At 43.4% G+C, this 266,032-nt stretch overlaps 1 protein-coding gene and 2 pseudogenes across 1 annotated transcript; 2 read left to right on the top strand and 1 right to left on the bottom strand.

The window, feature by feature from the left end:
* The first annotated feature begins 30,554 nt into the window (after positions 1-30,554).
* Positions 30,555-30,672, top strand: LOC126238617 (5S ribosomal RNA; annotated as a pseudogene).
* Positions 30,673-39,664: 8,992 nt separating this feature from the next.
* LOC126237316 (protein spaetzle 3) lies at positions 39,665-246,982 on the bottom strand. The gene is made up of 5 exons (XM_049947281.1): positions 246,916-246,982; positions 89,831-89,955; positions 56,250-56,603; positions 48,812-48,937; positions 39,665-41,580 (listed from the first exon to the last, which is right to left on the bottom strand). Exons 1-5 carry the CDS (start codon positions 246,943-246,945, stop codon positions 41,409-41,411), a joined length of 807 nt encoding a protein of 268 aa, XP_049803238.1. The 5' UTR covers positions 246,946-246,982; the 3' UTR covers positions 39,665-41,408.
* Positions 206,708-206,825, top strand: LOC126238117 (5S ribosomal RNA; annotated as a pseudogene).
* Positions 246,983-266,032: the final 19,050 nt, after the last annotated feature.

The following is a 266,032-nucleotide window of genomic DNA, read 5'->3' as shown; positions in this document are numbered from 1 at the left end:
GAAGGTAGGCACATATTAGAAGCTTTGGGTGCTCCGTGTGTTCAGACACACTTGTTCTCTGCCCAGCATTAAAGTCTGATGTTAGTTCCACCACAGTTCTCTGCCTGTCTTGCTTTACCAGTCTGCCCAGCCTATGATGTCTGGCACTTGTAACAAGGGGTGACTACCCTACCCCACAACGTCTGGATGCAGTTTCGCCTTGGATTCGCCTCGTGTTGAAGACACTCACCACAGCACTCCTTGAACAGCTGACAAATCATGCAGTTTCTGAAATGCTCATGCCGAGCCTCCAGGCCATCACAATCTGCCCTCGGCCAAACTTAGATAGACTGCACGCCTCCCCATCCTACGTATGGCCAACACACTTACTTATACCATGTGCACACTGTGTGTGTCTCACTAGCAGTCATTATTTACCAGGTGATGCCTCTGAGGGCTGGACTGGTTTATATCGATAACAGGTGGGTGGTCATAATGTTCTGCCAAATCAGTGTGTGATACCCTGAAGGTAAAACTGAATGTCAAGTTTTTGTCTCAAAGATTATTTTTTGTTCCTGTAAATATAACTATTCCTGTATTTAATTCTGTAACCAAACATTATACCATTTTACTGAAGCAGATTGTACCAATAAGAATACAAGAAGAATATTATTAAAGACAAGACTAGTTTTAAATTTCTGAAGTCACAATAAATTTTCATTTCTCACTATATTGTAAAATACTCAGTGTAATAAATACAAAAATATGTTACAATTATTCTGAAATCCAAATACCTTTTGTTATTCCACTACCTCATGAATATCCAAAACTTGCAGCCAGGAAAGTCGAGAGGTTGCCTAGCACAATCTGCTACCGAAGCTGGAAGACAGTGAGCTGTCATGATGGTAGCTTCCATTCTGACACAGGAGCGAGCTCAGTTACCACACACTGGGCCCTGCCACCTATTACCAGAGCTGGAACGTTGTAGATGCAGTGTGCTGTGGGAACAGACCCACCACTGTGCTGATGTGGATTACTTCAAGCTGGGTCTGTCACTACGTCACTTCCACGTTCTATGTGAGCAAAAGTGACGTCCTGTCATAACAAAGCTGGCTTGAGCAATCACAAATACTGAATGCACCCCGAAGCAGCATCTGCCACTGACGGCACCCTACACCAAGAAGTGCTCCGTGGCAGCCAACAAGCCAAAGTGAATCATCTCATTTCAGCTCGATTATAGGCATTGCCCGTGTTAGCCACAGCTCTATGGTTTGTGTCTAGTGCTGATGCTTCCAGGAGTTCCATTGACGCCTCCCAGCTGGGGCCCTATTGCAGGCTGACGTCAGCCAACTTTGGGCCCCTTGCAGGGTTCCTTGGCTCACAGTCTCCACCACGTCCACTGCAAATTGTTGGTTGGTGCTGCACTTGCGCCTAGTGGCATGACAAGGTTATTCTGAAGTTTTCTGCCTCTCTGTGTTTGTTACTAGCAGGTCTAAACAGCTCTGCACCACCAAGGCACTGACTTCACTTCTTCCCTGGTTGCCTGCCCAGCCTGTTGACTTCATGTGGTGGCCATCTCGTGTTGCTGCATGCTGAGCCAAGAAAGCACCGCCACTTTTGTGGGTGTGCTTCATTCAAGCAACCCTTGATTGTAAGTCAAGCTCATTTGAAAGTGAAGTTTGTAAAGACTAATGAGGGCATAAACGTGGCTGAATTTCAATGAAGCACGGGGAAAAATTATGGTGGTATGCGTCCTGATAGATGTACATGGTGTGATTTCTAGAGAGTAATCCCCAGTGATATTCTTCACATGCAGAAAATGTGGGCAACTGGCCAGGCAGTGCAAGAGTGGGCACAGGTAGGGATTATTCGGAAAAATTAAATTGTGTAACAGCAGAGTGAGAACTGAGTGTTCTTGCGTTGACCCCATTGTGTTTTTCTTATTGTTTTTCTTTGTGTGTTAGACAAATGGCTTACAATGACTGAGTGAAAAAACACAGATGGTTACCACTCAGGAAGCGGTTCGGTCAGATAGCTTAGCTCAGAGACTCATCTAGTGTAGCTGCTTCTGTCCTATATTCAACCACTGGTAGCCATGATGCTCCTTTTTTCGACAAGGCAGGAGAAGATTTATTAGCGTTTGTAGATAACTTTTTAAAGACTGCAAAGCTGGATTGCTGACAGACGAACAATTGTTGCAAATGATCAAATTATATCTGGCAGAGGAGGTGAAAACTTACGTAATGTACCAAGAGAATCTAATGCATGTATAGTCATTTGATGAAGTGAAGAGAGGTCTAGTACACTGGTGTAGATACTATTGGGGGAAGTTTAATATTACAGAGGCAGAGCGAATCTGTCAAGAGTTTCATCTATAGGGTTTGGAAACTTGATGTTAATTCCTGTGAGTTAAAAGACAATGACAATACGAAGCAGAGCGAAGGGTGTTAGACGCATTTTGATGGGGATTGCTACTCGACGTGTCACACAAGATAAGCGCGAGATTTCCACGAGATTTAGCTGGAACCATTTGTGTAGCAACAACTTGGAAAAGACAGATACAGTGACTCAAGTTCATAAAAGGAGAAATGTCCTTTCTATTGATGGTAATCGTTACCGTTGTGGTCGCTCAGGCCATATATGGAGAGACTCTCACTAACCAGAATGTAACAGACGTGGAAAAATCCTACAATGAGAATGAGAGTGTATCCAACGTAAGGTGCATAATGGGAAGGTTAGAAAGTGAATAATCAGCTGTTAAATGACAATGGAAGTTTCAGGTCCGCCAGGCGGCACTTCAATAAATTTTAATGCTGCAGAAACGTTTGCAGATGTAGAATGTTGCGTGATTGGCGTGGTGGATGGTCGGGAACATAAGTTTTTGCTGGACACAGCTGCGCACATCTCTTCAGTAAGTTTGGACTCATGCAGAAGAGGTGGTAAACCCTCCAAGGTATAGGTAATTTGCAGTTGGGCATAATGATGTATATTCATAAGGTATGGTGATATTAATTTTCCAGCTAAGAGTGAAGCTATCCCAGGAAAATATGGAAGTTTTGCGGTCCATAGCTGATGGGTTCAGCACAGTCCTAGGGCTAGATTCTCTGAATAAGCATCACACTAAAATTGACTTTGGATGACATATAGTAGAACTCAGTGGAACGTTGTTCAATCTGGGGAAAACTGTTGTCAGTGACTTACTGCTGCAAGGCTCATCTCTCATAAAAGCTGAATCAGTTAAACTGCATGCTATATAACTAAGGATCAATTTACATGACAAAATACTGCAAGGTACTGCGAAACTACTGTGGGTGAGTGTGGGCACAGACCTATCTGTAAATGTATCATGTGTGGCTGGGTCTTTAGGAGAAAACAACTACCTAGATAAAGCTTGGAATTTTGTGTGGAGGAGTACTGTCCTACACATCAGAGGCTGTTACTCAGGTAGCTGAGTGTGCGTAGTATGCACACAAGGTTTTTTTTTTTTTTAGATTAAGTGACAAGTGACTCTCCATCCACTGCAGATAACAACAGCTATTGGAAACCCAGAAGTATTGGTGTAAGATCGAAAGAAATGCCTCCAACAGGGGAGGATATTAAAATCCTAATGGTACACTGCTGAAGCGTTTCCAACATAGTGCCAGAATTTGAAGTGCCCATGAAAAGCAGTGAAGCTGTCATAACACTAGGTACAGAAAACTGTTGAAACCTGAAATTGATAGCAGTGAGTTTATTGGGGAAAATTTAAGTGTACATCGAAAGGATAGGCAAATGGGAAATGGAGGGGTGTATTTGTCACAATAGAAAAGAAATTCAAATCCATTGAGGAAGAAATTGAAGCTATATGTGAGATTGTTTGGGCAAGACTCAGTATCAGGGGTGGGCACAAAATGATTATTGGATCACCCAACAGACTCATCTCCTAACGTAATCAGAAAATTTAAGAGAAACTCTCAGTTTACTTGTATGTAAGTTACCCAATCATACTGTAATCATCGCCAGAGACTTTAATCATACAATAATTAATTGGGAAATTACAGAATTGTTAGTGGTGGGCGTGATAAGACATCCTGTGAAAATATATTGGATCAAATGGCAACAAACAGACCTGACCTCTTTGATGAGGTCTACATCGAATCTGGTATTAGTGACCATGATGTGGTTGTGGAAACAATGATTACCAAAGTACAAATGACAATAAACCAAGCAGAAAGATATATATATGTTCAATAAACTAGGTAAAAAGTCAGTGGTGTTGTATGTCAATGAAGAACTTGAAACTTTCATCACAGGGCAGGAGCATGTAGAGGAACTTGGCTCAAGCTTAAAAGAATAGTTGACCACGCACTGTTCAGATATGTATCCAGTAGAACGGTTCATAATGGGAGGGAACCTTCATGGCACACAGTCACTGTACGGAAACGTCAAAAGAAACCAAGATTACTGCACAACACGTGTAAAACAAAGCAGAGGGCAATAGATAGAGAGATGCTGAATGAAACGCATTTTGCTGTCAAGACAGAAATGCATGATGGCTTCAATGGTGCCATAACAGACTGCTGTCAAGTAATGTTTCACAGAACCCAAATAAATTCTGGCAATATGTAAAGTCTGCTCGTGGCACCAAAGTTAGTGTCCAATCCCTAGAGAATAAGACAGGAACTGAAATTGAGGGTAGCAAAGCAAAAGGTGAAATGCATTAATTCCATATTCAAATGTTCCTTTACAAAGGAAAACCCTGGAAAATTACCCCATTTAATCCTAAAACCACTGAAAAGACGAATGAAATAAGTACAGGTATTAGTATGAGTAGTGTTGAGAAACAGCTGAATTCATTGAAACTGAAAAAAGCTCCTGGCCTTGATGGAATCCCTATCAGATTCTATATTTAATTTGTGGCTGAGTTATCCCTTCCTCTAACTATAATCTATTGTAGATCCCTCGAACAAAAAACTCTGTCCAGTTCTTGGAAAAGGCACAGGTCGCACCCATATACAAGAAGGGAAGTCATGCAAAAAAACTACCATCCAGTGTCCTTTACATGGATTCGTTGCAGAACCTTAGACTATATTCTGAGCTCAGACACAATGAGGTATCTTAAACATAATGACCACCTTAGTGCCAATCACCATGGATTTTGTAAACATCGATAATGTGAAAGCTGATTCGCACCTTTTTCACATAACATACTGAAAACTTTGGATCAAAGCAATCAGGTAGATGCTCTATTTCTTCATTTCCGAAAAGCATTTGAGTCTGTACCACATCTAATCTTACTGCCAAAAGTACAAGCGTATGGGGTATCAAGCGAAATCTGTGACTGGTTTGAGGACTTTTTGTTAGGGCAGATGCAGCATCTTATTTTGCATGGAGAGTCATTGTCTGATGTAGAAGTAACTTCAGGTGTGCCCCAGGGAAGTGTGTTGGGATCCTTGCTGTTCATGTTGTATATTAATGACCTTGCCGACAATATAAATAGTAAAATCAGGCTTTTTGCAAATGATGCAGTTATCTATAATGATGTACAATCTGAAAGAAACTGCATAAATATCAAGTCAGATCTTGATAAGATTTCAAAATGGTGCAGAGATTGGCAACTTGCTTTAAATGTTCTGAAATGTAAAACTGTGCACTTCACAAAACGAAATAACGTAGTATCTTATAATTGTAATATCGAGGAGTCGGTGTTGGAATCAGCCAGCTCATACAATTACTTGGGTGTAACATTTTATAGGGACATGAAATGGAATGATCACATAGGTCCAGTTGTAGTTAAAGCAGGTGGCAGACTTCGGTTTATTGGTAGGATACTGGGGAAGTGCAAGCAATCTACAAAGAAGATTGTTTACAGATCACTCATGTGACCAGTTCTAAAATATTGCTCATGTGTGTGGGACTCATACCAGATAGGCCTATCAGGGGATATTGAACAGAAACACAGAAGGGCAGCATGAATGGTCACAGGTTTGTTTAATCCATGGGAGAGGGTCACAGAGATACTGAAGGAACTGAAATGGAAGACTGTTGAAGACAGACGTATCCTATACTGGGAAAGCCTATTAACAAAGTTTCAAGAACAGGCTTTGAATGATTACTTTAGGAATGTACTACAAGCCCATGCATATTGCTTACATAGGAGCCATGAAGACAAGATTCTAATAATAACTGCATGCACAAAGCCATTCAGACAATTATTCTTCCCAAGCTCCATACATGAATAGAACAGGAAGAAACCCTAATAACTGGTAGGATGGGACACACCCTCTGCCATGCACCTCACGATGGTTTGCAGAATACAGATGTAGATGTAGATCCAGATATGTGGAATAGGCCGTGAGCAGGTGGTGCCCATCTGTATTAATAATTTTGGGACCAAAGGCATAGATTTGACATAAAAAAATTGTTGGTCGCTAATTTACATTTTATAGGTAAAGATGATATAGGCTATACAAATTTAAACCCCAGCCATAAGTAAACCACCAGTGAAACTGCATTATGCAGGAAGGCGAAGCATTTAAAAGAAACAGAAAGAGTAGTGATGGAGGAATTACTGTTAAAATTTAAGATCCATTTAATCTTCAACGGTTGTTATCAGGTACCGCAATGACACAACACAGAATCTCAACTGTGAATTAACCACCTGTGTACCATTAGCCAGATCAGGTGCCCAGTCACCTACAGCAAGTGAAGGAGGAATTCATTAATGAACAATTGCGCGATAGTACTGTTGAGGAGATTACCAGACTATTTTGTGCACCTGAAGTGATAGTAACGAAAAAAAGCTGAGACGGAAGGAAGATATATCGACTCTGCTGTAACTACAGTTACCTCAACAGCTACATGACGCATGTCCCATATCGAATATAATGTAAACTCTGGACAACTCGGGCCACTAAAGGTATTTTTCCATATAGATATACAGAGTGGCGATCATCAACTGTAAGTAGTACAGGGGAACTGACCAAAAACTCCATTTATTGTTACTTTGAGTCACTACCAGTGTTGGTGTATGTCGTTTCATATGAAAAATACACCAGTAACATTTTAGCGTTTGTTCAAAGGAGTTTTGAGGTGTTTGAATCCGAAACAGTGTATGCTTTATGTGTGCATTATTCTTGTGTTTGTGAAACATATGAAAGAACATGTACTATTGTTGATGGAGCTTTTTTAGAGATTAAGTGCAGCACACCTAACTCTTAGCATAGAGAAGTGTTATTTTGCACTACAAGAAGTAAATTGATTGAGGCATATAATTAACCAAGATGGAGTATAAACAGATCTAAGATTGGTTAACACTGCACAGAGTTTTCCATCGCCTCAGACATACAAGTAATTACAATCGTTTTTGGGGTAAGCAAATTGTAGGAAATTTTCCCAGGATGTGTGCATGTAGCGTGAGTTCCAAGAACATATTAAAGAAAGGTATAAATTTATATTGGGCATCAGAGTGCGAAAGAGCATTTGAAAAATTAAAGGAGTTGCTGATAAACGGTTCAGTATTGGCATTTCTGGATTATGAAAAAGAGTTTGTGTTACCATGTGAAACTACTAGTAATCATTTGTGTAGAGCTGTGTTTTCAGTCATGAAGTAGAGAGTAAAGAACATCTGGTCACTTAAGCACCAAGACAATTAAAGAAAGTAGAGAGAGAGACATGGTAAAAATTGCTGTTTTGAAGAGCATGCCGCAGCGTGTAGTGTGAAGCAGTCGCCCTCCGTTTCTGGCGGTGGCGTCGCTGTGTCAATCGCAGCTTTGGTGTCTCACTCTGGTTGGAAAGGGGAAAGGTTGCCTGTTCACGTGCGTTTAAGGGGTGCTATGAGCTCGCCAGTTGGTCAGTCTGAGTCAGTCTGAGGCAGTCTGAGTCTGTCTCTCGCCCGCATTTGTGAGGCAGTTAGTGTCTGTCTGTCGTCCGGAGTGCTAGTATGTCTTTCGTTCAGATCAACCTTTAAAACCAGCAAAATGAGAGTCTTTCCACTCCGCCAGTAAGAGAACTCAGCGAGTGCTCGCCCGTTCGGTGCTTAGTTCCTGCATCTGAGTCTGCGCGTTAGGCCGCCAGCCTGCTCGAGTTGCTCAGGCAATGGGCATTGGCGGTTGGATCGATCGGTTGGTCGGTCGCACTCTGAGACACAAGATGACTTGTCCGCCTTGAGCGTCGGCGCGTCTGAGGTCACCACGTGAGTACAGTGGGCCGCACCATATAGCGAGGGGTAGTGGCTTCGCGGTCGACACGAGAGCACCGGGAGTCAACCCACGACGTCAATCTTGCCTGTGCGAGCTACAACGCCATGGTGTAACTGGTTCTCTGAGCACTTCTGGACCCCTTCAGTTACCATCTTGTGGAGCTTGGCCTGGTATTTTCCTGGTGCAGGGATGTCGTTTTGCCAGTGGGTATGTTTCCTCTGCATGGTTGGGTCCGAGCCAGTGTTTCCGCCGTCGTGTGTCTGGAAGTGAGTGGGAGACGCATCAGCAGTGCAGTCACGACGGAGCAGCAGTCACAGATGGAGCACCAGGCTGTCGGTCGGTTGGTGCAGACCAGGAAAGATGGGAGATTGGCGCGCCTTCCTGCATCCGTTGAAGCAGCTGGCAGCGGACGGTTCAGGAGAGCGATTTGGGGGTGCTGCGCAAGATCTTCTCAAGAAATCGCAGTTTATTAGAAGGTAAGTGATTGGTGATTTACTCTTGTTAAAGTTTACTTGTTTTCTTGGTCAGTCTCTCGTCCCCAGCTTGCTTGTCTGTCTCTCGTTCGCATTTGTTAGGCAGTTAGTGTCTGTCTGTCGTTCGGAGCAGACTCTGTCATGTTGGTCGGATTTGGTGTGTTAACAAATTTATTGCTTGGAGTGTAACGGCCTAATTCCTGAAACATGTTTTGATCTTGCCTATCATCATGAGAGGCGCTATCTGTGTACTGTAGAGCACTTTAACTTGTTTGGCCAAGTTTCTATAATTTTATATACGATTGCATTTCATGGGCTTTTATTTAAATGGTCATTTTAGCATATAAAGTTGCCACCCTTCCACCGCAAGGCTTTTCTTAGAAGTTAAAATTAAGTTCCACCTTCGGTGGCAAGGTTAATTTTTTAAATTTAGTGTTTTGGACCATTTCCATCCCTCCTACGAGGTGCATAGTTTGTATGCTTGTGTGAATTGTTAAAACTTTTAAAGTAATCTGGTGTGTTGCAGATTTGCACCAGTGTAGTCTTTCAGAGGTTGTTGTGAGTGGTCGTAACTACGGCCGTGTCAAAAGGGAGCAGCGAGGTTCCCAGCCCAAAAGCTCATACAGTCAAAAATTTGTTTCGTCCTGCCTCTGAATAAATTGTAACTTGATATTTAGAGGGTGCTTTCTGCTTATAATTTTAAATCTCTTTCTTAAAAAAAAGGCTTTTAGGAATAAAATCCCCATTTGTTAAAAGCAATTTGATTTTGATTTCATCAGTTACTCCCTGGCAACTACTTCCACACTCACATAGTGTGATTAAATGTGTTAATGTTCTTGATGAATCGCTAGTAAATAAAATAAATTTTTAAGAATATTCTTCGAAATTAAATCCATAGTTCAGAGAGGAACTATTCTATCACAGAAAAGGAGAAGCTAATGCTCCTATATGGCATGACATATAGGTCATTTCACACTGGCCATTATGGCACTGTCACATCTTGACACCATCACATCAAGGTGTACGCAGACTGTCCATCAAGTCGTTGTACATCAAGTCAGTTCAAGTTACGTGATCTCTGATCGCATTGCTGTCCTCAACTATATATTTCGCGGGAAGTGCGATCTTTGCAAGATGATTTTCAACTGGTTTACACGTGAAGTGCACATATTACTCACACAAACTAAGTTAACATCTGGCGTGGTAGCCACTGGGAGCAGGTATATATGGGAAATGCATTTACGATCGCTTCCATCAGTCACTGCACCAAGAGTCAACTTAGTTTACGCGATTAGTACGCAATACCGTAGCTTATATGTGCGAATGCTGAAGTGCACATTTGTACGAAAATGATATTTATTAGAATCAAATGGTTTGCAGCTTACAAATATATCCTGTATATTAGAGAAGGAAGATATAAGTGCAAAATAACACAAAAAAGAGTGTGGATCTGATGAATAACAAATCTGCAACTTATACAGGGCTATTACAAATGATTGAAGCGATTTCATAAATTCACTGTAGCTCCATTCATTGACATATGGTCACGACACACTACAGATACGTAGAAAAACTCATAAAGTTTTGTTCGGCTGAAGCCGCGCTTCAGGTTTCTGCCGCCAGAGCGCTCGAGAGCGCAGTGAGACAAAATGGCGACAGGAGCCGAGAAAGTGTATGTCGTGCTTGAAATGCACTCACATCAGTCAGTCATAACAGTGCAACGACACTTCAGGACGAAGTTCAACAAAGATCCACCAACTGCTAACTCCATTCGGCGATGGTATGCGCAGTTTAAAGCTTCTGGATGCCTCTGTAAGGGGAAATCAACGGGTCGGCCTGCAGTGAGCGAAGAAACGGTTGAACGCGTGCGGGCAAGTTTCACGCGTAGCCCGCGGAAGTCGACGAATAAAGCAAGCAGGGAGCTAAACGTACCACAGCCGACGGTTTGGAAAATCTTACGGAAAAGACTAAAGCAGAAGCCTTACCGTTTACAATTGCTACAAGCCCTGACACCTGATGACAAAGTCAAACGCTTTGAATTTTGGGCGCGGTTGCAACAGCTCATGGAAGAGGATGCGTTCAGTGTGAAACTTGTTTTCAGTGATGAAGCAACAGTTTTTCTTAATGGTGAAGTGAATAGACACAATGTGCGAATCTGGGCGGTAGAGAATCCTCACGCATTCGTGCAGCAAATTCGCAATTCACCAAAAGTTAACGTGTTTTGTGCAATCTTATGGTTTAAAGTTTACGGCCCCTTTTTCTTCTGCAAAAAAAAAACGTTACAGGACACGTGTATCTGGACATGCTGGAAAATTGGCTCATGCCACAACTGGAGACCGACAGCGCCGACTTCATCTTTCAACAGGATGGTGCTCCTCCGCACTTCCATCATGATGCTCGGCATTTCTTAAACAGGAGATTGGAAAACCGAAGGATCGGTCGTGGTGGAGATCATGATCAGCAATTCATGTCATGGCCTCCACGCTCTCCCTACCTAACCCCATGCAATTTCTTTCTGTGGGGTTATGTGAAAGATTCAGTGTTTAAACCTCCTCTACCAAGAAACGTGCCAGAACTGCGAGCTCGCATCAACGATGCTTTTGAACTCATTGATGGGGACATGCTGCGCCGAGTGTGGGAGGAACTTGATTATCGGCTTGATGTCTGCCGAATCACTAAAGGGGCATATATCGAACATATGTGAATGCCTAAAAAAACTTTTTGAGTTTTTGTATGTGTGTGCAAAGCATTGTGAAAATATCTCAAATAATAAAGTTATTGTAGAGCTGTGAAATCGCTTCAATCATTTGTAATAATCCTGTACTTTAGAAAACTGATGTGGCAGCTTGTTTCATTTTTTACATCAAATTATAGCCAGAATTACTAAAAGGAACACAGTGTTATAGCTGGCATCACATCCTGCAAAAACTTGGTTTGTTTAAAGTTAAGTTTAGTTGCTAGGCCAGTGAAAATTTTTGTACAGTGGTCTGATCTACCTCAATATCATTCTCTTCGAGATTTATAAGTTTTCTTGACATCTTGTATTTGACTTTTAATAGTTAAAGTGCCTTATTTGTGCTGGGGATAGCTAATGAATCCACATAGATATTTACCATGGATGCTTGCAAAACTGTTCACACACAGTTCACAAAGCTACTTAACAATAAATAAGCCTGCCACAAACACATATTTAAAGAAAAAACTTGGAGTGTCTGAAGGTTTCAGTCCATGCCTGACAAAATTAAAATAAATTCATGTACTAATCAGTCTGATTCTGCCCACAGTCCTTTTTTCACTTCATATTGCAACCACATTCTAATTCATTTCATTGTAAAATATTAAATGCACTACTGGTTTGTATAAAAATTCGCTTTATAAAGAGGGCAAGTGGTTTAATACGTTCATGTTGCACAATTCAGACTACTACCCCACTACTTCAATTAATCTTTCATCATTTATTATAAATTTTAATAAAAGAAGCAATGAAACAAAATGATTTATAACAAATAGTGAACAACAAATAACTAATATCAATCACGAAAACTATGACTAAACGAAATACGAAGATCATGTGATCAACAATAAATTGATTATGACAACCATCAAAACTTTCTTTCCAAGAAACCTTGATGGAGCAGTGACGTGATGGAAAGGGAGGGCTAATGTGGATGCCACCATTTGAAATGCATTGCAGAATATTTTGATGGGATGCTATGTGACATGACATGACAGCCACTGTAAAGTGGCCTTTCTGCCGCTATTTGTAGGGTAAAATGTTTAAACTGGTGACATATCATACAGCATTGAACTGGTTATTGAGCTTAAAGTATCTGTCTAGTAGACTTGCATGCAGGGTGTTGAAATCTGAAACGTACCAGTATAAGATTGTTAGGATAAAATAGTCCCCCATTCGAATCTCCGGGCGGGGACTACTTAAGAGGACGTCGTTATCAGGAGAAAGAAAACTGACATTCTACGGATCGGAGTGTGGAATGTCAGATCCCTTAATTGGGCAGGTAGGTTAGAAAATTTAAAAAGGGAAATTGATAGGTTAAAGTTAGATATAGTAGGAATTAGTGAAGTTCGGTGGCAGGAGGAACAAGACTTTTGGTCAGGTGATTACAGGGTTATAAATACAAAATCAAATAGGGGTAATGCAGGAGTAGGTTTAATAATGAATAAAAAAATAGGAGTGCGGGTTAGCTACTACAAACAGCATAGTGAACGCATTATTGTGGCCAAGATAGACACAAAGCCCATGCCTACTACAGTAGTACAAGTTTATATGCCAACTAGCTCTACAGAAGATGAAGAAAATGATGAAATGTATGACGAGATAAAAGAAATTATTCAGGTAGTGAAGGGAGACGAAAATTTAATAGTCATGGGTGACTGGAATTCGTCAGTAGGAAAAGGGAGAGAAGGAAACATAGTAGGTGAATATGGATTGGGGGGAAGAAATGAAAGAGGAAGCTGCCTTGTAGAATTTTGCACAGAGCATAACTTAATCATAGCTAACACTTGGTTCAAGAATCATAAAAGAAGGTTGTATACCTGGAAGAATCCTGGAGATACTAAAACGTATCAGATAGATTATATAATGGTAAGACAGAGATTTAGGAACCAGGTTTTAAATTGTAAGACATTTCCAGGGGCAGATGTGGATTCTGACCACAATCTATTGGTTATGAACTGCAGATTGAAACTGAAGAAACTGCAAAAAGGTGGGAATTGAAGGACATGGGACCTGGATAAACTGAAAGAACCAGAGGTTGTACAGAGTTTCAGGGAGAGCATAAGGGAACAATTGACAGGAATGGGGGAAAGAAATACAGTAGAAGAAGAATGGGTAGCTCTGAGGGATGAAGTAGTGAAGGCAGCAGAGGATAAAGTAGGTAAAAAGACGAGGGCTAATAGAAATCCTTGGGTAACAGAAGAAATATTGAATTTAATTGATGAAAGGAGAAAATATAAAAATGCAGTAAATGAAGCAGGCAAAAGGGAATACAGACGTCTCAAAAATGAGATCGACAGAAAGTGCAAAATGGCTAAGCAGGGATGGCTAGAGGACAAATGTAAGAATGTAGAGGCTTGTCTCACTAGGGGTAAGATAGATACTGCCTACAGGAAAATTAAAGAGACCTTTGGAGAGAAGAGAACCACTTGTATGAATATCAAGAGCTCAGATGGCAACCCAGTTCTAAGCAAAGAAGGGAAGGCAGAAAGGTGGAAGGAGTATATAGAGGGTTATACAAGGGCGATGTACTTGGGGACAGTATTATGGAAATGGAAGAGGATGTAGATGAAGATGAAATGGGAGATAAGATACTGCGTGAAGAGTTTGACAGAGCACTGAAAGACCTGTGTCGAAACAAGGCCCCGGGAGTAGACAACATTCCATTAGAACTACTGATGGCCTTGGGAGAGCCAGTCGTGACAAAACTCTACCATCTGGAGAGCAAGATGTATGAGACAGGCGAAATACCCTCAGACTTCAAGAAGAATATAATAATTCCAATACCAAAGAAAGCAGGTGTTGACAGATGTGAAAATTACCGAACTATCAGTTTAATACACTCCTGGAAATGGAAAAAAGAACACATTGACACCGGTGTGTCAGACCCACCATACTTGCTCCGGACACTGCGAGAGGGCTGTACAAGCAATGATCAAACGCATGGCACAGCGGACACACCAGGAACCGCGGTGTTGGCCGTCGAATGGCGCTAGCTGCGCAGCATTTGTGCACCGCCGCCGTCAGTGTCAGCCAGTTTGCCGTGGCATACGGAGCTCCATCGCAGTCTTTAACACTGGTAGCATGCCGCGACAGCGTGGACGTGACCCGTATGTGCAGTTGACGGACTTTGAGCGAGGGCGTATAGTGGGCATGCGGGAGGCCGGGTGGACGTACCGCCGAATTGCTCAACACGTGGGGCGTGAGGTCTCCACAGTACATCGATGTTGTCGCCAGTGGTCGGCGGAAGGTGCACGTGCCCGTCGACCTGGGACCGGACCGCAGCGACGCACGGATGCACGCCAAGACCGTAGGATCCTACGCAGTGCCGTAGGGGACCGCACCGCCACTTCCCAGCAAATTAGGGACACTGTTGCTCCTGGGGTATCGGCGAGGACCATTCGCAACCGTCTCCATGAAGCTGGGCTACGGTCCCGCACACCGTTAGGCCGTCTTCCGCTCACGCCCCAACATCGTGCAGCCCACCTCCAGTGGTGTCGCGACAGGCGTGAATGGAGGGACGAATGGAGACGTGTCGTCTTCAGCGATGAGAGTCGCTTCTGCCTTGGTGCCACTGATGGTCGTATGCGTGTTTGGCGCCGTGCAGGTGAGCGCCACAATCAGGCCTGCATACGACCGAGGCACACAGGGCCAACACCCGGCATCATGGTGTGGGGAGCGATCTTCTACACTGGCCGTACACCACTGGTGATCGTCGAGGGGACACTGAATAGTGCACGGTACATCCAAACCATCATCGAACCCATCGTTCTACCATTCCTAGACCGGCAAGGGAACTTGCTGTTCCAACAGGACAATGCACGTCCGCATGTATCCTGTGCCACCCAACGTGCTCTAGAAGGTGTAAGTCAACTACCCTGGCCAGCAAGATCTCTGGATCTGTCCCCCATTGAGCATGTTTGGGACTGGATGAAGCATCGTCTCACGCGGTCTGCACGTCCAGCACGAACGCTGGTCCAACTGAGGCGCCAGGTGGAAATGGCATGGCAGGCCGTTCCACAGGACTACATCCAGCATCTCTACGATCGTCTCCATGGGAGAATAGCAGCCTGCATTGCTGCGAAAGGTGGATATACACTGTACTAGTGCCGACATTGTGCATGCTCTGTTGCCTGTGTCTATGTGCCTGTGGTTCTGTCAGTGTGATCATGTGATGTATCTGACCCCAGGAATGTGTCAATAAAGTTTCCCCTTCCTGGGACAATGAATTCACGGTGTTCTTATTTCAATTTCCAGGAGTGTAAGTCACAGCTGCAAAATACTAACGCGAATTCTTTACAGACGAATGGAAAAACTGGTAGAAGCGGACCTCGGGGAAGATCAGTTTGGATTCCGTAGAAATGTTGGAACACGTGAGGCAATACTAACCTTACGACTTATCTTAGAAGAAATGTTAAGAAAAGGCAAACCTACGTTTCTAGCATTTGTAGACTTAGAGAAAGCTTTTGACAACGTTAAATGGAATACTCTCTTTCAAATTCTGAAGGTGGCAGGGGTAAAATACAGGGAGCGAAAGGCTATTTACAATTTGTACAGAAACCAGATGGCAGTTATAAGAGTCGAGGGGCATGAAAGGGAAGCAGTGGTTGGGAAAGGAGTGAGACAGGGTTGTAGCCTCTCCCCGATGTTATTCAATCTGTATATTGAGCAAGCAGTAAAGGAAACAAAAGAAAAATTCGGAGTAGGTATTAAAATTCATGGAGAAGAAGAAAAAACTTTGAGGTTCGCCGATGACATTGTAATTCTGTCAGAGACAGCAAAGGACTTGGAAGAGCAGTTGAACGGAATGGACAGTGTCTTGAAAGGAGGATATAAGACGAACATCAACAAAAGCAAAACGAGGATAATGGAATGTAGTCAAATTAAATCGGGTGATGCTGAGGGGATTAGATTAGGAAATGAGACACTTAAAGTAGTAAAGGAGTTTTGCTATTTAGGGAGTAAAATAACTGATGATGGTCGAAGTAGAGAGGATATAAAATGTAGACTGGCAATGGCAAGGAAATCGTTTCTGAAGAAGAGAAATTTGTTAACATCGAGTATGGATTTAAGTGTCAGGAAGTCGTTTCTGAAAGTATTTGTATGGAGTGTAGCCATGTATGGAAGTGAAACATGGACGATAACCAGTTTGGACAAGAAGAGAATAGAATCTTTCGAAATGTGGTGCTACAGAAGAATGCTGAAGATAAGGTGGGTACATCACGTAACTAATGAGGAGGTATTGAATAGGATTGGGGAGAAGAGAAGTTTGTGGCACAACTTGACTAGAAGAAGGGATCGGTTGGTAGGACATGTTTTGAGGCATCAAGGGATCACAAATTTATCATTGGAGGGCAGCGTGGAGGGTAAAAATCGTGGAGGGAGACCAAGAGATCAATACACTAAGCAGATTCAGAAGGATGTAGGTTGCAGTAAGTACTGGGAGATGAAGAAGCTTGCACAGGATAGAGTAGCATGGAGAGCTGCATCAAACCAGTCTCAGGACTGAAGACCACAACAACAACAACAACAGGATAAGTATGACATAATGTGGAGATCTCAGATGTCAGGCTGCCACATTTACAAACTTACATGAAATTTGTAAAATGCTTATTTCATTTATCTCGTCGTTTTAAAATTCAACTTATTACACTGCCTCATATTTAGTTACTAATTTCATTTCAATTTTATCGAATGTAAGAACATCTCCACTCTGGTTCGACTGATACTAATCGATACGTAAACATAAACTATAAGCAATTCTCATTTTGTAATTTTAGAATACTTTCCACGAGACATGAAACTAGCTTCTCGTTTGTATTTATGTAAAGATCTTATGTACATAATCCAACAAATAACTTTTATGATATAAGTGATTTTGTAAAACTCATCATTTGTGAACTTATTTTGTAAATTAAGTATGGAAAAACTAAGAGTCAAGCTAAATTATTGCTGCAGCTTGTTAGAAACTAATTGATGCTTGATATTCTGATATCAGTTTCTGAATACCAACATGATTTTCATCGAAATCCTCCAGTTTTCTGTCTGTAACAATGGATGACGTCACCTATAATTATTGGAACAATATACAAGCAGTGGCGAATTAACCATGAGAGAGTCGGTTTTGTAACAGTTTTGTGTGTCAAATTTGTGCTACTCAAAGCAATAAATATTTAATTGTAAAAGTGAAACTTCGTATCATCCTGATTACTAGACATATTTATTGGCAAAGCAAATCATTAGCTACCCTGTGAAGAACTCAGGAAGTTGCTACAATTTCAGTGGAGCAGACACCATTCCTTTTACAGCCACTGCAGTGTCAAAATTCATCGAAAACGAAGATGAGTATTTTCAACTTTATTTATTTTCGAGTTCCATCGAACCTTGATGCGAGTGTATTGCTAGAATGTGGAATGTGTCAGAGTAATACAGTAAATGATCATGAGGCTTACAATGTTAACAGATACATGGGGTTCAAGTTTTCAGATATCAACACAGGTTATAGTGCAGAGTCTATCAAAAAGAATCATCCGATTTGCCACACCTATATTTCTGAAACTAATACACATATAAAATGACTTTTGTTTTTTGATGATGGGGAAACTTAAAAAGTTTTTTCATACCTTTCATAAGTATATGCCAATTTGATATTCAAATTGTTCCCACAGTGCAGCGAGCATGTCTTGTGTTACAGCTTCCACAGCTGCTGTTATGCGATATCTTCGTTCATTCATTGTTGCTGGTAACGGAGGCACATAAACAGCGTCTTTTTTATAAAGCCCCACAAGAAATAATCACATACAACCAGGTCCAGTGGCCCTGGCTGAATCATTTGGTCCAGTGCGAACACTCCATGGTTCAGTAATTCTTTGATTTAAAAATTGCCACCCTTGGAGATGCTGGTGTGGTGGTGCCCAATTCTGTTGGTAAATGAAGTCAATCGAATCAGTCTCCAACTGTGGGAAAGTAAAGTTCTCAAGCTTATCGAGATATGCGCAAAGAAAAATGGAGGATATACCTTTTCCCGTGAAACTGCAAAAAACTCATTAAATTTTGGAGAGTCCCTCTCATGTTGTTCAGTTTCGCGTGGTTTCTCCGTACCCCATATTGTCACCTCATGATGGTGCACCTTTCCGTTTAAATGGAAGGTTGCCTAGTCACTAAATACTAAGTGTGGAAGAAAACTGTCATCCTCCATCTTACCAAGAACGAAATTATACAATTACACATGTCGTTGTTTGCCATCTTCATGTAGAGCTTGCAGTAGCTGAATTTTATATGGTTTCATGTGTAAACGTCTACGCAACACACGCCAGACGGACATCGGGGGCATGTTGAGCTGTCGAGCTGCACGGTGAACGGATTTCTGGGGACTCCTTGTGAAATGAAATAAAATGAAATGAGTGTGCGGCATCATTGGCCAGGAGGCCCCTTTCGGGGAAGTTCGGCCGCCAAGTGCAAGTCTTATTTCATTCGACCCCAAATTGGACGACTTGCACCCCGGTGATGGTGATGAAAGGATGAAGAGAACAGCACAACACCCAGTCCCTGAGCGGAGAAAATCTCCAACCCAGCCGGGAATCGAACCCGGGCCTGCTTGCATGGGAGGCGAGCATGTTACCATGCAGCTAAGCAGGCAGACAACTCCTTGAGAAACTATGGCGGATGTGTCTGACATCTGTGTCAGACACTTAGCGATTTGTCTTTACACGCACAATCTGTTTCTCAGAACTGTGCATGCCATAGTCTTATGCTCTGTGCTGTAGGAGGATCCACACCATACCGAGTACGAAAGTCATGCTGAACAGTTATAGCTGACTCGCACTGTGCAAAACGTAGAACAGAAAACGCTTTCTGTTGTCTTGACACCAGTTTTACTAGAACTGATGTGGGCATACACTGCTGCTACCTCGTGGGAACCATGCAAAACTCGATAGTTTGCTCTTTCCAATGTACATTGTTCACACACATACCTCAAATACCATAATAGTGTAGTTACTTTTTTTTTTAATCGGATGATTCTTTTTGATACACCCTGTGTTATACAGACACTATGCCATGGCAGTTTTAGGTGAGGAGTATTTTGAATAATGGTTGCGTAAGATACCGGTAGAAGTCGAGTCTGAAGTACCACAGCCAACCGTAGCATACTGTTACACTAAAGCCACTGCCAAATGTTTTGTGCACTCCAGTTCGGTTTGTCTTCTGGATTGCTTGTTTTTGTTATTTTGAAATGAGTAAGAGACCAATCCTGGTGCATAAAGTGATTTGAATGTGAGTGTCACCACAATGGAAGGAATCAGTGATCCCTATGACCATTATGTCAGTGCTGCTTTCGTGAATGCACAGGACGCAATGTAGGATTGCAGCTCTGCGAGAGGGAGGCAGGGTTTATTCCCCCACACTGATACTCTCCCCTTGGGGCAGCCTAAGTTATCGTTTGTTTATAGTCGTGGCGACTGCCACAATATACTGTCTGCATAGTAGTAATAACGATTACACAAACAAATTATAAGGCTTACATTCTAATTCATGGTCAATGGAAATGTGCGATTCCACCTGTCTGCTTTGACTCTTGGTGTAAACGTGTTCTGGTATGTGACGTCATTACGGCATTTTACTTGCTTGACAAATCTTTATGTATACTATCTGTCCAAATCCTGACCTTTCTGACTAACATCTTAGATCCCAATCTACTTATCTCTTTAAAAGAGTTGATAGCACCACAGAACTGCCATATTAGCATGGAGCAATTGCTTCAGTATATGCAACAATATCAGAGTTATTACCAACACAAATTCAACGTGATTGGCATCTCAGCTTTGAGTATCACATTGATTTTGGATCTTGTTTGTGGACTCTATGGCTATGTTAACACCCCCTCCCCCTACCTCCATCCTCCTGAACTCCTTGTACACCATATACTGACAGAACTGGTCACCCTCAGAAAATACGCTGTCATTAAATACTTTGTCATCAGACATTGTAAACTGGAATGGGTTAGCATAAGGGCAGTTGGAATGAGAAGTGTAAAAATTTAAAATGTAATGCTAAGTAATACCAGTCTGCAATCACATGGGCTTTCCAAATCAATATCCAAAATTGCAGATAGGCAAGCTGAAAAGCTGCCTAATATGTTCCACTTTAGAAACTAGAAGGTGCTTGGCTGTCATGATGGAAGCCTCTGTTCTAGAATGAGAATGAGCTCTGTTACCACACACAGACGCAGCAACAGGGAAGTAACCGCTATTGCGACATTTACGAGTTCCTAACCAGGAGTGAATTTTATTATATCACCTGTGTGCTTTAATTGATTAGAGTCTTGAGTTTCTGCATGTAAATTTAATATATAATAGCCACAGTTCTCGCGTTTTCGTTTGCGTTGGAAAGTTAACCATTTTTGTGACATATTACAAGTTCCTAGTCAGGGGCGAATTATTTAGTTTCACCTGAGTGCTTCAGTAGTTAGGTTTTTGAATATCTGCGTATTATTAGACACAGTTCCTGCGTTTTCGTCAGGGTCTACAGTAGAGTTGCACAGTATGTGCCGATAGTCCATTTATCTGCAATCTTTAGTTTTCCACGGCCGTTAGTATGGACAGGAACTGCGATTGTTGTGTGTGGATGTGAGCCGAGTTAGTGACACTTCGCTCTCAGCTTCAGGCTGCAGTGGATGGGCACCACTGTTGTGGACCGGCCATGGGGATCCAACGGACATCCAGCACGTCCGAGTCCTCCGATCGGTCCTCACCGACGGCCAACCCAGTTACTGCTCACACTGAGGTTGACCCCTCACTTGTGGTCGAGTGGGAGGCCGCACTTAAGGCCTCCCCAGTTTGTCTGACAAACAGGTTTCAGGTGCTATCTGTGGCTGTCACTGTCGCTGATCCAGATGCTGTCGCCTGTCCTGTTTCAGAGGAAACCACTCAGCTTGCAAGATATGGGCAATTACAGAGGGTGAGATTATTGGTAGTTTGGACCTTCAACGTTAGGCGCGTTATGGGGCCCCTTAGGGACTTGCCTGACAAGAAGGGAAAGAAAGCCAATGTGCACTCCATGTGCATACCAGGTGGAGTCATTCCAGATGTGGAAAGGGTCCTCCCGGATGCCATGAAGAGCACAGGGTGCAGTCAACTGCAGGTGATTGCTCACGTCGGTATCAATGTTGTGTGTCACTTTGGATCGGAAGAGTTTCTCTCTGGTTTCGAGCGGCTACCAGAAGTGGTAAAGGCTGATAGTCTTGCTTGCAAGATGAAAGCAGATATGACCATTTGCAGCATAGTCGACAGGACCGATTGCGGACCTCTGGTACAGAGGCTGAATCAGAGGCTTAGGCGGTTCTGCGAGCATGTAGGCTGCAGATTCCTCGACTTGCGCCAAAGGGTGGTTGGGCTTGAGTTCCACTGAATAGGTCAGGTGTCCACTATACGTAGGAGATGGCTACATGGGTAGCAGGGTCTGTATGGACTGGGCAGTTTTTTTAGGTTAGAAGGTCTCTGGAAAACACAAGAAGGGCTTCAGTCACAAAGGGTGCAGGCCAAACACAGGAAGAACGTATATACAATGACCATTGGGTAACAGTTGTCAGTTGTTATAGCTGTGTTGGGAAAGTACCAGATCTCCAAGTGCTAACAGAAAGCACTGATGCTCAAATCGTTATAGGCACTAAAAGCTGGCTAAAGCTATATATAAGCTCAGCTGTAAACACAGTTGGTGGTGCGGTGTTTGTTGCTATTAGAAGTAGTTTAACTTGCCGGGAAATTGACGTAGATACTTCCTGTGGGTTAGTATGGGCAGAGGTCATTGTTGGCAACCAGAATAAAATAATAATAGGATCCTTTTACTGACCTCCCAATTCAGATGATACTGTTGCTGAAAGGTTCAAAGAAAACTTGAGTTAGATTTCAAACATGTACCCAACTCATACGTTAATAGTTGGTGGTGACTTTTATTTACCCTCGATATGTTGACGAAAATACATATTTAATTCTGGAGGTATGCATAAAATATCATCCGAAATTGTGCTAAACGCATTCTCTGAAAATTATTTCGAACAGTTAGTTCATGAGTCCACGTGAATAGTAAACGGTTGTGGAAACACACTTGACCTCTTAGCAACAAATAATCCTGAGTTAATAATGAGCATCAAAACCGATACAGGGATTAGTGAACACAGGGTTGTCGTAGCGAGATTGAATATTGTAATCCCCAAATCCTCCGACAATAAGCGAAAAATACACCTATTCAAAAAAGCAGATAAAAATTCACTTGACACCTTTCCGAGAGACAATCTCCACTCATTACAAATTAATAATATAAGTGTAGACCAGATGTGGCTTAAATTCAAAGAAATAGTATCGGCAGCAATTGAGAGATTTATACCAAATAAATTAACAAACGACGGAGCTGATTCTCCTTAGTACACAGAACGGGTTAGAACACTGTTGCAGAAACAACGAAAATGCCAAATTTAAACAGATGGAAAATACCAAAGATTGGCGGTATTTTACAGAAGCTCGAAATTTAGCGCGGATTTCAATGCGACATGTTTACAATAGTTTCCACAACGAAACTTTGTCTCGAAACCTGGCAGAAACTCCAAAGAGATTCTGGTCGTATGTGAAGTATGTTAGCGGCAAGAAAAACATCAATGCTTTCTCTGCGCAATAGCAATGGAGATACTATCGAAAACAGTGCTGCCAAACCAAAGTTACTAAACACAGCCTTCCGAAATGCCTTCACAAAAGAAGACGAAGTAAATATTTCAGAATTCGAATCGAGAACAGCTGCCAACATGAGTAATGTAGAAGTAAATATCCTCAGAGTAGTGAAGCAACTTAAATCACTTAATAAAAGCAAGTCTTCTGGTCCAGACTGTATACCAATTAGGTTCCTTTCTGAGTATACTAATGCATTAGCTCCATACTTAACAATCATATACAACTGTTCGCTCGACAAAAGATCCGTACCCAAAGACTGGAAAGCTGCACAGGTCGCACCAATATTCAAGAAAGGTAGTAGGAGTAATCCACTAAATTACAGGCCCATATCGTTAATGTTCATATGCAGCAGGATTTTGGAACATATATTATGTTCAAACATTATGAATTACCTCGAAGAAAACTGTCTGTTGACACACAGTCAACATGAGTTTAGAAAACACCGTTCCTGTGAAACACAACCAGCTCTTTTTCACATGAAATGTTGAGTTCCATTGACAAGATATTTCCGATCGATTCCGTATTTATGGATTTGCGGAAGATTTTTGACACTGTACCACACAAGTGACTTGTAGTGAAATTGCGTGCTTATGGAATATCGTCTCAGTTAAGTGACTGGATTTGTGATTTTCTGTCAGAGAGGTCACAGTTCGTAGTAATTGACAGAAAGTCATCGAGTAAAACAGAAGTGATTTCTGGCGTTCCCCAAGGTAGTGTTATAGGCCCTTTGCCGTTCCTTATCTATATAAACGATTTGGGAGACAATCTGAGTAGCCATCTTAGGTTGTTTGTAGATGACACTGTCGGTTATCGACTAATAAAGTCATTAGAAGATAAAAAAATAATTGCAAAACATTTTAGAAAAGATGTCTGAATGGTGCGAATATTGGTGGTTGACCCTAAATAACGAAAAGTGTGAGGTCATCCACATGAGTGCTGAAAGGAATTCGTTAAACTTGTTACACGATAAATCAGTCTAATATAAAAGCCGTAAATTCAACTAAATACCTAGGAATTACAGGCACGAACAACTTAAATTGGAAGGAATACGTAGAAAATGTTGTGGGGAAGACTAACCAAAGACTGAGTTTTATTGGCAGGACACTTAGAAAATGTAACAGATCTAGTAAGGAGACTGCCCACACTACGCTTGTCCGCCGTCTTTTAGAATACTGCTGCGCGGTTGGGATCCTTACCAGATAGGACTGACTGAGTACATCGAAAATGTACAAAGAAGGTCAGCACGTTTTGCATTATCGCGAAATATGGGAGAGAGTGTCACAGAAATGATACAGTATTTGGGCTGGACATCATTAAAACAAAGATGTTTTTCGTTGTGACGGAATCTTCTCACTAAATTCCAATCACCAACTTTCTCCTCCGAATGCGAAAATATTTTGTTGACACTGACCTACATAGGGAGAAACGATCACCACGATGAAATAAGGGAAATCAGAGCTCGCGTGGAAAGATATAGATGTTCGTTCTTTCCGCATGCTATACGAGATTGGAATAATAGAGAATTGTGAAGGTGGTTCGATGACCCTCTGCCAGGCACTTAAATGTGATTTGCAGAGTATCCATGTAGATGTAGATATAGACATAGCTCAACTGCCCCACTGCCAGAGCTGGAGCACTTTTGATGAAGCATGCTACGAGGACCAGGCTGGTGTACTGGTGATTTGGTTTACACAGTGCCAGGGCTGGCACTATGCTGCTTCCAAGGTCTGCATTACCAAAAATGATGTGCTGTCATAACAGAGCTGGATCGAGGTGTCATGAATACCACCTGCCCAGCCATGCAGTATCCGTTGCTGACTGCAGCCTACACTGAGAAGTACTCCATGTCAATTGTTAACCTAAATTGGATCACCTTGTCTCAACTAGATTTTAAACACTGCCTCCACTAATGATGGGCCTGTTGATCATATCTAGTGCTGATGCTGCTGGGAGCTGAGCTTGCGCCTCCTAGTTAGGTGCGTATTGCTGAATGACATCAGCTGACTCTGAGGCACCTTCTGGAATCCTCCATTTTAATTCTGCACTCGGGTGCCTCCTGAACTTGGTCCAATGTGAGCTGCTGGCTACTAACTGCATTTGAGCCTAACAACATGACAAGTCCACTCCAGAGTTTGCTGCCGCTACATACTTGGCATTGGCAGGTCTGACACAGTTCTGCGCTGCTGAGGCACTGACTTCACTTCTTCAATGGCTGCCTGCCTGGCCTGGAATCTTCATGCCAGAAGCTGTCTTGTGCTGCTGCATGCTGAGACAAGCAAGCAAGAGACACCAGGGACAATGTGTGCCATTGGGGTGCTCTCTACTATGGATTTATGAATTCTGCTGAATAAATAATGATTTATTTTCACTGCCTTTGTGATTCTATGATGGCTGAGGAATTCATTATTCATACCTGCTGCCCTGTCTACCATCCTGCAGCATCTCTGTGATCCGTTGCCAGATCACTAATGCCCTGACCTTTCTAACCCTGTGGTACTTTAAAATATTAACATTTATGCAGTAAAATGTATGTCTAAAACGTCACCAAGTTTGTACTGAAAGTTGTAATAGTTTTTGAGTATGTTATGCTAATGTAAATGATACTGTGTTACTTTATACTGTTCAGTACTTAAAGGGAATTGCAGAAGGCTAAAATAAGATTTGTATTACAAAATTTTAAGAACATTTTACCACTTTACAAAGTTGACCATGACAAAAACTATTCATGCACACAAACAAATAACACAAGAGCTGTGCTGTGACAAAAAAATGAAAGCAGAATGAAAACAGATCTATCTAGCTGTAAGGTTAGGTTGCAGCAGGTACAGGCAGATGTGGAAGGAAACCAGCAAACTCTTGAAATAACACCATGCAATTGACCACCTTTGAGAAATACAGTACCTGGCAGTTACGAACCATGGCTACCACCCTCATGACACACATCCAAGAGTCAGCAGACACAGTAAAACTTGACTCATGGGTTCTCAAGGACCACTTGGAAACTGTCAACACATCTCAAGGCTTTTTTTCACTCCTGCCGAAAGTATCAATGTCACCTGCATTGAAGTCGTAGAAACGCAAGAAGCACTCCTCCATGTGATCTGTGGTGATCTGACCCTGATACATTTGCTGCTGGGACAGTTTCTAGAAGGGCTACACAGAATCTGAGCTGTTTTAGCCATCCCATTACAACTATTAATAGCAGTAGAGGGGGAAGCTTTACCACTCTACTACTGTATGGCCAACATAATCAGTTCATAAGCAGGAATGAGGTTGAGAGTAAGATATCACTGACCTGTATAGATGGAAGATTTGAGTGTTTCTCTATCCGTTCCTGTCCAATAGCTTGGGAAATCTTCCAGAAATTTGTGCACCTACAAGTATTTGAAATACTACTGGTATCAACCAATAGAAAGTACCATGTTCTGTTCACCACCATAGACCTGTTACGTCGCAGAAGCAGCAAAATCACAGTTTGCCCCACAAAGGGAATACACACTGCACCTGAGTCAAGCAAATCATGCTGTTTCACTCCACAAAGCCTGTAACTAACTGCCCCAGAGGGAGGTCTTTAGAACTGAAACCAAATTTTTCTAGAAGATAAGGTCACACTGACTGTACTAAATACTAAAACCAATAGTAATTGCCATCTGCTGTGATCAAGGGCATTTTGGCAGCACCCAGTCCATAGAGCTACAAGGTCAGGGATTGCTAATCAATATACATTAAAAAGGAAGAAATTTCTCCAGCTGTATTTAAGGTGTTCATTTTATTTTGGCAAGAAGTTTCAACATTGTAACAGTGTTATCTTCAGGCCCATACACTTGTTGACGTCAACTGCATGCGGCTGATACTAGAAGTCAGTGGTGAGATATGGACGTGTTCCATGTGGAAGGTGGTTAGTAACTACACCTTCCACATGGAGCTCGTCCATATCTCACCACTGACTTCTAGTATCAGTCATATGCAGTTGAGGTCAACAAGTGTATGGGCCTGAAGGTAACACCGTTACAATGTTGAAACTAGTTGCCAAAATAAAATGAACACCTTAAATACAGCTGGAGGAATTTCTTCATTTTTAATATAAATTTATACCAGCTGATGCCCCACTGTCCTCCATTTCAACTATGTATGTACGAAGATGCTAATGAATAGTACACAATGCAACATTGCACATCGTACTTTGCAGTTACCTGCCATCATTGTTTTCTTGGGGGTTGACATTCAGGGTCATCACCACGCAGCCATCTTTCTATTGAAAAAAAAAGTGCACTATTCCAAAAAGAAAATATCTTTAATTTTCCAATGATTGTTTACAATGCTCATTGTACACTTTAGGTCCATTGAGTTGTTTTATGTCTGGAAACTTGTAATGACAACTGCAGGTGACCTAACAAGTGATAAAAATTAAAGTTTTCTTCAGAAGGATAGCCACAAAGAGAAGGTTACTCTAGATAATGACAATGCTTACTTACCAGTTTGAAAGGAATCATTTTTACTGAACTTTTGCACTCTTGACCAAATGGTTAAATCACTTCAAAAACATTGTTGAGTATGTGACAGTAGCGAAAAATATGAGGGTTACCCATGGCCAGAATGTTGTACAGTGACACTGACTTACTGCCTTCTGTGTGCGAAGTTCCTCATACATGCTACAAATGCAATCTTTGGAGAGCTGCAGGTACAAAATTATTCCATATAGTGACTTACTGATGTCGTCATGTCACTAGCATGGATCCTTACTACATTATTAACCAAGAAACTGATTTGTGGATTTTTGTAACTTACATGGTTTCCCATGTAAATGTCTCATTTGCTTATCTAATAGAAATATGTGGCATAGAAAATCAAATATCATAGAAAATATCAAAAGGAACTTTGTGTCACTTACAGCATACTTTATTTTGGGCAACAGACTATGATGCAGTTATCAAGTTGTTCTCAGAAAAGTTGGGTGGTACTCTGCTATAGGATATTTTTACTGGGACTGGAAGAACTGAATGGGTGTGTAATTAGAGATTTTCCTGTATGTTATCATTTTTATTGCAGTTATTCTCCCAGAGCTAAATCTCATTTGTGTGAGAGTTTTTGTAGTCCACTTAATCTCTAATGTTTTTGATTTTGCTGGGATGTCAAACTCTAATTTACCTTCTGTTTTATTATTACTCCAGAGAACTTTCATTTTATTGTATAACAATTTCATTTTCTTGTGCTTTTGATCACAGAGTGGAAAAATTTAAATTACTATTGATTACACTGATAGTTATGGAAAGTTAGGCCTTGAAGCACCAGTCTAATATTTATCAAACTTTCTAGTGATGTTAATCAAATAATGAGTATTAATTGATTAAACTTTCATTCCATTCATCATCATCAGTATGAGGAGTGACTGCCACAAGGATGAATACACTCTCGTATTTGTCGTCACTTGGAAGCAAATAGCTTCCTAATGTCATCATGAGGAATTTCTTGCTTGGCCTTAAACACCTGCTGTGTTAGTTCGTGAATACTGCTAGTTGAAGGCTGGTTTGAAATTGCATGTTTTCCCATCACATCCCATATAAGCTCTGTGGGTGACAAATCATTGGACTGGGCATGTCAGTTAAGGATCCATATACTGCCCAAGGCATTTGTGGTGTGAAATGCATAGAGGTATCTCACATTATCCTTCTGGAATATGCCATTTAGTAACCTGATCTTGAAAGGTATCACATATGGGTTTATCATTCTTGTCACATACAGGCAAGCATGTAGCCTCTCTTTAACAACTACCAACCCAGACAATTATTGTATCTTAACAGCTCCCAACATCGTCATGCTGCCTCTCACAAAGTCTCTATGTCTTAGACAATGCTTGGGAACTTGATATCTTGTCCCAACTTCCAGTATTATGTTCATGACAGTTCATGGTGATGCTCTACCTGGATTTCTGTCGCCATTTTTTACAGTCACTTGAACAATCTTATGATCTCATAGTGTCATCCTCTTGAAGAGATCTGTGCCTACTCTTCTTGCCATGAATCCATTTTATAGCCACCCATTCCACACTCAGTGCACTACAACAATCTTTTTGTGTGATCTATTGGTATGATGTTCCCAAGTCCATCATTGTAATGATTTTACCATTCTCAAAGACAAAAAAATGGCAATAGGGTGCATATGCACATCCTCTGAGCACACTGTGATGTGACTGCCACTTTAAAATTTTCATGGAAGGCAAATGTTCTGTGTTTGAGTCCCAGTCTCTCTCACAGTTTTAATTTGCCAGAGTTTTAAATACTGACTCCAGTACAGTAGCATCTGTAAAGGTGTTTATAGTGTAACATTTTCCAGTTTTGTCAGTGTATGTAGTTTCAATCGTTGATTACCTCTGAATTATGCTCTAAGAAAAAAATTAAGAAAATGATGACACACCACAAAGGAATTGTCTGAATGTGATGTAAACTGGTAGATGTGATGTGCACAAACTCACAGGCAAATGACTGCAATTTTAGAAAAATTTGATGATTCATTCAAGAGAAAGAGCTTAGAAAATTCAACAAGTCATTGTCATGTTGGTCCACCTCAGGTCCTTATGCATGCAGTTATTCAGCTGCATATTGATTGAAAGAATAATTGGATGTCCTCCTGAGGGATACCGTACCAAATTTTGTCCAGTTGGTGTGTTACATCATAAACTCCTGAGATGATTGGAACACTCTGGCCATAATACTCCAAACATTCTCAATTGGGGAGAGATTTGGGCAAAATTTCTGGCCAAGATAGTGTTTGGTAACCAAGAAGACAAGCAGTAGAAACTCTTACTGTGTGAGGGCAGGCATTATCTTGCTGAAATGTAAGTCCAGGATGGCTTGTCATGAAGGGCAAAAACTGACAGAATATTGTTGACTTACTGCTGTGCTGTAAGGATGCCGCAGATGTCGACCAAAGGTGTTCTGCTATGGAAAGAAATGGCACCCCAGACCATCACTCTGGGTTATCAGGCCATATGGTGGGTGATAGTCCCACCACTATCTGGGGCATCTCCAGGCATGTCCTAAGCCTGAAGTAGAATTGTCTTCAAAGACGAGTCCCGCATCAAACTGGGCCCTGATGACTAGCAAAGACATATCTGGAGGTGCGCCTGACATCTCCAGGCCACTGACTTGATTGTTGCCTACCATATGGCCTGACAGTGAGGAGATGCCATTTCATTTCATAGAAGGACCTCTTTGATTGTCATCCATGACACCCATACAGCACAGCAGTACATTGACGACATTCTACACTCCGTTGTGTTGCCCTTCATGGCAAGCCATCCTGGGCTTATGTTACAGCAAGACAATGCTTGCTTGCACATAGTGAGAGTTTCTATTGCATGTCTTCATGTGTAAAGTTGACATAAGATATTTTAATCCCAGACATTAGTCATCTTTGGGCTTTTTCTGTTCAGTCTGACCTTCATTTCCCATAGGGAAAAACTAACTTGGCCAACAGCCTTGCCGCAGTGGTAACACTGGTTCCCGTCAGATCACCGAAGTGAAGCACTGTCGGGCAGGGCTAGCACTTGGATGGGTGACCATCCGGTCTGCCGAGTACTGTTGGCAAGCAGAATGCACTCAGCCCTTGTGAGGCAAGCTGAGGAGCTACTTGATTGAGAAGTAGCAGCTCTGGTCTCAGAAACTGACATACGGCCAGGAGAGTGGTGTGCTGACTACATGCCCCTCCATATCTGCATCCAGCGATGCCTATGACATGGCGGCCGGACAGTACCGTTGGGCCTTCATTACCTGTTTGGTAGGAGTTTAGTTTAGTTTTTAAAAACTGATTTGTAGTGTTGTAGGAATATATTTAAGAAGGAGTTAAAATTCTCTCAATGTTTCTCGTGTTATAAACTTCCTTTTCAATAAGCAAATTCCAGTGTTACATTGTTGATTTTCTTTATTTAAACTTAAGAATTGTTGCCTGAATATGTTTCTTATATTTCATTTTATCTGTTTCTATTCGTGTTACAATTTCATGTATTGACTCGTTCCATGACCATGGAGACTTCTCCTTAATTTGGTCCCATGGAACAATAAATAAATTAAAAAAAAGGAGTATTAATGTGACCCTTAATTGGATATTTCTTGAATGTGTATTTTCCAACTTTCTTTTTATCGACACACTAGCTGGCTACCCAATATTGCCTGTTTACTTATTTATCACCATCATATGTTATATATACCAAGTTTATTTGTAATTGTTCTGCACATATCAGAATGATGGTTCACATGTCTTTCCTTCCTATCATCACCAGAAGCCCTAGGGGTTAAATGTTATCAGGACTGTTACCATTAGGCCTAGTGACCCCAAAAACGTGGATTCGATGCTAAAATCATTTGTTTTCATTTTTCTCACACCCCTTCTTAAGGGTGTTAGGGACATCTAACCCAGACAATTCTTTTCTGAGATAATAAGTTATTTTCGTACCAAAACTCACTGAAACTTCTTCAGCCATGACATACTTATACTGACATGTCACTCCTTTCCTTCCCTTACTTTCACCCCATCTCTAGGACAGTTAGGGGTTTCCTAGTCCCACAGTATTTTTTTCCAGGTATTAAGACATATGTGTACCAAGTATAGTTGAAACTGCTTCAGACTTTATTGAGCTTTCCTGAACATACACATAAAAATTTATCCATTTTTATGTACAAAGTATTTAAATAAAATGTCTCATTTTATCACACAAAATAGTAAGAGAAAAAACTTCTATAGTCATGTTCTGAAGTAAATAATTATTGACATATGGGTCACTTTTTTGTGTTGAGAACAGTCAAAATTTGGTGGTTTGGGAAGTTGTCCTGTTTGATATTCACTGCTAATTTCTTGTTGGTTGCCTTTGTCTCTGTGCTTAGTCCTCTGATTGTGGTGCTGTCATCAGACATAGCATTTTCGATAGTCTCCTGCATCATCCGTTCCATGTGTATCTTTTGTGGTTGTGTTGGCATCAGAACAAAATAAGTGATTCAGTGGAGTGTGAAAAATGTGAACAATGAAATGGAGACCTATTATTCCAAGTGGGAAATGGCAGACTTGGCATTCTGCTATGGTGTAGCCAACAGCTTTAATACACAGGTGGTGTTATCATCTGAAAAATGTTCAGCTGGTTGGTCCAGCAACTTGCAGACATAGAATCATGTGCAACATGGAAAAAGGATTGCAGCAGAAATTACATGCCAGATTTGGAAGTGCATATGTTGTGATGAGTAGAAGATAATCCTGCAACAAGTGTAAGAACATGTGGAAGTTTCTGAAGGCATAAACCACATCTTTCTTTATGTAAGTTTCCATGAGCTGTACTGCTTGTAATGTGGAATACTGAGTAGCATTGTTGGCTGGTGTTCTGTGGTTAATCAGTTCAAGTCCAATCACTGCCAAATATTTTTTATTTAGTATTTATCAATTCAAGAAGGTTCATGTAATTTCTTATGTTTTTAAAGTTTGCATGTTTGGAATATTCAATTTTTATATAAATAGCGGCACTCATTGTCCAGAAGGCAGTTCTCTTCTGTGTGTACATTGGTGTCCGTAGTAAACATGTTTTCAGTCTAAGTGTTGTACTTACCCGACAGCCCTGCTTTTTGATTTGGACTTGTTCGGTGGAGATGCTGGCTACTTCAAAACATTTACGTAACTGTGACTCCAATTAGATAGTATAAAAAGGAATGGAAATATAAGCAGCACATCATTCCTCAGGTCTCTGTCATCAGAAGAGCAATGAATTCGAAAACAGCAGAGCAGCAAGTCAATTGCACATCAGGCATCTGTCATTGTTTTTCAGAGATGCTGGTCAGGACCTGATGAAATGGCTGAAAGGATTTGGCTGAGTCGACAAATACTAAAGGTAGAATGACAGGATGTGTTTGACAAGGGTGCACTTGTACTTGGATGGAACAGCTGAACACTGATTTGAGAATGTCTAGAAATGATCTACATTACTAAATGGCTGTCATGGTTCATGGTTCACAGTTCCAGTTGCAAGTTGCCCGTCTAATGGCTTCCAGTGTCAAAAAATTGATTTAAAACATTTTGTATAATTATTTATTGAATTCAAAAATTTGAAATGCTGTCATAATCTCATTAAGACAAATAATCTTATGTTAAAGCTTTAACACAGTAAGAAAAGTATTACAGTTAGAAACTGTATATACGTCTTGAGGCAGTGTAACTCACTGCATAACTAATTATCATGAGCATCCACAACTCATCCATAAAAGTTTGTGCATAGGAACCGGTGAGCCAGTCCAGGATGGGCAGCTCAGTGTCATTGATGACGAATCGTCCACTGGTGCACTGCACTGAAGGGGTTACATTCAGTGATTATGTGACAATTTGGCATGGATGTGAGGATCCTTCAACTCTACCCCACAGAAAACCACTAAAAAGATATAAATCTATGATGCTGTAATGGGCTCCAATGAGAACTCGTGAAACAGTGGACCACTGTTTCTCCAGCAGAGGGAGCAGTGCCATGAGATGTGCTGCATGCAGTGTGGAGTAGTGATAAGCATCACTGTTAAGTGTGCTGTGGTTCACCAGTTCAAATCTGATCACCATCAAACATTTGTTACTTATCATTCACCATTTCTCAAAATTTCTTTCTGTTATTGCTTTTGTTGTGATCTTTAGTCTGAAGACTGCAGCTCTCCACACTATTCTTTCCTGTGCAAGCCTCTTCATTTCCTTCTAACTGCTACCACCTACATCCTATCGAACATGCTTACTGTAATTATCTCTTAGTCTCCCCATCACACTTCCCTCCAATACTAAACTGGTGATTCTATGATGTCTTAGAATGTGTCCTATCAACCGGTCCCTTCTTTTATTCAAGTTATACCACAAATTTCTTTCCTCTCCAATTCTATTCACTACCTCCTCACTAGTTACATGATCTATCCATCCAGTCTTAAGCATCCTTCTGCAACACCACATTTCAAAAGCTCTTCTTGTCTTAAGTGTTTAATGTCTGTGTTTCACTTCCAAATAAGGCTACACACCAGACAAATGCCTTCAGAAAAGACTTCCCAATGCTTAAATTTATATTTGGTGTTAACAGATTTCTCTTCCTGAGAATCGCTTTTACTACCATTGCCAATCTACGTTTCATATGGTATCCTCTCTACTTTGACCATCATATTTTACACCTTAAATAACCAAACTCATCAACTACTTTTGATGTCTCTTTTCCTAATTAATTCCCTTAGCATCTCCTGATTTAATTCAAATACATTTCATTACCCTTATTTTGCATTTGTTAATTTTTGTCTTATATCCTCCTTTCAAAACACTGTTCATTCTGTTCAGCTGTTCTCCCATGTCCTTTGCTGTCTCTGATGGAATTAAAATCTTATCAGCAAACCTGACAGTTTTTATTTTTTCTCCATGAACTTTCATTCATTCTCCAAATTTTTTTCTCCCTGTACGGGTTGAATAATGTTGGGGATAGGCTACAACCCTAACTTGCTCCTTTCTCAATCACTGCTTCCCTCTCATGCCTCTTGATTCTCATAACTACCATCTAGTTTCTGTACAAGTTATATATAAACTTTCAATCTTTGTCTTTTACTCCTGTTGCCTTCATAACTTTGAGAGAATATTCCAGTCAACATTGGCAAAAGCTTCCTCCAAATTTAAAAAGCTGTAAATGTAGGTTTGCCTTTCCTTAATCTGTCTTGTAAGGTAAGTTGTAAGGTCAGTATTGCCTCGTGTATTCCTATGTTTCTTCAGAAGCAAAACTGACCTTCTCCAAGGTCAGATTCTACTGATTTTGCCATTCTTCTGTATATAATTTGTGTCAGTATTTTGAACCCATGACTTATTAAATTGATATTTCGTTAATATTCACACCTGCCACTCCTGCTTTCTTCGGAATTGAAACTATTGCATTCCTCTTGAAGTCTGCCGGTACTTCACCTGGATCATATCTCTTGCATACCAAATGGAAGAGTTTTGTTATGGATGGCTCTCCCAAGGACATTGGTAGTTCAGATGGAATGTTGTCTACTCCAAGGGTCTTGTTTCCACTTATGTCTTTCGCTGCTCTGGCAAATTCTTCTCACAGTATCATACCGCATTTGTCATCTTGATCTACATTCTTTTCTTTTCTATAATATTTCCTTCAACTTCATTGCAGTTGTAAAGGCCCTTCATATAGTCCTTTCAGCTTTCCCTTCTTTGCTTGTACTGGTTTTCCATCTGAGCTTTTGATATTCATACTGCTGCTTCTCTTGTCTCTCTAATTTTTCTGTAGGCAGATTCTATCTTTCCCTAGTTATACATGCAACTATAACCCGCTTGTCCTCTTGTCACTCTTGCTTGTCCAGTTTGCACTTCCTGACAATCTCTCTCTCTCTCTCTTTTTTTCCCCCCGCTTCATTTGCTGCAATTTATATTTTCTACTTTCATTAATTAAATTCAGTATCTCATGTGACATCTAGTGATATCTAAGGATTTCTACTAGGTCTTTGTTTTTAACTATTTGATCCTCTGCTGCCTTCACTTTTTCACCTCTCGAAGCTACCCATTTGTTGTCTACTGTACTCCTTTCCCCTGTTTCAGGCAATCATTGCCTATTGCTTCATCTGAAACTCTCAACAATCTCTGGATTTCTCAACTTACCCACTTCTTTTCAATTTCTTCAGTTTAAGCTACAGTTTATAACCAACAAATTGTTACCAGAGTCCACATCTGCACCTGGAATTGTCTTACTCTTTAAAATCTGTTTCTGAAATCTCTGCCTTAGCATTATATAATTGATCTGAAACTTTCTGCCATCTCTAGGTCTCTTCCACATATACAAACTTCTTTCACAATTCTTAAACCAAGTGCTAGTTATGATAAAATTATAGCCTGTGAAAAATTCTGCCAGCTAGCTTCCTCTTTGATTCCTTTCCTACAGTCCATATTCGCCTACTATTTTTCCTTTCTTCCTTTTCCTGCTATCGAATTTCAGTCCCACATCACAATTAAATTTTCCTCTCTCTTAACTATCTGAATAATTTCTTTTACCTCATCATACATTTGTTTCAATCTCTTCATCTGCGGAACTAGTTGTCATATGAACATGTATTGCTGTGGTGGGTACTAGGTTCATGTCTATTCTGGCTAAAACAATGCATTGACTGTGCTGTAGCTCACACACATCCCAATTTTCTTATTTGTTGTTAGACCTACTCTGGCATTAGCTCTATTTGACTCTGTATTTATATCACTGTACTCATTTGACCAAAAGCTCTGTTCCTTCTGCCACTGAACTTCACTGATTGCCACTATATCTAACTTAAACCTATCCATTTCCTTTTAAAATTTTCTAACATCCCTACATAATTAAGGGATCTAACATTTGATTATCTGATCTACAAAAGGACCAATGACCTCAGCAGTTTGGTCCCTTAAGAATTCACTCACATTTGAACATTTTCCGATCTGCAGAATGCCTATTTTGTTTTTCATGATAACAACATTAAGGGGCCAGGGGACTATTTTCCCTCAGTTAATCAAACAATAGATTTGCATGCACTGGGGAAAGATAATGGCTGTTTGCAGTACAAGCACAACAAGGCCATGTTGGTCGATGTTACAAAGCCAGATTAGTCAATCATCCAGGCTATTACCCAAGTAGCTACTGAAATGACAGCTGGCCCCCATTGGGAGCTACACATTTGTCTAGCCGCTCAACAAATATCCTGCAATGTTAGCATATTCTGGAATATTTGATGCTTGTATAAACAGCAGCATTCAATGTCATTGCAGCAGTTCTGTTCTGTCTGTATGTTGATGCATAATAAACACGCTTTTGGAGCTAAGTGTTGTACTTCATTGATGAATCTGTTTTCAGATTTGAACTTGACTGTGACTACAATGTGAAAATATCATTTACATTGTGTGCAAACTCTGAGGCCACAACACTGCTATACCAGATTACAGCTCTTCCAATGGATACTAAAACATAATGCTGAAGACTTGTAATTAACAATATGTCTTTTATTTATGGATGGAGTGGTATTCACACAGAGTGGAATAATAATAAGTATATATGGGCTATGAAAATTCTCATGGATAAGAGTATGTGGGCGTATGCAAATTCTTAAGCAATCATGGAAGCAAGACATTAGGTTTGTTTTAGTAACAATGTGTAGGCAGAAATGGTGGGAGACAGACTCGAAGGGCCATACATTTAGCCATACATGGAAGCAGCACCATTTTCTCTATGACAAATTACCTATGATATTGGAGAACATTGCCCTTATGTAAAGGCAACATATATAATTCATGATGCATGGTGAGATATGACCTCATTTTATGTACTTCGAACGACAGTGGCTAATACAAATGTTTAAGGAGCAATGGATTATTAAAGGAGGTCTAACAGCATGGTTTCCTTGTTCATCTGGCCTTAAACCCTTAAGATCACTGGTTATGAAAACACTCAAAAGAATTGGTGTATTTCACATCCATCAACAATGGTACACATTACAGGTGTTTGTGCCCTGTACATGTGACCAAATCCGATGTCAGCCAGATGTGTTCACCTGAAATTATGATTCTTTGATAAGAGAGCTGCTGGTTGTGTAAGAATGATTGGTAAACAAATTGAGCATATTTTGTAGTGTGTATCATTAGCACAAAAAATAACTGAACTTTTATCCATGTCCAGAGATGCATTTTCTGAGATAGAAGACAGACAGACAGCCTTTATGTAATCACTTATGAAATTACATTCTTCACTTTTTAAATCGTTCTTCTGCTTCCTTCCTCTTCTAGTGTAGGGCTCAGAGAAGGCTGCACAATATCTACCATTGCTTTGTAAGGATAATTTATTGTACATGAATTTTGGATTAAGGCTATACAATTAAGTGAGGAGCAAAGGCGCTGATGAAAACACATTGCATAGTGTGTTATAACTGAGAAGCTATTATGTGGCTGTGTGTGTATGTGGAAGATAGGCATCTAAACAGGTAACATTATTAATTATTCATACCCTCAAAGTCATGATGAGAGAGCCATTTTAGCACTCTTCAGTGAGACTAGGAATTGCTATGTCTGCGCAACTTTAAAAATATTTAAGGAATTCATTTCAGTGATATCTCTTTAAATAGTTATTACAGCAACCAAGTCTTTTAATTAATTATTATTATTTGCAATCAACACAGCTTAACTTGTGTTAATAACTAAATTATTGCATTATTATCATTGAATTACCAACTGCAACTTATGTTCTGACATTATCACTATCTCAGTGAGTACATATTTCCTGTCTTATGCCAATACATTTTTCTTAATTTTTGACTAGTACCCTTTTCTTTAAAATATGGGCCACTTTTTTTAACATCCTATGTGGACAAGTTGCCAATGGCCTTGCCGCAGTGGTAAGACTGGTTCCCCTCAGATCAACGAAGTTAAGCGCTGTCGGGTTAGCCCAACCCTTAGATGGGTGACCATCTGGTCTGCTGAGTGTTGTTGGCAAGCGGGGTGCACTCAGCCCTTGTGTGGTAAACTGAGGAGCTACTTTATTGAGAAGTAGCAGCTCTGTTCTTGTAAACTAACATACGGCTGGGAGAGCGGTGTGCTGACGATATGCCACTCCATATCTGCATCCAGTGATGCCTGTGGGCTGATGACACAGCGGCCATTCGGTACTGTTGGGCCTTCATGGCCTGTTCAGGCGGAGTTAAATTTATGTAGACAAGTTGGTGAATTTGCTTAATAAAAATATTTCCATGAGAATTCCACATTTTCCATGTTGAAATACAAAATTTCCCTGAACCAATTGCAATGGCAACTTTACTAGTTTTCACGGGCCCAAATGAAACTTTTTTAGTTGTCATGTTACTTATCATTGATTATTCTCAGTTCAGTTAGGATTTAGTTTTATCAACATCCTGCAAGTTAGAAGTTGTTGCCACCCCTGGAAATTCCTTTATTATTATCATCGTCCATAACCGTGCCGTGTCATGGCGCAATAACCGCTAGTGTCTGAAAAATGCATGTAGGAAAACACTTTGAACTGTTGTCACTGGAATGTAATGTCAATGGAATTTCATAGCAATGACACATGTTTCATACTGAACACTTCTCACACTATGGTCATTGCTGACTTGAAGCATAACATGGCAAGAAAGTTGGCAAAGTACTTCTTTGCACTGACATTAGTAAAACAGAGCTGGGCATGCACATCCAATGACAATCTTCAAAACATGCACATTGAGAGGTGGATTTGTTTTTATATCTTTTATAAAATTAACAACTAAACTTTGCTTTTGTGCAAATGATGAACACGCAGCTATGTGATAAATTCTTACGGACACATTACACTCTGTCGCATTCACAATCATGTAATGGGAAATGTAACTGGAACCAGAGAACTCAAGAACAACAATGAAGATTCTTGAGGAATTTACTGTGTATGATATGGTAAAGATTTCAGCAGAAAAAGTAAAGAAGTTTAGCTAAAAGAAAACACATATTTCAACAAAAAATGTAGGTAAAAGAGGATAATTGTTATTAAATAAGACTGGCAATCATGAATGGATTTTCGTGAGTTTTATTTCAATATAAATTCTAATATAAAATTGTTTTAAGATTCAATGATATGCCAAAGTAAATAAAGTTTAATTTAAAACAATGCATGATATTAAACTAACATAGGACTGTGAACATTTACATTCAATTTATGTTTGTTTTTGGTTGGAATTATAAAAATAAACAAGCAAATAAAATGGTATTCTACAATGTACAACATTAATATTGGTTACTAAAATATTTCTTTGTTATGTTACAGAGATCTAACTCCATATAATCACTGACACACTGGAAAACTTTGGCTCACATTCTGTCGAACTTTTAGGCATAGGAAAATTTTCTTACAAAGAGCTCTCATGTTTGGAAGGCTTACAACATAATGGTATCCATGAAAAGCTAATTTTAAGCAAATTCTCCTAAAGCTAGACACATAACACATGCCACACAATGAAACAATCAAAGTTTTAACAATATTTAACAAACTAAAATAACTTAAGTACAGTATATGGCTAAATGACACATCTTCAGACTAAAATATCTTAAGTAAGGCTATGCTACGGGTGGGATAATGTAAAACATCTGCATATGTTTGACGTTGCAGCTGCACACTGGTAAAAACCGTGTAATTAAATTTCTGTTCCTATTACAAAAGATAACTGGTGAAAACAAGAGATGTCAGTTCTTAAAATTGCTAAATGTGTCAGATCTTGTATGACAGTATGTTTAAGTATCTCACAGAGAAAGTTTCATTGTTACTGCAGCGGCAAGGAAGATGGCATTTTGATGATAGTGGGATATGCAATTAGTACAGTGATCATAGTAGTAAGGATGAGTCCCACTTCAAGATAATATATTTTACTAGTAAATCGCCTGGTAACTTTTCTGGTACTGAGGTACAGCGTCTGAGGCATAAAGTGGTAGCTACAAATGTTACCAATTCTGTGCTTTTTCAAACTATCTGCACTTCTTCAGAGTACGTTGCTAAAAAATTATTAAGCCATACACAGTATATCATCCAAATAACAGAAACTTACTTTAGGCAGAATATATATTCAATTCTTGGAATATGTTGATTCATGATTTGATTACAGACACAAAATTTTGTGTTCAGCAGAATATTATGATGTAGTTGAAAGACTCTTCACATTGTTATATGATATATCAGTTATCCAATGATTGATATGTTTAAATATTCATCTACAATTACTGGAGCATTTACTTAAGGGAAAATAAGACTCCATAGTAATGGTCACAGTTGCTCTGCATATTAATATAATTCCTGCAGAGACATGTGAAGATGATGTAGTAACTCTGAGAAACAAATATGACCAAATGTGGATAGATAACTTTTAATGCCTCCTTCACAGAAAGAAGTCTCGAAATGGCATTCACAATTCCCTGCCTTACGTGTAAACAATAGTGATTGTCATCAGCAGAAGGATGTTGTGGCACTTACCTCTGCAGTATCTGCCATCTAACACTTGTTAACATAATTTACATTTACACTTACAGGCAGTTCTTAAAGTCACCATTCAGGTATAATTCTTGACTAAGTTTGGCACAGACTTTCAGGACGGACATACACACAAACACACATGCACACATACAGGCATAGACACAAAGATGGTCAAAAAATTGTTGCTAGCACTGCATTACAATGTATGTTCCTTGCAACAGTTATCCAAGCTCCAAGATTTAGAGATCTGCATGCAAGATCATTGTATTCAGTTTCTTCTTGCAATGTGGTAAAGAACATATTTGCAGCAGCCTCGTAGTATCACTTTTTATCAAACAGGGGATTGCAGCGACAAACACAGCAGGAAGGGAAGAGAAACCAATCCATAAATATTCCTTTGCAGTCATTATCTGGATCATATGCAAGTAACCTGTGCCATTTATACTTCTGTTCACATCCACAGTCTCCAGAGCACCTCTTTGTCTGTGTTTTCCTGGTAAAATAAAAAAAAAAGACAATAAATTAGTTTTCTGAGTAAAAGAACACAGTAGCACATAAAATACTAATCTTACTCTTAATAATCAAAAAGTTATCCATATGCAAAATGGCTCTGGACTAAATAATAAAACATACAGAAAAGATTTAAATGTTTGTTTATTAGTATTCCTATGAACATGCTTTTATTTTTATTACATGTTAGATTTATCTTGAAACTGATTCATACAAGTTGATTTTATTTATTTATGTTAGACACAGTAAAAGAGAAAATACATTTCTTTTTACAACAATGTTCAGAACTGAATACTTTGATTTACCGATCTTTAAATTAATGACTGCTTTGTCTAGCTGGTTTCTTTGTGTGTTTTGTTGATCCTTTTGCTGGCACTTATAATATTTCTCCACTGGTGGGTGGTACAGTTTTTAAGAAAGACAAAAGGACATATACGGAGAAGCAACAGGACCAAAATCATCATCCAGTGACACTGATAAATGTTTTAAAGTGCTTTCTCTGTTACATCATATGAATGTTTGTTTGTTCTTGTCAACAAGGGTGTGGCTGGTTTTCTTCCCATCTTTGTGTAATTGAACTAGTGCTCCATATGCAGTAATACTAATGACATTTTGAACTCAAATATTAATTTTTTAAATTATTTCTAATAATAATTTATTTGATACTGAATAATTATGACCATCACGCCGCTACTACTACTACTACTACTACTACTACCACTACTACTACTACTACTACTACTACTACTACCACTACTGCTAATTACTATTATTATTATTATTACTAAACAATGGAAAATCCAAGATGGAATGTAACAATATTATGAAAAGGAAGTTGCTATTCACAATGTAGCGGAGATGCTGAGTCACAGATATGCATGACAAAAGGACTCTCACAATTAAAGCTTTCGTCAACAATATACGATACACACACACACACACACACACACACACACACACACACACACACACACACACACACACACACACACACACAAATGCAACTCACATACACGACTGCAGTCTCAGGCAACTGAAACCACACTGCGAGCAGCAGCGCCAGTGCATGATGGGAGTGGTGACTGGGTGGGGGTAAGGTGGAGGCTGGGGTGGGGAGAGGGAGGGAGAGTTGTGGGGTGGTGGACAGTGAAGTGCTGCAGGTTAGATGGCGGGCGGGGGGGGGGGGAAGTATAAAAAGACTGGGTGTGATGGAGGGTTATTATTATTGCTATCATTATTACATCCATGATTATATATACAGCTATAGTCTGCAAACCTCTGTGAAATGCATAGCAGAATTTACTTCCCATTGTATCACATCTTAGGATTTCTTTCCATTCTATTCACATGTGGAGCATAGGAAGAGTGACTACTTATACTGAATTGAATTGAATTTTATTTAATCCTGTAGGTTTACAAGGTCTACAGCAAGTGTATGTGCAATAAAGAACAGATCAGGAACATTCCTTGGTGTGTGTTGTAAATAGTCTAATCTTTCATTTTTCATCCCTACAGGAATGATATACTGTGCGTTGTAGTAAATACCTAGATTCCTCACTACATACAATGTCTTGAAACTTTGTGAACGTGCACTTTCACAGGATAGTTGGTGTTCAAGTACCTTCCAGTTCAGGTTCTGTGATGATGCCCCATGGATCAAACAAACTTGTGGCCATTTTTGCTACCCTTACTTGTGTATGTTTAATACCCCGTGTTAATCCTTTTTGGTATGGGTCCCACACAGTTGAACAGTATTCTAGGATGGATAGCATGAGGTTTTAAATTAAGTCTGCTAACATCACAGATTGAATATAGGTTTTTGCACATACAGGATGTCCCAGCTATCTTGTCCACCCAAAATATCTCCGGAACAATAACAGCTATTGGAAAACGACTTTCACCGGTATGAATGTAGGGCTGAGGCCCATGAATGTACATATTTGTAAACATTCTAAAACGAAAGCATATGTGTTTTTTAACACAAACTTACGTTTTTTTAAATGGACCTCCTATATTTTTTCTTCAGCAATCCATAGCAGGACAAAGCACGTACACAATGGCATTGATTGGATCGCAATATTCCCATTACATCCCAAGATATTGAGACGCGAAGTTGATGCTTGAAACACCCGACATGTGCTGCTAGCGCACGCCCTGAGGCTCAGGCGTGAACCCCACACTGCCCATAATCGCGATGCGATTGACATGTGTAATCACACCTCCATATTTATCAAGAGGTCCGAAACAACGGTAAAACTTTTAGTCCACTTGCTCGTTTCACTAAAACCATCAACATGAATTTTACTATTACGAGTGAATGATTAACTGTCACTTGCGCTAGATCTACAGTAAAGTAAAGTTTTAACGTTGAACAGCATTACCTCTTTAGTAACGGATTAATGATAAGCGAAGTTAACTTTGTGACTAACATTTGTACACAGATATGTTACAGAACCGCATCACCCCTAGCCTATGGGATAAATACCTGCTGGAATGTACGACGTTAATGCAAGATGGCAGCAGACCGTATTATTCGTTTCGGACCTCTTGATAACTATGGAAGTGTGATTACGCATGTCAATCACATGGCGATTACGGGCAGCATGGGGTTCACGCGTGAGCCTCAGGACATGCGCTAGCAGCGCATGTCGGGTGTTTCAAGCATCAACTTCGCGTCTTAATATCTCGGGATGTAATGGGAATATTGCGATCCAATCAACGGCATTGTGTATGTGCTTTGTCATGCTATGGATTGCTGAAGAAAAAATATAGTAGGTCCAATTAGAAAAACATAAGTTTGTGTTAAAAAAACACATATGCTTTCGTTTTAGAATGTTTCCAAATATGTACATTCACGGGCCCCAGCCCTACATTGATACCGGTGAAAGTCGTTTTCCAATAGCTGTTATTGTTCCAGAGATATTTTGGGTGGACAAGATAGCTGGGACACCCTGTATATTAACTCTCATTTGCAGTGGGAATGGTGACAATAATCAAAACATTCTGCACTCTGGGTTTGAACTCATCCACAGTTTAAATTTTCAATAAAAATTATCAGCAGTAGCAATCCAAGATTCCTGGTGTAAGCAGTCATCCTGATTTTGTCAACAGCGTTTTCAAAGAAGGTGGGGAAGGAGACAGAGTTTCAGGATAACCTCTTGGCCTTGGGGTGACAAATTGACCCTAAAAAGTGAAAGAATCACCAGTAACCAGTAGCAACAGGATGCAGAAGACAATGGAATCATTGCATTAAACACATACGGGTATTCACAGGGCATGTGGCCTGTAATTGAAAGTCTCATGATGATTTCTTCATTGGCAAAAGATTTCTGATTAATCCCACACTCAGATCTCAGGGAGATAACCTTTAGAAAAAGATTGGACACCAGTTTTAGGAAGGCACACTGTGAGTTGGAGAAGGGGAAGTCTGGATGGGATAGGGAAGCTAGAAAATCTAAAAAGGAAAATAGATATAATGGGGGATCAGTGAAGTGAAATGGAAAGAAGATGAGGATTTATGATGAGCAAAATTAGGGTAACATCAACAGCAGCAGAAATTAGTATAATTGGAGTAGGATTCTTTTTGAATACAGAAACAGAGCAGAGAGTTGCTGGGAACAGTACAGTGATAGGGTTGTTCTTATCAGAACTCACAGCAAACCAATGCCAACAACAATAGTTCATGTATATGTGTCAACATCACACATATAAAATGAAGAGGCACAGAAAGTATATGAGGATACTCAATGGGCAATTCAGCACGTAAAAGGAGACAAAAATCTAATAATTACGGGGTATCAGAATGCATTGTTAGGAGAAAGAATAGAAGAAAGAGTTATGGGAGAATATAGTCTTGGCAGTAGGAATGAGAGAGGAGAAAGACTAACTGACTTCTACAATAAATTTCAGCTAATAATAGTGGTTACACTCTTCAAAAATCACATGAGGAGGAGATATACTTGGAAAATGCTTGGAGATATGGAAAGATTCCAACTGGATTACATCAGAGTCAGCCAGAGGTTCCAAAATCAGGAATTGGGTTGTAAGGCAAATCCAGGAACAGATATAGGCTTGGATCACAAGTTAGTAATGATGAAGAGTAGGCTGAAGTTTAAGAGACTCATCTGGAAGCATCACTGTGCAAAGAAGTAAGATGCTTAAATACAGAGGCTTGATGAGATGTCTTTGAATTTCTCTGAGGTTGTAGACACTGTGATAATGAATACCATGTTAGCAGTTCGGGTAAAAAGGAATGGACAGCTCTGGAAAGGCCAATCACAGAAGTCGGACGACAAACGTAGGTACTAGGAAGGTAACTGTGAAGGAGCCTTGGGTAACAGAAAAAAATACTTCAGTTGATTGGTGAAAGAAGGAAGTTCAAAAATATTCATCCATGAAAATTAGAAACTACTGAGATATGTCATTTACAAATAAAAAAAAGAGAAAGTGTAGAAAAGTCAAGATGACGTGGTTGAAGCAGAAAAATGTGAAGAAATCAGAAGACAAATGGTTATTGGAAGGACTGATTCAGCATTAGTAGGCAAATAAACTAGACTCAGAATGTTGCTAACCTTCAGACAAACCCTTCCAATGTAGCCTTGCTGGTGTATGCATGTGTGTTTTATAACTCTGAAGAAGGATTCATCTGAATGCTAACAATACTCTCTGTTCTCTATCAATTGCCTGGCACTCAACCAGTTGGTGAGTTGTTACCTTCACTCCTTCCATTATCTTCCCTCTACTTTATTTTATTAAAACGTTCAGAGCAGCAAACTATAAAGAATATGTTGATTGAAAGGCTTGGTCTTTCTGAAATGTGATTAATGTTTCAGCTTTTTCATGTGTAAAATATTGACTCTATAATACTCATTATATATGTAGTACACTATGTGGTGATGTGGCTTTTTTCAGAAGCAGTAACCAATTTCAAGAATAAGTGAAGAACTATTTGTAACATTAACATATCAAACTTGCTAAAAGCACTGATGAACTGAAATAAAATGTGAACTATGTAAAGTAACAGAATGGGCTGGTACATAACAAAGGATGCCATACAGACCAGTACCAACCCATACTAATTCCCGATGTATACACAACCTTACATAATTTAATGAGCACACATTGTAACTGTATTAGTTCAAATTAATGAAATAGAGCTACCTGGATCTATATAATAATCAACTATAGTAAAATCATGATGGAATGGAAAATATATGTAACAAGTGTAAGCAAATGTTAAAACTTGTATTTACAAAATTTGTGCACAGAGATCTGATTGTGATTGTGATTCTGGTATATGTAAAGACCCAGAATTTATGTTAGTATCAAAACCAAATCAGTATTCAAAAAGTGAAAAACATTTTAAAATCTAATGTTATTGTGTAAAGGTATTTCATGTATTCTGACAATGACAGCTGTATGACTTTGGCATGTTAATTATTCTGAAAACATTGTAACAAACTGAAAATTCAAATTATGTAACTTGTTTTGCAAAACCATTCAACTTTTAATTGTAAACTTGAAAATTACTGTTTTAAACAATAAATGTATATTTCAATAAAGTTATCTAAGGACCAATGGTAGCAGCCCTGCCATGGCTAGTATCGTCTCAGATTCTGTAGAGCCAATGTTATGTCATATTTGTAGTGTGAATAAACAAGTAATTATTCACATTTTAGCTTTTGTCACCTCATTTAGTAGAGTTAATCAACTGAGATAAGTCAATGTAAGCGTAGGCTTCCGCGGCCGTTGTCTTCTTCAATAAAATTCTTCGGGGTATCAGACCGCATCGTCATAATTTAAAATGCGCCAACGTTTCGGCCAGCGTTGCAGCTAGCCTTCATCAGGGCCTTACGTAAGGCCCTGATGAAGGCTAGCTACAACGCTGGCCGAAACGTTGGCGCATTTTAAATTATGACGATGCGGTCTGATACCCTGAAGAATTTTATTGATGAGATAAGTCAATCCAGGCATTAGGGAGAGGATAAGACTTTCTTACAGGTGGAGATATTTGCATCTCAATTTTAGAACTTCTAGAAACTCATGTTAAGTAATTATTCTTGATAGCCACAAAAGGTAGATACTTGTTAGTCATATCATTACTTTGGAACACTATTTCTTTCCATGAGTCAGGGAAAGTCTTTCTGAAAAAATTAAAGAGAAAATTTTGTCATGGAGCAGTTCAATCTTGGATGACTGTAGGGGAAACAGGAACGTTATTTAAAATGATGTTATAAGAAACCCATCAAGACACTTTGTGACCATACAAGATGGATGTGAATGTATTTGCCAAATACTGAAAAAAGGCAGAAAATAAGTCAAATTATTAATAACAACATTAGGAAAAAACAATAAAAAATTAACCTTTCTACTTGCTTTGATCATATTGTCAACACAACTTTCACTTTCTGTAGTATCTGTTTCAAATATTACAGAAAGCTAACTTGCAAAATGATGATGAAAACAATGCTGACGATATGTTCAAAGATTTTGAGTTTTCAAAATTATTTCTTCTTCTGAAGTTTAAAATTGAGAGTACACATGAAAAGGAACAGAGCTGCGAAAAGTACAGCAGAAAAGAATATGTCACTCATAGTTTAGCATCAAGAGAGATATGCAACAAGCAAGTAAGGGAATAAAAATTATGGGCTGCAATGTGAGATATTATCATCTACTGTTGTTCATTATTTTACTTCATTCCCATGTGGTGCTGCATACATTTCTTACATTCAGTTTTGAGTGACCTATTCCCTTTTGCTATACCATTAGCTCTATACTTATGTACATTCATCTGCATGAAAATATAACAATATATCACAATAAACAGAAGTTTTTCCTGACATTTTGATATTTCTTATTTGTTTCAGTTGCACTTTTTCTTTTAGTTTCATATTCCTATGAATATTATTAGAGTTCATCAGCCACACAGCTAGACATTCTGCACGCAGTTCACATATCTGTATGAAAATCCTATCTGACAAAAATTTTAGTATACTTATGACAAAACCCTCAGAAAATATCCACAACATCATTTGAAAGTTGTTGGCTGGGTTTACTTCCATGCTCCATGACTACCTGATGGCAGAATCAACAACAACAAATACTTTTATGTAGCAAATGATGTAATGGATGCTAAATACGGAAATACATTACAAGACACTTGATTGTCATGGGCATCAATAAGTAAGGAAAAAAACCTTTCATCGAATACTCACGAGCATACTTCCTGATGAATGGCCTGTTCAAAATGTTGTGTGTTGACTATGGCTCTAACTTTGCCAGCGCTGTTTGATGCCCAGTACGGTGTGACGATTTCAACCTTAGACTCACAAGCATCAACCCTAGAACAGAGTTCAACAACTTTAAAAAATAATAACATCTTCTTTCAGGAAATAACATTATAATGGATTAATGCAGGCATTAATTGGTAAATAATTTACTGAACTCTATACAAATATTATAATTAATGTAGGTAGATGATAAAAGTGTAATACAATATTTTGTGAAACAGTTAGCAAGTAAGACTAATTGAGATAGCCATTATGTGATGCAAAATGTTTAGTGTGACTGTTTCTTCAGTAGCAGCCCTATGCCACAAAGTAGATAAGGATGGTAGACACTGTGTGACTAAATGTCACCAAATACATCGCAGAAAATGCCCTGCATGATATTAGGTAATGAATGCCAGGGTATGTAATTGAAGTTGCAGTTCAGCAGCAGCATATGTATGTTTACTGGCTGAAAAAGTGACTACAGTGTATAAAGTGAGTTTCTATGATGTTTGAATGCAGGAGACCATGAGTTCGGTCATTCTGTCAGAGAGATTTCGCAGGAGCTACACAAGTGAAGATGAATGATTAGTTAAGTCATTGTGAGGTGGAAATGTCAGGGAAAAAGAAAACCCAGTCATTGGTGTGGTACACCTAGTCTAGTATCCACCTGGAGATCAAAGATTTTATAGTTAGTTTCATGTTTCATGGAACATTTTGCACGATAAATTGTAATGATGTGGAACAAGTCATTTTACATTCACATCACAAACTAAATTTTTTAAAATTATTTTTGTTTATTTTTAAAAATTTTCTGAAACATACAGCTGTGATTTACATGGGATCTTTGGTTTAGTGCGTGGTAGTTAGCATCAATCGTTTCTTTATTCCTTTTTAAACTACCTGGTGACTTTGAGCTCTGAATTACCAAAACACTGCCATTGTTGAGAATTCCCTAAATGTATTTAGTAGACCGTCAAGGAATGTCAAGGTAAATTTGGCCAAGTACTGAATCTTAAGGGACACAATAACTGGTGTTACCCAGTCTGTTCTTTCAAGAGTATTTTTTCCATTGGTTTTCTGACTGATTTTTTGCAGCTGCAATGATTTCCTCTCTTCTGTCCACCCTTCCACCTCAAAGTAGAGAGTGTATGCATATCGTTATGCAAATATGTATGGATGTATTGGCCAGTACAAAGTGTATTTAAACAGGTGAAATGCATGACATATAATTACTGTGGACGATGATTTATGCAGCTTGGAAGCTGTCTGAGGGCTAATAAATGAACACATAAAAGTCTGGTCAGTGAATATGGAAAGAACAAGATATTTTGTTAGGCAGCAAATTTGATTTTAAAACTTTGCACAGAATACTTTTAATGGCATTTTCAATGGAATATGACTGTTAACGGGTGGCCATCATCTTAATGGTAGATGCTGGAATAAAATGAGTCCTGTGCATTTTAATTTGAAGGATTTGGCAGTTGTCTAAATTAAAATTGGGTTGAGTTACATTCTTGTAGACTCTGTTGATATTTAAGGTTCTTTATTCCCAGATTAGCTGACAAATCTGGCATTTCCTGGGTACTGATTTTGCCAATTTTCTATCAGAAATAAATGCAAAAAAAAAAAAAAAATGAATTGCGTTTTTAGCATAGTATCAAAAAATTTATTACGATATATTGCCAAAAACACTTTTGAAATTATGAAACAGTTTCTGCATGCTGGATGCAGATACTTCATGTGTCTACAACATGATTTTGTAAATTTCTTGATGGCAATGGCTTTTCATAGGTCTGTAGATGGCTATTGTTTTCGCCTACATCAGTTTGTGCTTTCCAATTGAAACATAACAAAAACGCTGGCAAGAGTCAGGGATTTCCTTAAGTTGACTTCATGCACGATGTGGCATTTTTTCCCTGCGTCTCGGTGTTTATGATGTCATATCTCTTGAACTGTGTGTTGCACAATGACATATTTGTATAGCTACATTCAGTGGCATATGTGGCTACTGTATTCAAAACATGTTATCAATAGGATTAGTAAGAAAGAAGTAATAAATTTCAACATCATTGATTACACGGCAGTTTTTCACGTATTCATACTTATGATGTCATATCTCCTGAACTGTGATTAGTAAGTGGTTCATATCTGCAGCTCCCCATTTCAGAAGCTTTCATTCTCTTCATATCTGAATTGCTTATCATCCACATTTCAATTCTGTAGAAGGCTACACTCCAGACAGATGCCTTCAGAAAAAGTCTTCCTGCATCTAAACAAATTTCTCTTCAGAATGCTTTTTTCTTGCCATTACCATTCTGCATTTTATATCCTCTTTACTTTGGCCATCATAAGTTATTTTACTGCCCAAATGACAAAACTCATCTACAACTTTTGTAGTCCTGTCTTCCTCAGTTGCGTGTAAAATTACGGTTTATTGATAATTTTTACTTATGGACCGTTCAGTACATAGTGCTGTGGAATGTCGAAAACACCGCAAATTGAACAACACCAAAAATGCAACAGGAGCGTAATATGTAAGAAATTGTCCACGCAACCTGCCACTGATGATGCCTTGCAGAAAATAAAGGCGAAACGCGTATGGTACTAAAATTGTGTTTTATTCAGTTGTTGTCAGACGGTCCATAAGTAAAAATTATCAATATACCGTAATAAAACTCATCTACTTCTCTTTGTGCCTCATTACTAGATTAGTTCCCAAATTATCACCTGATTTAACTGAACTGCATTCCATTGTTTTGCCTTTGTTGATGTTCATCTTACATCCTCCTTTCAAGACAATGTCCTTTCCATTCAACTGGTCTTCTAAGTCCTTTGCTATCCCTGACAGAATTACAATGTCATCAGCAAACGTCAAAGTTTTTATTTTTTCACTCTGAACTTTAATTCCATCTCCACATTTTCCATTACTGCTTGCTCAGTGTACAGACTGAATAACACCAGGGTAGTCTACAACCCTGTCTCACTCACTTTTCAGCCACTTCTCTCCTTCCACGTCCATCAAATCTTATAACTGCAGTATAGTTTCTGTACAAACTGTAAATAACCTTTCACTCCCTGGATTTTACCCCTGCTACTTTCAGAGTGTATTCCAGTCAACATTGTCGAATGCTCTCTGCAAGTAAACAAATGCTATAAACATAGTTTTGCCTCTCCTTGGTCTGTCTTCTAGGATAGGTTGCAGTGTCAGCATTGCCTCGCATGTTCTCACATTTCTCCAAAATCCAAACTGACCTTCTCTGAGGCTGGCTTCTACCAGCCTTTACATTCTTCTGTAAATAATGGGTGTCAGTATTTTGCAACCATGACTTATTAAATTCACACACAGAATGTGGTGGTGCATTGGTTAGTGCAGTGGAATTGTATTTGGGAGGATGATAGTTCAAACACATGTCTAAAAATCCAAATTTAGATTTTCCATTATTTCCCTAAATTACTCCAGGCAGGTACCAGCATGGTTCCTTTCAAAGGGCATTGTCTATTTCCTCCCCATTCTCACCACAATTTGAACTACTGCTCTGTCTGTAATGACTTCATTGTTGATGGGACGCTAAACCAATCTTCCTTCCTTCCTTCCATATTCCCACCTGTCAGCACCTGTTTCCTTTGGAACTGGAATTATTACTTTCTCTCTGAAGTCTGTAGGTATTTCCCCAGTCTCATATATCTTGCACACCAGATGGAATAGCTTTGCTATGGCTGGCTCTTCCAAGGATATCAACAGTTCTGAGGGAATGTTGTCAGCTCCAAGAGCCTGGTTTCAGTTTAGTTAGGTCTTTTAGTGCTCTGTCAAATTCTTCTCACAGTATCACATATCCCATCGCCTCTTCATTTACTTTCTATAATATTGCCTTGAAGTCCATTTCCCTTGTATAGAAACTCTGTATATTCATACCATCTTTCAGATTTCCCTTCTTTGTTTAGTACGCATTTTCTGTCTGCACTCCTGATATTCATACACATGGCTCTCGTTTCTCCAAACGGCTCTTTAATTTTTCTGTAGGTGGTATCTATTTTTCCTCTACTTATAACTGTTTCTTTAGACTTACATTTGTCCTCTAGTAATTCTCGCTCACCCAGTTTGCACTTCCTGTCAATCTGATTTTATAGATTTCTGTATTTCCTTTCACTTACTTCATTTGCTGCATTTTTATATTTTCTCCTTTTCCCAAATAAATTCAGTATCTCCTGTGATATCCAATAATTTCTACTATGTCTCGTCGGTTTATGTAATTGATGCTCTGCTGCCTTTACTATTTCATTTCTCAAAGCTACCCATTCATCTTATATTGCACTCATTTCCCCTGTTTCCGTCACTCATTGCTTCATGCTCCCTCTGAATCTTTCGTCAATCTCTGGTTCTTTCAACCAATCCAGGTACCATCCCTTAATTTCATACCTTTTTGCAATTTCTTATTGTTAATGTGCATTTCATAACCTATTAATTGTGGTCAGAGACCACATGTGCCCCTGGAAATGTCTTACACTTCAAAATCTGTTTTCGAAATTATATAATCAATCTGAAAACTTCCTGTGTCCAGATTTCTTTCACTTATACAACCTTCTTTCGTGATTAATTTATGCTCCATGCAAAATTCTATCAGACAGCTGCCTCTTTCATTCCATTCCCCCAGCATACCTTCTACAATGTTTCCTCCTCTTCTTTTCCCTACTATCGAATTCCAGTCCCTCATCATAATTACGTTTTCCTCCCCCTTCACTATCTGAATAATTTCTTCTGTCTTGTAATCCATTCTTTCAGTTTCTTGGTCAACCACGGAATAGTTGGTACTACTGTGGCTGGTTCAAAATGGTTCAAATGGCTCTAAGCACTATGGAACATAGCATTTGAGGTCATCAGGCCCCCAGATTGAGAACTACTTAAACCTAACTAAACTAAGGACATCACACTCATCCATGCCCGAGGCAGGACTCGAACCTGCAATGGTAGCAGCAGCATGGTTCTGGACTGAAGCCCCTAGAACCGCTTGGCCACAGCGGCCGGCACTGTGGCCGGTGTTGGCTTTGTGACTGTCTTGGCTACGATATAAAGTGTTCACTATACTGCTCATAGCAACTTACCTGCATTTCTGTTTTCTTAAACATATAGACATTTATTTGCCAGCGAAAATATATTCTTACATACACATCAAACGTTAGTTATAATGCAATACATGAAGTTTGTTTACCTAATTCATTATTATTTTATTTCTGGGTATCAAATAACGTCAATGAAACTACATATTTCTCCTTCAATAGAGATGACGTTTTCACTGTCAAAGAAAGGTTATTCAATGAAAACTGCTTCACCAATTTGTGTTCTTATATATTCTCAGTGTGGGCTTTTTCTTTGTCCAGCTGTTATAAAAACTAAAGCACTTATCGCTTTCAAATGTCTCACTCACCTTGTGGAACAACATTAAATAGGAAAAACATCCAAGTCGTCATGAAACATTTGCAATATAAGTTAGCAAAGACTCAGTAACAAGAGGTAAAAGCACAAAATGCAGTACTATAACATGAGTGACGCCTGTGAAAATTAACTTCAGATTTAGCAGACCTCAACACCTCTTTAACCAACATCAAAAATTTCTTCCTGAGATACCCTGATCTGTTGCCCCATTGCGTTCTGTTGATGGTTCATGTGAATTTGCCGTCTGAAAAACATTGTGAAATGTTTTACAGTGGATTAAAAACAGTCCAGACCGCAATAAAATATTTATTTACAACGGTTAACAGTATCGGTCAGAATGTGACCATCTGAAGACCATTTGCACCGTGATGGTAGACGGTGGTGGGTTAGTTGAGATTCCTGGAGGCATAACACCTGCTCCGTTCACCACTACCGCCTACCATCATGATATAAATGATTTGGATGTGGTCTCATTCTCACCGAAACCAGTAACCATTGTAACTAAACATTTTATTGCGGTCAAGACTATTTTTAATCCAGTGTAAAGTATTTTGAGCCAGATCGCTGTTTCTCCACGAGAAATATTCTCAAAAATTATTGTGAAATGTTTTGACGTGACGTGACGTACTATCCCATCCTGTCAAGTGTGAATCGACCTTCAATGTCTGCTCGCATTTACTGTGCTATCATGGTCCTAAAATATCGACTTCTAGTACTATTGATTAATGAGAACGATACACTGCCAGAACTATCGACTTTCAAAACCACTGAGAATAAAGCCGGTTTCACACAGGCAACAAAAGTATCGCCACTGCTAATGGCGAACTGCAGTCGAATTGTAGTTGCATGTGTGAACTCCTAGCTTTCGGTGGCGCCCTTTTAAGAAGCGCAACTTTTGTCACGCCACAAGAAGTTGAACTTGGTTCTACTTTGTTGCGCCATTTTGCCTTCTCCACAATCGAATAACGTCATTCGATTGCTACCTCGCGGCTGGATTCAAACCTTTCTGGTGCGTATTCGTTCGTAGATAGTGCTTTTGTTTGTGCGTTTGCTATTAATATGTCGAAAAAGTGATCAACAGCGACAATTATGAGACTTTTGGGGGTGTATCAAGAACGAGAATGCCTTTGGAACCACAAAAGCGAATCATACAAAGACAGAAATTTGAGAGATGCTGCATTAATTGAAATAGTAAACAGTATGCGTGAATATGTACCTGGAATTGATGTAGCTACAACAAAATTAAAAATTCGAAGTATTCGAAATGCTTACATGAACGAACATAAAAAAGTACTGAAATCACTTAAAGAGTGGTGCGTCTACAGACGGTATTTATAAACCCAGCCTTGCTTGGTTTGAAGCTGCAGACCGGTTCTTAAAACATGTAGTCGAGACAAGAGAGACGAGAAACACTTTGGTAAGTAATATTTTACATTTATTATGTTTCCAAAACATCTTATTTAGTAATATGTACGCCGTTTAATCAGCTGAGACAGGTGACGCCATTTTGCAAACTGCGCAATTACGAAGGATTTGTGGCGTCCTGTGTGAACGGCAGCTCACAGCGCCACTCCAGAATGACTTGACTTGTGGCGATACTTTGGTTGCGTGTGTGAACCCGGCTTAACAAACCCCCGTAAATATGGCATAAATGTTATACTTTGCAACTGATTTTGTTGCGGTGTCGCTTTCTTTTCCCTCTACATAACGTAAAACTAAGTAAAACGGCTATTGTTATCTGCTATCACAGAAGTTGAGTCACGGTAAGAGGACGGTCACCTATGCGCAAGCGCGTCACGAGTAGCTAAGATCTTGCGGCGAACATCAGCCGTGTCACTGTTAGCGTGGTGAGGGGGCCAGTCTTGGTAGTTGCGGCTATAGCGGCGGCTGGAGCAGACATGCAATAAACTGCTGGCGCCACTTATCCTCGCGAGCTTATAGCGAGAGTACCTGCCGGTCTCGGACTGGTTGTTGTTGCCGCGGAAGGACTGCCTGGACTGGCGCAGCTTGGCGAAGTAGGACTCGGAACCCGAGTTCTCAGGGGCGGTGGGGTCTGGTCCGGGGGCGGCGTGCAGGTCCGGTACACCGGGGGGCGTGTGCCTGGGCTGGCCGCTCTGCGTGCCGCCCCCCGCCGCCCCCGCCCCTGCACCCGCCTCACGCTTCACGCTGCGCCGCCCCTTCCGCCCTGGTTGTTGTTGCTGCTGCTGTTCGTATGGCGGGCCATATTCCGTAGTCATCTGGAACTCGCCGTACATCCGCCGCATCAGCGCCTTGTTGTCGTCGATGAACTTCTCGATGCGATCTCTGCAAGTAAGGGAGAGCCCACAGTGAGTTACTGGACACACCCACATCGACACACCCACATATATATATATATAAGCCATTGAAACAGAGCGGATTCCAGTGTTTTAAAAAGATTCCTCCGATTTCACAAGAATCTCTAAACCAATGAAGGGGCAAATTTTAATTTATGCACAGGACTACACTGTTTTCATTTTCAGAAGAACCACCCTATTTTACGAGGATATATATTTTACATGCTTGCTTATACAGCCTTAGGATATTTTCATGAGCATGTTTTCATCTAATTTTCACAAATTTTAATGTGCCCACCGCCGGGCGGACGGCAAATCTCCAGGCGATATTCTGACTCGTCCCATACTTCCGAGAGCACGTTAAGAGCTCATGCATTTATTGTTGTTATGTGGCGTCGAATTTCGCCAAAACAGTTGGAAGAGGAGGCATACAGACGGAGTCACTCACAAACACCAACAACAAAAAAGAAAAATCACATATCGAGATATCAGGCGGCCGTGGTGGCCAATGGTACAGTGCGAGATCCGTACGACAGTTAAAGCGCCCGTGCACGATCAAACAATTTGTCAAACTTTTTTTTTAACTATATATGACGGTAGTATCTGTTCCCGAAAGAACAGTTACCGTCAATGACCATGCAGCTTTGCTAGAAATCAAATGATAATTAAATGGACACCCTAGCTGCAAGCAGGCGTTGATACACTCCATTGGGGACATGTTGAAAATGTGTGCCCCGACCGGGACTCGAACCCGGGATCTCCTGCTTACATGGCAGACGCTCTATACATCTGAGCCACCGCGGGCACAGAGGATAGTGCGTCTGCAGGGACTTATCCCTTGCACGCTCCCCATGAGATCCACATTCCCAACATGTCCACAACACTACATTCGTAGTGCGCCTAATAGATGTTTGCCCATCATACTCATTACTCGTGGCAGATTAATCTACCAAGTCCCGTACGAGTTCGGGCATAGCGTGTGCGTTCGCACAAGAAGGTCAAAGGCCGGAAATATTTTTTTTAAACTATATATGACGGTAGTATCTGTTCCCGAAAGAACAGTTACCGTCAATGACCATGCAGCTTTGCTAGAAATCAAATGATAATTAAATGGACACCCTAGCTGCAAGCAGGCGTTGATACACTTCATTGGGGACATGTTGAAAATGTGTGCCCCGACCAGGACTCGAACCCGGGATCTCCTGCTTACATGGCAGACGCTCTATCCATCTGAGCCATCGTGGGCAGAGAGGGTAGTGCGTCTGCAGGGACTTATCCCTTGCACGCTCCCCGTGAGATCCACATTCCGTTTGCCCATCATACTCATTACTCGTGGCAGATTAATCTACCAAGTTCCGTACGAGTTCGGGCATAGCGTGTGCGTTCGCACAAGAAGGTCAAAGGCCGGAAACCTATATTTTTTTAACTATATATAGTTAAAAAAAATATAGGTTTCCGGCCTTTGACCTTCTTATGCGAACGCACACGCTATGCCCGAACTCGTACGGGACTTGGTAGATTAATCTGCCACGAGTAATGAGAATGATGGGCAAACATCTATTAGGCGCACTACGAATGTAGTGTTGTGGACATGTTGGGAATGTGGATCTCACGGGGAGCGTGCAAGGGATAAGTCCCTGCAGACGCACTATCCTCTGTGCCCGCGGTGGCTCAGATGGATAGAGCGTCTGCCATGTAAGCAGGAGATCCCGGGTTCGAGTCCTGGTCGGGGCACACATTTTCAACATGTCCCCAATGAAGTGTATCAACGCCTGCTTGCAGCTAGGGTGTCCATTTAATTATCATTTAGTCAAACTTTACTAGTTTTTCAGATTTTTCGGCAGTGTGCTGCTCTGACGCGTTCGTCAAACATAGATCCTGCCTGGTGTGTCCGAGACAAATTTTTATTAACGGCAGATTTGACTAGGTGGTGGACGTTGTTTGTGTTGATGTAACGCTTGGCATGTTTAGAGGAAAAGGATTTTGTTAAAATTTATCTCTCTGTAACTTGCGTTTCCACAACTACGTAAACTACGATCAAGGATAAAAAAGTGGACTGGCGGCTACGGAGTGGTAGAGGTGTGGTGTCTTGCCCAACCATATATTGCGCAAGAAGACTTCAAGAAGAACTGCAGTATTCTACGCACAATATACAAGTGGGAGTGCAACAGAGAAAAAAAGCTCTCCGTTTCTTCCACGGACGGACGATGTATAAGCGTACATTTTCGTATACGGGTTTCTTCTTTTTCAGTGTGATTGCTAATTTTAAAAGTTGGAATGTCCGCCGAAGAAAGTTGATGTAATCATAAGGTTCTGAGTGTAATCTTTCATTTCGCAGGTTTGCACGGGTATATTTGCCTCTCGATTTCAACTAATCCGCGTCTTGTTTTCTTATTTTTTCTTATACATAGTGCTAAAGTCAGTGCAAGAAATAGTTTTTCTACACTGGTAGCCATTCCAACTAGTGTCAAATTGCGACAAAAAAAAAATGTTCTAACGTGTGTGAAATTTTATGTGACTTAACTGCTAAGGTCATCAGTCCCTAAGCTTACACACTACTTAACCTAAATTATCCTAAGGACAAACACACACACCCATGCCCGAGGGAGGACCCGAACCTCCGCCGGGATCAGCCGCACAGTACATGACTGCAGCGCCTGAGGCCGCTCGGCTAGTCCCGCGCGGCAACTGCGACACAATGACAGTTGCTTCAAAAGTGAGGTTAAATTTAGCAGTCTCAGTTGGTACGCCTGCGTCCTTGTTTGACAAAATTGTGGATAGACATCGTCATATCTGGCAAAGTTTGATTGTTACCAGGGGCCTTTACAGTCTGTCCATGGCCGAGACAGTTTTGGTAGACGTTCATACATGATGATGTCACTGCGGCGATGCTTTGGTTGAGAAATGAAATCTTCAACACGTTCTCGCGATTGTGGAAAAAGCTAGGTCTTCAGCATATTCGGGTATGTGATTCCTGCAATCTTTTCCTCAATAAAGAACGGGCCACAAATCTTTTCTCGGAAAAAAATGGTTCAAATGGCTCTGAGCACTATGGGACTTAACATCTCTGGTCATCAGTCCCCTAGAACTTAGAACTACTTAAACCTAACTAACCTAAGGGCATCACACACATCCATGCCCGAGGCAGGATTCGAACCTGCGACCGTAGCAGTCGCGCGGTTCTCGGAAAACCCCGGAAGAAAAACGACCCACCACTAATTCGAATCGGACGGAAATTGGTAGATGTGACGCACGTGTACAGACAAACAGATGATTATAATTTTTTTTAAAAAAATTGATGATTTATTCAAGAGAAAGAGCATCAGAAATTGAGCGAGTCAGTACAGGTTGGTCCACCTCTGGCCCTTATTCAAGTAGGTATTCGACTTGGCATCTGAGTGACAGAGTTGCTGGATGTCGTCTCTAGGGAGATTGTGGCACATTCTGTCAAATTGGTGGGTTAAATCATCAAAATTTTTGCAAACCGTTGTCGCCAGTTTTGTAATCTCTCGTCGCCAATTTGCACAGGCCTCGTCGCTGCTGGTAGGGAGGCCGAGTTGCTGCAGTTGTTACGGTAGGCCGAGTCTGTGAGTTCGTGGCCGGCCGAAGTGGCCGTGCGGTTAAAGGCGCTGCAGTCTGGAACCGCAAGACCGCTACGGTCGCAGGTTCGAATCCTGCCTCGGGCATGGATGTTTGTGATGTCCTTAGGTTAGTTAGGTTTAACTAGTTCTAAGTTCTAGGGGACTAATAACCTCAGCAGTTGAGTCCCATAGTGCTCAGAGCCATTTTTGTGAGTTCGTGAAACGCCTTCTGGTGCAGTACACTGCCAAGACAATTTTTCCCTGCCACTATTACAAAGCTATGTCCCGAGGTCAGGTAACAGGATAGGAGAACGAAGGTTCTACAACAATCCAACAAATTAGTAACGAAGTCACACAAATGAGTTAAAAAAGTTTACTTACCTTTGTGACTAGTTGAATAAGGAAGTCTGCAACATTGCTTGTAATATACCACAAAAACGGTTCAAATGGCTCTGAGCACTACGGGACTGAACATCTGAGGCCATCAGTCCCATAGACTTAGAACTACTTAAACTTAACTAACCTAAGGACATCACACACATCCATGCCCGAGGCAGGATTCGAACCTGCGACCGTAGCAGCAGCGGATTTCCGGACTGAAGGGCCTAGAACCGCTCGGCCACAGCGGCCGGTATACCACAAAAAAATGCCCTCAATGGCTAAGTGCAAATAATCGTAGGTAAACTTCACGGCACATAGCAAGTGTAATTAAAACTGTTTGTTCAATTCTAAGAGCCCTGGTCAATGATCTATAACCAAGTGGGCGAGAGCTGCTCTTCTACCTCCCGACTAGGCTTCTGTCCGTTGTCTCCGGTCATTGGCGGATTGTACTCGGCCGGCAATTGACCGAGGCGAAGTCGATATCTTCATCCTCAGCGCCGCCCGTGGCGCTGGTGGAACTCGCGCAAGTGGCAAGTCCATGGCACTGGCATCAGCTCGCATCTTTGTGCCTGTGGTGCTTTTGCCCTGCCAGTGTCTTGTTCGGACGACACAGAAAAGATCCCGAGGTGGTTGGAGGGCCCTGCCCATAATGTTCCAAACGTTCTCAGTTGGGGAGAGATGCGGCAAGCACTAGAAACTCTCGTCGTGTGCGGGCTGGCATTATCTTGCTGAAATATAAGCCCAGGGTGGCTTGCCACAAAAGCCAACAAAACAGGCTGTGAAATACTGTTCACATATCGCTGTGCTGTAAGGGTACAGCGGATGACAACTAAAGGGATCTCCCATGAAATGAAATGGCACCGGCGACCATCACTCCTGGCTGTCGGGCTATATGGTAGGCGATAGTCAGGTTGGTACCTCACCACTGTCCGGGGCGTCTCCAAACACGTAATCGCTGGTAATCGGGGCTCAGTTCGAAGCGGGACTCACCACTGAAGACAATTCTGCTTCATTCAATGAGATGCCAGGACGAATGTGCCCGGCACCACTGCAGATGGGCTTATTGGTGTACGGAGGTAGTCGACACATGGGACGGCGTGAGCTCAGCCTCCTTTCTGTGGCCCACCTACTAATAATTATTGTGGTCACCAGTTGCTCGTCGGATCGATGATAATAATGAATCCAAGATTCTGAGTGCCTCTCTGACTATTGCTCGATCCTCAAGTTCTGTCGTCTCTCTAGGTCGACTGCTTCGTTCTTGAAGCTGTATTCAGTCAAGATTCACCCATTCCTGCCAGCAGCGTCGAATAACGGCACCATTCCCATTCAGATGACGAGCGATTTGCCGGTAACTCCAACCGGCTTCTTTGAGCCCAGCTACACGTCTCAGATGCTGAGATCTGCGTATGTTGTTCACGTGCATGGCATAGTTACTGTCCAACTGAGTGCACGGAATGAAATTTGCAACGAATGCATGGCATGGTACCGACATGTTCCCTGTTTACTTTCTTTGCCTTCTGCGCGGTAAAATTACGCTGCAGCGTTACATATTCATCCAACAGCTTCCAAAGTTTACAATTTATATTTTCCGTCAGTACCTGTATGTATAATTTACGTAACTCCTTAGTGGTGCGTCTTTTTTGTGGCAGAGTGTACATGGCGATTTGGTGGGTCTCTCTTATCTTCGACCATGGTACGTGGCCTCTGTGTGCCCCATATTATTAAGTTGAGGTGCTTCGCGCTTTTCCATTTAAATAAAACGCAGCCTCATCACTGAACGTGACAGGAAGTGCTATCTTCCATCGTCACGTCCAGAATGAAACCACCGAATTCTACACGTTGTTGTTCCTCATCACCAAAAATGGTTCAAATGGCTCTGAGCACTATGGGACTTAACATCTGAGGTCATCAGTCCCCTAGAACTCAGAACTACTTTAACCCAACTAACCTAAGGACATCACACACATCCCTGCCCGAGGCAGGATTCGAACCTGCGATCGTAGCGGTCACGCGGTTCCAGACTGAAGCGCCTAGAACCGCTCGGTCACAACGGCCGGCTTCCTCATCACTATCAAACCCTTATTGCAACTGAATAATGAACGGCTTGAAACCCAAACGTCGTCGCGAAACAAGCCAAACACACAAATGAGGAATGGCTCAATTCCGGCTGGTACGACGAGTAGATTTCCATGGACTATGTGCAAAACTCTGTTGAAAGTGCTCTAAGTCTCGGAAGACCCCCGCCCCCGGGGTGACCTGTGAATATCCCCATATTGCTGGTTCCATCGGTAAACGCTTTGAGCTGTAGGAGGTGCAATGCTGTACTTCTCAACAAAAATCACTCCACACGGTTGTAACTGAACTGCAACTGTTCAAACGGAGAACGCAAAACACCGTGCTGTATTATCGCTCAAAATGGCTGTGAGCACTATGGGACTTAACATCTGAGGTCATCAGTCCCTAGAACTTAGAACTACTTAAACCTAACAAACCTAAGGACATCACACACATCCATGCCCGAGGCAGGATTCGAACCTGCGACCGTAGCGGTCGCATGGTTCCAGACTGAGGCGCCTAGAACCGCTCGGCCACACCGGCCGGCTGTATAATCTGGACGCTACGTACATAGGGGAGCGAGCGAGATTACGATTTTTGCCAAGGTAAACGTATAGTTTTGATGTCTATGTTAAACTTTACTCCGAGATTTTGCCTTCATTCACGCAGAAGACTGAATTTTATGGAATCGGGATAACTTTTTGAAACACTTAGCTCATTTAGAATTTTCTGTGATAAGTTTAAGTCGTGTATTTTCCAGTAATGGTAATTTTGCGGGTTATTCGTTGCCGTTTTTGGCAAATAAGTGGAGGGAAGAGTAATCTACGAGGGCATGCAGTAAACAATGCAACACTTTTTTTTTCTCGACCAGTTTTGGTTAACTGAATTAATTTGTTATGGGACATTGTGGAAAATTCCCATTTCAGCCCCTACAGTTTAATCCAAGTTCCGGTATGTGGCGTCGCTAGGCGTAACCTTCAAAATGGCGTTTGTAACATAGGTGCGTCCAAAGCAGAGAGCTGCCATTGAGTTTCTTTTCGCGGAAAAAAGCAGTGCAGATATTCATAGGCGCTTGCAGTATGGAGACCTGGCAGTGAACAGAAGCACGGTGAGTCGTTGAGCGTGGCACCTGTCATCAATAAAAACCCATCTAGTATGTGAATCTGGGATTTTCTGAGACAGGCAGGGTGATACAGGGCTACTGACTTGTCGGTGGAAATTAGTAAGTTAACGGAAGCAGTAAAGTAATACATCAAACCAAAGAAAGGCGAAAGTTTCTAGAATGAAATTTTCACTCAACAGCGGAGTGTGCGCTGATATGAAACTTCCTGGCAGATTAAACCTGTGTGCCGGACCTAGACTCGAACTCGGGACTTTTGTCTTTCGCGGGCAAGTGCTCTATCGACTGAGCTACCCAAGCAGGACTCACGCCCTGTCCTCACAGCTTTAATTCCGCCAGTAGCACTGGTAGAGCACTTGCCCGCGAAAGGCAAAGGTTCCGAGTTCGAGTCTCGGTCCGGTACACAGTTTTAATCTACCAGTAAGTTTCAAAGGCGAAAGTATTTATGAGTGGCAGAACTGAGAGGAACACGTTGACATCGAAACTGCGGGACCATGCAATATAAGAAGCGGAGGAATTCTGCTACATACGAAGCAAAATAACTCGTGATGGATGAAACAAGAAGAATTTAAGAAAACTATCAAGGGCAAAGAGAGTTTCCTTGCGAAAAGAAGTCTACTACTATCGAATATGGGCCTTAATTTGAGAAAGAAAATTGTGGGAATGTACGACTGTAGCATAGCGTTGTGCGAAACTAAAATTGTAAATTGTGAGAAAACAATGGTGTTACAGAAGACTGATAAGACAAGAAATGGTAGAATTGGTGAGGAAAGGTGTATGTGAAAAACACTAACTACAAGAAGGGAATGGATGATAGGAAACGACGAAATAACTACTATGGTACTAGAAAGGGTATGGGCACTCCGAGGGTTCCGTAGGAAGTTAATTTTTTACATACATAGATAGATAGTTCATCGATCCCAGGGATAGAGAATCTCCATGATTTTTGCCTGTTATCGATATCGATACTGGCAGGATATTGGTCCTTGGAATTCTAAGTCTGCCGAGAATGTTTTAATTTTGAGTTTAAATTTTCGTGTAATTTCGCATTAGCTATGGTAATTTTTCATTTATTTTTGGAGTTATATTAACAAGCTACATTAACTGCAGATGCATTGACTTTGTCTGCTCTCGTCCCTGTTGTGATTACTTGTAAGATTCGACGGTAGTCTCCAGAGAAGAAAGTAGCAAAGCCGGCCATAGGACTATTGTTGTTACGCAAATGTCGAATTTCTCTTTGGAAAGCTTCAGTGGGTATTTTATGGGATACCGCGACATGATCCCAAACAATGGAAGCGTAATCCTGTACCAGTTACCAGTATTAGTTTGCTTTGAAACATTCATTACAGATGCAGTATGTTTCTTAGGCAGATACTGTCAGCGCAGCAGCTGGCCGGCCTTACGCCTATCGCTGTTAGACAGCAAATGCATTGTTTCCACAGTGGTAGAGGACTTAACTTCATCGTAACTCAGTTGATCAGCACGAAATATTTGGAAATCATACACACAAACATTCATCATGAATTACTCTAACTATTACTGAAATCCATGTCAAAATCCCTACCTGTTTTATGTACATAGACTGAAGTGGCAAGTGAAAATTTGTACCAGTGTGGGAATCGAACCTGGCTCTCCTGCTTAGTAGGCAGTTGCGTTAGACACTAACCATCTTGGCACTGCAGTTCACACAACTGCACGGATTACCCTGGCACGCCTCTCTTCTCGAGCCAAATAAAATAGACTGGGGCGGCAGTGAGAATTTGGTTCAATGATTCAAATGGCTCTAAGCACTATGTTACTTAACATCTGAGGTCATCAGTCCCCTAGACTTAGAACTACTGAAACCTAACTAACCTAAGGACGTCACACACATCCATGCCCGAGCAGGATTCGAACCTGCGACCGTAGCAGCAGCGCGGTTCCGGACTGAAACGCCTAGAACCGCTCGGCCAAAGCAGCCGGCTGAGAATTTGGACCGAGGAGGGAGGCGTCCTTGTGTAATCCATGCAGTTGTCTGAAATGCTGTGCCAAGGTGGCTTTGTGGCTAACGCACCTGCCTAGTAAGCAGGAGAGTCGGGTTCGATTTCCGGCCTTGGTACAAATTTTCACTCGCCGTTTCAGTCTATATACATAAAAAAATCATATGTATATAAGACCAGTAAAGTCTCTGAAGTTGTGTCATTTCAAAATCCGTACCGTAGTTCCTGAGATTTTTTGACAGATTACCAATGCAATCTAAATTTTTAATAAATTTTTTATAAATACCAGATGAGTCACTAACTCTTGCCGCCAAGAATAACTCCGAAAGTATGACAGGAGCTGAAAAGTTTCTGGGACAAATGTTGCATGGGACAACGGGGGACATAATATGATAGTGATTTTTTGTTGCTAGGTGGGGTCGCATCAGAGACATGAAGGTCAACTTTGTTTTTTTAAATGGGATGCTGTAGTTTGGTATTTATTTTTTGATAGCGGCTATCGAGACGAGTCCAATGATGTGTAGCAGTAAGGTCTTTGAACGTCAACGAAGGTCAAAAAGGTGGGATAAACGTCCATTTACAGAAGGTGTTCGAAGTGATGATCATTGGTATCAATGGAGTGCCGCAATCTTCTTATCGTGGATTGAATGGTATTCATTATCACTTCGGCACTTATCGAAGCACATGCTCTGACGACTCTCTCTCGCATATCTTCAAGTGCAGTTGGAACGTCTTTAGAAACTGCGCCTTTTACGAATCCCCACAAGAAAAAATCCAGAGGAGTCAAGTCTGGCGAACGAGCCGGCCACGACACATCTTCTCCGCGTCCAATCCAACGATTTGGGAATTGTCTCTGCAATTCATTTCTAGCCATCAGCGGAAATTGTGCCGGACACCCATCGTGTTGATACCACATTCTGTCCCTTGTGCCTAAAGGTATTTCTTCCAGTAAGAGACCTAATGTTTCTTGCGGGAATGTGGTATACTTCCTACCATTAAGATTTCCTTCTATGAAATAGGGGCCTATAATTCTGTCCTCCAGAATCCCACACCACACATTTACCGACCACGGTTTTTGGTGTGCAACTTGCCGCAGCCAACATGGATTTTCAGTTGCCCAATAATGCGTGTTATGTAAATTAACATTTCCATGGTTCGTGAATGTAGCCTCGTCAATAAATAAAATCAAATTAATATATGTGTCATCCCTCTGAATCTGAAGTTGAGCCCATCGACAGAATTCAGTGCGACGCATTCAATCCGTACCAGTTAATCTTGGTGGAGACTGATATGGTAAGAATGATATTTATGGCGATGCAGAACACGAATAACACTACTCTAGCTCATGCCAGATTCCCTTGCGATTCGATGCGAACTAACACCAGAATCTCGAACCACAGTGGCAAGAGTACCAATTTTCGTTTCCTCGTTAGTAACTTTCCTTTGCCGGATATGTTTCCGTTGCGTTAAAGATCCAGTTGTTCTCAGTTTATCATACATATATTTAAATGTACGACGTGTAGACTGAATACGTTGAGGATATCGTTCGGCGTGTGAGTCTCTAGCTCTCACTGAATTTCGTTGGCATTCTCAGTAAATGAGAAGCATATCGACCTGTTCTTCGAAGAAATACATCATTCACATTCGCTTGATTCGACGATACTAGTCTTACCGTTTCTATTGGTGTTGTATTGCGAAACCGTCGAATGGTGTTTACATGTCAATGGCACGTTAGATGGATACGTCGTATTCGGCGAATATTTACTATTCTCACGATATACGAGAGAGAATTTCCAGGGCATGTGCTTCGATAAGTGCTGATGTGATAAGGAATACCACTCAGTCGATGATAAGATTGCAGCACTGCACTGATACCAGTGGTCATCACTTCGAACACCTTCTATGAATGGACGTTCATGCCACCGGTTTGACCTTCGTTGAATTTCAAAGACCTTACTGTTACACATCGCTGGATTCGTCTCGATAGCCGCTATCAGAAAATAAGTACCAGACTACAGCATCCCATTAAAAAAAAAACAAAGTTGACCTTCATATCTCTGCCGCGACCCCACCTAGTATCAAAAAACCAACGTCATATCATGGCCGCCGTTGTCACATGCAATATTTGTCCCACAAACTTTTCAGCTACTACCATACTTTCGGAGTTATTCTAGCGTGCAATAGTTAGTGACTCACCCTGTATAGGTTTTGAGGAGTGAATTTGCGAATGTCAAAAGACTGCCGTATCCTTTGATTTAGGAGCTTAAATTTTTTACCGCAAAGGGACCGTAGACCTTAGATGTGACATAAATTTCAACTTTATATCCCTACCCATTCATGAGAAAAAAGGGTCTTTAAAGTCGGATGGACAGACAGACGGACAACAAAGTGATTCTATAAGGAGTCCGTTTTTATCGATTGAGGTGCGGGAACCCCAAAAACTGTAGGGCAACACAGATAGTTGAGTATATCCAACAAATAACTGAATGTGGTGGATGCGAGTGTTACTTTGAGGTGAAGGGGTTGGCGCAGGAGACAAAATCGTGGCGAGCTGGAGCAAACCAGTCACGAGACAGATGACCCAAAAGAAAAAAATTATCAGACTTGAGAGTGGAAGAGTTCGAATCCTGAGTTGCACCTGGAATGTCACGATATCGGATGCTCGTGTTTTAACGGTCGGAATGCATATCGCTCACGGAGCGCTACCTGCAGTGAGAAATGGCTGCCAGAGAAGAAGGCTTACTATAAATTTCCAACCTTAACCTCTGGCTCGAAAGAACCGAATTAACACCTCCTAGTGCCCAAGCCAGAGGGGGAAGGGAAGAAGCTTTCTGTGCCGGAAAAGTTATGAGGACTGGGGCTTCACTACGTTAACGTCATAATTGCGGTGTCGTCATCCGGCATTTACTGTGAGAACAGAGTTCCCCATCTAACATGCAGGAGATTGTATATATTTGCCCGTGCGTCACGCTGTGGTAGCCCGGAAGCTGAGAGTCCAAATGTAAAGCAGTACGCTGCTACGAACAAGGTGTGCCCCTTATGAATACCCAAGCATGCATCTGGACGTCAATACTGCGATATTCACACATTACAGGCTCATAAGTTATGCCTGCGTAACTGTCACCTCGAAAGAAAGCAGTCTGCCGCCGTGAAACGATGAATGACTTGGCAGATGGATTTGATGTGGAAGTTTGTATTTCCGCTGATCAGGAAGATTTACCCCTCAAAAATCACCTCGTCGACATTTTAGAAATACGCCTGCCATGCTGTGGTTTCTTCATTCGAGAAAACAAGAAGAAGTCACTAGTGCCCAGTCAGGAGTATAGGGAGGGGCGGAGGGGGTTGAAGCAAAATTTGATATCCAAAGCCGGCCGAAGTGGCCGTGCGGTTCTAGGCGCTACAGTCTGGAGCCGAGCGACCGCTATGGTCGCAGGTTCGAATCCCGCCTCGGGCATGGATGTTTGTGATGTCCTTAGGTTAGTTAGGTTTAATTAGTTCTAAGTTCTAGGGGACTGATGACCTCAGAAGTTAAGTCGCATAGTGCTCAGAGCCATTTGAACCATTTGATATTCAAAACAAGCAGCACGTGTGACTCTGTCCTTTGTAGAGTGACATGGGGCAGGTTAGTTAGGTTTAATTAGTTCTAAGTTCTAGGGGACTGATGACCTCAGAAGTTAAGTCGCATAGTGCTCAGAGCCATTTGAACCATTTGATATTCAAAACAAGCAGCACGTGTGACTCTGTCCTTTGTAGAGTGACATGGGGCATTGTCGTGGACCGAAGACAGTACCCTGGACAGAGTGTGATATCGTTTGACACGTCCGTGGCGGCGTTGCGCAGAACTGTAGTGAATGCTGGAGCCAACGTGACGTCATTAACCCATTTTACACCTCACATGAACTTCTGTTTTAAGGTTCCGTACCTCAATTGATAGAAACGGAAACGTTATAGTATTGCTATGTTGTCTGCCTGTTTATTTGTCCGACTGTTAAGAACCCTTTTTCTCGTGAACGGGTAGATGTGTCAAGTTGAAATTTATGTCGCATACTGATATATACGGTCCCTTGACGGTTACAAAAGAAAAATCTCATTTGGTCCTTTGGTGGTGTAAAACATTTAAGCTTCTAAGTCAATACGATCAAAATATACGGCCATTTATGTCATACTTTGATTCTAGCAAACTCACTCATCAACACCTTTGGGGCACTTGCTGTTGACCTCAAATCTTGAAATTTGGATAGGAGCAAGGTTTTACAGTAAAGGTAAAGCAAAAAAGTCCAAAAATTCTTAATTTGTAATAATATCAGACGAAAAAAATCTTTGTCTTCTTTTATCAGTCTGTTTGTCTGTCCGTCTGTTAAGAATCCTTTTTCGCAGGAATGGGTAGGCGTATCAAGTTGAAATTTATGTCAGATACTAAGGTCTACGGTCACTTGGCGGCGTAAGACATTGAAGCTTTTAAGTCAATGTAAACAAAAGATACCGCCATTTACGTCATATACTTTGATACTCGCAAATTTACGCATCAAAACCGATAGGGTACTTCCAGTTGACTTAGACTCATGAAATTTGGTAAAAAGCAAGGTTTCACAGTAAAAGAAAAAAATCCGAAAATTATTAAATTGTAATACAAATATTTTTTTGCAATTCAAAATTATAATAGAAAAATATTATTGCACAAAATGTAAGTTGTAGTCATGTTCTAGTAAGGAAATAAAAAAATATTTTAATACATCTTCTCTCTCTACACATGTAAAATGAAGTCACCTGTTCGATTCTTTTTATATGTGTGAGCTAGTCTGAGGAACTACTATAGAGACTTCGATAGAGTTTTGGAATTCCAAGGACCGATATATTGTCACTATCGATACCGATAACAGGAAAAAATTGTCGAGATTCTCGATTCCCTCGATGGATGAATTATCAATATACGTAATTAAGTTTGTATGGAATCCTCAGGTCGGGAGCTCTACTCGCACTTGGCCAATTTTTCGCATGTGTGGACACCTTGCTGTCTGAAGCGTCGCAGAGCCCAGAGTCGTGTTAATTTTTTTCTATAGGACTAATAGTTTCCACGTAGCGAGCGAGAGAATATGAAAATCTCGCGCGTAGTTTTTGAAGGCCAGATATAACATGCAGGTTGCATAAAACGAAGTCGTTAGGGGCGGTGGATTTGTGTGTGTGTGTGTGAGTGGGGGGAGGCAGCGTTCATGGGCTACGTACTCTCTTCCGTTCCCTCTGCTGTGAACACTTGTTCCTTTATACAAGCGAATGGTAGTGAACACTGTCAAATGGTCTACGAATGCTCGTTCGCTTGTGTTCGCCTTTCGTGTAAACCAGACTTAACAAGGGTCTAAGTTACCCACACACCTACCTGCTTTAGTAGGATGAGTTCACACCGACATTCTTGCGCGCGCATATGCATTTCTAGTTCCGTTAGGAGCGTATGTGGGTGTGTCAGAGAGAGAGAGAGAGAGAGAGAGAGAGAGAGAGAGAGAGAGGTGTGGGAGACCCTACTGACGGCAATACCAGACAACGATTAGCAGAAGAAATGAAGTGATGCTAAGAGTTTCATTTCGCTTTGACATGGAGAACAGTGGAGACAGAACAAACCATTGCGTCACCTCGGTCTTTATAAATACGACGAAACAGCCGAGGACGGATTCCGTGCCTTGGGTACTGTATAGCAATATGTGGTTCAGTCTTAGAGGCAGTTTTGAGCCTCTGCAGATGCTGTAGGTATGGAGTGCAGCCCTGGTGGCTGGTCCCCAAGCTATGCAATGCCATATATTGTATGCTGCAGATTGCTAGCTTGTAGCGAGAAACTAGATCACATATTAGATTACGATTACACTTTTATCCCTCTCCATGGATCAATTTTAATGAAACGATGTGCTGTGCAACTGTCTAAAAGCATGAATTTGGTATATAATTTTCAAGTCAATGTCCATTATAGTTTTGGAGGTATAGAATACCGCTTAATCCTTTCACCTCCAATTTTTTTTTGTTTAAAGGAAATTAATACATGGTTATTTTAATTCATGTTGTAATCAGAACTAACGATATGAAAAAAAATATTTCCTGCCGTTTCTTTATCCAATGTAGGGAGCGCTTCTGGCGTTTCAGAAGAAGACTGTGCACACTCTACATTAATGCACAAAAACAGACACACATCAGTGAATAGGGTTGGTTGATTTGAGGGGGGGGGGGGGGGGGGGACCAAACAGCGCGGTCATCGGTCCCATCGCATTAGGGAAGGATGTGGAAGGAAGTCGGCCGTGCCCTTTCAAAGAAACCATCCAGGAATTTGCCTGAAGCGATTTAGAGAAATCAGGGAAAACCTAAATCAGGCTTTCCGGACGCGGGTTTGAACCATTGTCCTCCAGAATGCGAGTCTAGTGTGCTAACCATTGCGCAACCTCGCTCGGTCAATGAAGAGAGTATCTCTCTAAACTTTGAACTCACACTGCAGATCCTCAAAATGTGAAACGGAAAAGATTAGCGCGTACATGGATTAACACGTGCATGCCAGTCCTTGATACGCATGGTCCAGGTAGGCACTTTGCAAATCTGGTTATTGGACTGCCTATATACAGTCGCTAACTAACTCGATGCGACACTAAGGAGCGGCGGGTTAACAATGAAACTTGAAGACAGCACAATGTACAGGTGCAATCTGTAGTTATAAGGATTCTGCAAACCATTAACACGCTTCCATTTACCAGTGGGACATTCATACATAGCAATGACACGTAGCAAACTCTCATTGGTTCTTTGTGATAACCTATTGTGGACACACTCAGGGATTCAGATAAGAGAATACGGCTAGAAACGCATCTTGAGCATAAAAGCAGATTCTAGTCAAGCCTGCAGGCTATGCTGTTATGTTCGACCACGAACGGCACGTGGACAGTGTCCTCAATATGTTTCAAATGTTAGTCGTGGTGAGACCAGTGTTCTGTCTACTTGTTAGTCACATTATGTCGCAGCTGAGTGAATTCGAACGTGGGCACATTGATGGTGCTCATATGGTGCGTGCTTCCGTAACCAAAGTAGCCGAAGTCATTGATGTTTCGAGAAGCACCGTATCGAAGATTTATACCACATACGGGGAAAGCGGAAAAACATCATCCGCTAAGTCATAACGCTGAGGAAACTGCGTGTTGAGTGATCATTACAAACGGTTACTGAAAAGGATTGTGACGAAAACTACATTACTGGACATTAAAATTGCTACACCATGAAGATGACGTGCTACAGACGCGAAATTTAACCGACAGGAAGAAGATGCTGTGATACGCAAATGATTAGCTTTTCAGAGCATTCACACAAGGTTGGCGCCGGTGGTGACACCTAAATCGTACTGACATGAGGAAAGTTTCCAACCGATTTCTCATACACAAACAGCAGTTGACCGGCGTTGCCTGGTATAACGTTGTTGTGATGCCTCGTGTAAAGAGGAGAAATGTGTAGCATCACGTTTCCGACTTTGATAAAGGTCGGATTGTAGCCTATCGCGATTGCAATTTATCGTATCGCGACATTGCTGCTCGCGTTGGTCGAGATCCAATGACTGTTAGCAGTCGAGATAACAGGCATCTTATCCGCATGGCTGTAACGGATCGTGCAGCCACGTCTCGATCCCTGAGTCAACAGATGGGGACGTTTGCAAGACAACAACCATCTGTACGAACAGTTCGACGACCTCTGCAGCAGCACCGACTATCAGCTCGGAGACCATGGCTGCGGTTACCCTTGACGCTGCATCACAGACAGGAGGGCCTGCGATGGTGTACTCAACGACGAACCTGGGTGCACGAATGGCAAAATCTCATTTTTTCGGATGAATCCCGGTTCTCTTTACAGCATCATGATGGTCGCATCCGTGTTTGGCGACATCGCGGTGAACGCACATTGGAAGCGTGTATTCGTCATCGCCATACTGGCGTATCACCCGGCGTGATGGTATGGGGTGCCATTGGTTACACGTCTCGGTCACCTCTTATTCGCACTGACGGCACTTTGAACAGTGGACGTTACATTTCAGATGTGTTACGACTCGTGGCTCTACCCTTTATTCGATCCCTGCGAAACCCTAGATATCAGCAGGATAATGCACGACCGCATGTTGCAGTTCCTGTAGGGGCCTTTCTGGATACAGAAAATGTTCGACTGCTACCCTGGCCAGCTCATTCTCCAGATCTCTCACCAATTGAAAACGTCTGGTCAATGGTGGCCGAGTAACTGGCTCGTCACAATACGCCAGTCACTACTCTTGATGAACTGTGGTATCGTGTTGAGGCTGCATGGGCCGCTGTACCTGTACACGCCATCCGAGCTCTGTCTGACTCAATGCCCAGGCGTATCAAGGCCGTTATTACGGCCAGAGGTGGTTGTTCTGAGTACTGATTTCTCAGGATCTATGCACCCAAATTGCGTGAAAATGTAATCACGTGTCAGTTGTAGTATAATATATTTGTCCAATGAATACCCGTTTATCATCTGCATTTGTTCTTGGTGTAGCAGTTTTAATGGCCAGTAGTGTAATAGGACGACAGCTGCCAAAGTCCCTGCAAAACTGAATGTCGTACTCTCGAACCCTGTCAGCACCAAAACGACACGAAGGGAGCTCCATAAGCATGGAAGTGGTGGGCGTGCTGGAATTCCAAAACCATTCATCAGTGATGTAAATGCCCGTAATCGGAAAATGTGGCGCCTAAGCCACAAATCTGGACTATGGAGCAATGGAACAAAGTCATTTGGTTTGATGAATCATTTTTCACGCTGTTTTCAACTCCTGCTCGAGTTTACGTCCCAAGAGTGAAACATCGTGGCGGTTCGATGATGATTTGGCCAGCCATATCGTGGTATGCCATGGGCCTCATGGTTATTCAGCAAGATCGCATTACTGCCAAGTATTATGTCACTATTTTGGTTGATCAGGTCCTTGCCATGGTACAATGTTTGTTCCCCAGTGGTGACGCTGTGTTCCAAGACGACAGGGCCCTGTTCACACAGTTCGCATCGTCCAGGACTGGTTTTCTGAGCACGAGGATGAACTACTGCATGTCGCATGCCAACCGCAGTCATAAGACCTCAATTTATTGTGGTCTACTTTGGAGAGAAGGACGCGTGATCTCTATCGACCTCCATCATCGTGACCACTATTTTGCTGGAGGAATGGTAGACGATTCCGTTGAAAAACATACAAGACCTTTATTTACCCGTTCTGGGACGAGTGGAATCTGTTTTCAATACCAACGGGCTATCTGCACCTTTTTAGGGAGGGTAATGTGTTGTGTTTCCGGTGTTTCCTTATTTTTTGTCCACCCTTTGTATGTCCCACTGCTAGTAAAAGGGTTAAAACACAAAATTTTCTGAAGTCGATAGCAAATTACAATTTGCATATTATAATACTAGAATTTGTGTGGGGTTCATAGGAAGTGAACTTAAAGACCGAATCTTGAATTTGTGAGCAGTCAAGAATGTCTGAGGGTGTGCAATAACGCTGTAGAATAGCTGAGTGGGTCACGTACACCGAGCGAAAGGAAAAATTAGAGAATAGCCGGCAATTATATCGGAGCAGCAATATTTTTACATCAGTCTATAAGACGAGTAATAGAAATTCATTTGGCATTTTGGAAGTATATTGTGGCAGTTAATATAAATTACATTTAAGATTTATGACTGGTCAATTAGAGGATCCTCTTAGTTAAATAAGAAGTACGACTCTCAATGGCAGTCACCAGAATCAGCAAATGAGAGAAACGTGAGTTCCCGCTTTCTAGAGCCAGGAGATACGCCGCGTTGGTCGTAGAGGAGAGCCGCAACTTAATCACCAGTGCTTGAAATTGTTTATGCAGTGACGACGATGATTTTGTTAAAATGTTGCTAAACCGCATCGACGAGAGCAAAGAGATCGTGGACAGTTAGAATAGAAATGTTTATGGTATGTAATTTTACTGACAGTTCGGATTTGTTATTTTGATGAAGTGAGATGTGCCTTCTTATTCCACGAAGTAACTTAGAGTGTGATATTACTTGCAAATCGCATAGAAACAAAGTATGTGGCTATATTTGGCTGCGTGGTATTTTTGGCGCGCAGAATAACAAACAACAAACTGTACATCGAGTTAAATGAAGATTGTTTATAAGCTTTATCGGTTTTTAGTGACAGAATCTTGCAAGTTCGATGTAAGTACTGACTGTCACATGTGAGATTAAAGCTGAACTTTAAACAGAAAGTCTAAAAACAGTACACTAGAGCAACTGTTACTAAAGGTGATCCGTCTTGAACTGACTGCAATCTAATTAAAAAGATTTGCACCGGTGGCGTTTCGCTTTTATTTATACAGCATCTTCCGTGGTTATTCTATAAATTGGATACATACGTTTGTATATTTTTGATTGTTTTGGGTTAAAAACATCGTTTTCTTTGCAGAGTTGGTCTGCAAGTTACTCACGGTGTTTCTTTACGTACTCTGCTCCTTCCCTCTTCGCTAACAGCGGTTGATGTCAAAAGGCTTCATTTCACATCTGCACTTGGCAGTTTTTGGCATTCTGCAGTATTTCCTGCGCTGCACTATTTACAGTTCACTTTCTTAAACTGTTTCCCATTCTGCACTGCCACAGTGTTTATGTCTGCTCGTTTGTTTTCGTTCACGTTGTAAGTGTTGCCAGGATGGCCACGCAAACAAACGTATTAATATTACACTAGAGACTTGAAATTGCCATTAGAGTACAGATTTGGAAGCAGTTCTCTGATTTCGTTATTCAGAGAATATGCATAATATATTCTTTAAAGCTGTTATTTCAAGTAATTATAGAGTAAACCCCAAAACGTGTAATGAACTTTAAGTCTAGGAAAACATACAATGCAGTCATAGAATGAGATTTTCACTCTGCAGCGGAGTGTGCGCTGATATGAAACTTCCTGGTAGATTAAAACTGTGTGCCCGACCGAGACTCGAACTCGGGATCTTTGCCTTTCGCGGGCAAGTGCCCTACCATCTGAGCTACCGAAGCACGACTCACGCCCGGTCTTCGAGTCTCGGTCGGGCACACAGTTTTAATCTGCCAGGAAGTTTCATATCAGCGCACACTCCGCTGCAGAGTGAAAATCTCATTCTGGAAACATCCCCAAGGCTGTGGCTAAGCCATGTATCCACAGTATCCTTTCTTTAAGGAGTGCTAGTTCTGCAGGTTCGCAGGAGAGCTTCTGTAAAGTTTGGAAGGTAGGAGACGAGATACTGGCAGAAGTAAAGCTGTGAGGACCGGGCGTGAGTCGTGCTTCGGTAGCTCAGATGGTAGAGCACTTGCCCGCGAAAGGCAAAGGTCCCGAGGGAGTCTCGGTCGGGCACACAGTTTTAATCTGCCAGGAAGTTTCAATGCAGTCATAGTTTGTCGCAGCTTTTCTTGCTTGAGTAACTTTGTATGTCGCCCTAGATCAGGCAGCGGAATCTGTGGAGCTTGTTGAGGTGAATGAAACCATCTCTTGCAGCATTACAGCCCCACTCGGGACGTAGAGACACTGAACTCTCATTCGGTAGGATGGGGCCTAAAATACCCGTACGATCATCCAGATTCCCATGGTTTATAATCGCTTACGGCAAACGCTAGAATGTTTTCTTTGAAAACGATATGTCCGATTTTATTCCGTGGTCTAAGCTGGAGATTACTCCGTTTCTAATGGTTCTGATGTCGAAGAGACGTTAGACCCCAAATTTCCTTCCTTCGGGTCCTGTTGCGAAAATCCGGAGCTTGCTAACTGACAAGTGGTGTAAAGGGATGTCCACACTGTGCCTCTTTCCCCATGAGCAATTGCAGACGCATGAGAACGAAAGCGCATGCCCAAAAATTAGTAGAAACATCTCCGTACGTTATGCTGACTGTTCAAGCTGTACGCTGTGTATCCCCTTCTTTCGGCAGTTTGTGCTGCGTTTGTTGTGCTCAAAAGGCGAAAGAAAAGGAAAGTACAAAGGCCACTACACATAAAAAAGTAATTAAATAAGAGTTCTATACTGCGAGATATAAAAGGTGATAGCTACTCTTTTTTTTGCAAATTTCACTAGAAGCGCACAGCAAGATTTTGCTTTCTGCTTGGGATACTGAAGTCCGCTATCTCTAGGCAAGATACTATTACGCTTAATGCAATTTCTGTAGATATAAAGTTGGCAGCTCTTCGTTACCAGGCAACCGGCGAGCCATGTACCTGTTTGATTTCTGTCGATCTTCAAAACAAAGTAGTTAAATGATTATTCCTGAAGCTGCGAAGAATTTAAAGGAAGCTATTCATGATTTTGCAAAAGTTAGTTGCTTTCATTACGTTATTTTATTTTCTAAAGATATTCTTTGCTTATAAAAATTTACTTTGATACTTCTCTCTCCACAATTTCAGATACGTCATAGACTCCTGAATTAATTGTACCGGAAGTCACGTTTTCACTTTTATGTTAGTTTCCACTATGTCTTTCATTACCACGTGTAATAGTGTTCTGAGGGTCTCCAAACGTGCCAACTTTTAGATCTGGGACTTTCCAACTTTTGTGTGGTCACGTCGCCAAAACAGTATTAATTGTTTATGTTTATTATTTGTTCACTTGCGCTTTTTATAAGTTGATACGATTCTCATTCCCTATTGTCTATGTGCTTCGTCCTCCTTTCTGCAGTAGAATCTGGTGCACCAGGCACAACCATATCAGTTTTTTCAATGTCATTCTGTGCTTCACCCTGTAGGAAAAGTAATGGTACGTTATTCGTCCAAAAATTAATTGATGTAAAAAAGTTACCGCATTACGTAGGAGTGATTTGCGTGGCGATATTGTGCATTATTCAAGATGAAACTTTTCGCATTTCTTACAGTAAATTGAGCAGAGACTCTTGATAAAATTTTTGGTTCCCGTTCCCTCGCCCGGCCAACCTGATTTAGGTTTTCCGTGATTTCCCTAAATCCCCCCAGGCAAATGTCGGGATGGTTCCTTTGAAAGGGCACGGTCGACTTCCTTCCACGTCCTTCCCAAATCCTATGAGACCGATTACCTCGCAGTTTGGTCCCCCAAACAATCCAATCCAATTTGGTTCCCGCCAAGTGATGTCAATGTTTGGCGTCGAGTTCCTTTAGTGGATCACATCTCAAATTTTTGTTTACATAACTTTTCGAAACGGAGTTCCACAGGATATCTCTTTATCTACAGGTTCAAATGGCTCAAATGGCTCTGAGCACTATGGGACTTAACTTCTGAGGTCATCAGTCCCCTAGAACTTAGAACTACTTAAACCTAACTAACCTAAGGGCATCACACATATCCATGCCCGAGGCAGGATTCGAACCTGGGACCGCAGCAGCAGCAGCGCGGTTACAGACTGTAGCGCCTAGAACCGCTCGGTCACTCCGGCTGGCCTCTTTATCTACAGCCTTCAATAAATTTCCAATGTGCTGTCCTTTGTCTCGGACATCATTTCACAAATAGACGGTAAATCATCGAGTAGAACAGAAGTGATATCTGGCGTTCCGCAAGGTAGCGTCACAGGCCCTCTGCTGTTCCTGATTTATATAAACGATCTAGGTGATAATCTGCGCAGCCCCCTTAGATCGTTTGTAGATGACGCTGTAATTTACCGACTAGTAAAATCATCAGACGATCAATTCCAATTACAAAATGATCTCGAGAGAATTTCCGTATGGTGCGAAAAGTGGCAATTGGCACTAAACAAAGAAAAGTGGGAGGTCCTCCACATGGGTACTAAAAGAAATCGGATAAATTTTGGGTATACGATAAATCGCACAAATGTAAGGGCTGTCAATTCGACTAAATACCAAGGAATTACAATTACGAGCAACTTAAATTGGAAAGACCACATAGGTAATGTTGTGGGGAAGGCAAAACAAAGACTGCGCTTTGTTGGCAGAACACTTAGAAGAGGCGACAAACCCACTAAAGAGACAGCCTACATTACACTTGTCCGTCCTCTGCTGGAATATTGCTGCGCGGTATGGGATCCTTACGTTGTAGGATTGACGGAGGGCATCAAAAAAGTGCAAAGGAGGGCAGCTCGTTTCGTGTTATCACACAATAGGGGTGAGAGTGTCACTGATATGATACGCGAGTTGGGGTGTCAGTCTCTGAAACAAAGGCGGTTTTCTTTGCGGCGAGATCTATTTACGAAATTTCAATCACCAACTTTCTCTTCCGAATGATGCCGCGCGGGATTAGCCGAACGGTCTGAGGCGCTGCATTCATGGACTGTGAGGCAGGTCCCGGCGGAGGTTCGATCCTCCCTCGGGCATGGGAGTGTGTGTGTTTGTCCTTAGGATAATTTAGGTTAAGTAGTGTGTAAGCTTACGGACTGATGACCTTAGCAGTTCAGTCCCATGAGATGTCACACACACACACACACACACACACACACACACACATACACACAAACACAACACACACAGTCTTCCGAATGCGTAAATATTTTGCTGACACCCACCTACGTAGGAAGAAATGATCATCATAATAAAATAAGAGAAATCAGAGCTCGAACGGAAGGATTTAGGTATTACTTTTTCCCACGCGCCATTCGAGAGTAGAATGGTAGAGAAAGCACTCCGTCTTCAGGCCACAAGTGGCCCATCGGGACCATCCGACCGCCGTGTCATCCTCAATGACGATGCGGATAGGAGTGGCGTGTGGTCAGCACACCGCTCTCCCGGTCGTTCTGATGGTTTTCTTTGACCGGAGCCGCTACTATTCGGTCGAATAGCCCCTCAGTTGGCATCACGAGGCTGAGTGCACCCCGGGAATGGTTGAGAAGTAGTATGAAAATGGTTCGATGAACCCTCTGCCAGGCACTTAAGTGTGAACTGCAGAGTAAACATGTAGATTTAGTTGTAGATATAGATCGTCTGTTGGCACAAACACAGTACGTGTTGTGCTTTAGTGCATGCGTCTTATTTTCGCTGTTGATGATATACAGCGCCTGTGCAAAGTTGAATAAAAAAAGAAGAAAGCCTCCTTCGGAAGCACATTAACGCGGAGCCTCGAGAGACGCCCGGCGTGGCTCTTGATAGTGTACTCGCTGGTTGGCCTTTCAGCCGGGCCCTGAACTGCTGGCGCGCTACCGAGAAAGTGGTCAGGGGGCTCGTTACCGCATCTGGGCGTCTGCCGAGCTCGGGCGAGTGCTGCCAACGTCAGGCGGCCAGCGCTTTCCACTAAAAGTCTGACCGCGGTACCACGATACGGGTCGCTACCTACGCGGGTCATTTCAAAAGTTCTATGTACTGTACGATTACTGATGAAAGTAATTTATTTTACAAAGTATCTTTCGAGGTCTTCAATATAATCTCTATTCTTGATTACGACAGCTTCCCAACGTTTTGGCAACTTCTGTATTCCGGACAGAACACCGTCGTTGTTGAGCTATCTACACTACTGGCCATTAAAATTGCTACACCACGAAGGTGACGTGCTACAGACGCGAAATTTAACCTGCAGGAAGAAGATGCCTAGGCACTGCAGTCCGGAACCGCGCTGCTGCTACGGTCGCAGGTTCCAATCCTGCCTCGGGCATGGATGTGTGTGATATCCTTAGGTTTAAGTAGTTCTAAGTCTAGGGGACTGATGACCTAAGATGTTGAGTCCCATAGTGCTCAGAGCCATTTGAACCATTTGAAGAAGATGCTGTAATATGCAAATGATTAGCTTTTCAGAGCATTCACACAAGGGTGGCGCCGGTGGAGACACCTACAACGTGCTGACACGAGGAAAGTTTCCAATCGATTTCTCATACACAAACAGCAGTTGACCGGCGTTGCCTGGTGAAAAGTTCTTGTGATGCCTCGTGTAAGGAGGAGAAATGCGTACCATCACGTTTCCGACTTTGTTAAAGGTTGGATTGTAGCCTATCGCGATTGCAATTTATCGTATCGCGACATTGCTGCTCGCGTTGGTCGAGATCCAATGACTGTTAGCAGAATATGGAATCTGTGAGTTCAGGAGGGTACCACGGAACGCCGTGCTGGATCCCAACGGCGTCCTATCACTAGCAGTCGACATGACAGGCATCTTACCCGCATGGCTGTAACGGATCGTGCAGCCACGTCTCGATCCCTGAGTCAACAGATGGGGACGTTTGCAAGACAACAACCATCTGCACGAACAGTTCGACGACGTTTGCAGCAGCATGGACTATCAGCTCGGAGACCGTGGCTGCGGTTACCCTTGACTCTGCATCACAGACAGGAGCGCCTGCGATGGTGTACTCAACGACGAACCTGGGTGCACGAATGGCAAAACGTCATTTTTTCGGATGAATCCAGGTTCTGTTTACAGCATCATGATGGTCGCATCCGTGTTTGGCGACATCGCGGTGAACGCACATTGGAAACGTGTATTCGTCATAGCCATATTGGCGTATCACCCGGCGTGATGGTATGGGTGCCATTGGTTACACGTCTCGGTCACCTCTTGTTCGCATTGACGGCGCTTTGAACAGTGGACGTTACATTTCAGATGTGTTACGACCCGTGGCTCTACCCTTCATTCGATCCCTGCGAAACCCTACATTTCGGCAGGATAATGCACAACCGTATGTTGCAGGTCCTGTACGGGCCTTGCTGGATATAGAAAATGTTCGACTGCTGCCCTGGCCATCACATTCTCCAGATTTCTCACCAATTGAAAACGTCTGGTCAATGATGGCCGAGCAACTGGCTCGTCACAATACGCCAGTCACTACTCTTGATGAACTGTGGTATCGTGTTGATTTTGCATGGGCAGCTGTACGTGTACATGCCATCCAAGCTCTGTTAGATTCAATGCCCAGGCGTATGAAGGCCGTTATTACGGCCAGTGGTGGTTGTTCTGGGTACTGATTTCTCAGGATCTATGCACCCAGATTGCGTGAAAATGTAATCACATGTCAGTTCTAGTATAATATATTTGTCCAATGACTACCCGTTTATCATCTGCATTTCTTCATGGTGTAGCAGTTTTAATGGCCAGTAGTGTACACTGGGATACATTTTTCGAACTATTGCATGCTTACTGGATCAATAATACACACTCCTAGTAGTACAATTCCAGTATATTTTCATACAATGACTGTAACGCTGGCCACTCTCTCTCTCTCTCTTTGTGTATAGGCTCTCTGGGGAATAATAGTTCTATGCACTCGTAGCGGTAGAACACGCTACTACAGAAACTCTGCCACCTCCCCCCCCTCCCCCCCACCTGTCCCCCAAATAATCAGTACAGTCTCTTTCGGATACCCTCGGTACACTGAAGAAATTAATTGGACGTCCTGTTATGCTTGTTTGGGTACACACTCAAGATTCCTTTCGTTTCAGTTGCACATTCGCCGTCCAGTTCTGTTAGCCGCGAATATCTGTCCAGTGCAGTAATAGGGGTTACGATAGTTCTCTCGGTTTACGTGCCGGAAGATTGGCGAGTCTACTTCAGCCGCCCAGGAGCGACCGGAAATGCCGCAGGCAAATAGGCGTGACGCCACATCACGGCGAAGCGCTCGCTGCGGCGCTTCTCGCAGGAAAGCGAATTGGCTGACGTCCTCGCTTATAAACTTGCTAATCCGCCGCGTGCTCAGTTTTCACGCTTACTAACTCTTCACGCCTTCATCCCGCTTTCTCTGCGCTCTCCACTCATGATGAAAATGCCGCTCTTCTTAGATTTAACGCTTACTTTTGCGCTTATCTTCCTCACGATTTTAGTACATACGATGTGCTACCCACAATTTCCGAGAATCAAAAAACTTACCTTCAAAGCAGCCCACTCGCAGTTGTATGCAACGCTTCTATCGTTGGAAGTAGTGCTGGAAGTCTGCCGGCTGAATCGTATTCAAAATTAGCTGCGATTCCTCTTGAATCTCGTCTATGGAGTCATAACGCCGCCCACTCAGCTTCAGTTTCATTTTTTGGCCGAGCAAGAAATCGTAAGGAACTAGGAGTGTAGGCGGGAACTAGTTATGTGCCCGCATCTCGTGGTCGTGCGGTAGCGTTCTCGCTTCCCACGCCCGGGTTCCCGGGTTCGATTCCCGGCGGGGTCAGGGATTTTCTCTGCCTCGTGATGGCTGGGTGTTGTGTGCTGTCCTTAGGTTAGTTAGGTTTAAGTAGTTCTAAGTTCTAGGGGACTTATGACCACAGCAGTTGAGTCCCATAGTGCTCAGAGCCATTTGAACTAGTTATGTTTTATTGCCAGCATTTGCTCGCAATGAGTGAGGTGTGTGCAGGTGCATTGTCGTGATGCAGCAACCAGCCTGTTCTCTCATATCACAGGCCATTTAACATCTTCCTTTCCACCAGTCTCCCCAAATTATCGCAGTAGAACTTCCCTGTTATGTCTAACCACATCCCGAACTGTTGTTTGCAGTTCAGTGCACACCCGAACCTAATGGTCTCTTTGGTCAGAATTCAAAAGACGAAGAACGAACGCCACTGCAATTCGTCTCATGTTCAATTCATCAGCTAGATTGAAGTGCCGTGTCCTGTATGAAAGTCTAACAATTTCAGAAATACGGATTGTCTGCCTTTTGTTCTTGTGGATCACTTCACTCACTTTCGCGACTGTTTCACGAGTTGTTCTTGGCGACGGACGGCCGAGATCGAAGCGGTTTGCTGAAAGCATTTGCCGCCTTGCAGCTGGCCACCGTTTGCCATTTCATTACTTTGGAAAGGACACTGTAATGGTTGAAATGGCTCTGACCACTATGGGACTTAACATCTGAGGTCATCAGTCCCCTAGAACTTAGAACTACTTAAACCTTACTAACCTAAGGACATCACACACATCCATGCCTGAGGCAGGATTCGAACCTCCGACCGTAGCACTCGGCTCATGTCTGCGATTTGCTGTCATTAAAACATATCTCTCTATTAATTTTTACTTTTAATTCGAATTATGTCCTCTATCCACCTTGTGTGTGTCTTGCGTATTGAATCAGGGACGGAGAGACTTCGTCGCGCCACAGCCGTACCCCTCAGTGGTTCACAACCCCACAACAGGCCACAGCAGTCCACCCACCCCACCACCGCCCCACACTGAACCCAGGTTTATTGTGCTGTTCAGCCCCCCCCCCCCCCCCCTCCCCCGGGAACGTCTCATACCAGACGAGTGTACCCCAAATGTTTGTGTGGTAGAGTAATTATGGTGTACACGTATGTGGAGACAATGCTTCTGCAGCAATCGCCGACATAGTGGAACTGAGGCGGAATAAGGGGAGCCAGCCCGCATTCGCCGAGGCAGGTGGAAAACCGCCTAATAAACCATCCACAGGCTGGCTGGCACACCGGACCTCGACACTAATTCGCCGGGAGGATTCGTGCCGGGGACCGGCACGCCTTCCCGCTCGGGAAGCAGCGCGTAAGACCGCGCGGTTAGCCCGTCCGTGGTTGAATACCACGTATTATTCTAAGTGCTCTCTGCTGTGGAGTTAATACTTCCTTTTTAAGTGATGAGTTACCACAGAAAATTATTCCATAAGACGTTATTGACTGGAAATATGCAAAATATGTCAGGAGGCTGATTCGTTTGTTTCCAGGATTAGCAAATTATACCAAGAGCAAAAGCAGCTGAACTCAACTTGTCGAGAAGCTCAGTAACATGTTTCTTCCAGTTCAAGATTGCATCAGTATTTACACCCAAATATTTGAAGCATTCTATCATATTTACTGACTGTACAGAACTGAATAAACAGTATTGTGTTTTTTTTTCTTTTAAAATTTAGGGAGAGTCTATTTCCTGAGAATTACTTCATATTTCATTGGAAAATATATTTACCATCTCTTCTGTTGCTCTCAAATGGCTCTGAGCACTATGGGACTCAACTGCTGATGTCATTAGTCCCCTAGAACTTAGAACTAGTTAAACTTAACTAACCTAAGGACATCACAAACATCCATGCCCGAGGCAGGATTCGAACCTGCGACCGTAGCGGTCTTGCGGTTCCAGACTGCAGCGCCTTTAACCGCACGGCCACTTCGGCCGGCTGTTACTCTCTCTCTAATTGGATTTATTGTAAGGACCGATTAAAAACTTTCCGTTCGATGGCCGTACAGACCAAAATCGGTATGCCAATCAGGCAATATCGCCTTGAACACTGATACAATCATCCCACCGACACAAGAGGCTGAACATACATGTGTGGTAAAACAACGTGTTCTGCTGCGCGAAGAAGTCCGTAACTGCTTGCTGCATATCCCCGTCCGACAAGAATCGTCGAGCTTTCAAGACCTTTTTTGAGGGACCGAAGGGGTGATAACCACTTGGGGAGAGATCAGGACTATTTACGGGTACTCGACTGCCTCCCACTTCTGTGTTAAGATATTTGCGATATGGGGACGTGCGTTATTATGAAGCAGCGGCACCCCTTGTCGCAGTTTTCCTGGACGTTTCTACAACGGTTGTTTTCGACAGACATGCTGTTCCGTACAGATTCTTTATTCTCCGATGGATGTCTACCGAAGTTTGTCTTCGGAGCCCGAGAAAAGAATAACAGCACGTTGGTCCTCTTTGGGTGCATTTGGTAATAACGTCGCTATAGTTCAAGTTTCCGCATCTCAGAAAGACAGGAACGCACACAAGTATCTTTCCTACATGTCGGGGCTTATACACTGGTCAGCCAGGACATTATGACCACCGACCTGCTATCGGTATAAACCAGTCCAGGCGGTAGCATCGTCACCTGGCGAGGAATGACTGCTAATGAGACACATGCACGGTGCATATAGTATCAGTGAGTGTGCTGTCCGGGTGTAGGATGGGAAAGGTGAGCGATCTATCTGAGTTTGACCAAGAGCAGACTGCGATAGCCCGGAGGCTCGGAAACTGCACGGCTTGTCGGGCGCTCGAGGAGTGGTGTGTTCGGAGTGTCTTCAGTATGGGGCGAAACCGAGGTGTAACAACGTCCAGATGTCGTGGGGTTGGGAGTCCACCCCACATTACATATGTCGGACGTTGTAGCCTGTGCAGACTGGTAAAACAGGACAAGCGACGAACTGCGACGAACTAACATCAGACTTAAATGCTGGGCAGATTTCAAGTGTGTCTGAACCTTGCGCTGAACACTCCTGACGATGGACCTCCTCAGCCGAAGATCCATGAATGAACCAATGTTAACACCACGACATCGGCAACTGTGACTGAAATGGGCAAGTGACCATCGACACTGTACGTTGGCACAGGTTGCATGGTCTGATGAATTCCGATACCTTCTTCATCATGCCGTTGGGAGGACGTGAATCAGTCGTCTTCCTGGGACACCTTGTACTGTGGGACGGAGACAAGCCATCAGCGGCTCCATTGTGCTCTGGGTAACATTCACATGGGCATCCATGGGTCCAGTAGAGCTCGTGAAAGCCATCATGAGGGCCAAGGAGTACCGTACACCGGTTGAAACCACGTACACCCCTTCATGAGATCATGTTTCCCGACGGCTGTAGGATTTTTCAACAAGATAACGCGTAGTGTCACAAGACCAGGAGTGTCATGGAGTGGTTCGAGGAACACAGTGATGAATTCCGGTTGATATGCTCGACCACAACTCGCCAGATCTGAACTCGTTCAAACATCTGGAATGTGAATGAACGCGACGTCAGAGCTCATCGTCCCCTCCCTGAAGTTTATGGGAATTAGTTGACTTGTGCGTGCAGATGAGATGCGAACTCCATCCAGCTATCTAACAAGGCCTCATTGCTACCGTGCGACAACACGTCGCCACTGTTATCCGTACCAAAGGTGGATGATGATGATGATGATGACGATGTTTGGTTTTTGGGGCACTCAACTGCGCGGTTATCAGCGCGCGTACAAATTCCCAAACTTTGCTCAATCCAATCTCGCCACTTTCACAAATGATGATGAAATGATGAGGACAACACAAACACCCAGTCATCTCGAGGCAGCTAAAAATCCCTGACCCCACCCGGAATCGAACCTGGGTTCCCGTGCTCGGGAAGCGAGCTGCTACCGCGAGGCCACGAGCTGCCGACACCAAATACCGCCTATTGGGTAGGTGGTCATAATGTTATGGCTGTTCAGTGTATACTCGTATCGGGCTCGCGCTTCGTTGCATACACACTGCACCAAGCTGTTACACAGAGTAAGACTGCACTGTAGTTCCTTCTCTAGATTCTCGCACAGATGGCAAAATGGTAGATATCGAAATAGACGACAGAGGGATAGATAAACAATTAAAATCGCTCAAAAGAGGAAAGGCCGCTGGACCTGATGGGATACCAGTTCTATTTTACACAGAGTACGCGAAGGAACTTGCCCCCCTTCTTGCAGCGGTGTACCGTAGGTCTTTAGAAGAGCGTAGCGTTCCAAAGGATTGGAAGAAGGGACGTCGAACAGATGTGCAGAACTATAGACCTTTATCTCTAACGTCGATCAGTTGTAGAATTTTGGAACACGTATTATGTTCGAGTATAATGACTTTCCTGGAGACTAGAAATCTACTCTGTAGGAATCAGGATGGGTTTCGAAAAAGACGGTAGTGTGAAACCCAGCTCGCGCTATTCGTTCACGAGACTCAGAGGGCCATAGACACGAGTTCACAGGTAGATGCCGTGTTTCTTGACTTCCTCAAGGCGTTCGATACAGTTCCCCACAGTCGTTTAATGAACAAAGTAAGAGCATATGGACTATCAGACCAATTGTGTGATTGGATCGAGGAGTTCCTAGATAACAGAACGCAGCACGTCATTCTCAATGGAGAGAAGTCTTCCGAAGTAAGAGTGATTTCAGGTGTGCCACAGGGGAGTGTCATGGGACCGTTGCTGTTCACAATATACATAAATGACCTTGTGGATGACATCGAAAGTTCACTGAGGCTTTTTGCAGATGATGCTGTGGTGTATCGAGAGGTTGTAACAATGGAAAATTGTACAGAAATGCGGGAGGATCTGCAGCGAATTGACGCATGGTGCAGGGAATGGCAGTTGAATCTCAATATAGACAAGTGTAATGTGCTGCGAATACATAGAAAGATAGATCCCTTATCATTTAGCTACAAAATAGCAGGTCAGCAACTGGAAGCAGTTAATTCCATAAATTATCTGGGAGTACGCATTAGGAGTGATTTTAAATGGAATGATCATATAAAGTTGATCGTCGGTAAAGCAGATGCCAGATTGAGATTCATTGGAAGAATCCTAAGGAAATGCAATTCGAAAACAAAGGAAGTAGGTTACAGTACGCTTGTTCGCCCACTGCTTGAATACTGCTCAGCGGTTTGGGATCCGTACCAGATAGGTTTGATAGAAGAGATAGAGAAGATCCAACGGAGAGCAGCGCGCTTCGTTACAGGATCATTTAGTAATCGCGAAAGCGTTACGGAGATGATAGATAAACTCCAGTGGAAGACTCTGCAGGAGACACGCTCAGTAGCTCGGTACGGGCTTTTGTTAAAGTTTCGAGAACATACCTTCACCGACGAGTCCAGCTGTATATTGCTCCCTCCTACGTATATCTCGCGAAGAGACCATGAGGATAAAATCAGAGAGATTAGAGCCCACACAGAAGCATACAGACAATCGTTCTTTCCACGAACAATACGAGACTGGAATAGAAGGTAGAACCGATAGAGGTACTCAGGGTACCCTCCGCCACGCACCGTCAGGTGACTTGCGGAGTATGGATGTAGATGTAGATGTAGAACGGGAACTTCTCAGTCACCCCCTGCATAGCACTAGAATGAACAAAAAGGACAAATCTGGAAACAAATTGTTTCCTGTCGTTCACAGTAGAGCAAAGTCTAAAAAAAAAAGAAAAAAAAAGATCTGACTCGGCAGTACGTGGCCAGGTATAGTTCATTACTTTCCTTTATTGTTCCCTTATTTGTAGTCATTAGTCTTTTTTGTGTGGTGGCAAGTTTCTATGGAACCAAACTGCTGAGATCATCGGTCCCTAGGCTTACACACTGCTTAATTTAACTTAAACTAACTTACGCTAGGGACAACACACACAGCCACGCCCGAGGGAGGACTCGAACCACCGACGGGGGGAGCCGCGCGAACCGTGGCAAGGCGCCCAAGACCACGCGGCGGTCGCTAGTCTTTAGCGATGGCTGTTGCTTCTGGGGAGACAGCGGGTTGTTTACTCACATGGGGTAGCTGTTGCCGGCTGTGGGACAGAAGAGCTGGTGGAAGCGCTTGATGCACGGAACGCCCCGGATGATCTCGCCACGAATCTCCAGACCCAGCGCCACGGACAGGGCCGTCCATAAGATCTGTAACACACAAGCAGGGAACACTCCGTCACGACGACAACTTGCACCATGCTTCCACTAGAGACATCACACTCTGACGCTTTCTTGTCGCTGTGTTCCAGTGAACAATGAAACAAAAATTTGTTGCTCGGAACCAGGTGAAAATCTTTTGACACGGTGGATCTACAGTAGGAGAAGGTTGTTTAGTATTGGACACGTAAACTTTTTCGAACTTATGATACATTTTAAGGTTGTGTGGGAGCATTCTTCGCACTAAATAATACTGTGATATGTTACTTAATAAAATTATAAAACTCGATGTCATAAGAGTATACGTTTGTTGATATTTTCTCATGCTTTCCATTTTGGCCGTTTAAATTTTTGGAGGGTTGTATCGTACATGATACTGTAACGGGTAAAAAAGTAAGTTTTGTTAGAAGAAAGTTTTAATTGTATTGTAAATAGTTACAGTGAAGTGACAAAAGTCATGGGATAGTGATGTGCACATATACAGACGGTGGCAGTATCGCATACACAAGGGATAAAGGGGCAGCGCATTGTCGCAACTGCCATTTGTGCTTAGGTGATTCGTGCGAAAAGGTCTCCAAGGTGATTATGGCCGCACGACGGGACTTAAAGACTTTGAACGCGAAATGGTAGTTGGTGCTGTAGACATGGGACATTCCATTTCGAAAATCGTTAGGGCCAAGAGTGTGCTGAGAATACCAAATTTGAGGCATTACCTCTCACCACGGCCAATGCAGTGGCCGAGAGCCTTCACTTAACAACCGAGAGCAGCGGCATTTGCATAGAGTTGTCAGTGCTAAGAGACGAGCAACACTACGAGAAATAACCGCAGAAGTCAATGTGGGACGTACGATGAATATATGCGTTAGTACACTACGGCGAAATTTGGTGTTAAACCACTACGGTAGCAGGCGAGTGAAGCGAGTGCCTTTGCTAACAGCACGTCATCGCCTGCAGCGTCGCTCCTGGGCTGGGTTCCACCCTAGAAGAGTAGAGTATCGTGGCCTGGTCAGACGGTGAGTTGGAAAGTTGGTAAGAGCTGATGATAGGGTTCGAGAGTGACGCACATCCCACGAAGTCATGGACCCAAGTTGTCAACAAGGCACTGTGCAAGCCAGCTGTGGCTCCATAATGGTGCGGGTTGTGTTTACATGGAATGGACTGCGTCCTCTGGAAGTTCGGCCACTCGGAAACCATTTGTCGCCATTCATGGACGTCAGCGCAGTGGTTAGACACTGGACTCGCATTCGGGAGGACGACGGTTCCATCCCGCGTCCGACCATCCTGATTTCGGTTTTCCGTGATTTCCCTAAATCACTCCAGGCAAATGCCGGGATGGTTCCTCTGAAAGGGCATGGCCGACTTCCTTCCCCATCCCTCCCTACTCCGATGAGACCGATGACCACGCTGTCTGGTCTCCTTCCCCAAAACAACCAACCAACCAACCAACCATGGACGTCATGTTCCCAAAGGACGATGGAATTTTTGTGAATGACTATGCGCTATATCATCAGGCCACATTTTTTGGAATTTGTTTGAAGGACATTGTGGACAATTGGAGAGAACGATATGGCCATCCAGGTCTCCTGAAACCCATCGAATATTTATGGTGCATAATCGAGAGGTCAGCTGGTGCAACAAAATCCTGCACCGGCAACACTTCCGCAATTATGGCCGGCTGTAGAGGTAGCATGACTTAATATTTCTGCAGCGGACTTCCAACGACTTGTTGAGTCTATGCCACTTGGAGTTGCTGCACTATTCCGGGAAAAGGAGATCCGACAGGATATTAAGAGGCATCCGATGACTTTTGTCACCTTTGTGTATAAACTTAAACTTGTCCGTAAGTTTGTTAAAGAGTCTGCCAACTTGTCCTTTGCTGCATGCAACCTGATGGTAGCTAAAACGTGTGTTTTCAACTGTCTGTTCGTAAAATCATTTTATATGTCTTTACACGCTTTCATTTTCGTCTTATTGAACCGATCCTTTATTTGCAGTTGCTATATAATTTTGTACAGTTAATTTAAAACTCATCCCTACTCAAAGGCATAAGCTGGTCATCTAAATTTTTGTCATGATCATACAGTACTGTTTCCTGTTCGTCACTGAATGTTCTCGGGAAAAAGTTGTTTCTTAAAACAAGTTTCGTGGCCGCATCTTTGTTTTCTCATAAACATATGACTAGATGCATTTCATGTAACTCAGTATTTCTCATGCACTTCCGTGATTTTCATTTCAAGAAGTCTGACTTCTACCACGGCTTCCGTATGGCCACCTCTTTTTTTTTCGTAAAGCTTTAAGTGTGTGACCTAATGCTCTTCTTGGACCTCAGTATCTCTCACTCGCTTCCCTGATTGTCATTTCAAGAAATCTGACTTCTACTGCTCCCTTCGTATTATTGGTTCAAATGGCTCTGAGCACTATAGACTTAACATCTGAGGTCATCAGTCCCCTAGAACTTAGAACTAATTAAACCTAACTAACCTTAGAACACATCCATGCCTGAGGCAGGATTCCAACCTGCGACCGTAGCGGTCGCGTGGTTCCAGAATGAAGCACATAGAACCGCTAGGTCACCACGGCCGGCCCTTCTTATTATTCTCACACCATTTATGATCTGATTTCCCAGCTCAGGCTTTGAAGAAAAATATGTATAAAAAATCAAGTTTTCATGCTAATGTTTTGTCCGATACAACCCGAAATTGTTTTGTCCGATACAACCGGGCGTATCGATGTTGTAGTTTAGCGTTTTAATTGTTATTAGTTGGGCTAGAAACTGTCATAGCCAACAAACTGGAGAATATTATCAGCTGTGTGGAAAGGTACAATAAAAATGTAATAGTACTTATTTGCGAACGAAACACAAACCTCCGAAGTTAAGTTCGTGCACCAATAAATCCACTATGAAAAGATAATTTGTTATTATGACTCAAGTCGCATGGGTGGTCATCTTCCTCCATAGTTCGTCTAGGACTGTTGATTATTTATCAGTATGTCGATATGTTCTCTAATAAATTCGGTGAAAAAGATCGTCGATATACATCGATATAGAAATGGCAACATAGGGTGCCTATATTTTTATTTTATATTACTTTTTCTCACTTCTTCATAAATATTTGGAGCTGTTCTTTTGAAATTGTAGTAGAACATAATTTTACTTTCACGCTGCGAAGGAATTTTACTACTTTTTGAGCTTTCAGCATGTCGAGTCTCTCTCTTTGACTGTGTAAAGCAAGTATAGATGGCACAAGGAAGTACGATTGCCCTGGGGGGGGGGGGGGGTGGCGGTGTAAATGGAATAACAAGGTGTGAAGAAATAGCCCATCGCCGGCCGAAGTGGCCGTGCGGTTAAAGGCGCTGCAGTCTGGAACCGCAAGACCGCTACGGTCGCAGGTTCGAATCCTGCCTCGGGCATGGATGTTTGTGATGTCCTTAGGTTAGTTAGGTTTAAGTAGTTCTAAGTTCTAGGGGACTAATGACCTCCGAAGTTGAGTCCCATAGTGCTCAGAGCCATTTGAACCATTTTTGAAACAGCCCATCAGTAGCGTTAAGAAACAATTTTTAACGCAACTAGTGTGCTATCTCTTCACATGGGCAGTCTTCAAAAATAGTTGCTAAAAATGATGAAAAAAAAAAACTCCAAATGACAACAACGCTCTTTGCGGTGGGCAGAGACGTGTGAGGGGAAATTCTGACGTAATCGGCGCTCGCTGCAACGTTTAACTTCACCACGCAATTTTGACACTACAACTGCTAGGTCGCTGGTGTTTGGAGAAATGGAAAAAACAGGGAAGCCGCCATGAAGTGTTCCCGACAAATCCGATATATGACGAAACCGAACGACGGACCCATCGGACACCTTTTATTTTGCCACTTAACCGGCAGTTATCATAGTTAGCAAAGTGGTTATCCCTAAGCATGAACGTGCAATGATTTCCTTTCAGTTCTTGCTATAAGGGAGATAAACAGGCTGCTAGCTTGTTGATGTACAGAATATCTAGTAATAAATCATTATTTAAATATAAAACTCTAAAACTTGCGTTATACAGGGTGATTCAAAAAGAATACCACAACTTTAGGAATTTAAAACTCTGCAACGACAAAAGGCAGAGCTAAGCACTATCTGTCGGCGAATTAAGGGAGCTATAAAGTTTCATTTAGTTGTACATTTGTTCGCTTGAGGCGCTGTTGACTAGGCGTCAGCGTCAGTTGATGCTAAGATGGCGACCGCTCAACAGAAAGCTTTTTGTGTTATTGAGTACGGCAGAAGTGAATCGACGACAGTTGTTCAGCGTGCATTTCGAACGAAGTATGGTGTTAAACCTCCTGATAGGTGGTGTATTAAACGTTGGTATAAACAGTTTACAGAGGATGGGTGTTTGTGCAAGGGAAGCCCGTGACAGAGCACTTCATCACTGGCCTCCAAGAAGCCCTGATCTTACCCCCTGCGATGTTTTCTTATGGGGGTATGTTAAGGATATGGTGTTTCGGCCACCTCTCCCAGCCACCATTGATGATTTGAAACGAGAAATAACAGCAGCTATCCAAACTGTTACGCCTGATATGCTACAGAGAGTATGGAACGAGTTGGAGTATCGGGTTGATATTGCTCGAGTGTCTGGAGGGAGCCATATTAAACATCTCTGAACTTGTTTTTGAGTGAAAAAAAACCTTTTTAAATACTCTTTGTAATGATGTATAACAGAAGGTTATATTATGTTTCTTTCATTAAATACACATTTTTAAAGTTGTGGTATTCTTTTTGAATCACCCTGTATTTACAGTGTGCAGCCGATATTTGTTTTGCCAGTAGGTCGATATTTTTTGTGTCAATATATATAGATATGCCGAGACCGTTTCTCGATATATCGTGGTCGATATGACGTTTTGTTTGAATATCGATATATCGGATTGCCATTGTTTTAGAAATATGAACAGTCCTAGTTCACACTGCAGTGGCGTGACAGTGCTGCTGCTAGCGCTAGTGTTTGGAAACAGCTCTTGATGGATACAATCTGCTGTCCGGTACTAACCAAACTTCCCCTAACTGTTACCACACTGTGCAACGCGGTTATAGCACCACTTTTTCGAAACACCGCAATTGTCTCCCAATGCAACTTAAAAACTTGAAATTAAGCTCCGCTGTAATGGTGCAAAGGCGTAGCGCCCTGCGTCGTCCCCCTCTGGTTCGATGACGCTTCAGACAGAAAGGTGCTGACACGTGCGGAAAAAAGGCCAGAGGACAGAAGTTCATGTGACATGAAAGGTGGGTTAGTGATGTCACTTTGGCACAAAATTTCACCACAATTCTGCCCAACGCCACCGTGGACGTGTCACGCGGTGGAAAGGTCGTTGCACCTGCCCTCACCCACATCTCTTACTTTTCTCTTGGCACCTCTGCCTTGAAATCACGCTGTTTTAGTATGGTTGGCTGAGGAAAAGAATTTCAGACACGCCACCACTCAGAATCGATCGTAGGTGGCATAAAGTGAGCCACTAAAATCACCCGTTTCCTTGCTGATTTAGGTCGCCGCACATTTCGCGGTCGAAACCACGGTTCCGAATGAGATGATGTAATGGGACATCGTCCTCTAGCATTACGTTTCCTCAACATTAACTGTCGAAACCAGTATTACTTTTCGAATTTTGGACGGGTCAATATTATATCAGTAGCTTTTCTGAAAACTTTCATATAATTTGATTCACATTGAGTTATCTTTCAAGGTAAAATTTATAAAATGTTTTAGTCTAGATGTTATAATCGATAACTGAATGTACAGATAAAATTTTTTTTTAGTAACATTTGAAATTACGAACTATTAGCACACTTAAAATTTCTATTATTAATGACGCAATGTTGCACTGGTCACTATGTTTATTTCTGGATTTATTTATGAAATAATAATCGAAAGTAATAATATAACAGAAACTAGTAGAAGTTCATTTGTTAAGAAAAATTGCAAGCCCGCATCTCGTGGTCGTGCGGTAGCGTTCTCGCTTCCCACGCCCGGGTTCCCGGGTTCGATTCCCGGCGGGGTCAGGGATTTTCTCTGCCTCGTGATGGCTGGGTGTTGTGTGCTGTCCTTAGGTTAGTTAGGTTTAAGTAGTTCTAAGTTCTAGGGGACTGATGACCATAGATGTTAAGTCCCATAGTGCTCAGAGCCATTTGAACCATTTTTTTGAAAAATTGCAAACCCTTCGGAATCAAGTTATTTCCGCAGAGCGCGGGAGTGGTAAGCATGCCTCTGATACCATCGGACGTATTTCTGTGCGAACAATGTAATTTCGGCTTTGTTAACGTGAAAAATCAGAAGACTGTATGATATACTAAAATGTGACAAAATGTATTTACGTAAAAACAAAAATTCTGCAACAACAATATTCAAGCCGGTGGTGGTGGCCGAGCTGTTCTAGGCGCTACAGTCTGGAACCGCGCGACCGCTACGGTCGCAGGTTCGAATCCTGCCCCGGGCATGGATGTGTGTGATGTCCCTAGGTTAGTTAGGTCCAAGTAGTTCTAAGTTCTAGGGGACTGATGACCTCAGAAGTTAAGTCCCAAAGTGCTCAGAGCCAACAATATTCAAATTTATTTACTTAAATTTAACCGCGAGGACGTAAAATGTGAGAATTTCAGCTTCAAGAATCAGACCCCTAGACAAGAAGTCTCTTGCAGCGGTCTCTCCGCGATATTTTCAGAAAATTTTATAAATTATATAACTCAGTACATATTCGAAATATCTCTTCTTATCTTACCGATTATCAATGCAAAGTAGTTTCAAGCCCAATTATTCGTTGGAGCGTCCATTTACTCCATGGAATAGCTTCTCTGCTATCTATGTTTTCTCTTATGAAAAGAATGAAGGAATTCTTGCCGATTAGTCGTGAAAGAAGGAGGATGTATATGTATGTATTGTTGAGGTAGTCGCCATCTTGATGAGATTCTGTATGACAAGGAATTTAATACATGAACTAAACTAAAAAAAAATATTAAATCCTGTAAAATTTTTCGTGAAACACTTTGCTCATTGTGGACAATAGCTGCAAGTTGGAAGGAGGGGGAGATCAGAAGTGTGGGCGTCGTCCGGGATTTATGAGCAGCGGGACGACGTCCTAGACAACGTTTGAAGCTGCGGACGTTTCACCGCTTCTATAAGGACATTGTGGGCTGCATCCCCAAAATGGTTCAAATGGCTCTGAGCACTATGGGACTCAACTGCTGAGGTCATTAGTCCCCTAGAACTTAGAACTAGTTAAACCTAACCTAAGGACATCACAAACATCCATGCCCGAGGCAGGATTCGAACCTGCGACCGTAGCGGCCTTGCGGTTCCAGACTGCAGCGCCTTTAACCGCACGGCCACTTCGGCCGGCTGCATCCCCATTGAATGTGATTGTACCCCTTTGGAGTGTAGCGTGACCGCAATGTTTTCTCTCGTGTATAGGTTGAAACCACTAGGGACCGATCGAAATCATTCGACGAAATGTGAGTCAGTGTGATAGAAAGTCAGCTGGAAACGGAAAAAATTACAGACTGGGGATCCACGTTGCAAGTGAATGTGTAAATAGGTATCTCGGTACAGCAGCCCCGGCAAGTTCTCGGTGCCGATGGCTTGGCGGATACCGGTGCTCTGTTCTAGCAGAATCAAGCGGTCGGCAGGCAGCCCGAGGCGGGCTTTCGCAAGCGCCGTGTTGTGGCCGGCGAGGCGCGCTGGCAGAATCGGCTGTGAGGTCTCGCGGGTCGTCCGGCGGCGAGTGAAAGGCGAGCCTCGGCTGCCACTCGCAACACCTGGGGTTACGCTGCGGGCGCTCCACAACGCACCGCCAGGCCTGCCTCGTTAATGGCCCGCCCTTCCCACTGTCTGCTCCACAGCGTCCGCTAATAGCTGTCGTGGCTTCAGGGAGGGAGGGGTAGCACTGGTGACACAGTTTGAAAAAAAATTGGTTCAAATGGCTCTGAGCACTATGGGACTTGACATCTATGGTCATCAGTCCCCTAGAACTTAGAACTACTTAAACCTAACTAACCTAAGGACAGCACACAACACCCAGCCATCACGAGGCAGAGAAAATCCCTGACCCCGCCGGGAATCGAACCCGGGAACCCGGGCGTGGGAAGCGAGAACGCTACCGCACGACCACGAGATGCGGGCTGACACCGTTTGACATTAAACTTCCACCAGCAGGAGGCACCAAGAACCGAAATGTGACCTATTTTGCTTATACTGTGCATTGGCAAGACTATACACTATTGACCATTAAAATTGCTACACCACGAAGATGACGTGCTACAGACGCGAAATTTAACCGACAGGAAGAAGATGCTGTGATATAGAAATGATTAGCTTTTCAGAGCATTCACACAAGGTTGGCGCCGGTGGCGACACCTACAACGTGCTGACATGAGGAAAGTTTCCAGCAGATTTCTCATACACAAACAGCAGTTGACCGGCGTTGCCTGGTGAAACGTTGTTGTGTTGCCTCGTGTAAAGAGGAGAAATGCGTACCATCACGTTTCCGACTTTGATAAAGGTCGGATTGTAACCTATCGCGATTGCGGTTTTATCGTATCGCGACATTGCTGCTCGCGTTGGTCGAGATCCAATGACTGTTAGCAGCATATGGAATCGGTGGGTTCAGGAGGTTCAAATGGCTCTGAGCACTATGGGACTTAACAGCTATGGTCATCAGTCCCCTAGAACTTAGAACTACTTAAACCTAACTAACCTAAGGACATCACACAACACCCAGCCATCACGAGGCAGAGAAAGGGTTCAGGAGGGTAATACGGAACACCGTGCTGGATCCCAACGGCCTCCTATCACTAGCAGTCGAGATGACAGGCATCTTATCCGCATGGCTGTAACGGATCGTGCAGCCACGTCTCGATCCCTCAGTCAACAGATGAGGACATTTGCAAGACAACAACAATCTCCACGAACAGTTCGACGACGTTTTCAGCATCATGGACTATCAGCTCGGAGACCGTGGCTGCGGTTACCCTTGACTCTGCATCACAGACAGGAGCTCCTGCGATGATGTACTCAACGACGAACCTGGGTGCAGGAATGGCAAAACGTCATTTTTTCGGATGAATCCAGGCTCTGTTTACAGCATCATGATGGTCGCATCCGTATTTGGCGACATCGCGGTGAACGCACATTGGAATCGTGTAATCATCATCGCCATACTGGCGTATCACCTGGCGTGCTGGTATGGGGTGCCATTGGTTACACGTCTCGGCCCCTCTTGTTCGCATTGACGGCACTTTGAAAAGTGGACGTTACATTTCAGATGTGTTAAGACCCGTGGCTCTACCCTTCATTTGATCCCTGCGAATCCCTACATTTCAGCAGGATAATGTACGACCGCATGTTGCAGGTCCTGTACGGGCCTTTCTGGATACAGAAAATGTTCGACTGCTGCCCTGGCCAGCACATTCTTCAGATCTCTCATCAACTGAAAACGTCTGGTCAATGGTGGCCGAGCAACTGGCTCGTCACATTACGCCAGTCACTACTCTTGATGAACTGTGGTATCGTGTTGAAGCCGCATGGGCAGCTGTACCTGTACACTCCCTCCATGCTCTGTTTGACTCAATGCCCAGGCGTATCAAGGCCGTTATTACGGCCAGAGGTTGTTGTTCTGGGTACTGATTTCTCAGGATCTATGCACCCAAATTGCGTGAAAATGTAATCACATGTCAGTTCTAGTATAATATATTTGTCCAATGAATACCCGTTTATCATCTGCATTTCTTCTTGGTGTAGCAATTTTAATGGCCAGTAGTGTATGATTAATGTAGGTGCGAAATTAACACCTACCTGTGGCGTTCAATAAGTAATGCTGCATCTTTTTTTCTGAAATTAGGTTAATTTTATTGAGGATCCCAATACACTACATTATTCCACACTCTTTTGGCTACAAAACCCTATTTTTAAACATAATTTCCATTCAGTGCGAGTGCCTTAGCCGGACGGTGTGGCCGGGCGGTCCTAGGCGCTTCAGTCTGGAACCGCGTGACCGCTACGGTCGCAGGTTCGAATCCTGCCTCGGGCATGGATGTGTGTGATGTCCTTAGGTTAGTTCGGTTTAAGTAGTTCTAAGTTCTAGGGGACTGATGATCACGGATGTTAAGTCCCATAGTGCTCAGAGCCATTTGAACCATTCGAGTGCCTTACGCCACCTCGTTCGGAGCGACTGCAAGCCCGCTGCCCGCTTGGTACCAATCTACTGACCGACGTCGCATCCAACGTCTTTCTGCATAAATAACCTCCCCATAATCCACATACTGCTTCAGTGAAGTGCATCCTTTACTGGGCCAAACAGATGGAAGTCGGAAGGTGCGATTTCCGGGCTGTAGCGTTGATAAGGAAGAACAGTCCAATGATGTTTTGTGAGCTTCTCTCGTGAGAACAGACTTGTGTGAGGCCTTGTGTTGTCATGGAGATCGAAAAGTTCGTTTGCATTTTTGTGGCGACGAACACGCTGAAGTAGTTTCTTCAGTAACCTCAGGCTAGCGTAATGTACACACATAAAAAGAGTTCTGTATCACCCCAGTTGCCAGAACTCCTGAAGACTGTGGCTATTGTATCACAGACACAATCCCTTGGACTGTTCCGACATGTCACTAAACCCACCCAAAGATGGAAATAACCATGCTCGAGCAGCGCCTATTAGACGGAGGGCGCCCGACAGCCGATCAGTTCCAGTCATTCCACCAGGACGGAGGTACACGGCTCGTGTTGTCTGTAGTTCAACCATGCCCAGACAGTCAATACCGTGGTTCGAAAAAAATGGTTCAAATGGCTCTGAGCACTATGGGACTTAACATCAATGGTCATCAGTCCCCTAGAACTTAGAACTACTTCAACCTAACTAACCTAAGGACACCACACAACACCCAGTCATCACGAGGCAGAGAAAATCCCTGCCCACCGTGGTTCGATCGCGTCCGCATTGTTACTTTGAGCCAGGAAGGACTCTCAACAAGGGAAGTGTCCAGGCGTCTCGGAGTGAAGCAAAGCGATGTTGTTCGGACATGGAGAAGATACAGAGCGACAGGAACTGTAGATGACATGCCCTGCTCAGGCCGCCCAAGGGCTACTACTGCACTGGATGATCGCTACCTACGGATTATGGCTCGGATGAACCCTGACAGCAACGCCATCATGTTGAATGATACTTTTCGTGCAGCCAAAGGACGTCGTGTTACGACTCAAACTGTGCGCAATAGGCTGCATGATGCGCAACTTCACTCCCGACGTCCATGGCGAGGTCCATCTTTGCAAGCAGGAGACCATGCAGCGCGGTACAGATGGACCCAACAACATGCCGAATGGACCGCTCAAGATTGGCATAACGTACTCTTCACCGACGAGTGTCGCATATTCCTTCAACCAGCCACAATCGTCGGAGACGTGTTTGGAGGCAACCCGGTCAGACTGAACGCCTTAGACACACTGTCCAGCGAGTGCAGCAAGGTGGAGGTTCCCTGCTGTTTTGGGGTGGCCTTATGTGGGGCCGACGTTCGCCGCTGGTGGTCACTGAAGGCGCCGTAACGGCTATACGATACGTGAATGCCATCCTCCGATCGATAGTGCAACAATATCGGCAGCATACTGACGAGGAATTCGTCTTCATGGACGACAATTCGCGCCCCCATCTTGTGAATGACTTCCTTCAGGATAACGACATCGCTCGATCAGAGTGGCCAGCATGTACTCCAGACATGAACCCTGTCGAACATGCTTGGGATAGATAGATAAGAGCTTTATATGGACGACGTGGTCCACCAACCACTCTGAGGGATCTACGCCGAATCGCCGTTGAGGAGTGGAAAAATCTGCACCAAAAGTGCCTTGATGAGTTTGTGGATAGTATGCCACGACGAATACAGGCATGCATCAGTGGAAGAGTACATGTTACTGGGTATTAGAGGTACCGGAGTGTACAGCTATCTGGACCATCACCTCTGAAGGTCTCGCTGTGTTGTGGTAGAACATGCAATGTGTGGTTTTCATGAGCAATAAAAAGGGCGGAAATGATGATTATCTTTATCTCTATTCCAGTTTTTTGTACAGGTTCCGGAACTCTGGTAACCAAGGTGATGCAAACTTTTTTTTGATGAGTGTACTTCAGAGTGGAACATCGCGCCATGACGGAGGAGATCAAACAGAATAACCCATTTATCGGTTGCGGGTGAGGCTTTGAAATTTTTATTCGAAGGTGAGATGGTGTGGCGCCACGCTACTGATTGCCATTTTGTCTCCAATTCGAAGTGATGAACGCATGTTTCATTGCTTTTGACGATGTTCGACAAAAAGTTGTCACGTGCAGCCTCGTAATGTGCAAGCAATTCCAACCAGACGGCCCTTCGTTGCTGTTTATGTTGTTCTGTTAGGCGCCGAGGAACCCATCGGCCACACACCTTTGAATACCCCAGCTGGTGGATGAATGTGTCATCACTACCAACAGAGACATACAGTTGAGCAGTGAGTTGTGAGATTGTGATCCGTCGATCACATTGAATGAGAGTGTCCGCACGTTCCAATATTGCTGACTGCAGCTGGACAGCATGTGGGAGGTTTGTGCGACCTTGTTACGATGTTGACAGAGGCATCGCCCAACGACTCACCGTGCTTTCGTGCACTGCCAGGTCTCCGCAGACATTCTGCAAGCGCCTATGAACATCTGTGACGCTCTGGTTTTCCGCCAAAGAAATTCGACTACTTGGAGTGCACCTCCGTTGCAGAGACTACTTCGAAGGCTATGCGTGGTCCGTCATCTATCGCAACTTCATGAAACTTTGGGGGCTAAAGCGAGAATATTGCACTATATCTGACACCAAATTTTGCATTTTTCAACCGAATTTGGCCGAGAAAAAAAGTGTTGCATTAATTATTGAACACCCCTCGTATGTAGGCGATTTGAGGGTATAAAAGATGGGAGATATACTACAGAGAGATACCACCTGTGGCAGCAACAACCGCTCTAATCGGGCTTCGCATCGAGTCGAACTGAGCTCAGTTGACAGATACGGATAGCGGATTTGGTATTACTTGAACTCTCTGCCAGAGTTCATCAACCGTAGAGGCTGGCGAGTGGCGGCGTTCCAGTCACTTGGAAACCCGTGACTTGATGGCTTCAGTGAGTGAGAGATGTAGAGAACATACTGGTTAGGGCAGCAGGCATGCTGGCTAGGGCAGCAGACGAGGAAGGTTAGGACATTACGTGCAACATGCGGCCTTGCGTTGTCTTGTTGAATGTTAAGGTCACTGACACCACGGTGATATGGCACAGTCACCGAAATTAACACGTCAGAAATGTAGTGCCTGCTGCCCAAATTACCAGCTATGGGACCAAGAGGTAAACGTACTGTGCGCCCAATGCCATCACGCAAGCAGATAGGCCCAATTGACAATACCAGATCGATCTATCAATGTTCGTTCTTCTCGGAGCCTCCTCGCCCATGGCGGTGCTCTACACAAGGACGACGTTGGGCTGCTCCTGTGCTCCTTGTTGTCATTGGGCGTACCACTATCGGCGCGCCTCTCTGATGACGTGGTAAGGTAAGCCGCAACAATGGTCGCTGTGCTGACAGGCCGTGGTGATCGATACATCGTCGCATGGGTAGTTGTCTTGCTGCAATACAAGTGCATTTCCTGGCTCAACATATATGACGAACCAAGTGAGCAATATGTCTGTCCTCTCGGCGTCTAGTCGCGTGAGCTGTTTCAGATTCCGCATGGCGTTGAGTATGGTCCTCCTGAATCTATCGATTCCATGTTCGTATGACAGTCGTAGGAGCCCGACGAACGCGAGCAGCACTATGGCAAAGGATAAACCACTGTCTCGACAGGTCACAATCCTGACGCTTTCGAATTGCAACACGAGCTGGAAAACGTTACTCCTTAACACGAGGCACTGAATGGGGAATCCGGTGTATAATCTTTCCTTATATACAGAATGTAGATTGTGTCATCACTACCAGCTTCGTGCGCTTGTAGTGAAATGATAACCATTAGTATATTCAAGCATGTAGTGCACTTCACGCCAATTTGGCATCTGTTGCCAGTTGCCTTCAAGGTTTTGCAATCTTAGTGGCTAACAGTGTAACTGACTTCCTTGTGCACTGTCTAATCCCTTAATGCCGAGCGTCGTGAATTCTCGTGATAAGATTAATCGTATTTTACCCATAACAGATGCAGTTGCACTCCGTAACTGTTCCTTTATAGGGGGTAGAATAATAACCGCCACCTGTCACAATAGAAGGTGATTGTATTTAACACACGATCGGTTTCAGGCCTGTGTCCATCTTCAGGAGGTTTACATTCATGTACATGTTTCCATATTCAGTGTTGGCAATCACTTTTTAAATTAAAAACAAATAATGTGATGATGACCGAATAGACGCAAATCAAACATTGGAAGTGGCTAAGCGACACGTGTTGTAAAATATTGTAATACTTTCATATAGCTGGTGTGTCCATATCGTTCTCAAATTACATTTATCAGATTTTTTTACGAAGCTATTTCGCTTTTTTACACGTTAACTGTATATTAGTCACCACGCTTATTATTGGTGCTTCCACATTATGTCTTTGAAGTTTCAAAACATGTACATGAACATAAATCACCTGCTAAATAAAATCACTTTCCATTGTGACTGGTTGCGGTTATTATTCTGCATCCTATAAGGTTCACCGTCATTGAACGCTAATGACGGTAGGTGCAGATTCTAGACGAAGCTACCAATGCCTCTGACATGTGCTGCGTGTCCTGAGTGTTTCGGGTACTTCTTGAGCGACTTGCTATTCGCGTCTTTGTTCACGACGCATACACGAGAAGTTAGAGTTATTGTTTGGACAATTACAGCAGATAAGTTCACTAATGCGTATTGACAATGTTGACTGGAGTACTCTCTTTCAAATTCTAAAGGTGGCGGGGGTAAAATAAAGGGAGAGAAAGGCTATTTACAATTTGTACGGAAACCAGACGGCAGTTATAAGAGTAGAGGGGCATGAAAGGGAGGCAGTGGTTGGCAAGGGAGTGAGACAGGGTTGTATCCTCTCCCCGATGCTATTCAATCTGTATATTGAGCAAGCAGTGAAGGAAATGAAAGAAAAGTTCGGAGTAGGTATTAAAACCCATGGAGAAGAAATAAAAACTTTGAGGTTCGCCGATGACATTGTAATTCTGTCAGAGACAGCAAAGGACTTGGAAGAGCAGTTGAACGGAATGGACAGTGTCTTGAAAGGACGGTATAAGATGAACATCAACAAAAGAAAAACGAGGATAATGGAATGTAGTCGAATTAAGTCGGATGCTGCTGCGGGTATTAGATTAGAAAATGAGACACTTAAAGTGGTAAAGGAGTTTTGCTATTTGTGGAGCAAAATAACTGATGATGGTCGAAGTAGAGAGGATATAAAATGTAGACTGGCAATGGCAAGGAAAGCGTTTCTGAAGAAGAGAAATTTGTTAACATCGAGTATAGATTTAAGTGTCAGGAAGTCGTTTCTGAAAGTATTTGTATGGAGTGTAGCCATGTATGGAAGTGAAACGTGGACGATAAATAGTTTAGACAAGAAGAGAATAGAAGCTTTCGAAATGTGGTGCTACAGAAGAATGCTGAAGATTAGATGGGTAGATCACATAACTAATGAGGAGGTATTGAATAGGATTGGGGAGAAGTTTGTGGCACAACTTGACTAGAAGAAGGGATCGGTTGGTAGGACATGTTCTGAGACATCAAGGGAACACCAATTTAGTATTGGAGGGCAGTGTGGAGGGTAAAAATCGTAGAGGGAGACCAAGAGATGAATACACTAAGCAGATTCAGAAGGATGTAGGCTGCAGTAGGTACTGGGAGATGAAGAAGCTTGCACAGGATAGAGTAGCATGGAGAGCTGCATCAAACCAGTCTCAGGACTGAAGACCACAACAACAACAAGTTCACTAAAGAAAATTATTATTTTTTCTTCTATATTACCTGTGTCGTGACGCAAATTACATTTTGCTGTAATAAACTAACGCACATGCAAGTGAATTGGAAAGTACTGTTTATGTGAAATACGCATCATTTGGCGTTTGTGTACCTTTGTGGGTGCATGCAATACATGAAATAAAGTGAAGTGAAAGCAAATTTTTCCATTGGTTTGTAGTACCAGAATGCTTTAGAGACCAATTGTGTTCATTATTTACGTTCACATACTTCAATTTGCTGCAGCTTTCTAACCATTCATACGAGCATCCGATCTCAACACTGCTTTGATTACATTTCACTTTTATAGCGATATGGAAATTATAATGAATTGCTTATAATCTGCAGCTTTTGTTTTATTAGCGACGGCTCCCCAATATTTTATGCTTCACGAAATGCAAATGGCGACTTCAAAACTTGTGAACCACTTACAGAAAGGGACAGTGACAGTATAAAAATTCCTCGTAATAAACAAAATGATCAACTACAATTCAAATCCATAATAGCAGAGGCACTCTGCAAGCAGGGAAAAGACATGACAATTAAGGTGTGACAGATCTTCGGACAGTATAGAGGCGGAACTACTATGCAAGAAGCGTAAGGCTCCAACAAAAACGGTTCCAGGTTAAGTACACACAAACCGATGCAATAAATCTTTGGCAACAGATTGCAGTCACAAGGCAAGGATGTAAAAGTCCAAATTGTAAAGGACAGGCAGTATTCATGTGTAATTAGTGTAATGTTCATCTTTGTCTAAACAAGAGAATAAACTGTTTCTGGCAATTTCCGGAATAAGGCTGTATTCTATCATGTATTATTATTTAAAATTTATGCCATCTTGAAATTTTTGATTTTTAATCGCATAAATCCTATAAAAATTTATCATCAAAATATTAAATAAATATAAAATATTTTATTAATTGTAGTGTTGTAAGTGTTCAGTTTCTCAAATGCTTGTTGCCGCAAATATGCGACATCCGCAAATATACCTGCCAGGTATACACATGTCTTAGATTTCACCTTACATACTCTATAATATCTCATTACCGGTTACAAAAAATATTTTCAATTTTTTCTTTCACGTAGAATTTTATTAAAGTGTTAAGATGTTAATTCCCCCCTCCCCCACCATTCTCATCCCCCTACCTGCTACTGTACAGAATTTTCGTAGTTCCCAAAGCCATTCAAAGTGAATACCTGGAGGGTTCCTTCGAAAAGACTATGGAAGATTCCCTACCCCGTAGTTCTAGACTCGCAGTCCGAAGACTGGTCTGAGGGAGCTCACCAAGCTAGCCTGTCTTGTGCAAGTCTTTTCATATTTGCATGAGTACTGCACCTCATGTCGATAAGCACGGCCCATCGTTTCAAGAGTAGATCTCCCTCTACAATTCCCCCCTGCCTTCTGTGCTTCATCACCTAATTAACAATTCATTGATGTCTCAAGACGTGTACCGTCAACCCAGCACTTCTCTTAGGTAGACTGCGCTATAACGATGTTTTCTCCCTGTTCAGTACATAACTTCTTCATTAGTAACTTGCTCTACTCATATAATCTTCTGCATCCTCTCGTGGTGCCACATTTCAGAAACGTATTATCTGTTTACCGTCCGTATTTTACATCCATATAAAGCTACACTCTGGACAAATATTTGCAAAAAATACTTCCTAAACCTTAAATTTGTATTCGATGTTCACATATTTCTCCGTTTTCTACTGCCGTTTGCTACTGCCAACCTAAACTGTACACCCATTTTACGTCTGCCGATATCAGTTACTCTGCTGCCTGAAGAGAAAAAAAAAAAAAAACTCGTCTGTTACGTTCCACACCCCATTTCGTAATCATATTCCCTCAGTATTACTTGGCGTTATTCGATTACAATTCATTAAGCTTGATTTACTTTCAGTTCTGTTCATCTTACAAACTATTTAGAAGATACTATTTATTCCGCTGAAGTGATCTTCCCAAGTCTTTGGCATCTCTGACGAAATTACTGTGTCACTGGCAAAAAAAAAAAAAAAAAAAAAATATTTTTCATTTCTTCTCCATGACGTCCATTTCCAAATTTCTCCTTAGTTCTTATACTGCTTGTCAGTGTACCGGGTGAATAACAAGAGGACAGCCAAAAACTCTGCCTCGCTCATTATCAGTTACTGCCTCCTTTTCATGCACTTCGACCCATTGAACTGCAATCTGACAATTGCTATGGAATTCCAATTCTATTCTGTCCTCGCTGAAACACAGATTATATTCCTTCTCTAATGATGTCGTCATCGACTGGATGACAGCTTTTTCCTTTCTTCTGGGTTTGCTTGTATCCCTCCGCTCACATTGCTCTTTCTCTTTTTGAAACATCAGTCGTTTGACTGGTTTGATGTGACACACCACGAATTAGTTTCTTTTGCCAAGCTCTTCCTCTCAAAGTAGCACTTACACCCTACCTCCTCAATATTATTTGTTGGATGTATTCCAATCACTTTCTTCACCTACAGTTTTTAACCTGTACAGTTCTCTCTAATACCATGGTACTTATTCCCTGATATCTTAGAACATGACCTATCATCCTGTTCATTCTTCCTGTCTGTGTTTTCCACATGTTTCCTTCTTCACCGATTCTGCGGAGAACCACCTAATTTATTTTCTTATTTGTACACCTAATTTCAACATCCTTCTAAGGCACCACATCTGAAACGCTTCTATTCCGTTCTTTTCCAATTTTCCTGCATTCCATGATTCATACCATACAATGCTGTGCTCCACACGTACCTTTTTCCGAAATACTACTCTAGAAAAACAGAAAAAAAATCAGTTTTGGGGTCCCATCTATGCAGTAGTTAGCCTATTCATTCAGAGATCATCCAAATGCAGAGAGATAAACAATTAAAAACTTACTTAATTCATACATCGACGCATCATATTATTATGACAAAATATTTATATGTTGTGTATATGCGTATTGTATGTAATGTGTGCCGGCCGAAGTGGCCGTGCGGTTAAAGGCGCTGCAGTCTGGAACCACAAGACCGCTACGGTCGCAGGTTCGAATCCTGCCTCGGGCATGGATGTTTGTGATGTCCTTAGGTTAGTTAGGTTTAACTAGTTCTAAGTTCTAGGGGACTAATGACCTCAGCAGTTGAGTCCCATAGTGCTCAGAGCCATTTGAACCATTTATGTAATGTGTTGTTATAAACAATGTTCTCAGAATGTTTGCGCACATCATTTATTTATATTTCTCGATTGGTTGTTACTTGAACTATTGAACCACACACACAGACACACACATATATATGTATATATACTGCACACACTACATAGACACCGAGCGATTCTAGGCGCTTTAGGCGCTTCAGTCTGGAACCGCGCGACCGCTACGGTCGCAGGTTCGAATCCTGCCTCGGGCATGGATGTGTGTGATGTACTTAGGTTAGTTAGGTTTCTAAGTTCTAGGGGACTGATGACCTCAGATGTTAAGTCCCATAGTGCTCAGAGCCATTTGAACCATTTTTGAACCACATAGAAATTTCCAGCTGAAAGGAGCACTTTGCGTTTGTATTACTCGTATGCCCTTCGTGTCGTTTTCCTGTTTCTCTGTTTGAGAAACTGAGTCTGTATCGCTTCACATCGGAACAAGAAAAATTAAGGGATAGTGCTATATTACCCAACGCATATTTTACGCATAAGATTTAACCGTGTTTAGACTGAACACCGTGGAAAGAAAAAGGTGACTGTTCTTAACCTATGGTAATATTTTACCAGTTCATACTATAATTCTTCACTGTATGGTGTTCATTAGCTCTTGTTCCATGATCATGACTGCTGATGTTAGTGTATCAATTACTAATGTTCTCAATACGCATACCAGATTCATAGGTGTTGTCACATGGTTCAGTTAGAGACCCGAGGTGTTTAAACAGATCTTTACAGGGGCGAGTTGATTTGACTGCAGATCCATACAGCACTTCCAGTTACTGTATATGGTTATTGTTCCATTAGTCATTGTTTCGTGTATTGCCTTCTCAAATTATAAGCCACAGCTAAGGATTCGGTGCACATAGGAATACTATTTAAATTGTGAACATAATTGAGCGTACGATTTGTTTTATATTCCAGGAGTTATATTGCCTTATCTGAAATTACGATGTAGCTATCATGAACAACATTATTTTTTTTTCATTTCACAAAGACATAAGAGATTACATAGAAGTAGTTCAAATAGGGCAGAAATGAAACTGGAAATCCTCCATATCAGAGGAATCAATGCAAGCACAAGCTTGAAACGATTCAGAAAAAGTTTATTTGTAGAAAAGTTGTTATTAACTTTTTTATAGTTACCTCTTCATGTTACTTAATTTGGGTCATTAATAACAGTAATACATGCAGTCATATGATACAGTTGTCTAACATGTTCTAAAGACAAGGTTATTAATCTACTACAGGAAGAAGAGATATACCAAAGACGAACCTTGTTAAGCCATGGTAAGTTATCTGTGATGGAGTTGATATGGTATCCTTTTGCAAATTATTTAAATTACTGAACATAATCTTCAACATGTAAAAGGGTGATATATTACGCTATTATACTTAATTTCTTTAACATAATTTTATGATTCATACAATTATATTAACCTACGTAAGCCAGCGCAGGGCGTGGGCAGAAGGGGACACAACGTACCAATATTCTTTCCTCGCGTTCTATTCCATAGATGGCATAATGGAAGAACGAATGTAGTATGATTACTGAGCGTTTATATCGTTATTCATTTAAATAGTTTTTTGTAGCTTAGCTGTGTTGCTAACAGTTTTTGTGTTAAGATTCTTCAGTCTTGTGACTTTCGAATCGCATTACATGTTTGATGTGTCACGACCACGCTTTATTACATTCTCTGAAATGACAGAATGGCTATTTTCCGATGTTCAGTTTCTGTTGTGGTCGGAAGGTCTGCACCTCATTTTTAGATGTTGCGAGCAGTTAACAACTGTCTGCTGTAAGGTTAAAACTGAAAAGTTGCTGTGGCTATGTGTTGTAAGTAGGCTGTTTAGGTTTTTATACTGGTAATGCCACGTATGAAAATCACTGGCTGTGCTGCGTGCAGTCTGTGGCTGGTTGGCATTGTTGTAATATTCGCTATTGTAGTATTGGGCAGTTGGATGTGAACAGCGCGTAGCGTTGCGCAGTTGGAGGTGAGCCGCCAGCAGTGGTGGGTGTGGGGAAAGAAATGGCGGAGTTTTGAGAGCGGATGATCTGGACGTGTGTCCATCAGAGACAGTAATAATTAAATATAATGACTTTTGAACACTATTAAGGTAAATACATTGTTTGTTCTCTATCAAAATCTTTCATTTGCTAACTATGCCTATCAGTAGTTAGTGACTTCAGTAGTTAGAATCTTTTATTTAGCTGGCAGTATTGGCGCTCGCTGTATCGCAGTAGTTCGAGTAACGAAGATTTTTGTGAGGTAAGTGATTCATGAAAGGTATAGGTTATTGTTAGTCAGGGCCATTCTTTTGAAGGGATTATTGAAAGTCAGATTGCGTTGTGCTAAAAATATTTTTGTATCAGTTTATTCATGATCCGAATAAGTAAAGAGAGAAATGTCTGAGTACGTTCAGTTCTGCTCAGCTGTTTGAAAATCAAATAATGTAAGAGGTTTATCAGCACAATCATTCATAAATTTTTCTTAAGGGAGGTTTCAGTGTCCTATGGGAGGGACACCTACGCTTGACTTGGTTAGTTGGGGAAACCTTCTAAAAAAGGGAATTCCAAGGAACTAACGTTGAGGTTCATTAGTAATGTATTTTCTATCTTTGAAATTGAGCAACTATGTAAGAAATACGTTCGTGGCTCATTTCCTATCACACAAGAAGCAGTTGGTCTCTCGTTAGTGAATTCACAGCTTCAACAATGCGATGTCGCAGACTTTCAAGAATGTCTGACATACGCGGTCTTTCACGTAACCCAACAGGTAAGTCACAGGGTGCAAGTCTGGAGACCTGGGAGGCCAGCGGGGTGAAGTTCATCTTCTGCTGCTCCTTTTCCAATCCAACGTCCCAGACCTCAACACTTTGTGATTTTTATCTCTGGTATTACATAAAATATCGCGTTTTTATTTCCCCTGTGCCTGACATTCTTGAAAGTCTGCGATATAGCATTGTTGAAGCCGTGAATCCGATAACGAGTGTGGCAGGTAATGAGCCACCGTTTTGATATTTGTCGCGTAACTCATGGTGCTCACATTGAATGCATAAAAATTTGGACTTTTCTCTTTCCGGGAACTTTGGAATTGTGTTTCTGTCTTTTGTGGTTTGGAAGTAATAAATGTTTGAAATCTGCCCCTTATTTTCGAATAGCCCTGCATTTTGCTTGTTTTGTCTTCAAATATTTCTGTTCTCGTTCTTGTGTGTGATAGTTTAGTAGTCTTGTTACTTTTTGCTTGTTTTCTGTAATTAGGTTTTGATCGTGTTACTGAGTCTTTGCGCTATGTCCACAGCAATGAGACCCGTGATACAGCAAGTTATCTTTACCACATTCCTTTTCGGAAGAAACTTTTAGTCACATTCTATGAGTGGAGTATGTTTCTTTACCCGACCTTGCATGCTTTTTCGTTTTCCTGCGTCCTACGTTAATTTGTACTGTTTATAAAGAAACTGCAAGTCTGAGATTGCTTTCGTGCACCTGATGCTATATTACGGCTCTAATGCAAGATTATCTAGCTAAATTACGTCTTGCTTCCTGACGTAGCACACTGTGACGATCATACGTCTCGTTCTCGACACGTAACTTTGTAAGTTCTGATTATGAAAATTCTTGTTAAAATGATCACATATTTTGTTACATTGCGCCATAGAAATTGAATTAATATCGGTGAGATGAAATGAATGGAAGTAATGGAAATAAATCAGTGCAGATGCAACGACATGAAATTATATCAGTGAAGTACCGCTCAGAAATGCTGAGCTTCAGTGTGATGAACATGTCGTGATTAATGGAAGTTTAACGGATAGACTGTGGCTCGAAAGCAGACAACCTGCTTTTTAGCGAGCAGCCGCATTAACCTAATCGCAATCTTAGCATGCCTGCTGGTATGACCTTAAACTGTCATTGCCTCTGGTTTTCACCTTATGCTTTGAAACGTCTCTGTGAAGTCGTTTCATAACACGCTTGTCGAATTCGGTACAACTTATTCACTTTACTACCTGATTTTAGCTCAATTCATGAACTCTTCCAGAAAGACTGAGCTCTGAAATAAGACCTATTGATTATTATATGTGTGTTTTAATGTGGGGTTTCGGTTTTGTTTTGTGGGAATCGCTGAATTGGTCATCGACTGCTGGGAGTAGACGATGTTGCTTCTCGTTGGAAGGAGAGTACAGGATGACCAACTTAGGTTTCCAATACCTGAAAAGAGAGGTTTATCCATCTTAGTCGAGGGCTGTGTGGAAGGCTGTTTTTGTGTATGAGGTTGGTGAGCGATGGCTACCCCTCTGGTAGCTTCCGCTGCACGGGGAGCTAGATAATCTCGAAAGAGAAAGGGGCACTCTTCGGTGAACGCTTGGTGAGTACGGATCGTAGCTCGTAAAGGGGGTTTCAGGTGATAGGAATCAGGCTGAGTTAGGACTTCGTTATGTTTAACTTCAGCTTAACTGAAGCGTGTGAAGCGAGTTATTTTTTTTTAATGATTTGTAATCTTATATTTTGTGGAAATTGCTTTTGTATCTGTGTGTCGATTTTGTGCCACGTGTTTGGTAATCAATGACCCTTCTGGTCCACCATGGCACCGCAATAGGCTTTATTTTAACGGTTTGCTTGTTTAGTGAGCTACAATTTCTGCAAGGATATCTGTTCTTTCGTGCGCTTTCTACAAAGCTGCACAACAGTTTGAGTCAGAATACACCACGTGCTCTAGTTCGGCCGTTTGCAAGCAGCAGACGCAGTTAGTATGTTAAATAATTATCGCACAGCCTTGTGTATTGGTTAAACCTTTGTCCAGAATAGTGCATGCTTAGAATCGTAATGCAAATCTCACTTAGATATTTTTATGGTATTAATGCAAAGAAGATGATAGTATAATTGTCTCCCACCCCCGTCTTCTGTGTTTCTTCTTACTGCAGTTAAATTGTGCTCTGTTTCATTCTCACGTAATTCTCACTTAAATATTTCGAGTCAGGTGCCAGTTATGTGTAGTTAGGATGTACAACCAAATATTTAGTTACAATAAATAATCTACGTGAAAGATAAATTCTGTGGTGTCGATCTTACCCACTTACTCCAATTTCCAATCCCGAATTAATCAAGTTGCTTCGTGCACGACATGGAGTGCTATTTATCTAGCTGCTTAAAGAAATTTGCGTACTTTAATTAAATTATTGAAGTAATTAAACTAATAATATTCCAGCTCCGTTTTTTTCTAAATGGTTAGGAAGGGCTTGGGCTGGTGGCGACCATGAATTTCTGAATTTTTATCGTTATTTGTGTCAGAGAAGCAGCTAGAAATGCGAGATAACGTATATGGCTCGATGAGCAACGTCGTAAACATAGTAATACGTTACAGCTTCCAAAAAAACATCCAGTGATTACCGAAACATGATGACTACTGTCCACCGCAACACTGAATGACTCCTGGTGGGGTTTCGAGAACGTATTACAGTATGGAAAGTACATAAGCAGAGCAGAGACGAATAGGGACTTACTCTAGCGACTATACGGACCACAAATGGGGAAATCCACTGAGATAAGCGACTTTCACAAAGGGCAGATTGTTATGACCTTGTGACTGGGAACGAGCATCTAGGAAACGGCGAGGCTGGTCGACTGTTCGCGAGCTTCTGTAGTGAGCGCCTCTGCAAAGTGGTTCAAGGACGGTGAAATCACGAGTAGGTGACAAGGCGCTGGATGTCCACGCCTCATCACAGAATGTTAGGGTCTGAGCGCTGCCGCTCTGAAAAATCAAGAGTAGACGGCGGTCTGTGGCAGGTCTGGCAACACATCAGAATGGTGTTGCAGGCACAAATGTTTTGGAGCACAGCGTTCAGTGCGCATTGTTGAACGTGCGGCTCTGCAGCAGACGGCCCCTGCGTGTTCCAATGTTGACCCAACGAAATCGTCAGTTAAATTTGTAGTGGGCACGGGATCATCGAGACCGGATCGTGGATCAGTGTAAACGCGTCGCCTGGTCTTATGAGCAACGTTTCTTATTACACAAGTTCGAATGTCATGTCCGGATATGCTACGACCTTGGCGAAAGGCTGCTCGAAACATGCTACGCTGCATGGTCACTGGCCGGGTGGAGGGGGGCGGGGGTTGGAGAGCAGTATCATGCTATGGGGAATAATATTCACCTGGGCTTTCACGGCACCTGTTGTAATAATCGAAAGCAACAAGCCAGCTGTGAAGTGCGTGAACATTAATGCGGACCACGTGCATCCGTTCATGCTTAATTTCTTCCCTAACGGCGATGGCATCAACCAGCAGGATAACCGTCCGTGTCATAAGGCCAGAATCATGCGACGATGGTCTGAGGAGCGTGACAATGAACTCACGTTGATGTCTTGGGCACCAAATTCGCTGACGTGAATGCGATGCAACGTACACTACTGGCCATTAGAACTGCTACACCAATAAGAAATGCAGATGATAAACGGGTATTCATTGGACAGATATATTATACTAGATCTGACATGTGATTAAATTTTCACGCAGTTTGGGTGCTTAGATCCTGAGAAATCAGTACCCAGATACGCCTGGGCATTGAGTCAAACAGAGCTTGGATGGCGTGCACAGGTACAGCTGCCCATGCAGCTTCAACACGATACCACAGTTCATCAAGAGTAGTGACTGGCGTATTGTGACGAGCCAGTTGCTCGGCCACCATTGACCAGACGTTTTCAGTTGGTGAGAGATCTGGAGAATGTGCTGGCCAGGGCAGCAGTCGAACATTTTCTGTATCCAGAAAGGCCCGTACAGGACCTGCAACATGCGGTCGTGCATTATCCTACTGAAATGAAGGGTTTCGCAGGGATCGAATGAAGGGTAGAGCCACGAGTCGTAACACATCTGAAATGTAACGTCCACTGTTCAAAGTGCCGTCATTGCGAACAAGAGGTGACCGAGACGTGTAACCAGTGGCACCCCATATCATCACGCCGGGTGATACGCCAGTATGGCGATGACGAATACACGTTTCCAATGTGCATTCACCGCCATGTCGCCAAACACGGATGCGACCATCATGATCCTGTAAACAGAACCTGGATTCACCCGAAAAAACGACGTTTTGCCATTCGTGCACCCAGGTTCGTCGTTGAGTACACTATCGCAGGCGCTCCTGTCTGTGATGCAGCGTCAGGGGTAACCGCAGCCATGGTCTCCGAGCTGGTAGTCCGTGCTGCTGCGAACGTCGTCGAACTGTTCGTGCAGATGGTTATTGTCTTGCAAACGTCCCCATTTGTTGACTCAGAGATCGAGACGTGGCTGCACGATCCGTTACAGCTATGCGGATAAGATGCCTGTCATCTCGACTGCTAGTGATAGGAGGCCGTTGGGATCCAGCACGGCGTTCCGTAGTACCCTCCTGAACCCACCGATTCCATATTCTACTAACAGTCATTGGATCTCGACCAACGCGAGCAGCAATGTCGCGATACGATAAACCGCAATCGCAATAGGCTACAATCCGACCTTTATAAAAGTCTGAAACGTAATGGCACGCATTTCTCCTCCTTACAATCACAACAACGTTTCACCAGGCAACGCCGGTCAATTGCTGTTTGTGCACGAGAAATCGGTTGAAAACTTTCCTCATGTCAGCACATTGTAGGTGTCGCCACCGGCGCCAGCCTTGTGTGAATGCTCTGAAAAGCTAATGATTTGCATATCACAGCATCTTCTTGCTGTCGGTTAAATTTCACGTCTGTAGCACGTCATCTTCGTGGTGTAGCAATTTTAATGGTCAGTAGTGTACATAGGTCAACGTCGTATAATGTAGTCTACGACACTAGAGGTCTCACTGACCCAGGCACTGCGTGAATTATCCAGTTGGAGCCCACATACTGGACGGTGTTTACTACTGACATGCTTTGTGGCCGTATCCCAGTCATGTAAACATCTCGCTGCAGCAGCGACACACCGCGAGCAGTCCAGTATCAACAACAGCTTAATTCAGTTTGTATTCAACACTGCAGTAACATGCCACATGGAGGCATGCAGAACTTTGGTAGAGTCAGGGTAGTGGCTTTACTTTCAGCGCGTCTTACACAGCAAGATGTTGCCGTTCGGTTACATGTTACTCAAAGTGTTCTGGTTCAAATGGCTCTGAGCACTATGGGACTCAACTGCTGTGGTCATCAGTCCCCTAGAACTTAGAACTGCTTAAACCTAACTAACCTAAGGACATCACACACATCCATGCCCGAGGCAGGATTCGAACCTGCGACCGTAGCAGTCGCACGGTTCCGGACTGCGCGCCTAGAACCGCGAGACCACCGCGGCCGGCTCAAAGTGTTCTGTCTAAGGGACAGGGGAGACGGGAAATGTGAACGATAAACCTCGCAGTGGTCGTCCTCGTATAACAACACCAATGTGGGATCGTTTCCTCCAACTGACGGCTGGCAGGCGCCCAACATCACCTGCCAGAAATATTGAAAATGACTTCTTCTGTGTAACAAGGATCCGTAACTCAGATCAAACAGTTCGTAGAAGACTGCATCAGGGTGGTCTTCATTCCAGAAGACCAATGAGATGTTTTGCACTGAACAAACGGAACCGACGCAATCGAAGGACCTGGGCTCTTGCACATCAACATTGGACCATTGCAGAATGGAGTACCTTCATGTTAGGTGACGAGACCAGGGTTGGTTTGCGACCGCACAATAGACGTGTTAGGTTTTGGAGAAGCTCTAGATGTCACCAGGAACGCCGACACGTTCGGGAAAGCCATCCGTTTGCAGGTGGAAGTGTAATGTTTTGGGCAGCAATAATGATGGGATGGCTGACCCATCTAATCCCGATCTACAGCAATTTGACTGGTCCCCGATACCTTCAAGAGGTCCTACAAACGACTGTAAGGCCCTGCAGAAGTGAAGTCGGTGATAAATTCATCCTAGTCAACGACAGTGCAAGGCCGCACCGTACTTTACCTGTGTCTCGGTATCTTCAAAGATGCAACAACAACCGAATGTATTGGCCAGCGCAATCCCCAGATATGAATGCAACTGAGCGTGCACGGGACCTGCACTTGATAATCTTCAGGACCTCACTGAAGCCGCCATTGAGGACCTCATACTCTTTATTCTGGGTCAATTGCCACTTTTTGCACCATGTAGATATCTCATCGAAATCATTTTGCATTCGTTTTGGTCATCTGATTACTTTACTAGACGGTAAATGACAGCTTCATCTGCAAACAATCTAACAAGTTTACTCAGATTGTCTCCTATGTCGTTAATATAGATCAGGAACAATAGAGGGCCTATAACACACCCTTGGGGAACGCTGTATTTCTTTATGTTGATCAGACACCCACACAACCGGTTTCGGTTGTGGATATGCTTTATCATCTAGGACCGTCTTATAAAGGACTATTACGGCTGGAAAATAGGATGACAAACGGAAACGTGGGAAATGCAGACCCATTTAACAATGTCGAATATACAATGTACGTGAAGATGACGAGATTTGCGCAGAGTAGAAACAGATGGAGGATGAAACTTCATCTCAGAGAAGTGCACCTGCACTGATGCCAATTCCCCAGAGAAGTTTGTAGAAACCTGCTTCAGGCAAGCGCACGTTAATGTAAGAAGCGACTTCGCTACAGATGTGAAGTAGCTTCTCGAACGAAAGGTAACTTCATTAACCACGATTACCATCACGGTTCTAATGAAACATGCGTGATGATGGGACGACAGTAAACTGGTACCCTCAAATTAGTATACACAGTGATTACACGTGTAAAATTAACAGTAATAAAAATCAAATGGCACAAAATAGGCAATCAAGGATCAGCCAGCTATTTAAATATGTGACTCTCGTCCTCTTATCTGTCAATTAGGGTATTTTACGATAAGACTTGCGCCATAATTTCTCGAGTCTTATTTCTGTAATTGATACCTTTATTAGCTGCAGACATCTAATTAAAGAATGGAAATTACGACGAACGGAACGTGTGTGTTGCATACGAACCAAAGTGAAATTGAAACGTTTTTCGTTTAGCTGCCCAGTTTCTACAGATAATTAAATGTCTAGCTGTGTTTATGACCAGTCATTATTTTGCCGAGTGACATGAAGTGATTTACATGAGAAATGAGTGTATCGATCCTTAAGCAGTATGGAAAATAATATACGTGGAGAAACATACGCAATGTTTTTAGTCATGAATACCTCAGCACTGAAACATGTAATACACTGTAGAAAGAGACACTTTTATGTTCAGATACACATCGAGGTAAACGGGAATTTAAAAGAAAATTATGTGCAACTCATATATCGAACTGTCAGAACTGTTTGGTGGATGCTGTCCGATCCCTGTTTTTGTTTAAAATTAACATAGTAACATTCGCCCTACCTTGCGACATGGTAAATTCGCAAGATAATGAACCATGATGACTGTTCTGATGGCTTTGCGAAAAGTGGGAACAGCGCACAGTATCATTCAAGGTTTACAGTTGCAAATGTCAAATGAATAAGAAGAGTGGCGACCTCAGCTTGCTTAAATGAAACGTCTGCATTTTTTAATTTATTATTACTTTTTTGAGTCGAATTCCCTTTATGGGTTGCAAAGGTCAAACAAAACATAACTTTTTTTTACTCAGCAATCAGGTTCAGTTGACGGAATAGATCAGAAACCAAGAATATATAAGCCGGGATTCCCCAGAGATTGGTATTATCAAATTTACTGTTTAATCTTCATTTAGTGTGGATGACACCTTCAATTGTATATATAGGTCTTATTTCATTTGCAATCTACATCGGTGCTAGATTACGCCATCTTCAGGCCCCTGAATAATTTATCTTTTGTCACAGATGTACAAAATTCAGTATCAAACTATCTGTAGTTAAATTTAAAAGTTATTCATACACTAACTCCATGAAGATAAAAAATTCCAGGATTCATATGTGCATGTGACCAGTGTACACGAGACAATAAAGTATTAAACCTTAACAAAAGATAGGAGCTATTGATAGTGTCTATAAGACATCATATTTATAGTTATTGCTCTAAAACCAGACAGCTCACGACACAGATATATTAATAGGCAGGGCAATGAAGAGACTCAAAGTGATTAAACGTACACGAGACTATTCATCAGGTGTAAAATCATGTTGTGTGCAGTTCACTTTCGCAAAGTACTGTACGTACACTATGTGATCAAAAGTATCCGGACACCTGGCTGAAAATGACTTATAAGTTCGTGGCGCCCTCCATCGGTAATGCTCCAATTCAATATGGTGTTGGCCCACACTTAGCCTTAATGACAGCTTCCACTCTAGCAGGCATACGTTCAATCAGGCTCTGGAATGTTTCTTGGGGAATGGCAGCCCATTCTTCACTGAGTGCTGCACTGAGGAGAGGTATCCATGTCGGTCGGTGAGGCCTGGCACGAAGTCGGCGTTCCAAAACATCCCATAGGTGTTCCATAGGACTAAGGTCAGGACTCTGTGCAGACCAGTCCATTACAGGGATGTTATTGTTGTGTAACCACTCGGCCACAGGCCGTGCTTTATGAACACACTCGATCGTGTTGAAAAATGCAATCGCCATCCCCGAATTGCTCTTCAACAGTGGGAAGCAAAAAGGTTCTTAAAACATCAATGTAGGCCTGTGTTGTGATAGTGCCATGCGAAACAACAAGGGGTGCAAGCCCCCTCCATGAAAAACACGACCACACCATAACACCACAGCCTCCGAATTTTACTGTTGGCACTACACACTCTGGCAGATGACGTTCGCCGGCCGCTGGTGGCCGAGCGGTTCTGGCGCTACAGTCTGGAACCGCGCGACCGCTACGGTCGCAGGTTCGAATCCTGCCTCGGGCATGGATGTGTGTGTTGTCCTTAGGTTAGTTAGGTTTAAGTAGTTCTAAGTTCTAGGGGACTTATGACCTCAGCAGTTGAGTCCCATAGTGCTCAGAGCCATTTGAACCATTTTTTTTTTTAGATGACGTTCACCGGGTATTCGCCATACCCACACCTTGACATCGGATCGCCACATTGTTTACCGTGATTCGTCACTCCATACAACGTTTTTCCACTGTTCAGTTGTCCAATGTTTACGCTCCTTACACCAAGCGAGGCGTCGTTTGGCATTTACCGACGTGAAGTGTGGCTTACGAGCAGCCGCTCGACCATGAAATCCAAGCTTTCTCACCTCCCGCCTAACTGTCGTAGTACTTGCAGTGGATCCTGATGCAGTTTGGAATTCCTGTGTGATGGTCTGGATAGATGTCTGCCTATTACACATTACGACCCTCTTCAACTGTCGGCGGTCACTGTCAGTCAACAGACGAGGTCGGCCTGTACGCTTTTGTACTGTACGCGTCCCTTCACGTTTCCACTTCACTATCACATCGGAAACAGTGGAGCTAGGGATGTTTAGGAGTGTGGAAATCTCGTGTATAGACGTATGACACACGTGACACCCAATCACCTGACCACGTTCGAAGTCTGTGAGTTTCGCGGAGCGTCCCATTCTGCTCTCTCACGATGTCTAATGACTACTGAGGTCGCTGATATGGAGTACATGGCAGTAAGTGGCAGCACAAAGTACCTAATATGAAAAACGTTTTTGGAGCTGACCGGATACTTTTGATCACATAGTGTACCACAAACACTGTAGTAAAGCCGCATTGAACACTACCAACCCACAGCAGTACTGTTATGCAAACAATCCACTTGCCTCACGGCGCCTGAATGAAAAGCAGATGTACTTACACAGCAACTGATAGACAAGGCGTTAACGGAATTACTGCAGTCAGAACGCGCTTCAGTGACAAGTAATTGTTCGCTCACAGGGAGAGTACATTATTTGTTCTGAGCTTACAAATGATTCAGATGGCTTTAAGCACTATGGGACTTAACATCTGAGGTCATCAGTCCCCTAGACTTAAACTACTTAAACCTAACTAACCCAAGGATATCACACACATCCGTGCCCGAGGCTGGATTCGAACCTGCGACCGTAGCAGCAGCGCGGTTCCGGACTGAAGCGCGTAGAACCGCTCGGCCAAAGCGGCCGGCTCTGAGCTTACAGCGAGTGTGCGTTGATTTTCCTCGCATTTCCTGATAATCCAAAGCTTTTACTGACTCATGATTGCTTCCAAGGTCATAAGTACCTGAGTACCTGTTCCAGAATTGTTGTACTTCGACTCCCCTATCATTTCCTTTAATCTACGAGTACGCTTTTAATCACCCTTTATGGAAAACAAGTTATTACATCCCTATAGCACTTTTCTCCCGGGTCTTCAGAAAGATAAAATAATTCAACGTGCACGCCTTACAGAGACCATGAGCTTTTGTCAGCCAGTATGCCGAGGTGAAAACTGGTATCCGTTCCTACTATTTGATCCGTCATAAGTTGTAACTGTTGATCAAAAAAATTTCTTACTTATTCCTGTGAAATTTAAAAGCTTGTCACTGTAGAGCAAACAAAAGGCATTTTTCGTGGTACGTCTGAAGAAAACGTGGTATATGTCCTGCATCATTCATTTATGTTTTCGTTTTTTTACGACTACGAACTAACAGACTTGCTACCTCTGTAGCCGGCCGCGGTGGCCGAACGGCTATAGGCGTTTCATTCCGGAACCACGCGGCTGCTACGGTCGCAGGTTCGAATCCTGCCTCGGGCATGAATGTGTGTAATGTCCTTAGGTTAGTTAGGTTTAAGTAGTTCTAAGTTTAGGGGACTGATGACCTCAGCTGTTAAGTCCCATAGTGCTCAGAGCCATTTGAAACATTTGAACCGAGCTACATCCACAGCATACATTTAGAAACCGACAATACGCTTGTCGCGTATACAGTAGCTGTACGTTAGTATTCGCCGTCATCGAACAGCTTTGCATGACTAGTATGGTCTACATCTACATCGATGCTCCGCAAACCACCTTGCAGTGTGTGGCAGAGGGTACTTTGTGTCCCCTTTTTCCTGTTCCAGTCGCGAGTGGTTCGAGGGTAGAGCTATTGCTGGCAAGCCTCCGAGTGGTCTCGAATTTCTCTCATTTTTCCTCCATAATCTTTTCGTGAGATATACGTAGTAGGAAGCAATACACAGGTTTACCAATAATAAAACCAACAAATTTCAGGGATGGCTTCCTGATGGAGGAATAAAAGTCCTACGAACATTTGTCCGAAAATGCATCATTTCCACGATAGATGGTGCTAACGAATAACAGTTCCTCTGACCAATGCCGTGTGTTCGTTGTGTGTTGCGGGCTGTGTGACTGACGCAGCGTACTTTAAGCAGGAGAATGGTCCGGTATTCGTGTCGGAAACAAAAGGAAATGGCATTTCTGTACGGCCAAGCAGATCGAAACATTCGAGAGGCAGCACGGCTATCTCAAAACAAGTAACCTCACAGACATCAAACACATTACACAACATTTCAAGCACTTTTTGGGCGTTTGTGTACTCATGGGTCCTTTCAGACAGACGAAAGTGCAGGCAGGCGGCGGACTGTCCGTACACCAGATTTGGAGGATCAGGTCTACAGGATGTAGGGACGAACCCTAGTACAAGCTCGAGGCAAATGGCCCGGAAACGCGGTGTAAGCCACAGTACGATCATTTGTATCCTGCATGACAATTGCTACTATGGAGGCCACTTTCTGTTGTGACACGAATGCGATGCAACTCTGCACTGTGTTCAGGGACAATTTGTCGTCGTTTTACGCACGCCTTCCATTTTCGGACGCGTGTACGAAGGACCTTTTCTCCTTCATTTCCAGTCAGGAATTCGTCCCTGCAGTTTGTCGATATTATTAATGTTCACCCTGTACAAGCTGACTCTTTTAGAAACGTAAGATCCCGGCATTTTAGGCCGGCCGCTGTGGCCGAACGGTTCTAGGCGCTATAGTCTGGAACCGCGCGACCGCTACAGTCGCAGGTTCGAATCCTGCCTCGGGCATGGATGTGTGTGATGTCCTTAGGTTGGTTAGGTTTAAGTAGTTCTAAGTTCTAGGGGACTGATGACCTCAGATGTTAAGTCCCATAGTGCTCAGAGCCATTTTTTTCGGAATTTTAACGGTAAACAATACCATGATGCAGGACCCATCTCTTGCAGAGTCTGCCATTTGAATTGACTGAGCATCTCCGTGACGCTTTCGTGCTTGGTAAACGAACGTGTAACGAAACACGCTGCTCTTCTTTGGATCTTCTGTATTTCTTTTATCAGTCCTGTCTGGTACGGATCCCGTACTGACGAGCAATATTTAAGTATTGATTGAACGAGTTTCTTGTAAGCTTCTTCCTTTGTTGATGGATTACATTTCCTGAGGATTTTTCCAATGAATTTCATCTGGCATCTGTCTTACATGCTATTGGTTTTATGTGGTCATTCTACTTTAAATCGCGCCATACGCAGACTCCTAGATGTTTTATAGAGGTAACTACTTCCAATGATTGTCAATGTCAGTAAGATTCACCAACAGCCGTATACTTAAAGATATTATTTTGTTCTGAAAGCAACCAGTTTCGGCATTTCATTATGCCATCTTCAGGCCCCATACGCTTCTGTCCAAATAAATGAACTTCTTGTACAGCGCCATAAATCACTGGACATTGAATTCCAATCGTTACACAATTGCTTCATACGAAGACGTGGGTTGCTGCCACGTCTTCGTATGAAGCAATTGAATAACGATTGGAATTCAATGTCTAGTTATTAATGGCGCTACACGACAAGTTTGTTTATTTGGATAGAAGCGTATGGGGCCTCAAGATGGCGTAATGAAATGCCCAAACTGGTTACTTTCAGAATAAAATAAAATAATATCTTAAAGTATATGGTTGTTGGTGAATTTTATTGACATTGACAATTACTTACCAGCAGGTGTCTCCTGGCCATGATGGACCAACAGAGACTTCCGGTGATTGTCCTGCGAGCCGGCCGCTGTGGCCGAGCGGTTCTAGGCGTTTCAGTCCGGAACCGCGCTGCTGCTACAGTCGCAGGTTCGAATTCTGCTTCGGGCATGGATGTGTGTGATGTCCTTAGGTTAGTTTGGTTTAAGTAGTAGTCTAGGGGAGTGATGACCTCAGATGTTAAGTCCCATAGTGCTTAGAGCCATTTGAACGTCCTGCAATAAAGTAGTCACAAAACATTGGGTCTTTGTGTCTATGTTTATGCAGTACGTTTATGTTGAGGGTCAGTTGCCACCCCCTTCAGCATCGATCCTCTGCAGGGCTTCCTTGCATTTCGATACAGTTTTCTAGCGTTGCGACTTCTTCGAATGGTGTTATATGTTCCGTTTCTCTTCAATCCAGTCATACAACTGGTGTGATATTCTGCGCACTCGAACTTTGCTCGTTGGGCGGCAGTGTGTAACTGTACCGAATGCCTTCCCGAAGCCAAGGAAAACATCTGTCTGGGCCCTCGGATCAACTGCTTTCTGTGTCTTGTGGACGAGCAGAGCGAGCTGGGTCTCACACCATCGTTGTTTCCGAAACTCTTGTTGATTCCTGCAAAGGAGATTTTCGGTCTCCATAAATTTCGTAACACGCGGGCTTAAAACATATCGCTGTGACCGCAGTCTTACTGTTTTGTTTTCGGTTGACTGTTAAACCGGATAATTCAAGAAACAGTCACGCAACTTATGCAACACACGATAAAGTTGCGAGTTCAGAAAAATATGTTTCCAGTTTCGAAGTGGGGTTTTCAAAACGTGAGTGAAATTCCGTCTGATGAAACGGGAAGTCGCTCGCAGCTGTGTAGATGCAGGGGGAAAACCCATTGTTGCTGCTGGCGTGCAGAGGCGATGGATTCCCGTCTGCATGGGGGGGGGGGGGGGGGGGTCAGGGAATCACGCGGACTGCCTCCGGGGGCTGCCTTCTCTTGCCGCTGTGTTCGTGTCCTAAGCTGAACACCAGGCCTAAACAGGACACGACGGTGCGCAGATCATGACTAATCCCGTCTTGCATCTAGGAAAAACATTTGTCTATGGAGAAAATTGATTGTCGTATTACTTACTTCTTACTTATGATGGACACTATCACAATACGATAGCAATCAAAGCTGTACAAATTATCAGTCAGATCTTGGTAACAAGTCAAGGTGGTGCAAAGATTGGTAACTTCCTTTAAATGATGGAAAATGTGGAACTGTATACCTCACAAAACGAAATAATGTAGTGTCTTGTGACTATAATATCGCCGGCCATTGTGGCCGAGCGGTTCTAGGCGCTGCAGTCTGGAACCGCGCGACCGCTACGGTCGCAGGTTCAAATCCTGCCTCGGGCATGGATGTGTGTGATGTCATTAGGTTACTTAGGTTTAAGTAGTTATGAGTTCTAGGGGACTGATGACCTCAGAAGTTAAGTCCCATAGTGCTCAGAGCCATTTGAACCATTTGAACTATTATATCATTTGAAAGTCAAAGAGGTTCCATACTCACAAAGGTACTGCGCCTGCTCGTCATCACCATTTTCGCTCAGATTTATGGAACTGACAGGGCTTGGCCAGAACTGAAAATGACAAAACTGGGAACACCAAACAGTCATGCATTTAGAAGAAAATTGTATTTCTGGCGCGAGCCGGGCAGCGTATGAGCTCCCAGAACGAGATATTCAGTCTGCAGCGGAGTGTGCGCTGATATTAAACTTCATGGTAGATTAAAACTGTGTGCCGGACCGAGACTCGAAGTCGGGACCTTTGCCTTTCGCGGGCAAGGGCTCTACCAACTATCCCCCAGGCTGTGGCTAATCCATGTCTCTGCAATGTCCTTTCTTTCAGGAGTGCTAGTTCTGCAAGGTTCGCAGGAAAGCTTCTGTAAAGTTTGGAAGGCAGGGGACGAGGTACTGTCAGAAGTAAAGCTGTGAGGACGGGGCGTGAGTCGTGCTTGGGTGCTCAGTTGGTAGAGTGCTTGCCCGCGAAAGGCAAAGGTCCTGATTTCAAGTCTCGGCCCGGCACAGAGTTTTAATCTGCCAGGAAGATTCAGCGTATGAGCTATTTATGTTAGCGTAGTATCTAGGCAGTAGTGGAAAGAGTATGGAACAGTAGTACGAGGATCGTGGTGTCGAGTCCCTATACGGAAGCTACTCTTTCTTTTCTACACTGAAGCGCCAAAGAAACTGGTGTAGACATGGGTATTCAAATACAGAGATATGTAAACAGGCAGAATACGGCGCTGCGGTCGGCAGCGCCTATATAAGACTACAAGTGTCTGGCGCAGTTGTTAGATCGGTCACTGCTACAATGGAAGGTTATCAAGATTTAAGTGAGTTTGAAAGTGGTGTTATAGTCGGCGCACGAGCGATGGGACACTTCAGCTCCGAGGAAGCGATGATGTGGCGATTTTCCCGTACGACCATTTCACGAGTGTGCCGTCAGTATCATGAATCCGGTAAAACATCAAATCTCCGACATTACCTTGAATTGCCGTGTTTTTCCCACGTGCACTTCTACGTGGTACGCTCTAGAGTCGGGAAACCATCGGCGCTATTCGTTTTCTCACCGGACGGAAGGACAAACAATATCATTCGTCACCAAGCATTAAAAACACCAACAAATATTGCCAAAACAATGAATTCTAATTTGTTTCGATTCCATAAATTCAAGATTTAACGGAAATTGTTTTGTTTCAGTCCACAAAAATTCAAGGAAAGATCCGATTGGATGAATCGCTTTTCTACCAACAGACTGACAGACCACGAAACTGTTTCGTTTCAGTTCACACAGATCCAAGGAAAGATTCAGTTGGATGAATCGCATTTTCCAAAACAATGAATTCCGATTCATTTTATTTCAGAAAATTAACGATCTTACTGAAATCGTTTTGTTTCAGTTCATACAAATTCAAGGAAAGATTCAGTTGGATGAATCGCTTCTCGACCTTCAGACTGATAGTCAACGCCCAGCCTAAATCATTGGAGATCTGTTATAGAATACACACACTCTGTTAAACGGGCTGCGAGAAAGAACATGCTAAGCCGTCCTGTGAAAATGCGCAGATTTGTTTTCCTATCGCAGTCATTTTTAACAAAAAATATAAAGTTGTGTTTATGGCTAACTTTACAATCCTACCTGTTCGTAGATTAAAACCATGAGAAATACTGTCCTTAACGCTACTATCCTCACAGATCCAGCAGCTGGAAAGGTCTCTCTCATACATCGCGTACTAATGATTCCAGACGATTTACCCGTTCATTTTGACTTCTACATACATAAAAAAAAAGGTTTTCATCACCTCGGTTCCCAAACTCCTGAAGAGAGACGTTGACTGAGGATTTTGCATCACAGACACAGTCCATTTGTTCAGAGATGTCACTAAACCTGCCCAAAGATGTAAACAACCATGCATGAACAGGCAGCGCCTACTAGACGGAGGGGGTCCGACAGCCGATCAGTTCCAGTCATTCCACCAGAAAGGAGGTACACGGATCGAGTTATCTGTAGTTCAACCATGCCTAGACGGTCAATACCGCGGTTCGATCGCTTCCGCGTTGTTACTTTGTGCCAGGAAGGGCTTTCAACAAGGGAAGTGTCCAGACGTCTAGGAGTGAACCAAAGCGATGTTGTTCGGACATGGAGGAGATACAGAGAGACAGGAACTGTCGATGGCATGCCTCGCTCAGGCCGCCAAGGGCCACTACTGTAGTGAATGGCTGCTACCTACGGATTATGGCTCGGAGAAACCCTGATAGCAACGCCAACATGCTGAATGATGCTTTTCGTGCAGCCACAGGACGTCGTGTTGCGATTCAAACTGTGCGCAATAGGCTGCATGATGTGCAACTTCACTCCCGACGTCCATGGCGAGGTCCATCTTTGCAACCACGACACCATGCAGCGTGGTACAGATGGACCCCACAACATGCCGAATGGACCGATCAGGATTGGCATCACGTTCTCTTCACCGATGAATATCGCATGTGCCTTCAACCACACAATCGTCGGAGACGTGTTTGGAGGCAACCGGGTCAGGCTGAACGCCTTAGACACACTGTCCAGCGAGTGCAGCAAGGTGGAGATTCCCTCATGTTTTGGGGTGGCATTATGTGGGGCCGACGTACGCGGCTGGTGGACATGGAAGGCGCCGTAACGGCTGTACGATACGTGAATGCCATCCTCCGACCGATAGTGCAACCATATCGACAGCATACTGGCGAGGCATTCGTCTTCATGGACGACAGTTCGCGCCCCCATCGTTCACATCTTGTGAATGATTCCTCAACGACAACGACATCGCTCGACTAGAGTGGCCAGCATGTTCTCCAGACATGAACCCTATCGAACATGCCTGGGATAGATTGAAAAGGGCTGTTTACGGACGACGTGACCCACCACTCTGAGGGATCTACACCGAATCGCCGTTGAGGGGTGGGACAATCTGGACCAATAGTGCCTTGATGAACTTGTGGATAGTATACCACGATGAATACAGGCGTGCATCAATGCAAGAGGACGTGCTACTGGGTATTAGAGGTACCGGTGTGTACAGAAATCTGGACCACCACCTCTGAAAGTCTCACTGTATCGTGGTACAACAAGCAATACGAGGTTTTCATGAGCAATAAAAAGGACGAAAATGATGTTTATGTTGATATCTATTCCAATTTTGTGTACAGGTTCTGGAACTCTCGGAACCGAGGTGATGCAAAACTTTTTTTGATGTGTGTATTTCCGTTGAAGGTTCCATTTGTAATAACAATAAATAAGGTCTGAGAGAAGAGGGGGGATGAGATGGACAGAGAAGGGGGGAGGAATTGCGTATAAAGAAGCTCAAGGAGGATATGGATAGAGAGAGTGTGGAATAAGAAATGTGCAGGGAGCGGGGGGAAGGTTATGGACAGAGATAGGGGGAGGAGAAGGATAAAGGGGGGAGGAGAGAAGAGGCATAGAGGGAGATTTGGATGTATATCCAATTCCCATACATATTTAGCAACTGCAAAGCATTGCCGGGTTCTCTAGTAATTAATAAATTAAAGGCCCTTGGCACGTATTTCTGTACATATGTGGAAACCGCTCGCAGCAATTACTGTAGGGATTTTGATACGTTCTTTGCTCACAGACAGACTAATTCACGAGGAAGGTTTGTGTATCTCATTTATAAATATTTCGTGCAAATAGGCTGGACTATTACGAATTAAAGTCTCCCGCTGCGTTTTCCTGAATGTATGTGAAGGCTGATCTCGAGAACTAATATGGTTTTCGTTAATAGACAGACTGACTCACGGAGGAGGTTCGTGTGTATATTACCGCTGCAACAGCTAATCCGTCCGGCCATGGAAACGTAGTGTCACCCGCGCATAAACAGGACACGTCGCGAGTTTGAAAAGAAATAAAAGTGCTTCTATAAATTAAAGAAAATAATTTTTCGGATTGTATTGGTTGCTGGTCCAAGCGACAGGTCGGGAATCTGTGAACAACTGACGTCACTAGGTGCAAGTGCTACTCTGAGATAAAGCGGGTGGCACATGAAAGGAATTCCTGGCGAGTTGCATGAAACCAGTGAGAACTGATGACTTAAAAAGCTTTCTGATCCGGGGTGTGGAACTAACAGTAAGATCCCTAAACTTGACTACCGGCTCTTTCTTGACTACGAGGTATTTAGTCTCTAAATGGGTCTCGAGACGAACCAAGTTGCTCTCAAAGTGAAAAAAGTGTCTTGAGTGTATTAAGCATCCGGGGTACTACGTACCCTCCGCCACACACAACACAGTGGCCTGCGGGGTACAGTTGCAGCTATATGTTTTTCAGAAATGAGATTAGCGATAAACTTAACGCCAAAATTGGGGACCGGGATTAACTGATATAAGGTGCAAGTTACCAAACAGTTTCCATTTCCTGCCACTGCGGAGCTAAATCGCTGTCGAGCTAAATCGCTGGTATTATGCTAGTGGTAAGTGTGTGAGCATGCAGTGTGCACCGTAACTTCAGTCTGGTTGGAAGCGTCACGAAGGAAGGAACTTTGTATTGCCGTTTTTCTGACTTGTGAGTAAAGTTTTTCGTTGTAAATTATTTTGTTCTGGTGAAACTGTTGATCAAACTGAGGCGACGCTAATGGCGCTTTTCGAAAGAGTGATTAGCTGCGATTGCATGCATGTATCTTACTGTTTTGTTTCTGATATCTGGAATTGTGTAGCATACATTTCGTTTTTGATATTCCCATGGAGCTATTTGACATAGTTAGGTATGGATCAGTTGGCTAAGCTATGACCACTCGCACGAAACGTACTCGTATGCCAACTAACGCCTCCATTACAGTTCATTAAAAATGAAACAGTTTTCGTAAAAATTGGATAAATACACATCACCTATGAAGAAATTCGCACTTTTCCCAAATCCGGACCACGGCAGCAATGCAGCTTTGGCCAAGAAAGAAGCTTTACTACTATTTCAGCAGACAGCACCATCAAAGATGGAATCACGGTTGAAAAAGCCATGTACTGTAAAGAAAGCCGACATGGCTGAGGTTGAAACGTCGAAGAAGAGAGAAGGTCTCAGAAAACGTCAGTTTGTATTTTGTATATAGGTTACGATGACGGCCTTTCAAACACTAGTTAAGTAGAAAGTGACGATATCTTGGCCCTCGTTAATGACAGTTCAGAAGCTGAAGAATGTCTCGATGGCGAAGAGCTTTCAGCCTGTCTCCTGCCAAGACTTTGGTGAGGGTTCTCATATCGTAGCTCCCATTTACCCCGGAAAACATCAAAAAGATACCAGTAGATCACATCGAACAGAATCAACAATGAATCCCCCTCAATCTCAAGGGCCTTCTGATTGACCTGAATATCGTGTAAATGGCTTTGTTTAGGTGAAGTACCCGAGCGGTTCTAGGCGCTTCACTGCGGAACCGCGCTCCTGCAACGGTCGCAGGTTCGAATCCTGCCTCGGGCATTGATGTGTGTGATGTCCTTAGGTTGGTTAGATTTCAGTAGTTCTAAGTCCAGGGGACTGATGATCTCAGATGTTAAGTCCCATAGTGCTTCGAGCCATTTGAACCATTTTTTTTGTGAAGTACCATGTGTGCCAGTGCCCTAGGCAAATTGTCGAAAACCGATGGCAACGAAATCGTATGTCCATTATGGTCAAAATGGGGAAAAACTGGAGATGGCCAGACGATGATAATTCAGTCTGATACCAGCAAAGTAAAATTGTGCGGAAATTCAACTCACCTGTTCAGGTAAACGAATACCCAACACATACATTCGTGGTTGATTTAAAACATTGAGCTAATTTTATTTGAATAACTACAAGTAGCCATAATAATAAGGAGAATTTATTTTTCTTGAAGAATTAATTGTTTTTCATATATTTAAGTACACACTGTTGATTACACATTTAACCAAATTTATTTTCAAGTACACGCTAAGACAAAAAAAAAAGAGAGAACAACGCACCACGAAGGAATCATCCGAATGGGACGTAATCGATAGATGTGACGTTCACGCATGGACAAACAAATTAGAGCATTACAAATTCAAAAAAATTGGAAGATTTATTTAAGCGAAAGAGCTTCCCAAACCAAGCAGGCCCTTAATCGAGCAGTTACGCGGCTTGGCATTGATTGGTAGAGTTATAGCACGTTCTGCTGAGAGACACCGTGCCAAATTCTGTGCAACTGGCGCTTTAGATAGTCAAAATCACGAGCTGGTTGCAGGGCCCTGACCATAATGCCCCAAACGTTCTCAGTTGGGGAGAGATCCGTCGACCTTACTGGTGAAGAGAGGGTCTGGCAAGCACGAAGACAACCAGTTGAAACTCTCGCCCAGTGCGGGCTGGAATTATCTTGCTGAGATGCCAGCCCAGGATGGCTTGCCATGAAGGGCAACAAAACGAGGAGTAGAATATCGTCAACCTACCGCTGTGGTGTAAGGGTGCCGCTAATGACAACCAAAGGGGTCCTGCTATGAAAAGAAATGACACCCGAGACCATCGTTCTTGGTTGTCGGCCCATATGGGGGGCGACATTCAAGTTGGTATCACACCACTGTCCAGGGCGTCTCCAGACACGTCTTGACTGTTCATTTGAGCTCAGCTCGAAGCGGGACTCATCACTGAAAACAATTCTACTACAATCAATGAAATTTCAGATCAAATGAGGCAGACACCACTACAAACGGACTTATTGGTGTACAGAGGTCAATTGTAATCGGTGCATGGGACGCCGTGAGCTAACCCCCCATTCTGTGAGCCACCTATTAATGATTATTGCGGTCACTGGAGGACCAGTTGCTCGTCGGATCGATGATAATAATGAATCCGGGGTTCTGACTGCCTCTCTGACGATTGCTTGGTCCTCTCATTCTGGCGTCTCTCTGGGTCGACCGCTTCCTTCTCGACGCTGTATTCCGCCATGGTTCACCCATTCCTGCCAACATCGTCCAATAGCGGCACCACTCCTATTCACGTCGAACGATTCCCCGATTACTCACGCAGGCTTCTTTGAGCCCAACTGCACGTCCTCCCTCAGACGCTGCCATCTGCGCGATATTGTTCACGCGCCTGTCTGCAAGGCATAGTTACTCTCCAACTGAGTACACGGAATGAGGTTCGCAAATACTTTATGGCCTGGTATAGGTATGTCCCCTGTTTACTATCCTTGCCAGTTGCGCGTTGAAATTGCGCTGCAGCGTCACACATTCATCCACAAGTTTACGATTTTGCATTTTCCTTTGATACCAGAATTAATATAAATTTGTGACCAATTTGCTTAACTCCTTCGTGGTGCGTAATTTTTTGTCTTAGATTGTATTATTTCTAGATAAAGAATTTCTTTTTTTTTTAAATTTATTCTTTGAAACCAAAGTAACATCAGTTTTCCGAGCGGTCTAACGCACTGCTTTCCGGAGTGGGAAGGAGCGCCTGGTCCCCAACAAGAATCCATCCGGCGGACTTGTGTCGAGGTCCGGTGAGCAGGCCAGTCTGTGGATGGTTCTTAGGCGGTTTTCCATCTGCCACGGCGAATGCGGGCTGGTTCCCCTTATTCCGCCTCAGCTACACTATGTCGGCGATTGCTGTGCAAACAACTCATCCACGTACGCGTACACCACCTTTACTCTACCACGCAAACATAGGAGTTACACTCGTCTGGTGTGAGACGTTCCCTGGGGAGCGTCCACCGGAGGCCGAACCGCACAGCAACCCTGAAAGAGTGGTTCGGTGTGGGGCGGCGGAGGGGTGCAGTGGACTGTGGTAGTCGTCGTGGGGTTGTGGACCACTGCGGCTGCGGTGGGGACGGAGCCTCTCCGTCGTTTCTATGTCCCCAGTTAACATAAAATACAATACAATACAACATCAATTTTTGATAAAATAAAATTTTTTTTCCTCGTAAATTGCGTAAGTACATAACGTATGTAGATTGTGGACAGTTGGGAATGTGGGCCTCACAGGAAGCGTGCAAGGCATAAGTCCCTGCAGTCGCGCTGTTCATCTGTGTGCTCGGTGGCTCAGATGGACAGAGCGTCTGCCATGTAAGCAGGAGATTCCGGGTTCGAGTCCCGGTCGGGGCACACATTTTCAGCTGTCCCCATCGAGGTATATCAACAACACCTGTCGGCAGCTGAGGGTTTCAGTTAATTATCATTCATACGTCAAATAAGTCCACATTGGGTTACGTGAAATGTTTGCAAGCTTTTAGGAAAAATGTTTTTGGATTCACTTAAATACGTATTTAATTAATAGGCCCTACACGACTTCGCTGTCGAAAAGTTAAGCTATCCGCCGCATCCATCAGAATCTCTCTGAAATCTGCACAAAAACAGAGAAGAATCAAAAACCAAAAAGTATGCCAAACACCCCCGGTCTCCCCTACATGCAGTGTAGAAAATCAGCTACCTCGGAATGACAAATTTCTGCAGTGGGCAGCATCGTCAGTGACATTATTGTAGCGAGCGCTGAAGGAGTGCTGGGTAACGGGTCACAGCGGGGCACACCCAATGACCTATCGGCGCTCGGCGGTGCGCTGCCGGTCGTCAGCCGGTGGGTTCACCTTTGCGGAGGCTCGGCAGACGGCAGTGGGGTATCTACTGTAGTTCAGGAAGCAATAAGGACGCGACCAGTAGCCTGCTTGCAGCGCACCTGTTGCCCATAACTCTCCAGCAGCGTGCATAATTGCGTAAAGCCACCGGCGACTATACCGTTCCCCGGTAACAGACGCCATACACAAGGCACTGTGGGAGCGAGCGTGTCCAGGAAACTCTGAGAAACATGTAGTCAGCTGGGCGATGACCTGTGATGTACTGTGTCCTGCAAAGGCGTCCGCAAAGGGGGGGGGGGAGGGGTAAAGAGAGGGCACTCGATCTCTCCTGGAATCTGGGTACAGGCCTTTTATTCTGCATCTACATCTACATAGGTACTCCGCAAGCCACCGTACGGTGCGTGGCGGAGGCTACCCTGTACCACTACTGGTCATTTCCTTTCCTGTACCACTCGCAAATAGAGCGAGGCAAAAATGACTTTCTATAAGCCTCTGTATGAGCTCTAATTTCTCGTACCGTATCCTCGTGGTCCTTACGCGATATGTCTACTGGTAGCAGTAGAATCGGTCCAGCAGTCAGCCTCAAATACCGGTTCTCTAAATTTTCTCAACAGCGTTTTTCGAAAAGAACGCCGCCTTCCGTCCAGGGATTCCCATACGAGTTCCCGAAGCATCTTCGTAACACTTACGTGATCTTCGATTCTACAGGTAACAAATCTAACAGCCCAACTCTGAATTGCTTTAATGTCTTCTTTGAACCAGACCTGGTACGGATCCCAAACGCTCGAGCAGTACTCAAGAATAGGTCGTACCAGCGTACTATATGCGGCTTCCTTTACATGGGAACCATTCTTTCCCCAAATTCTCCCAATAAACCGAAGTCGACCATTCGCCTTCCCTACCACAGTTCTCACATGCCCGTTTCACCTCATATGGCTTTGCAACGTAACGCTAAGATATTTAAACGACTTGACTGTGTCAAGCGGGACACTAGTAATACTGTATACGAACATTACAGGTCTGAGCTTCCTACTCATCCGCATTAGCTTACATTTTTCCACATTTAGGGCTAGCTGCCAATCATCACACCAACTAGAAATTTTTTCTAGGTTGTCTTGTATCTTCCTACAGTCACTCAAATTCGCCACCTTATCTTACACTACGGCATCATCAGCAAACAACCGCGGATTGCTGCCCACCCTGTCCGCCAAATTATTTATGTACACTCATGCTCATAAATTAAGGATAATGCTGATACATGGTGAAACAACGTTCTGGTGGGCGGTTTGAGGGCTTAAATCATCTCGGGGTATGACCATGCGGTGCATTTGACCTGCGGTCGTCGCACGGTGGCGCTGGCAGGAGTCCACATATGCATAGGATTGTTGGTGCATGTCAGAGTACGGTGCAGCGAGTAAGTATGCAGACGTTTTCAGACGTGCTAATGGTGGCTGCGTGTTGAAAATGGCTCAAAGAACACATATTTATGACGTTATGAGGGGTATAAAACTAGGGCGACTGGAGGCTGGTCAAACATAGCAGGTCGTAGCACGGGTCCTCCGTGTGCCACAAAGTGTGATCTCAAGATTATGGCAACGATTCCAGCAGACAGGAAACGTGTCCAGGCGATACAGTACGGGAAGTCCACAGAGTGCAACACCACAGGAAGACCGATATCTCACCATCAGTGCCCGCAGACGGCCACGGAGTATTGCAGGTAGCCTTGCTCGGGACCTTACCGCAGCCTCTGGAACAGTTGTCTCCAGACACACAGTCTACAGACGACTGAACACCCGGAGACCTGCAAGGTGCATTCCACTGACCCCTGGTCACAGGAGAGCCCGTAAAGCCTGGTGTCAGGAACGCAGTACATGGTCATTGGAACAGTGGTCCCAGGTTATGTTCACGGACGAGTCCAGGTATAGTCTGAACCGTGATTCTCGCCGGGTTTTCATCTGGCGTGAACCAGGAACCAGATACCAACCCCTTAATGTCCTTGAAAGGGACCTGTATGGAGGTCGTGGTTTGATGGTGTGGGGTGGCATTATGATTGTGCACGTACACCCCTGCATGTCTTTGACAGAGGAACTGTAACAGGTCAGGTGTATCGGGACGTCATTTTGCACCAGTAAGTAAGCCTTTTCAGGGGTGCAGTTGGTCTCACCAACCTCCTGATGGATGATAACACACGACCCTACCGAACTGCCGTCGTGGAAGAGTACCTTGAAACAGAAGATATCAGGTGAATGGAGTCGCCTGCCTGTTCTCCAGACCTAAACCCCATCGAAGACGTCTGGGATGCTCTCGGTCGACGTATCGCTGCACGTCTTCAAACCCCTAGGACACTTCAGGATTTCCGACAGGCACTAGTGCTAGAATGGGAGGCTACACCCCAGCAGCTGCTCAGCCACCTGATCCAGAGTAGGCCAACCCGTTGTGCGGCCTGTGTACGTGTGCATGGTGATCATATCCCATACTGATGTCGAGGTACATGCGCAGGAAACAGTGGCGTTTTGTAGCACATGTGTTTCGGGACGATTTTCTCAAGTTATCACCAATACCGTGGACTTACAGATCTGTGTCGTGTTTGGCGATGTGCCTATGCTATTAGCACCAGTTTTGTGTAGTGCCACGTTGTGTGGCACCACATTCTGCAATTTTCCTTAATTTATGAGCATGAGTGTATATACCGAACAACTACGGTCCTGTCACACGTGCCTGGGGCACTCCTGACGATACCCTAGTCTTTGATGAACACTCGCCATCGAGGCCAACATACTGGGTTCTATTATTTAAGAAGTCTTCGAGACACTCAGATATCTGTGATTCCATATGCTAGTACGTTTGTTAACAACCGGACGCTGTGGCCGAGCGGTTGTAGGCGCTTCAGTCCGGAACCGTGCTGCTGCTACGGTCGGAGGTTCGAATCCTGCCTCGGGCATGGTTGTATGTGATATCCTTAGGTTTGTTAGGTTTATGTACTTATAAGTCTAGGGGTCTGATGACCTCAGATGTTAAGTCCCATAGTGCTTAGAGCCATTTGAAACATTTTGTTAACAGCCTGCATTGGGGCACCGTCTCAAGTGGTTTATCATGTGAGAAAAGAGCAAGCTGAGTTGCACACGAGCGATGTTTTCTAAAACCATGGTGATTCGTGGACGTGCGCTTCTCAGTCTCAATAAAGTTTATTTTATTCGAACTGAGAATGTGTTCAAGGATTCTGCAGCAAACAGAAGTTAGGATATTGGTTTGCAATTTTGCGAATCACCTGCGCTTTTTCGTTACAAAATTCTCACACATTTCCAACAATGAATGTCAGCGGCTCTACTGAACTGTAGTTTCAACAGCGCGGAGCTCGACGGGAGATACAGGGAGGTGGGGGGGGGGGGGGGGGGGGGCAAAAGTATGGAAACAGCAAAAACGCAACACACTACCCTGCCTAAGATAGGACTAGGAAAACCATTGGCATTCAAAACAGCTTCCAGTCGTCTCGAAATGAATAAATACAGCTCCTGTATGGCTTCCAACAGAATCTTAGATCATTCTTCCTGGAAATATAGGGAAGATCAGGTAACGATGATGGAGGTAGGTAGCGATAACGGACCCTTCTCTTCAAAGCAGACGAAAAAGGATCAGTAATGTCGAGATCTGATTGTGGGGACCAAGGGAGAAGCGACTTTTATCTTCGTACTCACAAAACCAGTCCTGTACGATCCGAGCTGTGCGAACGGGGGCGCTATGATCTTGGAACACAGCATCACTATTGGGGAACAAACACTGTACCATGGGACTGACCTGATCAGCCAAAATGATCACATCATCGTTCTCAGTAACCCGATCTTACAGGGTAACCATGGGACCCATACAGTACCACGATATGGTTGCCCAAATCATCACAAAAAGCCACCACCCACCTACCATGTTTCATTATGCGGCGTAAATTTGGTAGTAAGTTGAAAACAATGTGAAACAAGACTTAACTGAGCAAATGACTTTCTTCCACTCCTCCACAGCCTAGGTTTTATGGCTTCGGCACCATGTGTTCCTGTTATGAGTATTTGCATCGCTGATGAGTGGTTTTGGAATTTCAGCTCGCCCTGGAATTCTGTGATAATGAAGCTCCCTTCGTATTCAAAAAATGATTCAAATGGCTCTAAGCACTATGGAACTTAACAACTGAGGTCATCAGTCCCCTAGACTTAGAACTACTTAAACCTAACTAAGCTAAGAACATCACACACATCCATGCCCGAGGCAGGATTCGAACCTGCGACCGTAGCAGCCGGGTGGTTCCGGACTGAAGCGCCTAGAACAGCTCGGCCACAGCGGCCGGCTCCAACCGGTTATCGGTTGTATTGTTTTTTCCCACGCCAACTTAACCTCAGTGTTGAAACCGATCAGAATAACGGTTTCCTGAAATAACCGATTTTCTGTTTTTTTACTCCTCTTATTTCCTGTAGTAAACATAGAAATCGAACAAAGATTGAAAAAATTTGTCTCACTCAGTTTCAAGAAACACAGACTCAAAACATTACATTACATTGACAAATAAAAGAAAACTTTGTCCGTTGACTGTTCACTGCTTTTCTCAAAAAGTGATAAATGCTGGAATAACACAAAAAATCACCACTATTCTCCTATTGATTCTACTTTTTTGAAACTCTGCTCAAAAATCATGGTGTAATCGGGGATCATATTACTAACTGGGCATTACGAATAATCAGTGCTGAAGGGTGAAAACTGAGGTGGAAGAAGTCTGCTTTTCGTGTTAATTTGTCTGTTTTCAACTGCTAGATGCAGATCAAGGAATGTTGAATAGACACAGGCAGCATATCAGCTACTTTCTATTTTTACTGAATACTACGAACGAATTGTTGCTACGTTTTTAATCTTTTACTGCCACCATAATTTATTTCCTGTTTTATTATTTCATAGAAATGGTAGATAAATCTTTAATCTTTTAGAGAAAATGAAGTATTGTGCTTCATTGCTACGTCACTTCGTAAAAATATTTCCAGAGTAGGGCTTGTGCTGTTCTGCAATACAACGGATCTCCGGTGACGAGAGCGAGGAACTATCATACAGACCACGTAGGGGCAAGTCCAGCACATTGCAAGTACACGCCTACCTTAAGCGACGACACACGACAACAGGCAGATTATTCTGTCGTCAATGCTGTACTAATTTGCCATGTGTTTGTTGCTCGTTTCTATCGCCACAGTCATTAAAATAGCACTGATCACTTTCCCCATTTTCTATATTCCAAACCAATGCAAATTGTATGAATGAAAGATGGTTTATTTAAAAACGAAAAACTTTGGCTAATAGTTACGTCAACTTATTAATGGGTTGTTAGTAAAGAATAAAAAACACCTTTTGTAACGGAGACCAAACAAATACCGAAAAATACCGGTTATTCAGATCTAAAATACCGGTATGGAATTTAACCAGTGGGTTTTTCCCATCCGTAGTACTAGTACCGTTCGTAGTCAAATACAACAGCGCAGCCTGCAGACTTGGCTACCACCTGCGTTTATGTTCAACCATGTACTGCTCACCGTGTTTCCATACTTTTGGTCAACTCTTGTACCGCGACATTGGCAGTCACAACATGTCTCGGATTTTTTTGATTGTCACTCTGGTCACAGCAATTTATGCCGATTCCCAGTCAAGGAGTCTATTTCGACGTTGTTCTGCAATCAAGTGCATGTGGAACTTGACAGAACCGCATCGAATTAGTCTCTACAATAACGTCTCTGTCACTTCCTCATACAGACCTTACCGAACTGTAAAGGTGCGTTTACACTGCGATTTGTATCGGTACATGTATGAGATACATGTATATGCGACTTTGCGACATGTATCGCGACTTGTATGAGTTGACAAGTATCAATCTCATACATGTATGAGCGTGCGTTTACACTGGTTGATATGTATCACTGTGCGATAGCTTCCGACGACGATTTGGAAGATTTCACATTTTTATGTGCTGATACACTTGCTCTTTTGGAAGATGATAGAAAGAAAAGGTGGAGGAAGCGTAGATGGTGGCACAGAGAGTTTCTCGCGAATTAACGCTAGAGGATGGCGCATATTTTAGAAATTATCTTAGGATGAGTATGGAGGATTTCCGCAGTTTGTTATCACTTGTGGCTCCTCTTGTGTCCAAAACCAACACAAACTTTCGGGAAGTGATTCCACCAGAGGATCAGTTGGCAGTAACACTTCGTTTTTTAGCCACTGGGGATTCCTCGTAAAACGAAGATTTCATGACAAAACATTTGCATTGTCGCGCGATTGCTAATGCCAACGCCTCACACACGATTGTCGGCATCCGTTGTCAACATTATCACGCGAGGCCGCCGGAATAATAGCAAAACATTGATATACGTGCCAGATGCATGAAAAAATTATATAATGTACTACATACTCTGATATATATATAAAACTTTTACGTTCGCTTGTTGGGATAAAACTTGCACAATGGCCTCGCAAACACGAAGAATAATGTTGCATATGGCACTTTTTGATATTCTATGCAGATACATTAACGTCGAAACGACAGTCGGCACCTTCAAAACTCAAACAGCCGCCAAAGAGCCTGGTACTACGCATGCGCTAATCGTCGAAATAAGCGGCAGTCGACAAGACGACAGGAAATGATAGTACTGCGCATGCGCGAGTTCTTCAAATGTCGCTCATACATGTCGCGTATATGGCCAAAAAGCGATATACAAAATGTATACGCGACATGTATGAGCTGGAGGGTCCGCATACAAGTTCTGTGAATTTTTGTATGAGGTGATGTATCGCGACATGTCAAATTGACATGTCGCTCATACATGTCGCGATACATGTATCCCAGTGTAAACGTACCTTAAGTTCCATGGAGCGCGGATTCCGACGCCAACTGTCAGTACAGCACTAACAAACGAGGGGTGTTTGGAAAGTCCGTGCAAAGTCCGCGAGATGGCATCACCGGCGCGTATCGAGGCCATGTTTAGTTAGTAGCATCTCTGGAAAGAACGTACACAAAGTTTCAGTCATATTGATTTATTTCTTTGTGTTTGGCATTCGTGTGAATCAAGGAAGTCGAGTGATTGTCAAAAAATGGACGAAACAGAATTTCATGTGGTGATTAAATATCACTTTATGAAAGGCAAAACGCCTCAGGAGGCTAAAGAGAAGCTTGATAAACATTACAGTGACTCTGCACCTTCGATTAGAACGGTTTATAAGTGATTTCAAAATTTCCGGAGTGGTCATATGGGCACAAGTGATGCTGAACGTTCCGGACGCCCCATGGAGGTTACGACTCCAGAAATCATTGATATAATCCATGATGTGGTGATGGATGACAAAAGAGTTATGGCACCTGAGATTGCTAGTGCTGTGGGCACCTCGAATGAACGGGTACATAATATTTTGCACAAACATTTGGACATGAGAAACCTGTCAGCAAGATGAGTTCCGCGATTGCTCACGCTTGACCAAAAACGGAATCGTGTGAAGTGTTGCAAGGATTGTTTGCAGCTGTTCAGAAAGAATCCGCAAGATTTTAAGCGTCGTTTCGTCACTGTGGATGAAACATGGATACATTACTATACTCCTGAGCCCAAACAACAAATTAAACAATGGGTTACCAAAGGAGGATCTGCACCAAAAAAGGCGAAGACCATTGCTTCGGCCGGAAAGGTTATGGCGACTGTCTTTTGGGATTCGAAAGGGATAATCCTCATAGACTATATGGAAAAGGGTAAAACTGTTACAGGTGCATATTATTTATCGTTATTGGACCGTTTGATTACCGAGCTGCAAGGAAAACACCGGCTATTGGACCGCAAGAAAGTCCTTTTCCATCACGACAATGCACCGGCACACACCTCAGCAGTTGTGGTCGCAAAATTAATGGAAATAGGATTCCAACTCGTTTCACATCCCCCCTATTCTCCAGACCTGGCTCCCTCGGACTAGTATTTGTTCTCCAATTTGACGAAATGGCTGGTGGGACAAAGATTTTATTCAAATGAGGAGGTGATTGCAGCAACTAATAGCTGTTTTGCAGACTTGGACAATTCCTATTATTCGGAAGGGATCAACAAATTAGAACAGCGTTGGACGAAGTGTATAAGTCTAAAAGGAGACTATGTCGAAAAATAAAAAAGGTTTACCCCAAACACGTAAGTAGTTTTTATTTTTGCATGGACTTTTCAAATGCCCCTCGTACTGGCAGTATACGTGGCCGTAAATGCCCCCCCCCCCCCCCTCCATAAGGACGCCTCCTCCCTTTGCTGCACAACGGAATCACAACAGTAATTTACCGTTTTCTGTGGACGAAGAAGACGCATAATTGCTACAGGGCTCTCTGAGGAACACAGCCATGCTATACTGTACATGTGTACACAGATCAGCCAGAAGATCAAGACCACTTACCTAATAGCTGGTATGTTCACCGGATAGCAGCGACGACGCGTCGTGGTATGGAATCAGTGAGGCTTTGGTAAGTCGCAGGAGGGAGTTGGCATCATATCTGCACACACAAGTCACCTAATTCCCAGAAATTCCGGGGAGGGGGGCGAAGAGCTCTGACGGCACTTTCAGTCACAACCCAGGCGTGTTCGATCGGGTTCAGGCCGGGCGAGTTGGGGAGCTAGCACATCAATTGGAACTCGCCACTGTGTTCCTCGAACCATTCCATCACACTCCTGGTCTTGTGACAGGGCGCGTTATCTTGTTGAAAAATGCCACTACCTTCGTGAAACATGATCTTCATGAACGGGGTGTACGTGGTCTGAAACCAGTGTTCGATACTCCTTGGCTGTCATGGTGCCTTGTACGAGCTCCACTTTACCCATAGACGCCCACGTAAATGTTCTGCGGACCATAATGAAGCTTGCCTCCGTCCCGCAGTACGGATGTCAATTAGGTGTTCTCCTGGAATACGACGGATTCGCGCTCTCCCATCGGCACGATGAAGAAGATATCGCGATTCATCGGACCATGCATCGGTCTGCCACTACTGCACCAATGACCAATGCCGATGGTCACCTGCCCATTTCGGCCGTAGTTGCCGATGTTCGGCTGCGGAGGCCCATCGTTAGGAGAGTTCGGTGCACTGTGTGTTCAGTCACACATGTACTCTGCCCAGCATTAAAGTCTGATGTTAGTTCCGCCAAAGTTCTACTATTGTCTTGTTTTACCAGTCTGCCCAGCCTACGACTTCCGACATCTGTATGCACGGATGGCCGCCAAACGCCACGAGGTCTGAGAGTGGTTTCACCATGTGTTAAAGATACTCATCACAGTATTCCTCGAACACCCGGCAAGCCGTGCAGTTTCCTCCGGGTCATTACAATCTGCCCTAGGTCAGACTTAGATAGATCACGCGCCTTCCCCATTCTACACATGGACAGCTCGCTCACTGATACTACATGCACCGTGCGTGTGTCTGACTAGAAGTCATTCTTCGCCAGGTGACGCTGCTACTGCCTGCACGGGTTTATATCGACAGTAGGTTTGTGGTCCCAAAGTTCTGGCTGATCTGTGAGTAACACCGAAAATGCAGGCTGCATGGCACCTGCTACCGATATATAATTTTTTTGAATTGTATGTAAATATTTGTAATTTAAATGCTTTCTTTTAATAAGTAAGGACATTGCTTCACTGTATGTCTACATTTAGGTAGGAGTCTGTTGACGTTTCATTGTATTTATCTGTGGTTTACTGTGAAACTTATAAACTCTGGGACAAAACCAAAGGAATTGTTATTTGCATCGACTAGCAACGATAATAGCAGTGCTTGTGCGTTGTAAAATCTTTAGATAGGGGTTGTTGCGCAGAGCGCGCGGACAGAGGGAGACGGGTTCCAGCACTTGTAGTGTGCGGAAGTGTGGTGTTAACTCTCTCGCAGTAGAGAGAACCACTTTCGGCGGCATCATGTACGCACGTCGGCCAGATGTCTAGAGCAGTACGGACAGTGGACTGGTGGAAGAGGCTGTATTAATTACGATTGCCCGTTCCTATAATTAGCTGTGGGTCCACAAGATGCTACCGTCTTCAACAACAGCAGCAGTTCCAGCAACACAGTTTCGTCGTCGGTTCCGAGTTTCGTCGTATGCACAGCACTGAAGTAAGACTGTTCATTGGCAGAAAGTATTAACGGCTAAACCAGCAGCACAACTGAATGTGATTTGATTGATAAGATAAATTTAAATAATAATCAGTTACTCATTGCCCCCAGACATTGTTACCAAGCAGGATCCTTGTTCCTTTTTTTTCCTAATATGCTGAGTCTCATAAGAAACAAATTGAATAGCTGCAGCCAGTTTATTAATGAATAATTTCTCTTTTAAGAATTTTAGCCTCAGTCTACTTTCAATTAACTGTTGTACAACAGAGGCTTCAGTATATGACTAAAGTAAAGCAATTTCATTTTTCAAGTTTAAGAATCAATCACTGGAGAGTGCGGAAGTTTTATTTATTTTACATATAGCTTGGAGCACATGCCTGTTTGGTTTGGTACGTATTTAATTCTGTTCAAGTCAGTAAAAAAGGCTGTTGTTCAGACAATAATATGAAATCCAATTTGCAAAATAAGTAACGGCAAAGTAAAAAGTGCTTGCTTTTTTTCTAAATTTCCTTGATGACGTTATGCTGAGTTCACTGAAAGTCATTGTTCACGTAACGAAGTTCAGTACTAACATACAGTTTAATTGCATATTTTCAAATCATTACTCGATTGCCCTTTTCAAAATTTAATGCCAAACATAACTTAAGAGTGACTTCTCAGTTTTCTTTATGAAAAAAAGTGGCGACCTTCCGCACTCTGGTTTATAAGTTTCACAGTAAACCACAGATAACTACAATGAAACTTGTATGTAAATTGCCCTAGTGGGCTGGCGATCGTTACTTACTTCCTTTTCGTTCATTAGTGTAACTTTTGGATTCATGATCAGTGGTACCCCTTTCTGTTCAGTGTTGTTCGTGAGTGAATGCACAAATTAACTTTCATTTTCCAAATTATAGCTCTGTTCGGTTTAATTACTTTTATTTTTAGTAGACTTTCCATCAGAAGGTTCGGTTGTACACTTCTACGTATCAGTATCACTTCTTCGGGAAAGATAGCCTTATACAGTTAGAAAAAATCCATTAGGCATACACGCGATCCACGGTCATATTATATATCGCAAGCAGGATAGGCCGATCTGTACTTACTGTTGGAGGTAAAATACATGAGTCGAAAAAAAGGTGATACCATTTTCTGCGATACAGAAAAGGGAAAAAGTGTGAAATTTAGAAGGTCGAAAAGATGTCCTCTTCCGGGACTGGGATCTTCTCAGGCCAAATGGCTTCGTAGAGCTACGATTTCTACAGTCCAGTTGGCCTGACTGCACAATATTGTGACAAACTTCCAACAAACTTTGTACATAATCTGAAACATTTTGGAAAACTTTTCTCACTTACACCCTTCACAAACTAATGAAAGGAAAAAAGTTTATCGTTACTTCATTTTCGCTGCTACTGCAGTAAAACTTCAGCCTCAGGTATGAGCATGTAATTTATTATTTCTTTACTACTACCTCTATTCGCAGCAAATTTTTCAGTCCCTACCTACACATACCACTGAGTCTATCTGCAAAAGTACATCATTGTACAACCCATAGTTCAGGAGACACGGCGTCGTATACATTGAGGCGCATGAAAAAAACTAGCTTTTCTTCAAATGGAATGTAAATAACTCAGACTGTACTCATCCAGTCTTTGATATTGTGGGAACTGAGCGACTTTCAACGAGCCCTGGTTTTGACTTTTTCATTAGTATCCGTCTGAATAATGCGAAACTAACAGAACCGATATAATTAGGGTTTTGCGTCTTCAACCATAAAAGTTTTACACGATTAACGTCAACTCCTTTGTAAAGCAATCGAATATTTAAGGAAGGAAGGAGCTTAAGGGCGCTCGTCGGCGAGGTTATGAGTGTGTTCTTTCAGGCATCGGAGATGGAGATGGGGCAAGCGAGGGTTACAGGTTTTACAGAAACCGACAAAATGTGAGTTTCGAAAGCTGTTCTCCAATTCCATTCACTTGCACTCACTTGATGTGTTTATTCGTGCCTCACCTTCGGATTATGGATGAAATTAAAATATTATCTACATTTACGAGCGGTTTGTGCATCACATCACATAAAGGCATGAAGGAAAGGTTGCACGGTTTCACCCTACACTATGCAACGCAAGTGAAGAGTGCTGAATTGCAAAGTGGAAAGTAATTCTCCTCGGATGAGGTTGTTTGGCTTCTCAAATAGGTGAAAGCAAAGAAAACGTGACATGCTCATAAATTATTCTTACTGCAAGTCACCGATATCATATGCAAGACGTAACCTAGAAATTTTTTCTTAAAGATGGAAAACAAAATAGTAAAGGAGAAACTGAAGATTGTTCTCAGTGTGCGAATAAGCGCGTCACGACAATGATTCATGCAGGAGTAAGACTGGAAAACAATTAAAGAGATCGCATATTACGTGTCTCGTTTGACTTTCTTCCTGTCTCAAGTGTAAGGAAGTTTGAGAAATTTTTCCTGTATTTTTCTGTATCTTCTATGGTTGTATAAGTGTGACTTTCAGACAGCGAACAAAACGGGGAACACAGCAGTGGTGTTCAAAACCTTTGAAAGATGAAGATGCGTTATGTGTAGCTACTTACTCACGGCATGCTTTTTTGGAAAAGAGCGATCTGATTTCATTCTTTTAACCAAATTTTGTAAGTTGTTTATTTAGTTTTCTGTGCGCTCACAGAACTGTTTTTATTCTTCACACTTTTATGTTTACCAGTAGGATTACTGTATCTGAAAACACTTTTAAACATTGTACGTTGAATAATTTTGTGTAGATTGAGAAGAAATACTCCGAACTTCTGATACGGCTGAATTTGAAATGCCTGAAGTGACGTCCATAATGTGTTTCTTTGATGAGTATCTTTCGCAGCAGCCGTTATACAATGGACAATCGAAAAGGCCGTACAGTCCAGAGTCGACATGCCGATCAGGCAAAATCCCCGTGAGCATTGAGGCAGTCGTCCTATAGACGTGCCAGATTGAAGTACCCGTTTGGTAAAACACCGTCTCCTGCTACGTGAAGAAGTCCGAAACAGCCTGCTGGACATCCTCGTACGACTGAAATCGTCGACCCATGAACGGCTTTTTTAAGCGATCGAAGCGTGATAATTTCATGGAGGCGGATCAGGACTATAGGCAGGGTGCTCAAGTGCACCGGCAATACTTTCGCAGTTATGGACGGCTATTTCTGCAGGGGACTTCCAGCGACTTGTTGAGTCCATGCCACGTCAAACTGCTGCACTACTCCTGGCAAAAGGAGGTCCGACACGACATTAGGAGGTATCGCATGACTTTCGTGCCCTCAGTGTATCAGCTGACCATCGTGAAAACTAAACCATACTAGCATTTCATCTTTCTAATAATTTTGATAAAATAATCATATTAAGAACTTAGTATGACGAATAAGGGTAATGTGACGAACATCGGCGGTAATCGCCGAGAGATGACGAACTATGGTTTGGCCGAGCACAAGAGTCCGTTATGGTCTTCCGTTAGAAGGAGTTTGCGTCGCAGACAGTAGTGTAGGTCACTTGTAATGTGTCCACTGTAGTGTATATTTCAGCGTTAAAATCCCTTGGACATCGTTCAGAGTAATACAGAAAGATGAGAAAACACTGCGATTAATATTAACTTTAATACGGTGCTCGGGGCTGTGAATCGACATCGCGTCCTTGACTTTATAGGCTCTCGATCGGCAATATGTTGAAGATTGTAACGTCTTTTCTCATTACACCATTAAAAATGAGATGGAAATTCTTTTTTTAAATCAAAAGATTTGGTGTTTATCGGTCAAGGTAAAAGTAGCTTTCAGTGTTTTTGTCAGCTAAGAATATTAGAGTAATAGATAAGACTAGCTTAATGCCCGTTGCTTCGTTCGCGTAACCTGTTGCCTGCACATTTTGTTTTTCAAATCGAGTTGTTTCGTTGCTCATACAGTGCAACATCTAAACTTCACACGCTTATTAAGGCCCTTGTCTTTTCCGAATGTACTTCTGATCAAAAAGCGATTCTGGTAACTGGACTGGGAGAACATTGTTAATCCTGACTTTGAGTTCTTGTAGTGATATTTTCATAGAAACTTTCGTCGCCTCGCACATATTTCTTTAGAAGTCAAATACAAATTTTTGTAGATTTAGCTTTAAAAATGTTTTAAATAACGAAATTTTCATCCTCTATTTCACCCTCTTTTGGCGTTGAATTTCCAAAAAAACACAGAGATAGTATTTTTTTTAAATTTCTAACCGAGTAGTCAAATACAAATCTTCAGAGATTTAGTTTCAGAAATGTTTTTTTAATGAAATATTTCCATAAAAATTTTCATCCCTTGTTTCACTCCCTCAGGGATTTAATTTCCAAAGATACTAGAACAAATAATTTTTTGTTTGTATCCGAGAAGCCAAATTCCAATTTTCACATAGATTAAAAATGCTTTATAATGAAATATTTCAATACAAACATTCATCTCTTATTGCACCCCCTTAGGACTTGAATTTTCGAAAATTACAGAAACACGTATTCCTTTATTTCCAGCTGAAAAGTCAAACACAAATTTTCGTATATGTTGCTTTAAAAATCCAGCTCTTTAATAATAATTTAAAAAAAATGTCACCCACTGTTTCTTCCCAATTGGAGCTAAATTTCTAAAAATGATGAAACACGTATTTCTTTATTTCTGACCGAGAAACCAAAAACCAATTTCCGAGGTTCTAGCTTCAAAATTGCAGAAAAAGACACATTTTTTCAAAAAACTTTTCATCCCTTGTTTCACACTTTCATGGGTGCTATTTTTAAAAAAACCCTTCTAAACAATGCTTACAATATAACATGAACACCGTTTCCAAATTTTAAGCTTCTGTCCTTAGCGGTTTGGTCAGGGCAATGATGAGTCAGTCCGTCAGGACATTGTCTTTGTATGTGGATATAACCAATGAGCATCAGGGCAACTACAGAACAAACGAGGTAAGCAGACCTCTTAGCATTTACTCTTGGAGTTCATCCGAGGCAGCCCTCCACTTGCAGCTTCACATAGCGAACAACTTACGGTGTTAGCATGGTTGACGCAGTAACGTATCGCGCCAGGAACTTCCCTTTCAATAATAATTACTAAGGGTTACTTTACAGCGTCCAAAATTATTTTCGTTTTTATGCTTTGGTGTTCCTGTTCTGACTATCGGAAAACTCACATTTTAATTCATCGGAATTTTATTGCTAACGAACTCATTTGTTTTACGACTACAGAATTTTCTAGCAAAGCTGGCTCCTTTCTTGGCTACAAGGGGGGGGGGGGGACGTGTTGGCCAATTGGAAGCATCAGGAAATCTGATAAGCTATAGGACGCTGTTAACTACTTAAGAAGTACAGAGCAGCGCGGCATAGTACTCGGGACATCCCAGAGCACAGAGATCTCGGAAACCGTCCTTTGGAAGTCTGCAAGCCACAGTACGCGTCGACACCTGCGGTTTGCTTGCAAGGTCGTCCCGGCAGCCGTCAGGACATCACGCAACGTCAGTGGTATTTCGTCCACCACACAGACGTAAACACCAGTTCTTACTAAACACACAGCTTATGCGTGCATCTGTGGCGAGGCTTATTTTCTTTGTATCGATCGTGGAATGCAACGTCGGTTGCTGCCGTGCAGACCAGTGCATTATCACACAATTCCGACATTAATCATCAGTGATGTGATAAAAAAAAGAAAGAAAAGGGAGCGGAGGGTTTTAGAGCTGGAAAGGTTACGTGCGTGCGGCACACTACTGTTACCTTAATGCATGGAACATCGTCAGTAAAACAACTGCACAACCAAGGCCAAACGGGTCATCTTGAAAAGTCGTACGCAGCGACACGGCGTAGTTGTAAGACTCCGGACTCTGATTTCGGAGGACGACAGTTCAAACCGCCGTCCGGCCGTTCACATTTTCCCCGGTCTCGCTAAACTGATCAGGGTGAATGCCGTGATTCTTCCTTTGGAAAGGATGCAGCCGGTTTCCTTCCCCATCTTTCCCAGTCGGAGCTCGTGTTACACCTCAAATAATCTCGTTGTCACCGATCGTCAGAAGTGTAGAAGGAAGCAGTCTCGGTGAAATGTCAATAAAACTGTCGCACTCTTGAAGACAAACGGGTTATAATGGATCGTATCCTGAAATACTTATCGACGCTGTCGTAGCAATGAAATTTCCCCGATAATTGGGCATCTGGGAGTGTAAACTCGCCATTTGCCCTAGGATCTGAATCCACTTCGTCTTGGAACTGTTCTGCGAACTCACGTTCCTCCAGAATGGTACTCTTCTCAGTCGCTCTCCACGTCACGTTTACTATTGTCTCCATTCCCGTATTCCTTCCTGGCTGTTTCTTGATGTTTTTGTTTGCGTTGTCTTCAGAATTTGTGTGTGTACTCACCTCTACATGTACAGCAACATGATTACTCTGCAATTTACAATTAAGTGTATGACAGACAGTTCGTTGGCTACCTTCAAGCTACTTCCCTACCGTTCCACTCTCGAACAGCGCGCTGGTTAAAACGAACACTTAAATCTTTCCGTACGAGCTCTGATTTCTCTTTTCCCTCTATGTAGGTGGGCGCCAACAAAATATTTTCGGGCTCTGAGGAGAAAGTTGCTGATTGAAATATCATGAGAAGATGCTGCCACAACGAAAAACGCTTCAAGACGTTTCTGTTAAACCTGGTTACATTTTTACCTTTTTACTTTACACATTTTTTTTCTAGACAGCAATATTTTGTTTTACATATCTCCATATCACACTTTTCGGCATCCTTAGATGAATAACGAGGAGATACGAAAAATAAATACCCAAATAGGTATAACGTACCTCGTCAAAGAATATCACATAGTACATAAATAAGTGCAATTGTCTACTGCATGGTACACGTTCACGAGATACGTTGCATCTATTTGTATTTATATTTTTCATTTCTTTTCCCTGTTATCTAGTAATAGCGATGCCAAAAATCGGTATGAGAAATATTTTAAAATAAGTTAATTAATTATTGCGACCAAGACAAATATTTTGTTTGGGTCCTGAAAGTGGTCGCATCTATTCACGGATTTTATGGTCTATATTGCACTTTAAGCTCACCACTTTGTTTAAGATGCTATCAATTTTAGACAAAACTTTTGTCGTCGTTTTCGTTACTCTGGAAGTTATAGAACTCGTGTCGCTTCTTTCACTTCTGGCAATGCTTTGTTGCTGTGAAAAATGTCATACTATTTTGTAGATTCTCCTACAACTGGGTGGTCCAAATGAATTTTTTCACTGCAACGAAATGAGCCGGAGGATCAGACAGGGAATCCTGACCCATCCTTCTCTAAGAAATTTGAGTGTGTCAGTGGAGTACGCAGTCAGCGACGCTAGTGGCGCAGTTTTTTCGGCCTAAAAGCGTAATAATGCTATGAACTGGCGTCAGGAATTTTGACAAGAATTTCGTGTAATGGAATAACATGAATTCTGGGACCGTAGTGCTGGCAAAGATATAGGAAGGATCTTATGGTACGATTTTCCCTTACGAATCCAAAAAAAAAAAAAAGCTTCAAATGGCTCTAAGCACTATGATGGGACTTAACATCTGAGGTCGTCAGTCTTCTAGACTTAGAACTACTTAAACCTATCTAACCTAAGGACATCACACACACCCATGCCCGAGGCAGGATTCGAACCTGCGACCGCAGCAGCAGCCCGTTTCCGGACTGAAGCGCCTAGAGACGCTCGGTCATAGCGGCCGGCCCTTACGAATCCAAACTTGTTTCTTGTTTTCTCCGTATAAATGGGTTAGGTCTGTGGTAAATAATGTGGAAGTAATGGAGTTCGGGAAACGTGTAGCATTCACCTTACTGTTTTGTGACGTTGCATCGGAATCGCTCGAGAACCATAAATCCCGCCGTGCTGCTGGTAACTTATCGCAGTAGCCATATGTAATTGCCTAAATGTTATCATTGTCATGAACTATGAGGCGCTCTAAAATTGGCTCGGTAAGTCAATTATTAGGCTGGAGGAAGGGAACACCACACGACCTCCAACAGGAATACGGCTGGTAAAAGGTTGCAGTGTTTAGACCAGGATTCAGGTTTCGAGTTTTTCACTTTAGAGAAACACTCTGCACCATAACGTAACGCCTTTCTGGTCGGCCAGTTAACTCGGTAGACATTGATTTTCCTGAAGCGTCGTTGCATATGAACATGTCTAAATTGGCAACAATTTCAGGTGACTTTGATGCCATAGCAAGCTAATTCGTTTACATAGCTGAAATTTCGTCCTTCATCACCCAATTAGTACAGGCCTTTCCACGTGAAAAACTAGCTATTGTGATATATAGCAGACCATTTTATTTCCTGGTGGAGCATGGAGCAGTTGCAAAAGTAATGTAAATGCCAGCTTTGAGGCAAGATGAAAACGTACGCCTCCGTCAAATGAAAGCGATGATTATTCATTTCTAGATTACACATCGCTTCTGTTATATAATATTCGTTCTAGTGAATCAGGAAGGTCCGATAAGTGGAACGAAACAGCTTTCTAGAAACGTTGACGTAACTTTCCTATACGCTCGCGTCCACAGCTTCTGAGTTCTAGCAGAAGACGACGCTACTCCGAGGTCTCTTGTGCATTTTGATGTCCTACTTCCAGTGATTAAACACGTAATTATGTACAGGAGCAACTACGAACGTTTTCATCTGGCTACTTCTGCGACGAGACGGATTTCGCGAGATTCTGAACGCTGACAGTCACAGTTTCACCAGCAGTTTAAAAGAGTAATGTTTGGCGTGTAGCGCGGCTATATGGGTCTTCAAATGACGGTGACTTTGAAACGTTCCTTGATTTCGATCTGTGCGGTGCCGTGGTGTCACTCAAAGTCTCTGTCTCTTGCATACGTGACGGGAGCCGTTATATTCACCACGGTGATACTTCTCCGTGACGTCACTATGACACGTATATGCCCATTTCGACCGGGTTTGGGATGTCTATCGACTTTCGTGGGCGCATCGAATTCTGAGAAGTGCGAGAAGCCATAATGAATTTGATCGTTTTAGTTGAAGCTCGTATGTGATGGGTTTTAAATTACAACGTATGTCCTATGAATATCTGCAGTTTTAAATATTGAGGATCTCTCGAAAACGCACCGTTATTGGTGCGATTTGTTATAATTAAACGCAAGGTGAAGATGTACCGGCGGTTTAATTCTTCGGAACGTGTAAGTGAAAAAGAAGTATTGCAAACCAAATGCGTTCACAATGGTGTAGTGGCTGGTCCACTACCTGTTATTTCTGGTTCTTTTCTTTTTGTAACTTCGCTTCTCTTGGAACTTTTTATAATCTAATAAAAGTGCATTCTGTAATATTCGATGTTATGTAATTATAAGTGCGTTATCTCTCAGGAGTGTTGTCATTGTCAATAATTTCCATATTAAGCATGAAACACGCAAATGTCAGCAAATATTTGAATCATCTGGTAAAACGAATTGTGTACCATTCAGAATAAAAAAACATAGAGAAGACACATATGAAAAAGAATTAAAAGGAACTTCGGTTCAGGCGTTAATAAAATATAAAAGAAAATTATTTGTAAGAGACTTCCTTTTCAAACAAGAACATCTTCAACTAAGGAAGGTATGCAGACGAAATATATTCTAGTACTGGTACAAGAATATTGATGCTCCATGTTTTTCTCATTGTTTTAGTTACTTTCCAGTGAAAGGAAGAAGTTCATTTTTCTCGCAGTGGATTGTACCATATCGGACTTATTAGAACATACATGTAACCTTCTTGCTTTTTCGATTTCTTTTTCCGCAGTTGCAGATATATTAGTTGTATAATTTAAATATCGCCATTTACAACTGTACTGAAAGTGTTATTAAGACCAAAATGCGTTTCGCTTTATTCTAAAGCGTCTTCAGTGGTCACTGTAAGAATATGTTTTTTTTTCTCCTACAATTTTGTTTGCTAGAATTACGAACAGTCCGCACGCTTTAACTTACTCTTGTAGACAGTATTAATTCTTATTGTCCTCGCAGTTTTTTTGTTGTCTACGTCATTCTCCCTCTTCTTCCACGTGTATGTGTTAAATTTGAACTCATAGCACTTTCATTAACTGAACACGCACAAGTCATAGTGACGTTAAGGAGAGGTATCACCACAATGGAACTAACATCTCCCTATTCGTGACTGGATCCTACGCGCTCCTGGCGATGAGCGGTGCGTGTGACAAATTACTATAGGCGTGGCAGGAAAAGTGACGGCAGTATGTCGTCGTGTCAGCTGGTGCAGGCGTCACAACCAGAACTACCAACATCCGCTCAGTTACCACGCCAACAATGAGACGGTGGATGTTTGTCACTGGGAATTAGCTACTTGTGTCGCACATGCACATAGGGCACTTTATTCTTAACTTGCACGTAGCACGGCTGACAGCGAATAACTCGTGGCGGCACCGTAGTACGTTATCTGATCAAAAGTGTCCGGACACCTATTAGAGGGCATTAATATGAGGTGTGTCCAACTTCGCCTTTATAACAGCTCCAGCTCTGCTGCTGATATTTTCGATGACGTGTTTTGAATGTCTTTGGAAGAGTGGCCAGCCATTCTTCCTCGCCGGCCGAAGTGGCCGCGCGGTTCTGGCGCTGCAGTCTGGAACCGCGAGACCGCTACGGTCGCAGGTTCGAATCCTGCCTCGGGCATGGATGTGTGTGATGTCCTTAGGTTAGTTAGGTTTAATTAGTTCTAAGTTCTAGGGGACTAATGACCTCAGCAGTTGAGTCCCATAGTGCTCAGAGCCATTTGAACCATTTTGAACCATTCTTCCTCAAGGGCTGAAACCAGATAATGTAGTGATTTTGGAAGAGGGGTTATGACAGTGTGCATCATCATGCTGGTACAATCATCGTTTCCGAACTGTTCCTGCGCTGCACGCGGCACAGATGCAGTGAAATGTGTTCATATCCACCCCCATTTAGCGTGTTCCCAAGTGCGGTAGAGGGAGCACAGCCTAACCACGAAAAACACCGCCTACTCTGTAATTAACTGTTGGCATTGTACATAATGGCAGGTAAAGTTCTCGAGGCATTCACCAAAATCAAGCCCTTTAATCGGATTGAGGTAGGGTGTGGTGTGATTTATCACTCCGAATCAATCGTTTCCAGTCGTCAACTCTCTAGTAGCATCGCTGGGGGACAAGGAAGGAGCCTCCCAGAAGATTGTATAAGTACAGTCGGGCGTCCCCTGGGTAACGGTAAATACCGGCAGATCCTTCCACACACTGAGCTACGTCTAAAACGACATGTATTCAGAATCTAAAACGAAGGAAAGGCCCTTTTCAGAGCCATGTTTGACAGTCATATCTCTCAACATCGAGGGCATATCATCTCAAAAAGAAGAACTTATATCCAACACATGTAAACTTCATTCCTGCGACGTCCTGTGCCTCCAGGAGACACATAGAGGGCCATCACAACGCCGTCCAAATATTCCTGGGATGACCTTGGTGAAGGAGTGCCCTCACGACCAATATGGAAGTGCTCTGTTTATTCGGCCTGGAATCAAAGTATCCAACATTCAAGTTTACACCGTTAACAACACGGAAATCATTTCTGTTACTATCGGAAGCATTACAGTGTCATCAATATATAAACCGCCAGGGGAAAGGTTTGCTTTCAGCCAACATGTCTGTCACCCACAGCTAATAATGGGAGACTTTAACTGTCACAATAGAGTGTGGGGCTATCAAGACACAAATGAGGATGGAGAACAACTGGAAAGCTGGGCAGAAGAACACGAGCTGAATCTCATCCATGATCAGAAACAGCCTGCGTCATTTAACAGTGCAAGATGGAAGAGAGGGTATAACTCAGACCTCATATTTGTTTCCAAAACCTTGTCCGGGTCATGCAACAAATTCGTTCTCAACCCTATCCCAAAGACCCAACACAGACCAATCATGCTAAAGTTTAGACCAGTAATACTGCCACAAAAAGTACCCTTTAAAAGACGTTTTAACTTCAAAAGGGCCAACTGGAAAAAATTTGCGGACACCTTAGACATGGAAATCGTAAATTTACCATCAAACACTGAAAACTACGGAAAGTTCGTCCAAGCTGTTAAAAGATCAGCAAGACTCAGCATACCTAGAGGCTGCAGAACACTCTACATTCCTGGAGTTTCCAACGACATGAAACAAATATATAACGAATACCTGGAGCAGTACAGCATGGACCCTTTCAGTGAAGAAACCATAAAACTTGGGGATCAGCTAATTGAAACTATAAGCAAAGACAGACAAGAGTCCTGGAAACATACGTTGGAGAGTCTTGACATGAAGCACAGTAGCAGACGAGCTTGGAACCTCATAAAGCGATTGTCCAGCGACCCGGCAGCCCCCAAGGATCAGGTTTCCGTAACAGCTAACCAAATCGCACATCAGCTCCTTTTGAATGGTAAACCAACCAGGAACAGTAAGACTGCCACCTCATATAAGAGGCCACAAGTGACTGAAATACCACCTGAGCCATACTTCAGTTCAACAGAACTGGAAGCTGCTATCAGTTCCTTGAAACCCAGGAAGGCCGCGGGTCCCGACGACGTCATTAATGAATTTATACAGAACCTAGGGCCCATAGCTAAGGAATGACTTTTAGAACTCTATAATCTCTGCTGGTCAAACAAGACGATACCTAAGCTATGGTTGAAGGCCATGGTAGTAGCTATCCCAAAGCCAGGTAAACCAAGAGATGATGCTAAGAACTATCGTCCAATATCGCTGCTGTGCTGCCCTTTCAAGCTATATGAACGTCTTATCTTGAATAAAATAGCACCACAACTAGAAAGGCAAATCATTCCACAACAAGCAGGATTCAGACCAGGTAAATCTTGCAACCACAAAATCCTCCTGGGAAAAATTTTCAAAATGACGGGAAACTACCACCTTACTGAAGTTGTGAGATCACTGATCTCCAACAGAAGATACTATGTGGAATTTCAAGAACAAAGAAGTCGCTGGAGGAACCAGAAGAACGGGCTCCCACAAGGTAGTGTTTTGTCCCCCCTACTTTTTAATCTGTATACAAATGACCAACCAGTTGGACCGACGACAAGAAGCTTTATCTATGCTGATGATGTAGCCATTGCATGCCAATCTAGATTAATCAAACAGATTGAGAGAAACCTAACAGATGCCTTAGAAGAACTAACAGAATATTACAACGGGAACCACCTTCGACCTAATCCAGCAAAGACGCAGACTTGTTTATTTCATCTAAACAACAAGGAAGCAAACAGGGAATTACAATTGGAATGGAACTCAGTTAAACTTCAACACTGCCCAAACCCAGTTTATCTTGGAGTCACGTTAGATCGAACATTGTCTTACAAGAAACACGTAGAGAAAACTAGAGCGAAAGTCAACACACGGAACGGCATAATCCGTAAACTTACCAACTCACACTGGGGAGCAAACCCTGAAATTCTACGTGCATCATCCCTGGCATTGTGCTTTGCTCCAGCTGAATATGCATGCCCCGTCTGGAGAAGATCGACACATGCCCAGAAGCTAGACGCAGCACTGAATGCCTCATGTCGATTAATCTCCTTTATATGTGTTCTGGAATAGCCCCCCCACAGATCAGACGGCAAACGTTGGCGATGGTCGAACGAAGCAGGCAGTGCGAAGATAGAAGACATCCTCTGTACGCACATCAGCCAGCGGAGGCAAGACTTAAATCTAGGAAAGACTTCATAAAAGTTGAACGTCCACTAACCGAAAGTCAGTCTACAACTAGAGAATCAATGTGGAAACAGAAATTGGATAAAGGCAGTCTGAAAAGTTGGAACATTAAAGAAAAACTTCCTGCTGGATCACACTTGGAATGGAGAGTCTGGAAGAGCCTAAATAGACTTAGATGTCAAATGGGAAGATCACAGGATAACCTGATCAAGTGGGGATACGCCGAAGAAGAGCCCTGCCAATGTGGAGGAAAACAAACCATGACACACCTGCTGACCTGTCCATCTTTGCTGGCCCCATGCACTTTCCAAGACCTATGGTTGGCCAACGACGCTGCAGTGAAGTGTGCCGAACACTGGAGAGAGATATGAGCCTTGCTTTAGACAATAATGACGACTTACAATATGGCTCTGAGCACTATGGGACTCAACAGCTATGGTCATCAGTCCCCTAGAACTTAGAACTACTTAAACCTAACTAACCTAAGGACACCACACAACACCCAGCCATCACGAGGCAGAGAAAATCCCTGACCCCGCCGGGAATCGAACCCGGGAACCCGGGCGTGGGAAGCGAGAACGCTACCGCACGACCACGAGATGCGGGCGACTTACAATATGTGAAGATCATGAATGTATATATGAATGAATAACTATCATTTACTTGTATTTGTAATCTAGCATATATAGCGTATTAATTAATTACAGATGTAGCTCAGACACGATTAAATAAATAAATAAATAAATAGTAGCATCGCTCTTTACACCACCTCAATCGTCGCTTAGCATTCTCTATAGTAATGTGTGGCTTATGAGGAGCTGCTCGACAATTCTACGCCATTCTTCTCATCTCCCTAAGCACAGTCATTGTGCTTACTGAACTTTGAAACTCATGAGAGATTCCTTCCGCTGAGTTCATGCGTTTTTTTTTTTTTTTTTTATAACGGCCTTTCACAGTGGTCTCCAGTACCTATCCGTCAGTCCTGGTCTTGCTTTAGCTGTGATTCGCGTTTCCGCTTTATAATCGCGTCACCAACAGTCGACTCGTGGAGCTTTAGAAGCAATGGAATGTCGCCCCGGATGGATTTGCTACACCGGTGACATCTTCATCTACATCTACATCTACATCTACATCCCGGAGGGTACCCTGAATACCTCTATCGGTTCTCGCTGCTATTACAGTCTCGTATTGTTTGTGGAAAGGAGGATTGTCGGTATGCCTCTGTGTGGGCTCTAATCTCTCTGATTTTATCCTCATGGTCTCTTCGCGAGATATACGTAGGAGGGAGCAATATACTGCTTGACTCCTCGGTGTTCTCGAAACTTCAACAAAAGCCCATACCGAGCTACTGAGCGTCTCTCCTGCAGAGTCTTCCACTGGAGTTCATCTATCATCTCCGTAACGCTTTCGCGATTACTAAATGATCCTGTAACGAAGCTGACTGCTCTCAGTTGGATCTTCTCTATCTCTTCTATCAACCCTATCTGGTACGGATCCCACACTGCTGAGCAGTATTCAAGCAGTGGGCGAACAAGTGTACTGTAACCTACTTCCTTTGTTTTCGGATTGCATTTCCTTAGGATTCCTCCAATGAATCTCAGCCTGGCATCTGCTTTACCGACGATCAACTTTATATGATCATTCGATTTTAAATCACTCCTAATGCGTACTCCCAGATAATTTATGGAATTAACTGCTTCCAGTTGCTGACCTGCAATATTCTAGCTAAATGATAAAGGATCTTTCTTTCTATGTATTCGCAGCACATTACACTTGTCTACATTGAGATTAAATTGCCATTCCCTGCACCATGCGTCAATTCGCTGCAGATCCTCCTACATTTCAGTACAATTTTCCATTGTTACAACCTCTCGATATACTACAGCATCATCCGCAAAAAGCCTCAGTGAACTTCCGATGTTATCCACAAGGTCATTTATGTATATCGTGAATAGCAACGGTCCTACGACACTCCCCTGCGGCACACCTGAAATCACTCTTACTTCGGAAGACTTCTCTCCATTGAGAATGACATGCTGCGTTCTGTTATCTAGGAACTCTTCAATGCAATCACACAATTGGTCTGATAGTCCATATGCTCTTACTTTGTTCATTAAACGACTGTGGGGATCTGTATCGAACGCCTTGCATAAGTCAAGAAACACGGCATCTACCTGGGAACATGTGTCTATGGCCCTCTGAGTCTCGTGGACGAAATGCGCGAGCTGGGTTTCACACGATCGTCTTTTTCGACATCGAGTGAGTAGTCAGTGTTCGAAGTTACCTACCTGTCCTGCTGTTGCTGTTTCTCTACGGACAACACAGCACTCCTCGCCTCCTTTTACACTGACGGGTCCGCCTCTCCACTGACGGGTCAATTTTGCATTCCAAAGGAAAGTCCGAATACTTTTGATCACTGTGTACATATGTGTGGTGTCTGTTCTGTCGCACATATCCTACATAAGAAACACCACACTGTTGTCAATGCTGCGGCCGTAAATACTAAATTTCGTAGGAAACACCGACGCCAATCGCAATTGGGTATCGAAATAATTCGATGGTGAAAGTTGAAACTTTGTGCCCGACCGTGACTCGAAACCGGATTAGACATGTCCGACAGAAGAGACACAACACACATTATATACAACTAGTGTACATGAAGGCGTGACAGCCTCGATAAGTTTAGTGTGGGTGTACAACGGGATCCGAACTTCTTGCTGGAATACAGGACTCGCTCCGAGCAAGTAAATGAATGGATAGTGGAAGCTACTAGCTACAAGCTGAGAATCTGGGCTGGATGGAAAGCGTGTCCAGTAGTGCGAGGCGGTTAAGGCAACCGCTCGTATTAAGCAGGATATCCGTGTTAGAGTCCCGTTCTGGCACAACTTTTCGATCTTCACCATCGAATTATTTCGATGCCTTATTGCGCCTGGCGTCGGTATTTCCTTCGAGACTTTTGATCAGATAGAGCAAGTGATGTATAGCACTACTGATTAACATCGAAATGTACACTATCAGAAAAAAATCGCAGCATCAAGAAGTAGTTGTGCGACGTAATAGAAAGTTGGCAGGTGTGTTTCTACATCTGAAAGATGAAGTCTATTAAGGGGGGTAGGACGTCAAACGGGCCGACTTGGAGACATTTTAATTGCCACTGTCTATACTTTTACATATAAATTCATAAAACTTTGTCAGCATGACCAGGAAGGATTCCGAATTCACACTCATAGTATTGGAAGTTCGAAAACACAACCAAATGATTTTTTTTACATGTGAAATTTCATCATTTTTTTCACTTACTAATGGCAGTATTTGTTGCTATAGGTACACTTTTCTTCATAAGTGAGAGAGATTCTTCGATGAATTTTGCACAGCGTACAAACCATACTTAAAGGTGTATGAAACTCTAGCATTTTCCAAATCTATTAAAAACTGTGGTAAAAATTGAGGTAATTAACTATAAAATTTGTGTTTTTTTCTAAACATGAAATTTAAAATATAACAGTTCATTCGTTTTTTCATAAATTAAATAAATTCTAGAGTTTCATACACCTGAGAGTATGGTATATATGCTGTGCAGAATTCATCGAAGAATCTCTCTAACTTATGAAGAAAAGTGTACCTATAGCAACAAATGCAGCCATTAGTAAGTGAAAAAATGATGAAATTTCGCAGGTAAAAAAAATTATTTTGTTATGTTTTCGAACTTCCACTGCAATGAGTGTGAATCCTGAATCCTTCCTGGTGACGCTGACAAAGTTTTATGAATTTATTTGTAAAAGTATAGACATTGGAAATTATAATGTCCTGTGATGCCTCTCCTGCTCCAAGTCGACCCGTTTGACGTCCTACCCCCGTTAAAATTTCGCGCCGGTGGCATAAGAGTGACGCTAGTAGCCCCACTATGTGGATGAAATTCAAACTTGCGTTAAATACACGCTGTAACGTTCGTGAGCTTTAGTTACCTTTCGGACCTACACCTGAGTCACGGTCTGGGGTGCGATTTCGTATGACAGCAGGAGCACTCTTGTGATTATCTCACGCACCATGACACCAAATTTCTACATCAACCTGTTGTGCTGCCATTCTTGAACAACATTTCAGTCGTGTTTTCCAAGCGGATAACTCTCGCCCGCCGGCCAGTGTGGCCGAGCAGTTCTAGCCGCTTCAGTCTGGAACCGCGCGACCGCTACGGTCGCAGGTTCGAATCCTGCCTCGGGCATGGATGTGTGTGATGTCCTTAGGTTAGTTAGGTTTAAGTAGTTCTAAGTTCTAGGGAGTTCCATAGAGCTCAGAGCCATTTGAACCATAACTCTCGCCCACATACCACTATTGTAACCCAACATGCTCTACAGAGTGTCGACATGTTGAATTAGCTAATTCGATCACCAGATCTGACTCCAATCGAGCACATATGAGACATTATCGGACGGTAACTACAGCGTCATCCACAATCAGTTTTAACCGTCCTTGCGGTGACCGACCAAGTGTAACAGGGGCATAGAACTCAATCGCCGCAACTGACATCCGGCAGCTGTAAAACACAATGCATACACATGCACGCTTACAGTCAGCATTCTGGACGTTACACTGGTTATTAATGTGCCAGCATTTCACATTTGCAATGGCTTATCACGCTCTTACGTTAACCTGCGATCCTGCAATGTTAATCACATATTCATTATTCGACATTAATTATTTTTTGGTTTTGTGATTTTGTTCCGTCATTGATTACCAGCGGATCCGAATCCGTTCTTGTCACTTCCGTAATAGAACAGCAAAGAGTAAGTCGTGACTAATGACAATTTGTTCCTGATTGGGATGCGAACCAGGATTTCTTGCTTTCCGCAAGTAATTGCTTCGATCATTGGGGTGCCTGAGGACGCCTCCAGACTTGACTCGAATTCGCGTTGTCACTGATTTTTTCTGTCTGTCTTATCACTGCCATACAATCACTGAATTTTAGCGAATGTAAATCAGTTAATGAAACAGTTTTAATAAGGGTCGCTAACATCGATTCGATGCAAGGAACGGGGTTGAAATAGTCATTACGCCAGCAGCAGTAATAAACGGCTAGTATCAAGTAAGAATTTTTTGACTGACGCCAGGACTGGACGGAGAAATGTACACCGCTAACAGTATACTGCATCCTTTCATCTTCTGTGCTGTCCTCATCATCATTTCATCCCCATTGTCGACGCGCATGTCGCCCAATATGGCGTCGCACTCAATAAGACTTGCACTTGGCGGCCGCACCTCCCGGCCACTGACGCCATACGCTCATTTCCATTTTTCATCCTTTGTAGAAGTACCCAGAAAGAGAAAACTGGGCAATAGTCCAAAGTTACATAGATCGGGACTTACACCAAAATCAAAACTATAGTTACCAACCGTGCACAGGCAGGGTGACGACTCCAGCGAGCGACCAAATGGTGAAAATTGCCCTGAAGATGACCCCATCACGGTTTGAAACCGGTTGGCGCCAAAATAAATAATGCGATTGTGACTGTCATTTTGAATAATTGATTTTCCTCTAGGAGTGTTGGTTCGCTTCCGTAGCTGTAATGTAAGCGTGTCTAACTAGTATGGGGGAATCCAGCCTTAAGATTCGGTATTCCATGGTGGGAAGAGTAAAACGGGATGCACTCAGCCAACTGAGGAACTACTTGAGTAAGAAGTAGTGGCTGCCAGGGTCTGAATACTAACAACGCCATGAAGTGCTTTATGTTGATCACATTCCTTTTCGCACCATACCCAAAAGACTGCTCAGTCAGAGTATGACACATCGGACCGTCAGCATCGCGTGGCCTTCAGCGTCTGGTGGTTGATTTCATTTCTTTTATAAGAATACATAGTGGTTGTATTTTGAGGCGTCCCAGATACAACAGTCACCCCAGGATACATTAGTATATTTGGAAAAATACATAATTTACATTGCTGCCTGGCCGGCCGGTGTGACCGTGCGGTTAAAGCCGCTTCAGTCTGGAACCGCGTGACCGCTACGGTCGCAGGTTCGAATCCTGCCTCGGGCATGGGTGTGTGTGATGTCCTTAGGTTAGTTAGGTTTAATTAGTTCTAAGTTCTAGGCGACTGATGACCTCAGAAGTTAAGTCGCATAGTGCTCAGAACCATTTGAACCATTGCTGCCTTTTTCAAGTTTCAAATGGTCAGTCATATTTCTTTCGTCTGTGCTGTACATAAACAGAACAGAGGATTGAAAACAGTTCCGGCTTACGTGGACTGCGATATATCTATTCACTGCTTCGGGTCGTGATACACTCTACGTTAATGGTCTGAACAGTCCAACAGCATTAAGCTTCTACAGGCCGCAGCCTACATTACGAAATAGTTACCTGGCAGCGCCAGGGCGCAGCGCAGCGTTGGAGTCCGGTAATCACCGCTTCCAGGCGCTCGCTGGAAGATTAACGTGAGGTCAGCACGAAGGCAGCACTCTGGAGAGCGCCCTCCCGTTTTTTGCCACTCCCTCGTCGGTGGCCGACTGGTTCGTCCACTTGTTCCAAGGCTCTGCAGGGCGTTCACTGACCACTCAACACAGCAGCAGTCGGTATTCTTTATTACGATCAGAGCGGACCAGTCGGCGGACGTCATGAGAGGTGTAAATTCGCAGACTTCTGCTGTCGGAATCAATTTCCATAAAACTGTTCTGAGTTGCAGATCGCGTCAGGCTGTAAAATGGTATACCAACGTTTCAGCCACTGTACCCTTTATTATGCAGGGTTATCCAAAGGGGTAGACACAGTTTTGCGCTCGGTGTGATTTATTTTTATTTCATGAAATATAAATTTGATATCAGTAGCCTGCATATAGACGGAAACAGGAAGTTGTAAAGTTTACTGACATAGGATACAAGTGTTCAATGTGTCTCCTTCTCCCTGCACGGAAAACATCGAAGCGGCAGCCGAACCTGTCCCTCAAGCTACGAATCATCTCTCGTGTTACTGAGTCTACCGTACATGCGATACGCTTGCACAGGTTGGCTGGAGCTATTGGTAGAGGTGGAATGGAACACTGCCTCTTTTACAAGGGCCCACAAGAAGAAAGATCGACAGCTGTGGGGTAGGTGCTGACCGCGGCTGGCGGCAGTGAGTGAGTCGCTGAAACAGCAGAGTGCTGAGGCAGCGTAACAGAAGCTGGAGGCGAAGGAGTCCTCCCTGGCGCAAGATGGGTGTCCACTTCACAACACAGCGAGCTTACGGCTGGACTGGCGTACTGTGCTGGCGGCCCAAGACGGTTGGCAGGAGTGTGCAAATGCCTCGATCCGAACACAGGACTCTCAAGGCTGGCTGGACTGTCAGGCAATAGCAGCCAATGGGAGACCTCGCCCCAGCAGTACCAGTATGAAGCCCGAATCATCGGGATTTGCTGATGGCTCGTAGAGCAACGGCTTCGTCTAGTTGATGGTGCTAATCGATGATGCTATAGCTGCTCGCTGCAGATCCGACAGATGACCAATGCGGAGAGTGCGCCTGAAGAATGCACAGTTCTGATGGAATGAAGCTATTGGGCACATACAATAAGGTGTCAAAAGTATTGGAATACCTTCTAATATCGTGTCGGATCTTCTTTTGTCCGGTGCAGAGCACCAACTCTACGTTGCACGGACTTAACAAGTCGTCGGAATTCCCCCGCAAAAATACTGTGCCATGCTGCTCTATAACCGTCCATAACTGCGAAACTGTTGCCGGAGCAGGAATTTGTGCACCAACTGACGTCTCGATTAAGTCCCGTAAATACTCGATGAGACTCTTGTAGGGCGATATGGGTGGCCGAAATATTCGCTCGAATTGTCCAGAATGTTCTTCAACATAATCGCGAAAAATTGTGGTCCGGTGACATGACATCGTTGTTTGGGAACATAAAGTCCGAGAATGGCTGCAAACGGTCTACAAGCAGCCGAACATATTCATTTCTAGTCAGTGATCGGTTCAGTTGGACCAGAGGACCTAGTCCGTTCCATGTAAACACAGCCCACACCATTATTGAGCCACTACCAACTTTGAGTCCGCCCCCGGTAGCTGAGTGGTCAGCGCGACGGACTATCAATCATAAGGGCCCGGGTTCGATTCCCGGCTTGGTCGGAGATTTTCTCCGCTCAGGGACTGGGTGTTGTGTTGTCCTAATCATCATCATCGACGCGAAAATCGCCGAAGTGGCGTCAGATGGAAAGACCTGCTGCACCAGGCGAGCGGTCTACTCGACGGGAGGCCCTCGTCACACGCCATTATTATTATACCAGCTTCGACAGTGTCTTGTTGACAAATTGGGTCCATAGGTTCGTGAGATCTGCGCCACGCTCGAACCGTACCAACAGTTCTTACCAACTAAAATCGGGACTCATCTGACCAGGCCACGGTTTTCCAATCATCTAGGGGCCACTCGATATGGCCACGTGCCCAGGAGAGACGCTGCAGGCAATGTCGTACTGTTAGCAAAGGCACTTGCGCCGTCGTCTGATGCCATAGCTCATTAACGCCAGATTTCGCCGCACTGTCCTAATGGATACGTTCTTCGTACGTCCTACATTGATTTCTACTCGTCATATAACGCATAGTCGCTTGTAGTTAGCACCGACAACTTCACGCAAACGTCACTGCTCTCGGTCGTTAAGTGAAGACCGTCGGCCACTGCGTTGTCTTTGGTGAGTGGTAACGTCTGAAATTTGCTATTCTCAGCACACTCTTGACACTGAGTATCTTTGAATATTGAATTCCCCAATTATTTCCGAAACGAAATGTCCCGTGCATCGAGCTCCAACTACCATTCCGCGTTCAGAGTCCGTTAATTCTCGTCTTGTGGCCATAATGACGTTGTAAGCCTTTTCAGTGGAATCTCCTGAGTACAAATGACAGCTGCGCCAGCACACTGCTATTTTATACCTCGGGTACGTGATACTACCGCCATCTGCATATTTGCATGTCGCTATCCCAAGACTTTCGTCACTTCAGAGTATTTGCCCTGGCCAGGCATGTTGTGACAGGGGCCCACTTCCTGTCAAGTAGCATATAGCTACAGCATATAGTCCAATGCTGCGATATATTTCTGCGTTGTAGAGAATTTCGTCAGCGTTACTCCAGCGCCAAAGTGCAAAAATTACCCACGTTGCTGGCCTGCGTAACTCACGGTTGTCTGTCTGAAACAGACACTGCAACATCTACCCCCAGCTTGGGAGCCAATGCTACACAGTGGGTTGTGGCCCAATTGTACCATCTGCTGTCTCAATACCTCCCATGTCGAGAAATGGCAGCACAATATTCTTTTCTTTTTATGCCGCACACTGTATGCTTAGGCGCTGTGCGTTGCAATATTGAGCCATTTGGAACACTGGGCGAACCGTGGGTCCATAATCTTCCAACATAGCGCGGTCACAAACCGAGAAGAACTGAGTGGAAAAAGTCAGGAAAGGCGTCCCCCTCGTTTGTCTGCGAAAGTGGGAATGTTTTGGCAGCGGCATCTGACGTCGGAGCAGGTGAGACGGCACATTGTACGCGATCGAAGCATAAATCACGGGCAGCGAAAGGAGGGCGTGTCTCGTGTAAGAGTCAAGTCAGCGCTGCGGTGTGGCGCGGCCGACGCCGCTGGTCGCGCCTCGTATAACGAGCCTTTCCTCATCTCGTCTCCCTTCCCCAGCCCTCTCCACAGACACAGCTGACGGACTTTCGCAACTGCAGTGAACCGCTGCCACGGCGCCCCGCGAGCCGAATAAACAACGCCCAGTGGCAGGTCACTTCATCTAACCTCGCCTCGCCACCCCTCGCCTCACCTCACCATAGCTCACCTGCCTCGCAGCGAGCGTCTCGGACGCTAAAGGAGACCCTGTACCATACCTAACACACATCACACCACTTTTGGGAAACGAAAGCTTTTCGAAAAACCACGTGTTGCTGTCATATTTTACGTGTTAGACTTGAACCGATTTTGCTAGTCCGGTCAAATATCGATTTTCCGAACTTCAGTTGTTTTACACGAATGTTATCTTTAAGGGATCCTTAGATCATTGATACATTAGCTGATCAGCATCATCCGGGCACCTATTGGTGGATATTAATATGGACTATGTTCACACTTGGCCTCTATGGTGGCTTGAACTCTGCTGGGGACCTTTCAATGAGGTGACTGACATGTCTGTGGAGGAATGAGCCGAAACCATAGACGGTGGCGGTGTTCGGCGCTGGGGTATGGAGCGAATTCGATGTTCGAGTTCATCTCAAAATGTTCCATTGGGTCCAGGCAACACCGACTCAAAGGAAGGCCTCGGCGCTTGTTGGTGACGTCACGTCAGCTAGGCACGGCGAACGCCAGGTCTGTTGCAGGCAGAAACGCCTGGGCGTGCTTATCACTATAAATCTCTTATTTTTGGACAAAATGTTTGGTATTGTTTTGGATTCTGCAGTTTTATTTAGGTGAAAGATTTTCTTACTATCGTAAAGCTACAAATGAAGATCATAGTTCTGTATTACTGAATCCTGTCGAAACAAATGTAGATCAATATGAGAAGATGCTTTGCCCCACTTGCAAGCTTCGGAATTTTTACATTCAAGTAACTATATTTACTTGATCCATTTTGCTATCGAAACTTACCCCAACCCCCTTACAATGGACTCGTTTCTTTTATTTATTTATTTTCGTTTGATATCGTCACTGGAAATGTGAACTAATTTACATTTTTAAATGTCCAACTGTTGCCAGTCATTAGATTACAGTCGTTTTCAACGAAAGGAATTCTAAACAGGAAACAAAATAGCTTCATACATCGAAAATACTGCTGAACTTAAATTTTTTTAAACATGCACATTGCAACTGAAAGGAGAAAGTTAATAAAAATTTTATTTGATAAAACAAGTATCTCTCTTTTGCCTCTTCTTCTGTCTCCCACCCCCTCCCCCAACGTGTACAATCGCAAGATATTTCATTAACATTCAGTGCTCCTCACCCCATACTCAACCAAGATACCTAAAGAAGAGCACCAATATGTTCACAGTTTCTTGTAAAAGCAACCCAGTACAAACGTAACTTCCTCAGATTTACAAATAAGGTAAAGAAGCACGAATTCTGTTGCTGCTGGACCATGAAGCTGTTTTTGTATGTCAATCCTTAAAACAGGTGGAAGTTTAAGTTCAGGAGTACACTATTTGTTAAGAAGTGTAATGAATTGCACAATTAATTGATTGTAGGAATCTCTCAGAACAATGTGTGTTGGTCAACTACCGCCAATAGTTTCACACTTTCCTGTGTCAGGGAGGGAGACAAACCATTATGAGTATGCCTGCAACAGACCCGGCGTTCGCCGTGCCTAGCTGACGTGACGTCACGAACAAGCGCCGAGGCCTTCCTTTGAGTCGGTGTTGGTCCAGGTCGGCGGTGTGGGCAGGACAGTCCGTTACAGGAACGTTATTATCCACGAACCATTGCCAAACAGATACTGTTTCATGACTGGGTGCATTGGTGCACTACCGTGTTGATCCAAACAGTCATCGTCTCCAAAGTGTTTCTCTGCTGTACGCAGTACACAGTGCTGTGAAAATGTCTTCATATCCTTCCGCATTAAGCGTTTTCTTAAGCGCAATAAGGGAACCACACTCTGACCACGAAAAACACCCCCATTCTGTAACACCATCTCCTCCGCACTTCACCGTTGGCGCTACACGTGATGGGAGATAATGTTCTTGAGGCATTCTCCAAACCCAAACCCTTCCGTCGGATTGCCACAAGGCATAGCGTGGTTCATCACTTTAAATCACTCGTTTCCACTCATCGACTGATTCGCCGCTTTTACATGACCTCAGACGTCATTTAGTATTGGCAACAGAGATACGTTCCACGCACAGAGCTGTCATTCAGTTTCTTTTGGAGGTAAACCAGACCGTCACAGATATTCGCAGGCACTTGCAGTATGTCTACGGAGACCTGGCAGTCAACAAAAGCACGGTGGGCGAGGCGTTTGTCGTCACTGCACAAGGTCACGCAAACCTGTCGACGTCCCGCGTGCCAGCCGTCCGCACATGCTGGAACGTGTGGACACTCTCATTCGAGGTGATCGACAGATCACAAACACCTCGCTGCTCAACTGGACGTCTCTGTTGGTAATGCTGGCACACTCTTCCGCCAGCTAGGGTACTCAAATATGTGTGACCGCTAGGTTCCTCGCCGCGAAACGGAAGACCATAAAGAGCAACGAAAGACCACCTCTGCGGAATTACTTGCCCGTTGCGAGGCAAATCGTGACAGTCTTTTGTCGACCATAGAGGCGATGAAACATGGATTCATCACTTCAACCAAAAACCAAATGAATATTCATGGAGTGGCGCCACAGTAATTTTCCTCCGAAGAAAAAGTTCAAATCCGCATCCTCAGGCGGTGAAGTCGTGGTGATTGTCTTCTGGGATTCTGAAGGGGTTATTCTGTAAGATGTCCTCCCTAATAGTGCAACGATAAATTCTGAAGACTACAGTGTTAAGCCACGGCTACAAAACACTAACACGAATTCTTTACAGACAAATGGAAAACCTGGTAGAAGCCGACCTCGGGGAAGATCAGTTTGGATTCCGTAGAAATGTTGGAACACGTGAGGCAATACTGACCCTACGACTTATCTTAGAAAATAGATTAAGGAAAGGCAAACCTACGTTTCTAGCATTTGTAGACTTAGAGAAAGCTTTTGACAATGTTGACTGGAATACTCTCTTTCAAATTCTGAAGGTGGCAGGGGTAAAACACAGGGAGCGAAAGGCTATTTACAATTTGTAGAAAAACCAGATGGCAGTTATAAGAGTCGAGGGGCATGAAAGGGAAGCAGTTTTTGGGAAGGGAGTGAGACAGGGTTGTAGCCTATCCCCGATGTTATTCAATCTGTATATTGAGCAAACAGTAAAGGAAACAAAAGAAAAATTCGGAGTAGAAATTAAAATCCATGGAGAAGAAATGAAAACTTTGAGGTTCGCCGATGACATCGTAATTCTGTCAGAGACAGCAAAGGACCTAGAAGAGGAGCTGAACGGAATGGACAGTGTCTTGAAAGGAGGATCGAAGGTGAACGTCAACAAACGCAAAAGGAGGATACTGGAATGCAGTCGAATTAAGTCGGGTGATGCTGAGGGATTTAGATTAGGAAATGAGACACTTAAAGTAGTAAATGAGTTTTGCTATTTGGGGAGCAAAATAGATGATGATGTTCGAAGTAGAAAGGATATAAAATGTAGACTGGCAAAGGCAAGGAAAGCGTTTCTGAAGAAGAGGAATTTGTTAACATCGAGTATAGATATAACTGTCAGGAAGTCGTTTCTGAAAGTATTTGTATGGAGTGTAGCTATGTATGGAAGTGAAAAATGGACGAAAATAAAGTTTAGACAAGATGAGAATAGAAGCTTTCGAAATGTGGTGCTACAGAAGGATGCTGAAGATTAGATGGGTGGATCACATAACTAATGAGGAGGTATTGAATAGAACTGGGGAGAAGAGAAATTTGTGGCACAATTTGACTAGAAGAAGGGATCGGTTGGTAGGACATGTTCTGAGGCATCAAGGGATCAACAATTTAGTTTTGGAGGGCAGCACGGAGGGTAAAAATGGTAGAGGGAGACCGAGAGATGAATACACCAAACAGATTCAGAGTGATGTATGTTGCAGTAGGTACTGGGAGATGAAGAAGCTTGCACAGGATAGAGTAGCATGGAGGGCTGCATCAAACCAGAGTCTGGATCACAACAACAGTGTTACCCTTAGGAAATAGAAGAAACTTCAGCGTGTTCGTCGCAACAAAAATGCCAACGATCTTATCCTTCTCAATGACAATGGAAGGCCAGACAGAAGTCTGCGCACCCGAAAGGAGCTCATGAAAGCTCACTGGACTCCTCTCCCTCATGCACCCTACAGCCCGAAGCTCACAGCTTCCGACTTCTTTCTGCTTGGCATAATGAAGTATGCAATCGCGCGGGAAGCAGTACCGGATAGTGGGAGGTTACTGATGCAGTATGACGTTGGCTCCGACGTCTATCAGTAGAGTTATGGGGGCATAAGGCACTCCCAGTAATGCGGCGTAACGTCGTCGCATTGAACGGCGATTATGTTGAAAAATAGGGTTGGGTTGTTTTGGTTCAAATGGCTCTGAGCACTATGGGACTTAACTTCTGAGGTCATCAGTCCCCTAGAACTTAGAACTACTTAAACCTAACTAACCTAAGGACATCACACACATCTATACCCGAGGCAGGATTCGAACCTGCGACCGTAGCGGTCGCTCGGTTCCAGACTGGAGCGCCTAGAACCGCTCGGCCACTCCGGCCGGCTGGGTTGTTTTGAGGGAAGAGGCCCAACAGCGAGGTCATCGGTCTCATCGGGTTAGGGAAGGACGGGGAAGGAAGTCGGCCGCTCCCTTTCAAAGGAACCATCCCGGCATCTGCCGGGAGCGATTTAGGTAAATCACGGAAAACCTGAATCAGGATGGCCGGACGCGGGATTGAACTGTCGTCCTCCCGAATACGAGTCCAGTGTGCTAACCACTGCGCCACCTCGCTCGGCGGGAAACAGGGTTCTACATCTACATCCATACTCCGCAAGCCACCTGACGGTGTGTGGCGCAGGGTACTTTGAGTACCTCTATCGGTTCTGCCTTCTATTCCAGTCCCGTATTGTTCGTGGAAAGAAAGATTGTCGGTATGCCTCTGTGTGGGCTCTAATCTCTCTGATTTTATCCTCATGGTCTCTTCGCGAGATATACGTAGGAGGGAGCAATATACTGCTTGACTCCTCGGTGAAGGTATGTTCTCGAAACTTCAACAAAAGCCCGTACCGAGCTACTGAGCGTCTCTCTTGCAGAGTCTTCCACTGGAGTTTATGTATCATCTCCGTAACGATTTCGCGATTACTAAATGATCCTGTAACGAAGCTCTCTGCTCTCCGTTGAATCCTCTCTCTCTCTTCTATCAACCCTATCTGGTACGGATCCCACACTGCTGAGCAATATTCAAGCAGTAGGCGAACAAGTGTACTGTAACCTACTTCCTTTGTTTTCGGACTGCATTTCCTTAGGATTCTTCCAATGAATCTCAGTCTGGCATCTGCTTTACCGATGATCAACTTTAAATGATCATTCTATTTTAAATCACTCCTAATGCCTACTTCCAGTTAATTTATGAAATTAACTGCTTCCAGTTGCTGACCTGCTATATTGTAGCTAAATGATAAAGGATCTTTCTTTCTATGTACTCGCAGCACAGTACACTTGTCTACATTGAGATTCAATTGCCATTCCCTGCACCATGCGTCAATTCGTTGCAGATCCTCCTGCATTTCAGTACAATTTTTCATTGTTACAACCTATCGATATACTACAGCATCATCCGCAAAAAGCCTCAGTGAACTTCAGATGTTATCCACAAGGTCATTTATGTACATCGTGAATAGCAACGGTCCTACGACACTCCCCTGCGGCTCACCTGAAATCATTCTTACTTCGCAAGACTTCTCTGCGTTCTGCGTTCTGTTACCTAGGAACTCTTGAATCCAATCACACAATTGGTCTGATAGTCCATATGCTCTTACTTTGTTCATTAAACGACTGTGGGGAACTGTATCGAAAGCCTTGCGGAAGTCAAGAAACACGGCATCTACCTGGGAATCCGTGTCTGAGTCTCGTGGACGAATAGCGCGATTGGGGAATAATACGGTGTACTGGAATCCTGAATAAAACCAAACTGCTTTCAGATAAAAACGTGTTGCATTCTTAGTGAATGCCACTGCACACTGACGATTAAAAGAAATAAAAACACAAAACTGCGGAATGGATAAGTGAAATTTCTGTCATAATAAATAAGATCTGTTATTCGACTAAGACCCGAATAAGAAAAAGAAATGATATAGATGGAAATTACATCAAAGAATAATCATGTGTGGAATTTGTTTCCGTTATTGTTCGTACTGATGTTTGTCAATGATAACTGCAAAATATGTTAAATGATAATTCCCTTGTGTTCGTGAGCAGAGAAGAGGAAGTACAAAAGCTGTAACCGTGGAAGCATTTTAAAAGCCATATTTATTCTGGCTGACAGGCTAATGGAGTTCCCAATAAACGCTAATTTCACAAACTGACGTTTCTTGAGAGCAATCAGATTGCGTTTGCGAGAATTTTCTTGATAATCTCGCGCAACATCATCTAACGTGTGAAGATTTCAGTACTCCTTACATACGCCGCAAACAAATCCTTATTCATGTAGCGACGATTAGGACTGCTATTTCTTTCATATGCACGTTCTTGCTTATCCCATCACTAATGCTACTTGAGTAATGGACTGACTTACAGTAAAAACCTGTATCACTATTAAAGCCAGTAATTACAAAGTGTATTTCAAGGCGGCAGCAATATTGGAATTAACTCTGCGGCTGCAACAGCTCCCAGCGCTTCACAGATTGTATTTTATCGCCGGCTGTAAAAACAGACACGTGACATCTGAAAGAAGGCAATTACCTCATAAAAGCTATCTGCAATATTTCTAAAGCCAGTCTTTCTCACGGAACTTACAGACGCCTTGCCGTCGCAGGTATATGTTGCCCACGTGTGTATCACAGACAGAAGACAAGAGTAGGTACAGAACGTATGAAAGTTTCTAAACATCTGTTGTACTGGACAGTAGCGGACAGATGTATTTTAAATTGTTAAGGTACAACTGGAAGCAGACGCAAATAGGACTTGAGAGTATCACGTTGAAGTCTTACTCTCAGTACCAGATACGGATAACTGTTACCATACGAAGCAATGAATTCATTCTGTAGAAATTTCAATAAACAATTTTGACCCTTTTAAAATTTGAGACAAAAAGTCTAATCCCTGAAAAAAAATTGTTCTGTGGAATTCCGAGCTCCTCCTATAGCGCCTCGAATGACTCAAAACAGCCTACCTGCACTACTCGACACCCCCTGCAGAGTCTGGATATATGTAAGTGTAGACCAGATATGGCTCAAATTCGAAGATACAGTATTGACAGCAGTAGATAAATTCGTACCGCATAAGTTAGTAAGAGACAGGACTGATTCACCATGGTACAGAAAACACGTCAGCACACTGATGCAGAAGCAACGAAAAAAGCATGCCAAATTCAGAAGAACGCAAAATCCCCAAGACTGGCTACGTTTCACGGGAGCTCGAAATTTAGAGCAGACGTCAAGGCAAGATGCTTTTAATAGTTTCCACAGTGAAACGTTGTCTCAAAATATAGTAGAAAACCCAAAGAGCTCCTGGTCATATGTAAAGAACACCAGTGGCAAAAAACAGTCAATACTGTCACTGCGCGATAGCGATGGAAATGTTACCGATGATGGTGCCACTAAAGTGGAGTTGCTAAATACAGTTTTCCGTAATTCCTTCAGGAAAGAAGACGAAGTAAATATTCCAGAATCCGAAACCAGAACAGCTGTTAGCATGAGTGACATAAAAGTAGATATCTTAGGTGTTGCAAAACTACTCACATCACTTAAGAAAGGCAAGTCTTCCGGTCCAGATGGTATACCAATTAGGTTCCTTTCAGAGTATGCAGACACAATAGCACATTTCTTAGCAATCATATACAACTGCTCACTTGACGAAAGATCTGTTCCTAAAGACTGGAAAGTAGCACAGGTCAAACCAATATTCAAGAAAGGAAATAGGAGTAACCCATTGAATTACAGACCCATATCATTAACCTCAATTTGTTGTAGGATTTTGGAGCATATACTGTACTCGAAGTACTTAGAATCATTTCAAAACAATAATATGTTACTGGCATTGCAAAAAAAAAAAAAAAAATCAAGTGTATAACTCATTTGCGATGTTCAACACGCGTTTTAAAAATATTATGAAGTGTGCTACAATGATTTATTTACAATATGTGTGCTAAGGTGGAATTGAACTATAAAACCACACGGACCACAAGCCGGCCGAGGTGGCCGAGCGGTTCTAGGCGCTAAAGTCTGGAACCGCGCGACCGCTACGGTCGCAGGTTCGAATCCTGCCTCGGGCATGGATGTGTGTGATGTCCTTAGGTTAGTTAGGTTTAAGTAGTTCTAAGTTCTAGGGGACTGATGGCCTCAGAAGTTAAGTCCCATAGTGCTCAGAGCCATTTGAACCATTTTTGAACAGACCACAACGAAACAGATTTCCGTCTACTGGAACGTATTGTGGAGCAGATGGCATGCTATTGGTCAAAATATCTAAGTAATAAAAGATATTAGCCATCTGAAAATAGACGTGGTAGGCCGAAACTGGTTATGGCTCTAAAATAAAACATTTTTAAAAGTATTTGTGGCTGGTTGCGTTATTCACCAACTATCATTAACGGCTGCGGAGTTCACAAGATCCAACATGAACGAAATAACAATACCACGTTAGGTTGGCATCAGCAAGCGTCAGTGCGTGCACGAAAAAGACAATTATTTCGCTTCGACCCTTGATTTCTGTGTGCAGTATTGAGTTTTGATAGTTTATTTGTGATTTTATAGTATACAGTTTTGTCTTTCGAGTAAGAACGAGTGGTAATAAAGTGCACGCTGGCAGAAAAGGTACGAAAAAATCGTATCGAAAGCGGCGTCGAAGGAATCATATGTCATCAAAGCGTCCAGAGAACAGATGTGAGGCTGAGAGCAGTCTCGTTATGCTAAAAAAATTAAAAGACAGTGATCAGGAATTTGATCTGAATTATGGATTGAACTACAAGATTATAAATTTTCTTGCCTTTTTCTCTGTAATTTCTCAACACGCGAAATGTAAAATGTGCAATGCAGACATCATGTTGCAAGAACGAAGTTAGGCTTTACAGTATTATTGCTTGTCCAAGTTGTTCAGAAGTTGTTAAACACTGCAGTAAGTTTATATGGAATACATTGAAAAAAATCAACCGTCGAATCGTCCTAACAATGCGCCTGCTTGGAGTAGGGCTAAACGGAATCGTATACTTTTGTGCGTTTATGGCATCACCACGACTCTTATTTCAATCGTTCTGTGATAAACTAGTGGATACGATTTCGATTACGAAAGGCGAGTCGTGGGTAGCAGATCAATCTATAACACATTTCAAAACATCGAATGCGTTTTTCTTGTAATATGATTTTTCAAAACGGCGCGCAGCATAACACCAACAGTTTTCAATCTTTTTATTTGAAAATTTAACGACAACTTTGAAATAACATTTCAAAGTGAACCACGTAGGGGATTTCGATTAGTTAATTTAAAAAAAAATTGTTAAGAAACGAGTGTTCCTTTTTGGTGGAAATTGAACGACTTTACGCAAACACTCTCCAATTACACAAAAATCAATATTTCTAGCATCCACTAACTGGTTCACTAGCAACATTCATTTAGATTATATAGATTTTGTTTTCTTTTTTCGAGAATCAGATTGGCACCAGTTATAGTGCGTGCCGAAATCGCCTCAAATTCAACACGCCTCGGGAGAATTGCTGCAATGTCGGCATATATTTTCCGACAAAATTTTTTTAATAATTTATTTAAATATATGCTCAGTAAATATCCCAAGTATTATTTCTCTATCGTCTTTATTTCCGTAAAAAAATGCCAAGAAAACGCTTTTTTCGGCCGTTACAATAGTGTATCCCTTAAGCGTACGAACTTTCTGGTTTGCTGAAAGCGTGTTCGTCACAATGAGGGCAGAATTGTGTCGTGTCTTGTGTCAGGTGTTATTCGTACAGAGCGAACGGGAACGAATCATCATTTACAGAACGTATAGATAGCATCTCTCGAGGATGGACCCAGAAGATTGATAAAAATAGATACTTTGTCCATTCTTCACCCCAAGTTGTTCCGTAACACGCAATCGTATGTGCTTCCAGGCGAGCACTTGGCTTGGGTGAACTATAGGCTACATACCCACAACGCACGCACATCTACATCTACATATATAATACGCTAGCTACGGTAAATAGTGCATGGTACCACCTATCTCATTTCATGTTGCACTCGCAAATAGAGCGAGGGAAAAATGACTATCTACTGGCCTCCATACGAGCCCTAAATTCTCTCATCTTATCTTCCTGATCAGTAGGCGAAATGTACGTTGGTGACACTACAATCGATCTGCAGTCGGATTCAAATGTCGGTTCTCTAAATTTCCTCAATAGTGCCTCGCGAAAAGAGCGTCTTCTTCCCTCCAGAGAGTCCCATTTGAGTTCACGAAGCATTTCCGTAATACTTGTGCCTTGATCGGACCTACATGTAACAAATTTACGCTACTGGCCATTAAAATTGCTACACGAAGAAGAAATGCAGATGATAAACGGGTATTCAATGGACAAATACACTAGAACTGACATGTGATTACATTTTCACGCAATTTGGGTGTATAGATCCTGAGAAATCAGTACCCAGAACAATCACCTCTGGCCGTAATAACGGCCTTGACACGCCTGGGCATTGAGTCAAACAGAGCTTGGATGGCGTGTACAGGTACAGCTGCCCATGCAGCCTCAACACGATACCACAAAAAAATGGTTCAAATGGCTCTGAGCATTGTGCGACTTTACTGCTGAGGTCATCAGTCGCCTAGAAGGTAGAACTAATAAAATCTAACTAACCTAAGGACATCACATACATCCACGCCCGAGGCAGGATTCGAACCTGCGACCGTAGCGGTCGCCCGGTTCCAGACACACGATACCACAGTTCATCAAGAGTAGTGACTAGCGTATTGTGACGAGCCAGTTGCTCGACCACCATTGACCAGACATTTTAAGTTGGTGAGAGATCCGGAGAATGTGCTGGCCAGGGCAGCAGTCGAACATTTTCTGTATCCAGAAAGGCCCGTACAGGACCTGCAACATGCGGTCGTGCATTATCCTGTTGAAATGTAGGGTTTCGCAGGGATCGAATGAAGGGTAGAGCCACGGATCGTAACACATCTGAAATGTAACGTCCACTGTTCAAAGTGCCGTCAATGTAAACAACAGGTGACCGAGACGTGTAAACAATGGCACCCCATACCATCACCCCGGGTGATACACCAGTACGGCGATGACGAATACACTCTTCCAATGTGCGTTCACCGCGATGTCGCCAAACACGGATGCGACCATCACGATGCTGTAAACAGAACCTGGATTCATCCGAAAAAAACTAGGTTTTGCCATTCGTTCACCCAGTTTCGTCGTTGAGTACACCATCGCAGGCGCTCCTGTCTGTGATGCAGCGTCAAGGGTAACTACCGCCATGGGCTCCGAGCTAATTGTGCATGGTGCTGCAAACGTCGTCGAACTGTTCGTGCAGACGGTTGTTGTCTTGCAAACGACCCCATCTGTTGACTCAGGGATCGAGACGTGGCTGCACGATCCGTTACAGCCATGCGGATAAGATGGGTGGCATGCCGACTGCTAGTGATACGAGGCCATTGGAATCCAGCACGTTGTTCCGTATTACCCTCCCGAACCCACCGATTCCATATTCTGCTAACAGTCATTGGATCTCGACCAACGCGAGCAGTAATGTCGCGATACGATAAACCGCAATCGCGACAGGCTACAATCCGACCATTATCAAAGTCGGAAACGTAATGGTACGTATTTCTCCTCCTTACACGAGACATCACAACAACGTTTCACCAGGCAACGCCGGTCAACTGCTGTTTGTGTATAAGAAATCGGTTGGAAACTTTCCTCATGTCATCACGTTGTAGGTGTCGCCACCGGTGCCAACCTTGTGTGAATGCTCTGAAAAGCTAATCATTTGCATATCACAGCATGTTCTTCCTGTCGGTTAAATTTCGCGTCTGTAGCACGTCATCTGTGTGGTGTAGCAAATTTAAGGGCCAGTATTGTATACAGAAAACAATAGCGGCCCTATGACACTTCTCATGGGCACTGCTGACGGTACTCTCGTCTCTGATGAACGCTCGAGGACAACATACTGGGTTCTATTATTTAAAAAGTTTTCGAGCCACTCACATATCTGAGAACATAACCCGTACGTTCCATCCGTCGCCAACACTCTGCATTGGGACACCGTGCCAAACGCTTTCCAGAAATCTAATAATATGGAATCTGCATGTTGCCGTACATGCGTGGTTTGTAGAATATCACGTGAGAAAAGGGCAAGCTGAGTTTCGCAAGAGCGATTCTTTCTATCTAGCTGACATTTAGAAGCGCATACGGTGTCCAGCATGTGCGATTTCCGATTCCATTGCCTGAACCAACAGGGGACGTCGAAATTTGCAATGCGATGCGTTACCATATTTACATTTTATTTTTCGCGTTTATTCAGTTACACGCCTGGGCTGGGAGCTCGTGGAAGTCACGGTGAATCTCGAGGACACACCACGACGACTTTCACCTCTGACAGCGCATGCGTTGCGCACGTGAAGTACGCGGACAACACGCTGCGGTGATTCTCCTTCCGCGTTCAGGCCGCGGCCGGTCGAAACACTCCCGAAACGGTGTGCTCAATTAACTTCTGAGCTATTTCCAACATCTGCATAGGGAAAACAAATGACAGGTTTACTGCTACGGGAAGTAGTTAAAGCAAACAGCCAGTATTAATTATTCTGTTTGTTAACAAAGAGAGCTGTCGTGCGTTTCGAGTCGACAGGTTCATCTTCGGCCGCTGTTCACATTTACCTTACGTCATTTACATGCATTTACATAATCTTCGCTTTCTAGCTGTGCTGAACGTTTGTATCGGTGGTGGTGCACGGAGTTAAAGACCGACATTTTAAAAAGAATGGTTATTTTGTGCTTCATTTTTGCAGACTTAATATCGAGCTATAATCCCTACAAAACTGCTTATGTTGTTGTATCTCTACCTTATAACTGTAAAAAAAATGCCTTAAAGTAACCCTTTTCCTATATGTTACCATTACCGTAAGAAATAATCACAAGAGCTGGAAAGAGACGAGACTTTATGGTCAGCACTATGTAAAAGACATGAAGTAAATTTGAACGGCTTTCTCGAGATGAAAGCCTGCAACGGCGCTGTTCATCAATGAAAACAATAATTCAGAGTGGCTAGTTGCTGTTTATACTTTTTGTAAGAATACACCCGTATTCGCACAGAGCCACGGCCTCATAACGTAACTTTTTGAAAAATAAGAATGATTACGCCTTACAATGTAGTAACAACTTCGCTTGCGACAGGGTCCACATCTACATCTACATAGATCTACATCTAGGTGCTTACTCTGCTATTCACAATAAAGTGCCTGGAAGAGGGTTCAATGATCCACCTTCAAGCTGTCTCTCTACTGTTCCACTCTCGAAGGTCACGCGGGAAAAGTGAGCACTAAAATTTTTCCTTGCGAGCTCTGATTACTCTTATTTTATCGTGATGATCATTTCTCCCTATGTAGGTGGGTGCTAAGAGAATGTTTTCGCAATCGGAGGAGAAAACTGGCGATTGAAATTTCATGAGCAGATCCCGTCTAACGAACAACGCCTTTGTTTTAATGATTGCCACTCCAATTCACGTATTATGTCTGTGACACTATCTCCCCTATTTCGCGATAATACAAAACGAGCTCCCCTTCTTTGTACTTTTTCGACGTGATCCGTCAGTCCCACCTAATGCGAATCCCACACCGCACAGCAGTACTCCAGAATAGGGCGGACAAGCGTGGTGTAAGCGGTCTCTTTAGTAGACCTGTTGCACCTTCTAAGTGTTCTGCCAATGAATCGCAGTCTTTGGTTTGCTCTGCCCACAATATTATCTTTGTGATCGTTCCAATTTAGGTTATTTGTAATTGTAATCCCCAAGTATTTAGTTGAATTTACAGCCTTCAGATTTTGTGTGACTTATCGGGTAATCGAAGTTTAGCTGATTTCTTTTAGTACTCATGTGAATAACTTCACACTTTTCTTTACTCAGGGTCAATTGCCACTTTTCGCACCATACAGATATCTTATGTAAATCACTTTGCAAGTCGTTTTTATCATCTGATGACATACGTACTCCGCAAGCCACCGTATGGTGCGTGGAGCAGGGATCCTGTACCAATACCACTAATTTCCTTACGTGTTCCACTCGCAAACAGAGTGAGGGAAAAACCATTACGTGTATGCCTCCGTACAAGGCCTACCGCTCTAATCTTACCTTCGCGATCCTTGCGCGAAATGTACGTTGGCGGCAGTAGAATCGTTCTGCAGTCAGCCTCAAATGACGGTCCCCCAAATTCTTTCAGTAGCGCCCCTTCCCTCCAAAGATTCCCATTCGAGTTCCCGAAGCGTCTGTGTAACACCTGTGTGTTGTTCCAACATACCGGAAACAAATCTAGCAGCCCACCACTGAACTGTTTCGATGTCTTTCGTTAATCCGACCTGGTGCGAATCCCAATCACTCGAACAGTACTCAACACTGGGTTGCACTTGTGTCCTATATGCAGTCTCTTTTACAGATGAACCACACTTTTCTAAAATTTTCTCAATAAATCGAAATCGTCCATTCGCCTTCCCTACTATAATCCTTACATGCTCATTCCATTTTCTACTGATATGCAACGTTACGGCTAGATACTTGATCGACGTGGCTGTGTGAAGCAGCACACTAATAATGCTGTATTCGAACATTAAGAAAACCTTGTACGTTTGGAAGCGAAGAAGAGAAAAATGAACCAGAAACGAAGTAATGAAGAAAGAAAGCAAAAAAGAAAGGAAATTTAACCAAATCATTGAAAATTTATAGATATTTTATGGGAATTTCAGCGCCTCATACAGAACAAAACCTTCGCAGTTATGCGGTGTCGAATCTGAAGGGTCAAATCTTTGAGGCGACTAAGGAAATGTAGTGTGGTCTTATAACTATTGATCGATTCTGACAGTGGCAGCAGTTCACAAAGCTGTAACCCAAAAGAGATATAATCAGTAGACAGCCAGTCGACTGAAGTTCTGCTGCGTTTAGATTGACGGGGTGCATAGTAGGGCAACTTGCATTGACAGTACAGTACGTCTCAGTCAACTTCCTCCCTTTCCACAAAAAAAAAAAAAAAAAAAAAAAAAAAAAAGACCTTCAACCACACAGTAACTGATCATTAGAACACACCAAAATTGTCGCCTCTAAGGACTGCGTTGTCGACGGAACGTTAAACCCTGATATTCTTTCTTCTTTCCTTTCACCAAAACTTTGCTTACTACTGAGTATGACAATAATTTCGGATATCTCACATTTCCCGGTAAAGGTGATTTGCCGCTTCCGTCCTCTGATCAGTCGGTGATGTGGCCAAACTGTAAATAGTTTCTGTGGGTACAAGGATGGACAATAATGGTAGTAGTAGTATAGTATTCTGCCTTATGGCAGGTCTTGTCATGGGTTAAGCCTCTTCCAATTTTGTCTTTCCATAGCCAGTCTTTTCATTTCTGAATATTTGTCTTCTTTTATATTGTCCAGCATTTGATATCTTCTTTTTCCTCATCCCCTTTTTTCCTCCAACAGTCCTTCTCTTCCTTCCTTCAATGGGAAGACCGAGTAAGGAATGAAGACGTATTAAGAAGAGTTGGGGAAGAAAGAAGCATGCTTAAAGTTATCAGAATGAGAAAACGGAACTGGATTGAACATTGTTTGAGGAGACAATAATGGAAAAGAAACAAAAGTAGGTGTTAAGTCTGTGTCAGTACGAAGCCTGCTCGTAAACATAACAACAACAAAAAATGGTTCAAATGGCTCTGAGCACTATGAGACTTAACATCGGATGTCATCAGTCCCCTAGAACTTAGAACTACTTGAACCTAACTAACCTAAGGACATCACACAACACCCAGTCATCACGAGGCAGAGAAAATCCCTGACCCCTCCGGGAATCGAACCCGGGAACCCAGGCGCGGGAAGCGAGAACGCTACCGCACGACCACAAACATAACAGATAATCACAACACATTGCAATACTGAGCATGTTGAGGAGGAGGAGATTAGTGTTTAACGTCCCGTCGACAACGAGGTCATTAGAGACGGAGCGCAAGCTCGGGTTAGGGAAGGACGGGGAAGGAAATCGGCCGTGCCCTTTCAAAGGAACCATCCGGGCATTTGCCTGAAAGGATTTAGGGAAATCACGGAAAACCTAAATCAGGATGGCCGGAGACGGGATTAAACCGTCGTCCTCCCGAATGCGAGTCCAGTGTGCTAACCACTGCGCCACCTCGCTCGGTCTGAGCATGTTGAGAGATTTGGGTACTCGCCTGACAAAGTCTAGTACGGTGGTACGAGCCCGCCCGGCTAGCCGCGCGACCTAGCGCGCTGCTTCCCGAGCGTGGGTCGGGGGGGCCTGCCGGTCCGGCACGAATCCGCCCGACGGATTAGGGTCGAAGGCCGGTGTGCCGTCCAGCCTGTGGATGGTTTTTAAGGCGGTTTTCCATCTTCCTCGGCGAATGCGGGCTAATTCCTCTTATTCCGCCTCAGTTACACTATGTCGGCGATTGCTGCGCAAACACTGTCTCCACGTACGCGTACACCATAATTACTTTACCACGCAAACATTTGGGGTTACACTCGTCTGATATGAGACGTTCCCGGGGAGCGGGGGGTCCACTGGGGGCCGAACCACACAACGACCCTGGGTTCGGTGTGGGGCGGCGGTGGGGCGAGTGGACTGCTGTGGCCTGTTGTGGGGTTGTATACCACTGAGGGCTACGGCGTGGACAAAGCCTCTCCGTCGCTTCTAGGTCCCCAGTTCCATACACACGCAACACACACACTGGTACGAGAGGACTTCTAAAAGTAAGTTACACATTATTATGGAACACCAAGCAACTTTTATTGAATTCTGCTCTACAAAAAACACTATTTTTCAGCAATGTCACCACGTCTCTGTAAATAACGGTCAGAACGTCCTACTAATCATTCAATCACAGAAATTCGCACCTTGGACACGAAGCCACTCGAGAAGTGCTGTGTGAACGTACTCTTCGTTGGAAAATCCTGCCCCCCCCCCTACTTCAGATGTTCCATTAGCTTGCCCAAAGATGGCATGATGCAATCTTCACGCACATTTTTATAGCCTGGATTAAATTGTTGGAACCATTTCGATATGGCTGCACTCGACGTTGCATTTCGTCCACATACTGTCAGAATTGCACGGTGATCCTGTGTGCAAAATGGTTCAAATGGCTCTGAGCACTATGGGACTTAACATCTGTGGTCATCAGTCCCCTAGACTTAGAACTACTTAAACCTAACTAACCTAAGGACATCACACACATCCATGCCCGAGTCAGGATTCGAACCTGCGACCGTAGCGGTCACGCGGTTCCAGACTGAAGCGCCTAGAACCTCACGGCCACACCGGCCGGCTCCTGTGTGCAATCTAAGCATTTTGCCTACAAGAACTGTACTGAGACGCGAACTTTTAACTCTGGAGTACGTTATTAGTTGCCGCATCATTTCAGTTGCACACTGTGATACACCTGTCCAATTTAAAAATGATAATAAATGGGTTACTAGACATCCGAAAGCTCTTGTGACTGAGGAAATGAAGGAGTGGTCCTGACATCTCTGAAGCTGTAGATATCCAGAGAAGCCCACGAAACGAAATATTAATGTAAAATTATTGACTAAGTTTGTCCAAGCTGTCATAGGATTTTGTAAACGCCGATGGTGTTTGTAATATATAGTGTGTGTATGTGTGATTGCCCAGTGTTGTCTCCACAATGGAATTCTCACGCCTACAAATGACCAAAATGATCTTGCCTTTGACAATCTACATCCGGTATTTTCATAAAACGAGGTATCGTGTTGTGGTTTTACTTCGCTTCAGATTATCATGTCAAACCATTCATTCCTATTGGGATGCTACTAGAATAAATTAGACTTGGCTACTATAAGTGATTTATTGTCAAAAACTTGTACAGTGCAAAAAAAATTGTGTAACTAAGAAGCATACAATGTCAGATTCTAGCCTAAACATAATTTCGAGATTGGCAAACCATATATTTGACTTTCTTTAGAATGCGCCCCCTCTCCCTCCATTATTAGACAGACGCAAAGTTGTCTGATACTGACTAGCAGTGAGAAACAGAAGCCCTACACCCTGAATGGTAATTTCAGAAAAAGCATGTCTTTTCCCCACTCTTTGCCAGGTACACTATTCTGAAAATTTTTTCGTCCCACCAAAATTCAACTACCAGCACACATTGTCTGCTCTCGAAGTCCTGCGGCTACAGCATCGTAAACCGCCGCCTCCTGGCTCTGCTCTCTCTCTCTCTCAGGGCAGTAAATGTCCATCCCAACTCTCTTCCTAGCTCCTCTTTAGCGAGTAGCGTCTTCTGAGGAACGTGTAGCCCACGTCGACCTTTCTGCCAGTGCTCAGCTTAAATTAACTCCCAGACATGCAGTACTACAGAAATTCCAGAATGAGATCTTCACTCTGCAGCAGAGTGTGCGCTGATATGAAACTTCCTGGCAGATTAAAACTGTGTGCCAGACCGAGACTCGAGTCTCTGTCCGGCACACAGTCTTAAATGGTTCAAATGGCTCTGAGCGCTATGGGACTTAACATCTGAGGTCATCAGTCCCCTAGAACTTAGAACTAATTATACCTTACTAACCTAAGGACACCACACACATCCATGTCCGAGGAAGCATTCGAACCTGCGATCGTAGCGGTCGCGCGGTTCCAGACTGAAGCGTCTAGAACCTTTCGGCCACACCAGCCGGCGTACACAGTCTTAATTTGCCAGGAAGTTTCACCACAGAAATTGTTAGTATGTGGTGCTAGCCAGTATCATCCAAATACATGATTAATAATCCAACTGAGCGTTGTAAACAGTGGTCTAATATACACTGAAGAGCCATAGAAACCGGTACACCTGCCTAATATCGTGTAGGGCCCCCACGAGCACGCAGAAATACCGCAACACGAAGTGAGATGGACTTGACTGATGTCTGAAGTAGTGAAGGAGGGAAGTGACACCATGAATCCAGCAGGTCTGTCCATAAATCCCGTAAGATTACGAGGGAGTGGAGATCTCTTCTGTATAGCACGTTGTCAGACATCCCAGATATGCTCAATAATGTTTATGTATGGGGAGTTTGGTGGCCTGCGGAAGTGTTTAAAATCAGAAGAGTGTTCCTGAAGCCACTCTGTAGCAATTCTGGACATGTGGGGTGTCGTATTGTCCTGCTGGAATTGCCCAAGTCCGTCGGAATGCACAATGGACATGAATGGATGCAGGTGATCACACAGGATGCTTACGTACCTGTCACCTGTCAGAGTCGTATTTGGACGTATCAGGAGTCCCATATCACTCCAACTGCGCACGCCCCACACCATTACAGAGCCTCCACCATCTAGAACAGTCCCCTGCTGACATCCAGGGTCCATGGATTCATGGGGTTTTCTCCATGTCTGTACACGTCCATCCACTCTATACAATTTGAAACGAGAATCGTCCGACCAGGCAACATGTTTCCAGTCATCAACAATCCAATGTCGGTGTTGAAGGGCCCAGGTGAGACGTAAAGCTTTGTGTCGTGCAGTCATCAAGGGTACACGACTGAGCCTTCGGCTCCGAAAGCCCATATTGACGATGTTTTGTTGGGTGGTTCACAAGCTGGCACTTGTTGATGGCCCAGCATTGAAATCTGCAGCAATTTACGGAAGGGATGCTCTTCTGTCACACTGAACGATTCTCTTCAGTCGTCGTTGGTCCCGATCTTGCAAGATCTTTTTCCAGCCGCAGCGATGTCGGAGATTTGATGTTGTACCGGATGACTGATATTCACGGTAAATTTGTGAAATGGTCGTACGGGAAAATCCCCACTTCATCGCTACCTCGGAGATGCCGTGTCCCATCGCTCGTGCGCCGACTATAAAACTACGTTCAAACACCCTTAAATCTTGGTAACCTGCAATTGCAGCAGCACTAACGGATCTAAAAACTGCGCCAGACAGTCGTTGCCTTATGCAGGAGTTGCCGACCGCAGCGCCGCATTCTGCCTGTTTACGTATGTCAGTATTTGAATATGTATGCCTATACCAGTTTCTTTGGCGCTTCAGTGTACATATGAATCGAAAAGAAATTTGCAGAATATAGAACGTATGGTGGCAAACTCTTGCCGCCTTGCAGCTTTTTCAAATTACGCAGTGCTCTCACATTATGACTGAAACTCGTTTCGATTCAGTATGTAGAGGATGTAATGAGATACTTTCATTACGTATGTGAAGATCTACTTCCTGTGTCTTGTCCCGTTTTCTCTGCGGGATCAACATTATTATATCGGTTGAGACAATGTTTGTGACAGTTGTCCTTCTTCACGCCACGCTCCACATGGGAATCTGTGTGCCGCATCTGTCTGCGTAGTGTGTCAGAGGCTGAACGTGGGTACCAGCCTGGTATTTACCTAGTTGATGTGGAGAACCAGCCTTCATCATCAACCCACACGGCGGATTCAATTCGAGGCAGAATCGCCTCCCTGAATGGCAGAAGCAGTGCGATAATGCTCTCGGGTATCCTGGCGAGTCCGTCACATATCCGAAGATATGCAAGGCAAAAAGTGTGTTCTAAAGCGCTTGGAGCAGTAGATCTAGTCATGTGTATAGTAATATGCCTTTTACATTGTATACCCGTTCCTCTAGAAAAGTTACTAATGATGAAAATATACATGTATGGATGAAAGGACTTGGTGTACTTGCTGAAAATGTAACTGAAACATAAATTTGTAGCTTGGACAAAAGATTGGCGTAAATATTTCCATTCAAGATAGGAGTTGTTTGAGCTGAGAAGCCTCCTGTACGCAGTAGACATTTGTGGAGAGCATTTATAGATTTCATACTCGTTACATAAGATGAGACAGACTATTTCTTAAATCTCTGTGATCCAACTGTATGTTTTCATGAAGTCTGTACCCCGTTGAGGAAGCCAGTTTTGAGGGTTTACCCAACAGATACTTTTAACATGGAATTCTTGAACGGAATGATGCAGTCTCCATACAAAGAAAGACGCCATATAACATCTTCGTAGTATTTGCCGTGTACACAGAAACTGACAACAGGAGAGTTTATACTCGGTGAGAAGAAATTGGGCAATTTGCCTTAGTTTGATGGGGTTATTTACTCCATAATTAAAATTGAATTCTTGATCTGCGCTAATCTAATTCAAAAGTAGCACACATCTCAAGACATATTTTAATGGTCCTCGAGTCGCTACTGTGGCAGATGGAGAGAACCGGTTACTTAGCACAAAACTGATCTTAAGAATAAACAATATATATTAATGAGCAGATGTAGAAACTAAAATACCAAACCATTCAAGTGAAAACAGTCTAATAATGAATAAATTCTTTCGTGACCTGGGTAATTTGCACGGGATGACTAAATCAAACAAGGCAAAAGGAACTGATTAATTATATAATTATATACTAGTCACAAATATTTGCATTGGAATTTGCCAGAAAGTGTATATTCTTTTAGATGCTTAACACAAAATAATTTGTGAGTAATTCTTGAAACAGGTAGCTTTCAGATTTCTTGTTCTGTACTCTCCTAATGATTGATAGACAACCTGACGTTCTTACCAGTTACATTTGATAGTGAATAGGGAGGAGATCGAAAGAAGAGCGGGCTTTTTCGTCGTAGCTTCCTTCAATAAGCACGAGAGGTTTTGGCGATGTTTATCATACTTCGGCGACAGATGATACGAAGTTTTCATTTTTTATTTTTCAATTCAATAAACTTTACCAACAGCCGTACACTTTAAAATGTTTTATTTTATTTCGAAAGCAACCAGTTTTGGCAATTCATTTTGCCATCTTCAGGCCCCCATACGCTTTTATCGAATCAACGAGCTTATCGTATAGCGCCATAAAACTGGATATCGTGAACCCAATTTTTGTGCAACTGATTCAGACGAAAGCGTGACAGCAACTGGTTGCTCTCGAAATAAAATAAAATATTTTAAAGTGTACGGCCTTTAGTAAAGTTGATTGAATTGAAAAGTACGTATCGGCCGATGTCCCCTGGCCATAATGGACTAACAGAAATGATACATGGAGACGATTCCTCTTACAATTAGGAGAGCGTACGTTCTCAGAAGAACCGAACAACATATTACTTTCTCCTTTTTATATCTCGCGGAATGTCGATGACGGGGAAATTTAGAGACATTAGAGCTCTTATGGAGGCTTACCGGCTGTCACTCTGCCCGCTTACCATTCACGAATGGAGTAGCAAATGAGAGAGATTACAGTGGTATCGGAAGCACCCTCAATCATACACCGTAAGGTGTTAAAAAGTGCAGTGTAGAAGTAACAAACGAAAGGCAGATGTGATGAATGGAAATTGAGACGGAAAGTGTCTGAGAAAATTGGCTACCAGGAAAAGGGATATAAGAAAAACCAGTTGGACAGCTGAAGGAATAATAGGCGATAAAAACGTTAAGAAAAATATATCGCACACATTACAATCCGCGTAGGTTATTTGTGCCCAGTTAGCACGATGCGTTGTTACTACGATCTATTATCATCTACTGAGTGATGTGCGCGTCCTTGTAGATATTTGATTAATCATCAGTCACTCCACTCAGATAATATGGTGCTAACTGCGGTGTACCGCTATCGGACGCCAATAACAAATTTCACACCGCAAAATTCATTGATTTGTGTAGACAACAGTTTCTGCTCTAAAACATCGCAAATGCCTTTACTTACAAGCGTTGTTCAGCAGGGAGACTGCTTGTCATGTCCTTACCTGAAACGAGAAAACAACACATGAGATCTTCGTGAATGATTTTGTACGTATGTTTATAATAAGTACAACAAAATTAGTCACTCAGATTGCAAGACAGACCAACTAGTATTTAGCGGGAGTAACATCAACATACACTACTGGCCATTAAAATTGCTACACCAAGAAGAAATGCACATGATAAACTGGTATTCATTGGACAAATATATTATACTAGAACTGACATGTGATTACATTTTCACGCAATTTAGGTGCATAGATCCTGAGAAATCAGTACCCAGAACAACCACCTCTAACCGTAATAACGGCCTTGATACGCCTGGGCATTGAGTGAAACAGACCTTGGATGGCGTGTACAGGTACAGCTGCCCATGCAGCTTCAACACGATACCACAGTTCATCAAGAGTAGTTACTGGCGTATTGTGACGAGCCAGTTGCTCGGCCACCATTGACCAAACGTTTGCAATTGGTGAGACATCTGGAGAATGTGCTGGCCAGGGCAGCAGTCGAACATTTTCTGTATCCAGAAAGGCCCGTACAGGACCTGCAACATGCGGTCGTGCATTATCCTACTGAAATGTAGGGTTTCGCAGGGATCGAATGAAGGGTAGAGCCACGAGTCGTAACGCATCTGAAATGTAACGTCCACTGTTCAAAGTGCCGTCAATGCGAACAAGAGGTGACCGAGACGTGTAACCAATGGCACCCCATACCATCACGCCGGGTGATACGCCAGTATGGCGATGACGAATACACGCTTCCAATGTGCGTTCACCGCGATGTCGCCAAACACGGTTACGACCATCATGATGCTGTAAACATAACCTGGATTCATCCGAAAAAAATGACGTTTCGCGATTCGTGCACTCGTCGTTGAGTTCACCATCGCAGCCGCTCCTGTCCGTGATGCAGCGTCATGGGTAACCGCAACATCGTCTCCCACCTGATAGTCCATGCTGCTGCAAGCGACGTCGAACTGTTCATGCAGATAGTTGTTGTCTTGCAAACGTCCCCATCTGTTGACTCAGGGATCGAGACGTGGCTGCACGATCCGTTATAGCCATGCGGACAAGATGCCTGTCATCTCGACTGCTAGTGATACGAGGCCGTTGGGATCCAGCACAGCGTTCCCTATTGCCTTCGTGAACCCGCCGATTCCATATTCTGCTAACAGTCATTGGATGTCGACTAACGCGAGCAGCAATTTCACGATACGATAAACCGCAATCACGTTAGGCTACAATCCGACCTTTATCAAAGTCGGAAACGTGATGGTACGCATTTCTCCTCCTTACACGAGGCATCACAACAACGTTTCATCAGGCAACGCCGGTCAACTGCTGTTTGTGTATGAGAAATCGGTTGGAAACTTTCCTCATGTCAGCACGTTGTAGGTGTCGTCACCGGCGCCAACCTTGTGTGAATGCTCTGTAAAGCTAATCATTTTCATATCACAGCATGTTCTTCCTGTCGGTTAAATTTCGCGTCTGTAGCACGTCATCTTCGTGGTGTAGCAATTTTAATGGCCAGTAGTGTAAAACATCTTTTGGCATAGCAGCTGTGAGATATATTTCAGAGTAAGTTGTCAGTGTAGCAGAGTCAAGTTTACAGGAGACCATAAGTACGTAATAACAAAGATAAGAGCGGTCTCGCGACAATAATACACACATCAGTATAATTTTAATCCCTGAATACCCTCATCCGAATATGGGAAATATCCAGCCGAACTGACGCCATTGTCAACGCTAGAGGCAATGTTACGCGGTATTAAAGTTATGTCTCCTGGGGGTAATTTTCTGTGTGGAGTGCTAATGGTACAACATGTAAGAAGACTGACAGAGACGGGAAGTACACTAGCTGGTCAAGAGTATCCGGACACCCCTACCTCTTGTGGAATTCATGTCAAAGTAGGCACACTTGCCAGTACAAAACGAGGCTGGCAGTGTTGTACTTTCAGTAGCAAAGCAGTAACGGTAGAATTGTTAGGTCAGGAGAACTCGGTGAGTTCGACTGTGAACAATTCACTGGATGAGACCAATCAGGGACATTTCAACCCTTCTACAGCTGTCCAAATCGACTGCTGGAGACGTGACTGAAGTGCAAACGCGAAGAAAGAAGTACAGCTAAACCTGGACCAGGCAGACCTGATGTAATGACGGACAGGGACCGTCGAATATTCGCGAGACTCGTTGTAAAAAATCAGATGAAGTAAGCACTAGGAATACCTCAAAGTTAGTAGCAATCGAGTTAGTACATTGACTGTGTGTAGGTACTTTAAAAAAAAGGAACACGGCACAGTGGTAGTGTAGCTCCTCATAAGAGACACATTTCTCTACTCAGTGGTTAAGCGACGCATCACGTGGAGTAAACAGCGACGCAACCAGACAGTAGGTGACTGGAAACGAGTGATTTGGAGAGATGAGGCACGATATACTACGTGGGAATGAGGTGGAAGGGTTTGGATTTGTTGAATGCCTGGAGAACACTACCATCTATCGTCTGTAGTGCCAACAGTGAAGTACAGAGGAGGTATGCTTACGACATAGGGGTACTTTTCTTGGTTAGGGTATGGTCCCCTTATTGCTCTTGAGAAAATGCTAAGTGTGGAAGGATACGAACAGATTTTGCAGCACTGTGTACAGCGTACAGTGGATAAACAATTCGGAGACCACGATTTTTGCATCAGCATGACAATGCATCCTTTCATAAAGCAGCATCTGTGAAGCGATGCCTTGAGGGCAATAACATTCCTGAAATGGACTGGCCTGCCCAGAGTTCCAACCTGAACCCAATGGAACGCCTTCGGGGTGAGTTAGAACGTCAGCTTCGCTGCAGACGCTAGTGCCCAACATCATTACGCTCTTTTGTTTTGGCTCTTGAGGTAGGATTGGCTGTCATTCCTCCACAGACATTCAAACACCTCACTGATAGTGTCCCCAGCAGAGTTCAGGACGTCATAAAAGCGAAGGGTGGGCACAACCCACATTAATATCCATAGATAAGTCTCTGGTTACTTTGATGAGACTGTGTAATAAGCATATCAAACCAGTCGAAAGGCTGTAGGCTAAAATTTGCACTACCACTTTTATTGCTTACTCCGCCCCCCCCCTCCCCTGCTCCGCTAACTTGCCTTAGTATTCTGTTCTGCTCTCTCTCCTCTTCTTCCTTTCCATCATCTCCTTACGCAAATCCCAATCAATTATTGGCACAAACAGTATACAACGTTAAATCGGCAACGCCAATCGACCGAGTGACCGCGCCGCTAGAGAAAGTAACCCAATTTCTTCCACCACCTGCTGCAGTAGCCGGCTGTAATGCTGGTTTGGAGAGGATTTGCCTACTGCGAAGACGTGCGGCCTTGGGCAGGACGAGCGGCAGATAAGAAACGTAGAAGCAATTAGAGGAGGCTTTCCGCCTCGAACCGCAGTCTTGTAAGAACCAGTAACCTTGGTACTGGCAACTGCTACTTCGCATGCGTTTTCGTGTAGTGCTAAGTTGCAGCGTGGACTCGGTGTCGCTACCGTAGAAACGCACGGAGAGGGTATGCTTCTAGCCCGCTTCTCGTCTGTTTTGTCTTCATCCATCATTTGGCGTTTCACTTGTTTACATACACTGATGAGCCAAGCATTCTCTGCACCTGCTAATTAGCGTCCTGTTTCACCTATATAAGGCAGGACAGCAAAAATTCTACGTGACATGGATTCGGGAAGTTTTAAGTCCTTGGTAGGTATCCGGATGTATATGGCAGATGCCTAAGAACAGGTCATGCAATTCCCATAAATTACGGGGTGGCGGTTTGTGGGCGTGTCGGGTATTTGGTGGCCAAGACACCAACGTGAGTTCACCATCAGTCTCCTCAAACCACTGTACTGCTGTTCTGGCCTTGTGATACCGACAATTATCCTGCTGGAAGATGGTGGAAGAATCCAAGCTGTGATGGTACCTTCGAGTACTACCACAGGTTCCTTGAAAACCGAAGTGAATGTCTCCCACAGCATTAATTGCCCTACTCGCCTGTGTTATTGGTACAGTGTATACGCCGGCCTGAGTGGCCGAGCGGTTCTAGGCGCTACAGTCTGGAACTGTGCGACCGCTACGGTCGCATGTTCGAATCCTGCCTGGGGCATGGATGTGTATGATGTCCTTAGGTTAGTTAGGTTTAAGTAGTTCTAAGTTCTAGGGGCTGATGACCTCAGCAGTTAAGTCCCATAGTGCTCAGAGCCATTTGAACCATTTTTGAACAGTGTACACGAGGGGCGTTCAATAAGTAATACAACACATTTTTTTTCTGAAGGTAGTTTGATTTTATTCATGATTCCAATACACCATATTATTCCCCATTCTTTTGGCTACAAAACACTGTTTTTCAACATAATCTCCGTTCAGTACGACAGCCATACGCCTCCTAAGTGGGATGGCATGCATACCTGCATTGTGTTACTCTTCTGGTCGAGATCGGAGCCAACATCCCCATCATACATTCACAACTTCCCGCGGAGTGCGTCCTTGTTTGTGCCAAACAGACGGAAGTCGGAAGGTGCGAGATCCAGGCTGTGCGGTAGAGACTCGGACAGGCTTGCGCGACCTTGTTGCGATGATGACACACACCTCGCTCAACGACTCACCGAGCTTTTCCTCGCTGTCAGGTCTCAGTAGAGATTATGCAAGAGCTTATCCACCAAAAGCAGCTCAATGACAGCTCTCTGCTTAGGACGCACCTCCATTACAGATGCCATTTTGAAGGCGACGAACAGCTCCGCCACCTATCGGAACTTAATGAAACGATAGGGGCTGAAGCGGGAATATTTCACGATGTCCCACAACACATCCCGCATTTTTTCAACAGAAATTGGCCGAGAAAAAAAGTGTTGCATTACTTATTGAACGCCGTTCCTATTTCAAGTAGTCGTTCACCTGGACGACAATGTATCTAGGCACGACTTTCGGCCAGGTGTAACAGGAAACACGATTCACGTAACGAGGAAACACATTTCCATTGATCCACGCTTCAATTCCGATGGTCCCGTTCTCACTGCAATCGTAGTTGAAGATATCTTTGTTTCAACATGGGAAGAATTAGGGGTCGCTGCTGCAGAGACGCGTGAATAACATTAGTTATTCAATCGATCCATCTAATTTTCAACATTCTTCAGTGGAATCTCATTTCAAAACCTACTATTTTCTTCCTGGTTCAAATGGTTGAAATGGCTCTGAGCACTATGGGACTTAACAGCTATGGTCATCAGTCCCCTAGAAATTAGAACTACTTAAACCTAACCAACCTAAGGACATCACACACACCAATCCCGAGGCAGGATTCGAACCTGCAACCGTAGCGGTCGCGCGGTTCCAGACTTTAGCGCCTAGAACCGCTCGGCCACTCCGGCCGGCAGCCTCTCTTCAATGTTGTTTAATCTGTACACTGAGCAAGCAGTAAAGGAAAGCAAGCAGCAATTTGGAAGGGAGAAGAAATAAAAACTTAGAAATTTGCTGACGACATTGTAAGTTATTCACAGACGGCATAGGAACTGGAAGAGCAGATGAGCGTTATGAATTAGAAGAACAATCATACGGAATAAAAATCATCTTGAAAAGAGGTTTTAAGACGAATTCCAACAAAATTAAAATAAGGTTAATGGAATGTACCTCATTTATCTTCCACTCCGCGGGAAGCTGTATGTGGATGATGGGGATATTTTTGATGCACTATGACGTTGGCTCCGACCTCGACCAGTAGTGTGATACCATGGGGGCATACAGACCCCCCCAGTAAGGTAGCGTAAGGCCGTCGTATTGAATGGCGATTATGTTGAAAAATAGGTTTTTGTAGCCAAAAAAGTGGAGAATAATATGGTATATTGGAATCCTGAATAAAACCAACTGGCTTTTGGAAAAAAATGTATTTCGTATGGAACGCCCCTCGTAGTTGATTATGGCGTATAGCGCATGCTTGAATGCTCTCTATTTGTTCCTCATTACTTCTGGAATGGAATGGAAGCTCAGAAGCAAGACATTGAAAGTTCTACTGCAACTGACCTCTATGCATGTGCGCCAAGGGAACTGACGGACAATTGTGGGCGGGGGGGGGGGGGGGGGGGGTTATCGTTCGGTCAAGGATCGGTGGGTACTCAGCGGCTGGAGACGACGGCAATCTCGAGGTACAAGCAGTGGCTGGGAGATGAGATGCGTAAAGCCGTAAGGCTCCCTGTAATCACGCAGCTACAATGCAGGAATGTAATACGTGCTGCGCCTTGGGGCCAACAATGCTTGCGAGGAGTCGTTGCGTTGCCTTGAAACGGACATCGGTGCGTGACTGCATAAGGGAACTGGTACTGCGGTTGCGCGCTGTTAGCAGTCGATGCGGGGACAGACAAACACGGCTTTCAGGTGAGCGCACTAGTGTTAAATCTCATCTTCAGTGGGGACGTATGAAAAGATACATAGATACATACAAGCTAACGTAACTTTTACTACAGTTCTGATATAGTTCAATTTTTCTCGGGGCATTTGAGTCTCATCTTTATACACGATAAAGGCAATGGACTACGGTAGTCCCTGCATATATGTTAGCTATAATGTTGTGGTGGTGTAATGTCTAGGATACGTGCCTAATAAACAAAGACATCCAGGTTCAATACCTGGCCATAGCACAAATTTTAATTCATTTCTTCCGCTTCCATCATTATCGTAGGTAACTTTTAATGTTTGAGACGTACCTGAACCAAATTTTGCAGATGTCATTAGTTACTGGCTATAGCCTAGATTCTTTTTCAATTTTATTGTCAAATGGTTTTTGGTTACGTTTAGAACACTTACTATCATATGCGGAACATTTTCTCAAAAGTTACTTATCACTTACAGAATGTGTTAAGTTATTCTTGTAATTTGACAAATCTATATACCAGTTTTTTTCAATATCAGTCTCAGAACACTCCCAACAGCTTTCTAAATTTGTGTGTAAGATGTATATGAATTTTTATATCACAAAAGTTTAAATAAATTCGACAGTAATGTAATTTGAAAAAGTTTGTACACCACGAAGTTCTGTCATAGCATGTACAATGTCTGTAGCAAATTTCACCTATTTATCTGCAATGGTTCAGCAACATTGAAAAATGGAAGTTGCGGGAAATGCAGAAAAAAGACTTTATTAGCATTTACTCCAGTAACAAGTACCTTAGTGTTGGCCATAACCGTACATTTGGTATTTTTGGTCTTCATGTAGCCGTTTCTTCTAGTCCGATCCACTTGGCATGCCCTTTTTTGGCTATATACTTGTTTGGCATTTCAAAACTAGTAATACGCACATCATCAATCTTCTTCAGTAGGTTTTCTGTGAAGCAGCCTGCGTCAAATCGTAGTCTCGTGAGTTTCCTGAATCTTCCAGTGTTATCATGACTGAAAACCAGACAAGCACTATGCAAGGAAACAACAGTAGATGAGCAAAATGTTGTCTTTGGACGTCCATTCTAAATGAGCTTTCGTTCGGCTTTTACGTTCCACCATGTATGCATTTCGTTATTAAATCGTAATTAGTTGCATCGTAAATGGGCTTACAGCCTTCTATACTCTACAGATGCCTTGTTTGATTGCAGGATATTAATAAAAAATCGCAAACAAGGACAGAGCCATGTAGATAAAGGGGAAGGACACTGAGCATTGGTTGAAACAAAACAAGTTTTAAATCATTTGCAGCGCGAATTAAACCTTAAAGAACTATCACGTGGCAAAAATTTCAACGTTTTTGACCAATTTTACGTAACGTCCCCCCATTCCCCCTTAATGAGGACCTAAAATTTCCGACGGGGCGCCCGTTCACTGCGGCTACACGTGGCATAGCGTAGATGCCGGCAATGCATCACCTTGTTGGGTTGCAGGGAACCGATGGGAGCATTACATTGCGTAGCCAATGACGAACTCAGAACCAGATGACGTCCATATAGCGAAATATGTGAACTGCTTCCATTTACTTAATTTACACGGGGCTAGCAAATCTGGCTTTCGTAAACTGATTTCCTAGTGCTACCTTCGGTTGGTCATGTAAAAACTCCAACATCGGGCTTCAGAGCAAATTGCTATACTAGCGGTAAAACTTTGGCCAGTGATGTGATAGTATATCTGCTGTGTTTGGATCAGATTAGATTATACGTACTTTTGGTTCCATAATGAGGGGATTATCAATGATGTAGAATATGTCAGAAAACAAGAACACACAATAAATATTTGCAAAGAAAACTTTTCCAGGGGCGAGTATGTCTCGCGCACTGTAAGTTCTGTACAAATTTAATTATGTACGTAGACAGTTCTTCTATTCCGGGAATCGAGTGTCTCCACCATTTTTGGCTCTTCTCGACATTGATACTGGCAAGATATCGGTCCCAGGTATTCAAAGATTTTCGAGAATGTTTTAATTTCAGTAATATAAATGTAACATAAAGTTGTGCAGGAAGCAGGTGACCGTTACTGCAATAATTAGTAGCTCTGAATTCAGGCTGGTTGGGTGGCAATGGTAAAAGTCGAACATCAGGCAAGGAACGACTTTATTGCTTAGATGACGAGTTTCGGAATTTATCCATCATTAGATATCCAAGAGCGATTGCTGCATGTAGGTATGGCATTTCACATACCACTTAAAACGCCATATCTACGTACAGCTATCGCTCCTGGATATTTAATGATGGATAAATTCCGAAGGGTGTTACATGAGTAGTAAAGTCATTCTTTGCCTGATGTTTGACTTTTACGACTGCGATCCAGTCAGCCTGAATTCAGAACTACTGATTGTTTTAATTTCTAGTTCGACGTCGGGTGAAACATGAGAAAAGAAGTATTTTTTTCGAGTGATATAATTACGAATTAACAATTTTCGGATCTTTTCCTTTACCTGTACTGTGAAACCATGCTTCTTGCCAAATTTCATGATTCTAGGTCAACTGTAAGTACCGTATAGTTTTTGATGAATGAGTTTGCGAGTATCAAAATATGTGACATAAGTAGCCGCATTTTCCGATTACATTGACTTAGAAGTTTCAATTTTTTATACTGGGAAGGCGCTGTGGGCCGTAATACGTGACATAATTTCGATTTGATACGTTTACCCGTTCCTGAGAAAAAAAGGGGTTTTTAACAATTAGACAAACAGACAGAGAAACAAAGTGACCCTATAAGGACTCGTTCTTTACCGATTGAGGTACAGAACCCTGAAAAAGGATATGCTAATGTACCTTCGACAGATCTTAGTCGAAATGGTCCTCATGGATGTGGAATAAGTAAAGACAAACTTAAACATGCATTCGTTTACGACGTAATAACAAACTCGTCACAAAACGTGTAAATGTACCATACACTGAGGCACATACGGTAATTCTTAGGTTATTGTAGCCAAGTATCAGCAAAGAGAAAATCATTTTATAACACTAGTTTACACTGATCTTGTTACTGCAATGACAATGTATGAAGATAAATTTTAAGCAATACATTATCTGATGTTATTCGTAATATATGCGTATCAGTCAACTGTACTGTGGGGTTCATCAGTGGAGTAGAAGGAATTGGTCATCCTTTTAAACTGAAATTTATCTGTAATTTAAACTGCCAGCAATGGACACATTTCTAAACAAAGTGGGTTTAAATCTTTTGGAATATTATTATTGTTGTTTCGAGCACTGATTCCATGAAGTGAGCTGTTGGTTTGAAAAAGAGATATATAATTTATGACCTTTTAGGACGTCACTTCTTCGTGCGTGTTTTAGATTTAATTTCTGTATGAGCGTTAAAGGTTGTCATATTTTTATCGGTTACAAGAGACATTATGTTTTGGATCTCTGCAATGTACGAGGAAAAAATTACTTTACTAGAGCTGTGTTTGAACACGATTCGAACTGTTCGAGCAGTTTAATTAACAGTTCAGGAAAGCAGGTAATCTCTCCACAACTTTTTTTGTTTAGTGTTATTTCATCCTTCTCGCCCCATATGGGCTGTAAGCAGATGCAGGGTAACAATTATTGAGCTATGTGAAAAGTAAACTTAAATTAGTTACAAACGATGGCGTGCACACACTTTATTCAACAATTAAACCTCAGTGCAGATATTCTGATTTAGATTGTGACATGTTCGTCATGCCTGCCATCACTGCGACGATGTGGCGCAGACGAATGGCGAAGTTCTGCATGACCCACTGAAATGTCGGAACATCGATGCTGTCGATGACCTCCTGAATGGCTGTTACAGCTCAGCAATGGTTTTGAGGTTTTTGCTGTACACCTTGCATATGGCGGCCAGTCGAGGCGCTTGCCAGTCGCTTCTGAGTACCCCAGAGCCAGAATGCGGTCCTCAAAGTGCTCCTCCGGGACATCAGACACTCTCCTGCTTCGATGGGGTCGAGCTCCGTCTTGCTTGAAGCACATATTGTCGAAACCAGGGTCACTTCGGATAATGGGGATGAAATCATCTTCCAACACTTTCAAGTACTGTTCCGTAGTCACCGTGCCATCATGGAATATCGCACCGATTATTTCGTGACTGGACATTGCACACAACACAGTGAGACGTTGATGGTGAAGAGACTTCTCGATCTCGATATGCGGATTCTCAGTCCCCCAAATGTGCCAGATTTGCTTTCCTTTTGTGATAATTTCCTATGGGACCAACCTGCTGCGGACATTGGTCCCTAGGCTTACACACTACTTAATCTAACTTAAGCTAACTTACGCTAAGAAGAACACACACACCTATGTCCGGGGAGGACTAGAACCTCCGACGGGAGGAGCCGCGAGAACCGTGGCAAGGCGCTGGAGACCGCGCGACTACCGCGTGCGGCTATTTGCTTATTGACGAACCCATCCAAATGAAAGGAGGCTGCATAATAATTCCCATCATGCCCTGCGGCCAACAGTGCAGTTTGAACGTCCTAACGCAAACCGTTCAGAAGTTATGACGGTTTTATTGTGCATAGTTCAATAATTGTCACTCTGTGTAATTTTCTGCTATGAGGCCACATAAGAGTAAATCTTTTAAAATATAGTACAAAAATTGGATATGGCGGTCTCTCCACAATGTGTTTTAACGTATTTAATACGTTCTCGCAGCCACAATTTGTTTCAGCGTCTGAACTATTAAAGGGGAATAATTTTATTAATATACTATGGAGTTGGAAAAAAATAATGTGGTATATTGACTTTAGTAGCTTCTAGGGTGCAGATTTTGAGTTAAAACAGCAACTAATAAACATGTAAAAGGTTGCAACTGCCAATCAATTTCGAACTTTTGCTACTCCCGAGACTAGCACCGTCTGTTGGTACAATTTTCACGATGTTTCTTGCCACTAAATTTTTTCCCAAGAAAGCATTTGTAGCTTATTTAAAATGATTTATTTTGTTTATTAAGCATTTAACTTCTAACCAACGTGGTTATTTATTTCGTATGACTCTTTCCAACCTGTTTTCACGGTGATTAGAAGCTGCTAACTCTTTCACTCGTTATTCTAGTATATGAATAGGGGACGAAAAACTCATTTACAGTCCATTTGGTAGATCATTATAGTATCTTGAGTGTTCGAATACTGCTCGATACCGCATCGAGCTCTACGGCGTATCGGGAAATCTCGAGCGTGACTATCGTTCGTCCCGTTCTATAAGTTAGTTTTCTTTGTTTGCTACACAGTGTGTGAATGAGAGGCTGCAACAATACAAGTGCTGAGGAGCGAGAAAAATAAGTAGTGTCCTAAATCAACATCCACCGAAAATTCGTAAGTTGCCCAACTTAGAAATCACCCAGAAAAATGTCTAAGAATGACCGCTCCGACACACACTCCAGACAGTCACAGATATAGATCTACATTATCACTCTGCAGTTCACAATTAATGCCTGACAGAGGGTTTATCGAACCATACTCAAGCTATTTCTCTACCGTTCCAGTCTAGAACGGTGCACGGGAAAAACAAACATTTAAATCTCTCTGTGCGAGCTCCATTTTTCTCTTATTGTACCATGATGGCCATTTCTCCTTGTGTAGTTGGGCGCCTACAGAATATTTTCGCAGTCAAAGGAGAAAACTGGTGATTGGAACTTCATGAGAAGAAGTTACCGGGACGAAAAATGTTTTTGGTTTAATGATCTCCACCTCAATTCACGTATCATGTCCATGGCATTCAATGGCTCTCACCCCCCGCCCCCCCCCCCCCCTATTTCACGATAGTACAAAACAGGCTGCCCATCTATGAAACCCAACGAGGTGGTGCAGTGGTTAGCACACTGGCCTCGCATTCGGGTGGACCACGATTAAAACCCATGTCCGGCCATCCTGATTTAGGTTTTTCGTGATTTCCCTAAATCGCTTCAGGCAAATTTCGGGATGGTTCCTTTGAAATGGCACTTCCGACTTCCTTCCCCATCCTCCCCTAATCCGATGTGACCGATGACCTAGCTGTTTGGTCCCCTTCCCCAAAACAACCAATCACCATCCAACCACAAAACTACACTCCTGGAAATGGAAAAAAGAACACATTGACACCGGTGTGTCAGACCCACCATACTTGCTCCGGACACTGCGAGAGGGCTGTACAAGCAATGATCACACGCACGGCACAGCGGACACACCAGGAACCGCGGTGTTGGCCGTCGAATGGCGCTAGCTGCGCAGCATTTGTGCACCGCCGCCGTCAGTGTCAGCCAGTTTGCCGTGGCATACGGAGCTCCATCGCAGTCTTTAACACTGGTAGCATGCCGCGACAGCGTGGACGTGAACCGTATGTGCAGTTGACGGACTTTGAGCGAGGGCGTATAGTGGGCATGCGGGAGGCCGGGTGGACGTACCGCCGAATTGCTCAACACGTGGGGCATGAGATCTCCACAGTACATCGACGTTGTCGCCAGTGGTCGGCGGAAGGTGCACGTGCCCGTCGACCTGGGACCGGTCCGCAGCGACGCACGGATGCACGCCAAGACCGTAGGATCCTACGCAGTGCCGTAGGGGACCGCACCGCCACTTCCCAGCAAATTAGGGACACTGTTGCTCCTGGGGTATCGGCGAGGACCATTCGCAACCGTCTCCATGAAGCTGGGCTACGGTCCCGCACACCGTTAGGCCGTCTTCCACTCACGCCCCAACATCGTGCAGCCCGCCTCCAGTGGTGTCGCGACAGGCATGAATGGAGGGACGAATGGAGACGTGTCGTCTTCAGCGATGAGAGTCGCTTCTGCCTTGGTGCCAATGATGGTCGTATGCGTGTTTGGCGCCGTGCAGGTGAGCGCCACAATCAGGACTGCATACGACCGAGGCACACAGGGCCAACACCCGGCATCATGGTGTGGGGAGCGATCTCCTACACTGGCCGTACACCACTGGTGATCGTCGAGGGGACACTGAATAGTGCACGGTACATCCAAACCGTCATCGAACCCATCGTTCTACCATTCCTAGACCGGCAAGGGAACTTGCTGTTCCAACAGGACAATGCACGTCCGCATGTATCCCGTGCCACCCAACGTGCTCTAGAAGGTGTAAGTCAACTACCCTGGCCAGCAAGATCTCCGGATCTGTCCCCCATTGAGCATGTTTGGGACTGGATGAAGCGTCGTCTCACGCGGTCTGCACGTCCAGCACGAACGCTGGTCCAACTGAGGCGCCAGGTGGAAATGGCATGGCAAGCCGTTCCACAGGACTACATCCAGCATCTCTACGATCGTCTCCATGGGAGAATAGCAGCCTGCATTGCTGCGAAAGGTGGATATACACTGTACTAGTGCTGACATTGTGCATGCTCTGTTGCCTGTGTCTATGTGCCTGTGGTTCTGTCAGTGTGATCATGTGATGTATCTGACCCCAGGAATGTGTCAATAAAGTTCCCCCTTCCTGGGACAATGAATTCACGGTGTTCTTATTTCAATTTCCAGGAGTGTAATTCAGGTCTAACATGTAAACACGGCATTGGAAAACGATTCCCGAAATTAGTTTTTTTTCTTCCGCAAGTTATGCCACAAGAAAAAATAATGACTGGGGGTACGAATGACCTTGGTGAAGGAGGCCCTTTCTTCACTTCTATCGTCTCTTTACTTTATTAGGACATGCGGCAGAAATAAAAAAATTGCTAATACATTGCCCGCTCTTTTTCGGACGTCTGCTCGCTAAAAACTAAGCATTGCTCGCATTCAGTTTTGCGTTTGCCTCACATTGTTTTTGCACTTACAAGTGATGATGAAATTGTCATTAATTAATTCCTCTAAAACGTGAAATCATGGTTGAAGGTACTGGTAAGCTGGAACGTGACAGTTTGATTATGACGTAGCAAAACCAACGAATGTGAATACATAAACCAGCTTGTGGTGTTAGATAGATCATTAGAATAGCTTCAGGTTTACGTTATATGGGAAGGTGACAGTTTTATTTGACACGAAAAATGCGAGTAATTTGACCAAGAGGAAAATCAGAATTTTTTGTATTCAACCGGCTCTTCATCTGGACGCCAATATGTCGGCAAAAACGAGCTACTAGGTTTGCGCGGACGACGCCACTTCATTCTTAGCACTTGCTTAATTTGGACTCTTTAGATATAGGTATTCTTTTGAATCCGTTTTACTGGAACAACTATCGATTATTTCGTTAAACTGCGAATTTATTCCAGAGATTGAAAATACCGCTTCAGTTGTATAGTTCATTTATTATCACACGACCGGTTTCGGGCTCTTATAAGCCGTGGTGGACGTGTACTAGGGCCGTGCGGGATTAGCCGAGCGGTCTGAGGCGCTGCAGTCATGAACTGTGCGGCTGGTCCCGGCGGAGGTTCGAGTCCTCCCTCGGGTTTGTTCTTAGGATAATTTAGGTTAGGTAGTGTGTAAGCTTAGGGACTGATGACCTCATCAGTTAAGTCCCATAAGATTTCACACACATTTGAACATTTTCGTGTACTAGGCGTGGTATGCTACCTGTGAGTATACCTCTGGTATAATGCTCAGTTGCGGATGTTCCACCAACAGCATTGTTTGTACGAATTTATTGTTGTTGCAACGATATGACCGCTAATTTTTAGATCTTATTGTCAAGGCATGTAGTAAGTTAACATTTATTTGCGAATCGAGAGGATATCAGTTCATCTTTACTTTGAGTAAATAATGAAAATCAGCAGCTACTCTGCCATCTCGATTATCAGTTACCTTCATGGCTCTCGACAACGGCCTTGCCGCAGTGGTAACACCGGTTCCCGTCAGATCACCGAAGTTAAGCGCTGTCGGGCTGGGCTAGCACTTGAATTGGTGACCATCCGGTCTGCCGGGCGCTGTTGGCAAGCGGGGTGCACTCAGCCCTTGTGAGGCAAGCTGAGGAGCTACTTGATTGACAAGTAGCGGCTTCGGTCTCGGAAACTGACACACGGCCGGGAGAGCGGTGTGCTGACCACATGCCTCTCCATGTCCACACCAGTGACGCCTGTGGGCTGAGGATGACACGGCGGCCGGTTGGTACCTTTGAGCCTTCATGGCCTGTTCGGGAGGAGAGAGTTTTTCATGACTCGCGCTGGGCGTTCCCAACGTACGTTTCAAGGTAAGTGCGGACACGGTCCATCTCATGCTCTTCACCCAACGTTAGGGGCCAAATCCCGAATATTAACATTCCTTAGGAGCAATATCTGTAACATCGATTTACTACAGAATTCTAGAACACAATCTGAGTTCGAATATAATAAATTTCCTAGACACCGAAAAAAGTATGTCCAAGAATCAGCACGGTTTCAGAAAATATCGCCCTTTTCTCACATGAGATCCTGCGATCCATGAACGAAGGGCAACAGGCGATCCCATATTCCTAGATTTCCGTAAAGCATTTGGCATGGTGCCACACTACCGACTGTTAACGAAGGTACGAGCATACGGAATAGGTTCACAGATATGTGAGCGGTCCGAAGACTTCTAAAGTTATAGAACCCAGTATGTTGTACACAACGGCGAGTGTTCGTCAGAGACAAGGCTATTGCCAGGAGTGCTCCAGGGAAGTGTGACAAGACCGCAGTTATTATATACATAAATGAACTGTCGGACAGGGTGAGCAGCAGTCTGATGTTGTTTGCAGATGATGCTATGATGTACGGGAAGGTATCGAAGATGAGTAACTGTAAGATTATACAAGATGACTTAGACAACACCAATACCCAAATAGGGAAGTAGGAGTAATCCGCTGAATTACAGGTCTATATCACTAACGTCGATTTGCAGTAGGGTTTTGGAACATATACTGTATTCGCGTTTCTAGCATTTGTAGACTTAGAGAAAGCTTTTGACAACGTTAACTGGAATACTCTCTTTCAAATTCTGAAGGTGGCAGGCGTAAAATACAGGGAGCGAAAGGCTATTTACAATTTGTACAGAAACGAGACGCACGTTACAAGAGTCGAGGGGCATGAAAGGGAAGCAGTGGTTGGGAAAGGAGTGAGACAGGGTTGTAGCCTCTCCCCGATGTTATTCAATCTGTATATTGAGCAAGCAGTAAAGGAAACAAAAGAAAAATTCGGAGTAGGTATTAAAATTCATGGAGAAGAAGTAAAAACTTTGAGGTTCGCCGATGACATTGTAATTCTGTCAGAGACAGCAAAGGACTTGGAAGAGCAGTTGAACGGAATGGACAGTGTCTTGAAAGGAGGATATAAGATGAACATCAACAAAAGCAAAACGAGGATAATGGAATGTAGTCAAATTAAATCGGGTGATGCTGAGGGGATTAGATTAGGAAATGAGACACTTAAAGTAGTAAAGGATTTTTGCTATTTAGGGAGTAAAATAACTGATGATGGTCGAAGTAGAGAGGATATAAAATGTAGACTGGCAATGGCAAGGAAATCGTTTCTGAAGAAGAGAAATTTGTTAACATCGAGTATAGATTTAAGTGTCAGGAAGTCGTTTCTGAAAGTATTTGTATGGAGTGTAGCCATGTATGGAAGTGAAACATGGACGATAACCAGTTTGGACAAGAAGAGAATAGAAGCTTTCGAAATGTGGTGCTACAGAAGAATGCTGAAGATAAGGTGGGTAGATCACGTAACTAATGAGGAGGTATTGAATAGGATTGGGGAGAAGTTTGTGGCACAACTTGACTAGAAGAAGGGATCGGTTGGTAGGACATGTTTTGAGGCATCAAGGGATCACAAATTTAGCATTGGAGGGCAGCGTGGAGGGTAAAAATCGTAGAGGGAGACCAAGAGATGAATACACTAAGCAGATTCAGAAGGATGCAGGTTGCAGTAGGTACTGGGAGATGAAGAAGCTTGCACAGGATAGAGTAGCATGGAGAGCTGCATCAAACCAGTCTCAGGACTGAAGACCACAACAACAACAACAACAACTGTATTCGCACATTATGAAGTACCTCGAAGAAAACGATTTATTGACACATAGTCAGCACGGATTCAGAAAATATCGTTCTTGTGAAACACAACTGGTTCTTTATACTCATGAAGTAATAAGAGCTATTGACAGGGAATGTCAAATTGATTCCATATTCTTAGATTTCCAGAAGGCTTTCGACACCGTTCCTGACAAGCGTCTTCTAAAAAAATGTTCAAATGTCTGTGAAATCTTATGGGACTTAACTGCTAAGGTCACCAGTCCCTAAGCTTACACACTACTTAACCTAAATTATCCTAAGAACAAACACACACACCTATGCCCGAAGGAGGACTCGAACTTCCGCCGAGACCAGCCGCACAGTCCACGACTGCAGCGCCTGAGACCACTCGGCTAATCCCGCGCGGCGAGCGTCTTCTAAACAAACTGCGTGCCTACTGACAAGGGAACCTCCCCATCGCACCCCCCTCAGATTTAGTTATAAATTAACACAGTGGATAGGTCTTGAAAAACTGAACACGGATCAATCGAGAAAACTGGAAGAAGTTGTGTGGAACTATGAAAAAATAAGCAAAATATACAAACTGAGTAGTCCATGTACAAGATAGGCAACATAAAGGACAATGATAGCTGATGAGCGCCGTGGTCTCGTGGTTAGAGTCAGCAACTGCAGAGCGAAAGGTCCTTGGTTCGAGTCCTCCCTCGAGTGAAAATTTTACTTTCTTTATTTTCGCAAAGTTACGATCTGTCCGTTCATTCATTGACGTCTCTGTTCACTGTAATAAGTTTAGTGTCTGTGTTTTGCGACCGCACCGCAAAACCGTGCGATTAGTAGACGGAAAGGACGTACCTCTCCAATAGGAACCGAGAACATTTGATCGCAAGGTCATTGGTCAACCGATTCCTCCACAGGAAAACACGTCTGATATATTCTTTACGACACTGGTGACGGCATGTGCGTAACATGACAGGAACATGTTGTCGACCCACCTAACTTGCACACTTGGCGAATGGGTAAAAAGATTCTTCTACCTTGCCCGATTTAGGTCTTCTTGTGGATGTGATAATCACTCCAAAAAAAGTGATGAAAACATAAGAGTTTGTCACATAAACTGCATCAAATGAATGCAACAGTTTCAGAGTCGCACAGTTTTCCCTGTGCTCTGTCAAAACATATGTTTTTTACGTTTTTAAATGTTTCCGTGCGTAGACCGTCAAATTCTGTATATGTCCAAGCAAATCTGAACATGTCCTGGAATTTTGGAGAGCGAAGTTGATTATGTGTGAGTGCCTGAACTTTCATCTGAGAGAAGATTTGAACCAAGGACCTCTCGTTCCGCAGCTGCTCACGCTAATGACTGGACCACGGCGCTCGTCAGCTCACACTCTCGTTTATGTTGCCTATCTTGCGCATGGATTACTCAGTTTGTATATGTTGCTTATTTTTTTCATAGTTCCACACAACTTCTTCCTGTTTTCTCGATTGATCTGTGTTCAGTTTTTCAAGGCCTATCCCTGTGCCAACTTATAACTAAATCTGAGGGGGGTGCGATGGGGAGGTTCCCTTGTGAGTATCGCCTCAGTTGTGCGACTGGATTCGTGATTTCCTGTCAGAAAGGTCACAGTTAGTAGTAATAGACGGGAAGTCATCGAGTAAAACAGAAGTAATATCCGGCGTTCCCAAGGAAGTTTTATAGGCCCTCTATTGTTCCTGATCTATATTAACGACATAGGAGAAGATCTCAGTAGCCGTCTTTGATTCTTTGCAGACGATGCTATCATTTATCGTCTTGTAAAGTCATCAGATGACCAGAACGAATTGCAAAATGATTTAGATAAGATATCTGTATGGTGCGAAAAGTGGCAATTGACCCTGAATAAAGAAAAGTGTGAAGTTATTCACATGAGTACTAAAAGAAAGCCACTAAATTTCGATTACGCGATAAGTCACACAAATCTGAAGGCTGTAAATTCAACTAAATGCTTAGGGATTACAATTACAAATAACTTAAATTGGAACGATCACATAGATAATATTGTGGGTAGAGCAAGCCAAAGACTGCGATTCATTGGCAGAACACTTAGGAGGAGCAACACGTGTACTAAAGAGACTGCTTAGACCACGCTAGTCCGCCCTATTCTGGGGTATTGCTGTGCGGTGTGGGATACGCATCAGGTGGGACTGACGGATGACATCGAAAAAGTACAAAGAAGGGCAGCTCGTTTTGTATTATCGCGAAATAGGGGAGATAGTGTCACAGACGTGATACGTGAATTGGAGTGGCAGTCATTAAAACGAAGGCATTTTTCGTTGCGACGGCATCTTCTCATGAAATTTCAATCACCAGTTTTCTTCAGCGATTGCGAAAACATTCTGTTGCCACCCGCCTACATAGGGAGAAATGATCATCACGATAAATAAGAGAAATCAGGGCTCGCAGAAAAATTTTAAGTGCTCGTTTTTCCCGCGTGCCGTTCGAGAGTGGAACAGTAGAGAGACAGCTTGAAGGTGGTTCATTGAACCCTCTGCCAGGCACTTTATTGCGAACAGCAGAGAAATAACGTAGATGTAGATGTAGTTGGTGTGATGAATGGCAGCTGGCTCTAAATGCAGCAGAGTGTAGGGTAATGAGGATGAATAGGAAAAACAAACCCGTAATGCTCGGATACAGCATTGGTAGTGTCATACTTGACACAGTAACGTCGTTTAAATATATGGGCGTGGCGTTGCAAAGCCGTATGAAATAGAACGAGAATGTGAAGATCGTGGTAGGGAAGACGAATGGTCGACTTCGATTTACAGGGAGAATTTTTACGGAAAGCGAGGTTCATATGTAAAGGAGACCGTATATAAGACGATAGTACGACCTATTATTGAGTACTGCTCTGGTGTTTGGGATTCGCACTAAGTCGGATTAAAGGAAGACATCGAAGCAATTCAGAGGTGGTCTGCTAGATTTGTTACCGGTAGGTTAGAACAACGCACAAGTGTTACGTAAATGCTTCGGGAACTAAAATGTGCATCCCTGGAGGGAAGGTGACATTCTTTTCGAGGAATAGGATTGAAAAAATTTAGAGGACCGGCATTTAAAGCTGACTGCGGAACGATCCTCTTGCCGTCAACATACATTTCGCGTAAGGAAACGAAAATAAGGTGTGCGAAATTAAGGCTCATATGGCGGCTTATAGATAGTCGTTTTTCCTTCGCTAAATCTGTGAGTGGAACAGGAAAGGAAACGAGTAGCAGTGGACAGGGTACCTTCCGGAGTATGTATGTAAATGTAGATGCAGATGCAGATGTAGAAAACAATATTGTAAATTGCGGCATGACCGTCGTGTGAGGCAAAAGAACACGGTGATCACTTCAGATGTTTTCCAGAGAACAAGTCTGGATCTCACTCCATCTCTTTACTCCTCCAATACAAGTACTACATTAATAAAAACGTTCACGGACACTTTCAAAGCTAAATACGTAACGAAATGCATGGGATTAAGCCCCTTTCCGTCGCTTAGCTATGGAGCTTCTGGGTAACTAAGGACCCGAATTTGGAAGTCTTACGTGGTTGTTTGCTACGTAACTCTGTGCGAACATTGAGATGGTTTTCTCAGAGAAATCATGGGTAGTTTGTCTCCCCACCTTTTCGTGGCGTCGACTTGCCATTAAGCCCTATTTTTCCTTCCGCAGCGTCGCTTTCAGGCATTTTCCACTCTGAGGTCGCTTCCTGCACACTGGAAATAAACTTACACGCCTCCGTTATACGCAGTCAGATCGGCGCCAGATGCCAATTAATCCCCGGTGCAAGGCGCTCTGGTGGCGAGCCGTTCGCCTCATGTCCAGAGTCACGACGCCGGGACACATTACGCCGAAGGTCTCACGGTTAGAACCGTTGTCGCGCTTGCCGCAATCCACAGCTGAGCACACAAGAGTCCAGCAAACTTTAGGACAAGTTTGCAAATCGCTTACACGTCCACAAAAGAGGAGGAATGGCGACGCACTTTCTTAATCTTCAGGGGCAGACATTTCTACATTTATGGATGGTTAGGGATAGGTGCTGACAGGTGAAAATATTACTTAACCATCAGTTTAATACGTCATATTTGCAAAATAATGACAAATAATTTACAGAAGAATGCGAAAACTGCTAGAAGCCGACCTCGGCGAAGATCGGTTTGCGTTCTGGAGAAACGTAGGAATTAGCGAGGCACTAGTGAGCTTAAGACTTATCTTAGATCGAGCCTGGTAAGGATTTTCACTCCCGGAGCGCCGAGTCTGCCCAGCGCTCCGGCTTCCCTCACCACTGCAGTATTCCGAGGAGGTGTGTGGATGAGACTGCTATATACCGAAGGCTCCACACGTGGGAAACTTAGGAAGACATGTCTGCAATGCAGTGCGACTACTTCTAAGGGGCGAATATTACAGTATAATATTATGAGCAGGAGTTTATCACTGGTGTTTATTTTTTGACTTTTATTTTTTTCTGCCAAAGTAATGGCTTGGTTACATAATTAAATAAGAACATTAGATAGTGCTAACTCCATGAGCAGAACAAAATAGCTTTTATGTACAGACATTCAACATTAACTTGTGTTATTTATGAATTTATACATGTTTTAGGCTTTGAAATAGGAGGTCAGCTCAAAAAAATCCGGAACTTGACAACAAAATTTTTCTAAGCTCATCTTTTACTTATTGTGCATACCCTCCTTCGAAATACTCTCCTCCACAATTTATACGCTGCTCCCAACGTCGCCAAGTGGTTCTAGGCCCTTCAGTCCGGAACCCCACTGCGACTACAGTCGCAGGTTCGAATCCTGCCTCGGGCATGGATGTGTGTGCTGTCTTTAGGTTAGTTAGGTTCAAGTAGTTTTAAGTCTAGGCGACTGATGACCTCAGATAGCGCTTAGAGCCATTTGAACCATTTTTTGAGGACATCAAATAGAATAAGCCCTTCATAGTCCCAGAAGGTCGGCCGCTATGGGCGAGCGGTTCTACGCACTTCAGTCCGGAACCTCGCTGTTGCTACGGTCGCAGGTTCGAATCCTGCCTTGGGCATGTATGTGTGTGATGTCCTTAGGTTAGCTAGGTTTAAGTACTTCCTAAGTCTAGGGGGCTGGTGACCTCAGATGTTAAATCCCATAGAGCTTAGAGCCGTTTGAACCGTTTTTGGAGGACATCAAATAGAATAAGCCCTTCATAGTCCCAGGAGGCCGGCCGCTGTGGCCGAGCGGTTCTAGGCGCTTCAGTCCGGAACCGCGCTGCTGCTATGGTGGCAGGTTCGAATCCTGCCTCGGGCATGGATGTGTGTGATGTCCTTAGGTTAGCTAGGTTTACGTAGTTCTAAGTCTAGGTGACTAATGACCACAGATGTTAAATCCCATAGTGCTCAGAGTCGTTTGAACCATTTAGTCCCAGAAGATCGTCGCCATATCGCTACCGGCTAAGGGGGCGGCTTTGAACTTTTTCTTTGGAGGAGAGGTGGTGTGCGCCACTCATTAGATAGCCATTTTGTTTCCGGTTTGGAAGTGATGAACCTATATTTCATCGCCATTGACGACGTTCGATTAAAAAAAAGAAAAAAAGCTGTCGCGATCGGCCTTGTAACGCGAAACAATTCCTCACAGATGGTACTTCGTTGCTTCTTATGGTCTTCTGTTAGGCAGCGAGTAACCCAGCGGGCACACACACACACTTGAGTTACGCCAACTGTGGACGACTGTGTCGGCGCTAACAACAGATACGTTCAGTTGTGCAGTGAGATGTTAGATTGTGACCAGTCGATCACCTCGAATGAGAGTGTTCTCACGTTCCAACATCGCTGGAGTCACAGCTGTGTGCGGCCGGCCGGCACGCGGGAAATCGGCAGATTTGCGCGACCTTGTTGCGATGATAACCGACGCTTCACCCAACGACTCACCGTGCTTTTGTTCACAGCCAGGTGTCCGTAGGTATTTTGCAAGCGCCTATGAATACCTGCAATGTTATGGTTTCCTGCCAAAGAAGCTTAATGTCAGCTCTCTGCTTGTATCACATCTCCATTACAAAAGCCAAATTGATGACTACACATAGCGCTGCCACTTACAGCAACTTAATGAAACTGTAGGGACTGAAGCGCGAAATTTTTCAAGTTGTCCCACAAGAAATTCCGCACGTTTTCAACCGAAACTGGCCAGAAATAATGCGTTGCATTACTTCTAGAACGTCCCTCCTACATCTATACCTGTTACCTGTACAGTTAAGTTGAATTTCAATATATAAAACCGTAGATCATCATCAAATTTAAATTTTTAGGAGGCTGTAAATAGCGCCTTTTTGCTTTATTCTTTGTATGTTGCTTTCTTTCTATATGCTAAATCACAGAGAATTATTTACCTCGTTAAACACATTCGACTTTTTCACTATTGAAACAATTTTAACTAAAGAACGTTTCTTATTTGCGCAATCGCAGGCTAATTTTTCAGGTATTGTAGAACCTTTTTGCTTTCAGATATTTTGTCTCTAATGTGGGAGAAAACTAATAGGAAAAGTTCGAGGCTCTAGTGTTATAACCGTAATATGTCGAGAAATCGAAGAAAACAACGAATTAAATTTAAGAAGACACAGATGCACAAAGTCCATTACTATAATAGGGGTGAGCTCAGCGGGAATAGGTTAATTTCCGATGTTAGCACATAATGCCACGCACTCCTGGTCCTGCGCATGCGCAGTCTGCAACATACTCAAGGTTTTAGAACTCCACACGCGGCATTGTCAGTCGATCACAGGCGTCGCTGGACACTGACACACTAGCGACGTGGTTGGCGGGTGATTTACGCTGTCACGTGACGCGCACCCACAATTGTCGATTTAGAGCAAAAATTCTCCCGCGTAAAACGGTTTGAAGGCGGAGAAGACCTCAGCAACGTAAAGGCCAACTCACTTAAACATTCCACAGCGCATTTCAAATGGCGGCATTCACACAGGCCGTGAACGGACCGTCACATCACGTCACGTGAAGATTTCTCGGGAAGAAAGTCTTGACGGTGGGGTCCACTCTTGTTATAGTAGCGAAATTCGTGCTTTTATGTCTCCTTTAGAAACATACGTCACTAGGGGAAGATAGATACTGCTTACAGAAAAATTAAAGAGGCCTTTGGAGAAAAGAGAACCACTTATATAAATATCAAGAGCTCAGATGGAAAACCAGTCGTAAGCAAAGAAGGTAAAGCTGAAAGGTGGAGGAGTATATAGGGGGTCCATAAAAGGAAGATGTACTTTCAGGACAATATTATAGAAATGGAAGAGCATGTAGATGAAGATGAAATGGGGATATGATACTGCGAGAAGAATTTGATAGATCACTGAATGACCTAAGCCGGAACAACGCTCTGGGAGAGCCAGTCATGACAAAACTCTTCCATCTGGTGCGCAAGATGTATGAGACAGACGAAATACCCTCAGACTTAAGGAACAATATAATTATTCCTATTCCAAAGCAAGTAGGGTCTGATAGATGTGAATATTACCGAACTATCAGTTTAATAAGTCACAGCAGCAAAATAATAACACCAATTCTTTACAGAAGAATGGAGAAACGGATAGAAGCCGACCTTGGGGAAGATCAATTTTGGTTCCGGAGAAATGTAGGAACACGCGAGGCGATACTGGCCTACGATTGCCCTTAGAAGAAGGGTTCGGGAGAGGGAAACTGACATTTAGAGCATTTGTAGACTTGGAGAAGGCGTTTGCGATGTTGACTTGAATACTCTCTTTGATATTCTGAAAGTAGCAGGAGTAAAATACAGGGGCGGAAAGGTTGTTTACAATTTCTGTAGAAACCAGACGCAGTTATAAGAGTTGAGGGAAACGGAAAGGGGGAGCAGTGGTAGGGAAGGGAATCAGACAGGGTTGCGGCCTATCCCTGATGTTATTCAATCTGTACATTGAACAAGCAGTAAAGGAAAATGTAGAAAAATTTGTACTAAGAATGAAAGACCACGGAAAGGAAATAAAACCTTTGAGGTTTACCGATGACACAGAAATTCTGTCAGAGACAGCAAAGGACTTGCAAGAGCAGTTGAAGGGAATGGACAATGTCTTGAAACTGGAACATAAGATGAACATCAATCAAAGTAAAACAAGAATAATGGAATGTAGTCGAGTTAAATCAGGTGATTCTCAGAGAATTAGATTAGAAAACGAGACACTTAAAGTAGTAAAGGAGTTTTACTATTTGGGGAGCAAAATAACTGATGATGGCCGAAGTAGAGAGGATATAAAAAGTAGACTGACAATGGAAAGAAAGGCGTTTCTGAAGAAGAGAAATTTGTAGACATCCAATGTCAGAAAGTTTTTTCTGAGCGTATTTGAATGGGGTGTACCCATGTATCGAAGTGAAACGTCGACAATAAACAGTTTAGACAAAAAGAGAATTGAAGATTTTGAAATGTCGAGCTACAGAAGAATGCTGGAGAAGATTAGATGGGTAGATCATGTAACTAATGAGGAGGTACTGAACAGAATTGGGGGAAAAAGGAATTTGTGGCATACTTGATTATAAGAAGGGATCGGTTAATATGACACATTTGAGACGTCAAGCGATCACCAATTTAGTACTGGAGGGGAGTATGCCCGGTAAAAATCGTAGAGGGAGACCAGGAGATGAATACATTGAGCAGATTCAGAAGGATGTAGGTTGCAGTAGTTATTTGGAGATGAAGAGTCTTGCACAGGGTAGAGTAGCATGGAGAACTGCATCAAACCAGTCTTCGGACTGAAGACCACAGCAACATGTCTCCTTAATCTTTATTTTATTGTTGTGCTTTGTTTTCGTGACAAACTGCAAATCTTCCATGACGACTTGGATATTATTTTCCACTGAGCGTTTTTTCACAAGCGAGACATTTCAAAACGAAAAGTTATTTACGCTTTACAATAACAGGGCAGACCTGACGCCCACAGTGTATATAAACACAATTTTCATTAGATAACATTTTAAGTGAAAAAAACCAGCTCTAATGAAGGCGAAAAAAGAGTTATTTATAGCGTTGTTAGTTACTTGAGGAAAGAAAACATAATGGTTAAGGTAAATAGGTTCTACTTATTCCCTTACAAATATTGTTTGATGTGTTTGTATGTATATATTTTCGCTAGCAATAAATGTTGTTTTGAAATGTTTAACTCCTCAGAATTTTACCGCACATAACTTATCAAGAACATACTTTATGAATTTTGCTTTGACCATTAACCCTGGATACTAAAGAGTGGAAAATGTCACATTGCTACTAAACCATCGTAGATAATACTACTACTAATTTTATTCAAAATATGTCATAAATTACAGGTTAAGCGCTAGTTAATTACAAATATTAACGTTCAATAGTACGTTAGATGCCACGTAAATACAGAATGTCTTGTTTTATACCCTATCACGACAATTTTACTGCTCCAAGCTTGGCGTTCTGCAGAAATTGCGCTTGAGCAATGGTCACAAAATGTCATCGCCATTCTTCGTTTGCTCTAAGAACAGAATGAGCATACTTTCCTCCCTGAGGTTGCTGTAGGTTTTACTACTGTTGCTCGGGTAAAGGTCGTCAAGCAAATCATTCAGTACGTTACTGTCAAAATCAAACGCACAGCACCATCCATATCGCGCTAATTCCAGTAGCAAAAGACGAGACTAGCACTGAAGGAGGCCAATGTAATATAGGCCTAAACTAACACACTTCTAACTGTGACTAATTCATATTTCACTCAAGTAGCCACGGTAAGATAAATTATATTGGAAAACAGGCAAGCCATTACTAAACATTCGTAATACACTACTGGCAATTAAAACTGCTATACCACGAAGATGACGTGCTACAGACGCGAAATTTAACTGACAGGAAGAAGATGCTGTGTTATGCAAATGATTAGCTTTTCAGAGCATTCACACAAGGTTGGCGCCGGTGGCGACACCTACAACGTGCTGACATGAGGAAAGTTTCCAACCGATTTCTCACACACAAACAGCAGTTGACCGGCGTTGCCTGGTGAAACGTTGTTGTGATGCTTCGTGTAAGGAGGAGAAATGTGTACCATCACGTTTCCTACTTTGATAAAGGTCGGATTGTAGCCTATCACGATTGCGGTTTACCGTATCGCGACATTGCTGCTCGCGTTGGTCGAGATCCAATGACTGTTAGCAGAATATGGAATCTGTGGGTTCAGGAGGGTAATACGGAACGCCGTGCTGGATCCCAACAGCCTCGTATCACTAGCAGTCGAGATGACAGGTATCTTATCCGCATGGCTGTAACGGATCGTGCAGCCACGTCTCGATCCCTGAGTCAACAGATGGGGACGTTTGCAAGACAACAACCATCTGCACGAACAGTTGGACGACATTTGCAGCAGCATAGACTATGAGCACGGAGACCATGGCTGCAGTTACCCTTGACGCTGTATCACAGATAGGAGCGCCTGCAATGGTGTACTCAACGACGAACCTGGGTGCACGAATGGCAAAACGTAATTTTTTCGGATGAATCCAGGTTCCGTTTACAGCATCATGATGGTCGCATCCGTGTTTGGCGACATCGCGGTGAACGCACATTGGAAGCGTGTATTTGTCATCGCCATACTGGCGTATCACCCGGCGTGATGGTATGGGGTGCAATTGGTTACACGTCTCGATCACCTCTTGTTCGCATTGACGGCACTTTGAGCAGTGGACGTTACATTTCAGATGTGTTACGACCCGTGGCTCTACCCTTCATTCGATCCCTGCGAAACCTTACATTTTAGCAGGATAATGCACGACCGCATGTTGCAGGTCCTTTACGGGCCTTTCTGGATACAGAAAATGTTCGACTGCTGCCCTGGCCAGCACATTCTCCAGATCTCTCACCAATTGAAAACGTCTGGTCAATGGTGGCCGAGCAACTGGCTCGACACAATACGCCAGTCACTACTCTTGATGAACTGTGGTATCGTGTTGAAGTTGCATGGGCAGCTGTACTTGTACACGCCATCCAAGTTCTGTTTGACTCAATGCCCAGGCGTACAAAGGCCGTTGTTACGGCCAGAGGTGGTTATGCTGGGTACTGATATCTCAGGATGTATGCATCCAAATTGCGTGAAAATGTAATCATATGTCAGTTCTAGTATAATATTTTTGCCCAATGAATACCCGTTTATCATCTGCATTTCTTCTTGGTGTAGCAATTTTAATGCCCATTCGTGTATTTACGACGACAGCACCAGTGTCAGCAGGCAATAAATAAAACAGCCGTTATTAACAACAATGTTTACGATGAAGGTACTCAATGACATGTGCGACTCATGTGTCCAGATTAGCGGGAACCACGAAGTGCAGTCATAATTTTTACGAGGGTTTAGTAATCTTGAGTTAATAAACCTTATCGTTGTTAGTTCCTCGATTCCGATACTATAGTCCGACTTTTTGTATCACTGATGGTCGAACCACTTGTATGAATATCAAGAGCTCAGATGGAAACCCAGTTCTAAGCAAAGATGGGAAAGCAGAAAGGTGGAAGGTGTATATAGAGGGTCAATACAAGGGCGATGTACGTGAGGACAATATTATGGAAATTGAAGAGGATGTAGATGAAGATGTAATGGGAGATACGATACTGCGTGAAGAGTGTGACAGAGCACTGAAAGACCTCAGTCGAAACAAGGGCCCGGGAGTAGACAACATTCCATTAGAACTACTGACGGCCTTGGGAGAGCCGGTCCTGCCAAAACTCTACCATCTGGTGAGCAAGATGTATGAGACAGGCGAAGTACCCTCAGACTTCAAGAAGAATATAATAATTCCAATCCCAAAGATGGCAGGTTTTGACAGATGTGAAAATTACAGCACTATCAGTTTAATAAGTCACAGCTGCAAAATACTAACGCGGATTCTTTATAGACGAATGGAAAAACTGGTAGAAGGCCACCTCGGGGAAGATCAGTTTGGATTCCGTAGAAATGTTGGAACACGTTAGGCAATACTGACCTTACGCCTTATCTTAGAAGAAAGATTAAGGAAAGACAAACCTACGTTTCTAGCATTTGTAGACTTAGAGAAAGCTTTTGACAATGTTGACTGGAATACTCTCTTTCAAATTCTAAAGGTGGCAGGTGTAAAATACAGGGAGCGAAAGGCTATTTACAATTTGTACAGAAACCAGATCGCAGTTATAAGAGTCGAGGGGCATGAAAGGGAAGCAGTGGTTGGGAAGGGAGCCTCTCCCCGATGTTATTCAATCTGTATATTGAGCAAGCAGTAAAGGAAACAAAAGAAAAATTCGAAGTAGGTATTAAAATCCATGGAGAAGAAATAAAAACTTTGAGGTTTCTGTCAGAGACAGCAAAGGACTTGGAAGAGCGGTTGAACGGAGTGGACAGTGCCTTGAAAGGAGGATATGAGATGAACATCAACAAAAGCAAAACGAGGATCATGGAATGCAGTCGAATTAAGTCGGGTGGTGCTGAGGGAATTAGATTAGGAAATGAGACGCTTAAAGTAGTAAACGAGTTTTGCTATTTGGGGAGCAAAATAACTGATGATGGTCGAAGTAGAGAAGATATAAAATGTAGACTGGCAATGGCAAGGAAAGCGTTTCTGAGGAAGAGGAATTTGTTAACATCGAGTATAGATTTAAGTGTCAGGAAGTCGTTTCTGAAGGTATTTGTATGGAGTGTAGCCATGTATGGAAGTGAAACATGGACGATAAATAGTTGGACAGGAAGAGAATAGAAGCTTTCGAAATGTGGCGCTACAGAAGAATGCTGAAGATTAGATGGGTAGATCACGTAACTAATGAGGGGGTATTGAATAGAATAGGGGAGAAGAGGAGTATGTGGCACAACTTGACAAGAAGAAGGGACCGGTTGGTAGGGCATGTTCTGAGGCATCAAGGGATCACAAATTTATCATTTGAGGGCAGCGTGGAGGGTAAAAATCGTATAGGGAGACCAAGAGATGAATACATTAAGCAGATTCAGAAGGATGTAGGTTGCAGCAAGTACTGGGAGATGAAGAAGCTTGCACAGGATAGAGTAGCATGGAGAGCTGCATCAAACCAGTCTCAGGATTGAAGACCACAAAAACAACGATGGTAGGTAACTCATAACGTCACTTTCACTGCTCGGTTCTTGGCGAGGAGAATTGATGTGACTTGACGTAAGTTGACGTGACTGATAATGCGAATACACCCTGACGTGACGCGACGCAACATGACATGACATGACGGACAGTGTGAACTGGCCTTAAGCATGACGGGTGACCCGGCGCAAACTATAGCGATCGCGCGAGCACTTGTGGAGCATGGCCGGAGCGGCGCGCGGCGCGAAGGCTACGCGCTTGCCGCCCGGTCCGTGGCGTCAGTAGGGAAGCGCCCGCTGATGAAACGTTTACCGTTACCGGGGGATCGCCTTCAGAGGTGGGCGTGGGAAGGTCGTCTGCCGTCTGCCCGGCCGCTGCGCCGCGGCGCGCCTCTGCTCTGCACTGCTGCGGCTCGACCGAGCCTAGGATCGTAACGGAGAAGTTCCAGTCACTCGAAGCTTACTGCGAAGTGACGTCAAAATCACGTGTCTTCCGTCACGTGACTTCTGTCACTCGAAGCTTACTGCGAAGTGACGTCAAAAATCACGTGTCTTCCGTGATACTCCGTGCGGCCACGAAACTCCATAGCAGTCGACAAATCAATTTTGGGGACGGCATATTGGATTTCGTCGTTTTTATTGATGTCCAATGAAGGGGGCAGTCATTTGAGCAGCATTTGGCACCACAGTGACACAACAATCTGTTACAAATCGGTTACTTCAGGGACAGCCAGATGCCCTGTAGCGTGCATTCCACCGACCCCGAACCACCGCCATTTGCGACTTCAATGGTGCCAAACGAGAGCTCATTGGAGGGCAGAGTGGAGTTCTGTTGTGTTTCTGATGAAGGCTGATTCTGCCTCGGTGGCAGTGATGGCCGTGCGGTGGTTTGGAGGAGATCAGGTAAGCGCCTGACTGCGTGGTACCACACTGGACCTACACCTGGTGCCGGCCGGAATGGCCGAGCGGTTCTAGGCGCTTCAGTCTGGAACCGTGCGACCACTACGGTCGCAGGTTCTAATCCTGCCTCGGGCATGGATGTGTGTGATGTCCTTAGGTTAGTTAGGTTTAAGTAGTTCTAAGTTCTAGGGGACTGATGACCTCAGAAGTTAAGTCCCATAGTGCTGAGAACCATTTTGAACCTACACCTGGTGCTACGGTCTGGGTTGCGAATTCGTATGAGAACAGGAGCACTCTCGTGGTTATCCTACGCTCCCTGACAGCATATTTGTACGTAACTCTGGTAATTCGACCTGTTGTGCTGCCATTTATGAACACAATTCCAGGCGGTGTTTTCCAACACGATAACGCTCACCCATATACCACTATTGCAACTTAACATTCTATCTCCAGATGAACGCGTATTAATGGTTAACCTTAACCAGACGTACGCAAACATCGCTGTACCCACATCCTGCGAGACGTCACCCTAGTGAAAACTAATCCTTTTGCAGAGATGGCAGTAGACCTTTTGTGTTGGCCATCACGCCGGTGTGATCAACATACAGTACAGAGTGTCGACATGTTGTTGGCCTGCTCGATCACCAGATCTGCCTTCAATCGACCACATATGGGACGTCATCGGACGACAACTCCAACATCATCCACAACTGGCGTTGACCGCCGCTGTATTGAATGACCAAGTGCAACAGGCATGGAACGTCATCCCACAAACTGACATCTCGCACCTGTACGAGATTTTGCGTGCACGTTTTGCAAGCTTGCTTTCAACATTCTGGCGGTTAAACAGATTAATAACGTACAAGCATTACACATTTGCAATGGCTTATCTCGCGTTTACATTAACCTGTGATATTGCAATGTTAACCACTTACGTATGTTACCTAGACAAATTTTATCCCGAAATTTCATTACTTTTCATCAATTTTTTTTCCGTTGGGATTTTTTTCTCTCACTGTATGTTCTGTACTATTTGATATTACTTTTATGTAAGACGACGCTCTCTCAGAAGTGAATTTGTTCGACATAGAGAACGTGTCAAAGGACATTGTAAGAATGGTCGTCTAAACCACGTCCACATTAACTGCGAGAATTGCTGAGATAACGTTATAATGAATGTTACCATTGACTTGCTGATATAAGTAATTTCATATATTCCCAAGGATTTGCATACAAAACACTAGGATGAACGTTCTGAGTCGATAGGCCGCATCATATGGCTCTAGAATTTTTTTCACTGCTCGACGTTTCGATCTCTTAGTTTGGACCTTCTTCAGAACTGCAATGGTGCCCCTGAATAGCTGAACATTGTCGAAATACAGCGTCACTTTCATATAATAAAAGGCGGAAAAACACTACAACAATAATATTTTGGATGTCCCTTTTTTGTCAATATCTGCTTCCAGTACCTACCAGTAACGACGGCTTATCAATAGATTTCTACCCAGCAACTTCATTTCTTCGAAAAATCGCGGGAAAATTGCCTTTTATGAAGTGAGCGCGACAATGTCTTTCGACAGTGTTCAGCCTCCAGGCACAGCAGAGGAATTCTGAAGAGGATCTCAGCATATGGATCCAAATGCAGAGCAATGAACAAATTTAAAGAGAAATTTGACGCGACCTATCGATTCAGCAGCTTTTATCATCAGCATATTGCTGCACGAGTTGTTGCCCCAATTCGGTGCAGCACAGCATTCAGTTTCAAGGTTTGTGAAACCAAAAACGTCCTCTGAGGCGACCTAGAGAACTCTTCACAGGGCGCACAAAATAGTTTCGGGCGTAATACAAGGGAGTGTTATGGACCGACACACGTGTAAATTAGCTAGACGATAACTTTGACTGATTTATCGTGCAACCTAAATTTAACGGATTTATTTCCACAGTCTTGTCTATGATCTTAAACTTTTCCTTATTGAAAGACAATTGCCACTTTTCACACCGTACAGACATTTTGTCTAAATCATTTTGCCATTGGTTTCGACAATGTGGTGACTTGAAAATACAATCAATGACAGCATCATCTGCAAACAATCTAAGAAGGCTTCTCAGTTTGTCTCCTAAATCATTTATAAAGATTAGGAACACTGCCTTGGGGAAAGCAGGATATCACTTCTGCTTTACTCGACGATTTCCCGTCGATTACTAGGTACTGTACCCCTGTTACCTTTCTGACAGGAAATCACGAATCCACTTGTACAACTGAAGCGATACACCACAGGCACGCAACCTGATTAGCAGTCTCTTGTGAGGAATGGTGTCAAAAGCCTTCTTTAAATCTAGAAATATGGAATCAATTTAACATCCCTCTCGATAGCACTGATTACTTCGTGTGAATAAAGAGATAGTTGTGTTTCACAAGAACGATATTTTCTGAACCCGTGTTGGCTGTTTGTCAGAAAAACGTTTTCCTCGAGGTAACACATAATGTTCAGACACAGTATGTGTTCCAAAAACCTACTGCAATTCGAGGTTAATGACGTTGGTCTGTAATTCAGCGGATTACTCGTATTTCCCTTCGTGTGTATTGGTGTGACTTAAGCAACGTTACAGTCTTTAGGCACGGATCTTATGTCGAGCGAGCGGTTGTATAAGATTTCTAAGTATAGGACTATCGCATCAGCAAACTCTGAAAGGAAGCTAATTTGTATACTATCTGGACCAGAGACATTGCTTTATTAAGTGATTTATCCTGCTTCCCTACACCGAGGATGTCTTCTTCTAAGTAACTCATGTTGGCAGCTGTTCTCGATTCGTCTTCTGTAAAGTTTACTTCTTCTTCTTTGGTGAAGAAATTTCGGAAAATTAAGTTTAATAACTTCGCTTTAGGGACGCTAAAAAAAATGGTTCAAATGGCTCTGAGCACTATGGGATTTAACATCTGTGGTCATCAGTCCTCTAGAACTTAGAACTACTTAAACCTAACTAACCTAAGGACATCACACACATCCATGCCCGAGGCAGGATTCGAACCTGCGACCGTCGCAGTCGCGCGGTTCCGGACTGAGCGCCTAGAACCGCTAGACCACCGCGGCCGGCTTTAGGGACGCTGTCATCGGTAATACACACAATACGAATGTAAAATTAGAGAGATTCGAGCGCACACGGAGCCTTTCCGGCAGTCGTTCTTCCCACGTACCATACGCGACTGGAACAGAAAAGGGAGGTAATGACAATGGCACGTAAAGTGCCCTCCGCCACACACCGTTGGGTGGCTAGCGGAGTATAAATGTAGATGTAGATCAAAAATAGTTTTGCATCACCTCGGTTAAGAGAGTTCCGAAACCTGTACAGAAAATTGGAATAGAGATCAACATAAGCATCATTTCCGCCCTTTTTATTGCTCATGAACACCATACATTGCATATTGTACCACCATAGAGCGAGACCTTCAGAGGTGGTGGTCTAGATTGCTGTACACACCGGTACTTCTAATAACCCAGTAGCACGTGTATTTGCAATGATGCATGCCTGTATTCGTCGTGGCATTTATCCACAAGTTCATCAAGGCACTGTTGGTCCAGATTGTCCCACTCCTCAACGGCATGTCTGGAGAACATGCTGGCTACTCTTGTCGAGCGATGTCGTTATCCTGAAGGAAGTCATTCACTAGATGTGCACGATGGGGGCGCGAATTGTCGTCCATGAAGACGAATGCCTCGCCAATATGCTGCCGATATGGTTGCACTATTTCTCGGAGGATGGCACCCACGTATCGTACAGCCGTTATGGCGCCTTCCATGACCACCAGCGGCGTACGTCGGCCCCACATAATGCCACGCCAAAACAGCAGGGAACCTCCACTTTGCTGCACTCACTGGACTGTGTGCGACACTCACTGCGGCACTGGACGTTGGGAGTGAAGTTGTGCATCGTGCAGCCTATTGCGCACAGTTTGAGTCGTAACAACACGACGTCCTATGGCTGCACAAAAATCATTATTCAACATTTTGGCGTTGCTATCAGGGTTCCTCTGAACCTTAATCCGTAGTTAGCGGTCATCCACTGCAGCAGTAGCCTTTGGGCGGCCTGAGCGAGGCATGTCATCGACAGTTCCTGTCTCTCTGTTTCTCCTCCATGTCCGAACAAAATCGCTTTGGTTCACTCCTAGACGCCTGGACACTTCCCTTGTTGAGAGCCCTTCCTGGCACAAAGTAACAAAGCGGACGCTATCGAACCGCGGTATTGACCGTGTAGGCATGGTTGAACTACAGACGCCGGCCGCTGTGACCGAGCGTTTCTAGGCGCTTCAGTCTGGAACCGCGCAACCGCTACGGTCTCAGGTTCGAATCCTGCCTCTGGCGTGGATGTGTGTGATGTGTTAAGGTTAGTTATGTTTAAGTAGATCTAAGTTCTAGGGGACTGATGACCTCAGACGTCAAGTCCCATAGTGCTCAGAGCCATTTTACTACAGACAACAAGAGCCGTGTACCTTCTTCCTGGTGGAATGGATGCAACTGTTCGGCTGTCGGACCCCCTCCGTCTAACTGGCGCTGCTCATGCATGGTTGTTTACATCTTCGGGCGGGTTTAGCCACATCTTCTAACAGTCAAAAAGACTGTGTCTGTGATACAATATCCACAGTCAACGTCTATCTTCAGGAGTTCTAGGAACCGGGGTGATGCAAAACTTTTTTTGGCGTGTGTACCGCGCACTGAAGGTATTGACTGCGCCCTGTCGCTGGTGCACTTTACAAACTATCAGAAACTCTTTGGACTTTCTGTTCGATTTCGAGACAGAGCTTCGTTGTGGAAGCTATTAAAAGTATCTCACACTGAAGTCCACGCTACGTTTCCTGCTTCAGCAAAACATCGCCAGTCTTGAAGATTTTATGTTCTTTTACATCTGACATGCTTTTTTCGTTGCTTCTGCAACAGTGTTCTGATCTGTTTCGTGTACAATGGTAGATCAGTCCCATCGTTTATTAATTTATTCGGTATAAATCTCTCGAATGCTGCAGATACTATTTCCTTGAATTGAAGCATCATAGTATGCAAGCCGCGCGGGATTAGACGAGCGGTCTCGGGCGCTGCAGTCATGGACTGGGCGGCTGGTCCCAGCGGAGGTTCGAGTCCTCCCTCGGGCATGGGTGTGTGTGTTTGTCCTTAGGATAATATAGGTTAAGTAGTGTGTAGGCATAGGGACTGATGACCTTAGCAGTTAAGTTCCATAAGATTTCACACATAGTATGCAAATTACCAACTTATCCACTCTTTAATCAAGTAGCGCTATAAAGTTCTTTTCTCTTCACTTCGATGCAGTACGTCTTCATTAGTTACTTGATCTACCCATTTAATCCAACAGTAAGTTTTTGAAGAGCAGTCTCATTTGGAAGTGAAAACGTCAGCTATAAACGATACAGACAAGACGGGAAAAGAAGATTTTGACATTTGGTATTACAGTAGGATGCTGATTGTATGGGTAAATCTAGTAACTGATGAAGAGGTAATTGTTTCCGTTATACTTGGAGTCCCAGCCATTGCCCGTCCATTTGAAAAAAAGTCATGATTCCGGCTAGTTTGTCTACTATTTGAATAATGGTATACATACAATATACAAATTTTTACCAAAGACTGACTCTGTATCCACCGACAATGTTTGATCCGTCAAATTCGACATATTGATGTTCGTCGACCAGCAGATTACTTTGTGCTTGACATAATACGAATATTTACACACACTTGAACACCGTGGCTGTAATGCGCAAATGTTGAAATAATGACATGTTTGAACGTTACGATGAACTAATATGATCGTAACTTTTTGTGCCAAAGTAATGGTCAATAGATATTTAAACGCTATAGGACGCCATTTTCAAAAAATATTGTAGCTAAAGCGCCTTTAGATTAAAAAGAAATCGAAAGAACTCATGAAATAATTTTTTTGCTGCTGGTACTTCGTTGGTTTGTATAGAGTTCCATATTACTTGAATAGCCTATCACTTGTGCCTTTTCCCGGGTTCGATTCCCGGCGGGGTCAGGGATTTTCTCTGCCTCGTGATGGCTGGGTGTTGTGTGCTGTCCTTAGGTTAGTTAGGTTTAAGTAGTTCTAAGTTCTAGGGGACTTATGACCACAGCAGTTGAGTCCCATGGTGCTCAGAGCAATTTGAACCATTTGAACTTGTGCCTTTGTTTCCACTGCATAGTGCTAACCGCAGTTTTCAGTCACGTAATTCAACAAAACAGTAGAAAGTAAGAAACAATTTATTTTCAAATGCGAAGAAAGCTACTCAGACTGAGGAAATCAACTTTTGAGGTCGTTATATTTTACTAACATCTGCTTTGCGAGCTGGTTACGGTACAATTAGTCCTCTATGAGTAATGATCCTTGTCAGTGCGGGCAGTAAGGCGAGACACAGCCCGTCCTCAGCTACGACGTTTTAATTCCACGTGAAGTGTGATGAAGACGCGATAGGAGAAGAATTAAACGTCTGCCTCTTCAGGCTCTCAAGGGTGACGGCACAAAAAGAGGAAAAAATATGAGGCGGAGGAAGGGGGAGGGAGAGAGAGAGAGATAGAAACTTGAATGACTATGAAGGTTGATGTAGAGTAAATAAAGAAAATTCTTTATTAACTGCGTGGGCTAACACGCGCAACGAGGTTGCATTAACCCGAAATTTACAGCCACAGGACTACCACGAAAGTATTTCCAGACCTTCTGTCGTCAATAAAACTAAGTAATCCGAAACCGGTTACAGCTTAATACGAGACTTGTACAGTTCTCCAAGTGTAGTCGACATTGCGTTCACCGAGCGAGGTGGCGCAGTGGTTAGCACACTGGACTCGCATTCGGGAGGACGACGGTTCAATCCCGTCTCCGGCCATCCTGATTTAGGTTTTCCGTGATTTCCCTAAATCGTTTCAGGCAAATGCCGGGATGGTTCCTTTGAAAGGGCACGGCCGATTTCCTTCCACATCCTTCCGTAACCCGAGCTTGCGCTCCGTCTCTAATGACCTCGTTGTCGACGGGACGTTAAACACTAATCACCACCAATCACCACCGACATTGCGTTCTGTAAACTACGTTCGTCGTTCCATTTCGTCTTAACGGACTTCCGTCAGCATTCCAAGGTAGTCTACTGTTTCGCCTATTCTTGTTGCGGTTGATACTTTTAGATACTGAACTGGAAATTCTGTCAGCACTATTCGTGGGGTAAGCTTACGTATGAAGAGTGCTGTCTATTACTGTACGGTCACAGATGACTGACTGACTGACAACGTGTGTTCCATTCAATCTTCGTGCGCTGTGTCTAGTGCGTAGCAGGTGTACAGTGCAAAGATTTTGTTGTTGAGGATGACTATGAAAAATAACGTTCAAGGAGAAAGCGAAACCATCATCTAGCATGTAGCTTGCTATGTTGGAATCCACAGAGTGTAATGTGGGCATCGGAAGGACGAATCATTTCCGTCTTGAGGTACTACTGATGTAAATAACATTTGTTCCGGAAAATGCAAGTCTGAATAGAATATATTCACTGCTCCGTTCAGCTGATCAAAATACGGAACACGAACATTTATCCGACTGTCGTCGAATGAAGGCACTACTCATGGTGAGTGTTCCATTACGTAATTTCTGTTTAAGGAGATAGCGTTTAGCGGATTTCTGACGACACTCCTTACTTTACTACGCGTCACACCTGACACCTCTCCCACGCCTCCCTCCAACGTCACCTGAATGTCTTGGTCGAGTGTCATAACAAACGGGAACACCAAGTAAACCCGCGGAAGAGCAAAACCATCTTTGGTCGCACTGTTCGGCAAGACCGTCGTCTCAACTTCCATATATCCGTCTTCAAACAACATTTCTCTTGCTAACAGTAAAGTATTTAGGGATAACTTGCAATAGAAAACTGCACACCTCATCACCCAGTACAAAACCTGAAACGGACCAAAACCACAAACGCATATGGGAGGATACATCCATCTAGTACCATTCCTCACCTATCCGTCCCGTCCTAACCTATGCCAAAGTTGCCTAGATATCCGCCCATCCCAGATGTTGCAAACACCCTCGAAACCATTGATGGACACGGACAACACTTCACCTAGGAGATCTGGTTGCATTTTCCGAATGGAAAATCGCGCCAACTTAACAATAGCAACAACAATACTGAGAAAAAGCGAGAGGCTGACTGGCCTTCGCTTTCTATAAGGGCAAGTTGTCTACAACGTCCGCCCGCATCTCGTGGTCGTGCGGTAGCGTTCTCGCTTCCCACGCCCGGGTTCCCGGGTTCGATTCCCGGCGGGGTCAGGGATTTTCTCTGCCTCGTGATGGCTGGGTGTTGTGTGCTGTCCTTAGGTTAGTTAGGTTTAAGTAGTTCTAAGTTCTAGGGGACTCATGACCAAAGATGTTAAGTCGCATAGTGCTCAGAGCCATTCGAACCATTTTGTCTACAACGTCCAAATTTGACAATAAACACTAGAACTTCTTCTATAAAGCAAAATCGACATTAAGACAATACATTCAACAGTACCCGACAACTATAATTTGAGGGATAGCCGTAATGTGGCTTGCGAGCCGTATGCGACTCTTGCCTCAGTGTAATACGGCTCTCATAGACTGGTAATGCTGCACATGCGCACTGTTTTTGTCGCCTTGATAATGCTGTACAAAGCAGAAAGTGTCATCACTTATGTCTCTACGCTGCTCATTTTTGGATCACAACCTACGACCATCTTAGAGACAGAAGTGATGACACTTTCTGCGCGACCTGACCATCATTTTACAGGACAGTGCTCAATCACGTACAGTGCAAGCTGTTACTGATTTGTCTGACTGATCGGGCTGCTAACGGCTATACCACCTACTGCACTCCCCTGACTTAAGCCCTCGTGAGTTCGACTCGGTCTCTAAACTGAAGGAAACACTTCACGGCATTCGCTTCAGAAGTGCTACAAATTCGTCGGGCAATAGACCGCGCCGCTAGAACTACCAACACAACTAGCACTGCTAAGAGTATCCTACGACTTCCACATCGCTGGCAACGGGTTATGCACAATGCTGGTGACTACTTTGAAGATCAGTAAAACTTTCAAACACGTATCTATTTTGTACGAGCAGTAAATAATATTTGCCACTATTAAAGTTCCAACCCTAGTATATTCTTCGACGTGTTTTTTTTTCCTTTCCCCCTCTTCTTTTACTTTATTTAATATTAATTTTGAAAATTAAATCTCTTAATGCTAAAAATAGAAGAAATAAAGCAAAAAATTTTCCTTCCCCAAGATTCTGACGTTCGTTCTGGTCCAGCAAAGACCCTTAGCGTTCCAAGAGCGTCATCGGCCCTCACTGAATTCCATCTTATATAACTCGTGAATGCAAACGAAGAGAGTTGATTACAAACTTACAGAACTATTCGACATATTTTCTGCTCATCTATGTCGAATGATCCAACGTTGCTGTTGCACATGAGACTGGCGGGCTAATATGTCCTGAGTAGTTATAACGATCGAGTAGTGAGTGAAATGAGTCACGTGCGAAGCACACGACAGGTGTTTTGTCCCTGCGAACATGCGCCAGTCCGGTTGGATTGGGTTGTTTGGGGGAGGAGACCAGACAGCGAGGTCATCGGTCTCATCGGATTAGGGAAGGACGGGGAAGGATGTCGGCCGTGCCCTTTCAAAGGAACCATCCCGGCGTTTGCCTGGAGCGATTTAGGGAAATCACGGAAAACCTAAATCTGGATGGTCGGACGCGGGATTGAACCGTCGTCCTCCAGAATGCGAGTATGGGTGGAAAATGACGTTCAAGTCGATGGCAGTGGGGTTCGTTCTGGTAATTGAAGCCAATTTCTTCCTTGTGCATAACCGAATTGCATGTTGATCTGAATAAATGAATCTATTTCTTACTGATACTTTCTACAGAGAGGATTCGGTGTTAAATTGACGTTGTGCAGCTTCACTCTAGTTGGAACCTTACCAAACATTACATCCAACCAAGAGAATTTAACATCTGAGGGTAGGAACTTTTGATGATCATCTCGCCAAACTCTGCTCCAGTCTGTCGACGGGTTGACTGGTGGATGATGAAACGCTTGTTGGTATAAGAAAGCTGTGGAATGGTGGAGGGATTCCTTCCTCCTGTAACTCGACATAATGAAATACGACTGCACATAACGCCGCAGTGTTCTGTGTCAGGAGGGCAAGAATATTGGCGGAGATATATCGACTGGATCACAAGACCACTAGCTGTTGACGCGTATCAGTAGTTCTGTTATGATGAGTGATGGTGACAGCACTAAAATAAAATGTGAAGTTTCTAAAATTTCTGAATATCGTTAAACTGATAAAGAAAGAAAATAGATAATTTGTAATATTAAAAAGGAAAACACTTCCTAATGTTCTGCAAAATTATGTTTATTTAGTCACGAACCGGCTTTCGGCTTCTCATGCCATCTTTAGGTGAAAACCGAAAGTCGCAAGCTCAAGTAAACATGATATACGACTTCCACAGATATTATTTTTACAGGAAATGCAAAAATGACGAAGTGCTTACATAGGAAAATATCACAATAATTACATTAACTAAAAATGGGGTAAACAAAGTTTTTATGTGGAGATACGTTTAACAAATGATGAAGAATAAGATGAATTTATAGTTTGACTCTAATACTTGTAAAGAAAACTAAATTTAACAAGACGAAAATGGAAATTGAGTGTGATCATTTAATACTAGGCTGGCATTATGTGTCTAGTACTGCGTGATCAGACTCAAATTTCCACTATCCCCTTTGTTAAAGTAAGGTTTCGATACAGATCCTATATTCAAGCCGTAAATTCGTCTTATTTCTCATCTTTGTTAAATGTATAAAAACTTTGTGGACCGCTATTTTAGTTAATGAAATTATTACAATGTTTTTCTGTGTACACATTTTGTTATTTTTCTATTTTCTGTATTAACAGTATCTGTGTATGTCGCCCATCATTTTTATCTGTGTCTGCGACATTCAGCTGTCACCTGAAGATGGCCTGAGAAGCCGAACGCTGATTCGTGACTAAAGAAATGTAATTTTCCATAACATTAGTAAGTGTTTTTCTTTTTAATATTATTATCGTGTTGTGCCAAGAATGGACAGAAAATTCAACTGGCGTTAAATAACTGGTAGTTCGGTGCGTCGCAAAATTTTACCATATTTGTACGTACAGTAACGTCAGCTGTCGTTACGAGTCTGCCTGTTAACCACAGCTGCACTCGCATATTGTAACCACATGCAGCCTCCTAACAGCCTCCCACGTTCAACACACAAAGGAAATACGTCTCTCTGATTAACATACTGCATTTAAACGACGCCGTCGTTGTGAGCCTTCAAGCGTCTCAGAAGCTGTAAGAGACGTATGACGCTCAGCGACTAAAATGCAATGGGCCTGTGACTGATGTTACTGTGGAGGTATCAATGAAACACCTGTGGGACTGTATAAATGTTGTACTCGTTACGTTGAATTGTATTATATAGAACTTTTTCACAAACATGAAACTACTTCAAAAGTCAAAAAAATGGTTCAAATGGCTCTGAGCGCTATGGGACTCAACTGCTGTGGTCATTAGTCCCCTAGAACTTAGAACTACTTAAACCTAACTAACCTAAGGACATCACACACAACCATGCCCGAGGCAGGATTCGAACCTGCGACCGTAGCAGTCGCATTCAAAAGTCAAAAAGTAAATAGATTTTCGAAAGGGTAAATAGATCTTTCAGAGTAATAATGTCTCCATATTTCGCGTTATATTCTTCAGATTTGTAATATTGTACTACACACCTTCTAAGGTGTCCTGTGTTACTCCTCGACGTTCAAGCTCTCTTCATATCAAATTTAATCAAATTTAATCAAAACGGTTTAATCGTAAAAGCGTAATAGAGTTGCTTTTGCACTTGTAATATTAGTATGGATGTAGTACATCTACACTGACACTCTGCAGACCACTGCCATGTACATAGCAGAGTGTACTTCCCGTTTTACCATATCGTAGGATTCCTTACCGTTCCATCCAGATTTGGAGTGCAGGTTCTCGCTGTAACTAGTCTCATCTTGTGTTTACGGCTCCTAAGCACCGACACCAGGGGGCTGCAGTATATTCCCAGATCCGTCGCTTAATACTGATTCTTGAAACTCTTAAGTAGAGCCCCGCGGGGTAGCCGCACGGTCTGGGGCTCCTTATCACGATCGGCGCGGCTCCCTCCGTTGGAGGTTCGAATCCTCCCTCGGGAATGGGTGCGTGTGTTGTCCTTATCGTAAGTTAGTTTAAGTTAGATTAAGAAGTGCGTAAACTTAGGGGCGATGACCTCAGCAGTTTGGTCCCATAAGACCTTACCACAAATTTCCAAATTTTAAGTCGACTATAACGAGATAGCTGACGTCTGTCTTGAAGCGTTTGCTTTCTAAGGCTTTTCAACGTTTCTGTGACTTTTCCCAAGAGTCATGCAACCGTTTGAACATTTGTCTTGCCTTCGTTGTATAATTCTATATCGAATGGTTCCCACACACTTGAGCAATACTTTAGGTTGGATCGCACTGATATTTAGAAGCACTCTCCTTTGTAGACCGAATGCATTTTTCTCGTACAGTACCAATGATCCGAAGCCCGCCACCTGCTTTGCTTACGATTGAGCCTATGTTCTACATCATATCTACACAAAATGTTTCACTCCGGTATTTGAATGAGTCGACGGTTAAATTATCATTGATATTGTAGTAATAGGAAAAAGGGTTTAGCATTTTGTGAAATGCCTGCACTATTTTATATTTTTGAATATTTAAAGTAAGTTTCTTATCTTAGCAGCACTTCTAACACTATCAAGATCACACTGGATATTTGTGCAGTTTTTGTGAGGACTACTTCATTATACACCAACGGAAATGGGACGTGTCGCACCATGAAGCACCAGATCGATGTCTGACAAACTTCGTGAAGGTGTTCGTCACATAACAGATATTAAATAATAGAACTTTCAGAATGAGATTTTCACTCTGCAGCGGAGTGTGCGCTGATATGAAACTTCCTGGCAGATTAAAACTGTGTGCCCGACCGAGACTCGAACTCAGGACCTTTGCCTTTCGCGGGCAAGTGCTCTACCAACTGAGCTACCGAAGCACGACTCACGCCCGGTACCCACAGCTTTACTTCTGCCAGTACTTGCCCGCGAAAGGCAAAGGTCCTGAGTTCGAGTCTCGGTCGGGCACACAGTTTTAATCTGCCAGGAAGTTTAATAGAACTTTCACATTATCAATTTTCTCATTATCAACATCAGCATGACGTGTGACTCCCATGGGCACGAATACGTTCTTGGTTGGTTTGGTTGTTTGGGTGGGGGGGGGGGGGGGGAGACCAGACAGCGAGGTCATCGGTCACATCGGATTAAGGAAGGACGGGGAACGAAGTCGGCCGTGCCCTTTCACAGGAACCATCCCGGCATTTGCCTGGAGCGATTTAGGGAAAATCTAAATCAGGATGGCCTTACGCGGGATTGAACCGTCGTCCTCCCGGATGCGAGTCCAGTGTGCTAGCCACGACGTCCCCTCGCTCGGTGAATACGTTCTTGCATTCGTTGTGACGCGGAAGCAAACAGCCTCCAAACGTCATCGTAAAGAAACTTCTGTTATGCTTGAAATGCCTACATGCCATTTCATGAAGTTTGATGACTGGAGGCTACGGGATCAGGCAGGCCAGCAAGGCTACTTGTAACGCTTTACTTCTTTTATTTATGTAACAAGCATTTCACTCCGTTACTTTACCTGTTACTCTTTATTATTTTATATTATCATTACTTCTTCTTCTTCTTCTGCACTTCAAGATTTAGGCACTTGTGTCTGTTCCGTCTTCAGTTTCATTTCCACCTCATTCTGGGTCTTCCTACGTTGCTTCTTTCTCTTGGCCGGTATACCATGGTCAGACGTGGGATTCTCTTTGCACTCATTTTTATACGTGATTTTCTTCAATATTTTCATTAATATTATAAATATCTAGTTCATTCCCAATACTTTTATTTATTGTATGGTCTTCCCTGGCAACACCTCTCACTATCCTAAGAAATCTTATTCCTGCTTCTTGTAGTTCACTTTTATCGCGTTTTTTTAGGGGTCCATGATATCCGAAAGACTGCCATTAATACACAAAGAAAAGCTCAATTCATGTACACACTTACTGCTTTCAATGGTCACCTATGTCTGTGAGGTACACAGGTCACTCAGTATTTAATTATGTAGTAAGTATTTCACTCTATTTGTTTGTCTCTAAGTTTTCTGATCCAAATTGTATGTATATAGTCAACGTATGAACACACCTGCAGTTTGCAGTGTTCACATCCTCCCGTTATCCTTGATTGTACATATTTTATGCTGTAAATTAATGCATCTCATTCAAAGACCAAAATGTGGCAAAGTGTGATATGTAACATCTTTACGCTCTTTATTACTTACGTTGAGCGTTTGTTTACTGTGAAACTAAGTGCACCTAAATACTGTGTGTGTGTGTGTGTGTGTGTGTGTGTGTGTTTGTGTGTGTACGTGTGCGTGTGTGCGCATGCATGCTTAAGGTGGCTGAAAGGTGCGTCATCGCAACCAATTCGTCATGGATATCACGAGGCAGTGGGAGGTAAGGTTTCTAAAGCGTAACGATCTTTTCATTTCGTAAAAATTTCGGCGACTTATGGCTCAAGTTTCGTTATTTTCAACAGTACCACGACGCTAGCGTCTGGCTGCACATGGTCCAGAGAATAATGTTCCTGTCAACACCTCCATCTGATGATGATCCTGCAGTGGCACGAAAACTAGTTAACGGTAGAATAAATCGTATCAATTTAGTTGCGTATAAGCTACATAAAATCCACAATGGATATAATGAAGGCACTAGAGTGTTCAATTAAGAGCAAGAAGAGGAATGTGTTCTTGTAGAGGGAAACAGGAAACCGATGAGTATTTTGTATCGAATGACATGTCGTAGTTCAAGGTCTGTAATCTGAAATGCAATCACGACAGTAACCACAGTGGTATCAGTAAAAACTTTCCTGTTCGTCGTCAGTCAAAGAAAACTAAATTGACATCACTGGAAGAAAAACTTCAAGGTTAGAGTCGAGTTATATCCACGTTTACAAAGGAGGCAGTTTTAACAATTGAAGCTAACGTCTTCTTCGCTTTTAATATTTCAATGTGAAAGAAATGTCATGTAGAGGGAAAGTTTATAAAGTTCGCTTTTGCACGGGTAGTTTCTATTTTAGACTGCGGAAGTAACGAACTACAAAAAAAGCTTAATCAGTTGCTCGCTACTAGACGTGCAATAGAGAGGCGAGATCTTATTATAAGTAATTTGAAAAAAAAAAGAATTATGTGTTCGGTTCTGATTACAGATGTTGTTGATAATTTACAAACGCTGAATATATCGTTGTATGGGAGTGGGAAGCTTATTATTGATTTAGAGCGCAGTATATCTAATAACAAATTAAGACTGCTTCGGAAAGGCCTTGAGACAGGCGCTCATTTCGAATATCTGTAGAAAATTACTGTAACTCTTCCTGAAGTTCAGGCAGAGAGGAAAGACTACTTACGTAAAATGCCTAACCTCGCTGACGAAATAAATGGCAGATTTAGCGACCTGAAAATATTTGTAAATTCATTTTCTTTTCTGAAAAATACATGTACTGTTGTTGTTATGATGGATGGATATACAGCGCCACGGTCAGTTATTAAGAATTCAACGACTGTGGAGATGGAGCTCCTGGAACTGCAAGAGGGCGAAGGACTAGAAAGAAATGGTTGTTCAGTTTCGGGATTTTAGATCAAGGTTACAGAACAATGGACTGTCCATCTTTATTGAGACCACTTACGTGTGGGAGCCAGTGTATTCAACGCTTAAGTTTATTAAATAGAAATATCGATCTGCATTAATTCATTGGCATTTAAGTGAACCTGTGCGAACTGCCCTCATCAGTTATCAGTCCGACTTCAAACAGGTCACTGGAAAAATAACCACTCGAAACAACACATCATAAAAGTAACATTTTATTTCTTGGTGTGTAATGAAAAATTGTTCAGTGATTTTAATTTTAAAACTTAAAATACTGGTTCTTCATTCGTCTTACTCACAAGTCTCGAAACAATGCAGCTCTGTTGGAAACTGTTCAATAAGCTTTCGGTTCGCAGTGGTAAGGTCAGCGGCCACCCTTGATCATGTGCGTTAAGCTTCAGGATGTCTACATTAAGGGCCATTTGGCGAAGGAGAAAAGGTGGTGGCCCAGGGGCAAGGCAAACTAAATTACCCTCCCCGGCACTGGCCATATTCTGAGTGTCTTACCACACTGGATTTGCTATTCAGACTGTTTTCCTCAGTCACTTGGCAAAAACTCGATTACAATAGTCCATGTACATTCCACACATGTTTCAATGCCAAAAATGACTCTATAGGTGCTGCTATAAGATTAATCCTGCAGCTTCCATGGTGATGGAAGACGGTGAGGACATAAAATATTAAAGATTAACCGAATAAACATAAATATTTCTTAAAAATTGCCTCTTTTCCCTTTTCTTCTTCCACTGCGCTGCGTTCGTTGACGTCATTTTTATATGATACTAATTTCAAAGCAGATATGTTCCTTGTGTGCAGATAATCAACGCACTATCAACAGGTTGTGGTAACTGAGGTGTATTCGGATTTGTGTTGATACTTGAAGAAAAGATTTGTCATAGTGTCTATAAGCAGATGGAGTAGATTGTGGCTGTGCGGCTGGTTCCGGCGGAGGTTCGAGTCCTCCCTCGGGCATGGTTGTGTGTGTCTGTCCTTAGGATAATTTAGGTTAAGTAGTGTGTAAGCTTATGGCCTGATGACCTTAGCAGTTAAGTCCCATAAGATTTCACACATATTTAATTGATTGGCTCAAACGGCTCTGAGCACTATGCGACTTAACTTCTGAGGTCATCAGTCGCCTAGAACTTAGAACTACTTAAACCTAACTAATCTAAGGACATCACACACATCCATGCCCGAGGCAGGATTCGAACCTGCGACCGTAGCAGTCGCGGGGTTCCGGACTGAGCGCCTAGTCACACATATTTAAACAATAGATTGTGGAATTAGATTTACTCCTGCGTACGGAGTCTGAAGATGGAGCATGTGGCTCTTAAACCGGTGGCAGGTACGTTTGACTTCATAAATACAGGTGAGTGAGAATAGAAAGAAGAAAAAAGGGAGTTGAAAATATTATTTTTCGATTTTGGATGCTATAAGATTATGTAACTCACAGATATATACACCTCGTATCGTCTTTTTGCTGAAGTACTGCATGGATTAGTACGTAGCTTAAAGTGACCCAGGCCAACGTACCGGGTGATCAAAAAGTCAGTATAAATTTGAAAACTTAATAAACCACGGAATAATGTAGATAGAGACATAAAAATTGACACACATGCTTGGAATGACATGGGGTTTTATTGGAACAAAAAAAAAAAAACAAAGGTCACAAAATGTCCGACAGATCTCTTGCACGCGTCGTTTGGTGATGATCGTGTGCTCAGCCGCCACTTTCGCCATGCTTGGCCTCCCAGGTCCCCAGACCTCAGTCCGTGCGATTATTGGCTTTGGGGTTACGTGAAATCGCAAGCGTATCGTGATCGACCGACATCTCTAGGGATGCTGAAAGACAACATCCGACGTCAATGACTCACCATAACTCCGGACATACTTTACAGGGCTGTTCACAATATTATTCCTCGACTACAGCTATTGTTGAGGAAAGATGGTGGACATATTGAGCATTTCCTGTAAAGAACATCATCTTTGCTTTGTCTTACTTTGTTATGCTAATTATTACTATTCTGATCAGATGAAGCGCCATCTGTCGGTCATTTTTTGAACTTTTGTATTTTTTTTAGTTCTAATAAAACCCCATGTCATTCCAAGTACGTGTGTCAATTTGTACCTCTCTATCTACATTATTCCTTGATTTGTTGTTTTCAAATTTATACTGACTTTTTGATCACCCGGTACTTCCGCTGACCGCGGGCGCTACACAGTTGGACAACGGGCCGCAGGTGCCTGGTTAGCCGCTCGCTACACAGCCGTTCCTGAATCGTGCCTAACGACATTTGCCCCGTCACGAAACACTCTCCGCGGCGATGTTGGGTACCGCCCGAACGAGCCGGCTGTGCGTCCTTCGCTCACTCCGCTGGCACGTAAATATTGATTCCGGACTTTGACTCGGGTTCCAACCCTTTGCAAACACGTCTGGACGTAGCAGTTCCCTTTGTAAACCCATTACCGTCACGTCGATTCTGAGTGGTACGTGTTGAAAATCAACTACACGAACATATCTCATACGCTGCTGCTTCGGGGAAAGGTCTTTTTCCTGTCAAGTGCTTTAACGTAAGTATTCACTGTTTAAACTAGGCATATATGTACACACGACCTCCGTAAGGATTAAAGTTATTTGTTGTTCTTCTGACTGTTATGATGCGGCCCACCACGAATGCCTCTTCTGTGCCAACTTCTTCATTTCAGTGTGGCATTTGCGTCCTACACCTACGGTTATTTGTTGGACATATGGCAATCACTACCTACCTCCACAAGTTTTACCTTCAAGTAGTATGGCGGTTATTCCTCTCTTAACACATCTCCTGTCATACTGCCCTTATTCTTTTGAATGTTTCTCGTATGTTCCATCCCTCGCGAATTCTGCGGAGAATGTCCTTGTTAATGATTTTCTCAGCCCACACAATTTTGAACATCTTTGTATAATAAGTCTTTTTTATTATCGAGAATCAAAGTCACAATTTTATTAAAAGACAATTCGACAATGGCTGTTATACAGTCACATACAATCAGTTGATATCAGTGCCGCGGCAATTTCAAGCACTACTCCTATCGTCGTAATTTTACACACCGTGTGGCTCTATACAAATTAATACGAATTTAAATGTCAGACGCACATTTTTATGCATCCACACAGGTTGGCGGTTTAAAATTGCGACGATAGGAGTATCGCTTGAAAACTGCACAGAGCCAAATCAGCTGATTGCCTGTTATGTAAAATGGAATTGTATTTTAATCAAATGGTTCAAATGGCTCTGAGCTCTATGGGACTTAACATCTGAGGTCATCAGTCCCCTAGACTTAGTACTACTTAAACCTAACTAACCTAAGGACATCACACACATCGATGTCCGAGGCAGGATTCGAACCTGCGACCGTAGCAGCAGCACGGTTCCGGACTGAAGCGCCTAGAACCGCTCGGCCACAACGGCCGGCGTATTTTAATCCTCCTGAAGTACAACATCTCGGACGTTCAGATTATCTTCTTTTCCGGTTTTCTCGCGGCCGACGGTGCAGGACTGAGGGCATCATTTATTCAACATTAAGGTAAGTAATAGTTAAGTCAGCTTTCATTTCTGGCAATAATTAGTACTTATAATCATTTGTCAAGTCAATATCCTTTTTTCCAGTTATGAATGAGGTATCGTTAGTAAGGTATTTTTAACCGGCTTCAGCCGGCCGAGGTGGCCGTGCGGTTCTGGGCGCTACAGTCTGGAGCCGAGCGACTGCTCCGGTCGCAGGTTCGAATCCTGCCTCGGGCATGGATGTGTGTGATGTCCTTAGGTTAGTTAGGTTTAATTAGTTCTAAGTTCTAGGCGACTGATGACGTCAGAAGTTAAGTCGCATAGTGCTCAGAGCCATTTGAACCATTTTTTAACCGGCTTCTGACATTACATACCGATTCTGCGCTAAAACTTACTATTTGTGGAAAATTTCAAAGTAAAAGAGACTTTTAACTATCAAAGGCAAAGCTTCATACGTATATGTTACGAAGCTAACTTATTAATCACGAATCAGAGACTCCCTTTTAATATTATCTCTTATTACAAATATTTTATTTGTTTCAAAGTACTTAATAACTGGATAGTTTTTTGTACAGCATTGTCACAATTATTGACTGTCATCAATGCGGTTGTCCATTATCTCTGTCCGTCGTACAAGCTGACCTTTCTAAACGAAGATACTTTCCGAAAGAAGAAACATATTTGTCACTGTTGCCTTGAATTTTGACGTACATATTGCCACTACGGTCTAACGTCCTTACTGTAACTGATCATGTTTGTCGAATTAAAGTTACAGGTTATGGGCCCTGCTGGCAGACCCTGATCTCTGCCAATTGTACAAGCCGGGACAAACATTCCGAATGCAAAACACATTTTCGGACACATGGAAATGTACATACAAGGATGTATCATAAATTCATGATCGTTATTTCACGTCGTTCGGTTCATTTTTACAAATGTCTTCTCTTCATTCCTACAACTACCCTTATCCCAACAACTACGCTCAGTCCAAATACTGCCATTGTTTAAAACTATAAAAGTGCGAAAGTTTCGCACGGGTCTCCTGGTTAGTACTTAGACAGGAACAATTTACACCACCGTTTGTTTCCACGTGAAACTGTAGATGTCTCTAATAACAGGATAAGTCGATTCTTACGTAGAAGGAGGAAAGTATACTTCACTTTCAGTACGAGTATACCTAGTAAAGTATTACGCTGCTTATATCACTGTAGCTTAGCCAGAAACACAATATCACTTCAGCATGTCACATGTCACATTTTACTGTACACGCGTACCTGTTAGAGGAGGAGATTCACGTGTCGCCCTCGCATTTGACTGCGATTCTGTACTCGTATTTTCAGTGAGTTACGAGCTATTTCAGACACTCCCGGACCATCTCGTAGATGTTGACAGCGCTGCTCAGTTCCATGCTCCAGTTCTTAACTGTGCCAACGCGAGTGGTGTACGTTTTACTTTTGATATGACACCAGGCAGAAAAATCCAGAGCATTGATGTCAGGTGATCTTGGATGCCAAAAGTACAGGCCCCTATCGAATTTTCCCACCATCGACTATATCGATGCTTTATATGGCGGTTTACGGAGGAACGTAGCAACACGCGAGGCAATACTGATCATTCTGCTCGTCTTAGGAGATAGACTGAACAACGGCAAACCTTCGTTTAATGCACTTGTGGATTTAAAGAAAGTTTTTGACGTCGTTGCCTGGACTATACTCTTTGAAATTCTGAAGGTAACAGGGATAAAAAGGGCGGTAGGGGGGGGGGGGAGGGGCGAAAGAGTACTTACAGGTTGTCCAGAAAACAGACTGCAGTTTTAAGAGTCGACGAAGATGAAAAGGAAGCAGTAAATGGGAAGTAGTGAGACACGATAGTAGCCTGTCACTGATGTTATTTAATGAGACAGGATTGGAGGCTCTTCCCGATGTTATTTAATCTGTAAGTTTATCAAGCAGTAAAGGAAACCATGAAGAAATTTGGAAAGAGAATTACACTTCAGCAAGAAGAAATAAAAACTTTGAGGTTTGCCGATAACATTGTAATTGTGTCAGGGACAGCGAAGGAATTGGAAGAGCAATTGGACGGAATGGATACCGTCCTGTAAAAGAGGTTGTAAAATGAGAATCAACAAAAGTGAAACACGGGTAATGAAATATGGTCGAGTTAAATCAAGCGACGTTCAGGGAATAAGAAATGAGTCACTAAGAGTAGTAGATGACTTTTGCCATTTAGGCAGCGAGGTAAGTTATGATGGGCGAAGTAGAGAGGACGTAAAATGTAAACTGTCAATAGCAAGAAAAGCATTTCTAAAAAGAAAAAAAGGGGAATTTGCTAACATTTAATACAAATGTAAGTATATGAAATGTATCTGAAGCTGTGAATATGGACAACCATCAGCTGTATAATGGAATAAAAACAGTGAAAAATTGTACCACGTCGGGATTTGAACCTGGATTTTCCGCTTATTGCTACCAGTTCCCTTACGATTTTTTTTCCTGCATTTTGTTCGTTGTGTTCGGTCGTTGCTGACGTCACATGACATCCGTTCAAATTCGTTGTTGATCCTTTCACTCAGTTTTTTTATTACAGAGGCCAACCAGGTCTCTGACTTAACACGCTGAGCTACCAAGGTACGAATAACCACAGGATGTTACCATTAGGCTATCCGTGCACACTTTACAGTCAGACCCAAAAATCCATATGTCGCAAATCATGTGTCTACAACCTGCACTCGTACATCTATTATGTACGTTCCCGTACAGGGGAGAAATTTTACTTGAAAGTCGCTTGTCCGGTGTCAGCTGATAAATGCGATATTTCAGTGCCTTTGTTATTGAGAAGCTCGATGCAATGGAATTTTGCATCGTGCTTCTGAACAACACAGGCGCTGCAGTACCGTTTAAATGTAAATGTTAGTAAGTTTTTCTGAAGACATTTGTCTGGAGTGCAGCTTTGCGCGGAAGTGAAACTTGGACGATAAATGGTTTATATAAGAAGAGAACAGAAGTTTTTGAAATGTGGTGCTACAGAAAAACGGTGCAGATTAGAAAATGAGAAGGTACTGAATCGAACTGGGGGAAACAGAAATGTATAACATAAATTGACTAAAAGAAGGGACTGGGTGATAGGGTACAACCTCAGGCATCAGGGAATCGTCAGTCTGGTAAAATTGGCAAAAACTGTATAGTGAGACCTAGGCATGAAATGCGTGTTGTTTGCAGTAGTTATGTACTGATGAAGAGGCTAGCATGGGGTAGAGCAGCGTGGAGGGTTGCATCAAAGCAGTCTTCAGACTGAAGACCACAAGAACTTCCACCTGTGTCAATTTTCCTACTATAAGGGGGTAAAATACAGGGAGCGAAAGGCTATTTACAATTTGTACAGAAACCAGATGGCAGTTATAAGAGTCGAGGGGCATGAAAGGGAAACAGTCGTTGGGAAGGCAGTGAGACAGGGTTGTATGGCTCTGAGCACTATGGGACTTAACATCTGTGGTCATCAGTCCCCTAGAACATAGAACTACTTAAACCTAACTAACCTAAGGACATCACACACATCCATGCCCGAGGCAGGATTCGAACCTGCGACCGTAGCAGTCGCGCGGTTCCGGACCGAGCGCCTAGAACCGCGAGACCACAGCGGCCAGCAGACAGGGTTGTACCCCCTATATTATTCAATCTGTATATTGAGCAAGCAGTAAAGGAAACAAAAGAAAAATTCGGAGTAGGAATTAAAATCCGTGGAGAAGAAATTAAAACTTTAAGGTTCGCCGATGACATTGTAATTCTGTCAGACACAGGAAAAGACCTGGAAGAGCAGTTGAACGGAATGGACAGTGTCTTGAAAGGAGGATATAAGATGAGCATCAACAAAAGCAAAACGACGATAATGGAATGCAGTCGACTTAAGTCGGGTGATGCTGAGGGAATTAGATTAGGAAATGAGACACTTAAAGTAGTAAAGGAGTTTTGCTATTTGGGGAGAAAAATAACTGACGATGGTCGAAGTAGAGAGGATATAAAATGTAGACTGGCAATGGCAAGGAAAGTGTTTCTGAAGAAGAGAAGTTTGTTAACATCGAGTATAGATTTAAGTGTCAGGAAGTCGTTCCTGAAAGTATTTGTATGGAGTGTAGCCATGTATGGAAGTGAAACATGGACGATAAATAGTTTAGACAAGAAGAGAATAGAAGCTTTCGGAATGTGGTGCTACAGAAGAATGTTTAAGATTGGATGGGTAGATCACATAACTAATGAGGAGGTATTGAATAGGATTGGGGAGAAGAGAAGTTTGTGACACAACTTGACTAGAAGAAGGGATCGGTTGGTAGGATATGTTCTGAGGCATCAAGGGATCACCAATTTAGTATCGGAGGGCAGTGCGGAGGGTAAAAGTCGTAGAGGGAGACCAAAAGATGAATACACTGAACAAATTCAGAAGGATGTAGGTTGCAGTAGGTACTGGGAGATGAAGTAGCTTGCACGGGATAGAGTAGCATGGAGAGCTGCATCAAACCAGTCTGTGGACTGAAGAATACAACAACAACAACAAAGGATTTGTCCTATTGTGATGTAAAGTTCTTTAACTGGTCCTTTTCCAGTCCATGTTAATGTCCAACACACACTGCATTCCCGCGTCTGGGACACGGAACGCGAGTACACGCAGGCCCAGTAACCGGCGCGGAGGAAGACTCACCAGTAGGGAGAAGAGCTGCAGCAGCCACATGTTGTACTGGTGGTGGTGCTGTGGCGGCGTCCCGAGAGCTACTGGCCGCAGCGGGCGCTGCCTCCCTCCACCTGCGCGAGCACCGCCCCCCCCCCCCCTCCTCCTCCACACCCATCAGCGGACGGGTCCTCCGCAGCGCTCGCCTGCCTCAATGAACTTCCCAGCCGTCCGCTGACGTACATACAGACGCCGCCTTCCTGACGTCAACGTCAGCCACCACTCACAGAACGTGCCCGCCTTTTTTTTAACACTGTAAATTTCATTACCTAACTTCTCTGTAGCGCTAAAAAATTGTTTGCTCACTACGCGGTTCTCAACAGAAAGCTATCGTTCTTGGACGATCGCTAACTGTACGTTTACACGGGCAGTAGAAATTGCAATGACCATTGCCGGCTACACGATTCGCAAGTGAACGTCGCAACATTAGCTGCCACTCTTGTCCAGCAATAATTAACGGGTCAAAACTACTCTACTGGCCATTAAAATTGCTACACCAAGAAGAAATGCAGATGATAAACGGGTATTCACTGGACAAATATATTATACTAGAACTGACATGTAATTACATTTTCACGGAATTTGGGTGCATAGATCCTGAGAAATCAGTACCCAGAACAACCACCTCTGGCCATAATAACGGCCTTGATACGCCTGGGCACAAATAGAACTTGGATGGCGTGTACACTTACAGCTGCCCATGCAGCTGCAACACGATACCACAGTTCATCAAGAGCAGTGACTGGCGTATTGTGACGAGCCAGTTGCTCGGCCACCATTGACCAGACGTTTTCAATTGGTGAGTGATCTGGAGAATGTGCTGGCCAGGGCAGCAGCCAAACATTTTCTGTATCCAGAAACGCCCGTACAGTACCTGCAACATGCGGTCGTGCATTATCCTGCTGAAATGTAGGGTTTCGCAGGGATCGGATGAAGGGTAGAGTCACGTGTCGTAACACATCTGACATGTAACGTCCGCTGTTCAATGTGACATCAATGGGAACAAGAGGTGTCCCAGACGTTTAACCAATGGCACCCCATACCAGCACGCCGGGTGATACGCCAGTATGGCGATGACGAATACACGCTTCCAATGTGCGTTCACCGCGACGTCGCCAAACACGGATGCGACCATCATGATGCTGTAAACAGAACCTGGATTCTTCCGAAAAAATGACGTATTGCCATTCCTGCACCCAGGTCCGTCGTTGAGTACACCACCGCAGGCGCTCCTGTCTGTGATGCAGCTATGGTCTCCGAGCTGATAGTCCATGCTGCTGCAAACGTCGTCGAACTGTTCGTGCATATGGTTGTCTTGCAAAGGTCCCCATCTGTTGACTCAGGGATCGAGACGTGGCTGCACGATCCGTTACAGCCATTCGGATAAGATGCCTGTCATCTCGACTGCTAGTGATACGAGGCTGTTGGGATCCAGCACGGCGTTCCGTATTACCCTCCTGAGACCACCGATTTCATATTCTGCTAACAGCCATTGGATCTCGACCAACGCGAGCAGCAATGTCGCGATACGATAAACCGCAATCGCGATAGGCTACAATCCGACCTGTATCAAAGTCGGAAACGTGGTGGTACGCATTTCTCCTCCTTACACGAGGCATCACAACAACGCTTCACCAGGCACCGCCGGTCAACTGCTGTTTGTGTATGAGAAATCGGTTGGAAACTTTTCTCATGTCAGCATGTTGTAGGTGTCGCCACCGGCACCAGCCTTATGTGAATGCTCTGAAAAGCTAATCATTTGCATGTCACAGCATCTTATTCCTGTCGGTTAAATTTCGCGTCTGTTGAGGTCATCTTCGTGGTGTAGCATTTTTAATGGTCAATAGTGTATTTACACCGGCCACGCTATATGCAAAAAATGAACGAAAGCAACCTAATGAAACGAGTGCAGCTCTCATGCTTTTACATTAAACAACGAGCGGTGTCTCCGCTAGATGTGGTACACAACGGCCGTAACAGTGTGGCACCTCACACATACACTGAAGCGCCAAGGAAACTGGTATAGGCATGCATATTCAACTACAGAGACATGTAAACAGAGAGAATACGGTGCTGCTGTCGGCAACGCCTATATAAGACGACAAGAGTCTTTCGCAGTCAGTACTGCTACAATGGCAATTTGTCAAGATTTAAGTGAGCTTGAACTTCGTGTTATAGTCGGCGCACGAGCGATGGGACACAGCATCTCCGAGGTAGCGATGAAGTGGCGATTTTCCTCTACGACCATTTCACAAGCGTACCGTGAATATAAGGAATCTGGTAAAACATCGAATCTCCGACATCGCTGCTGCCGGAAAAAGATCCTGTAAGAACGGGTCCAACGACGAGTGAAGAGAACCGTTCAACGTGACAGAAGTGCAACCCTTCTGCAAATTCCTGCAGGTTTCAGTGTTGGGCCATCAACAAGTGTCAGCGTGCGAACCATTCAACGAAACATCATCGATATGGGCTTTCGGGGCCAAAGGCCCACTCTTGTACCCTTGATGACTGCACGACACAAAGCTTTATATCTCGCCTGGGCCCGTCAGCACCGGTGTTGGACTGTTGGTGACTGGCAACATGTTGCCTGGTCGAGCGAGTCTCGTTTCAAATGGTATCCAGCGGGTGGAGGTGTACGGGTATGGAGACAACCTCATGAATCCATGTACCCTGCCTGTCAGCAGGGGCTGTTTAAGCTTGTGGAGGCTCTGTAGCCGGTCGTGGTGGCCGAGTGGTTGTAAGCGCTTCAGTCCGGAACCACGCTGCTGCTACGGTCGCAGGTTCGAATCCTGCCTCGGGCATGGTTGTTTGTGATATCCTTAGGTTAGTTAAGTTTAAGTAGTTCTAAGTCTAGGGGACTGATGACCTCAGATGTTAAGTCCCATAGTGCTTAGAGCCATATATATGAGGCTCTGTAACACTGTGGGGCGTGTGTACTTGGACTGATATGGGACCCCCGATACGTCTAGATACGACTCCGACAGGTGACATATACGTAAGCATCCTATCTGATCACCTGCATCCATTCATTTCCATTGAGCATTCCGACGGACTTAGGCAGTTCCAACAGCACAATGTGACACCCTACACGTCCAGAATTGCTACAGAGTGGCTCCAGCAACACCCTTCTGAGTTTAAACACTTCCGCTGGCCACCAAACTCCCCAGACATGAACATTATTGAGCATATCTGGGATGCCTTGCAACGTACCGTTCGAAAGAGATCTCCACCCCCCTCGTACTCTTACGGATTTATGGACGACCCTGCAGGATTCATGGTGTCAGCTCCCTCCAGCACTACTTCAGACATAATCGACTCCATGCCACGTCGTGTTGCGGCACTTCTGTGTACTCGCGGGGGCCGTGCACGATGTTAGACAGCTGTTACAGTTTCTTCGGCTCTTAAGTGTATTTTCTATCTATATGTAGTAACGCTTCATAGAAATGCTGGTGGAACATGCACGTTTCTTTAAAAAATTTGAGACTGCCAGAAGAGTGACAAAACTATGAATTTCCTACGTGCGACACATATACATGGGACACAGAAAGCAAATGTTGCGAGGAAGTTCTGGTAGAATGCAAATCCTTTTGGGTTAAAGGAGACCACTCACAGATAAACAGAAGCGTTGGTATCATCGACAGGCACACACGAAGTGAAAGAAAACTTGCTATGTTTCGGAGTAATCGTTCTTCGGGTGTGCATTTGTATGGATATTTTACTCTGGCTCGAAAACGGATTACTCCGAAAACTAGCAGGTTTTCTTTCTTTATGTGGTGCCTATCGACGACTCCAGCGCTTCTGATTCCAGATAGGGGATATACAGGGTGATTCAAAAAGAATACCACAACTTTAGGAATTTAAAACTCTGCAAAGACAAAAGGCAGAGCTAAGCACTATCTGTCGGCGAATTAAGGGAGCTATAAAGTTTCATTTAGTTGTACATTTGTTCGCTTGAGGCGCTGTTGACTAGGCGTCAGCGTCAGTTGATGCTAAGATGGCGACCGCTCAACAGAAGGCTTTTTGTGTTATTGAGTACGGCAGAAGTGAATCGACGACAGTTGTTCAGCGTGCATTTCGAAAGAAGTATGGTGTTAAACCTCCTGATAGGTGGTGTATTAAACGTTGGTATAAACAGTTTACAGAGAATGGGTGTTTGTGCAAAGGGAAAAGTTCTGGACGGCCGAGAACGAGTGATGAAAATGTAGCACGCATCCAGCAAGCATTTGTTCGCAGCCCAGGAAAATCGACTTGCAGAGCTAGCAGAGAGCTGGAAATTCCACAATCAATTATTTATTGTCACTTATCTGTCCGTAACTACCTGAACGTGAACTACCCGAGGCGATGGATCGGCCGCCAGGCAGCCCGTGACAGAGCACTTCATCACTGGCCTCCAAGAAGCCCTGATCTTACCCCCTGCGATTTTTTCTTATGGGGCTATGTTAAGGATATGGTGTTTCGGCCACCTCTCCCAGCCACCATTGATGATTTGAAACGAGAAATAACAGCAGCTATCCAAACTGTTACGCCTGATATGCTACAGAGAGTGTGGAACGAGTTGGAGTATCGGGTTGATATTGCTCGTGTGTCTGGAGGGGGCCATATTGAACATCTCTGAACTTGTTTTTGAGTGAAAAAAAACCTTTTTAAATACTCTTTGTAATGATGTATAACAGAAGGTTATATTATGTTTCTTTCATTAAATACACATTTTTAAAGTTGTGGTATTCTTTTTGAATCACCCTGTATTTTAATCCAAAAGGATGCAGAAAGTAACGTATACAAACATAGAATTCTGAAAAATGACAGTTGGGAAGCTGCTGCCTATGAAGACGGAAACACGTGTGATGAAGCTCACGAAAATTTCAAGTAATGAAATATGTCTCACTTCTGCATACCTCTGTATGCATTACTTTCTACGTCCCACAGCTCCGATCGTAGATATCGGGTTTATGAAAGTCATTGTGCTCTCGTTCTACTCCATTACTGTAGACAGCAAACAAACCAAGTGGCACTGTATGTTGCGTGCAAACCTTCCGACGAGTAGCGAAATAATAGTGCCACCGCTCAAACATGTGAGTGCGTCGCTGTGAGAGAGACAAGTAGAAAACAATGGTGAGAGCTAGAGGGAAGCAGTTACAGACAAGGACAGAGATAGATACGGCCTGGAATTAGGAAATATTCTCCACTCCTGGTGAACAACACCGGCAAAACCTCGGAACCCATGTGCAACAGCCTGCTGCATCAGCAATATTGCGCAGCCTAACTGCACTATTACTGTGTATGGCAGTCACATTGCAGCAGTGTTGACGACAATACCATTCTGGCCCCTCAGTGCCCTAAAATGTTGCCCATGTGAACACACCTTAAGAAAACGAAAGCGGCGACACTTTCTGCGCAACCCACCCATCATTTTGCACGACAATGCGCGGGCGCATACAGCGCAAGCTGTGGCTGCTCTGTTCGGTCGATGGGACTGGGAAGCACTGTATCATCCAACATATTCCCCGGACTTAAGTCCTTGGGACTTTGATTTGATTCCGAAGATGAAGGAACCACTTCGTCGCATTCGCTTCAGAAATGTTCCAGAGATTCGACAGGCAGTAGACCGCTCCATTCGCACCATCAACAGAACAGGCTCTGCTAACGGTATACTACGCCTTCCACATCGATGGCAACGGGTTCTGCACAACGCTAGTGACTATTTTGAACGACAGTAACAGGTGCAAATATGTAACTGTTTTGTATCGGTTGTGAATAAATTGTTGCCACTATTTAAGTTCCAGCCCTCGTAGTAGACTTCTCTCGGCCACGAATGTCCTCTTTGCCTGTGCTAGTCTGCCTTTTTATGGTTTCCTTGCTTAGTTCGTCACGGTCCATTTTGCTGTCAGGGTATCAGGATTCCTTCGCTTCGTCTACCTCGTGATCCCAGTTATGATGTTAAGTTTCTCGCTTCTGCTAATTCTCATTACTTTCTTCTTTCTTCGATTTACTCTCAATCCATATTCTGTACGCATTAGACAGTTCATTCCATCCAACAGATCCAGAAATTCTTCTTCACACTCACTGAGGGTGGCAGTCTCATCAGCGAATCTTATCACTGTTATCCTTTCACTCCGAACTTTAATCCCACTCTTGAACCTTTCTTTTATTTCCCTCATTGCTTCTACGATATTCAGATTGGACAATAGGGACGAACGACTGCATCACTTTATTCCACCCTTTTTAATCCGAGAACTTTGTTCTTTGTCTTCCAGTCTTTTCGATTCCTCATGGTTCTTGAACATGTCATATATTACCCGTCTTTCCCTATAGCTTACTACTATTTTTCTCAGAATTTCGAACATCTTGCACCGTTTTAAACTCGACAAATTTTTGGTATCACACATTTAAAATGCTAATGACATCTAGGATAGTAAATGGACAGTTAAAAATTGTTAGGTTAGGATTACGGCAGTGTTTACATATGGATGTGAAGTATAGACATTAACCAGCACTGATGAAAACAAGTGAGAATAACTGGACGAAGGATACTACGGAAAATTTATGGAGAGATCCTGAATAATGATGATACTACGAGAGCAAGGACCAGTTATGAGATGGATCACCTGATACAAGAAGCTGACATCGTAAGGCTGATTAAAAGTAAAAGAAGAGCCTGCTTGGGGTATGTGCTGAGGACAAAATCTACAAATACCTTCCACTGGAAACCGACTGGAGGAAGATTAAAAGGAAAACATCGTAAACAATGACTGGACGACGTGAAAGAAAACATCAGAGTCCTCGCAGTGATGAAGGAAAGTAAATGATAGGGCAGAATGGAAGGAAATTCTCAAGCAGGCGAAGACGCTCGCAGGTTTGTGAAGCCACAAGGAGAAGAAGTGCTTCTAGAATCTTAATTGTTTGATGTTCTAATTCTATGCATGCGTAGAAATCGTTGAAAACGATTGGTCGATTGCGAATTGTGTATGTAGCCGTGTGTCCGATCATCCAGATTGCTGCGCTGTCGTCGGATAGACGGCCTCATCATTCCAACACGGAGGCTCACCAACTTGCCGCGCGCCATTCGCGTCTAGAACAGGAAACAGGAGGGGTGACAACTGTGCACAAAGTACCCTCCGCTACACACCGTAACGTGGCTTGTTGAGCATAGATGAAGATGCAGATGTAAGTGTCAGCACAATGGGGACACATACCCAAAACTCCAGGCAAGATAGCCTACGCTCATATAAACGGAAAGAAGTTACTCTTTGGGAACAAATCACGTAGCGTCTGTCATAATGATAAAGTCATTGACTCGATAGTTATTTACACTCTTTCACTGCTGGGGGCCTTTCTCTTTCCACAGCGCTGTGAGCTGATCGTTCGATCAGGCAAATAAGTCAAACACTGTGTTCAAATGCAGCGTAACTTGAATCGGAGACTTAGATGTCTGATACTGAGTGAATGCAAGTCAAGCCGCTGAAGTTTCGTCAGAGAGCTGTGAAGTATGGGCCTCGATTCTTTCCGGATCCGAGCTTTGGAAGCAGGTTGCTGTGTCTTTATCGTTGCAGCGCTCTACTTCTAGAACTGTCGGTACGCCTAATCTCTATATTTCTCTCTGACTCAGCAGTCGCCGCACCCGGATACTGCAAGCAGAACTGCAGCAAATGTCGTCAACCCTTGCCATATTCGACTCTAACCTTGTTTCATCCATTACTCTTACACGGAAGGGGTGTAGAAGGTAGTTCAAGTGATCGTCAGCTCTCTTACTACTAATCCGTATTTTTTTATGCTTTCTCCGTTACCTTAGCTTTTTCGTCCAACTTTAATAGATCAGACAAATACATTTTCAGGACGCGGTGCCCCACAGGGTCTATATATTTGAAAGATGTCATAATATCGCCTTGAGCTGCTGGTAAAATTCTTTATTTACACAGCCATTTTCGGTCGACTGATTATCAAGTTCGTGAAGTATTCACAGCTTCGTATTATGTGAAATATAAAATTATTATATCAAATGATAAAAATATGTATATAAATTACATCATCAATCTACACTGAAGCGCCAAAGAAGCTGGAATAGGAATGCGTATTCAAATACGAGGACATGTAAACAGGCAGAATACGGCGCCGCGGTCGGCAACGCCTATATAAGACAACAAGCGTCTGGCGCAGTTGCGAGATTAGTTACTGCTGCTACAATGGCAGGTTATCAGGTTGTAAGAGAACTTGAACGTGGTGCTATAGTCGGCGCACCAGTGATGGGGCACAGCATCTCCGAGGAAGCGATGAAGTGGCGATTTTTTCGGCGACCATTTCACGAATGTACCGTGAATATCAGGAATCTGGTAAAACGTCAAATCTCCGACGTCGCTGCAGCCAGAAAAAGATCGTGCAAAAACGTGACCAGCGACGAGTGAAGAGAATCCTTCATCGTGACAGAAGTGCAACCCTTCTGCAAATTGCTGCAGATGTCATTGCTGGGCTATCAATAAGTGTCAGCCTGCCAACTATTCAACGAGACATGATCGATATGGGCTTTCGGAGCCGAGGTCTCACTCGTGTTCCCTTGATGACTGGACGGCTCAAAGCTTTACGCCTCGCCTGGGCCTGTCAACACCGACATTGGACTGTTGATGACTGGAGACATGTTGCCTGGTCGGATGAGTCACGTTTCAAACTGTATCGAGCAGACGGACATGTGCATGTCAGCATGGGGCTGTTGAAGCTGGTCAAGGCTCTGTAATGGTATGAGGCGTGTGCAGTTGGAGTGATATGGGTCCCCTTGTGCGTCTAGAGACGGCTCTAATAGGTGACATGTACGTAAGCACCCTGTCTGATCACCTGCATCCATTCATGTCCATTGAGCATTCCGACGGACTTGGGCAATTCCAGCAGGACAATGTGACACCCTGCACGTCCAGAATTGCTACAGAGTGCCTCCAGGAACACCCTTCTGAGTTTAAACACTTCCGATGGCCAGTAAACTCCCCAGACATGAACTTTGTTGAGCATATCTGGGATGCCTTCCAATTTGCTGTTCAGAAGAGATCTGCACCCCCTCGTACTCTTACGGGCCTATGGACAGCCTTGCAGTATTCATGGTGTCAGTTCCCTTCAACTATACTTCAGACGTTAGACACGTCTTATTGCGGCATTTCTGTCTGCTCGCCGGGGCCTTGCACGATATGAGGCATGTGCACCAGTTTCTTTGGCCCTTCAGTTTCTTCGAACAGATTCATACCACACAGAGCCGACTGCACAGCTGATCATTCTTTACTGGTAGAACCAAAGATGGTGACAGAGGTATTCAGACATCGATAGTGACTGGTATGAATCTGCTCACAGCGTTAACGCTGTAGCGGCTGCAGGCTCCTCGACTGTACACAGTATCATGACTACAAACGGCCTCCGAGATGAGGCAGGCGTCGCTATTGGCTCGTGAAGCAAATAGTAAAGTGTGGTGACCGAATATGCAGGAGCCAAGCCTTGCCTTTACCACATTATTACTCTTTGAGAAATAAACTTTTTCAGTGATCGATACATGGATATTTTTCGTGCCGTCGTCGGCATCAGAATCCATCGCACCTTGTCCTCTTACATGCAGTGTTATCCTGCCATTGACGTGCAGCAACATGCATTGGAAGTTTAGACGTCATTATGCCACGTTTCTACCCTCAAATAACTCTGCTTCTCCACCTACAGGAGTCATCGTGTTGAGTGGTGCCTTAATTTCTCAATGCTGAAGACACTATTCCGGGTGATATAACTGCGAAAATGCGGCTGTTTCGATCTCCTGCAATACGGTTCACCTCTGAGTTGTTGTCATGAGAGATATCCAACGAAGACCCCTCATTATCCACACGTTGTTGACAATGGTAATGGACTCTGCCTCCTTCGATTCTACGAGAGTCTATACACCTACGAAAGGCTGCTGAAGAATGATCGGCAGTTACATCTTGTCAGCAATCGGGTCATTATAGAAAAAAAAAAGGAAACAAGATTGCAGTAACGTCATATCAACGACGAGGTCGTTAGAGATGTCGCACAAGCTCGGATTGGCGAAGGATACGATCTGTGTGATTTAAAAGGAACTGCCTCAGCATTCGCGTTAAGCTATGTGAAGAAATCACGGCAAACCTAAATGTGGCTGGCCATACGACGATATGAGGGCAGTGTCTTACCACTGAGCCATCTCTCTCGATGAGGGTCGTGAGAGACGTACAAAGATGAAAAGGGAATTCGGGCATGTCTTTGTTGGAAGAAACATATTAGCACTCTCCGAAAGTGGTATGGGGGAAACGACGAAAACCCAAATCAGAGTAGACAAACGTCGATCTGGAGTACACATGTGTGTCCAGTCAGTGACCGAATCACTCGGTGGTAGACCCTTGAGACGGTGGAAGGAGGAAATCCAGTGATTCCTCGACTACAGAATTATACGTGCGCCAGGTAATATTACCTATTTTTCCAGTTTCGATTTAACTGGTTCGGTGAATTTTAGATCGTGTGGTGCCCATAGAGCTAAATGTGACAGCAAATACAGAAAAATTTTATATTTCAAACGATCGATAGGATCCACTCAGTGCTTTTAAGGTAGATTACTTTGATACCAAAACGGTAAGCACTTTTCTTTAGTATATGCAAGCATATAACTTTTTATTGTGTTAATATAAATATCATTGCCACCTTTTTGATTCGACGATCTAACATTAAATCCTTCTTGTGATTAAACTTAGGGTATCCAACGAGCTACTAACAAAACAGTATTTTTATTCATATACCAAAAACATTACACTGAAGTGACAAAGTCGTAGTCGGCCGCTGCGACTGAGCGGTTCTAGGCGATTCAGTCCGGAACAACGCAGATGCTACGGTCGCAGGTTCGAATCTGCTTCAGGCATGGATGTGTGTGATGTCCTCAGGTTAATTAGGTTTAAGTAGGTCTAAGTCTAGGGGACTGATGACCATTTGAACCATTTGACAAAGTCGTAGGATATCTCCTAATAACGTGTCAGACCTTTCGCCAGACGTAGTGCAGCAATTCGACGTGGCATGGACTCAACAAGTCGTTGGAAGTCCCCTGTAGAAATATTCAGCCATCTCTGTGGCCGTCCGTAATTGCGAAAGATTTGCCAGTGCAAGATTTTGTGCTTGAACTGACCTCTCGATTATGTCCCTTAAATCTTCAATGGGATTAATGCCGGGCGGTCTGGGAGGCCAAATCATTCGCACGAATTGTCCAGAACTTTCTACAGACCAGTTGTGAACAACTATGGCCTGGTGATATGGCACATTGTCATCCATAAAAATTCCATCGTTGTTTGGGAACATGAAGTCCGTGAATTGCTGAAAATGGTCTCCTAGTAGCTGGACGTAACTATTTCCAGTCAATGATCGGTTCAGTTGGATCAGAGAATCCAGTCCGTCCCGTGTAAACGCAGCCCACACCATTATAGACCCATCACCAGCTTGCACAGTGCCATCTTGACAACATGGATTCATGGCTTCGTGGACTCTGCGCCGGACTCGAACCCTACCATCAGCTCTTAACTGCTGAAAACTGGACTCACCTGACCAGGCCACGGTTTTCCAGTCATCTGGGGTTCACCCTGTATGGTGAGGAGCCCAGGAGAGGCGCTGCAACCGATATGGTGCTGTGAGCAAAGGCACTCGCATCGGTCGTCTGCTGCGTTAGCCCATTAACGCCAAATTGCGCCGCATTGTCCTTGCGGATAAGTTCGTCGTACGTCCCACATTTCTAATATTATTATATGCAGTGTTGCTTGTCTGTTAGCACTGACAACTCAACGCAAACGCGTCTGCTCTCGCTCATTAAGTGAAGGCCGTCGGCTACTGCGTTGTCTGTGGTGAGAGGTTTATTCCTGAAATTCGGTATGCTCGGCAGACTCTTCACTCCGTTGATCTCGAAATATTATACTCCCTAACGACTTCCGAAATGGAATGCGTCTAGCTGCAACTACCATTCCGCGTTCAAAGTCTGTTAGTTTCCGTTGTGCGGCCATCATTGCGTCGGACACCTTTTCACATGAATCATCTGGGTACAAACGACAACTTCGCCAATATACTGCCCTTTTATACCTTGTGTACGCGATACTGCCACAATCTATATACATGCATTTCGCCATCCCATGACTTCTGTCACCTCAGTATAGTCTGATACTAAAAATTAAAAAGTCAGCAAGACTGAGAAAATTGTGTTCGCTGGCGAAAATAATAACCAGCAAAAAATTCACATAAATACACCTCAGAGTGAAGAAACGCAAAATGAACTTTATAAACAAATGAATCAACCAGCTATCATACTTCCACTGAACAATACACTCCTGGAAATGGAAAAAAGAACACATTGACACCGGTGTGTCAGACCCACCATACTTGCTCCGCTGCGAGAGGGCTGTACAAGCAATGATCACACGCACGGCACAGCGGACACACCAGGAACCGCGGTGTTGGCCGTCGAATGGCGCTAGCTGCGCAGCATTTGTGCACCGCCGCCGTCAGTGTCAGCCAGTTTGCCGTGGCATACGGAGCTCCATCGCAGTCTTTAACACTGGTAGCATGCCGCGACAGCGTGGACGTGAACCGTATGTGCAGTTGACGGACTTTGAGCGAGGGCGTATAGTGGGCATGCGGGAGGCCGGGTGGACGTACCGCCGAATTGCTCAACACGTGGGGCGTGAGGTCTCCACAGTACATCGATGTTGTCGCCAGTGGTCGGCGGAAGGTGCACGTGCCAGTCGACCTGGGACCGGACCGCAGCGACGCACGGATGCACGCCAAGACCGTAGGATCCTACGCAGTGCCGTAGGGGACCGCACCGCCACTTCCCAGCAAATTAGGGACACTGTTGCTCCTGGGGTATCGGCGAGGACCATTCGCAACCGTCTCCATGAAGCTGGGCTACGGTCCCGCACACCGTTAGGCCGTCTTCCGCTCACGCCCCAACATCGTGCAGCCCGCCTCCAGTGGTGTCGCGACAGGCGTGAATGGAGGGACGAATGGAGACGTGTCGTCTTCAGCGATGAGAGTCGCTTCTGCCTTGGTGCCAATGATGGTCGTATGCGTGTTTGGCGCCGTGCAGGTGAGCGCCACAATCAGGACTGCATACGACCGAGGCACACAGGGCCAACACCCGGCATCATGGTGTGGGGAGCGATCTCCTACACTGGCCGTACACCACTGGTGATCGTCGAGGGGACACTGAATAGTGCACGGTACATCCAAACCGTCATCGAACCCATCGTTCTACCATTCCTAGACCGGCAAGGGAACTTGCTGTTCCAACAGGACAATGCACGTCCGCATGTATCCCGTGCCACCCAACGTTCTCTAGAAGGTGTAAGTCAACTACCCTGGCCAGCAAGATCTCCGGATCTGTCCCCCATTGAGCATGTTTGGGACTGGATGAAGCGTCGTCTCACGCGGTCTGCACGTCCAGCACGAACGCTGGTCCAACTGAGGCGCCAGGTGGAAATGGCATGGCAAGCCGTTCCACAGGACTACATCCAGCATCTCTACGATCGTCTCCATGGGAGAATAGCAGCCTGCATTGCTGCGAAAGGTGGATAATATACACTGTACTAGTGCCGACATTGTGCATGCTCTGTTGCCTGTGTCTATGTGCCTGTGGTTCTGTCAGTGTGATCATGTGATTTATCTGACCCCAAGAATGTGTCAATAAAGTTTCCCCTTCCTGGGACAATGAATTCACGGTGTTCTTATTTCAATTTCTAGGAGTGTATTTTGTGAAATAATTTTTTGGGCTGACTCATCAATTAGAAAGAAAGCGCTGATTGCACAAAAGCGAGCAGTGGGAACAATATGTGGTGTTCACCCGAAGTTATCCTGCACGTATCTTTTCAGTGAGTTAGGCATATTAACTTCATCTCCACTACATACACTATGTGATAAAAAGCATCCGTATACCTGGCTGAAAATGACTTACAAGTTCGTGGCGCCATCCATCGGTAATGCTGCAGTTTAATATGGTGTTGGTCCTCCCTTAGGCTTGACGACAGCTTCCACTCTCGCAGGCATACGTCCAATCAGGTGCCTGAAGGTTTCTTGGGGAATGGTAGCCCATTATTCACGGAGTGCTGCACTGAGGAGAGGTATCGATGTCGGTCGTTTGGACCGCTACGGTCGCAGGTTCGAATCCTGCCTCGGGCATGGATGTGTGTGTTGTCCTTAGGTTAGTTAGGTTTAATTAGTTCTAAGTTCTTGGCGACTGATGACCACAGAAGTTAAGTCGCATAGTGCTCAGAGCCATTTGAACCATTCGGTCGTTTGGTTCTGGCACGAAGTCAGCGTTCCAAAACATCCCAAAGGTATTCTATAGGATTCAGGTTAGGACTCTGTGGAGCCAAGTCCATTACAGGGATGTTATTGTCGTGTAACCACTTCGCCACAGGCCGTGCATTGTGAACAGGTGCTCGATCGTGTTGAAAGATGCAATCGCCATCCTCGAATTGCTCTTCAAAGTGGGAAACAAGAAAATGCTTGAAACATCAATGTAGGCTTGTACTGTGATAGTGGCATACAAAACAACAAGGGGTGCAAGCCCCCTCCATGAAAAACATGACTACACCATAACACCACCGCCTTCGAATTTTGCCATTGGATCTCAACATTGTGTACCGAGATTCGTCACTCCACACAACGTTTTTCCGCTGTTCAATCGTCCAATGTTTACGCTCCTTACACCAAGCGAGGCGTCGTTCGGCATTTACCTCCGTGATGTGTGGCTTATGAGCAGCCGCTAGACCATGGAGTCCTAGTTTTCTCACCTCCCGCCTAACTGTCATAGTACTTGCAGTGGAACCTGATGCAGTTTGGTCTGGATAGATGTCTGACTATTACACATTACGACGCTCTTCAGCGTGGGAGGTCTCTGTCAGTCATCAGACGACGTCGGCCTGTACGCTTTTACGCTGAACGTGTCTCTTCACTTTTCCACTTCACTATCACATCGTAAACAGTGGACCTAGAGATGTTTTGGAGTGTGAAAATCTCTCGTACAGACGTATGGCACAAGTGGCACCCTATCACCTGACCACGTTGGAAGTCCGTGAGTTCCGCGAAGCGCGCCATTCTGCTCTCTCACGATGTCCAATGACTACTGAGGTCGCTGATATGGAGTACCTGGCAGTAGGTGGCAGCACAATGCACCTAATATGAAAAACGTATGTTTCTGTTGGTGTCCGGATACTTTTGATCACGTAGTGTAAATAAACAGGGAGTAGCAGGTACAAGTGCAGATTTTTTAAATGTGGTACCTTAATATGTACACACATCAGTGTATTGTTTATTTTTTCTCTGGGTGGAACAGTCTTTTCACAATCACGTGATATAATTCAGTACCTGATTTTTTCTGCACTGTCGTAACTGCACCAGTAGGTAAACTACACCTGTCAGTACAGGCTAACCATTTTGCGTCCACATGTCTTCACTTCAATACCTGACCTGCTGCCTAGGGGAAGATAAACTTCAATGTCTTGCTCCTGCCGCTCCCCAACTTGAAAACATATTACTCTTAATATCTATAATTATTGGTCTGCAAATGAAGGAAATACTGATGTGTGTGTGTGTGTGTGTACTAAATTAAAATACACGCTGATTGCGGCCAAATCATTTCTACTGGACAACTCCTTCTCAATAGCCGAACTGGTAGCACGTAAAAGCAGTTTTTAAGTGTGAATGTACGAGTGGGACTGAAAAGTTATATGTTAATTTATGGTAAAACATTTCATGTACTCATTTCCCGTAAAATGATGTCTTCCGCATCGTTTCAAAAGATGTTCAAATGTGTGTGAAATCTTATGGGACGTAACTGCTAAGGTCATCAGTCCTTAAGCTTACACAGTACTTAACCTAAATTATCCTAAGGACAAACAAACACGCCCATCCCCTTGGGAGGACTCGAACCTCCGCCGGGACCAGCTGCACAGTCGACGACTGCAGCGCCCTAGACCGCTCGGCTAATCCCGCGCGGCCCGCATCGTTTCGATAAAATTATTGTTCAAATTATCTATGGAACACGTATCTAAATAACAGTCGAATACAAGGTCAGTACGGCGAAGTTTTCAACTTGATAATGTGACAGCGGAGCTATGTTCTCATATCACAGCCACAGCTTTATCTCATCATATTCCACCTGTCAGAAACAGCCAATTTAGGCAGGGTAGCTATGACGTCAAGGAAAGTGTGAAACTTCTTCTTGAATGAGTGCACTGTGACGCCCGTGCCCTGTCGTGACGAACGACCGGTCAGCTACGGCAGACGAGCGGGTCGTGACGTCACACAGCGTCTGCAACAGGCTCTTGCACGGAGTCCGGCGCCGGTGCGTCATGCACTGGGATTCCCGGTATCCGCCTCTGCTGCGTCACGAACAGTGACCATTACACTGAACTCGCACCCTTTCTGCGGGTATTTTTTTCCTAAGCTTCCACAGAGCAAATTTCCAGAAAACATTTATCAACTTACCTCCTTGGCGGCTGATAATATACGTACGATTGTACAACATCCTGGATATCGAATGCTTACCAGAGGTAAATTAGGATCGCAGTACTCTCAGGCACGGTATGAACTGCTAAGTGGCTGATATCTGACTACGATTCATAATGAATAACGTTTATCAATGCAATTGCAACTATCTAGCCAAAGATCCATTAACGATGAACAACATGTTTCATTTGTACTTTAGATTGCAACTGTTAATGTATGGAAGTGAAACATGGACGATAACTAGTTTGGACAAGAAGAGAATAGAAGCTTTCGAAATGTGGTGCTACAGAAGAATGCTGAAGATAAGGTGGGTAGATCACGTAACTAATGAGGAGGTATTGAATAGGATTGGAGAGAAGAGAAGTTTGTGGCACAACTTGACTAGAAGAAGGGATCGGTTGGTAGGACATGTTTTGAGGCATCAAGGGATCACAAATTTAGCATTGGAGGGCAGCGTGGAGGGTAAAAATCGTAGAGGGAGACCAAGAGATCAATACACTAAGCAGATTCAGAAGGATGTAGGTTGCAGTAGGTACTGGGAGATGAAGAAGCTTGCACAGGATAGAGTAGCATGGAGAGCTGCATCAAACCAGTCTCAGGACTGAAGACCACAACAACAACAATGGTGGACAACAACTTAATGGAAATATTATGGAATTTTGCAAGCGGAATTCGAAATAATGAGGTACAGGGATAGAAGCAATGCGAGAATTTTACCGACTGTTATGGGGAGATATGTCAGAAATATTACTTCACTCCCAATAACAGAACATTAAAGCTCCTTCCAGTGAGAGAACAACCGATAAATTGGCATTTAATTTTTTTAATAATTGGTTTCGTTGTTTCAATTTATTAAGCTCTTACGTTTTCTTTTATTTCATTTTCGAGGTTTGCTGTATTTATTTTCAAATTTTAAATTGTATAGTACTCTTGTTTTGTGAATAATTGTTCCCAAAAGTATGATATTCATGATTTAGTTTAGATATATACATGACGGGTCCATGCAGTTGCAGTAAAGTAAAGGAGTGTATACACTAAAATGGAGCTTTCGATAATGATCTTCACATTTCTGAAAAAAAAAAAAAAAAAAAAAAAAAAACAGGATGAGACATAGGACTGAAATGTACACTCTTTGGCGCACCACGAAGGAATTATCCGAATGGGACGAAAATCGGTAGTTGTAATGCACATGTACAGGCGAACAAACGATTACAGTTTCAGAAGAATTGGAGGATTTATTCAAGAGAAAGGGCATCAGAAACTCAGCAAGTCGATAGCGCGTTGGTCCACCTCCGGCTTTTACGCAAGCAGGAAGCAGTTATTCGGCTGGGGGCTTCGATTGATAGTTCTTGGAGGTCCTCCTGAGGGACACCGTGAAAAATTCTGTCCTACTGGCTCCTAAGGTCATCAAAATCCCAAGCTGCTTCAAGCGCCGTGCCCATAATCCACAACAGGTTCTCAATTGGGGAGACATCCGACGTGTGCGGATGGGCATTATCTTGCTGAGATGCAAGCCCAGGATGGCTTGCCACGAAAGGCAACAAAACGGGGTGCAGAATATCTTCGACGTACCTCTGTGCTGTATGGGAGCTGCGGATGGCAACCAAAGGGATCCTGCTATGGAAAGAAACGGCACCCCAGACCGTCACTCCTGGTCGTTCGGCTGTATGGCGAGTGACAGTCTGGCATCCCACCACTGTCTGGGGCCTACCCAGACACGTCTTCGGTGGTCATCGAGGCCCAGTTCAAAGTGGGAGTCACCACTGAAGCCAGTTCTACTGCAGTCAATGAGATTCCAGGCCGAGGGAGTGTCTGGAGAGACCTCAAACAGTGTTCAAATTGGTTCAAATGGCTCTGAGCACTATGGGACTTAACTTCTGAGGTCATCAGTTCCCTAGAACTTAGAACTACTTAAACTGAACTAACCTAAGAACATCACACATATCCATGCTCGAGACAGGATTCGAACCTGCGACCGTAGCGGTCACGCGGTTCCAAACTGAAGCGCTTAGAGCCGCACGGCCACACCGGCCGGCTCAAACAGTGTGAGATACCAATCTGTCTGTCGCCCACCATAAAGCCCAACAACCAGGAGTGATGGTTGAGGTGTGATTTCTTTCCATAGCACGACCACTTTGATTGTTATCCGCAGCACCTTTACAGCACCGCTGTACGTCGACGATATTCTACTCCAAGTTTTTGTTGTCCTTCGTGGCAATCTATCCTGGGCTGGCATTTCAGCAAGATAATGACCGTTTGCACACGGGGATAGGTTCTATTGAAGAGGATTTGCCACGATATTCCTCAGTAGGGATCCAACAACACTCTGAATCAATGCCAAGCCGAATATCTGCTTGTTTGAGGACCAGAAGTGAACCATTGCGTTACTGACTTGCTCAATTTGTGCAGCTCTTTCTCTTGAGTAAATCATCCAGTTTTTTTGAAAATGTGATCATTTGTTCGTCTGTACATATACATCGCATCTACCGCTTTCCGTCTCATTCGGGTAATTTCATTTTTTTTTCTCTTAGAGTGTATATCAGAATATTCTATACCTCTATGTTTTGCTTTTTACTTTCGATTT

The sequence above is a fragment of the Schistocerca nitens genome, chromosome 2, assembly GCF_023898315.1.
Source record: "Schistocerca nitens isolate TAMUIC-IGC-003100 chromosome 2, iqSchNite1.1, whole genome shotgun sequence".
Lineage (NCBI taxonomy): Eukaryota > Metazoa > Arthropoda > Insecta > Orthoptera > Acrididae > Schistocerca > Schistocerca nitens.
This window is presented reverse-complemented; position numbering and strand designations above follow the sequence as displayed.

What these genes read in the sequence shown, in the direction of transcription:
- LOC126237316 (XM_049947281.1), bottom strand. Translation starts at nt 246,945, where the DNA reads ATGTGGCTGCTGCAGCTCTTCTCCCTACTG. An exon ending in GCCGGCAACAGCTACCCCAT is followed by an intron (nt 56,604 to 89,830) that starts GTGAGTAAACAA and finishes CCTTACTTGCAG; the next exon opens with AGATCGCATCGAGAAGTTCA. An exon ending in AACCAGTCCGAGACCGGCAG is followed by an intron (nt 48,938 to 56,249) that starts GTACTCTCGCTA and finishes ACTCTGTTCTAG; the next exon opens with GGTTGATGCTTGTGAGTCTA.